We start from the raw sequence: 288,358 nt of genomic DNA, 5'->3' as shown, positions 1-288,358 counted from the left end.
TATTGTGTGCTGAACCTCATATGTGTACATGTGAATCTACTTATATTTATATTAAGCTATTTGCATTTGTACGTATATGGAACAGTGCATAACGGGGTGATATTCTTTTTTAAAAACTTCAGCTGGATGTCCCTCATTCGCCCTCCTTCTTGTTCTAAGGCAGGGGAAACTTGTGAGGATGGCAGGGGAAGAAATCCTGGGGCCCACAGGTCTGTGTGGGGACGTGTTCTCAGATCCCCCCCCCTTTCTTTTGTCTTCCCTCTTAAACCCATGTTTTTGGGCTGTCTGTAATTGTCCTAAATGTTATCATGGAGCCAAGAACGATAATGCTGTTTTCCCGTGTTTTCCTGAGAGTCATGTCTCTTGAATAAATCCACAGTTAGGGAATGAAGACAAGTAATTTCTTTCTTACTTTCTTATTTTGAAAAAGAAATGCTGACCAATCAAACACAACCTACCCATACATTTCTCCTCTGATATTCCACTATCCTCTTTTAAAATTTTGGAGACTGTGCTGTCTCTGCGTAGAGATTAATGCAAAGCACAGCAAGTCGAACCAAGGTTTGTAAAAATAATTCTAAGCATGGCTACAAAATATCTTGTTGCCATCGTGCCTAGACAAAATTCTAAAGCATACAATACACTAACCATAAATGGCTGCAAGCTGTAAAATGACAGAGAAAGATGATGAGGAAAAGCTATCAAGCCTGCATTGCAGGGTGTTCCTGATTTTGCTTAAAGATAAGGCGGCATTAGATCTGCACCAAGCCCAGGCTGCAGCTCATCTGGATTCTACTTGTTTATTTTTTATTTTTTGCATTCATTGTTTTTCTGCTCACTGGGGTTCAGAAAGCAACATGTGCATTAAAAACACCAGTTTTAAAGTTATGTATGAGAGAGTAAATCACAGTAGCTGTTTCAAGAAAGTATAATATTGGAATCAATAGATAGTGGGTCTTATAAAATATAATATAATATTTTAATTAGTTAATTAATTAATATATACCCCACCTCTCTCCTAGGATGTGATCCAAGGCAACTTAAAGAAATTTAAAACAAGATTAAATTAAAATCTGTGTGAATATAAAGATCTTCACCCACTAGCATTAAAAAACAGGAAGGGGGCTAGCTGGGCTTTCTGTTTCACAGCTTTTGAGCAGTCACAGGGAAGGCTTTTCTGCACATTCCCACCAAAGGCTACCAATTCATTTCTGGACAGAATGTAAAGTTCTGGACATGACTGATAAAGCCCAATACAACTTGGATCTAAATTGTCTGAAAAACTGTATTTCCTTGTACAAACCTGTCATGGCATTAAGATGATCACAGGAAGGCTTTCTCTTGGTCCTGCTGGAGTGATTTCAGCTTGGACTGTGGATAAAGGGATCTGTGCCTGGTGAGCTTCCACTGAACCAGATCAGCCAGAACAGAGAACAAGCACTCCAGATTGAAGGCAAACTACAGAGGTTTATTACAGTTTGGCTAAAAGGGATAAGCGGACCAGCCAATGCTGAAACGTACAAGCATAACTCCATAGAAAAATGAATGATATTTTATGCAATTCTGACAGCTATTCTGACTTCCTGCTCTCCCCCCCCCCCCAAAATTGACTGAGAAACTGGGCTGGCTAGGATCCATGTAGGGATTGGCCGAAGTTTCCCTGACATCACTGACAGAAGGAGTAGATCCCCATGGTGGGAAGAAGAACAGCCAATCATTGAAAGGTTTAAAGGTCCAGTCCACTGCAGAGACATCCCTTGGGCATGAAAGTGAGGGGATGATGAGATGGGTATACAGCTGAGGTCCAAGCTATTTGGCAAATTGCACCTCTCTGCATGAACCTGCCTGGGTTCTGAGATTCTCAGAAGAGCTGTATAGGGTTTTATAGGTCATAACTAGCTCTTTGAATTCTGCCCAGAATCAAACTGGCAGCCAGTGGAGCAGTTGCAACAGTGGAATTGATCGCCCCCTGTAGCCAACCCATTTAGCAACCTGGCTACAGCTTTTGGACCAGCTAAAGTTTCTGAGTACTTTTCATGGAACACATTACAGTAATCCAACCGGTATGTAATTAAGGCATATACCACCATGGCCAGATCCAGCATCTCAAGGAACAGGCCCAGTTGGCACACAAGTTTTATATGTGCAAAGGCAGTTCCTGGACCCCCCAGGAAAAAATGGAGCCACTGTAAAGCAGGGCCTCTGAGTCATCCCAGAGACACAGACCACAAGGATACCATGCTTGATGGGATAGAAAGCTGCTGAGTGGGTCCAGAAAAACTAACAGGGACACACTCCTCCTGTCTAGTTCTCAATGTACGTCATCAAGACAACATATGTGTATGTATGTGCATAGAATCTTTAGACTTGGAAGAGGCCATAAAGGCCATCCATTCCAACCCCTGTAATTAAGAAATACACAATCAAAGCACTCACAAAAGATGGCCAACTATCCATATATAATAAAACTCAAGGTTATAATAAGGATTTAATGAGAGCTATAAATTCCATCTAAAATTGCAATTTTATTTAAAGTTCAAATTGCATTAGTCGCAATGTTAAAGCAGAGCTGCAAACCTCACTTAAAATTTCTCTGCTTGTTTTACACTTTTCTACTATTGGAAACTATAATCTTCTTAAGGGCGCATATATTTTGGGGAGAAAATGCAAAAATAAAAAATCCAGAATTATAAGCTACTAAGGATCCACATACATATTTTAAAACTCTGTTGTAATTTCTGGGCCAAAGTATGGGTAGATGCAGGCTGGGTGTAGCAGAGACCCACTGTAGTGCAAGAGAAGACGAACTCTCGAAGCAGAAACAGGATTAACTTGTAACCAGATCGGCTGAAATGCCACCCATCCTATCCCACATGCCAGGGAAGACTTCTGAGGCAGCCCTTGTGCCTGCTGTGTTTCATTCTGTCCTCAGCCACAATCATGTCATGCCCATGAGCTCAGCCTTGTAATTGTTCAAATATAGAACAGCTGCAGCTATCTGAGCTTCTGGCCTTGAGAACATTACAACCAAAAGTTCCTCAGCCTAAAACCTGAAACTTTTTAGCAACTCAGAGAAAAGTTGATTCTGAGTGCACCAAGAGTCTCGAAATGGTTGCCTGTGATCATTTACTCTGCTTTCAAGATGCATGTCTAAAGTTTGCACTGGATTTAGAGATTAGAAAGAAGCTTAATGTGTTGTCCTTTTTCTTACGATGACTTCTCAAATTACAGTTTACAGTCAAATTAAACTCTCCCTCATCTTTTAATAGGAAGTTCAAAATGTCCTGGAAGAACCAGCAATAGTACATGTAAGTAAACTAAGAACACACAGGCTGAATAGCTCAGCTGTCCCAGGGAAGCAAATACATCTTACTATAAGCCTCTGATACATATACTGGAGATATAGGTATATTTTTGGCATAAATCCAGAGATCTTAATCCAAAGGTGGGAACCACTTGATCCTCCAGAAGCTGCTAAACTGCAACTTTCAGCAGAATTTTCCAGATAACTAATGGTGAGTAATAATGGGAATTGCAGTCCAACAACATCTGGAAAACAATTCCCATCCCTACTTTCACCTCACCTAGAGGAGATCCCTTGAATCAACTGCTGAATGCAAAGTCAGCAATGATTAATGTGTCAATTCTAGATGGAACTAACATTTGAATGTAAGCCAAAGGTCAGGGAGAGAAAGGAAGAGAGAGAGAAAATGACTCACTGCTCTTGATAAGGGTTTTCTCTATCCTAATGAAAGACTATTATTTGTCAATGGAGAAGAACTATGTAAGCAAGCAAGGATGTGATACTGTTCTCTGCAGCTGTGCTTTGGCCACTGTCTATGCTTTGCTGGCAAGAGAATGAAAAACAGCCCCTGGGAAAAGAGCTTCATGTTTTACCAAGTCAGTGAGCTGACCATCTTGCTTTTAGCTCTTCTGGGCTTGGCAACTTGGCAACTGTGATTTGACAGTCTTTCCTGTATGAATGTGAACACCACTTCTTTTCACATCTGCCATCCAGTTCAACAATTCAGAGAGGCAGTGGTACGGGGAATTAATTTTAGCCTAGGGCTTGGAAGCAGTGGTGTACCTAATGTATTTGACACCTGGGATGGATAACATCCCCTGAAGAGTTTCAGGGTCCTTCTACAATGCCTGATATCCTGTGACCCATCATGGGATGTCCAAACGATACCCAGATAATGTGGAATAAAATGATATTTTTGCAGGTGCCGGGACTGCTTCTGCAGTCCCGGGGTCAATCCCCACAGCCATTCTGGTTCCTCCTGTGATTTTTGGCAATGTAGAAGAGCCCTCAGGTTCCCATGCTTAGTACATCACTACTTGGAAGGCAAATTTTACAAGTAATATTATTACATACAACATAAAAGCGTTTTTTTAGAGCAATGAGGGTATGCAGATATTATTTTTGTGAATAGGGCAAAAGGGATAACTGTTACTTTTTCTGTATGAAACATTCAAAATTATTCATTAGTTTCTCTTGTTACTGTTACCTAGGGAGACGTAGCCTCTTCCCTATAGAATGCAACAGCTGTAGACATATAGGATACCTAGCGAGATGCTTTTTCTCAGTTTTATAATTTAAACTGTGCACATGATTGTTTTAATCATGCCTTCCTTTGGGACACAGGCAGCTAAAGATATGAGAACCTACTGGGCCTCCAGTTGTGCTGCAGTTCTACTCCTAGGAACCCTCTACCAGCATGGCTGATAGTAATGCATTGTGGGATCTGAAATCTGATATTACTATGTAGCACAATTTTTGTTCCTGGATTCTAAATATAATTTCCTAATTGGTTCTATCATAAAAACATGGAAAATGATTGTTAAACTGCAAAACCTTCGTTTTTGCAGGACGTCCTGTATATAGTACATTTTGCTATAGATTTTCAATGAATATCTCATCGAGTCATAGCCAATTTTCTACAAAAGCAACGTTTCTGGAGTATAACAACTACTTTTAAGGTAAGTACTGCACAGTTAAACAGGAAATAACACTTTCAAACCAAGAACAGATCCCCCCCCCCCCCCAAATTTTGCTACATGGTATATTTGAGATAACTAAGTGTTCTCCAGGCTATCTGTAAAGCCTGTGTTTATGGTTCCCGAATTGGGCCCTCTTCTCCAGTCCTCACAAAAGCCAGGAAAAATACCAGGACAAGAACATTGCCTTGAAAGATATACATCACATATTTTCTTCAGTTGATTACTTGATGTTTCATTTGACTCTGTGCAGTTATGATTGATGTTTCATTTATTGTGTCTAGTGACATCACCAGGCCCCACCTGCTGTGACATCATCGGTTTTGGCTCAAATCAGTAGACTCAAATCAAGGAAAAGCTTTATGAGAACTACCACTCCTCTTGGCATCCCCCCAGCAACAACAAAAGTATCCCTCGGGGCAGCTAAATCAGGAAATCCCAACTGGATGGCCCCCCGTGAGGGTCTTCCTCCAGGGGCAAACCAAGAATGGGCAACCTGGAAGTCCCTGAATAGACTCTGAAGCGGAGTGGGCAGATCAAAAGACAACCTGGCAAAATGGCACTACCTAATAGAATCCCATATCTTGTGTGACTGTGGAGCTGAACAGACAACTCTGCATCTGTATGCTTGTCCATTGTGCCCTGCCTCATGTACAGAGGAGGAATTGTTGGAGGCCACAGACAATGCCATTCCCGTTGCCCGTTTTTGGTCGAAAGATATTTAGCCGCCTGCACACCTTCTATTTTTTATCAGTTTTATACTAATTTATGCAATGCTTTTGATATGAAATAAATAAATAAATTGGTTTTGGCACTGAAATCTCAAAATCTGAGTTAATTTTGATCTGGCAAACCTACCATACCACTCATGGTAAGTTCCTTAATAATGGGTACAGCCACTGGGCTGTGAACCTGGCAGAAACTCCCCGGGCTTTCAAACTAGATTTTTCATACTGGGATTCTCTGGTGTTGTCCCATCCAAGTATCAACAGACTCAATATTGCTTCCAAATTAAGATAGAACAGTGGGCTCTGGGTGATACTGTATAGTGATATCTGAGGTTGTGTTCTATTGCAATGTTTGAACAACAATATATTGTAAGATCACTGTAACTGAGGAACCCATATCTGAGGTTCCAATGACCCATGCCCAAGGAAAATTATTTCCCTAGGTCTTTTCTAGGTCTTCCAGGTGATTCTATGGCAGTGGTTCTCAACCTGGGGTCCCCAGATGTTTTTGGCCTCCAACTCCCAGAAATCCTAACAGCTGGTAAACTGGCTAGGATTTCTAGGAGTTGTAGGCCAAAAACATCTGGGGACCCCAGGTTGAGAACCACTGTTCTATGGTATGCTTCCCCCAAATATTATCATACAGTTGTGTTAGAAGACCTTGAAAACTCCCAGAGAGCATACTTCTCTAGGAATCTTTAGGTTCTCCAACATAATTTATGGTATGCTGGGACTGGTAATGAGGTAATTTAATGCTGTGATGACCAAGTGAAAGCTCAATTAGCGCAAAATCCATGGACCTCATTGCCAGGATATGTACTTCCTGTGGATAAGAAGAGGCATCTAAGTTTTCAACCCAAATGGTTCAACAGATTTTCCCAGGCAGAAGATCAGGGTACAAATTCTCCAGTTTTGTGGGCGCAGTTTGAGACAAGAGAAAAGGAATGTGCAACTCTCCAATTCTCCTAGCAGTGGAGCAGCTTGCTACAACTTGCAAGGTTTAATCAATTTGTTGTTAAAGCTTACAATGACTTTGCATGAGAGTCTACCTAGTTATTAAGTTAAGTTCCTCCTTTCTTCTCAGTTGTTGTGATGCTAGGGCTCACTCTCTGCTCTGTACCCACCTTCTAGCTAGAAGCAAATAGTCTAGATTAAATGTTCCTTATCCTGTCTCTATATGAATGAATAATACTCTCATTTCACCTTGATCTATGAGCATCTCTTTAGCTAAGAGTTCTGCTTTAATTTTGAAACGGGAAAATATTTCTCTGTGCATGTGTAACTGAATGGCAAGCTGTAAGCATATCGAGTTAGTGCTTACTGACATCATCGGGGGCTGTCCCTAGGTCTCTCTTTTTTTTGTCTAAGAGCCTGGGATAAGCCTGAACTAATTGATAGGTATCTGTATAGCCCAGTAGGTCCTTATTTTGTAGAAGCAGAACATTTGTAGAGAGCCAGCATTGTGTAATGGTTTGAGTGTTGGACTAAGGCCCTGGGTCTCCTGTGGATTGAATCCCTGATTGGTAATGAAAACTCAGTGGCTGACACTACTTTTGGAAAATAAAAGTTGTATTGGGAGTGGAGTGTTTTGAACATAAAGGAATAAAAGGAAGCTGGCTTCAAATGATCCCTGCTGTCATCTTCTCTCTTCCAAATCACCATTGTTAACCACTTCCTTGAAAATGCATGATGGCAGAGGAAGCCTGTGGATGGAGGATAATGGTAAGGGAACAAGAACCACAGGAAGACAATGGTCAGGGCAAAATTTACCAAACATGCCTTGCCATTGCCACTCCTTAGTCTATACTCCCAACCCATTAAATATGAAAAAGAAGAGACTTTAGGGGGTTTGTTTACTTGCATGCCAGTATAAAGGCCCATTTTAACACATACATACTAATTTTCTGCATTACTCGTTTGTCAGTTTTGGTTCAACATTAATGATTCTGACCTAGAACTACTTTGACTGAAGGTGTGGCCCTTGATTTCATAATCCTGACTCCACAGGGTTAGTGACCTATTTATGGGATTACTCCCGAAATTCCTGTCTCTCTGACCTAATAATACCAGCATTCCTTGGGAAGATTGTTGCTGAGACTGGTTGATCTGCTTTAGCCATCTTTTCTAAAAAAAAATTTCAAATATCTCAGCCACAATTAAATAACTTCTTGGTTGATGTGGGAAACATGCTCTTCTGAAATTGCCATAGTTCATCAAAACAGAAAGAAAAGGTAATTATTTTGTTGCAACTATAGTTCTGGATGCCATCTCATACTCAGCTGGTTTGTGCTGTCTGAGAGACTTATTGTTTCCTACATTTCTTTTTTTAATCTGCTTTGGAAATTAACATTGAGACCTGCACTGGGGAGTTATAGCCCAAGTCAAGTTGCAGCACTTCACCCACCATTTGGGGGGTCAGGTCCTCTCTCGTACTTGAGTCAGAGTCTGTCCCTGAAATAAATCGGGGAATGGAGGAATAGCTTCTCCTTCTGACAACCTTGCAACACCATCTGTAATAATATTTTCTCTTGTTGACCAATACCATACCTTTCTTTTTTATATGCCCATCTCCCATAGGTTAGATCATTTCTGGACAGCATGTGCTTCTGTGTTCAAAGAAGCCAGGAAGGAGGATTGAGTGGTGGGGCAAACTATTTTTGTAGAAACTGCTTGAAATTTAATTTTTGAGGAAGGGACAATCAGGAACTTTCCACAAAAGTCTAGCTTCAAAATTCAGGTATCAAACTGAAAAGCATTTGGAGATATCTATGTAAACGTGGTCACTATAAACAGTGAATTTATGTTTTCTACATCTTTCCTTCTCCTGTGGGAATGCATGGTAATTCCTGGAATTTCACAGATGTTTCAGATGGGGAAAAGCGTACAGGATAGTTTTTGTTGTTGTCAGCTTTGTCATGAGAGATGGATTTAATTGCAGGGTGGAGACGCTTGAGTTATCTTCCCAAAGGTGTGTAACAAGATCAGTTGTATCAGTAGCTGTGTGATGCTTGGAAAAATATGCTACTTCCCATTTCATTTAAATTGCACTTTGAACTTGGATCATATATTTATGATAAAGAATTATGAGTCATACATTTCTTAAAGCCCACTGTTACTCACTTTCCATTATCTCAAAGAGATGATAAAAATTTAAATTTGGATCACACCATGGCCTAAGACATTATGCAAGCAAATTTTGGAAATCATCTGCCTGTCTCTGGAGAATGCTGCCTTGGATTTGTTTTCGGCATAAACATAAACCGAGAAGCCCGATTCACTTCAACAGGTGGACATAAAGGGGAGCATTGATCTGATAGCTTTATCAGGTATATGTCAGTCATACTCAATAATCATTCAGTGGCACAGATTCAAAATTTGTTTTTAAACCATAATTTCAATAAGATCTTCATTCTCTGGCATGGATTAAAAATATTATTCACAAAACCCTTGAGTTTTGCAGAGAACAGTTTGGGAACTACTGGCCTAAGGGTCCCATTCCAGCTGTATGACGTCAGGTGTTTTTCTCACAGCACTGAAAATAAAAAGGTGGCTAGAACACATAATTAAATACAAATTAAAGCAATACAATCATAAAATTAATCAGGATACAGTTGGAATCATAAAAAAATTTTAGGCAAACAGTTCTGTTTTAATAGATATATCCAAATGTCTCTTTAAAAGCAGTAAGAGTGGGAATTGATGGCATTTCTGAGAGGAGTGCCTTCCAGTTTTGGGAGCAACATGGGAGGCAACAATCCTTTGTCGCAAAGCCTATCATGCTGGACTTGGAGAGTGATTGTGGCTTGAAGAGGGCCTCCCGGGAAGCTCTTAAAATCAAAACAGGTTTGTAAAGAGACAGTCAGTCCTTTAAATAACCAAGCCCTAAATTGTTGATCGTAACCAAACTAACAACCATTCATCCCTAAACTTTAACACAGTATCAATCCAAACAAAAGATTTATTCTGTTAAGCTTGTACTTTGTACATACATACAACTGGCCCTTCGTATCCACGGATTCAACCATCCACAGCTTGAAAATATCCCTCCCACATTCCAAAAAGGAAATCTTCACTTTGCCATTTTATGAAAGGGACACCACTTTAGTGCATAATTGTATATAACACTATGTAACAAAAATTGAAAAAATCTGTACATGGTTTGAAAGTGTTATTCCTTCTTAATTGTGCGGTACTTACTTTGAAAGTAGTTGTTATACTCCAGAAACCTCGTTTTGTGGCTGCCACAACTATGTTGAATTGAATGAGATTCAATAAGATATTCGTGAAAAACTATACCAAAATGTGCTGCAGGGTGTCCCGCAAAAACAAAGTTTTTGTAGTTTAATAAAAAAAATTCCATGTTTTTATGACAGAACCAATTAGGAAATGATGACATTTATACCCCAGGAACAAATATTGTGTTACACAGTGTAATGGGATTTGAGCATCTATGGATTTTTGTATCCTCTGGATTCCTCAACCAAACTTCAGCAGCTACCAAGGGCCCGTTGTACCTTATTTCATGCAACAACATGGTGGTTAATTACTGACCTCTTTTGCAAGGTAAGAACTCCATGGGTGCATTTACACTGTAGAATTAATGCAGTTTAACACCACTTTAATCATTATGGTTCAATGGTATGGAATCATGGGAGCTATCGTTTGATGAGGTGCCAGCAATCTTCGGCATAGAAGACTAAAGGTCATGTTAAGCTACAACTCCCGTGATTCCATTGCATTGAGCCCTGGCAGTTCAAGTGGTGTCAAACTGCATTGATTCTAGAGTGTAGATGCACCCCACACTGCATCCACAGTTGTGATATGCAACATACAACTCACTCAAAAGTTGCACACCTCCAGCTCTGCATGTACTGTATGTATGTCACTATACTGACAGATGTTACTACAATAGTCCTAGACCCTAGAAGAAGGCTTTCTTTTTCAGCAGCAGCCATACTATTGTGATGCAAAACAAATCAGATCTATCCCTTGACTGTGTAGTTAGTACAATTCCAGTTTTGTTTCATGCATGGGGCTGCTCCTTGAATACTGACCTTGTTTGCTCAGAATGACATTCTTTGACAGTTGACAGGCTTGAGTTTCTTACACAGGCAAATGACTTCCAAGCCCAGTTCAACTTGCTGGTTTTGTTCTTTAAAGTCCCAAGTAGAGTCTGGATTATCTGGGGAACCATTTCCTACTGTAGGAATCCACCTCTGCCTTGCCCACAGTAAGATCCATCAACCAAGCCTTCACAAAGGTTGCTTTTTAGTTTTGGCCTCACTGCTTTGCAATGCTCCACTTTCACATGTACAACTCCCCCCACAACACTTATCTTTTGAACCCTTTTCCCTCAGAACTGTCAGATTGACCAAAATATGATTAATTTTGTTGTCAGTAGAATTTAAATGTTAATTTGATTTCCCCCCTATTTTATGGCTACTTGAAAAATTACTTGAATAAACTGCAGCTACATATGAAAGAAATACTGCTGAATTAAAAAGTCATTCTGCTAATCCAAATTACTCATAATGTTTGACATGATCATAACTTTTAAACCCTCGGCTCTCTACTAAGAGCTCTTCTTTTTGAAACCTCCTTGCTATGCCCCTTTTCATGACTCCGCCGCCAGCCCTCTGCTTGTGGTTTCTCGTACTACTAAAATGAGACCATAGCTATTTTTAGTGTATAAAAGTATGCAAAGCACTACGGCCCTCCTTGACGGAATCGATAGAGCTGAATTGTCCCTGTATTTTTATTTGAACGAATGTGAAACTTTAGTAACACAGGGCTTATTGATAATCTGAGCAAACATTTTAATAATTTCCCTGTGCTATCCAAATATTACCTACATGACTCACACCCTAAATTTGCTGGCTGCCTTCATCTCAGTGGGCTGTTAATAAAAATGAATAAAGGTGTATGCAAGGGAGGGTTGGCCTTTGGGGATCTGCTGCTTGTGGTCTCTCATGGGGGTCACAGGGACCCTTTGGGTAGAGGGGGAGAGGGAATTGTTTCATTTGGTTTTGTGCAGCCATACTTGATGCACTACAAACCTCTGGCGTGGGGGGGGGGTACCTTTTCCAGACTTATATAATGCATATTGGACTCAACTGAACCAAATTATTGTTTATTTATTTATAGGATTTATATTTCGCCCTTCTCATCCTGCAGGGGACTCAGGGTGGATCACAATGCACATATACATGGCAAACATTCAATGCCATAGACACACAACATATAGAGACAGACACAGAGGATATTTAACTTTCCAGCTTCATGAGGGTATGCTTTTTGAATTCTGGCCACCGGGGGAGCTGTCGCTTTACCATCTACTTGTGACACTGATGGAGTACTTTCTCATTCTTTTGCACACTAGAGAGTTTTTATGGCGTTGTAAATTAGTTAGATTAGCCTCTCCGCATAAGCAGTACCTAAATTTCCTACTTGCAACTGTCTTTCGGGCTGCAAAGGTTGACAGCAAGCTAGACAAATGGCCAGAAGCTCACTCCGCCCCGGGCTGGCTTTGAACTCATGACCTCTCGGTCAGTAGTGATTTTAATGCAGCTGAATCTCAACCAGCTGCACCACAACTTTGTTCCCAAGTTACAAACAAAATATGTTCTGTAGGTTTGTTCTTACACTGAATTTATATTTAAGTCGGAATAAGTATATTTTAAAAGTGTAACTCCAGCCAAAAATATGTATGTTTAAACTTTGGATAGCAAAAGGAAGAATTGGAAACCCTGTGGTGTCTGTTTTGCTGCCTGTGCCCCAGTTCAGAACATGTAGACTTGTCCAGCTGTGGACAAGTCTACATAGGGACCACCAAACACAGCACCCAAACATGAATAAAAAAACATGAAAGTCACTGCAGACAACCTCAACCAGAGAAGTCAGCCATAGCAGAGCACCTGATGAACCAACACAGCATATTATCTGAGAACACAGAAATGCTGGACCACTCTAACAACCTTTACGTCAGACTACACAGAGAAGCCACTGAAATCCACAAGCAGGTGGACAATTTCAACAGAAAGGAGGAAACCATGAAAATGATCACATCCGAAACAAGTTGAGAGGACAGTTAAAATGCATTTAAAAACACAAAGCTTAAAAAAGAACTTGCTCTTATGCTAAATGTCCTTTGACCAGAATCTGGCAACTTGGAATGCCTCTGGTGTCACTGTCAGAAGGTCCCCCACTGTGCATGTGGCAGGGCTCAAGCTGCATTGTGGTAGATGGTCTGTGGTTTTCTCTTCTCCACATTCGTATGTCATGGACTCCATTTTGTAGCCCCATTTCTTAATGTTAGCTATTTATTTATTTAGAACTTTTATTTCCCATTCTTCTCTACCTCTGTGGAAGGACTCAGAACAGTTAACAGCAAAAATTCAATGCTACACAATAAATAACATCGTAAAACACATACGCAATAAATATGTTCTAAAATACATACAAATGACAATTCATCTAGTTAAAAACATCATCCAACTTAATCTGATAGTTGTAGTTCATAAAAGCCAGGAAACAGTTTTGGAATATTGCCATACATCAAGGGAACCACTGACCACATAGGAAAACTGATGAGGAAACACAACATACAAACCACTTACAGACCCACCAAGAAAATCCAACAAATGCTACGTTCAGCAAAGGACAAGAGGGATCCTTTCACTTCTGCAGGAGTCTACCGTGTACCATGTAGCTGTGGACAAGTCTACATAGGGACCACCAAACGCAGCGCCCAGACACGCATCAAGGAACATGAAAGGCACTGCAGACTCCTTCAACCAGAGAAGTCAGCCATAACAGAGCACTTGATGAACCAAACTGGGCACAGCATATTATCTAAGAACACAGAAATGCTGGACCACTCTAACAACCTTTATGTCAGACTACACAGAAAAGCCACTGAAATCCACAAGCACATGGACAATTTCAATATAAAGGAGGAAACCATGAAAATGAAAATGATCACGTTAGAAACAAGCTTAGAGTACAGTTAAAATGCATTTAAATCACAAAGCTTTAAAAAAAAGAACTTGGCCTTATGCTAAATGTCCTTTGACCAGAAGCTGTCTACTTCGAGTGCCTCTGGTGTCACTGTCAGAAGGTCCTCCATTGTGCATGTAGCAGGGCTCAAGTTGCATTGTAGTAGGTGGTCTGTGGTTTGTCCTTCTCCACATTCGTATGACGTGGACTCCATTTTGTAGCCCCATTTCTTAACGTTAGCTATTTATTTATTTAGAACTTTTATATCCCGTTCTTCTCTACCTCCGTGGAAGGACTCAGAACGGTTAACAGCAAAAATTCAATGCTATACAATAAATAACATCATAAAACACATATGCAATAAATAAGTTCTAAAATACATATGAAAGACAATTCATCTAGTTAAAAACATCATCCAATTTAATCAGAATGTTGTGGTCAAATAACTGTCAATACCGGATCATCCATCAATCTGCGAATGCCTGATTCCAAAGCCACAATTCTAGCTGCTTCCTGAAGGACAGGAGGGAGGGGCAGACCTAATCTCGCTGGGGAGAGAGTTCTATAGCCGGGGGGGGGGGCACCACAGAGAAGGCCCTGTCTCTCAAGAGCTGTCTCATCTCATGCTGTTCAGTGCCTTCCAGGTCATCCAGTCTTCTGTGTGCCCAGGAAGGAGTTTCTCATCTAGTCTTAGCCACTGATTGAGGTGCTGGGTTTTTGCCTGCTGCTTTTGGACTCTCGCTTGCTGAGGTGCTCCTGCGAGTATCTCTGTAGATCTTAAATTGTTTCTTGATTTAAGAAGTTGTAGTTAATCCAATACAAAGCCTTTAATCTGCTTTCTGAAACTGGATTATATAGCTGTGTAGATGATGCCCGAGCCACCCACTGACTTCCAATGGGATTCTTATTGGTGGGAGGGTTGGAGCCTGAAGAAGATGCTCATTGTATGGGAATGTCAGGGGGGTATAGTAATTTGTATTTATTTATTTGTCGTGTCAGGGAAACCAGTCAATTATATTACATTTCTAACAGAACAAAACAAACAAACAAACAGACAAAACTCAAAATCTGCAAGTTTGGTAGTTGATTAAATGTCCTTTGACCAGTATCAGCAAACCACTGACCACCTGCTGCAATGCAACCTGAGCCCTGCCATATGCACAATGGAGGACCTTCTTGCGGCAACACCAGAGGCACTCCAAGTGGCCAGATACTGGTCAAAGGACATTTAATCAGCTATCAAGTTTGCAAAATTTGTGGTTTTTTTTCTCTTTTTATCTGTTTGTTTGTTTTGTTCTGTTAGAAATGTAATACAATGTTCTGGTTGCGGATGACACGATAAACAAATAAAATAGTACCTAGCCACTCGGAGTTCTTCTGGTGTTGCTGCAAGAAGGTCCTCCATTGTGCATGTGGCAGGGCTCAGGGTGCATTGCAGAAGGTGGTCAGTGGTTTGCTCTTCTCCACACTCGCATGTTGTGGATTCCACTTTGTGTCCCCATTTCTTGAGGTTGGCTCTGCATCTCGTGGTGCCAGAGCGCAGTCTGTTCAGTGCCTTCCAAGTCGCCCAGTCTTCTGTGTGCCCAGGAGGGAATCTCTCATTTGGTATCAGCCATTGGTTGAGGTTCTGGGTTTGAGCCTGCCACTTTTGGACTCTCGCTTGCTGAGGTGATCCAGCGAGTGTCTCTGTAGATCTTAGAAAACTATTTCTAGATTTAAGTAATTTGTAAATAGTAATTTGTAAAGGAACTTAGAGCAGGGAAGCCATAAAGGCGACTACATGGCGTCGGGGCTACTTTTTAGCGTGTTTTTGTCTCAACAGCTTTGTGGTGTTCTGGAAAGCGTTCCTGCCCGAGATCACCTGACCCGACGCTCTCATGACTCAAGCCTGGAAGGCGCCGCCTCGGCTAGGCCAGCCCCGGAAACCGCCAACAGAGAATGTGTGCCTGTGTGCGCGCGCACCACACCCCCCCCTCCTCCTCCTCCTCCTCCTCCTGAGCGCGCCACAACGTGCGCGGGAAAGGCGGTTGATAGCCCTCGCGCCTTCTCCCTCCTTCAATCCTTACCCCCCCCCTTTTTTTTTCTTTTAAAGTTCAAGCCCTAAAAGAATGAACCCGGGAGAATCCAGTAGGCGGACGACTCCCCCCTTTCCACCGCGCTGATTGGCTCTTTCCACCCTCTTCGTCAGCGGGCCACGCGGAAGGAGCCGCGGCCTGCGATTGGCTCCGCCGCCGGGGGGGGGGGGTTAGGGAGCCGTGCGCAAAGAGGCGAGGGAGGGTGCGCGAGGGGCCGTGTGCAAACCGCGTGTGGCGCAGCCAGCAGGGACTCAACGGCAGCGGGCGGAAAGAAGAGGGTATATATAGATATTTATATATACAAGGCCCGAATCAAGCCGTTCGTTCTTTCGCTCGTTCTCTCCCGCGTGAAGGGAAGGAGAAGAAGCGCGAGGGGAAAAGAAAAGGCCCCGTTTGGAGGCGACGTCAGAACCGCCAAAGGCTGAGGAAGGTAAGCGGCCTGCGAGGAGGGGATCCCTGGGCGGGAAGCGGGGCCCAGGGAGAGAGAAGGGCGCGGGAAGGCTGCCTGGCTGGGCCTCCTGCGCGGGGAGTGAGGGGACTGTGACGACGACAACGGCGAACTTTGCCGCCTCGTGAGCATTCGCCTCCGGGAGGGAGAGGCCTCTCAGCCCAGGCCCGTCTCCGAGAGGGAGGGAGGGAGGAAGGGGCCGCGGGATAGTGAGGCCTTCCCCGCGCTCGGAGGGAGAAGAGGCGCCGTTTCCCCTGCCTGCCTCCCTCCCTCCTTCGAGGGCCTTTTTGGCCGCGCTTGTGCTGGGTGAGGGCGACGGCGAGTGGAGTTTGGTACGGGCCTAGCGCGCATGCGTGCAAGGAGAGTCATTTCGCTCCCCCCTCCCTTTTCCGCCCTGAAAGCCCGCGAGTCGCGTGTCCTTAGCAGCGCAGGGAGGGGAGACCGCTCCAGATGGGGTGGGCTTCTCTGGTCCCTTAGGGCCACTCGCCTTCCCCACGTGTTTCGAAGAGGCCCCGTCTTTACGCAGCCTCAAACTGCCGCAGCCAGACCACAAACTCCCACGAAAGCGCGCGAAAAAAAGCCCTTGATGCGCACCAGTGTTCTGTGGTTTGTGTCATCGCCATCCGGGCCTCCAAATGGCCCCAGAATTTACTGTCGAAATGAGTAGGAATACTACTTCCTTCAATAACGGTTCGAAGCTGCATTTCAGGATTGGTGTCTCGAGATAAGCTTCGAATTGGCGATTGGCGCCGATTTTCATGCAAGAGTGAAGAATCATAAAAGTTGAAAGAGACCCTCAAGGGCCATCCAGCCCAACCCTCTTTTGTCATGCAAGAAAACACTATCAAAACAGTCCCAACAGATAGCCATCCAGCCTCTGTTTAGAACAGTGGTTCTCAATCTGTGGGTCCCCAGGTGTTTTGGCCTACAACTCCCAGAAATCGCAGCCAGTTTACCAACTGTTAGGATTTCCTGGAATTGAAGGCCAAACCATCTGGGGATCCACAGGTTTAGAACCTCGTCCTTTCTGCTGACAAAAGGTGATAGATACCAATAGGGACACATTTCAATTGGATTTTTGAACTTGACACCGTTTCCCCATCTCCCAGATGTTTTGGATTTTGGCTCCCATAATTACTGGCTGTTGGTCAAGTTAGCTGCGGCTTCTGGGAGTTGGGAGTCCAACACAGCTGGAGGACCAATGTAGAAAAATAGAGGACAATTTTTTGGGGGGGGGGGGATTAACAGACAAGGAGTGTGAGGATTGTAAAATGGTTTCTGTGGTTGTATGTTTAGTATGCATACATTCATATAGATATGTTAATGCATTTGGTTTAGATTTAGTTTTGTGAGATACCATAGTGGCTAGTCAGTTAGTTTTAGTAAAAATCTATAGTAATTTTTTTGTCTTAATCATTTTTTCTTCTGAAAACTAGTTTCAAAAAAGGAAAGGGGTAGATTCCAACAGGTGGTCGCTGTAATGTTTGGCTTGATCAGAGCCTCTCTCCAAAAAAGCACAAGATCTGCGATTTAAAGATTTTAATAGATTCAGTGCTTTCGAGAATTTGGAAGGGTACAAGTGAGGGCCAGCCAAGAACTTTATAGAATACTCATTTCAGGAGATGGGGGCTTTTAAAATGAGTAGTCTAAGAAATGCTTGTGAGTTTGTAGTATGCTGTAATCAATAATAATGGATGTTCAAAAGAGAAGTAGGCCATTGTATTGTTGTATAGCTGCTTGGAGCCTCTCATAAGATGGAGTTAATGGCCTGGTTAAAAATACTGAATATAAAATATCCAATTGAATCTTGGCTGAAGGGTTTTTGTTTTGTTTTGTGTTGACTAATAAAAATAAGTGTGTGTTATCTATTCTGTGGTAATGAAAGACTTTCTGAAACTAAGACAAATACATGTCCACTTATATACATGGAACAAGTACACAATAACTGGAGGATAGCTGAAGTGATCATGCATTATGTTGCAGTGGTCAGTGACCAGATAACAGTGGTTATTTGAAGTTGACTGTGTATCAGCAGAGTAAAATGTAAATACAAAATGTTGCCTAACAACTTTAGCAGATTAAATTGGGCTAAAGCAGAATTTATTACTTCCAGTTATGAATCCACACAGTCTTCCCAGGTGTCCTAGTAACGTTTGGAAAAAAATACAGTGCTTCCTAGATTGATCATGTCTATAGTTCTGTGGTAGTAATGTAGCAGCAAATGCTCTCAGACAATTCACAATTATATTTGGGCACCATCAACTAAACACCTGGAACTTAAGTGAATAAATAGTTTAGCATTTCAGATCTTGCTGCTTCCACCTAGATTTGGATTTGTTCTTTTTAATTGTAGATTTAAATTGACAGAATAGTTAACAATTTGTATAAAATTGGCTGTATTCCATGTAGGAAAAATATTTCTTGTACTTCGGTAGGCGTACAGTGGGACCTTGGTATCCACTGGGGGCTGGTTCTAGGACCCCACCATGCCCTTATGGCAAAATCAAGGTTTGCTGTTTGGTTTGCTGTGTTGTGTGTGTGTTTTAAACTATTTTATAGCTGCTGATAGTTTAATTTGTGGATCTGGAGGTTGCACTGTTCATAGAACTCTTGTATGAAGCTTTAATATATCGATGTCAATGTGATTGACAGATACTATATTTTGCTGTATTTGGGAAAGGGAGTTTCAGGAGGTGCAAATGCATTTGCCTTGATGTGAGTAATTCCAAACTCTTCAATGGCCTTCACATTCTGAAGCATATTGAGATGTCTCTGTAGCTGATTATTTTTAATGTAGACCCTAACAACACTCGCTGTAACCATTTCCATCTAGTATGGAGATGATTGTCTGCAAAATGGGCATGAGATGTCAAAAGATGACAAGCTCCTTGTGTGGGCAAGATATAAAGTGAGACCAACTACTTAAACAGATTTTAATTCCTTTGACACCATTGGTGGAAAACCAAATGGTTCCCTTGATCCACAGCTGTTTTCAGTGTTAGCACATCCAGCTCCCCTGACTGGCAGATGCTTAAACTTTTCAGGCTGACAGTGTAAATATTTTCCTAGCATCTCAACTGTCCTAATTTTGTACAAAGGAGTGAGTAGAGTGGTCTGGGCAAGAGATTAGTAGTACTGTATGTAACTGTTCTGGAAATAAATGGTCAGGAATATAGTAAACAGAACAGCTACTTCATGGATACAGGAGCTTCATAACAGCACTGAATATGTGAATCTGATATTAAAATATTTTAGCCATGTTATACATTCACATGAGAATGTATGAGATGAAATAGGATTTTACTATAGTTGAGTGGGTCTCGAGAAGAATGGGAGAAACTGGGTGAAGAGACATAATAACCTAAGGTTTATGGGAAATAAATAAGGTGCAGATGTGGAATGTGTAGTTCCCCAGATGTTTTTGGAGAACCACACATTTTGGGGTGCATTTCACATGCTGGGTAGGGCTGTTGGGAGTTGCAGTCAAACAACACCTGAAAGACTTCCTGTTCCCCATCTCTGATGTACAGGGATAGGAACCTGATAAGAGTACTGGAGGAGTTAGGAACCATAGAGAAGGGAGATGTGGTGGAGCCAGTAGGACAGGGAAGAGAAGCTACTGAGAAGCTTTTGTGAATCTTGATTGTCCTGTTTCCATACACCCTTGCAGCCGAGCACCTAACAAATGGGGAATACATGAAATCCAGACTTCTAGTAAGAATGCACCAGGCCACACAAGCAGCCTTTTCTGTGCTGTATATATAACTCAAGTTACTTAATTTTTTTCAAAACCATGGAGCACAGAGATAACCATTACCAGCACTTGGTTCTTCTGAACATTTAGTGCCTCTTACTTTTGTCAGCTGATCAGTAGTAGCAGTAGTAAGATCTTAGCTGCAACAGTTGAGGTCTAAAAATGCATGAACTTAGCATGTGCCTAAAGCTTCCTGTTTTGAGTAATTGTTTAGAGAAGATATACAGCTGGATTCATCAACCATTTTGTAAGACTGAAAGTATGTAAATCATTTGAACAAGAGTGTTTCACAGTTGTTACTGAGATTTCCGATTTTCTGATAAACAAACCATATACATATTTGCTTTTCCAAAATGGCTTGAGTTTTAGATAGAGAATTGTATCTGCTAGGATTTGTTAAGAGTATCACTGAGCTTGTAGCTCACCAGCTGCAGAAGTGGAAACCTGAATCAGAATAGGTTTAAGCATGCATGGGTGATGTAATTCATTTTGTCTATCTGTCCTTGAGATATGTATCAGATTTCTGATCAGTTTTGTCCACATGTAAAACAAGAAAGTGATACACTTAGATTTAAACAATTATTATATGTAATAGGGCCTCTGACTTTTGCAGCAAAAGATGTATATGTGTGATGGGAGGGGGCCTAAGAAGAGAAAATCACCTGGGTGTAAGGCACATTGCAGGGAGTCAAATTGCATGCACAGGAAGAATTTAGGATCTTAAACTTTTACGCCTTTTTAAAAGCAGGTGCTCACTTCTGCTTTGTATATATAAGTGCTCAATTTCAGTGTAGATTAATATAGTCCTTGTTGCTGCACAGTAAGCCTAAGATGCACTTTGGGGTCCTTCTGGGGTCCTTAGACAATAATTGATAGATTAAAGGATCATAAACACTACAGTTGCTTTGGTAATTGTGAGACATGCCAAAGATAATATAATCAGTCTAACATCTTTGAATAGAAATTTTTCTTCTCTGAAATGTGAGACTGGAATGTATTGTTCAAACTCCCACAGTCCTACTAGCATGTGTTATATTTGTAAATGAAAAGATTATGAAAACTGAATGAAAGGATATGTAAAGTCCACACCTATATTCCTGAAATTCAGTATTAATTGCAATGGCATAATGTTGCAGATGATCACACCGTGTTCTCCATAGAGAACACCTCTGACATTGAAAGGAAGAAACCATCATAGGCTGTAAGGCTATTTTTCCCCATCTGATAACTGCAGAGCACTTGCAATAACTGTAATCCCTTACATTCTATATATGAATGGGCCTTTGTTCAGAGTGGAATTTTAGATAACTATTTCATAGAAATTAAAGCAAAATAAGTCCTAATGGCAGAAACAGAAATCCAAATGCAGTCAACAGGGTGACACTGCCTAATTTGTAAACATGTTTACATGAATACTCCTGTGTATGATTGTAATCATTGTTTTTCTCGCATCTAGGAAACCTACCTGCAGTGATGAGCAGTAACGAGTGCTTCAAATGTGGCCGTACTGGCCATTGGGCCCGGGAGTGCCCTACTGGAATGGGCCGTGGTCGTGGAATGCGAAGCCGTGGCAGAGGTAGCTTCTCCCCATTTCCAATAATTTTCTGTGAAAGTTTATTACATTGTATATTCCTTTAATTCTCTTCCTATGTACAGCACTACTGATTGAGAAAAAAAAATTTCTACTATATTTTGGTCTCATTTTATGGCGTTAAAACTCGATTTCTTAAAGAGCTCTGTATTTCTTAATAGGTTTCCAGTTTATGTCTTCATCACTCCCGGACATTTGTTACCGCTGTGGTGAATCTGGTCATCTTGCCAAGGATTGTGATCTTCAGGAGGATGGTAAATATTAATAAAGTTTTGAAACTATAGATGAGAATGAAATTATTGATACTGAATTGTGAAATACACCTACATTACATACACGTCCTGTAATGATTACAAGGTTTTATAGTCTTGTTTTGTTTCCTTTTTCTTATTGTGGAAGCCTGCTATAACTGCGGTAGAGGTGGCCATATTGCTAAGGACTGCAAGGAGCCCAGGAGAGAGAGAGAGCAGTGCTGCTACAACTGTGGTAAACCTGGCCACCTGGCTCGTGATTGTGACCATGCAGATGAGCAAAAGTGCTATTCTTGCGGGGAATTTGGACACATTCAAAAGGACTGCACCAAAGTGAAATGCTATAGGTAAAAGCTTGGCTTAATGCATTTGGCAGTTAGTTCCATTATGATAACTCAGTTTTACACATCAATTTCTGCTATGTTATAGTGAGTTGTCTCTGCCAATGTTTCATTACATTATTTTGAGGAGTGATCCTTGTATCTTTAGTAGTTGTTAATCTAGTGATCCTTGTATCTTTAGTAGTTGTTAATAGTTGTAGTTCCAGAGTTCATGTGTTGTACTGTAGATTTCAGTATGTGTATGGCCTGAAAGCAGCACAGGACAGGTTTATTCTGTAACTGGTAATCTGTAGAATCCCAAATACTCAGCTTGTCCATATATTTCAAGTGGGGCTAAAGTTCTGTTTTGTCTGATTTTAGGTGTGGTGAAACTGGCCATGTAGCCATCAACTGCAGCAAGACTAGTGAAGTCAACTGCTATCGTTGTGGCGAGTCAGGACACCTTGCACGGGAATGCACAATTGAGGCTACAGCTTAACTGTTATCCTTTGTCGCCCCTCCTTTTTCTGATTGATGGTTGTATTATTTTTCTCTAAATCCTCTTCACTGGCCAAAGGTTGGCAGATAGAGGCTATTCCCGGGCCAGTGAGCTTTACTTGCCGTGTAAAAGGAGGAAAGGGGTGGAAAAATCGACTTTCTGCATTTAACTACAAAAAATGTTTATGTTTAGTTTGGTAGAGGTGTTATGTATAATGCTTTGTTAAAGAACCCCCTTTCCGTGCCACTGGTGAATAGGGATGGATAAGTGGAAAGAGTTAAGCCAGACCAGCAAAGCCTTCCTGGGTCCCATGGAAGTGATGATCATATGCAGGAGGAAAACAAACTGGAAGTGTCTGACACTTCCGCCATAACTAATTTTATTACAATAATGGCCTTGGATTGTCTGACCTCAGTAAAAGTTGTAACACCAAGTATCTGCATCAGGCCTTACCTAGAGCATATAGCTAAGTGGGATGAACGAAACAATGCACATGCCTGTTAATGGCCATGAGAGTGAGGAAGAAATCGAGAATTGAAGTAACAGTAATACAATAAATGAATGTCTAATAAGAGATCACAAGGTAATGGGAAACATTAAATATTTCAAACTAAATCAAACCCAGAACATCAATGCTTACAGCATATACAATTTGGAGCTATTCAGGACTTGCAAAGAAATGCATTTTCACAGAAATCAAGATGTTATTTTTGTATACTATATCACTTAGACAACTGTTGAGTTTCATTTGCTTGTAATCAGTTTTTAAAGTCAGATGGTAAAAGCAATTGAAGTCCTAGAATATAGAAATGTAATTTTAAACTATCAATAAAGCTGGAGGAGGAAGGGGAGTTTGGCTGAAGTTCTTTGTTTGAGGTTTATTTTTCAAGTACATAATGCAAAACAAGCAAGAAGGCAAATATGGAAGAATAAAAGCTGAACATTGACTATTGTACCACAAATGTATTATACAAAGTTAATTCCTGTATCATTTAAACTGTAGACTTGTCAAATACATCACTTCAGCAGCATTATTTGCATTTGTTTTTCTCTGTATAGATTTCACAACTTGCAGTATTATAGTTAAGGAAGCTTTTGGTTTTTCTTAAGACACTGCCAGTTAAGCTATAGGCCAAAATTCTGAGAAAGATTACATTAAATAGGTAAGATACAGCTTCTAATTTTAAATATTGTAGTCGTCTCCATGGTGGAATCAGAAAAAAATACTGGAGTCATGGAAAAAGTGGGTAGGGTGGGGCCCGTGTGCAAAGTACCATTCCTTCAAATAATCACTGGGATCCAACAAAGGAGCAGCAATTGGGTAAGTTCATTGAAAGGCACTATCTCTTTCTAGTCTTTGATAGTAGGTTAGTTTAAATAAAAGAACTGCTTGCCACTTAAAAGTTCTTCAAATTAGCCAAAATTCTTTTAACAGGGAGACAGGAAGACTATCATTTTTACTCTGTCCATCCCATACATTATTTCATATACTTACCATACCCCAAATGATCTTACCTTGTGATAATTTTGTGTTTTCGTCGTCCGTCCCCCCCCCCCCCCCAAATAGGCAAGTTTTATTACATGCTTTTGTGTAGCTGAGTAGCTGGTTAGAGCTAACAGATCAGCTGTTCCAAAATCATGCAAGGCTTTCAGTACAGACCTGGAACTGAAAGGATAAGTTCACTGAAATAATTGAGATCTGACATGCACTGCTAGGGAATGGCATAAATGTTTCCAGTAAGAGGCTTGTGTGGTTTTAATTACTATCATAATACCAAGGCATGAATGAAAGCAGTTATTAAGATTGGATGATTATCAAATTAGAAACAGATTTTAATTCTTGCCTCCATGGTGAGGATATACAACTATTCAACATAATACTTGCTAGTTGGAGAAAACATGAGCCATCTGCCACTCAAGCACACTAATACAACATGACAATAAACTGATCTTTTGACAGCTTCCAATTTGCTGCTTCTGGATAGGATGGTAATAGGATAGCAAACATAGAAGCATCCCCAGGCAAGAAAACTGCAGTTTCAGAAGCAGGTGAAGGGAACAGATTTATTTTGCTGAACAACCATTTTAAGACTTTAAATTGTGGTGGAATCAAAAGAGCAGCTATTTTATGATTCAGCCTCTCATGCCCTGCCTGTGGTTTGACACAACACCAATCCTGCAAGAGAAGAACTAGCAAGTTCTATGTTGCTACATGCAGTAGCTATGCAAAATGGTATATATGGAAGTTTATAATTTATATTCTAAAGCATTACATTTTGTTTACAATGCAGTAAGTTGAGGAGAGTCCTGCAAGAATAACAATGAGAAAAGACACTGATAAGAACTAGGGAAATCAACTGAGTTATGAATTAAAATGAGAATTTACTAGTGGCTTTAGTCAGTTTATTTTTTTAAAAAAGTATTTGAAATCTAAACTTTATTATTCATACTTCATCACAATCAAGCTATTAGAGCAGTGGTTCCCAAACTTATTTGGCCTACCCCCTGGAAATATTTTTTTCTAAATCTTTTATGCTTTCACCACCCCCTTACAGTTATTCATTGCCCCCAAATGCACCTGTAGCCATTACCGCCCCGCCCTCTGATCAGTGCAGTGCCCACCAGAGGGTGGTAACACCCACGTTGGGAATCACTGTATTAGAGTGCTCAGAAATGAGATTTTCGACCATTCATAGCTTGTTCTCTCAGAGATCAAAGATGAGGGGTAAAATGATGGGCATCTTTTGAAGGTTGCATTATGTTAAAAAGGTGGTGTATATCGTACATAAAATATAAATACCACTTGGAAACAAAGTAACACACTTAAGATAAAAGTAATACAAAAATCAGGATCATCCATGTCACCATATTTTTGATGAGAGTAATTGAAATGTGGTTGTAGAGACTTCAGGTACCATTGAATAACAAGATGGCTAATAAATCAACTCTTCCCTAGAAGCCAAAATGACCAGATCACATTGCAGCTGTTGTACTTGGCCCATGCCATGAAATGTCAAGATTCATTAAAAAAGATAATGCTTGGTGAAGTCGGGGGCAGCAGGAAAAGTGGAAGACATTACAGTTGGATAGAATCAATGAAAAAAGCCACAGCAGGATCTGAGCGAACTATTGAGTCTAATGCATAGGAATACTAAAGGTATCTGCACCATTTATTGTTCCACAATAGTGATCTTGTCCTTGGGTTCTACTTATTTTTTCTAGGAATAGAAAGGAAAAGATGGACAGGACCACATGGCACACTTCCTTGATAGTACCACTTACTGATGTGCAAATCAAAAGTGGTCCAGTAAGACATCTGAAATCACTAGCTTATTGCTGGAACTGACTGCAGAGTCCTGCAGTGAACACTCTCATGGCCCAGTGATGAAGTAAGAGGCCAAGCAAAAAAATTAGTATAGGGCTGAGAACTAGGATAAGTCAGATGCCATATTCCTTGCATCTTTGTGAGCTGCTCCCTGACTCCTATACAGACTTCCCGAGTTACAAACATCCAACTTGCAAATTACTCATAGGTAAGAATGGAGGTGAGACAACATGACGTGAGAGAAACCTACTCAGAAATGAAATTCACTCCTGAAAGAGTTATCATGGGGAAATGGTGTCTCCACTGGAGCTTTCTCACCAATCCTTGTTTCCACAGCAAGTCACATTTTTCAAGTTCCAATTATCACAGGGACAGAAAGTGGGATGAAATCTTCTGAACTGGCACAGGCAGCAAAACAAAACAAGGGTGTTCATCATTCCCTATACTATCAAAAGCTTAAAAATTATGTTTGGCTCATAGACAAATTCAACTTATGAACAAACCTACAGAACCTATCTTCATAACTTGGGGACTGCCTGCCTGTACCAGGAAGAAAAGTCCCTGAGCTGGCAAATAACACCCCCATATCCTTGGGTGTATGTGAGTTTAACTAAATGTTACTTCCCCCATATACCCGTCTTTCTTTTAATTGACCAAAAAGAAGTACTTTTAAAGAGAAGTTGACTAACTGGACAATTTGCATGGTTCATTTAAACCTCTGGCAAAAAAAAAAAAATCCCAAGAGGATTTCTTTTAGAGGGGAAATAACTGCCTTAAGACTTTTGATGACCAGATTTGCCATTTGGGACACAAAAAACTATGTGGGAATAAGCCCCCCCACCCCAGAACAGTTGCCACGGGTAAAATGGTAACTACAGTGTTCTGACACTAGCGTATTTATTCATCTCTAAATAAATATAAAACTTACTGCAGAGAGAACAGCATTGATAATATTTTAAAACAGTAATAATGTTATCCTTCAGGCTTAGTTGCCTTGCTGAAAAAGTTATTTTGCCTAACAAAGTTCAAGATTCATTGTACAATACTGCTAGACCAACATGCTGTTCCCTAAAACAGGTTTTTCCTGTCATTTGTGAAATGGTTTCCCCAGATACAGATGGTATGCTAAATGTCATGGTAAATAGTTATTTCCTGCTCCGTTCTAATTGAAAAATGAACTTCACAGCAGTTGAAACACAATATGTGTTCTTTATCATTATTTGTCACTTAGTAAATAAAAAGTATATATTTGACTAAATTGTTCAATGTACTTTCTAGTCGCCATGATAAATTGGAAATATCAGCTCAAACCTAATATTTTTAGAATGACAGGCTGACCAGAACTTTCTGTTGACAAAAAGTTGTCGATTATTCCTAGTTTTAAACTAGTTGTTATGGCGTTTGCTCCATCCATCAACCTCAAATATTTACAAATGTTCATGTTGCAGACCTCCCATATATGTCATTTCACACAGTATCATTCTTAAGCTGTATGGCTTCTGCTTGACTAATGGTTGGGGGTCAGATTATTTCTGAAATCTCAACACAATTTTAGTTTATGCTTCAAAGAGAGTGTAGATTATTCGTGGAAGGATTCCTGTCCTTGGGGGAAAGCACAGAATCATTATCACTTCCCTGATACTTTAGGGTATGGAGTGCTGTCCATTGGTTAAAAAAGGAAACCCAGATTATTTTTGCTTGCAAATACATTTCAGCGGTAATACACTACACACCACTTAAACACGTGATAAAGTAATTTTACTAGCATTCAAAACTGATTCGCTAAGAAGTTTGCTTCTGTAAGCAAGCCTTGGAGCCACACGTATGCACACAAGCAGTCCCAGGTGGGCTTCATACACGGGAAAAGCTGGTAAAAAAGTGGATACTGTGCCAAAATCAAGGATTCACCTGTAATTTCTACTGTAGTCTGTACTTGGATGCTGTAGCCAATATAGCGTATTGGTTTGAGCACTGGACGACAACTTGAGATCAAGATTTGAATCCCAAGGCAAGTTACACTCCGTCTTAGACAAAAGCAACCAAACACAACCACCCCAAATAAATTGTGCCAAGAAACCCCAATTATTGGCTCACCTTAAGGGTGCCACAAATAAGAAACAATGTGAAGACACATAACGAGAAACTGAAGTTGCCAGGTTTGTCTTCCTGCATTGTAAGGTAAGAGGGGGATTGTGGGAGGCAAGTAAGACACTGCATGGGGAAAAACTGGTAGTATATTTATTTATTTGTCGTGTCAGGGCAACCAGTATATTAATGATAAAGGATAACGTACATCCATATGTATGTTACCTGTTGATTTACAGTGAGAGGGTTTCCTTAGGCAAGGTAAGTTTTGCAAGTTTTTTTCATCTGAAATATAGCCTATAGCACCAGGTATTTGCTGGTGTTCTCCCATATCCAAGTATTAACCAATTGTATCCTTGTCTTCCAAGATCAGACAGGATTTGGTGCCTTTGGGGTATTGGGTCACCCTAAACAGTAAGGAATAATTAAGTTAGATATCATAAATAGTTCCTAATACAATTATATTGGTTATTAATCTGATTCATGCCTCCCACCTGATGATGAGAAGCCAGTAATAACAAGGTAGAGCCAAGATGTCTATGAGAACAGCCCTTATACAAACACAATACTATCACTGGATCTACTACAAATCCTTGTGGCAGCATTACCTTAGGAGTAGGGTAGATGTTTACCTTTCTAACTGTGGGGGCAAGGTGCTGTGAGTCAATTTGGGATTGCTACAAGTATCAGTGCATATGTTTGGTTTTTTTGTCACTTAAAGAAAAAGCAGAGGGGCCACAGCTTAAAACCATGCTCTTGAAATTGTTTCTGTTTAAATGCAGAAATATACCCGATGTCTAATGCTAGTAGTTACAGGTAATACAGCAATAGCTGTTCCTGCATAAACATGTTGTTTTAAGTTTGTGGTGCAATAGGATTAAAGAAGAGATGGAAAAGGTATGCCCCACAGTCCTCATGTGATTCCTGGAACATTTTTGGGATAGTTGGGTGCTCATTAAAAAACTTCCCAAATGGATGTGAAAGCCTTCTAGGATAATTTCAGTATGTGTTTTGCATGCATACTCAGAAGAAGTCTTTGTTGACTGAATGGCCCCAAAGAAACAAAAAATATATGGTTAATTGCCCCCCCCCCCCAAAGAGAGTGTTGGGGCAATAAAGGGAGATATGAGACAGTGGTGCTAAAGTATATTGTAATAAAGCGAAAATAATCTGTTGGTATCTTTCATATGTCATAATTAGTACACCCATTGGAGCTTTGAGAGGATACCATAGATCCTCCATTAACCAGCACTCATGGGGATTCGTAGACGCCGGTTAAATGTAGTTGCTGGTTGACTGAGACTTGCTATTAAAAATAGGCCAAACTAATACTATACCTCATATTATACCATACCATAAACTCTGTATTGGCTTGATACTAATATTGAAATAGTGTAATTAAAAGCAAGATGGAAAAAGAAAAAGAAAAAGAAAGGGAAAAGGAAAAGGAAAAGGATAAGGAAGTTGAGAAAAAAACTCCACTCACCACTAGGAAAGGCTCGCTACCCGAGGAGCCTACAATAAGAGACCTCATGAAAGAATTACTGAAGATACAAACAGAAATAAAGACAATCCAAAACAACCAAGAGGCACAAAGTAAAGCCAGTAAAAATGAGACTGAAGCAATGAAGAAAGACATGAAGGATCTGAAAGAGGAGATGCAATCATTGCAATCGCTAATGAAGGAAGAGATGACTACCGTAAAAAATGAAGTAACAAAACTAAAGCAAGATAATATAGACCTAATTAAAGATAACATCTTAATCAAGAATCACCAAGAAATAGTTAAGAAAAAAGTGAGAAATGTGGAGGAGACGTTAGACAAAGTCCAGATCCAGCAGGAAATGATGGAACTCAGAGAGAAAGAGACCCAGCTCAGATTTAGAAACGTGATAGAAGAAGAAGAGGAAAGCGTAAGAGAAGTAGTAGTGGACATGATTTCACACCTAATCAAAAAGACAAAACCAGAGGCGGAAGCGGAGGTAGCCAGAGTCTTCAGGATACAAACATCCCACTCCAGGAAATTCAAAACTCCGAAAGACATCATTGTGCAACTAATAAACAAAAACACCCGGGATGAAATACTTAAAGAACACTCGAGGTCGCCAATACAATATAAAGGGAACAAAGTTGCAATCCTGAAAGAGATACCAATATCAATACTTGAAAGAAGACGTAAATATTACTTCCTAACCGACGAACTGAAGCGAAGGAATGTAAAATTCAAATGGGAAAAGAGGGAAGGTCTAACAACAACATGGAACGAAAACAAGTTTTGGCTAACATCCGAAGCAAAAGCAAGAGCCTTCTGGGAGAAGTACATTAAAAAGAAAAATGGAAATAAAAAGGAGAACGAAGAAGAAGGAAGATGGAAAGATACACCCCAACATAGCGACTATACCGACATTGCAGCAAAGAGACTCGACCTTCTGGACGAAGAAGACTACGAAAAAGGAAGAAAGAGACCAAGAGAAATATCTCCAAGGGACTACACTCTTCAGAAAGAAACAACAAAAATAGATATAGATTCATTATTTAAGAAAAATGACAATGATGGCAAGTAAAATCAGAATTTACTCAAATAATGTTAATGGATTAAATGGCCCATGTAAAAGAAAGAAAGTTTGGCACCACCTAAAAAAATGTAATTATGATTTAACCCTCCTACAAGAAACCCACATTTCCAATAAACACATATCTCACTTACAATGCAAAGCGTTGGGAAAAAGTTATTATGCGTCCGGACTAGAAAAGAAAAGAGGTGTAGTAACGTATGTAAAAGATAACATCCCCTCTGAACTGGCGTTTAGAGACACAGACGGTAGACTCCTAGGAGTTTTGATAAAAATTGAGGATAAAAAGGTCTTGGTTTGTAACATATACGCCCCCAATGAGGCGAAAAGTAACTTTATAAAAACTCTAAAAAGACACATCTTTGAAACAGAGTACGATGATCTGATACTTATGGGTGATTTTAACGGGGTGGTGGATACAACCAAAGATAAGTCAACTAATAGATTAAAAATAAAACCAAAACAATCAGGAACCCTCCCCAAAACCTTTCTAGAATTAAAAGAAGAACTTGACCTGATAGATATATGGAGATATCACCACGAGGAGGAAATCGATTACACATTCTTCTCTAACAGGCACTCAACATGGTCACGCATTGACATGGCCTGGGTAACAAGCACCATTGTACCAGATATAACTAAATCCGCAATACTGCCCATGATCAACTCCGACCATTCACCCATAGAACTACAAATTTCAAACCAAAAAGAAAAAAAGATCATTTTCAGATGGCGCCTGAACGACAAAATATTCTCAACACCCAATGCAGTGGAAAGAAACAAAAAATTACTAGACGAATACTTCACCATAAACACAGAGAAAGACACACCCACTAAAATAATATGGGATGCCCACAAAGCATTCATAAGGGGTCATCTGATCGAACAAGCTGCAAGGATCAAAAAGGCCAGAAAAAAGGAACAGGAAAAACTAGAAAAAGAACTTATCAGACTCGAAGGAAAGCTTAAAGCAAACCCGAACGATGCCAAAACTTGTTACCAACTGAAACTAGTAAGGAAAAATATAGACACATTTCAATTGGAAGAGATAGAGAGGAAGCTGAAATATACCAAACAATACTATTTCGAAAACGCAAATAAAATAGGGAAAGCACTCGCCAGGAAAATTGCAGCAAAAAAACAGAGCAGACAAATAACAAAGATAATGAAAGGTGACAAACCCTTGTACAAGACAAGTGAAATCATAAACCAGTTCACAGATTTCTATAGAAACTTATACAAAGATGAAAACATCCCCAAAGAAAAAATAATGCAATACCTAGCAAAACAAACTATTCAAAGAATTTCAGATACACAACGAGAAAAACTTAACAAACCAATATCCTTAGAAGAAGTCCTAACAACAATCAAGAAATTACCAACTGACAAGGCCCCAGGACCGGACGGTCTCACGACAAGGTACTACAAAACCTTTAAAGACACACTAGCCCCCCATCTAAAGAATGTAATGAACAAAGCTATGGAGGAAGGGGAGCTTCCCGACACATGGAAACAGGCCACAATCTCTCTAATCCACAAGAACAATACAGACAGCACTTCAGTAAAGAACTACCGCCCTATCTCGCTCCTCAACACGGACTATAAAATATTCACGGCAATATTAGCATCTAGATTAACCATGACATTAGCAGAAAGAATAGATGAAGACCAGGTTGGCTTTTTGCCTGGAAGACAACTGAGCGACAACATAAGAACAGTAGTCAACATCATCGATTACTACGAAAAGAACATCCAAAAAGAAGCTGCTCTTATGTTCTTAGACGCTGAAAAGGCATTCGACCGAGTCAACTGGGACTTCATCATATGCCTTCTCAGAGAGATGGATATAGGGTACCATTATTTAAACGCCATTACCTCCATATACACTTTACAGCAGACCAAACTAACTATCAATGGGCAATACTCAGACACCATAGAAATCCAAAAGGGTACCAGACAGGGGTGCCCTTTATCCCCTATACTCTTCATAATAGTCTTAGAGGTGCTTCTTCAAAGAATTTCCGGAAACAAGGAGTTGAAAGGACCAAAAATCAAAAATCATACATTTAAGACAAGGGCATTTGCAGACGATGTTGTCTGTTTTATAGAAAATCCACTAGAGAACATCAACAAATGGCTGAAAGAAATAACAGATTTCGGTGAAGTCGCGGGCTTCAAAATAAATAAAGATAAAACCCAAATTATAACTAAGAATATGAATAAAAATAACAAAGAAAAACTACAGAATATTTCAGGAATCAAAACAACAGGCGAAACCAAATATCTGGGAATAACAATAGCGACAAACAATGCCCACTTAATAAAAAATAATTACGAAAAAAAATGGAAGGAAATAAAGAAAAAAATCAACTCCTGGAACTCCCTAAATCTTTCCCTATTTGGAAGAATAGACACAATAAAAATGAATGTTCTACCAGAGGTTCTGTTTTTGTTCCAATCTTTGCCAGTCCTAAAATCAAAAACTCTCCTCAACAGCTGGCAGAAAGAAATCTCCAAATTCATTTGGAAGGGCAAAAAACAAAGAATAAGTTACAGAAACATGACCGATGACAAGAAAAGGGGAGGCCTATCCCTCCCCGATTTACAATTATACTATGAAGCTGCCGTTCTAAGATGGGTAAAAGATTGGGTGACTCTAAATAAACGCAAAATCTTAGCACTAGAGGGTTTCGATCTACATCAAGGGTGGCATGGTTACTTATGGAGAGGCAAAGCTGAAAAAGAGAAGTGTTTCAGAAACCACCCAACTAGAGCTTCACTTCTCAAAGTCTGGGACAGATACAAAGACAGGTTCTATAGAAAAACACCCCTATGGTTTTCTCCTAACGAAGCTCAACACCTGAGGGACCTACCTAGAGAAAAATGGCTTACCTATGCCCAGCTTCTGAAAAAGGACTCGCGAGAAACCATATTAAAATCCCAGGAAGAACTTAAACAGCTTGACAAATCCATCTCCTGGTTCCAATATCAACAAATATCAGAAAACTACAGAATTGATGTTAAAAATGGATTCCAGACCCAAGAAACCTTCTGGGACAAAACAACAAGAACCGAAACCAAATTCATCAAGAGAACATATCAACAATTGCTGGCATGGGCAACGGAGACAGAACAAGTTAAACAGAACATGATCCAGTGGTCCAAAGATGTAGGCAGGCCAATAAAAATGTCGGAATGGGAGGAGGTCTGGCGCCATAAAATTAAGTATACATATTCGACCAATATGAAAGAAAACTGGTATAAATCATTTTACAGATGGTACCATACTCCTGAAAAGATATCCAAATTTAGCAGAGGGAAAACTAAAAACACATGCTGGAAATGTGAAAAACATAAAGGAAGTTATATCCACACATGGTGGAAATGTAAAAAAATTAAAAATTTCTGGCAACAAATACATAAAACAATACAGACAATACTAGGAGAAAAAATAACATATAGACCAGAAACCATGTTGTTGGGAATCACAGACCCTCTACAAAATAAAAATTCGGATAAACTACTCTTCTACTTCACAACTGCTGCCAGAACAGTTATAGCCAAGATTTGGAAATCCCCAGAAATCCCAACAATAGATCAGTGGATGCTAAAAGTATGGGATATAATGAACATGGATATCCTAACTCATAAAATATCCCAAAGCGTACCTAAACCTCCAAAAACTAATTGGGAAAGTTTCATAGACCACGTTAAAAGATGCAATAACGAAATTGATATCAGTATGGAATAACGAAAGCTCTCTAGGGAATGCTGTTAACATCCGACGTATAATAAATAAACAAATTAGATGGGTAATAGTGCCCACCATTATATTATCTATCCAGAACTACCTTGGAAGTGTTTTTAATGTCACTAGGGGTATTTTAGGTGGTGGGATTTGATATAACAAGAACACACAATCTGCCCCCCCCCCTCTCGCCCCCCTTCCCGAGGGCATTCAACCCCAAGATCTGAAACGCTACACTGCTTTTCTCTTTCGAACCTCTCTGCGTATTTCGACTTCCCCATCTCCGATCCATTATCCCCACCCTACAATTTCTCAATAGTGTTACCAAAGAGGAAAGAGAGAGGAGAGAACGGTCTGAAACGCTACACTGCTTTTCCCTTTCGAACCTCTCTGCGTATTTCGACTTCCCCATCTCCGATCCATTATCCCCACCCTACAATTTCTCAATAGTGTTACCAAAGAGGAAAGAGAGAGGAGAGAACGGAAAGAAGGAAAAGGAGAAAAGAAATAAGGATACCGTACATGGCGCTATGTAATAAGTACAATTATCTGAGGGGGGGAGAAAGAGGGAGATATTTCAGAATAAGAATAAATAAATATATCTATGTGATAACTAGGAAATTTGCTCAAAACCTATGTACTATTTTGTTTGTATTGTTCGTTATATGCACATGTATGTCGTGTTATTGTTATATGTCTATTATAGATATAAAATCAATAAAACTCATTTAAAAAAAAAAAAAGCAAATTAAGACACAATTAACTTACTGTAATATTTCTGCTAAATATTATTTGTTTCAAGTATTATTTCTTTGAAAGAATACCTTGAAGAAGTTGGGGGTGGCGACAGCTGACAGGAAGCTCTGGTGTGGGCTGCTCCATGAGGTCACAGAGTCAGAAATGACTGCACCAATAAACAATATATTTGATTATTTTGCTGCTTGTTTGAGAATTCTGATTGCTTGAGAATTGATTGGCTAAATGAAAATTTACTGTACGGTGTTTATTTAATGGTATTTTGATCACCCCCACAAATCAAACAAGGACCTGCAAAGAGATAATTATTAGCCAAGGAAAAAGTTAAAGCTGTTGATTTGTTTTGTTGTTGAAAAAAGTGCTGAGAGATATAGGGTTAAATGGAAAGTAAGCTGCCAGAGCCACATCTTTTACTGGAGGGAGAACAGAGAAGGTTAAATGGTTTAAATGTCAGGATGACAGGACTCCAAAGAGCAGCTGAACTGTCACTTCGTAATTTATAGTAAGCAAACACCTGGCTGTGGAAGAGAAAGGTTTTCGATTGATGAAGGAGAGGAACGAATATGTCGGGTTAAATTCAGATCAGAAAGAAAAGGTACTAAATCCTGATTGCTTACGTTTCATAGTTTGAAACTAATAGAATGAAATTCTATTCGAGCCAGGATTTGAATGTGGGATGGACCTACACTAAGGAACTAATGCAGTTTGACTCCACTTTAACTACTATGAGTCAATGCACGGGAGTTGTAGGTTTACAAGACCTTTAGCCTTCTCTCCCAATGGGTGCCGGTGCCCCACCAAACTACAAATCCCAGTACTCCACTGCGTTGAGCCAGGGCAGTTAAAGTGGTGTCAAACTGCATTAATTCCAGTGTAGATCAAATATGGGCGAATTTGGGCCCTCCATGTGTTTTGGACTCCAACTCCCACCATTCCTAACAGCCTCAGGCCCCTTCCTTTTCCCCCTCGGCCGGTGGGAGTTGGAGTCCAAAACACATGGAGGCTGAGAAAAAGAATTATGCCAGTAACACACAAACCGGGTCGGATTAAAAACGAGGAAGCTGGCCCCGTTACCATTTTCTATTTAACAGGCAATTAAATCCTCCCCCAATTGATTATTGTGATTATATTTCTATAATAAGGCCTTGACGCTCATTCAGGCCTCCCTTCCTTCCACGCTGACGTAATCCCTACACACTTCCAGCGCCTGAAATGGGAGGCAACGAGGAACCGGAAGTTGATACTACTAAGAAGCATGAAGACCGCAACTCTTGGATTCCTGCCCGTGTGGCTTGTAGGAGATTTACTTCCGGGGTAGGCTCCTGCAGGGGAATGTTTCCGGTTCGGCGGCGGGATTCAGAGCGTCGTGTTCCGCGGAGTCTATCGCGATGGTGAGTCCAGGCTGGCCGGAGGGAGGGAGAGATAGATAATAATAGTGGGATATGTGTTGTCGAAGGCACCAATTCTGGACACCACAATTGAAGGGAGGTATTGACACGCTGGAAAGTGTCCAGAGGAGAGCGACTAAAATGATCAAGGTCCTGAAGAACAAGCCCTATGAGGAGCGGCTTAAAGAGCTGGGCATCTTTAGCCTGAAGACGAGAAGGCTGAGAGGAGACATGATAGTCATGTATACATACGTGAGAGGAAGTCATAGGGAGGAGGAAGCAAGCTTGTTTTCTGCTTCCCTGGAGACTAGGACGCAATGGAACAATGGCTCCAAACTACAAGAAAGGAGATTCCATCGGAACATTAGGAAGAACTGTGAGAGCCGTTCAGCAGTGGAACTCTCTGCCCTGGAGTGTGGTGGAGGCTCCTTTGGAAGGTTTTAAACAGAGGCTGGATGGCCATCTGTCGGGGGTGCTTTGAATGCAATTTTCCTGCATGGCAGGGGGTTGGACTGGATGGCCCATGAGTTGGAAGAGACCTCATGGGCCATCCAGTCCAACCCCCTGCCAAGAAGCAGGAATATTGCATTCAAATCACCCCTGACAGATGGCCATCCAGCCTCTGTTCAAAAGCTTCCAAAGAAGGAGGACTCTTCTGATTCTATGAAGGCTTTAATGGCCAGAATCACTGGGTTGCTGTGAGTTTTCCGGGCTGTATGGCCATGTTCCAGAAGTATTGTCTTCTTACATTTCTCCCACATCTATGGCAGGCACCCTCAGATGTTGTGAGGTCTGCTGGAAACGTAAGCATATATCTGTTAAATGTCCAGGGTGGGAAAAAGGACATTCCACAGATATATTATAAACCCCACTTGCCTAGTTTCCAACAGACCTCACAACCTCTGAGGATGCCTGCCATAGATGTGGGAGTAACATCAGAAGAAAATGCTTCTGGAGCATGACCAAACCACCTGGAAAACTCATGGCAACCCAATATGGAATAGGCTGTGACCTTAAACAAATGTTCTTCCACATTTAGTCATATTTTTGTGTGCTAAGTATGTGCTATTCACTTTTAACAGATATTCCAATAAAGCAATTTCCATCCAGAACTCTTAATTTTAATTGAATAAAATATCTAAATCAACCCTCCTAATCATAACAGGACAGTGGGAAATGTTCTAAAACCCTTTTCCATGTTGCTTTTTGCTCTCTCTCTCTCTCTTTGGTTTTTCTGAATAGCTGTGTCATTGCAACAAAGTTCTCTTCATATCCAGAAAATATGTTCATGGATTTCTGTCATCCAGCAAAATTCAAAATAAGATTACTTACTTTAAAACATTTAACATATTACCTTGTTACATCATCTGTTCCAAGATCTATACATACCCCCCAACATGATTCACATACTAATAAAAATACAGCTCTGTCAGTTCAATTACTTCTACTTATTCTAATTTCACCCATTACATATTATTATGTAATAAAAAGGTAATAATAAAAGGTAAAGGTTTCATAACCCCCATGAACCGCCTCATGCCCTGGTACAGTTTGAGGAGGATGGACCATGGACGATGGGATTTGCAGTACTTTCACTCACTTCCTGAGACCACTGCGACCCTCATCCAATGACTAATCAAGACCAAACTTGGGAAACAGAGCCCCCATGATGCACTCTACATCCTATTGTGGTTTGAAGGAGGATTCACCATGGATGCTGGGACTTGCAGTACCTTCACACTTGAAGGTATTGCGTGGTCTATCACTGGCCAAACCACACCAGGACATAAAGTGGGTCATGAGAGGGCTATGTGCCAAGTTTGGTCCTGCTGTGTGATTTGTGGGGGCCGCAGTGTTCCGTGGGAAGTTTCCCCTGACATTAAATCTAGTCGAGTCTGATTCTGGGGGGTGGTGCTCATCTCCATTTCTAAGCCAAAGAAACGACGTTGTCTGTAGACGCCTCCAAGGTCATGTGGCCAGCATGACTGCATGGAGTGCTGTTACCTTCCTGCAGAAGCAGTACCCATTGATCTACTCACATTTGCATGTTTTCGAACTGCTAGGTTGGCAGAAGCTGGGACTAACAGCGGGAGCTTACCCTTCTCCTCGGATTCAAACTGCCGACACTATATTGCACTATATTTTCTAATTGTTCATCCACAATCTTTGATGTTTGGTTTGAATTTAACATTACAGGCAGTCCCTGAGTTACAAACATCCAACTTACAAACAACTCATAGTTAAGAACAGGGGTGAGACAACAGGAAGTGAAGGAAATCTACCCCTCAGAAGGGAAATTCACTGTTGAAAGAGTTATCATGGAAAAAAGATGTTGCCACTGGAGCTTTCTCACCAATCCTTGTTTCCACAACAAGCCATTTTTTTCAAAATCTAATTATCACAGGGACAGAAAGAGAGGTGATGTCTTCTGAACAGGGGCAGCGGCAGCAAAAAAAGCACCACATGGGTTTAAAGCCTTCCCTTTCCTATCCAAATATATCCCTTTGCTATCCAAATATCACACACACATACACATGTCTATAGTTACACTTTAAAAATGTACCTGTTCTGACTTACATACAAATTCATCTTTAAGAACAAACCTACAGAACCTATATTTTTGTAACTTTGGGACTGTCTGTACTTTTTCACATGTAGCTAATAAATTACTTCCATGCATTATGAAATAGATCTTCTTTTATTTATCCCTTTGTTCATCTTAATTTATAGATTAATTTTTTTCCAATAGGGCTATAACCCATATCTTGTTTAACAAATTCTTTATTGATAAATTCTCTACCTTTTTCCAGGTTCTGACAAATTTGTGTCTTGCTGCACAAGAGATTTCCACTTACCAAATACTTATTCTTACTTACTTTCAAATATAACAGAAACAGTGGGACTTGGAAAACCCAAGCGTATAAATCAATTTAAGCACAACTGAGAGAAAATACTTGGAAAATTCTGCATAGATGGTACTGTATCCACTCAAACTTCATACATAAGCTACATAGAATTAAGAATGGGACCCCAAAATTATGTTGGAGAAAGTGTGGTGAAATAGGGGAATGGAATCACATGTGGCTAACGTGCCCAAAAGTATGGAGATTCTGGGATGAAGGCCTATCATGGATAAAGCAAGTAGTAGGGGAAACAACACATTTCAGTGGGGCTCTACTAAAAATTCAAATGGGACTTAGAGCAATGGGTTTAAATTACAAGAAAGGAAATTCCACCTGAACATTAGAAAGAAACCCCTGACTGTAAGAGCTGTTCAGCAGTGGAACACCCTGCCTTGGCGTGTGGTGGAGGCTCCTTCCTTGGAGACTTAAGCAGAGGCTGGATGGCCATCTGTTGGGGGTGCTTTCATTGTGTTTTTCCTGCATGGCAGGGGTTGGACAAGATGGCCTGTTGGCTCTCCCAACTTTATAATTCTATGAAATGCACATCACAGTTATAACTTTAAAAGGCCAACCAAAAGGTGCAAAATATGTTATGCTATCACTGGTACTGCAATCCCAATCCATGTACATAGATCTGTGATGATTATTCTCAATAATTTATTCTCAACAATCTATCATTGGTTTTTGGCATGGCATTTTGCCTCACTGCTTCTCTGGTACACAGATAAATGATGCTATTGCCGCTTATACTCTGGGTCCTGCTCCCAAGACCACAAGGGAGCAGTATTCAGCCACTCATGATCTCTTAATTGCAGAATTGCTGCAACACATATCCCCATATCATGTCAGTCCCAACTATAGTTCCGTCTTCATGATGCACTTTCCCTCTTCTTTAATGAAGCCTCAATCCCATTGTTCGCCCCTTCTGAGCTCCCCTACAGACACATACTTCTCCATTTATTTATCTCACCCAGGGTTTTTTCAATCTTATTCTGTGCGTTTGGCCCGCCCACCATGCTTTTATTTTATTTCTTCATCACATTATTTTGCATCTGTTTATTTCATTTTCTGTATTTTATTTTGATGTTATAATTTGCTGTTTGTATTTTATTTTATTTTGTTGTACTGGCCTCATGTTAGCCGCCCTGAGTCCCCTTTGGGGAGATGGTGGTGGGGTATAAATAAAGTTTTTTATTATTATTATTTATTCACTGGGCCTCCAATATATTACATTCCTAGAATTTTAAAACATGTTCTGTATGCTAGGCTGTACTTTACCCCTCATCGTTTCTATTTACCTGTAGCTTTTATTTCCTATTCTCAGTTTAACAGACATGATTCTATTGATTTTATCATGTGTTTTGGTGGAGTACTGAATATGATGAAAGTAACAGTATTTAACTGGCTTCCGTGGTGCTGGTTCAGCTTGCTGTAAAGTTCGGAGAGGCGACTTTTAGAAATTTATACCATTATTTAAAGGTGATAATACTTTGAAGTGTAATAAACTTCAAAAGGTGTGTTATTTGTTGGACTGTTTGTGCTCAGTTCATAAACATCCAATGTATGAGCTAGCAAAATGTTCAATAAAAATAAAAGATAAACTTGGATTTTATATAAATGCTTCAGATATAGTCAAATGCATTCCTCAGGAAAGATCATGTCAGTCCCAACTATAGTTCCCTTCTTCATGATGCACTTTCCCTCTTCTTTAATGAAGCCTCAATCCCATTGTTCGCCCCTATGGTGTTCAAGTTGTCAGGTATATATGTGACTTTTAACCTTTCTAGCTGTGAAATACATTGTGCTAAAGTGTACCTCCTCTAAAACTGCTGAATTTTTGGCAACCTGGTGATACTGGGACTGATAAATGAAACCTATTTTGATTTGATTTAATAAATGTAAATCTAGAATTGCCTGAACAGCCAGGCCTCTGTGGTTATCTATGCAGAAGTATTCACATTACAATTTATAGGTATATTTTAAAAAACAAAATCGTTCTCTCTTCTATTTCTTTAGGCTCGAAATGCGGAAAAAGCCATGTAAGTACCATATGAATCTTGGATTTCTGTCAGAATAGGTTGTCTGCCTTTTAACAGCTGAGCTACCTGCTGTTTTAAATCCACACAAAGGAGCTCTTTTATTATTAAAATGTCTATATTTTCTCTATATATTCATCTTTTCCTGTACTTACTAATTATATTTTGTGCACAGAGCGTGACATTCAGCTGTTGTTTGCTGAAACTGATTAATTTAATCTCTTCTGGTGCCTCTGTAGCAAAGTGTCAAAGCTATGTGATACATTATGATTATTATAGTTGCAGGTTTTTGGCAAGAGTGCATCCATTTCCATATACAGAATACTCAACATTTTAGCTGAGGCCTAGTTGCTCTGAGTTCTCTGTAAAATAAACCACAGAAACTAATAGATGTTGAATTAAATGTTCTTCCTTGTAGGACGGCCTTGGCCAGATTTCGGCAGGCTCAACTGGAAGAAGGAAAAGTTAAGGTAACTACCGCAATGTGTTTATTTGGAAGTTGCACAAGACCCTTTGGAGATACACACACACACACACACACACACACACACACACACATTTAAATGTTTTCCCTAGAATTAAGCTGAAGTGTCTCTTGCCTCATCATTTATCTTTACAACACAGAGCCCAAAACTGTATAATAATGGTAAAAAAACGAATGATTAATCTAGGAACTGTATTTATTTATTTGCTGCATTTGTTGACCGCCGTTCTCAGCCCTAGGGCATGTATGCATTCTTGTATCATTTGTGTTTGTAGGGTGCCATAATTTAGAAAGGGCTTAATTTGAAATAGTTTTGTGAATGTGTTGAGTAGCCAGTGCACAAATTTAGAAGTAAAAGATGTAAACGGACTGATGTGGATGAAAATAATACAGCGAAGATGTTAGAAATAGCTTTGCAATCATCTTGTTGGCTCTTTTTGTGACCATACACATAGAAGCCTTTTACTTACACAATTTCTCAGAGCAAAATTTGAGAAGGCCAAAGTCATATGCCTCTATAGTAAGAACATTCTTCTAAACATTTGTGCACGGAGATGGCTGTCTTTCATTGAAGTGATTTGATTTAATCATATGCTCTTGCATGCCATCTTCCATGTTTATACAAATAAATCTGGAAGAGAATCTTTTTACTTTTGGTCATTGTCTTATTGGAGAATCAATCATTGAGCATTTTTTGTCCTTGGAACAACTCGAGTTTTGCACATGATAACCATGCTGTACTACTGCTGGGCAGGCATGTGATTCCTCATTACAGCTTGGATGCATCAAAGTTAGCTTGTAAGAACATGAGAAGAGCCGTACTGGATCAGTCCAGAGGCCTATTTAGTCCTGTATTCAGTTCACACAGAGGACAACCAGATTTCCGTAAGGAACCCAGAAGCAAGAGATGAATTTTCTCTCATCTCCCTTTCATATATTCCAGCAGTTGATATACAGAGGTATCCTGCCTCCAATGCCAAAAAGACTATAAACCCACCATGGCAAGTAGCAACTGATAATCCTATAGAAATCTTTCCAGTCTCCTTTTAAGGTTATCCAGTTGATAATACCATATTTTGTTATAGCAAATCCATAATGCAAACAGTGTAAGACAATATTGCTGTTAATTTTGTTTTTATGTTGGCTTTTGAGATTTTCTAGGTATTCAGTATAGGTTGACTTGATTACATATTCAGCCTGAGTGACTATAAGTTGTACATGAAGAGAGAGTGATAGTATCACATTTCTTTCAAACAGGAGCGAAGGCCCTTCCTTGCATCAGAATGTAATGAGCTGCCTAAAGCTGAGAAATGGAGGCGACAGGTATTTGCTGATGGTTGTGGTGTGGCAAATTTTAAATAATATTGTTAATATGTAAATCAATGTTTGCTAGGATAGTTTTAGCTTCTGTTCAGTAGTATTTCTTAAAGTAATGTTCACGTGTCTTGTGACCCTGATATATAATGGGAAGGTTTCTGAATTATTAAGAGGATAGTAGTAGTAGTAGTAGTAGTAGTAGTAATAAATCTTTATTTGTATCCCACCTTTCTCCCACAAAGGGACCCAAAGCTGCTTACATCATATTAAAAACAATACAAGTCCAACAATCATCATATATAACACATACAACTGTTTATAAACTAAAACATAAATAGCATTTAAAATACAATCTTGTATAGTCTCATCGAATCGTATTGCACTTCACTCACCTTGAAAAACGTTGGCCTTCCTATCCCTCAGACTATTTTGCATCTCTGAAGGCTTGCTTAAACAGAAAGGTTTTGAGCTATTTTTTATAAAAAATGACAAGGAAGGGGCTGTTTTAATTTCCTTGGGGAGGGAGTTCCAAGGGGTCGAGGTGGCAACCAAGAGGGCCCTCTCTCTCGTTGCCATCACTTGCATTTGTGATGGTGGTGGCAGCAAGAGTAGGGCTTCTCCTGATGATCTTAGTGATCAGACAGGTTGCTATGAGGAGATGAGAAGGAGATTTTTATATTTCAAATTAAAAGAGAAGAGCATGACCAAGGAAGCTTTTATTTTGGAAGGTATACCTAAACCAAAACACTTCAGAGTCTATATTAAAATGCTGAACTCATTTATAAACAAAGAAGAAATTAAAATCTTGTCATTAAGATGAGTCTACAGTTCTATCCAGTGATGCTGTCCCCTAAAGACATTAAACCTGCAGGGAAAAATTAGGAATATAGGCATTCTTTGAAATGAAAACAATCTAGATTTCAGTTTGGCTTGGCATATTATAATAGGAGCCCCTAGCAGTGTAGTGGGTTAAACCACTTAGCTGCTGAACTTGCAGACTGAAAGGTTGGCGGTTCGAATCCAGGGAGTGGTGCGAGCTCCCAATGTTAGCCCCAGCTTCTGCCAACCTAGCAGTTCAAAATATATGCAAATGTGAGTCAATCAATAGGTACTGCTCTGGCGGGAAGGTAATGGCCCTTCCTGTCAGCCACATGACTTTGGAGGTGTCTACGGACAACGCTGGCTCTTCGACTTAGAAATGGAAATGAGCACCAATCCCCAGAGTCATACACGACTGGACAATGTCAGGGGAAAACCGTTTTAATGGCTTGATCCCAAGTAGAGTATAAGGGTCAGGCTGAAATGGTGAGAATCCATTGTTTCATATGGGATGCATCATCATACAACAGGGCAGTGGGGATATTGCTGTTGAGATGATGGGATTCCCATCTATTCACCCATGTCAAGAGTAGTAGTGTTGCCTCCCCATCCTATGTCTTATAGTTCTGGATTTCATATTATTTATCATGACCACCATCTGCCAGAAGATTTCCGATGCACGGCATAAGGCAGAGTTACATAGCTTGTAACATTAGCATCTCTTGTTTGTGGCCCCTGAAGCTTGAGGGAACACAGGAACATCCTAGCCACTTCAGTGTCTTCTGAGATCTCTGTAAGATTGTGTGGGATTAACCCTTTTCTGGTGAACTCCAGTGAAGAGGATGTGATGCTTTTTGGAAACTGAACGGTTTTTCCTGTGAGTTAGAAGAATTTTATAGGAGTGATAGATTCTTATGAAAGCTTAAGCTATAAGTTATGCAACAAGTCCTGTTGTAGAATAGGTATTAACAAGCAGCAAACACATCTAATGGCATTTTTTTCTGGGCTAAAACCTGTAGGATATGAATTAGAACATGGTAGAGATACTCTTTATTAAAAGTTGACAGAGCAGAAATTTTAAGATAATAACATGAGACCTATCTTCTTTCATTTGACTTGGGAGGATGATTTTTGCCAACTTGCCTCTCCATCTATAGCTCTCTTCATATTCTGCACCATAACACACGCCATTCCTAAAGGAGTCGCAACTCTGAGGAGCAGGTTTTCAAGGAGGGCAGGAACTAATGCAAAGGAAAGAAAGAAGTGGAAAACCCTCATTCCTTTAATTTCTTCCTCTTCCATAATTCTTTAACACAGTGGACTGGGTTTTAACAAAAATTAATTTGTTTCTATAGAATCCTGTGATACATTTCTAAAATGGTTATTGCTAGTCATTGAAAGTAAAAACATTTTATAATGCATCTCTCACTCTCTCTGTTTCTCAAGATTATTGGTGAAATATCCAAGAAGGTGGCACAAATTCAAAATGGTGAGTTCTTAGTAAGAGGAAATACCAATACATAAATAGTGTGCTTTTCATCTAGATGGCTTAAGGCTGTACAGTGTTCCCTCACTTATCACGGGGGTTCCATTCCAGGACCTCCCGCGATAAGTGAAAATCCGTGAAGTAGGCACATTAATATGCATTTTAAATATATATTTTATATGTTGTTTTAATATCAGAAATGCTTTGCCCAACTTACCGGGCAAGGGCCGTTGCGGTGGTGGGTGCCCTCTTGCCGGCCATGCTGTTTTCAGGGGGCTTTTTCTTCCCAGAAGCCCCCTCCATGGTGGGAAGTTTCCCACTGCTTGGCCAGCTGGCCAACCAGTGGCAGGCCCCACCCCGCCCCTGGGTTGGTCGGGGCCGGCTTCCCTTTGCAGGGCAACCGTGGGGCTCTGCAGCAGCCAGAGCCGGCTTCCCCACCTTGCCCCGGCAGCCCTGCAGAGCAAGGTGATGCAGCCAGCCCTAGCCAACCAGCGGCAGGCCCCACCTCGCCATTGGATTGGCTAGGGCCGGCTTCCCCACCTTGCCCTGGCAGCTTTTGCAGGGCTGCCCTGGGCCTCTGCAGGGCTCTGTGACCTCCGCAGGGCTGCCGGGGCGAGGTGGGGAAGCTGTCCCTAGCCAATCCAGGGGCGGGGCCTGCCGCTGGTTGGCCAGCCAGCCAAGTGGCGGGAAACTTTCCTACGGACAGGGGGCTTCTGGGAAGAAGAAACCCCCTGCAAGCAGCGGTTCACTTTCCGCAGACTCTTTGTTTAGCGGATAAGGTTGAGAATTAATATTTTAAATATATTTTTTACATTTTGTGATTTTAAAACCACAAAATGTGTAAAAATGTATTAAAAATATTCTCAAACCTAACTGTGAAACAGTGAGTCCACGGGAAGCAAACCACGAAACAGCGAGGGAGCACTGTACTTTATTTTTCTTTTGCCTCCTCATATTGTATTGATGAAGGAACTGTTACTGTAGAGCACCTAGAATTAAGCTGCTGATGGAAAGGGGTGCTGGATTCTTTGAATAGCTGTCATCCTGGTAGTAAAAGCTTCCTTAAAAAAAAACACACCCTAGTCATGGATTGCATAATGTGCAGATTTTTTGCTGCTGCGGTGTGTGCTTCAATTTAAGGCATATCCAAGTCTTCAGTAATTGTTTTCAATCAACATGTGAGAGCACAGAAATCCTGTGATATTCCATCATTTCTACTACATTCTATATGTGGAGGGATAACAGTCTGAAATAGAAGGCCTCCATTAACCGTGGAAGCTTTTCATGTAATTTGATACCTGATTTTCCAGGGTTCCATATCATATGGCGTTCCTACTTAGATACAGGAAGTATTTGGGTCAGAAAGCAATACTTTGTGCAGACAGGGTGGAAAGCATCTAGCACATCTCCTCCTCTTTGCATGTTTATTCATCATGCTTAGTTAATGTATAAAGTAGGCTATGGTTGAGCTGTGGCTCTTTGATTTCTTAGCAGAATGTATTAGAATGCAACTCTCAACATCACCCTAAGTAGCATTTACCTAGAAGCAAAGAGACACTGTAGAATTTCAGAACCGGGCATGTTGTTTTTTAAAATCTTAAATCTTTACCCTTTCTTCCTTAAACTAGCTGGTTTAGGTGAATTCAGAATCCGTGACTTGAATGATGAAATTAACAAACTCCTAAGAGAGAAGGGACATTGGGAAGTCCGAATAAAGGAGTTGGGAGGACCTGATTATGCAGTAAGTTTGCAACAATAATCAGAATGCTTGTAGAAAAGTACAAATGTCTGTCGTAAATAGCTAGTGAACTAAATCTTGAGGGTTGCATAAATGGCTGCCCATATAAGTAGAGTATTAAATCAGTGACTGTCATATGGTCAGCAGTTCATATGATTATTTCTTTGTAAAATTGGACTGATTTTGACCATGCTATTGGGGTTACACACTGCCCTAGTCTTGTAATGTTCTGATTGCAGATTATGGCTGGAATCCTGTTGGTGACATATATAATTAGCATAATTTTTGTTAAAATAGTGGAGACAGACAGATGACAGAGGTAGCTGTCCTGCCATCTCCCAGGCTGCTCTGGAGCCAGCAAGACAGCTTTCCCATCTGAGAGAGATGGCTTTTGCTGTTGTTCCTTTTTGCCACATCACTTGCTTCCATTTTATCCCTCTGCTACACTTCTGCTCATAGTTATTCTGGCCAACAACATCACAGCCCCTATTGAGTAATGGATTATAACTATGGGTTTACTCTCTTTTTTCTTATTTTTGAAGAGAGTGGGTCCCAAAATGCTTGATCATGAAGGAAAAGAAGTTCCAGGAAACAGAGGCTACAAATACTTTGGAGCTGCTAAAGACTTACCTGGTGTCCGAGAGCTTTTTGAAAAAGAACGTAAGTGCTTGAGTGTGTGCATATGAATAAATGCAATTCAATAAGAAGTATAAACAAGTATCATGTCACTTATCAATATTAAGTACATAGTGTCTTAATCTCATGTTCAGAACTATCTTCAGTGAATAAATTATAAATTCTTATTCCATCTGATAGTGACAGCAGTATACATGCAAAGTTTGTCTTTTCTAGAGAAAAATGTATGAAAAAATTATGAATATGAAAATGAAACTCAGGACTTAATTGTGTATTTGGAAGAAGAGGAAAATAGACACATAGTCTATGGATCCCTTTCCACAGGCCGTGACTACTAAATGCTAGGAGAGTAGCATTTAGTAGCATCTGTTCTTCAGTTTGATAATTTTGGTTTATTCCTTTAGCTCTCCCGCCTCCAAGGAAGACACGAGCTGAACTAATGAAAGCTATTGATGCAGAATACTATGGATACAGAGATGAGGATGATGGTGTTCTAGAGCCATTGGAACAGGAACATGAAAGGAAAGGTATATATAAGTTAACTCTAAGTCATTAACTTTAATGCCATTTACAAGTGTCCCAAACTTGTTACTTGTAATATAAATATAAAGATTAGTTGTTTCCAAAGGGTTCATGATAATTAATGTTGGGTATTGCTTACATATGATGTTAGCCAGAATATCCTTACAAGTGATGTCTGCCAGGCATGAGGCATTTTCTGTTTTTGATTGATGCTACTCATTAGGCACCCCAGCAGTTCTGTTTGCTTTTGCTCTGTTATGAGCCATGTATCACAGCAAACTGTATGATAGCAGGTAAGATCATTTGTGTATTTTGCCCCGTATTTTCTGTTCTGGAAGTCAGTGGCTAAGCATAAATCTTTCCTTTTGCATGCTGCCTGGTCTCTTCCTAACTCCAGGTTTGAAATGCCAGGGTTGAACCTCAAGCCTTTTGCTTGCAAAGCATTTATTCAATCACTGATTATGTCCTCTTCCTACAAATCAAGTTCTTGCTGAGATTTATGGGCCTAAAACTTTTTTTGAAATAAAATAAAAGCCTGTTCACACCGCCCTTGCTTACACTTAATAAAATAAGTAAGCACCAATATCTTGGAGCAAAGGCTTTAATTTCTGTGCCATAGGCTATGAAATTTACAAAACTAAATACATATTTCTGTTTTTGCTTTTTTAAGTGTGTGCAAACTTCTTTTTTTTATAAGATGAGATTTTGATATTATACCTGGTTTTTTGAGTAGTTCAGAAAATGTATGATAATTTGTCAGTGTACTTGTCTGAATCTACGTCTCTGACAATACGCTGCAATGCATTGATGTTTTTTATGCTGCTGGGGATCACATGGGTGTGTAGGAAATTAGTTTATGTCTTTTAGAAATGAAAATTAGATGAGTTATGCAGAGGAAATAAATAAGCTGCTGCTATTGATTATGTCGAAGCATGTAAGTCAGTGAATACTGTACTTTCAAAGAGTTTTGTTCTTGCCGTCATTCCAGGACTTTTAATTAATGTACTCCTCTTCAATTTTGCCTATTATAAACAGACACACTCGTAATCAGTAACTAGATCCTGTTCAAAACAATTTGTCCATTCATTTTACTGGCAGACTGTATTACATGGTGCATGGGATTTGCAGGATGTACCTAATGAGACTTTAGTTGACTTTTTGTCCTCAGAGACCTAATTTAAAAGAAAAGGTTGATAAAGCACTAATTTGTAAGGGCTTCCTGGGTCATGATTGCTTATACATTTGTATAAAATATATCCCTCTATTGGCCAACATTAGACAGGTATATCGGCGGGATATGGTTTTGAAGGACTGACAGGACAAGCTAAAACAGGGGTCCTCAAACTAAGGCCCGGGGGCCGGATGTGGCCCTCCAAGGTCATTTACCCGGCCCTCCCTCAGGGTCAATCTAGGTCTGAAATGACTTGAAAGAACACAACAATCCTATCTCATCAGCCAAAAGTAGGCCCACACTTCCCATTGAAATATTAATAATTTTATATTTGTTGAAATTGTTCTTCATTTTAATTATTGTATTGTTTTAAGTGTTTTTGCACTACAAATAAGATATATGCAGTGTACATAGGAATTTATTCATTTTTTTGCAAATTATAATCTGGCCCTCCAACAGTTTGAGGGACTGTGACCTGGTCCTCTGTTTAAAAAGTTTGTGGACCCCTGAGCTAAAGCATGGTCACCACTTTCCCCAGTGTTTGTTCCCATCACACGAAAGGTTGATGATATAGGCATTGATCCCAGACCATGACTATATCAGACTTCCTTCATGTCCTAGGAAGATGTTCTAGAAAGAGTCACCCAGCTGTGAACCTCTTTTCAAACTTTGTTCAGTTTTGTCATGTAGGACTGGGTCTAATCTTATATATCTCAGCTGTGTTTATTTTGCTTAAGCCTCTTTGTAAAACAAAAGACAATTCAAACAGCCTGAATTTAGACATTCTATTGATCCCAATTGCTCTTGCTTCCAGGTTAAATTGGATTGGATTGTGGTCTGATTTAACAAGCCATGACTCTCCTTTCAATTGCTAATTGGAGTACATAAAGATGACAGGCATTTGTATTGGGACAGATGGCAACTCAAGACAGTGTTTCTAATGTTGCTTCATATTTTTCCCATTTTATCTTGACTTAGATTTTGAAATAATAGAGCATAATTTCTCTAGGAAGAAAAAAATTCCCAAAGCCAGATTAATTTCCTGGAGAAACGAGTAATGGGTAGTGCAGATATTAAACATACATATATCTAAGTGCAAAAGGGACTATATGTGTGTCCATGGTTCATGAAACTGAGCAGTCTTCCTCCATCTTACATACAAAGACCACTGGATTAAAAATAAATCAAGAAAATAATGCTTTTGAAGATAATACCAACAACTAGTGCCTTAGTGTCTGCATGTTGTATATGCCTATGTTTAATGCTTTTAATGATTTAAATTTATAACTATATGTCAGTATTTAGTTATTGTGATTTTATTTTATTATATGTATGTTGGCATTGAATTATTGCCATTAATATGTTGTAAACCACCTTGAGTCCCCCCAGGGGTGAGAAAGACAGTATATAAATATACTAAATAAATAAATAAACTAGCTATCTTTAAAAATTATTTCCAGCTTTTACTATTGCTGCACTACTTGAATTTGTTAAATTTAGATTTTCTATGTAAGAGGGAGGTTGCATTGTCCAAATATCAGAACTGATTTTTAAAGAGGGAAGGGACTCCCTAAGATATTTAAAGTACCATTCAATGAGATAAAGAAACCATTTGAAAAGACGGTATTTGTATCTCAGCATGACTGACTTCAGGTCGAAGAAAGCGACAGAACCTCTGTTGTTCATACTCAGATAAAATGTATCTTTAAAAATCTATGCTCCTAAACGTTAGAATTATAATTATGTTGGAACATTTTGCTGGTATAATTATGCCAGAATAGAAGATCACAGCAGGAGTAAAGAGACTGAGGGTGCAGGGACCATAAAGGAATAATAACATTGCAAAAGTAGGTGCTTGGGGCCAGCAGGATGTCTGATGCCTTTTGTCTCCAATATATGATGCTGGGAAAAGGGGGGAAATGAACAGCATTCTAGATTATTTTTCTCATGTGGAGATTTTGGATGGTAGGGTTACAGCTTCACAATAAATTGAGATCATGTCATCCAATTTCCTGTTTAACCCTCTAACAAGATAGGTGAAATAAAATGGGCTTTGCATAAGAGGGGCTATGGTGGTGCAATGGGTTAAACCATTGAGCTGCAGAACTCGTTGACCAGAATCCATGGGATGGGACGAACTCCCACTGTTAGCCCCAGCTCCTGCAAACCTAGCAGTTCAAAAACATGCAAATGTGAGAAGAACAATAGATACTGCCTCAGCGGGAAGGTAAACAGCTCTCCATGCAGTCATGCCGGGCACATGACCTAGGAGGTGTCTACAGACAACGTAGGCTCTTTGGCTTAGAAATGGAGATGAGCACCACCCCCAGAGCCGGGAATGAAGGAGAAGCCTTTACCTTTATCTATGTATCAGTGTTTCATTATTTCAAGGCATTGAATGTTTTCCTTGTGTCTGTTTATGCCTGTATATTCTGTTTATGCCTGTATATCCAATCTCTCCCTGCATTCTCTTGGAGAGATTGGACAGAATACAAATAAACTATTATTATTATTATTATTATTATTATTATTATTATTATAAGAGGGTAATGACATATGTCATTAAGAAATGATATAATTGTTTACAAGTCACAGAAAATTGCATATTTTCAGTTCCTAGCTGGGGGTCCTGAGAAAATGGCCTCTTGCAGTTTGTCTATTATTGAGTTTCATTGTTTTTAAAACTTGTTTCTTGTGAGATATAAATTCACCATGTTTTGTGGACACTTCACAATCTGTTAAGTGAACTCCAGCCTACGGAAGATATCTTTTGTTTTATATACATTGCCTTGTATAGTCACAGGTACTTGTTGGTTCATCGCTTTACACAGCTGGAAGGGAGCAACTTCTTCTAAACTTCAGCAATGACCCAAAAGAATTAAAGATTTAACGACTCTTAAATAAAAAGGAAAGATAATAATTTTAAAGCTAAGTCACTGAGCACAAACAAATATAATCAAGCAATAAAGAATTGGGCATTTATGAATAGAGGTCACAGTTCATAACCTTGTGCAGTTGTTTAAGTAGCACTAAAGGTGAAATATTAATAATGTTTTCTAAAACTAAAACCCTTTAGAACTTAGCATATCACTTGTTATCAGTGTAATCATGTTATGGTTAAATACTGTCAACTCAACTTTGACTTAACATGATCCTATAAATGAGAGACCTCCAAAATTGCTCAGTCATCAACTGCTCTGATCAGGTCTTGGAGAATCAAGGCCATAACTTCAATCTACTTGTAATGTGGACTTGCTCTTTTTTTCTATTGCCTTTGACCTTTCAATTGTTTTTCCTATTGAGTCATCTTGACTTCTCAGGAGAGTTCAGGCTTCTCATGCTCCAGGGACCATTGTATTTGATTTTTTAGCCGTCATTGATATAAAAGCCAAAGAAGTGTTAGCAAAAATGGTTACCTGAAGAAAACAAAGCTATATGTTTACACAACTTGGATCAAAATGTACTAAATGACACTGTACTAAATAACCAGCCAAATTGCTGGTGATTAACTGAGAGAGTGAATATAATATAATCAAATTTCCTGATTGGATCGAGTTGCAGAATTTGATCATTCAGAGCTTAGTGATCAGTCCCAAAAAATACAATCTAACGAATAAGCAAAAACACAATTTTTATTTAAAACCCCATAAAATTGCATACTTAAAAATTCTTAGTCTGTCTCTTATTTTTTGCTTTTATATGAAAACAGCCGATATGTTGGAACAGATTTTTCAGCATTTGACTTGGATCAAGTAGCCTTAGCTTGAAATCCTCACTGCAATGTACCTATTCTCTTTAGCCTTAAAGGTGGCTCTTGATTTAGAACTGTGTATTTCCTAGAGCTTTTTGTAGATTTATTATAAGGTTTCCCTAGTTGTATTCTTCAGGATGCCTTCTATATTATTATTATTATTATTATTATTATTATTATTATTATTTACTTATGCCCCACTTTATCTCTCCTGCAGGAGACTCAAAGCAGCTTAACATAAAAGCATCAACATACAATTTAAAATATGCAAATATGCAAACATTAAAACAGTCTTTAAAAATCCCCAGTTAAAAATCATTAAAACGTATTCAAAGTTAAAAACCACAGTCATCTATAGACGTAATATAGTGTTCCCAGGAGAAGCAGTACAAGTAAGGACATATATTCAAGAGATGCCAACATTGTAACTTCTTGATTCTTTCTATCATTTGATCCAAGCCATTTGGAAGTTCTAGTTTTCATTCTGGTTCAAAAATAATTTAAAATGTATAGCTGAAAACCTATCACATCAAGTTTTAGGAGCTTAGATTATTTGACACAGTTCTTGAAAACTGTTATTTTTAACTGTTCCAGTTATTGCGGAAGCAATGGAGAAGTGGAAAGTAGAGAAAGAGGCACGACTTGCAGGAGGTGACAAGGAAGAAGAAGAGGAGGAAGTAAACATATATGCAGTCAATGATGATGAGGTATAGTATTTTTCAGTTCATATTAGTGACACACCTAGAACTCCTATCAATAATAGTGTATCATGAACTTTAAAGAATTCACTAATAGTAAAATCTAGAGTCATATATCTCCTTGCACACTTTGATAGACCTGGATATCCCAGTGTTTTCGCATAAGTCATAGATGGGGGAGCAAATGATTTTTTGGAATGGTAGAACTACTGTACATCTTCCATCAACTCTTACCATTGTCTATGTTAGATTTACAATCTAACAGTGTCTGAGAGTCATACACTTAATACACTTGGTGTATACAATTTTGTTCTCCCTCTTCTGCCTGCACAAACCATAGTTGGATAATGTAATAGAGGATGCTCATTCTATAGGGAAGAGTGGAAGTCACACCACTTGCAGACTGCACAAGGCCCCCAAGGGGTACTTTTGCAACTTCTGCTTCCCTCTCAGGACACTGTGCTATATATTTGGGTTGGGGAGATAAGGATTCCCACTCCTTGAGCACTCTGTGAGTATTGGTTTGCCTTTTAAACAAGGGGGAGCTTTCTTCTTGCTGTTGTGTTGTTCTTCCCTGCACAGTGTGTGTTTGCACTTTCAAGTTTGCACTTTTACCAACATACGGCAACCCTATGAATTTCATAGGGTTTATTTAGGCAAGGAATACGCAGAGGTGGCTTTGCCAGTTTCTACAACATCTGTCCTTATTCTATTTTTTAAAAAACGGAGGCATAAAAGCAAAAATGAATTGCTGTCTAATTCAGTTTTGGTTTTTTGTAGCAGAGATCCCTGACCTCTTATAAGGGGACAGTTTAGCCACCAAATAAAAATTGCTACTTCTTACATTGGAGTAAATTAGTGAGACATGTTTTCTTTTCTGTTTCAATTCTGGGTTTTTTTAAAAATAGTGTTTTAATTTTTACTCAACACCTTGCTTTTTAGTGGGCTACATCTTAACTTCATCCTACTTTATGTTCTATGAAATTGTTGAACTCCACAAAGCTATTATCTGAATGCACTCCATGCTGTGTGGATAAACTAGAAATGTGAATATTGAATGAGGGAAATATTTCATGTGTGACAGAATTGTGTGCCGATTTGTCAGACTGTAAGAAGAGCCCTGGGTCAAACTGCAGGATTTTTGTAGACATGCTGTGTTCACTGCTTCTCTTGCAGTTGCTCGGACGTCAGTGATAAGGCCCCCATATGTCATAGGCCTTAAGGTTGTTCCTAGAAAGGAATGTCACCAAGCTTGTTTTCAAAATGGAGGTGATATGCCCTGTACAATAACGTAGGAGTGTATGTAATCATGTTACTTACTTCCTGGGATGTATTGAAGCAAGCATGGCAGTGAATCAATATGTTCTGAATGTCTTGTAGTCTGATGAAGAGAGTGGAAAGGAAAAAGAAGGCGAAGATAGCCAGCAGAAATTTATTGCACATGTCCCAGTGCCATCACAACAGGAGGTAAGAAATAAACTAAAAACACAAGTTGTACAGTTACTTTATTCTGCTGTGTCAAAATCAGGAAGCTTATATTAAAGGTATCAGATTTATTGCAGGGTGTACACTTTAGGCTAGAGCAGGCATGGGCAAACTTTGTCCCTCTGGGTGTTTTGAACTTCAACTCCCACCATTCCTAACAGCCTCAGGCCCCTCAGGCTTAAGCAGCTGAGAGGGAAAAGGAAAGGGCCTGAGGCTGTTAGGAATGGTGGGAGTTGAAATCCAAAACATCCAGAGAGACGAAGTTTGCCCATACCTGGGCTAGAGCCTTCACTTGCAGATTTGTTTCAAAAAGAGAAAATGGGAGCCAAAAGTGGGAATTTTCTTCTGGCCACAAAGTGAAATTTGATTTTGGAGAGACAATTGAGGGTTGTATTCCAAGATGTAGCAAAAATACCAGCCTATGTTCGCTCATAAGTGACAAAATCTAGGAGAGATACTCCAGAATGTAAGAATGTAGGAAAAAGTTAATGAAAAATATGGCCATGAAGGGTGGGTCACAGGTGAAGGATTATAGTCATCTGGGGAGCCCTGAAACCAGGAAAATAAAAGGTTCAGATTTGGTCATTGGGCCTGATATTCCTTGCTCTTGTTGTGAGCCGTGAAACCAGACGGGCATGTGCGCTTCAGCTTAATTCATGCCAAGTAAGGAAAAGAAAGCACTGTCAAACGATTTGAAGACTAGAAAGCACTTGACAACAGCTGCTAAACTACTACTAAAGAACTGAAGCAGAGAAAGAGCTAAAGCAAATGTTTCTTGTGTATCTGAACTGAAACTGCAGTTCCAAAAAACAAAAAAACAAAACGCTTTCAATGCACTTTCAAAGTCACCCAGTACTCTGGCAATTGAAAGTTCTAGTTCTGGTTTGTGGCACATTGATGTTTGCTGTTGGGAAAACAAGTTACAGTTTCCCACTAACCAGAATTGGATATCCAGTGTGAAAGCAGGCAGAGGGATGCATACAAGCCGAAGTCAATGATCTCATTCTTAGAATGCCAACATATGGCTCGCGCATAATTATCCTTAACCACTATTTAGCATCATGAGGGAAAACCTTGGGTTTGTATACCTCCCTGACCACTGCAGCCACATGGAACAGATCAAAAGCATCCATTTAGATTAACCACATCTTGGTTTATCTTAGCTATAATTTGTTCATACAGGCATGTTTCATAGTTTGTGTGTTTCAGGGAAACTATAATTAAGATCAGTGGTGAGAATTAAATGTCCTTCTACATGTAGTCGAATTGCAGCCCCCAGCATTCCTCACCATTGGTTATTTGGGGTGTTTGCTGAGACTGAACACATATATGTAGATCGTTATGAATTACTGTGTATCTTGAATTTTGGGGCTCAAGTTCACTACTTTATGTCAATTCAGGATATTTACAAAGAGGGATGACATTTCCTAACAGCACTGCATATAACGTGTTTGTTCACAGGCCAAATTTGCTCCTGACAATGTTTAATAATTAATGTATTGGTTTCCGAAAATTGTGACAGTGCCATGCTGACCAAAAAGGCAGTAACTTTTAAAAACAGTAATGATCAGGACATCAGCAGTAATTTTTGACACCTTGTTATAGTAGATAGTTCATTCTTTGGCATTTCTGATAGTAGATCAAGAAACAAAAAGAGTTTCAGCATTTCTCAAAACCGTATGTTCTTTATGTCCAGATCGAGGAAGCTCTGGTCCGAAGGAAGAAGATGGAACTGCTTCAGAAATATGCCAGCGAAGCTCTTATGGCTCAGAGCGAAGAGGCTAAAAGGCTTCTTGGGTTGTAGTACATCTTGGGTTACTTTGGTTTTTATAATCCATCCAAAGGCAATAAATGAAAGTCTGAGGACGTCATCACCCTAGAGCAGTGGTTCTTAACCTGTGGGTCCCCAGGTGTTTTGGCCTACAACTCCCAGAAATCCCAGCCAGTTTACCAGCTGTTAGGATTTCTGAGAGTTGAAGGCCAAAACATCTGGGGACCCACAGGTTGAGAACCACTGCCCTAGAGAATGAATCCACTTTAAATCTGGTTGCTGCCTTATGCAGAATTCTGGGGTTTGTAGTTTAACAGCCTCACTAAACTACAAACCCCAGAACTCTGCAGGAAGCAAAAACTGAATTGAAGGTGGATTCATTCTCTAGTGTGATGAAGTAGCGAGAGAAGCTTCTTAAAGTACTTTGGCAACACAGAAATTGTATACTTTTTGCAAACGATGAACAAGAAGGGTTATTTTTTTTCTTCCTAAGCATATATTACTATCCTAATCCATGACTTTGTCTCCTGTTTTCAGTTTCTGTACCTAAGTAATCCATAGTGACTGGCTGGTTTGTTTTTGAGCCCTCTTTCTCTCATTACTTCTCCTTTTACATAATTTCTGTCATATAGCAATGTCTACAGTGATGCCTTCCGCTAAATTAAAAAGTAAAAGTTTCACATACTCCTTCCGTCAGTCATGTTTTAGCTGAAGCCTTGTTTAACCCTGCCTCCTTCTTAAACATTCGGAAGGAAATTGGAAGGCAATTGTTATAGCTGTGTGTCCTTGCAAAAACTCAAAATGCCCTGTATTACTGAAGTACTTTTAAGTAGTATTCTCTGTATATGTCAATGATGATTTGGTTGGATTTGTGAATGCTGGATATTTCAGCAAGTAATATTGTAAATACTGAGGTGGGATTGCTTTTGTAATATCATCTGAATTTTCAGTAAAACCTTTTTTATGTAAATATTTGTTCATGGTATTTTTCTTTAGTCAAAAGATTTCTGCTTCCTCAGCTTCCTGTATCACATGAATGGCAGGAGTAAAGGAAGAAAAAGTCCTGTGGAGTTGAACATGTAAAAAATGAACTTTGTAATTAATAGCAGAAAGGAGAGGAGAGGAGAAAATGTGGGCAGAGAAAGCTGGCCCACATTTTCTGGGCCATTTCCCATATGTAACCTTATATTAGTCTGATTCATAAATAAGTCATGCTGTAACCTAGTTTTCTGGTGTTGCTTAACCCAAGCACAAACAAGCTTAAGCAAGTTATGCAGCAACTAGTAAAAGTTCCCTGGTTATCGTAATAGAGAACAAAGATTTAAAGCACATAACATTTGTAAAATGCAAATAAAATCAGCCTTTGTGCCAAATCAAAAAACAAATGGAAAACAGTGATAACATGCAATTATTTGTTGGATAAAATTGAAACAAAAGCAAGAAGTGAATAAGAGAGAAGAGAAGGTTGAGAGGACACATGATTGCCAAGTATAAATATGTGAAAGGGTGTCAAGGATGAGGGAGCAGGCTTGTTTTCTACTGCTCTTGAAACTAGGACTTGGAGCACTGGGCACAAATTACAAGTAAGGGGATTCCACCTAACATTAGAAAGAACTTCCTGACCGTACATGCTGCTCAACAGTGGAACTCTCTGCCACGCAGTGTGGTGGAAGCTCCTTCCTTGGAAACTTTGAAACAGAGGATGGATGAAGGGAGTTGGACAAGATGGCCCACGTGGTCCCTTCCAACTTTATGATTCTATAATTTGGAGTTAAGGTATCTCGGAAAAATGGGTTTTATCCAAGAATGTCAACTTGCCAGTGGCATGGGCATCTCTTCAGGCAGCGTTCCTTCCTCCCATTGCAAATAATAATAATCATCATCATCATCATGTAAGATAAAGGTTTCCCCTGACATTAAGTCTAGTCATGTCGAACTCTGGGGGGTGGTGCTCATTTCCATTTCTAAGCCGAAGAGCCGGTGTTTTCCCCCTAGGTCATGTGGCTGGCATGACTACATGGAGCACTGTTACCTTCCCACTGGAGTGATATCTACTGATTTTTTTGAACTGCTAGGTTGGCAGAAGCTGGGGCTAACAACAGGAGCTTACCCCATCTGCGGATTCAAATCGCCAACCTTCCAATCAGCAAGTTCTGCAGCTTAGCAGTTTAACCCGCAGTGCCACTGTGGCCCCTAATAATAATAATAATAATAATGTCATTTATTACCTGCCTCTTCTGATTGCAAGAATTAAAAAACAAAGCCATGTTACTCTGGAATATCAGTATGGAAAGGGGTCTTATTCATTTATTTACAATATTTATATTCTGCCCTTCTCACCCTGAAGGGGACTCTGGGTGGATCACAATGCACACATACACGGCTAACATTCAATGCTGTTTTTAGACATACAAGACACAGAGGTGTTTTGGCATTTCCAACTCCGGTGCCTGGAGGTTATGCTCAATTCCCGCCACAGGGGGTGCTGTCGTTTCATCTACTATGACACCCTTTCGATCATATTTCCTCCTTTGACCACCGCTTTTTTATGGTGTCGTAAAATACCTCCCAGCTTTAAGGTAAAGGTAAACGTTTTCCCCTGACATGAAGTCCAGTCGTGTCCGACTGGGGTGTGGTGCTCTTCATTTCTAAGCCGAAGAGCTGGCATTGTCCGTAGACACCTCTAAGGTCATGTGGCCAGCATGACTGCATGGAGCACCGTTACCTTCCCGCCGGAGTGGTACCTATTGATCTAATCACATTTTGCATGTTTTCGAACTGCTAGGTTGGCAGAAGCTGGGGCTGACAGCAGAAGCTCACGCCGCTCCCCGGATTCGAACCTGCGACCTTTCAATCAACAAGCTCAGCAACTCAGCGCTTTAACCCACTGCGCCACCAGCTTTAAGTGGTGCCTAATTTCTCTACTCTAGCTCAGCTTTTTTCAAACTGCTTAGGTGGACAATAAGCTAGGTTCAACAGTCAGGTGCTCAATCCAACTTGGGCTTTGAACTTGCCACCTTCTGGTTGGCAGTGATCTATTGCTGCTGGTGATTAACCAGCTGTGCGACAGCCTGGCCCTTGCACATCGGAGACTGAGGATGTATCTACTACACTATGGAATTAACGCAGTTTGACCTCACTTGAACTGCCAGGGCTAGATACTATAGGATGTAGTAGTTTTGCAAGGACTTTAGCCTTTCTCTGCCAGAGAGTGTGGTTGCCTCACCAAACTACAACTCCTAGGATTCCCTAGTATTGAGCCCTGGCAGTCTAAATGGTGTCAAAGTGTTTTAATTTAGTGTAAATCAGATATCAGATTAAGGAGCCCCCGGTGGCGCAGTGGGTTAAAGCACTGAGCTGCTGAGCTTGTTGATCGAAAGGTCACAGGTTCAATTCCGGGGAGCGGCGTGAGCTTCCGCTGTCAGCCCTAGCTTCTGCCAACCTAGCAGTTCGAAAACATGCAAATGTGAGTAGATCAATAGGTACCGCTCCGGCGGGAAGGTAACGGCGCTCCATGCAGTCATGCTGGCCACCATGACCTTGGAGGTGTCTACGGACAACGCTGGCTCTTTGGCTTAGAAATGGAGATGAGCACCACACCCCAGAGTCAGACATGACTGGACTTAATGTCAGGGGACTACCTTTACCTTTAAATCAGATATGGGCCAACTTGGGCCCTCTGGGTGTTTTGGACTTCGACTCCCTCCATTCCTAACAGCCTCAGGCCCCTTCCTTTTCCCCCTCAGCCGCTTAAGCGGCTGAGGGGGAAAAGGAAAGGGCCTGAGGCTGTTAGGAATGGTGGGAGTCGAAGTCCAAAACACCCGGAGGGCCCAAGTTGGCCCAGGCCTGGTATGCTTGGTGTCTATCAATCAGGAGGGGGCTCCCCTCTTGCGCAAAGGGCGGAAGCGGGGTTGCCAAGGCGATGCTCGCACGCGAGAGCGAATGTGGGCGGGGCGGCAATGCCCGGCAGGCCCCGCCCACCGGAGAGCGTCACCAAGTGGGCGTGGCCAGACAGGGCTTAGGAGAAGCCGGCAGCGGCTGGGGCTGATGCTTCCAAAGGGCCCGCCATGCGGTCCCTGCTGCCGCGCCTCGGGAGGGCGCTCCGCTCGGCCGCAGGGCAGTCAAGGCTCTGCAGTAGCACCAGCAGCAACAGCGCCGCCGCTTCAGGGAAGGATGCAGACGCCGTAGCCGCCGCGCAGGTGAGGAGGAGGACGGGGATGGAAGGAGGGATAGAGGGATGGATGGATGGGAAGGCTTGAAGGTCTCCCTCTCTCCTAGGAGGCGGAGCAGCGCAAACTTGGGAGAAGTTCCTTTCCTGTCTCTCTCCCTCCTTTCCTTCCTTTCCTCTGCCACACTTTCGCTCTCTCTTTCTTCCCTCTTCTTTTCCCTCCTTTCTTCTCCTCTATTCTCTCTTCCTTTTATGTCCCCACACTGTCCTCTCCTTCCTTCCTTCCTTCCTTCCTTCCTTACTTACTTACTTACTTTCTCTCACATCATTCTTTCCTTACTCTCCCTCTTTCTTTTCTACCTTTCTCTCTCTTCTTTCTTCTCTCTCCCACGTTCTTTCCCTCTTTCTCTCACACCTACCTTTCCTTCCTTCCTTCCTTCCTTCCTTCCTCTCCCTCTTTTTCTCTTCCCTCACACTTTCCTTCCTCTCTCTCTCCATCTTTCTTCTCTCGCCCACGTCCTTTCCTTCCTTCCTTTCCTCACACCTTTCTTTTCTTCCCCCACACTTTCCTTCCCCAATCCCCCTCCCTCCCTCCCTCCCTCCCTTTCTTCTCTGTCTCACCTTCTTCCTCTCGTTCTTTCCCTCAGACCTACCTACCTTTCCTTCCTTCCTTCCTCTCCCTCTTTTCTACACTCACACTTTCCTTCCTCTCTCTCTCCCTCTTCTTTCTTCTCTCTCCCACTCCTTTCCTTCCTTCTTTCCCTCATGCTTACTTTTATTTCTTTCCTCTCCCTCCCACGTTCTTTCCCTCTTTCTTTTCCTCACACCTACCTTTCCTTCCTTCCTCTCCCTCTTTTTTCTTCCTTCACACTTTCCTTCCTCTCTTCTTTCTTTCTTCTTTCTCCCACATCCTTTCCTTCCTTCTTTTCCTCACACCTTTCTTTCCTCTCCTTTCTTTTCTTTCCTCTCACTTTCCTTCCCCACTCTCTCTTCTTTCTTTCTTCTCTCTCTCACCTTCTTCCTCTTTCTTTCCCTCACACCTTTCTTCCTTCTTCTCCCTCTTTCTTTCCTTCTTTTCCTCCCTCACACTTGCCTTCCTCTCCCCCCCCTCTTCTTCTTTCTTTCTTCTGTCCTAAGTTCTTTCACTCACACCTAGCTTTCCTTCCTTCCTCTCCCTCTTTCTTTTCTTCACTCACACTTTCCTTCCTCTCTCCCTCCTCTTATTTCTTTCTTTTCTCTCCCATGTCCTTTCCTTCCTCCTTTCCCTCACACTTACTTTTATTTCCTTCTTCTCCCTCTTTCTTTTCTTCTTTTCTTCCTTTACACTTTCCTTCTTTTCTCTCTCCCTCTTCATTATTCTTCTCTCATGTTCTTTCCCTCACACCTACCTTTCTTCCCTTCCTCCCCCTCATTCTTTACTTTCCCTCGCACTTTCCTCTCACTCTCTCTCTCTCGCTCTTTCTTTCTTCTCTCTCCCATGTACTTTTCTTACTTCTCTCCCTCACTTACATTTATTTCCTTCCTCTCCCTCTTTCTTTTCTTCTTTTCTTGTCTTACACTTTCCTTCCTTTTTCTCTGCCTCTTCTTTTTTTCTTCTCTCTCTCATGTTCTTTCCCTCACACCTAACTTTTTTCCTTCCTTCCTCCCCCTTATTCTTTTCTTTCCCTCACAATTTCCTTCTTCTCCCCCTCTTCTTTCTTTCTTCCCCCATACCTTTCTTTCTTTTCTTCCTTTCTTCTTTCTCTCTTTCCTTCCTTCCTTTCACTCTTTTTCTTCTTTTATTCTCCCACACTTTCTGCCTGTCTGTCTGTGTTTCTTCTCTCTCCCTCTTTCTTTCCCTCAGACTTCATTCCTTGCTGTCCCTCCTTCCCTCTTTCTTTCCTTTCTTTATATTTCTTTTCTTTCTTCTTTACTTCCTTTCTCTTTCTTTTCTTCCCTCACACATTCCTTCCTCTCCCTTCCTTCCCTCCCTCCACACCTTTCCTTCCTTCCTCTTTCCCTCTTTCTTCTTTTATTCCTCCGCACTTTCTCTCTTTCTGTCTTTCTTTCCCCTCTTTCCCTCTTTCTTACCCTCACACTTCTTTCCCTCTCCCTCCCTCTTTCTTTCCTTTTTTTAACCTCGTATTTCATTCCTTTCTTCTTTCCTTCCTCTACTACTTTTTTTTCCAGTCATGCCTTTCCTTCCATCCTACCCTTCCTTCCTTTCCCATTCTCATTCTTCCCTTTTCCCCCTCCCCTAACTCTTTCTTACTTTAGAAGAGATGAGCAGGGGAAGTGTGATAACTTTCCTGCAAACCTCAGAGTGCTGCTCTAAAAGTCTACTCCTCACTTGTTTTGATCCGTGTATTTGTATTTTTCCTAAGTTCCCTGGGAATTCTAGCCATTAAAGGGAGGAGTATTAAATTCAGGAAGAAGTAGGACTGTCAGGCCCCCTCCCTAGTACATCCCAGGCAGCAAGAGATTGGAGCACATGGGAGCAGTGCTATGCTGCTGTGCACAGTGTGCACCTTCCAATGAATGTCACAGGGTGTTCTTAGGCAAGGAATACCCAGAAGCAGTTTTGCCAGCTCCTTCCTCTGACATTCAGTGACGTAGGTCCTTAGTATCTGTTGTAGTTTAGTCCCAGGATTCTCGTGGATGCTCAAGTCCCATAAATAAGAAAACCAGGGTTTGCTTCTTGGGGTTTTTGTTTAGGGGTGAGGATATTTTCAAGCCATAGATGGTGGAATCCATGGATGCAGAATTGGAGGATATGGAGGACTGACTGTACAACTCCTTTATTTGCAAATACATGTAGCCTAATTTATCCATTTCCAGAAACAATAATATCTAGGCATTTTCTAAGCCCTCCAGCACAATTTTGTGATACTCTTGGGTAAGAAATCCTTAAATTCAATAGGGTTTGGTATTATCTTCAGCAGAGCTTTCATGTTGGTGTCACACTTTTTTAGAAATACTGTATTTCTTCACTTCTAAAATGCACTTTTTCCAGTATAAACATCTCTAAAAATGGGGTACATCTTAAAGTCACAGGTATATTTCGTGGAGGAGGAGGAACTGAGATTAGGGTGAGTCTTTCAGTCAGTGCCCTCTTACAATTGAAGAAATATGCGATGCATCATTTTGTGACACAAGCATTTAATTTTACTCACAAAGTGGAGGTTAACCCAACTCCTTATAAGAGATACGGACACGTACTTAAATTGTAATAGCAAAATGTATGGGGACACAACATATTGCATGAAAACTTTCATTTATATTTAAATGTCTTGGAGGCAAGACATTTTTATTTTGAAAAAGAACCACAGAAACCAGAAAATAAAGGCAGATTTTTTTCCTCGCACAATAGTCACATGCCCTCTTTTTTTAAAAAAGGGGAAAGTGTGACTATTATGTGATTTATTTATCATGTCAGGAGCAACCAGACATTTGTATTACATTTTTAACAAAACAAACAAACAGACAAAACACAAAGTTTGCAAGCTTGGCATTCTATTAAATGTCCTTTGACCAGTATCTGGCCACTTGGAGTGCCTCTGGTGTTGCTGCAAGGAGGTCCTCCATTGTGCATGTAGCAGGACTCAGGTTGCATTGCAGCAGGTGGTCTGTGGTTTGCTCTTCTCCACACTCACATGTCGTGGATTCCACTTTGTAGCCCCATTTCTGGAGGTTGGCTCTGCATCTCGTGGTGCCAAAGCGCAGTCTGTTCAGCGCCTTCCAGTTTTCTGTGTGCCCAGGGGGGAGTCTCTCATTTGGTATCAGCCATTGATTGAAGTTCTAGGTTATGTGATGAAATATGGTATATAATTTATTGCTTATTTCACATAGACTTAAGAGATTCCTCACTACACCTGCATGACACACCTACACCCTTCAGCCGGCACACTAATGGGTTACAACACATAGTTTGGAAAGCTCTGATCTAACATATCTCCTGTGGATAAAGGCCATATTGTATAGCATACAGCTCCTGGGATTGGTTGATAGTCCCATCCAAGTACCAATGAGGACTGACTGTGTAGCTTCCAAAGTCAAGGCAGGTTCTAGTACTTTAGAGCTATATCTGGTCCTTTCATTATTGGCTGCTACTTCCTGAAAGCCACTAATGATGGATGGTAAGCTGTTCAGTAAAGTCTCTGAGTAAGCATATGTAGGGTTGTACATTGTTGATGTGCCTTCAGGACTGTTCTGACTTAGGGTCACTAAGTTAGATTTGTCAAGATTTGCTCAGAGGGGGTTGCCTTTGCTTTCTTCTGAGATGGAGAGAATGTGACTTGCCCAAGGTCACCCAGTGGGTTTCCATGGTGAGCAGAGACTTGAACCCTTGTTTCTAGAGTTCTTCTTGTCCAACGCGCAAACAACTACCCCAAAATGTCCAGAAGCCAGAATTTTGCATCTGAGTAGCATTACTTTTTCATATGAAGTAGGCTTCAACCTTGTTAGATTATTATTGTCCTGTATTTGGCTACTACGCTGAATAAAGACCCGCTGGCAACTCAGGGTGGAGCCTCCCTCCAGCTCTACCTTGTGATTATATTATGCATACAGAATACATGTTCTTCCACTGAGCTGCAACCTTTCATCAAGGGCCCATTCTTTGTCCTGAATGACAAGGAAAATTAATACCCATGGTATGTGGGACGTACTCTTAAATATCACATGCACAACCATAGGCTGCTTGACCTAATTATAATTTTTATAAGACCTGACCTGAAAACCAACACATTTTGTCCCCGTTTGTTGTTTTATGTTAGATAAGCAAGCCATCTGTTTGCTGGGGAGTATAGGGTTCAGATTTTTTTAAATGAATATTTTAATATATTTTTATTACAATCAAGTATTAAGTATTCTTTTTACCTAGTGAAGACCATTTTATTCAAAAGATTAATTAAAAACTACTTACTGTTTAAGTGCCTGCTTCCTTTGCATTAGTGCTGAGTTGAACAAGTTCAACCCAGGCTTCCTGTTGCTATCTTGAAGGCAAAAATTTATGAACTGGAAGATAGCTTTATGCCAGTCTTCAGCTACTCATTTTTGAGGTTTAAGAAATGCAGTGATGACACTGGCAACCCAGTTGAACTAGTGACATTTCTAGTCTCATTTTGGTGTAAATCCTTTAAAGTTTATTTATGGTGTCATCAGCAACCATACCATTGTTTTACATTTCTAACAGAACAAAACAAACAAACAGATAAAAAAACACAGATTTTGCAAACTTGGTAGTTGATTAAATGTCCTTTGACCATTATCTGGCCACTTGGAGTGCCTCTGGTGTTGCCGCAAGAAGGTCCTCCATTGTGCATGTAGCAGGGCTCAGGTTGCATTGCAGCAGGTGGTCAGTGGTTTGCTCTTCTCCGCACTCGCATGTCGTGGATTCAACTTTGTAGCCTCATTTCTTAAGATTTGCTCTGCAACTCGTGGTGCCAGAGCGCAGTCTGTTCAGTGCCTTCCAAGTCGCCCAGTCTACTGTGTGCTCAGGAGGGAGTCTCTCATCTGGTATCACCCACGGATTGAGGTGCTGGGTTTGAGCCTGCCACTTTTGGACTCTCGCAGTGGGGAATGTGCAGTGGGCTTTCTGTAGGGCAGTGGTTCCCAACCCAACCTTTTTTTGACCAGGGATCACTTTGACCAGGGACCGATGACCAACATTCGAAAGGGTTATGAATCAGTTTTTGGTCAACTTAGATTTTGTTTGGTTATTTGGGGTGCTTATTCAGAAAATGGCATTGGATAGACCACATCAACTCTAGTTTCTGATACAGAACATATGCCATCCAGTAGTCACCGTCTGCTCGCCCAGAGAAAACCATATTTAATAAGCCTCGGCATTATAGGAGGGTTTCGCGAGACCAGTTGCTCTCGTTGCAACGGTGTAGTAACAGTAAGGCTACAGACCATATTTTAGTTCTTGCGGACCACAGGTTGTGAACCACCGATGTAAGGCGAGCAAGGCACATCAAATCAACAAACAGTCGTATTTTTAAGTGTTTGAAAATCAAGTCTGATGCTAATGAAATAGACAGAAAGAACATTTAGAAAAGAACTAAAACTCCACAAACTACTGAAGCTGGAAACTGTCACTATCAGCTGAGCAAAAGTCAGGAAAGAAGACTCTTCAATCTGAAAATGTGCTACCAAGAAAAATAGGAACAAGAAAATAAAGCTTCTGATAATAACCTAAATCTAAGTCATATGTAGGCATAATATTAACCTAGTTTCTTGATGAAACAGGATAAAGGCTTTCATATGCAATGTGGTGAGAATGTTATGCTTTGAAGAAGTTTTCAGTATAATTTTCAGTATAATTTCCATTCCTTTTTGCTTTCAAGACATAACATAATAGTAATTCTGATGGCAGAGGTTGACCTGCAAAAGGTTGGCTGTCCTTGTTTGTTCCCCACTGAGAAAACAACAATCTTGATGCTGGGTGCCTTTGTATGGAATGAGAATCCAAGATAAATGTACAATTCATGAACCTTTCAGCCTTACTCTAAACATATTTACCACAAAGTAAATCTTTGTGAACACAGTGGGACGTGTTTCAGGATAAGCAAAATAGGATTACGTTGTCAGTGTCTTTCAAATGGCTTATTTATTTAAAGCTTGTATGTATCTCCTCTCAGCCCACCAAGGTCCTCAAGGCATGGTAGACTAGACCAAAGCAATTATCCCCTCTTTAATCCAGGTGTCTTCAGTATCATGGGTTTGCTTCTGTGAGGAATGCTGGTTTCACAAGTGTTGCAACACAGGAGAAAAGAAACCTGCCTTCATCTGAGTCAGACCACTGATCCATGTTGCTAAGTATTGTTAATGCTGATGAGTAGATACCAGGCAGGAGTCTTCACATTAAAGGAAAGAAGCAGAAGGAACTGGAAACATCTAGTCAATGAGATGTAGAAGAGAGGAAAACATCTCAGGATGTATCGTGGAAGGCTTTCGTGGCTGGAATCGTATTGTTGTGAGTTTTCCAGACTGTGTGGCCATGTTCCAGAAGCATTCTCTCCTGATGTTTCACCTGCATCTATGGCAGGCATCCTCAGAGGTTGTGAGGTCTGTTGGAAACTAGGAATATTGGGTTTATGTATCTGTGGAATGTCCAAGGTTGGCAAAAGAACTCTTGTCTGTTGGAGCAAATGCTTCATTTGGCCACCTTGATTAGCATTTAATGGTCTAGCAGTTTCAAGGTGGGCTTCTTACTGCCTGGGGGAATCCTTTGTTGAAAGGTGATTAGCTGTCCCTGTTTGTTTCTTGTCTGGAGTTCCACTGTTTTTGAGTGTTGTTATTTATTTACTGTTATGATTTTAGAGTTTTTTTAATACTGGTAGCCTGATTTTGTTCATTTTCATGGTTTCTTCCTTTCTGTTAAAATTGTCCACATGCTTGTGGATTTCAATGGCTTCTCTGTGTAGTGTGACATGGTAGTTGTTGGAATGGTCCAATATATAGGTAAAGGTTTTCCCCTGACATTAAGTCCAGTCGTGTCCGACTCTAGGGGTTGGTGCTCATCTCCATTTCTAAGCTAAAGAGCCAACGTTGTCCATAGACACCACCAAGGCCACATGGCTGGCATGACTGCATGGAGCGCTGTTCCCTTCCTGCCGGAGTGGTACCTATTGATCGACTCACATTTGCATGATTTCGAACTGCTTGATTGGCAGAAGCTGGGGCTAACAGCAGTAACTCACCTCACTCCCTGGATTCAAACAACCAGCCTTTTGTTCTGCAAGTTCAGCAGCTCAGCGGTGTATCCCACTGTGCCACTGGGGGCTTCTATTATAATATACCAAGCCAAACTGAAATCTTGATTGTTTTCATTTCAAAGAATGCCTATATTTCTGATTTTCCCCTGCAGGTTTAATGGGCTTAGGTGACAGAATCACTGGATAAACAGAAACTGCATTTGCATGTTTTCGAACTTCTAGGTTGGCAGAAGCTGGGGTTGACAGCGGAAGCTCATGCTGCTCCTCGGATTCGAACCTACGACCTTTCGGTCAACAAGCTCAGCAGATCAGTGGTTTAACCCACTGCACCACCAGGAGTTCCCTGGTCCAGTATATATAAATACCACTTGCCTAGTTTCCACAGATCTCACAACCTCTGAGGAAGCCTGCCATAGATGCAGGTGAAACATCAGGAGAGAATGCTTCTGGGAACATGGCCATACAGCCCAGAAAACTCACAACAACCCAGACTCTGGATGTATTTTAAACTGTTTAATTTGGACTAATGTGAGGAATAAAGCCTTTTAAAATACATCCCAAGTATTTGTCAGTAGAGCTACTTGGAAATTCCCAATATTGTAGTACAGGTGGGTTGCAATTTATGTCAGGATAAAATTCCTGGACTTGCTATCTAAATTGTGACCAATGTAAATGGGAGCAGACAGTTTCACAGGGAGCCATTGGAGACCAAAGGGTAATGTTCCAAAGCAGCTGAAGTAGCCACGAGATTAAGAATTTCACTCTGCCCACCATCCGTTTTAAAACACTTCTTGCAGGCTAAAGAAATGTGTAGATGTTCTCAAGTGGTACCAGAAGACTGTTGAGCCCACGGGGGCATGGCTGGGTGACATGGCTTTAACAGTTTGTTTCCAGAGGAGCAGACAGACTGGGAGCAACTGGTCAGAACTCTGTTCTTCTGCTGTCCCTTCTTCTGCAGGCTTCCCATGTGAAGCAATCACAGCAGGAGATACAGGAGTCGGATGTCTTCTCTTGGGCCCTCTCCCAGTAGGGCCCTCTCCCAGTAGTCAAGTGAAGAAAGAAGACTCCAGTTGCACACCTAATAATTAGTTTCTTCATCCTTCTCATACCCCCTTCCAAGCAAAACAAGGAAATAACTTCCTCAAAACAAGCAAAATTTGCATGTCTTCCTCTCACTTATGCTTCTCGTCTAAGGAGACAGAAGACCCCCACACCCCCACCCCAAAGCAACATCAATATTTAACTTGTTTTATCTTCTTCCTCCAATCTGGGAAGGTAAAATGAAACCAGTGCAGACACTTTTTTTACTGTTATGAGAGCAGCCTTACTGTCATTTCTCACCTTTGTGGTTCTCCCACTTCTTCCTTCTTGCTTTCCTGTCTTGCTCAACTGTACACACGTGCTGGGAGAGCTGTGCGTTGTGGGTGAAATGTTCATTTATTTATTTCTGGAGACAAATATATCTGAAATCCTTCAAATTGGGACAATACAAATTGATAATTATCTGTACTTATGAGAGCCGACACTGGTTGGTACTTGGATGAGATCAAGTGTGATGATGCTGTAGATAAAAAATGCAGAATCAAGGTGCATGCAAGTACAGGCAGTCCCTGAGTTACAAACATTCAACTTATAAACAACTCATAGTTAAGAACAGGGGTTGAGACAACAGGAAGTGAAAGAAATCTACCTCTCGGAAGGGAAAGTCACCCTTGAAAGAGTTATCATGGGAAAGGGTGTCTCCACTGAAGATTTTTCACAATATTTCCGCAACAGGCCATTTTTTTCCAAAATCCAGTTATCACAGGAACATAAAGTGAGGTGAAATCTTCTGAACAGCAGTACAGACAGCAAAACAAACAGCACAGGGGTGTTAACCCTTTCCTATGCCATCCAAAGCGCTCTCTCTCTCTATATATATATATCTGTTCTGACTTACATTTTAATGCTGTTATCATGTCTAATTTCAGTGACACTATCTGATTTCAATGCTGTCTAATTCCAGTGATACTATCTCATTGATTTTGCCATTTCAATAATGAAAACCAGCATGCCTAGTAAGCATATAGACCTATTGTAGATTCTGTGTAGATCTATAAGATACTGGCTGATCATGTTTTCAGACATAGTAAGTGTGATACTGATAGATATCGGGAGAATTCTTGTTATTACTTGGTTGAAAGGACAGCCTTATCTAAAGATGAATGGCATCCACTCATTACAACTACCAATCGGGGAGTGGAGAATTACATGGTACTGTTTCTATTTCAACAGATTGCTTTGAAATTGGGCAGTTTAGAAAAAGTAAGTTTGAATATGGTCTTTGGGTATAGAAAAAGATATGTCTGGTTTTGACAGATGTTAAGATGCAGTTTGACATTTTTTATTCAACTTTTTTCACAAAAAACTTCACTGGGAGTGGGTCTTACTCACTAGTTTGCCCATTTGTAATGTATAGTTCAGAAAAGTTATTCCTGCCACTTTAGATCAAGAGAAATACATATTGTGCGTTGCTCTAATGGATAGGGTAACATGTACTGTATATAGTTTTTTAAAGACCTTATCTTTGCTTATAGTTGTTATTTGAGACAACTATAAGCAAATGTCTTTAAAAAGGTAAAATAAGGCCTAAAAATGTTTCAGTTTCATTACTCTGTGTACATTGCATTAGTTGCCATTTTGGTACTTGAAATGCAGAAGTGTAAATTCAGTTAAATAGATTTAATTTGAAGGGAGATGTTGACAAGCTGGAATGTATCCAGAGGAGGGCAACTAAAATGATTAAGGGTCTGGAGAATAAGCCCTATGAGGAGCTGCTTAAAGAGCTGGGCCTGTTTAACCTGCAGAAGAGAAAGCAGAGAGGAGACATGATGAGGGCCATGTATCAAGATGTGAGATGAAGTCATAGGGAGGAGGGAGCAAACTTGTTCTTCTACCCTGAAGACTAGGATGTGGAACAATGGCTTCAAACTACAGGAAAGGAGATTCCACCTGAATATTAGGAAGAACTTCCAGACTGTGAGAGCTGTTCAGCAGTGGAACTCTCTGCCCCAGAGTGTGGTGGAGGCTCCTTCTTTGGAGGCTTTTAAGCAGAGGCTGGATGGGCATCTGTCAGGGGTGCTTTGAATGTGATTTTCCTGCTTCTTGGCAGGGGGTTGGACTGGATGGCCCATGAGGTCTCTTCCAGCTCTATGATTCTATGACTCTAATTTACTTGTTCTAGTGTGCAGAGATATATGGGACTTAGATCTACTGCTGTATCACTAATAACCATCTAATTTGAAACGAGGAAGCTGGAACTGTCCACAACATAATAGGATACTGTACACATATTGCCGAAATCAGTGCTTCCAGGACTTTCTGTTGTGGGGAAAATCAGCATCCCCAGTCCACCACAAGTGTACCAGAAACTGGCACCATATTCATGTTTTTTCACTACTGGGTGTTGTTTCTGGAAATATGCCATGGACTTGCCGTTGATGGCTTGTGGACAGGCACTGGTCCAGGGATCATTGCTTTGAGCACCACCAGCCTAAATAAGTTGCCTTTTGTAGGTGTGGTCTCAACTGCTATAATTTTCTATCGCTGTAGAGCTTGAATGAACATTGAAAGCCCTTAGTGTGTTAAACCACCTATTAATAGAATCTCTTACACACATGATGGCTCATGGCCCTTGGGAATTTTTCAATGTTATTTTTTTATTAAATACAGTAAAAACTTGCAAGTAACTGGAAAATACTAAGTGACTACACTTACGCAAATATTATTCCTCCTTCCTTGGTTGGGTCGCAGTTTAAAAGCATACATAAATACACAATGTATTAAAACTTTACAAGAGTTGAAAGCAGTCCAGGTTTCTTAACTGAAACTTTCTTTCCTTTGTGTCACGCTTCAGGGATAACATGAACTTTTGTGCTGCTTCGGCAAGATATAACTAGGGGCAACATACACTGCATATGATTTTCCTTGTGCTAGCATTTGTTCTGTGGACGTGACAAAAACATTAACCCTTAGCAGTAAGCAGAGTTCTGAAAATATTATTTTATGCTTTGAGACTCTTAATGAGGTTTTGAGATTCCTCCGGGACCAGATTTAATCTACCCAAGAGACTAGAGTGGCAATTGCCCGTGTAAAGCTGTGATGTAATATCTGTTGGCATGTTTCAAACATAAACATGCTCTCTTGCCAAGTCTTTCAAAACACTCAAATGCTAATTAGAAGGCTGCTTTGATCAAATCTTTTCAGTGAAGTATTAATATGCAGACTGCTTACCAGTGTTTTTACTTGTCTAGTTTTGCTGAAATTTGAGGATTGTGTCATCTTAAGGTATTTGTGGTGAGAACAATCAGTTTATGTTGCCAGAGAAGTTTGGTTTAATTTCTTTCCGTTTTGAATACACTATTCTTAGTAAACAGAACCTAAATCCACAAGATCTGGCCAATTCCAATGCTGGTTGCCTACATCTCCAGAGAAAAATTAATCCAGCCTCCAATCTTGTTGGCTCTTTTATAAGACATCTTAAAGTGGCTTAAACAGTGTTAGGATCATAGAAAATATGTTTTCCCTATACCTTAAAAAAGGAATTCTTACAATCACTAGCCAAAAGAGATTTGATAGACAACAAATCCCTTTGAATTTAGCTGCTTGGGATGCAGTTACAAGGCAATCTTATGCATGATCAATTCCATTGGGATTTGTTGTCTGTTAAATTAGCTTTGTATTCCCACCTCCCAAGCTCTCTGGCATTCCACTTCATCTGGACAGCCACCTAATGTTTGGTTGCCATCTGCCTGAGAAAGGAGACATTTGAGTGCTTCAGTTTAGGACGCTAACAGCCAACCCAGTTCATGTTTTGAAAGGCACCCACACTCAGGTAGGAGGCCACTCCACACTGAACAGTCTCCTGTTCCATAAAGAAGTTCTGGTTTGCCAAGGAACAAAGGAGAGGTGAAGCAGACAGAAAACAAACAGCCATTAACACTTTCTCCTTCCTGACCACTTCAGAGAATATATGTGTGCAGTGTGAATCCCCTTCTTTAAAGGAGCTTTTGTGACTTTATTGTCCTGTTTTCCTTGAGGTTTTTCTGTATCATTCCTAAGGAAAGGGAGGTTATCATTGTCTAAGTAAAGCATCTTGTTTCTATTATTATTGTTGTTTGTAATACAAGATGAGTCCACAGCAGACACTCTATTGGATCATACGTCGGACACTTCCAAGTGTCTAGGATTGTGTGATGTATCGGTGAATAATGCATGCAGATCCCAGTAAGGTGGCCTTCTGCACCTGGCAGATGGTAATTTTGTCAGCGCCGATTGTGTTTAAGTGCAGGCCAAGATCTTTAGGTACTGCACCCAGTGTGCCGATCACCACTGGGACGACCTTGACTGGCTTGTGCCAGAGTCTTTGCAGCTCAATCCTCAAATTATTATTGTTATTATTGTTGTTGTTGTTGTTGTAAAGGTAAAGGTTTCCCTTGACATTAAGTCTAGTCGTATCCGACTCTGGGGGTTAGTGCTCATCTCCATTTCTAAGCCGAAGAGCCTGCGTTGTCTGTAGACACCTCCAAGGTCATGTGGCCGACATGACTGCATGGAGGGTTGTTAGCTTCCCGCAGAAGCTGTACCTAGTGATCTACTCACATTTGCATGTTTTCGAACTGCTAGGTAGGCAGAAGTTGGGCTTAACACCCGGAGCTCACTCCCCTCCCCAGATTTGAATCGTCAACCTTTCAGTCAGCAAGTTCAGCAGCTCAGTGGTTTAACCCGCTGCACCACCTGGGTTTCCTTTTTCGTTTTCTTCTTTGCTTTTTCTTATATTTATTTATACCCTGCTTTGTCTTTCCCAGAGGAGATTCAAAGCATCTTAACATAAAAACATTTGCATAAATTTAAAATACACACACATACAAACATTGAAGCAGAATTAAATATAAACAGCATTAAAAATTCAACAGTTAAAAAACCATTAAAACATATTCAGAGTTCAATACCACAGCACCCGCTGAATTGATCTTAAACACCTTCATATTTAAAAGGCTGTCTGAATAAAAAGGTTTCTACAAGGAAACTCCAAAGAAGGATGATATTTCTGACCCAAAGGCGTCCTTTCTGGTGTTTTAGTTTGCACATTGGACCTGGACTGTAGGGAACCAGAGTTCAAATGTCCGCTCAGTGAGTAACCTTGGGCAGGCCAATCTTGCCAAGAAAACCCCATGATCACTTCACATAAGTGAGAAATAACTTGAAGGCACACAGCACTACCAGCAACATCTTCTATGCATCTATGAGTGTGCAATCAGCAGAGTGTGTACTATCTATTCCCAAAGAATTGGAACCAGAGCTTGGATGAGTCTTTTGTTTGGACTACACTTCTCAGAATCCTTGACTAGCAGAGCAATTGGTGAATTCTAGAAGTTATCATCTGAAAAAGTAATTATTTTGAAAGTATTTATTTATTTACTACATGTATATATCGCCCCTCTCAGCCCGTAGGTGACTCAGGGCAGTACTGTTTAGATTTAAGGGAATCTATACTAGACAAACAGTGCTCCATCCAGTCATGCTGGCCACATGACCTTGGAGGTGTCTCTGGGCAATGCTGGCTTTTTGGCTTAGAAATGGAGATGAGCACCACCCTGTAGAGTCGGACATAAGTAGACTCAATATCAAGGGGAAACTTTTACTTTACTGGATTACTGTACTACAACGTGAGGCAATTCTAACCATTAACATGAACTTCAAGTGATGAATATTTGCAGAGTACAATAGTGAAGTAAGTCAGTGTTTGTACATGCTTGAAATTTGTGTGGGTGGCTTTCCTTAAGTCTCAATGTTGGGTGATTTCTTAGTCATGTAATCCATTAGTGGAAAATCTGCTGATTGACCTAAATACTTGTTTTTGTTAATTTCTTGCCAACTGTGTCTATTCAAACAGTACAAATTGGCTTTAGAAGGAATAAAACATTATTTGAGTGCATGCTGAGATGAAGCAAAGGTTACATAATTAATTAATGTGGAAATATTTATAGCTCATGCAGTGTTTAAAAGCAACCCAGAGTGTGAGCCCCTGTTATTAAGACCCCAGCAATACTCTTTATTGAACTTTATCTGGCATAGATCTTTTCCAGTGTTGAAATGTGTCTTGATGCATGTCTAATTGACATCCTTTAGTTTCAAATATTATTGTCAAACATTAATCTTTATGGCATGTGAACCTTTTGGATTTTTAATAGTTGAGGGTTCCAGTAGAACTATGTATTTTGGTGGTTAATAAAGAGTACTAGACTTGGACCAGTTCAAGCCTCCATTCCCTTATAAAAGTTCACTGTATCACTGTCAGTCTTATATGACCTCAGCATGATTGATCTCATAAGATAACTGGGAGAATGAAATGGGATAACCTCAAATCTGCTATTTTTAAGTCTTTGGAGGAAATATAGTGTCTCTAGAACAGCCTCTTGCAATTTCTTGATTTCCAATGTCTAGGACTGCATTTCTCATCATTTCTAGCCAGAATGCCCATTGAACACTTTGGGAGTCGGAGTGGATTGTGACCAGATTGGGGAGGCCTGGTTTAAAGTCTTGGATTAGGACCAGTGTGGTGATGTGAGGTTCAGATTGCCACGTAGCCATGACTCTCCCTGGGTGAATTGCTGTTTGACAGGGTTGTAACAAGTACAGTAGAGTCTCGCTTATCCAACCTTTGCCCATCCAACATTCTGTATTATCCAACACAGTCTGCCTCCTGCCTGGATCCACAGCTGTTTCAATACATTGCGATGTTTTGGTGCTAAATTCAGAAATATAGTAATTATTACATAATGTTACAGAGTATTAAACTGCTTTTTCTGTTGATTTGTTGTAAAACATGATGTTTTGGTGCTTAATTTGTAAAATCATAACATAATTTGACATCTAATAGGCTTTTTCTAAATCCCTCCTTATTATCCAACATTTTCACTTATCCAGTGTTCTGCTGGCCCATTTATGTTGGATAAGCGAGACTCTATACTGTATTAAAAAGGGGAAGGAAAACTTCGGAAGAAAGGCAAGTGTCTAGGTTACATAAAGCAAAAGAATAATGCTATGAGTGTAAGTTTTAGTAGAAATGAACTGATGGTGAAATATTAAACACTTGCTTTCTCATTCCTGACTTCAGCTCAACATACAACAACCTACCTTTGGCTTCCTGTTTGACATCGATGGAGTATTGGTGCGAGGGAAGACGCCAATTCCTGCAGCAAGAAAAGCCTTTCAAAAACTTCTTAACTCTCAGGGAGAATTTTTGGTGCCTGTAGTCTTTGTCACTAATGCAGGAAACTGTCTTCGTCAGAAGAAAGCAGACCAGCTGTCCCATATCCTTGGCATTCCCGTGAGTAACTTCAGCGTCTCCTGACTATGTTTGGATTATAATCCACGACAATAAAATCCAATATATATGTATATATAGCTAGTCTGTTTTATATTTTGTATAACATTCATCAAGGCAGTCTCCTAACCCTTTCTTACAGTTCTCTTTTCACAAAGATGCAGTACCTTTCCAAGTCATTTTTAGAATTTATCATTTGAAAGGGATTCATCAACTATTTACTATCTACATGATTTCAGGGCTAATTTTGTGTAGTTCTATATAAGAACAGTAACCCCTTTAAAAGTAAGATTTCTGTGTCCTCAGTACTGTGTTGGATGTCATATTAATATTTGTCATATTAATGGTTTGAGGCTTAGGCCCCTTCATTGCCCTATATCCCAGGATCTGGTCCTAGATTATCTTCTTATCCCAAATTATATGGCAGTGGAGACATACATAATCCAATTCCATGTAGATAATCTGGGATCAGATCTTAGGATATATGGTCGTATAGGTCCAGCCTTAGTTGTAGGGGGAGGGAGGAACATGTGCATCAGCTGTCTGCTTTGGAAAAACAAATCCTTAGTATTATCTTCATGAAGAAGGTTGCCTAGGATAAAAGAAAAAATATAAATGATTACAGCTGTCTTTTCCCCCCTCTACTAGATTTCCCAAGACCAAGTCATGATGTCCCACAGTCCTTTGCGAATGTTCAGACGTTACCATGACAAATGTGTTCTTGTATCAGGTCAAGGTCCACTTCTTGACATTGCTAAGCAGTATCCTTTCAAAAATAGTGGTCTCTCATTGAGCACAGACCTCAGAAAAGTTGGGAGGCCAAGAGAACTAAACACCCAGAGCCAAGATCCCAAGAGATAACGTTTCCAAGCTCTAGTTATTTGGGAGAGATTTGGGATTTGTGCAGAACTCTGGTAGGTTTGGATTATTTCATTCTGCATTAGGTCAGCCTGAAGGACACAAAAACACGTGTAAGCTGTCAAGATCTCCAGATCTCTTGAGAAAGTAGTTTGAAACAAAATGTGTCTGTGTGCAGGGTCCTGTCAAACTCAGTGCCTACATTGACAAGTTCCTGGTCCCAATTCAAAGTGCAGGTCATTACCTACAAAGCCCTACACAGTTCAGGTCCTTCCTATCTTCGTAACCCCCTATGAACCAGCTTGGCCTCTAAGATCTGCCGGGGAGGTCCTCTCTGTCCCACCTCGGTTTTAGCAGTGCTTGGTGGCGCAAGGGAGAGGGCGTTCTGGGTGGTAGCCCCTTTGCTTTGGAATGCTCTCCCCAGAGAAATTAGGCTAGCCCCCACACTCCAAGGTTTTCGGAAAAAACTTGAAATCATGGCTTTTTAAGCAGAGCTTCAAAGAGGGCTAACATTAGTTTATACCTGAGGATCAAGCACTTGTTTGATTCGGGCACTTAACGTGACTGAAATTGATACAACTATTTTATCCACAACTATTGCCGCATTTTATTTAGTATTTTAATTAATGGGGGTTTTAACGCTATCAACACTGTTATTGTTTACAATTGGTATGTATTTTACTGTATTTGTGTGATGTGTTTTACTGTATTTGTATATTCCACTGCTCTACCATGTGCTTTGTAAGCAACTTTTGGGAGATGGTGGTGGGATATAAATAACATTATTATTAGTATTACATATCCACTTGAGGTTTCGGTAGATGATGTGATAAATTTAGGTTTTTTCTGTGGGACTGCAAAGATTGGAGCCAAGGTAGACCACAAAAACAAAAACAAAAAAAGATAATCCATTTTTGAAAGCTTAAAATTCTGAATTTTTTTACTTAGTTTTCATCTTGCTTAATGGGTGTTCTTTGTGGACAGTGAGGTGAGGAGTTTAAAAAAAGTATGCATGTTTCCCCCAAAATTGTTGGTTTGAAAGACTCTTGTGGGCACTTATCTTTGGTTGAGAGCATGAATACAACAAAATGCATTCTTTTACCATGCAGCTTTAAATAATGTTCCTATAGATATTCTTGAAACCAGTAAGACCTGTTGCTAATTACATTTTTCAGGACCAAGTATAAGTAGCTAAAGAGTTAATATGAACTTGTTCTAACAATGCTACTCAGGAAAAAATGACATCAGCTTCCAACTGTAGGGGCCACAGTGAGCAAAGAAAAGTGGTGCTTAAATATTATTCAAGGCCAGAGTTCTTTCTTACTGTTCTTTTACATGTTTGTCAAAGAGTGGTAAAGTTTTAACTTAAGACTATCACAGTCAAATCAAATGAATTGCTTATGATGTTTTCGCAAGGTAAAGTTGTGCATTTCTATAGAATACCGATTGTTATCCATAACTAGCAACATCAATTAGTCTTGGATTTTTTCACCCAATTACAATTGACAAACTACGAGAGACGTATCCATTATTGGATATGGTGGACCATGACCGAAGACCTAAAGTTTTGGTAAGTATTTGTGTTATTTTTCAACACCCTCTCATGAAAGTGGTCTGTTCTGTAACTGAAACAAGAAAACATGGATACTACAACACAAATCTTGTAGTGTACACATAAATAAGCAAAAAATGGCAGTTTCCTATGGTTTCTGATGACGAACAAGGTTTATACTTTCCTCACTTGGAATCCAGTTTAGCTGTGATATTCCTGCTATCAGTTTAACTCAGAGTTTCCCTGCTCTTTAGGGCACATGGGCTTTGTTTTTTAGTATGTGATGATTGCTGTGAGATTATTGAGATTGCTATCTACTCACGTGGAAGTTTATTGTTATTCTCACAGATTATCTTTCTCCTCTTCACCTCCCAATTCTGCCCTCACCAGTACAACACTGAGGAAAAGATACACAAGACTCACAAAAGCTTGTTTGTCACAGAGCCATGTAGCTAATTAAACACACCAGTGCCAACAATCCTCGCAGTTACCCTGCTTTCTTTCAGCATTCACGATCTCCATAATCCATGGTCAGTTGTAGGCTACCTTCTTGCCCATTTCCTGTAGTGCTTCAGCAGACAGCAGATGCCCAAAGATGATGCCCCACCACCAAGTATCAAGCTGTGCCCCTCATTCGTCCCTCTCCCGTTATGTGCCTAGTTTATGAAATTATAGGAAATGAGGCCACATACGTCATGAGTTCACCAGGTTATTCAGCCAACATCACAGTGTTTTCTGGATATTAACAGCATGGATTTTGCCCCACTGCCACCACAAAATCAGATATGTTCGTTGAGCTTTTGCACTTACAAACTTTCAAGATTATTCATTGTCAGATCATATCTGATCCAGGTCTAGATGAAGTCAGGCAGTTTTGGCCCATGTGCATATATGTGTTTTAAATTTACTAGTGTTTTTATGGAGTTTAGTTTGGAGTTTAGCATTGGAAACTTTCCCTCCCAGTGGACATAGTAATTTGACTGAGAACAGGGAGTGAATCCTGTCTGCTGATAAAAACAAATGAATGAAAAACACCAATAATACCAGGGGTATTCAACTTAGCATTGGAGTTTGGCCCTAAAATTAGTCTGTTGTTGAAATGATCTTATTGTGTCTTGGATTTAAGGTACACTACTAGCTTAAGTGCCAAAAACATATTTGTTGTGTAGACTAAAGGAAGGCACATGTAATTGTCTTTTGTTTTATCTTGCCTGCATCATTTAAAAGGTTGTACAGTTTGTCCTTAGGTTTACTCAGTATTGACTGATCTTGGAAGAGATTAGGCAGCAGCTGAGAGAACAGGGCACAAACATCAGGAAACGCTTCCAAGAACCAGCAGTTCAATTCAGCTTAACGCATTTTATCCTATCGTTAGGAAGGGTTTAAGGAGACTTGGTAGATCAAAACTTAACCCTCTAAAAACTTACATTGTTTATGCATTTTGTAAATGTAGCTATATATTTTTTTTGTGAAAGGACTTTTTGTTTGTTTCCCTTCTGTTTCCTTGGTGCATTTTGAATTTTAAATTGTCTCCTTGTGGAGAGAAAAAGTGGAGTATAAATAAACATTATTATTATTATTATTTCTTCCCCTGTGCTGAAGTGTATCTAGTGAATTTCAAAGAAAGGCAAGGAAACAAAACTTATTTGAAGTTTTTGTGAGATATTCTGGCTTGATTGGATCTGGCTAAGTGTAATTTGATGGCAGTTAGCTGTGTGTAGTATAACTGCTTTCTCAATAATGTTGTGTAAATTGTGGAAATTAACTGTGAAGAGAATTTTTGTGATTAATATAACTAATATACAGCAGTCACCAAATTACAAACATCCGACTTACAATTAATAGTTAAGAAAAGGAGTTATCATGGGGAAAAGATGTCTCCACTCCAATCCTTGTTTCTACAACAAAGGCCATTTTTTCTCAAAATCCAATGATCACAGGGACAGAAAGTGAGATGAAATCTTCTGAACAGGAGCAATAGACAGCAAAGCAAACACCATGGGGTGTTCACCCTTCCTTATGCTATCCAAAGCTTGCATAGATAGATAGATAGATAGATAGATAGATAGATAGATAGATAGATAGGGCTCATGTTACACTTTAAAATGTACATGTTCTGACTGACGTACAAATTCAACTTAAAAACAAACCTACAGAATCTATCTTGCTTGTTGTGAGTTTTCCTGGCTGTATGGCTATGTTCCTGAAGCATTGTCTCCTGACGTTTTGCCTGCATTTATGGCAGGCATCCTCAGACCTCACAACCTCTGAGGATGCCTGCCATAGATGCAGGCAAAACGTCAGGAGAGAATGCTTCTGAAACATGGCCATACAGCCCAGAAAACTCACAACAACCCAGTGATTCCAGCCATGAAAGCCTTCGACAATACATGTTCGTAACTTGGGGACTGCCTGTATTTGTATTTTATGAATGCGTGAAGACATACACTGTAGAGAATAAATGAAATTAAATGCAAGAAGACTATATTTTTACTATTCATCTCCACACCTTGTGAAATACTGAAGCTGGATTATATAGAAATACCCAGAGCCTAATGGTAAAATAAAGTAGGCAAGATTATTTACTCTGGCTGAACTAGAGATTTGAAACTTGTCTGAGGAAATTCTGGTCCTTAAAAATATAGTACTGGCATATCTGAGTAAGTGAAACGAGTTTCGCAAGAATACAGACTAGTGTAAGGCTGCTTTTTTTTTCTTTGCAGCATCCGCCTGCAGTTGAGCTTCCCAAGATCGAGGGTCAGTATGTCTCATATTCTAATTGTGTTCTAACTTATTCTTACAAAAAGTAGAATGGATAGTAGCCATTGTTTAAAAATAGTGTGTTGTTACATGTTTATAAATCAGGTTTATGGCTGTTATGAGCAGTGTACATTCCTTGTTTAATACAAGTTATTTCACAAGAATATTGCTACTCATTTAGCCTGGATATTGCTTTCTATCTTTGTATTTTCTACACTCTTCTAAATCTGCTACCTGGAGCTGCACTATGATGATTTCAGTCTCAGCTATACAATCTCTATACTGTATACGATTTTAAAAATACTAAAGCATTGTGCTAAATCTGTCAGTAATAACTAAACATCAGCCTAGTTCATATTGGAAAACAGACTGTTACTGAAATTTGCAGCACAAAATAACATATATACACAATTAACACCAAACTATTCTGTGACACTTTCTGCCAAACAAATCATATTACAGAGGCCTTATCATTTTTCAGTATTAATAGATTATTTGGGAAGACAGACTCAGCCATGGTGGGCCATGCTCTCGTTAAGTCTCATAAAGACTATTGCAACACGCTCTACATAGGGTTGCCGTTAGGAAGCTTCAAGTAGTCCAACAGGCAGCAGCCAGGTTTCTAACTGGAGCGACTTACAGAAGGAATACTACCCCCCTTTTGAGCCAGCTCCACTGGCTGCTGGTTTACTACGAGCACAAATCAAAGTGTTAGCCTATAAAGACCCAAATGGTTCCGGTCCAGCTGACCTATCCAAACGTATCTCTCTTTATGAGCCAACTAGAGCATTAAGGTCATCTGAGGATGTCTTGCTCTCAGTCCCACCGTCCTTGCTGGCACAATTGGTGGGGACAAGAGACAGGGCCTTCTCAGTGGTGGCACCTTGTCTGTGGAACTCTCTCTCCAGCGAGATCAGATTATCTTTCTCCCTCCTACCATTTAGGAAACTACTTAAAACGTGGCTTTTAAAGCAAGCATTTGGAAAGTGAGGTGAAGCAGCCATGATAACTTTGGCATTGGCGCTGTTTTATATTGCCAGTGTTTGAGGTTTTATAGTCTACTGGTTTTAATTTATTGTTATATGCTATGTGTTTTTATCTTTTGTAAAGCATTGAATTTAGCCATTATGCACAGTTGTGAACTTCTTTGAGTCCCGTCCCCCTCATGGGTAGGGAAAAGCAGCATATAAATAAATAGGTTGGTATCAAAAGTGTAAGCCTTTCAAAGCCTGTGCAAAATAAGATTTTACTACCCAAGATGACGATTCCAGGAACCCTTAACCGTTTTAATTTCTGAAGAAAACCATTTGACAGTAGCATAAATATGTTATTATGAACCATAGATTTATTTCCCCCACTGGAATTATTCAAGGTTCTGTAAACTAGAAATATTATTATTATTATTATTATTAACTTTATTTGTACCCCGCTAGCATCTCCCGAAGGACTCGATGCGGCTTACACAGGCCGAAGCCACTAACACAATACAAAGAAAACATATCACAGCAGTAAACAAGCAAATCAAAACAATTAAGCAAAATAAACAGCAAATGACATACATCAAGACACTATTAAAAACTGGTTCGGCCGGCGCAAAGGGGTACAGGGTTAAAAGTGCTGATATGGCAGGAGGAACGTAGGATTAAAGTGTGATGTGCAGCAACATTTGTTGTACTAAAGTGCTTCCAGGACTTGGGATGGGGATTCCTAGTTTGGGAAGGCACAACGGAACAGCCAAGTTTTTAAATTCCTTTTGAAAACGGCTAGAGTGGGGGCCTGTCTGAGATCTTTTGGGAGGGCGTTCCAAAGTCTGGGGGCCGCCACGGAAAAGGCCCTGTCACGCGTCCCCACCAAGCGCGCTTGCGACGTGGGTGGGATCACGAGCAGGGCCTCTCCGGATGACCGTAACACGCGTGTGGGTTCGTAGATGGAGATGCGGTCACACAGGTAGGGTGGTCCCAAACCGTTCAGGGCTTTATAGGTGAGCACCTGCACCTTGAATTGGGCCCGGAAGATGAATGGCAGCCAGTGGAGCTCCTTAAACAGAGGGGTAGACCTCTCTTGATAATGGGCTCCGGTTAGCATCCTGGCTGCTGCACGTTGGACCAGTTGCAGTTTCCGGGCCGTCTTCAAGGGTAGCCCCACGTAGAGCGCATTGCAGTAATCCATTCTAGAGGTGACCAAGGCGTGGACCACCCCGGCCAGATCAGCCTTCACGAGGTATGGTCGCAGTTGGCGCACAAGTCTCAGTTGCGCAAAGGCCCTCCCGGATACCGCCGACACCTGAGCTTCAAGTGTAAGCGAAGAATCCAAGAGGACGCCCAAACTGCGGACCTGTGGCTTCAGGGGGAGTGTAACCCCGTCCAACACAGGTAACCACCCTATACCCCGATTCGGTTTACGATCGACCAGGAGGACCTCTGTCTTGTCGGGATTGATCTTCAGCTTGTTCTTCCTCATCCAGATCGACACAGCGGCCAGGCACTCACCTAGCACCTGAGAAGCCTCCTTGGAATTAGGTGGAAAGGAGTAGTAGAGTTGTGTGTCATCTGCGTAGAGATGGCACCCAACTCCAAAACCCCGGATGACCTCTCCCAGCGGTTTCATGTAGATGTTAAAAAGCATGGGAGACAAAATAGAGCCTTGCGGGACCCCACAGGTCAAAGGCCAGGGGTCAGAGCAGGCCTCTCCCAGCTTCACCATCTGGGTTCGTCCCTCCAGGAAGGACTGGAGCCACGACAGAACCGTGCCCCCAAGGCCCATCCCGGAGAGACGACCCAGAAGGATACCATGATCGATGGTATCGAAAGCCGCTGAGATGTCCAGGAGAACCAGCAGAGTCACACTCCCCCTGTCTAGCTCTCTGCGGAGGTCATCCACCAAGGCGACCAAGGCTGTCTCGGTGCCATGGCCAGGCCTGAAACCAGACTGTGAAATATTACATTGTGATATGCAGTAAAAAGATAAAACCTCATATGTGTGTGTATGCGTCTTTGTGTGTGTCTTGCAGCAATTATTTTGTTTGGTGAGCCAGTGAGATGGGAAACTAACCTCCAGTTGATAATAGATGTCCTTTTGACAAGTGGCTATCCTGGAAATCCATATCCTCAGGGAACAAACACCCACATTCCTGTATTGGCTTGTAATATGGATCTGATGTGGGCAGCTGAAGCTCAGTCTCCAAGGTAGGACTCAAATTTCCAATTGTGAGTGCTAAAGCCCCTGATGTTTTGAGCATATGATCAGAAGGGGGATGAAAACTTCATTCTACTGTGTCTTGGTTGCCAGCTGAAGAGCTGCTCCATTACTCAGAACAGCTGCTGTTTCATAATAATAATAATAATAATAATAATAATAATAATAATAATAATGTTTATTTATATCCCGCCCCTTTTTCCCAGGGGACTCGGTGTGGCTTACAACATAGATAATACAATAAATACATAAAGTGGAAACAAACAATTAATAACATATCCAATCAATATATAACACAAAATACAGTACAATCAAATAACAAAACTGCCAATAACATTCTGAACATTTGATTAAAACACAGTCATTCCTTTGAGCTAAAAGGGCTTGCTATCCCATCAAGATAAGTCCATATTCTAGAGATTGACTAATCACTGTCAAAACCATATTTAAATAACCAGGTTTTCTGAAGATTTTTTTTTGGGGGGGGGGGGAGTTGGATATGAGACATTGTGTAGTTCCACATTCATAACTAAGTAAGCAATGTGGTATCTTGACATACAAATTTCGACTAACAAATGACCTGTTTGGTCTTTTCATATGTGATTTATTTTTTTACTGTGGTTATTTCTCATTGACAAAACCATTTATATATTTTAGGTTTGGACATGGAACGTTCATGGTTTGTCTGGAAAATATTTACAAAAAGATTACTGGCAAGGAGCTGAAATATGAAGCTTTGATGGGGAAGCCTAGTGCACTGACGTATCACTATGCAGAGTACTTGATCAGAACACAAGCAGCAGCAAAAGATTGGAAGAAACCCATTAAAACTCTCTATGCAATTGGGTAAGAGATTTTTCAGCAGAACATTCTTATTGTAGATAGTAGCAAATTAACACACTTTGTAAAAAAAAAAAAGTAAGCCAAAGTTTACTGCCATCTCATTTCCCATTCACTTAAGAGAAAAGAGATATTTCAAGTTAAGCATTGTTACAGGATTAAAGGAGGATATGGTACAGAAATGTAAGGAATATTGTAATCATTAACTTAAAGGTGGATAGAACAGGTAGTTGATTAAAACTATATACAAGCTATATACAAAGATAAGCCCCCATTTACAGATCCTATTCATAAGTGGTTATTAATAGTAAGTTTCACAAAGTACAAGTGGAAGGGAACCGAAGTAACACTATGAGCATGTCTTTTAGTTCAGTTAGTACAGGCATGGGCAAACTTTCTAACTTGGGGGCCGCATGGTAGGCTGTAGTGGGGTGGGCAGGCCCGGGAGGGAGGGGTTCTCCCCTAGCCCCCTCCCTGCCCTTTCTTCCCCTTTCTCTTCTCTTTTGGAGACAGAAATTGAAGGAAAGACAGGAAACGTTTGGATCCCAAAAGAGTTGGTCTTGGTCAGGATGAGATGGTGGATGGGAGAGAAAAAGTGTATCCATTAGACCCCTCCCTTATTTCCTACTCCTGGTATACAATCCTAGAGTCGGAAGAGATCCCCAAGGGCCATCCAGTCCAACCCCCTGCCATGCAGGAAGGCACAATCCAATAGATAGCCTCTGCAGAAAAGCCTCCAGAAGAGGAGACTCCACTACACTCCAAGGCAGCCTGTGTCACTCTCCAACAGCTCTTACTCTCAGGAAATTCTTCCTAATCTTTTCAGTGGAACCTTTTCCCCTGCCATTTGAAACCATTGCTCCCTTGTGCCCTGGTCTCTAGAGTAGCAGAAAGTCAGTTTTCCCCCTCCTTCTTCCTCAATGGGACACCCTTTTAAATCTTGAAACATGATTCTCATGTTCCCTCTCTAACTCCTCTTCCCCCAGCTAAACATCCCCCAGGAAGAAAGGAGGAAGAAAGGGAGGAAGAGAAGGTTGGAAGGAAGGAAAGGAGGGAGAGAGGGAGGAAAAAGAGAGTGTGAAGGAGGGAGGAAAGAGGGAAGGAAGGACATAAGGGTAGAAGGGATAGAAGGAGGAAGGGAGAATGAGAGAGGTAAGGAAGGAAGGGTTGAAGAGAAGGGAGGGGAGGGAGGAAAGAGAAGGAAGGAAGGAGAAAGGGAGGGGAGGGAGGAAAGAGAAAAGCAAGGGAGAACAAAAAGGTGGGAGGGAAAGAAGGATGGAAGGAGAAAGAGGGAGGTAAGAAAAAGAGGGAAGGAAAGAGAGAAGCAAGGATAGGGTGGTGAGCAAGAGGAGGGCCTGAGAAAAGAGCCCAAGGGGGCGTATCTGGTCCCCGGGCCTGCGTTTGCCCATACCTGAGTTAGTGTGTTATTACTTGGTTCACTCCTGTAATAAGAATATAAAAATGCACCTCAAAATAAATGTAGAGGTCCTAAGATGACAAGTTCTTTGAATCTTCAAAGTTCACACTTAGCTATTTTGGCGTCTTACTGATATGTGTTTGAAAAATCCAGCTAGTCATGAAGTGCTAACCGTTGTGAACTTATAATACAGGGTTAGTCAAAATGCATAGGCCAATAAGCCATTCAATTGAATGGCTTATTGGCCTATGCATTTTGACTAACCCTGTATATACACACACTCCAATACTGTGGCGTTGTACACTTTTTATATCAGATCTATTCACGAGTCTTTCTAAAGAACATGCCACAGTTCCATGAAATAGGTTGAGGTTTATTTCTCTAAAAGTACAGAGACTTTTTTTTCACTTTGTTGGGTTTTTGGTTCCACTGAGCTATGATTAAGAAAAATATATTTACCTAAAGATTGCAGATATGCATGTCTCAAGCCCATAGGCTGCTATATGGGATGTGTGTCATTCAAAGCATTGCACCAAACTTTAATACAGTTTGACTTTCCCTTATCCAAAATACTTGGGACCAGAAGTATTTTTGATTTAAGATTTTTTTTTTGAAATCCCTGTATTTGCTTTGGAAATATCTTGGGATTCAAATATATACATATTTATTTGTGTTTCATATACATTGTGCATGAAACAAAGTGTGGGAACATAGAACATTATAAAACAAACGTGCCACTATCTGAACCACTCGTATGGACAATTTTGGAATATTTTGGGTACTTGAATTCCAGAGAAGGGATGCTCAGACTTGTAAACCAAATCAAAATTGAAATAGCAAACTGTTTTAACTCTTTAACAAAAGCTGTATCCGTACACTTCCATTATATTAATCCCAATATAACTCTCCTGGCTTTCTAGGGATAACTTAATGACAGATATTTATGGTGCTAACCTTTACAACCGCTACCTTGAAGAGAACAATTCCAGAAGAGGCTCCAAGGCCCGTGTCCAGGCCCAAGCAGCTGGAGGCACAAGGTCCACCACAGTCTCTCAGGAAGAAGAACTGGACAACAGCTGGGAGAGTGAATTGGCATCTGCTTCAGCCACAAGCTGCCACTCTGTCCTTGTTTGCACTGGGGTTTACAACCCTCACACAGAAGTCCCCTCTGACACAAGGGAGAGCATCACTGAGACTGTGTTTCATGGGCACAGAGATTTCAGATTTGATCCAGCTTTAGTAGAACCAGACCACATTGTGCCAGATGTTGATGCTGCTGTTGATTTAATCTTCCAACTGGAGAACTTTGCACCAAATGAAAATTTCAGGACTTCTTAACAGCCTCTTAATGGTTATACTCCTTTCTGTTTTGAAAAACAAGTGGGGGCACTTACTAAGAATTCACTAACATGTTTTTGTTTATATGTGTTAACACTTCTAATGTATTACTCCTATTTGTTCTAACCTCATTTATTTTGAAATTTTAGTTTATGTGTCACTTATTTCTTTTAGTTGTCAGTGCCGCAATATGAATTTTGATTTCTGAGTGTTAACTTCCTTGCTTAGCCCAAAAGCTTGAACCTACTGTTCTGAATGCTGAGGAGGAACATCTCATACATTGAGGTAGAAATACAATAAATAAACTCCTTGGCTTCAATACGGTATCTCTACAGGGTAACATTACTACAAAGCCCCTGAAGGTATGCCATGTAGCCATGCCATGCTTCATGGTAAGCAGGTGGGCTGGATGACCATTGCATATATTGGCAGTAATGTCATGATTTCATGTCTGGTCTCAGGAATGTGGCCAGCTGCTTCTTTGAGCCTGTCCGCCTGCCATAAAGCACAGAATGGCCATGTTAGAGAGGAAGCTTTGCATTTGTGGAGGTGGGATGGGAATGCCAACCTCTGCGGCATCAGAAATAAGAGAGTATTCTTGAAGGGCCATGTCAAGTGTTCCCCTATGGTCGCTCTTTGGTGTTTCCATCCATAATCCTCTTGATTCTGTGCTCTTCCTGTGGAACTTTTCAGTTCTTGAAGATGGAATTCACTTGAGTTTGTAATGACTGAATACAAACCATCAGGCATAAATATGTACAAATGCCGTCAAATGGGATTGTATTCAAGTCTAACTCGTGTTCAGTAACTTCCTGTAAGAGCTCCCAATTGACTTTGCCCTTTGGCTGCCTGGCTTACTAGCTAAGCTTTAGTTACACTGAAGTTTTATTATTAATCATGATGGTGCACTGTGGCAGAATGCCAGACAGCTGCTTTGGCCTCTGGTTTTAACTTTAAACTCCAAACCATCATGCCTATACTACACATTTGCTTAAATATATACTAGTGAAGTTCCCCTTCCCGTCTGTTGCTTATTAAGATAATGTATCTCGGTGATGTATATGCTTCAATAGTAACTTATTTCATGCCATACCTGTTTTTGAAATGTTTTAACTAACAGATTTGTCTAGTAAAGTATTTTCTTTTAAAAAATGAATACAGAGCCTTAATTCACGTGCTTTTCATTTCTTACACCCAACTTTGTTGATTTTTAGACAGAGGTTAGATAGTCATCTCTCAGTCATGCTTTTAACAATGGATTTCTGCATTGCTAGCATGTTGAAAAGGACTTCGGGGGACATCCAGCCCAATCCTGTGATTCTATATGAATGTTAGTTAATATTACTAGCCACACTTGCAAATATTAGATTAGTACAGAAGGCTTCCAATGATCTGTTGTATCTAACAAATTCTGATGTAGACCTTTGATTTTTAAAAATCTGTTGTGCTGTTTTTTGGGGTTTTGTTATTTTTTTGCAGTAGTGGTCACTTTTTTCTTTAAAGATAAGAACACTAGTCACTTGTGCGGTATACTTGTGCACTTGTGAAAATAGACTAAAGCCTATTTCTGGTGTATATTTTCCATTATCAGCTGCATTGACTCTCTTTGTTTCTGGACCTAATAGAAGATGCTAGTTCTTACCAGGAAACTTTACTGTTTTGTCCTATGCAAAGTTGTCTTTGGAAGATCTGAGATAGGAGCTACAATACAATAATATGTTGGAGTAGAAGAGAAAATAGAAGCCCCTTCAGTATTTTTTAATAGGGTGTGAGAAAATGAGGCAAACAACAGTGACCAGAGCTAAAGTTCCAAGCCTCACCATGTTAAAATTGACAAATTACAGGCAGTCCCCAAGTTATGAACAAGATAGGTTCTGTGGATTTGTTTCTTAAGTTGAATTTGTATGTTTGTTGGAACAGGTACATTTTAGTGTAATTCTTGCAAAATATTGTATTTTAGCTTTGGATAGCATAGAGAAGGGTTAACACCCCTGTGGTGTTTGTTTTGCTGCCTTTGCCCCTGTTCAAAAGATTTCACCTCATTTTGTCTCTGTGATCACTGGATTTGGAAAAATAAAATGGCTTGTTGTAGAAACAAGAATTGGTAAGAAAAGCTTCAGTGAATACACCTTTTCCTCGTGATAATTTTTCCAGGAGTGAATTTCCCTTCCTAGGGGTGTTTTATCCCTGTTCTTAACTATGAGTCATGAGTAAGTGGGATGTTTGTAACTCACAGACTGCATGTCTATGTTCTTGGGGAACTCAGTATGGAACTATTGATTTATGGACCTTGTCCCTAACCCAGTCGTCATCTAAGGTTGAGCTTTTCCAAACTCAGTGTTGTGATATGTTCATGTATCAGCTGCAGTGTGTAGGTGTGCCACACGAACATAACAAGATACCTCTGAGTCTATGTGCCATAAGCAATAAATCACACATTTAAAAAAATATAAATGCAAGGTTTGCATGAGCTTTTTTGTGTACTCATGCATTTTACTATTACAATTTATGCACATGCCTGTATCTCTTTTAAGGAGTTGGTTTAACTTGTGGTTTTGCTAGTAAAACTGAATTTCCGTGTTAAAAACTGATTTGTGTATCAAAATGGAGTGATACCAACATGATGTGTTTGGAAATCTCTGATCTAAGAACTTAAGAGTGATCATTGAAACATCAGTATATTTTAAAAGTCACTTGCAAGCCAATTAATGTATGTTCTAGATAAACTAGAACTAGAATCCTAGTCTTAGGTGAATGAATTCTGGGGAAAATACATGAGTTATTTTGGATTAAGTAGTGAAAAACACACTGAAGAAATCTTGCTGAATAAAAGATACAACTCCAGCAGCATAGGTTCTGTCACTCATTAACCATGTAGGCAGAAGTAACCCTAAAGTCACATAGAAATAACTGAACTGTGTAACTGCACACATATTCGTTGCTGTGGAAGTGTGTTGACCTGCTTGTGAGTTTCCCATTGAAATCTTTCCACTAGTGAAAAGGCAATGCTGGTTTAAAGAAATCTAGCTACTGCATTTTACATCAGTTGCAGTTTCGCAATACTCTTCAAGGACTGCACCACACAGAGCATGGTGCAGCAATCAAACTAGGAAAAGCTACATACTGGCAGGTTTGTATCACTGTGAACAAATCCGCTTCTCTAGGAAGGGATGCATCTTGGGTGGGAGAGATTATTTGGTGTCTAAAATTCATGACTAAAAGTTAGCTGATGAACTGTGATGGTTATGTATCACCATTAATAAATCACACATATGCAATGTAATAGCCAAATGCTCATTTTAATTATACACAGTACAACAGATTTGCTACAGTTTTGCTAAAATTTACAAAAAAAGCAGGTTTCATGGTTTTTAAAAATAAACTTTTTCCTTATAAATTCATAAATAGGTGACAGTAAATTGTCAAAATCAACTACTGTATGCAAACTTTGTTCCCTTGTCATCTTGCATTCCACCTCACCTGGTGAACACCATGCTAAGGAAAAGCAAGATAGTTGCCGGTGAACAGAAAGGTAGGCCCTGTGATTCATCCCAGAAGCCTTGATTATAACAAGCAATAAAACTGTTCTAAAACTGCAGAACACTTCAGTAACACCGGAGTTCTTAAAACCTTTTGGAATGATGTGAGCAAATTCAATATGAATCAGAGCTTTCTCCCCACTAAGTATGTGAGCCAGGCCTTCTCTTACACGCCGAGTGGAAGCTCTATGTCCCTAGGACATGAGGGGTTTTCTCTTTTTTAAAAACCACCTGATATCATCAAGCGAGGCACTATTACAGAGTAGGAAATGTCACTGAAAATACAGAGCACATGAGGAACCTCCAGAGACTGTCAGTATTTATCACTAGATATAACTAAAAATAACTTCACTGCTCAAAAAAGGGGTAGTACTCTATCAGATCCCACTCTGTGCAAACACCATACACAAAATACCTGAATCTATTATTTTGTTTTACTTTATGTAGGTTCTACCACCAGGTGACATGAGAGGCAGAATAAAATCTAAGACTCAAGACTAAAATTAAGATCAATGGGTAATACGCTCATACTTGAACATGAGTCACACTTGGGTCAGTGTGTCCCTATATCTTTTCCCCAAAAATGGGAAAGTAACTGCAGAAGGGGACAATATTTTCAACAGGCAAACGGGAAGGGAATAATTCCGGCATCATAGTCCTGAGCTGAACATCAGAAGCAAGGTTAGGCAATGTAACAGCCAAGCTAGGAATGCTGGTTGTACTGACCATCATACATCCAAGAATTGGTTCTATGTTTACAAAATATATATGCAATCTCGAGAAACCTTTATCTAAATTATATTATTTTTAGCAGAATGCGGACAGTTGCAAATAATCACATTTATTTTAAGTATGCCATTAAGCTACTGTCCTAATGTACAGGCGTATGTTTTCACTAAATCAGTGAGTCTTACTATCAAGCACATGTACACTTGTTTGCAACTTTAGGCACTGCTAATCTTCTCCTGATTAGGGCCAGTATATTTCCCTATTGTGTTTCCAGTACTTAAGACTATTACATTGCTTTCCCAAAAGACAGACAAAAACCAAAACAGGAAGCCTATGCCTGTTTCGCCAATGCCTTTCATATCCAAAATGCTGGCTCTTGTTTTATAAAATCTAGTTCATTACCGGACACAGAATTCCGGTTATATTACAAAAAGAAGGAGTGACACCCTCTGCAATCTACTCAGATTAAACAGGTTATTCAGTAAGATGAACAATACCACAATGAGAAAGGCATCTCACTGCACTGCAGTGAAGGTAAGAAACAACTTTCACAAGAATATACCTGAAGAGTGCACCATATTACAGGAGGGCATCATGAAGTGATCTCTCCATGTGGTTCCTAATCTTGTGAAATAATGTATGTATTAAAGTCTGGTCTTTCACATGGAGATCCCTCTTGCAAGATTTGTGTGAGGAGGGTTCTCAAAGAAGGAAACACTGCTCACTAGCAGCACAAGGAATCTAAAATCCTAAATAACAGGCATCAAAACAGATTGCCCTCAAATGTCTGGGAACCACTTAGAGGAAGAAAAAAAACCTCCCCTACTGTTTCTTACCACAATACAAATAAAAGGCCCTTGATTATTATCTATATATTAAGGGCATGCATGTGAATCACTCATACATTTTTATTTATTCAAGATGCAAAACAGCAAATAGAACGATATAAGCACTGTATATAATGCCAAATCATTCCAGATTCTCTCAGTATTTACCCTGTAACTTACTTACGAGCTATGCAAATTAATGTGGATTCTGAACTGTATTTAAGTGAGGCAGACACTCTAATCCTAAACATATGTTTGTAGAAGTCCCATGATCTCAGTGGAACTTACCCGCTGGTGCTCTAGTTTGGAAGAAAGACAAAATGTACTGCATCTATATTTAGATTTAATTCCTTACATTTCTTCCTTCTTCAAATCCTGACAGTTCAAGAAATTCATTAAAGTTGGGGGGTTTTTTTGGCTTTTACTTTTTTAATTACTGGAAAAGTTAGGAATAACAGTGCAGATCAGCAGCAGCATCCCAGGAAAGCCAAAACAAAAAAAGAGTCAGGTTGGACTAGGGAGAAAGAAAAGTAAACAGAGGAACATGGGCAACTAACAAGTTGGAAATCTAGTATGACATCTGTGGGTGGACAAGACAATAGATTGTGACAGCACTGTCCAAAACCCTATAGATTCCCTCGGATTTACATTTCTCAGTTTCACATAGGAAAAAGAGAAATGAGATTTTTTTTTCCCCCTGACAAACTCATGCTTTATGGAATGTACACAGTCACCCACAAGATTAACTGAGAATCAACTATATGTCTATTAACGTGGTTGGTTTTTGTTTCCATTTACACCCCATTCTTATTGTCGCAAAAATAGCTAGGTGTGCAAATCTACCAACTTCCAGCATTGACTCCTTTAAGGTATTTTGTAAAACATTAAAGGAAAGGCACTATACTAATATACATTAACAAGTATTTGCATAGACTCTGCATTAAATGAACTTTGTCAAAAGTTTCCTAAGACAGCTATCTTAAAAAACACTGTGCTGTCTGCAAAAATACTATTTATTTGGACAACCACAGTCTCAGGAACTGCATTTTGCTTGCTGTGGAGCAAAAACTTGATTTTAGCCTATAAAGTCATTAAGGAAATAGCTTAGGTAATTTATGTCATACACCTTATAATGGAAATGTTCAAATTATTACATGGTTTTAAGGCTGACAGCTACCTACTACAAGCAGACCACTTTCAAAAACTCTGATTTTTTTTAGAAGAATTCAGACAGGAAATCAATTTCTAATATTTATGCCACAGCTATCTTACTTCATTAATAATTTATTGTGCTCACTGCACAATTATACTATTGGACTGCCAAATTATTTTAGATACAAATACATCCCAATCTTGACCCAATTTGTACTGTAAAACATAGTATAGTATATATCTTACGAACAGTGCTTAAATATTAAATGTTTTTCAACAAGGAACAATTTATATGTCACAGATTATTGCATTCTATGATAGAATGGTAGAATACTTGAAGCACTCATTCGTCTAGGTAAACAACTGCTGACAGTGTAAATCAGTGGTCCTCAAACTTTTTAAACAGAGGGCCAGGCCACAGTCCCTCAAACTGTTGGAGGGCCAAATTATAATTTGAAAAAACTACATGAATTCCTATGCACACTGCACATATCTCATTTGTAGTGCAAAAAAACCACTTTAAAACAATACAATAATTAAAATGAAGAACAATTTAAACAAATATAAACTTATTAATATTTCAGTGGGAAGTGTGGGCCTGCTTTTGTCTGATAAGATAGGATTGTTGTTGTGTGCTTTCAAGTCGTTACAGACTTAGCTTGGGCCTCAGCGAGGGCCGGGTAAATGACCATGGAGGGCCGTATCTGGCCCCCGGGCCTTAGTTTGAGGACCCCTGGTATAATCACCCAGTTCTTGTGTGTTCTATAACTTCCCACTGATAATTCAAAAGTTTGCTTATGGGCCTAATTCTGTACTAGATTCATTCTGGCGAAGCCAGTCGTTTTCTTGATTTATAACATGTGTTGGGGGGAAGGGGGGGGGTAGAAGGTATCTTTGGTTTGGTAAAATGTTGTGTCCTGATCCAACAATAAAAAAATGTTGGTAATGTAAAGTTTCATAATAACTTGATTTAAGCAAGGAAACAATGTCTCTACAACACATGACTGAACTATACAAATTGTATGTACTGTGGTTGCCAGCCAATACCTATGAACACAATGATCTGACCAATCAGGTGTCTACTTCATCAGACAAGTATCTACAACCAACTTCATTATTATAAATCAATCAATGTTGTTTATCCATTAAGGCAGGGGTAAACAAAGCAATTATTATTATTATTATTATTATTATTATTATTATTATTATTTATAACCTGAATTTTCTCTCCACAAGCAGACTCAAAGCATAGCCCTTGAGACTATTTTCCACTGTAAGCTCCCCATATCAACACTAACATCACATATTTTTATGGCAGGGAGGCAAAAAAAAAAAAGGCAAAATAGCCAATTGTTATCCTGAAGGTTTCAGGCAGTATTGGCCATTCTGGGTGTCAACATAATGAGAGGGGGTGTAAGAGAGCAAAAATTGTGTGGGGTGACCATGTAGTTTTCCAGGGCTGGGGAGGGGGCAGATGGGCTATCCATTTCCATCCTACAATAGGCACCTATGGAATTTTTTCTACACTATGAATGAAATGTCTGTCTAATTTTCTTTAAAAAGGACAAAGTGCTTAATTTATTTTTACTGATAATGAGCTCTCCAAACCTGCCCTTTACAAGCTTTCATTTTAGAGGCAAATCACAGTCTAAGTGCCAGGGGATACAGACTCAGATTCTACAGCACTGTCTTCTATAGAGGATGTCTACAGGGGTTGCGTGGCACAAGACAACTGCACACTCTTTAAATAAAACTATTATAACTCCATCCTCATATCTACTTAACCCAAAATGATCACAGGCATAATGGCATTGGTTCTTCACATAGTTAACAGGAGAAGAGCCAGACAGCCCTCAGTTTAGTTTTCTTTTAGTTCACAGATAGTGTTTAGTTAACTGCTGGGAAATCAGCACATTTACAATCTGGATCCAACAGTGCTGGAAAATCTTGGAATAAAATACTATTTATGAGCAAAACCTCTCAGTCACACATCACCCTGCATTTTGTGACACTCACCCCAATAACTAGGTTAAGGCCCCTGTATTTGTTTATATCTACAAACACTTGAAATTAAAACCACTCTTTGACATTACAAATAAGAATGCAATAAACAATGCCCAATTTGGGTACTTCTTTCATAGAAAAGGTTAGAATGCGACAATTTCATTATACAGTCATCTGAAATTTGGTTTAAAAATCAAAATAGATAGCAACTTTTCATGTTTTGTGTAGAATAAATCTGATGAACCATACAGCCTTTAAAAAAAGATCTCTGACATCCTATCAGCATTATCATGATTGTCTGTTTTGTGCTAATGGAAATCGTCACAAATATTTTGATATTTCCAACAATAATGACCTGGATGAATGCTGCTCTTCTCAATCTGCATTTTTTAAACATTTTTCTGACATGATCAAGTTTTTTGCTTTGAAATATAGCCATTTTAGGGATATTAACTAAGCTCTAAAAATTAGTTTTAAAACATTGCAGACACATTGTTAATTCATCATATCTCAATGTTAAGGTGCTCCAAAAAGGAATCTGATTGTTGCTAATATTTGCACTTCAGAACTGCAGGCATATATTTAATCTGACATAAAATTCACCAAAAATATTAAAATTAAATATTCTGAACTTAAATAGTGATGCAGGTTTTGATTAACAGATTGTAGATTTTGTAGTAAAACTAAAAAAACTTCCATCAGCAGGGAGGAGATAAACCACTTGCAATTCAATTGCACAAAAGGACTAAATGTACAAATCATATAAAAGGAGTAATGTACAAATCATAAAATGTTGCATGTATTTGGAGCAAAATTATTATGAAAGAAAGCAGTTGTTATGTGATTTGTAGGGAGTTCATACCATGGGTGGTTGGTCGTTCTAGAAAATTCATCAGATATGAATTCAACATAACAACACACATAGTAATAAATATTTTTACATAATACTGGCTGGGAGAAATTTCAGAAGATGCAAATTCTGTGGTATCTGGAAAAGATGTTATTCTAGTCAGAATATCATCCTATGTATATATATAAAAAAGAAAAATGCTCCGACAACATTATTATTATTCATCAGCATGAGCAATAGGACTAACCTTCAATTGTTTTAGGTATTTTATAATAATTTAAAAAGCAGATGGCTAAGAAAGCAGTAGTCACAATATATCCTTTCCTCTAATGACATTGAATGTACATTTTGAAATTAATATACTAGAGGACTAAAAATCCACAATATTACATTCAACAAATAAACTATTCAGAAGGTACAAAATAGAAGATTAACATATCTATCTTAATATTGCAATCTTAAACCTTTTTGTTTGAAAATGAGCATTTACTTCCAATAATATTCCACTGAAATCAGTGAGTCCTACATCCAATGACTATGACAAGTTTCTTGCGGTGGATATTAAGGTAAATTATTGACTCTTACATCACATAGATGTACAGTACTGCTCATGCTGGTTTCTCTAGTTGTCTGAAAAACACCAAAGGGGGAAATCTGTGCAAGCCTATCCTCTCCCTTCACATAGGGTATAATTTCAGTGTCTAGGGAAACTTAACTTCTATGGAGGTTCCTCAGTCTGGACAAATGCCAGTTGCTTTGTCCTATGAGAAAATGACTCAAGTATTTCTTATCTGTAACACTCATTCAGAAAAACAGTGTAGCCCTATTGGAATTCTAATACTTGGTGGAATGTTAAGTGTTTAACGAGGCCTTGCTCACTTAAAAGTAGAAGTGTTGTTTCACTGAGGAGGTCCCACACACAAGGATTTACAACTGACACTGCAGCATTTCCCTGTCCATGCCCTTTCTGTACAGAAAGATTTCAGTAAGTTCTCTCTGTGCAACTCATTTTCAAACTGCTCTGCTTCCTGTTAGGAGAACCTGGCAGACACTACTGCCACGGACTTCTAGCTTTACGTAACAGTCCTTTCAGAATTAAGAACAACCCACAAACATTAATATCTAACCCACAAATGCACTGGGCTGGCAGAAAGTTGACACCAGATTCAGAGAGTGGCAGCTGGAGAACTGGGAAGGGAAGGTACACTAGATTCCAGTCACAATGAAAGAGATTTTTCATAAACTGTATCAGCAACCACACCCCCATCCTTCTACTACATCCTTGCTGTCAAGTTTGATGCTGTCTGTGTTTGGCTCACTGAACATGGGGCCTCCATGCCTCATCATGAGCTCTGTTGCCATCTTTACAAAAGCCTCCTCCACATTGCTGGAGTCCTTCGCAGATGTCTCTATGGCACAGGTGATATCATAGCGTTCAGCCAGACTCTGAGCCTCCTCTAGCTGAACCTCCCGAAGGTCACTTAGGTCAGACTTGTTTCCTGGCAGGAGAAAGTGGAATTGTTGACAGATTAACAATTTTTTAAACATGTAACTCCTGAGGTCAGTGTTCAACAAGAAGAGTCTAAGGGGAAAAAAGAGACAACAGCAGGGTCGCATGGAGAGCAGTAGGACACCAAAGGTGAAGCATATAGAAGGTTGGAGATGAGATGCCACTGTTATCTTGGAGGTGAGAAAGAGCAGAAGAAAGTGGAAGTTGAGAGAAAGTCTGTGGAAGAAGGATGAAGAAATCTGAGCCACTGCATATTATAAGATTTGCCCTCTGGATTCTGAATTGATATACAAATCACATCCAGGATTCAAATTCTGTGTATAATCGTATTCTAATGATAACAAAGCATACATCTTCAACACTGAAATTCTATGTCATAATAGCTCTATGCATTCCATCCATCTATCAGTTCTGTAACAATTGATCTTAATCTATATTTTAAACTATGAAGACTAACAAGTTTGATTTGCATAACCTTTCATGTTGGATCTGATGAAGTGGGCTGCTAAATAAACCTTTCTAGTCTTTAAGGTGCCATGAGACACATTATTGTCTTTGCTGCAGCATATGCAATATGCATACAGCAGGTATGGAAAAACTTCGGCCATCCAGCTGTTTTGGACTACAACTCCCAGAACTCCTAGCCAGCTTACTGGCTGTTAGGAATTATGAGAGTTGAAGTCAAAAACACCCGGAGAGCCAAAGTTTGCCCATGCTTGGCATACAGTCTCCCATCCTTATCTTTTATTGCATTTGTTTCAGGAACTAATATTACTGTCGTCATCTTGAAAACCTTTTTCATACTCTGCCTTCTTCCCAAAATTTAAACTCAAGGCAGGTGAGAGAATGACAATGAATATCTACAAGCTTTCTACTTCCAGCCTCAGAAAAATACTTGATACTGAGTTACTTACTTGACCAAATGGACAGTACAGTCTACCATTGCGATTATATCTGAATTCATAAATAGCCCTTGCTATTTAAAAGCTTGACAAGTCTATTGGAATTGAACATATTTGCATAATTTTTAACTACCACATCCCAGGATGAGAGATTAAAGCACAATAATAGAATCATGAAATCACAGTGTTGGAAGCAACCACAATGACCATTTAGTTCAACTTCTTGCCAGTCAGGAATATATAACAAAACCATTTCCAAAAGATGACCACCCACAGTGTATTGTTGAAGGCTTTCATGGCCGGAATCACTGGGTTGTTGTTGGTTTTTCTGGCTGTATGGCCATGTTCTAGAAGCATTCTCTCCTGATGTTTCGCCTGCATCCCCAGTGTGTTTTTAAATACAAAATTTGGGAAAGACATGGACAGCTATAGCAATCTCAACCAACTACTAGAAGTATCAAAAATGAAACTCACTAGATGACCTTAATTTAGTCATTCCCTTTGAGCCTAACCTACCCCACAGGGCTGTCATGAGATCAAATAGGAGGAAAGAAAACCACAAGCTCACTGAAAGAAAGGCAGGAAATCAAAGTAACTGATACTTTTTAAAAAAGACACATTATGAATTTTGACAATTTCTCTTAGTGACCAGGACAGCAATTTAATCTGCTAAAATAAGTGTGAAAAATTTATTCATCATCAAGATGTATTGGAAACAGAAATATAACTCTGCTTGATCACCTACAATTAAGAGAGCCAGCAACAAACTGGTGTAGTGATGGGTTAGGGACTTTGGGAGATCAGCCATGGAAATCCACTGGGTAACTTACACAAGGGCAATAGAAAATTTACACAAGGGCAATAGAAAATTTTCTCTGAATGAACCATGGCAAGAAAATGCTAGGATAGTCAGCTTACATTTGACCCAAGTAAAAAAGAAGTTGAAGGCACACAACAACTATAATTTGCTAGTGTCTCTGAAACTATTTCTATTATAATTTCTACTCCCCATGCATTGAAATAACCTACCACACTCACCAATAAGCAACTGTACTATGTTGGAGCCTGCATACTTCCTCACATCCTCGATCCAGCGAGGAATCGACTGGAAAGAGCTCCTCTTGCTGATGTCATAGGCCAGGATAGCTCCATTGGCGCTTCGGTAATAACTCTGAGTAATGGTCCGAAACCTTTCCTGACCAGCTGTGTCCCAGATCTGCAACTAAAAAAATCAAAAAGAAGTTGACCTCTTCACCTTTACCTGCACCTCTTGGGATTTTTTTTTTTTTTGCTGTGGATGACAAGCATAAGACAGGTTCATTTTGAATTTAGTCTTCCAAAAAATAAAAATTCATTCAAAGGAAAATGACTGAACACAAGTGTACTTTTGTTGCTGCTTAAAATGTCCTTCAAAAGATTACAGTGCTTTTGTATGGGGGTGGGAACGCTGGCATCTGGGTATGCAAGACATGCAGGGACTAATGTAACTCTCATCTAGCAGCCCCAGTAGTCATGCAGAGAGATACCTCTGAGAGGTAGCTTGATCTCTTGCAGACTGGTTTTAGGCCTGGTCATGGAATGGAGACAGCTTTGGTCGCCTTGGTGGATGACCTCTGCAGAGAGCTAGTTGGAGAAGAGTACCAGTTCACACACATTGCAAATATTTAAGAGTTTTATCAGTCATTCAAAGAGGTTCTTCTTTCTTTATGACTACCAATAGTCTTTTTGCATTCTTTCCTGATGTTATCTATGATATTGGTCCACAGTTCTTCTGGTTCACGATCAATTATTTAGTTGTGCAAATTTGTTTTTAAATAACATAAAATAAATTGTAGAAGTTACTCAGTCTACAAAGTTATTAATAATGCTTTCCACACTTGCCCTTCTTACTGAAATGTTACCTCTATCCTGCAGCTCTAATACAACCTATGAGAATTCATCCTGCAGGTTTAATGCAGCCTCTGGGAATTCACAATTTAGCTGTAAACTTCTTTCACATGGCCTTCTCACTCCCTTCAAAAGATTATATATTTGATTCTCTCTTTCTATTCTCTAAATGCATCACAAGGAAATGTATTATCTCCAATTGCTGACTGCTGACAATGGAATTTTTTTTTTCAGGGGTGGAAGATGAACAACCCTTTTCAGCCTATGCTGTGAAATTCCACCTCTCTAAACTGACTCCCTGTATTCAGCCTTTTAGAAAATCTCAGCTGGTAAAAATTGCTTTTAAAAGTCTATACTGCACAACATGGGGATTGTATGGTGGTGGTGGTGGGGGGGGGGGGGATAGTTGCCGATGGAGGCAGAAGGACTAATCTCTGGTGCTGTGAGCTCCTGTTGAACTTCTTGTCCACTGCCTTTTTGACAACAAAGCTTTTTCAAAAACCACACTGCAGTGTCGGGGAGCAGTGAGTTTGAAAGAGAAGAGAGAAGGATGGATCTGAAGATTTATGTCTGAGTACATGCCCACTTTGTGATGACCCAGTTCCCTGCTATTCCCTTACTTGAATCTATATGAGAAAGTGGTCACTATTCAGCTTAATAGTGAACTTAAAAGCTGTAAAGGTGTCTTCTGTTCAAGAAAACTACTATGCCTTATTTTAGCTGAGTATTCCTTATCTGAAATGCCTGAAACCATAAGTGTTTTCAATTTGGATTTTTTTCTTATGGATTTTGGAATACCTGTATTTGTATATATATATACAGAATGAGGTATCTTGGAGATGAGACCCAAGTCCAAATACAAAATTCATTTTGTTTCACTTAGCCTGCCGATCATTTTATACAGTTTTAAATAATTATATGAATAAAACTAACTTTATTTTCTGTGTATTTCAGATTTTGAAACTCCAGATAAGAGATGTTCAATTTATAATCTACTGCCTTTTGCAACCAAATATATGGCAATTATGTATCCCTTATAAAGAATCCCTTAATTTTTACTCAATAAAAATGTCTATCTGAGCTAGAAGAAAATACGTACAGTAGGCAGAATACAAACTTCAAGTATGTGATACAGAGAGAAGGAAACTCATAAAATGGCAAATTCATTGCCAGTTTAGCAAGATAACACAGATAACACATCTGCCACATTTTATCTTCTAGTATGCATGTTGTCAAAATCTTGCGTATGAGAAACTTTTCAACCAAGACACTGGACACCACTAAGGTGAAACTGTTTTTTAATTTCATAATCCACCCAGAAATAGCTGCGATCCTAGGTTATTCTACTAGTGTGATCTAAATGGAATATGTGTACACCTGTTTTTTCTACAGTTGATGCATGCCATTGCCAATCATAGGCCATTTATTTTTACTTTCTGCCACGTATAAGGAAGCTTCTTTAATTTTTTAGCTGGAGTTGCTTTAGTTGGCAGAAACACCTGGTACTAGGTGGAGTCCCAGGAAGGAAATGACTTGTAATCTATTTGTCTAAACTCAGCTGCACTCTCACAAGCAAAAAACTCTGGCAACTGAAGAGAAAAAGAAGGAAAAATATCATAGATGAAGGGCATAAGCAGCAAACAGTTATAAAAATCCAACTTTTAATTGTTAATCAAATAAAATATCTTCTAATACATTACATACCCAGGGGAAGAAATATCAGTTCATTTATTATACTTATTTTTGTTGTCTATGCACTGGTTGTCACAGAATGTCCAGTCTTAAATTATTTGCTATCCTAAACTTGGCATATATCCATAAGAGGTAAATTAAACTGTATGTAATATTTATTTGGCATTTTCCCAAAGAAAAAACAGCTATTGTAAATTTATGTTGCTTATATTGAAGACCACATCTATTGTAGTTGGAACAACACTGTCTCCATCCTCCCTGCTCTTTCTGACATACTATACCTTGGATGACAACACTACCAGTTAATGTGAATGATCTACCTAAATATTGTTTATTTAATATATGTATATATCCCATCTTTCTTCCAATTTATACATTTATTTATATCCTTCCTTTCTTACAAACAGAGGTATGAGTGAATATTACTATGAAAAGGGAAATTTTAATTTGTCCAAGCAGGATCTTTAGGTCTACTCCAGCTGTGCGTATCTACCATTACATTCTTGGTTTGTGAAACTTATGCAAACTCACAGAAAATACAAAGTGACTGGTTTCAGTACTCTGGCTAGCTGTCCTAGTGTTCTGGTCATAACACCTGGTCTCCTGACTCAAGCCAAACAGCAGTATAGAAAGACACAAGCAAGCCTACAGAATGAAAATCTTATGATACTGCAAAAAATTAAAAGAAGAAATTCTGCATTCCTACTAGCACCTGTTTCCTTTTGATCTGTTTGCATGCCATATTCCCAAACCAGTTTCTGAACTTGGGGGAATGTCAAGGGTAGACTCTGTGGGGACACTCTCCAAGAAGGAAAAGGAAAACAAAGCAACTGGGGCGAATATATCATGTTCTTCTGAAAACAGATGAGATTTCTGCCTCCTTTTATAATGGACATAATTTCTCTTATTTAAAAAAACTATTAGACATACAGAAATGGAAATCAATTACAGGCCATAGTAAATGACTAAGGCTTGTATCAGTTGACACAACCACAAAGCGGTCCATCCCAAAGTATAGTGGCCCCTCCACAGATGGGGTTAGAGGTGAAGGACCCCCGCAAAAGTGTGTGTGTGTGTGTGTGTGTATGTATGTATGTGTATGTGTGTGTGTGTGTGTGTATATATATATATATATATATATTCTGGTGAAGATGACCTTACATCTGTAGAACCTAGAGATTTCTAGAAAGACCATATCAATCATATCTGTGAATAATCAAATTCACAAAAGTCAAACCTTCAAATGTGGAGGACTGACTGTACAATTTTTACTTGCACACAGAGAATATTCAAGTATAATCTTATTTTCTGAGTAATTCAGGGAATCAATATCTGGAATATTTTAGCCATAAGAGTATTATAAATATAACCCAGTATCTTTGGGAGTCATAGTTAAAAGAAATTCAACTGGATCAAGAATTAAGTACAGGCAGTTGCTGGGCAGAGAATTTCTCTCAAACGAGCTCCCAATGACAACCCTAATGACATTGCGAAATTGTGACTGATAGGGTAAAGGATGGTCTTAAATGGGGAAAATGTGGTACAGGAGGAATTCCACAAAATCAAATGACTATGCTATTTATCAGTGAAAAACAACTCTTGGGGCCAACCCATTTTTTCTTTTAACAACACAGCCCAATGGAAAAAAAATATTCTTGGTACCTTGGTTTTTATACCTGGGTTATTTGGAGTGCTGATTCAGAACACTGTATTGGATAGATTGCATCAATTCTAGTTTCTTGCGTATGGTTATCATTATTTTCTATGTGTGAGCAGATGGTGACTGGTAGATGGCATATGTTCTATGTCTCAAAAACTAGAGCTGACAGAGGAAAACTAGTGACATTTTTGGAATTGGCAGGTCAAATATACCCAAAAACAAGTCTAACATTTGAGGAACCAAAATGTGTGTTCAATATTTTCTTTTTCTTTCTACTGCACTGTGAATGGGGTCATGAGCTGAGATTACTTTGCTTGAACAGCTTGGGTTCAAATCCTGCTATGAACTCGCTCTAAACAACAAGTCCTAAGAATGGCTCTAAGGTAATGAGCTCAGCATTTATTCTGGAAAAACAACATTGTTTTCCTACTTGTTCCATTTCCAAGTTGAGATCTGGAAAAATTGTCTATTTACTTTCCCAGTACTTTGAACAGTTTTCTAGGCCACTTTGGAAAGCTATGTCAGATGACAAAGCAGTTGCACAACAAACTCAACTACAATTTTTTTTCAGAAATCTGTTCAGCACTATTGGAAGCAGTTTTCCAAATCTGTTTAGAAAATCCTGTTATAATATTCAGATAATTTCATACAAAACCAAGTGTGTTTTAGCCCCTCTTTGTCTCATTATTTATCTGCACTTGGCAAAATACATGTTAATACAGGACAGGTAGTATTGTGAGTACTAATGGGAAGTACACTGTATAAATTATAAATTTATGCAGCAGAAATGAAGTGAGATGTTTTAATTAGCAAACAGCCTTCATTTTCAGTATCTTAGTATGAAAGACGGGTTAATATGATGTTTACTATATAACCTAATCTTTTACCATCAGGAACATATAAGTAGTCAATAGAGCTAGAGGCCCACTACTTCTATATGTTAAGTGTCTCTAGAAAAGAATGAAACACTGATTTGTAGATAGGCACTGTGTTAACTTGCTTTCAAAATGCTAAGTGTGTTTTTTTTTAAAAAAAAGAAAAAAAGAATTAGTTTACTCAAGTAAGCTTTTACAGAATTGATATCATGCCCTGCATACATGTATAAGTTTAGCACAAAAGAATGCCATGCATGCAAGGAAATGCTGCACATACAAGAGCTGACGTGTAACTAATATATAATGGCATTAGTATGAAAGTGAGTGCAGAAGTTGAGAGCAGCAAACAAACAAAGTAATTTGGAGCTCCCAGGGAGAAGTGAGTTCACCTTTCGTGGTGCAAATACAAGCTCTTGTAGTTAACAGCACTCAATAGATACACAATACAGATTGGAAAAGAAGTCTATAAATATTTATATATATCACACAGAGATTGAAAAACGAGTTAGCTGGATGACAACAGAAGGTTCTGATTACTGGCTCACTCAGTAGTATGAAAGTAAGCCCTGCTAGCACAGTGACGTTTCAGTGACCTGATCTGTTAGTGATCTGTTACTTTAAAGTTGTTGCACCCTTTTGGGAGCCTAATTTGGAGGAAGCCTGAAAGATCCTCCAGCAAGTTGTTCCCGTACAGTCAACCTTGGAAGCTTTTCCATAATTCATGTGCGCTTCCAGATAAGCAGGCAATACTCTTCCAGGTTCTTCTGCACAGGGTGCACCGCACCTGAGGCTCTTTATCTTTCTGGCCCTGAGGGCAGGCGGAGGGACATAGTTCTACTTTGGAACAGTAAGTTCTGTAACGTATTTCAGCACAAAGAATTGGAAACTCTAGTTTCTAGATTGCATCTCCTCCTATGAAACCACACAAGCCCTGAGGTCCTCTGGAGAGGCCCTGCTCTCGGTCCTGCGATCGTCTCAAGTGCAACTGGTGGGAATGTGAGCGAGGGCCTTTTCAGTGGTAGCCCCACGACTCTGGAACTCCCTTCCTAAAGCGGTTAGAACAGCTCCCTCCTTGCTTTCATTGAGAAACCAAGTAAAAACCTTTCTATGGATAATAGTAATATTGCAAATACCAATGGATACATTTTAATGGACTTGACTACGGCCTAGGAACTGATTATTAGTTCAGATTTTTAAAACTTTATTGAATGTTTAAACTGTGTTGGGTAATCTATTATGTCGTCACCAATTTTATAATTTTACATTACATATGTCTGTGGTGTGATTATTATGCTCCTTTTTGATAATAATAATAATGCTCTCTAATGTCTGTTGTTATACGTTTGTTCGACGCTTTGAGTCCCAATTGGGAGAAAAGCAGGATAGAAATAAATAAATAAATAGTTGCGCAAGCACAACTTTTTCGGCAACAAACCCCCTCCATTGAGTAAAACCAGCAAACCCTTTCACAGGTTGCCGATGCCAATCCGACATCACACCAGCTGCTCAGCTCAATGCTCTGGAATTGTAGTTTGGTGAGGAAGGAGGAAGAGACTTTGTGGAACTACATCAACCACGATTCCATGGAATTGAGCCTTGGCAGTTTAAAGTGGTATCAAACTGTGTTACATCTATGGAGTAGATACACTACTGGCATCATTACTAATATCAATGTTATATACTTGCAGAGCATTGAGCCATGGCAGTTAAAAATGGGGCCAAACTGCATTGATATTATAGTGTAGGCAAACTTGGGCCCTTTGGGTGTTTTGGACTTCAACTCCCACCATTCCTAACAGCCTCAGGCCCTTTCCTTTTCAGCTTAAGCGGCTGAGGGGGAAAAGGAAGGGGCCTGAGGCTGTTAGGAATGGTGGGAGTTGAAGTCCAAAACACCCAAAGGGCCCAAGTTTGCCCAGGCCTAGTTTAGACACTTTACTTTTCCCTGCTTCTCTCTCAGGTGGCGCTGCTTTAAGGCCCCACACCCGCACAGACCTTGACCCGCTTGCCCTGGATCTCGAGGCTCTTCATGGTGAAGTCCACGCCGATGGTGTTGCCCTGGCGCTCGGCGAAGGCCCCGGTCTTGAAGCGCTGGACCAGGCACGTCTTGCCCACGCTGGCGTCGCCGATCAGCACCAGCTTGAAGAGGAAGTCGTAGCGCTCCTCCGGGTCCGGCCCGGCGGAGAATGGCGACGCCACTGACGACGACGACGAAGAGGAGGAGGCCGAGGGGAGGCCCGGCATCACGACGGCGAGGGAGGGAGGCCTAGCCCGCGCGCCTCCAACCGCCGCCTCAGCAGCAGCAGCAGCATCTTCCCCGGCCGGGCCGGACTGGGGGACAGAGTGCGCATGCGCAAACCCTCCCTCGCGCGCTCCCTCCCTCCCTCCCTCCCTCCCTCCCTCCCTCGCGCGCTCTGAGGAGAGAAGCGTCGCCTGAGGCAGACAGGCCCGCCTTGTCTGTGAGGGCAGGTTGGGCCTACTGCTCTCGCCAAAGAGTCACCCAACAAAGATCCACCTAGTCAAAGCCATGGTATTCCCTGTAGTAACCTACGGATGTGAGAGCTGGACCTTAGGGAAGGCTGAGCGAAGGAAGATCGATGCTTTTGAGCTGTGGTGTTGGAGGAAAGTTCTGAGAGTGCCTTGGACTGCGAGAAGATGCAACCAGTCCATCCTCCAGGAAATAAAGCCCGACTGCTCACTGGAGGGAAGGATACTAGAGACAAAGTTGAAGTACTTTGGCCACATCATGAGGAGACAGCAAAGCCTAGAGAAGACAATTATGCTGGGGAAAGTGAAAGGCAAAAGGAAGAGGGGCCAACCAAGGGCAAGATGGATGGATGGCATCCTTGAAGTGACTGGACTGACCTTGAAGGAGCTGGGGGTGGTGATGGCTGACAGGGAGCTCTGGCGTGGACTGGTCCATGAGGTCACAAAGAGTTGGAGACGACTGAACAACAACAACAACAATTGTTAACAACGCACGCAGTCGCACGTTAGGGATCCTGTCAATGGGAAACGAGCCTCCTCGCACCTCTGAGAGAAAGAAGTTGGCACCATCAGCTTCCAGACCTAAGCTTGAGCCTGCTGCCCTCTCAATCTAAAGCAAACTTGGGCCTTCCAGGTATTTTGGACTCCTAAGTCAAACAATTGCTGTTAGGAATTGTAGGAGTTGAAATCCAAAACACCTAGAGCAGTGGTTCTCAACCCTGTGGGGGTCGTGAGGGGGTGTTAGAGGGGTCACCAAAGACCATCAGAAAACACAATATTTTCTGTTGGTCATGGGGGTTCTGTGTGGGAAGTTTGGGCCAATTCAATCGTTGTTGGGGTTCAGAATGTTCTTTGTAGGTGAACTATAAATCCCAGCAATTACAACTCGCAAGTGTCAAGGTCTATTTCCCCCAAACACCACTTGTGTTCACGTTTGGGCATATTGAGTATCCGTGCCAAGTTTGGTCCAGATCCATTATTGTTTGAGTCCACAGTGCTCTCTGGATGTAGGTGAACTACAACTCCCAAACTCACAGTCAATGCCCACCAAACCCTTCCAGTATTTTCTGTTGGTCATGGGAGTTCCATGTGCCAGGTTTGCTTCAATTCCATCATTGGTGGAGTTTGAAATGCTCTTTTTAGGTGAACTATAAATCACAGCAACTACAACTCCCAATTGACAAAATCAACCCCCCGTCAGATCCATTACTGTTTGAGTCCACAGTGCTCTCTGGATGTAGGTGAACTACAACTCCCAAACTCACGGTCAATGCCCACCAAACCCTTCCAGTATTTTCTGTTGGTCATGGGAGTTCCATGTGCCAGTTTTGCTTCAATTCCATCATTGGTGGAGTTTGAAATGCTCTTTGTAGGTGAACTATAAATCACAGCAACTACAACTCCCAATTGACAAAATCAACCCCCCGTCAGATCCATTACTGTTTGAGTCCACAGTGCTCTCTGGATGTAGGTGAACTACAACTCCCAAACTCACGGTCAATGCCCACCAAACCCTTCCAGTATTTTCTGTTGGTCATGGGAGTTCCATGTGCCAGGTTTGCTTCAATTCCATCATTGGTGGAGTTTGAAATGCTCTTTGTAGGTGAACTATAAATCACAGCAACTACAACTCCCAATTGACAAAATCAACCCCCCGTCAGATCCATTACTGTTTGAGTCCACAGTGCTCTCTGGATGTAGGTGAACTACAACTCCCAAACTCACAGTCAATGCCCACCAAACCCTTCCAGTATTTTCTGTTGGTCATGGGAGTTCCATGTGCCAGGTTTGCTTCAATTCCATCATTGGTGGAGTTTGAAATGCTCTTTGTAGGTGAACTATAAATCACAGCAACTACAACTCCCAATTGACAAAATCAACCCCCCGTCAGATCCATTACTGTTTGAGTCCACAGTGCTCTCTGGATGTAGGTGAACTACAACTCCCAAACTCACGGTCAATGCCCACCAAACCCTTCCAGTATTTTCTGTTGGTCATGGGAGTTCCATGTGCCAAGTTTGCTTCAATTCCATCATTGGTGGAGTTCGGAATGCTCTTTGATTTTAGGTGAACTATAAATCATAGCAACTACAACTCCCAATTGACAAAATCAACCCCCTGCCCAACCCACCAGTATTCAAATTTGGGCATATCGGGTATTTGTGCCAAAGTTGGTCCAGTGAATGGAAATACATCCTGCATATTAGGTATTTACATTACAATTCATAACAGTAGCAAAATTACAGTTATGAAGCAACAACGAAAATAATGTTGTGGTTGGGGGTCATCACAACATGAGGATCTGTATTAAGGGCTCACGGCATTAAGAAGGTTGAGAAACACTGACCTAGAGGATACCCCCTAACTATTTTAATGTACTACTGTGGACAAAACACTACCAATGTGCATAGATAACATTTACTGTGGCCAGAAGAAACATCTGCATGCCTCTGCCCTGCTCCCACTGATGAGTGTACAAGAGCTGCTCCTATTACGTCAGGGACCCAGCCTTTTCTGGGCTTCCTTTTGGATTAACCATTTCACATCTGATTTCTTTAAGAAAGGTTGTATAAGTACCATCTGCACCCAGTGATTTGTCTGTTTTCAGGCTTGTGACAAGAGCATCACCTCTTGTTACTATGCTTTGCCTTATTTCCGTTTCCTTCCAGGAAATATCTGTCTAAGCACTTCAGGACATCTGTCTGAGTTCTCTCCTGAAGACACACAAATAATCCAGCTTTTATGAAATGTCCTTGTCCTCCTTTACTACTCCTTTATATCCTTGGCTAAACAGCACAATTACCTTTTTAGCTGATTTTGTGTTTCTGGTGCATTTCAAGTTTTTAAATTTAAAGACCTCACTGCCTCTGATGATGCTTGCCATAGATGCAGGCGAAACGTCAGGAGAGAATGCCTCTAGACCAGGAGTCCACAAACTTTTTAATCAGAGGGCCAGGTTACAGTCCCTCAGAGGGCCGGATTATAATTTGAAAAAACATGTATGAATTCCTATGCACACTGCACATATCTTATTTACAGTGCTAAAACACTTTAAAACCATGCAATTATTAAAATGAAGAACAATTTTAACAAATATAAACTTATTAGTATTTCAATGGGAAGTGTAGGCCTGCTTTTGGCTGATGAGATAGGATTGTTGTTGTTGTTGTGTGCTTTCAAGTCATTTCAGACTTAAGTTGACCCTGAGTGAGGGCCGGATAAATGACCTTGGAGGGCTGTATCTGGCCCCCGGGCCTTAGTTTGAGGACCCCTGCTCTAGACCATGGCCATATAGCCTGAAAAAACCTACAACAACCCATTGTTTTTAATGTTAATAAAGTGCTCTTAAAATGCCTATTTTCATCCTTACCATCTTTTCTTTCCTTACCCTTTTCTCTCATGCAGAATTGTTTTTCCATTTTGTTATTTGCATTTAGCCAAGATTTCCATTTTCTGAAGAAAACATTTTTCTCCAATAGCTTCCTTGATGCTATTCCTATGCTAGTGCCTCCAGTAATTGGTTCCATACCCAATTGTTCTAGGGTATGTTTGTGTAGGATATAATAATAATAATAATAATAATAATACTTTATTTATACCCCGCTACCATCTCCCAAGGGACTCGGTGCGGCTTACATGAGGCCGAGCCCACAATACGTCAATAATAAAGCAATAACAACAAATAATACAAAACAATAAAATAAAACTCATATCAAAAATAAGCAATAAACATTAACAGTAACACAACAACAGTTAAAACCTATGGCTGGGCCAGATGTAATAATTAAAATTTAAAGATAATGTTGAGCATGAACAGATGAAATATGAACTAGGATAGAGTTTTCAGAGAGGGATGGGGCATGCAGACATTCCTAGATCCATAGTAAAGTGCATTTAGAGGACATATTGCTGGGGGTTTCCTTATTCTGGGAAGGCACACTGGAACAACCACGTTTTCAGGCTCCTCCTAAAAACTGCCAAAGTTGGGGCATGCCTGATGTCCTTGAGGAATGAGTTCCAGAGTCGAGGGGCCACCACCTAGAATGCCCTCTCTCTCTCGTCTCCACCAATCACGCCTTCGATGGAGGTGGGAGCGTGAGCAGGACCTCTCCAGATGATTGAAGGGGTCATGTGGGTTCGTACACAGAAATGCGGTCACACAGGTAGGAGGGTCCCAAACCGTTCAGGGCTTTGTAGGTAAGAACCTGCACCTTGAATTGGGACCGGAAAATGAACGGCAGCCAGTGGAGCTCCTTAAACAGAAGGGTTGACCGCTCCCTGTAAGGAGCACCAGTTAACAACCTGGCCGCCGCCCGCTGAACCAATTGGAATTTCCGGGCCGTTTTCAAGGGTTGCCCCACGTAGAGTGCATTACAGTAATCCAATCTGGAGGTGACTAAGGCATGGACCATCCTGGCCAGATCCGCCTTCACAAGGTACGGTCGGAGTTGGCGCAAGAGTCTTAGTTGTGCAAAGGCCCTCCCTGCCACCGCCGACGCCTGAGCCTCAAGCGTAAGTGATGAGTCCAGGAGGATGCCCAGACTGCGTACCTGTGATTTCAGGGGGAGTGCAACCCCGTCCAACACAGGATATCTAGAACTTTTTTCACTTTTGATAAGAATATACATTTATCCGATTTATGTAAGCAAAATTAATATACCCCTTTAACTGATTTACTTAAACCATATTTACTTAAACCAAAAGCAATTACTCTTAACTCCCTGATATAGAGTATGCCATGCATGCATAATACTCCTTACAAGCCCCAAATGCATAATTTAGTTCTAATATATAAGCTCTGCTGCTACAACACATCAGCTTCATGCAGCAGATCATCCAACTTGTTTTAAAAGCCAGTTTCAAAATAATTTGCTATTCAGGAAATCACATTTGTTAATGAGGAAATAAAATATTGGAATCATCATGCAGTAAATTGTGCTTTCAGTTATTTTGCATTTTGCTGATGAAGTGATGAATATCTATAGCAAAGCTCTAATAGATCTCTCAGGAAGAAATGCTATTAGAATTGCGAGAGGTTGTTTTTTTTAAAGTCTTACAACATGATGTAGCTTTATTGGAAAACTGGATGTGTTGCCTTTTAGTTGGTGATTATAAAATTGCATAACACATTAATCACCATCCACAGATCAAAACAAAGGTTGGTAATTTTCCCTGGCATAAACAGTTGCCAGTGCTGCTTAGGTAAATGTTCTGAAGTTCATTCTAAAAGTACACAGCCAAGGTACAGTAATACATGCTAAGACAATACTAAGAACAGAATCCAGTTGTTAGATTTGGCTTGCAGTAGGACTTGCTTGTTAGCAGTTACGTGTAAGGTTACAAATGTTCTTAATAAAATGTCCTTCTTTCTCACACTTCAAATAGGACTACTTAAATGCTTATTTATTTATTTTGTATCAAAAGCAATGCATAAACAAGTATAAAACTGATAAAAATAGAAGGAGCACAAGTGGCTCAATGTTTTTTGACCAAAAATGGGCAACAGCAACCTCCATTGTCTGTAGCGTTAAACAATTATTCCTCTGTACATAAGGCAGGACTTTGTGGACAAGCATACAGATGCGGAGTTGTTTGTTCTGTTCCAAAGTCACACAATTTAAATGTAATTAAGTGTAAAAACAACAACGGCAATATGAGATTTATTTAAATTTAAAGTGCAGGATGAAGACATCTAAATCACTAACAGTTTTCTATATTTTGTTCATTCATTGATCAGAATAGAGACTGAAGTCAAAAGAAGATTTTGGGTGCATCTACACTGTAGAATTAATGCGGTTTGATATCACTTTAACTGATATGGCTCAGACCTATGGAATTATAGGAGTTGTAGTTTTACATGGCCTTTAGCTTTCTCTGTCAAAGAGTGCTGGTGTTTTCCCAAAATATAAATCTCAGGATTCCATAGCATTGAGTCATGGCAGTTCATGTGGTGTCAAACTGCATTAATTCTACAGTGTAGATGCACCATAAGACTTGGAAGGGTAGCTATGAAGAAATCCTTAAGTACAAAGATATATGGATACCAAAGTAAGGATTGCCCATTCTAGAGTTATTCTTGTTTCTACGTATGACTGTAAAAGCAGGGTGGAGACAAATGCTGAGTGGAAATAAATCAAGTCATATGAAATGTGAAGCTGGATGAGAGTTCTATAAATTCTGTGTGCTGGCAAAGAGACAATTAAATAAGCAAAACAAAGCAGAACTCACACTAGAAATCAAAATAACTGAATTGAAGTAGTTATACCTTGGCTATGTCATGAGATGCCATGATTAATTAGAAATATAATTCTAGATAAAGTGGGAAACGAAAGAAAAAGAGGAAGACCACATTACAGATCCATTGATTGAAGAAAGCCATAGTCCTGAGTTTGTAAGACGTGAGCAGTAGTGTTGATTATCAGGTTTCTTATCCATAGGGGTTCCCTAAGTCAAAGCCCTTAATGGGATATAGGAACTATAGCAGCATCAACAATAACATCCAAATCTAATTAACATGACAAGTTCTATATAATTAGCCATTATATGGAACTCGTACCAATCTCCCTGTTGTGCCACCTCTACAAAGTTCTGGAGAGACTTATTTTGCATAGAATTATGGAAAATATAGACCCCTGTCTGATCCCACAGCAAGCTGGCTTCAGAAAAGGCAAAAGCTGCACATCGCAAGTGCTGAACCTGACTCAGCACATAGAAGATGGCTTTGAAAAGCAGCAGATCACAGGAGCTGTCTTCATAGACTTGTCAGCAGCCTATGATACTGTGAACCACCGCCTCCTCCTGAGAAAAATGTATAATATCGAAAAGGACTACCACCTCACCCGCCTCATAGGAAACCTGCTACAAAACAGGAGCTTCTTTGTTGAGTTTCAGGGCCAGAGAAGCAGATGGCGGAAACAGAAGAACGGCTTGCCTCAGGGGAGCGTGTTTGCTCCATCCATGTTCAACATCTATACAAATTACCAGCCACTGTGAGAAGGGACAGAGAGTTTAATCTATGCTGATGATCGTGCCATTACCACTCAAGCAGGGAGCTTTGAGATGGTAGAACAGAAGCTCTCCGAAGCTCTAGGTGCTCTTACTGCCTATTACAGGGAAAACCAACGGATCCCTAATCCATCTAAAACACAGACATGCGCCTTTCACCTTAAGAACAGACAAGCATCCCGAGCTCTGAGGATTACCTGGGAAGGAATCCCATTGGAGCATTGCAACACACCCAAATACCTGGGAGTCACTCTGGACCGTGCTCTGACCTACAAGAAGCACTGCCTGAACATCAAGCAAAAAGTGGGCACTAGAAACAACATCATACGAAAGCTGACTGGCACAACCTGGGGATCACAACCAGACACAGTGAAGACATCTGCCCTTGCGCTATGCTACTCTGCTGCTGAGTATGCATGCCCAGTGTGGAACACATCTCACCACACTAAAACAGTAGATGTGACTCTTAATGATACATGCTGCATTATCACAGGGTGTCTGTGCCCCACACCACTGGAGAAATTACACTGCTTAGCCGGTATTGCACCACCTGACATCCGCCGGGAAGTAGCAGCCAATAGTGAAAGGACCAAGGCAGAGACATCTCCAGCTCATCCCCTGTTTGGGTATCAACCAGCACGTCAACGACTTAAATCAAGACATAGTTTTCTTAGATCTACAGAGACACTCGCTGGAACACCCCAGCAAGCGAGAGTCCAAAAGTGGCAGGCCCAAACCCAGCACCTCAATCCATGGGTGATACCAGATGAGAGACTCCCCCCTGGGCACATAGAAGACTGGGCGACTTGGAAGGCGCTGAACAGACTGCGCTCTGGCACCACGAGATGCAGAGCCAATTTTAAGAAATGGGGCTACAGGGTGGAATCCACGACATGCGAGTGCGGAGAAGAACAAACCACTGACCACCTGCTGCAATGCACCCTGAGCCCTGCCACATGCACAATGGAGGACCTCCTTGCGGCAACACCAGAGGCACTCCAAGTGGCCAGATACTGGCCAAAGGACATTTAACCAACTACCAAGTTTGCAAAATCTGTGTGTTTTTTTTCTTTCTTTTTTCTTTTTCTTTTTAATCTCTGTGTTTGTTTTGCTCTGTTAGAATTGTAATACAATGGTATGGTTGCTGATGACATGATAAATAAATAAAATAAAATAAAATATGGAACTCGTTAAGTAGGTAAATATATCTGAATGCCTATAGTGACTATTCTTTTAAAAATAGGGTGGAAACTATTTTATTTGTGTGTTTTTCTGTAATATACCAAGGATGTAGAAGCAGTTGTAAAGCATGAAATTGGAAGGTCTAAGTCTAAGAGAAATATTGCATGTTGTTGTTGTTGATCATTCGTTCAGTAGTCTCCGGCTCTTCGTGACTTCATGACTTCATGGACCAGTCCACGCCAGAGCTCCCTGTCGGCCGTCACCACCCCCAGCTCCTTCAAGGTCAGTCCAGTCACTTCAAGGATGCCATCCATCCATCTTGTCCTTGGTCGGCCCCTCTTCCTTTTGCCTTCCACTTTCCCCAGCATAATTGTCTTCTCTAGGCTTTGCTGTCTCCTCATGATGTGACCAAAGTACTTCAACTTTGTCTCTAGTATCCTTCCCTCCAGTGAGCAGCCGGGCTTTATTTCCTGGAGGATGGACTGGTTGGATCTTCTCGCAGTCCAAGGCATTCTCAGCACTTTCCTCCAGCACCACAGCTCAAAAGCATCGATCTTCCTTCGCTCAGCCTTCCCTAAGGTCCAGCTCTCACATCCGTAGGTTACTACAGGGAATACCATGGCTTTGACTAGGCGGATCTTTGTTGCCAGTCTGATGTCTCTACTCTTTATTATTTTATCGAGACTGGACATTGCTCTCCTCCCAAGAAGTAAGCGTCTTCTGATTTCCTGGCCACAGTCTGCATCTGCAGTAATCTTTGCGCCTAGAAATACAAAGTCTGTCACGGCCTCCACGTTTTCTCCCTCTATTTCCCAGTTGTCAATCATTCTTGTTGCCATGATCTTGGTTTTTTTGATGTTTAGCTGCAACCCAGCTTTTGCGCTTTCTTCTTTCACCTTGATTAGAAGGCTCCTCAGCTCCTCCTCGCTTTCGGCCATCAGAGTGGTGTCATCTGCATATCTGAGGTTGTTAATGTTTCTTCCAGCAATTTTTACCTCAGCTTGGCATTCATCAAGCCCCGCACATTGCATGATGTGTTCTGCATACAAGTTAAAAAGGTTGGGTGAGAGGATGCAACCTTGCCGTACGCCTTTCCCAATCTTGAACCAGTCTGTTGTTCCGTGGTCAGTTCTTACTGTTGCTACTTGGTCCTTGTACAGATTCCTCAGGAGAGAGACAAGGTGGTTTGGTATGCCCATCCCACCAAGAACTTGCCACAGTTTATTATGATCCACATAGTCAAAGGCTTTAGAATAGTCAATGAAGCAAAAATAGATGTTTTTCTAAAACTCCCTGCCTTTCTCCATTATCCAGCGGATATTGGCAATCTGGTCTCTTGTTCCTCTGCCTTTTCTAAACCCAGCTTGAACATCTGGCAACTCTCGCTCCATGTATTGCTGGAGTCTTCCTTGCAGGATCTTGAGCATTACCTTACTGGCATGAGAAATAAGGGCCACTGTACGGAAGTTGGAGCAGTTTTTCGCATTTCCCTTTTTTCGTATGGGGATATAAGTTGATTTTTTCCAGTCTGATGGCCATTCTTGTGTTTTCCATATTTGCTGGCAAATGGCATGCATCACCTTGACAGCATCATCTTTTAAGATTTTAAACAGTTCAGCTGGGATCTCGTCGTCTCCTGCTGCCTTGTTGTTAGCAATGCTTCTTAAGGCCCATTCAACCTCACTCCTCAGGATGTCTGGTTCTAATTCATTCACCACACCGTCAAAGCTATCCTCGATATTATTATCCTTCCTATACAGATCTTCTGTATAGTCTCACCACCTTCTCTTGATCTCTTCAGCTTCTGTTAAGTCCCTGCCACCTTTGTTTCTTATCATACCATTTTTTGCCTGAAATTTACCTCCAATGTTTCCAATTTTCTGGAAGAGGTCTCTTGTCCTTCCTATTCTGTTGTCTTCTTCCACTTCCATGCATTGCTTGTTTAAAAATAGTTCCTTATCTCTTCTGGCTAACCTCTGGAATTGCATATGCTAGTGGATAAATCAACCTCATATATGCAGGTTTTGGGGCCAATATTATATATATTTATGTGCTGCATGGATAAGATGGGGGTCATTCTGTGGAGAGGGGAAAGTGCCAATGCCATCTCAGAGGTCCAATAACTCCTGGCTGCCACTTGCCATTTGCATTCAAAACTCTACTCAGAGAAGGAGATTGTTTCTTTTTTATATATAAAAAAGTATAATATTAACTGTAATCAAAATAAGAACAATTCCTATCTCTAAATAGAGTTGTGAAAGGTGAGAACTTAGTCAATTCTGGGAGAAAATAAAAGACCTCATAACTTCTGAGGATGGCTGCCATAGTAGATACAGGCAAAACGTCAGGAAAGAATGCATCTAGAACATGTTCATACAGTCTGAAAAACCTACAACAACCTATACAGTAATAGTTATGTGTTTCAAAACTGAAGAAGGAAGGGAGAAGCCAGATATGAGCCTGGTTTCTTCCAGCTAACCATAGCTCAATGAGTATTATGAAGGGGGCCTACAGGGGAGAAAAGATATAAAATTGAGGGTTGTCTTTGACAGCAAGCATATAGCACAGAGAGAGAGGAAATGGCATAGAGATAGGAAAAAGCTGTAATAGAGAAAGGAGAGCCAGCCAGCCGGAAAGAATGAATAGGGTTTTGGGAAGCTGTGAATTATTGTCCTGCCAAAATAGCCTTAGATTTTTTCTTATTCAGATCATCAGTTTAGCACATAGTGAGTATTTTTTGATGTTTTGCATAATAGATAATATTTAATGCATTACTTGTGTGATCTCCAATCACATAAATCCATCACAATCCTCTTTTACTAACTTGGGCATACATTGATTATAAATTTTACATAGCCAGCAGTGTGACGCTGCACCAAAGAAGGCAAATGCTGTCTTAGCCAGCATTAATGTTTCCAAGTTGAGGGGACTAATAATTCCAATATATTCTGTGCTGGTCAGGTCTCACCTGGAGTACTGTTAACGTCACTTTATGAAGGATATAGACAAGTTGGTGTGAGTTAAGCAGCTTGGGGTCTCTTTTTGAAGGAGAGATAAAGCGAGATTTAATGATGATGATGATTCATTGGAACTTGTGCCACAAATACCATCTGCCTGTGACAAAGAACTGGTGGGATCACAAGCCGGAAAGAGTTACAGAGAATGAACATGCCAAACTCCTCTGGGACTTCTGGATTCAGACTGACAGAGTTTTGGAGCATAATACTCCTGACCTCACAATCATGTTAAAAAACAAAGTATGCATCGTTGATGTCGCAATCCCAGGTGACAGCAGGATTGCGGAGAAACAACTGGAAAAGCTGACACAATATGAGAATTTAACAATTGAACTGCAAACACTCTGGCACAAGCTAGTAAAGGTGGTCCCAGTAGTGATCGGCACACTGGGTGCAGTGCCTAAAGACCTTGGCCTGCACTTAAACACAATCGGCGCTGACAAAATTACCATCTGCCAGCTGCAGAAGGCTACCTTACTGGGATCTGCACGCATCATTTGCCGATACATCACACAGTCCTAGACACTTGGGAAGTGTCCGACATATGATCCAATTCAACAGCCAGCAGAGTGTCTGCTGTGGGCTCATCTTGTTGTGTTTCTAATAATAATAATAATAATAATAATAATAATAATAATAATAATTGTACAGAACAGTAGTAATTCACTGAAATTAATGTGTCTTACAGGTACCTGACTGACTAGTTTTCCACCTTGTTTTTTCTGTGGTCAGACTAGAAAGTGGAGGCATTTTCTGAAAGTATCATAAAGTAAGCCAGTCCATTAATAGATAATCTTTAGCTTAGGTTTTATGGATTCTAAACAAAGATTTTAAAGCAATGTAAAGACCAGTATTCACTAAAATTATTTTATTTCCGAATATTTTCACACATCACCTGAATTGCAGTTTGTTAACCTAAATGCTGTATGGAGTGTAAGCATGCTTTTGATTACCATCAGGAAAAGCCTTTCAGCTTCATTGATATTCCTGATCACATTCACACATATTATTTTAGTTATTTTATTATAAAGTGTGTCTAAATGTTTGTCAGAATACTTGACATGTTTATTACTCATGACATCCTGCCTTTGATTTTTGCTCTGTACAATGTTCAAAAGAACTCTCTTCTTTAGAAGTAGTTTTGCCCATAAATAGAGCTTGCATACTCTTGGAAATATACAGGGTGAAAAACAATTGCCCACATTTCTAGAATGACTTCATTTCCAAGCATCAACAGTTCTGACCCCGTCATGTAGGAACTACTCAAAAGACCAGAGAAGATATCACTCATTTAAATGAATTTGGGCTTTCAGCTGAAAAACACTATCAAAAGGCAATATATAATTCATCTTGCCTGTCCAGGCAAACCAATAGGGGTATATAAATTTCTATGACCTCATCATAAAAGTTGATGGGCCTGCAGATATAGCACCAGCAACGGGGGTGATGTATGATTCAACCAACAAACTCCTTGCTTATAAGCAGTTCTATCCCTGATGCCTATATTTTTTTTCTTTCAAAAGTGAATGCAAAGGCAATATAAAATGCCTCATAATTTCCCTGTTTATTATTGCCCCAAAATGTTATGGACAGTGTAAAATGTGGAGTGCTTAAGCAGTCATTGCAAGAGCATTTAAAAATCTGAATTTTCAACAAACCTTTGGCAAAATAATTTGGCTTGCTATCCCACTTCTCTACACTGTCTCTGATACTCCCCGACAATGGCAACGCCTAAATTTTATTTGACATTTAAATTCCAACATAAAATAAATGGTTGGATCTTTTGCTATGATTGGCCCAGTATTAGGCTTTCCTCAGTGTCTGTCCTTTATAGTTGCCTTGTTCATTGGTTGTAATTTATGGTAATCAGTACAAATGGCTTTTTGAGAGAAACCAAACGCTTAAACAATTCCTCTGAAGGTGGAACATGGGAGCATAGATGTAACAAAATAGAGCCAAGAAGATCGGACAAATCCTTGGCACATCTATACTGACCACTTAGGTCACATTGGAGCCCCCAGTGACACAATGGCTTAAACCCTTGTGCCGGGAGGACTGAAAACAGGTTGGATGTTCGAATTCGGGGAGAGTGCGGATGAGCTCCCTCTGTCAGCTCCAGTTCCCCATGCGGGGACATGGGAGAACCCCCCCACAAGGATGGTAAAACATCAAAATATCTGGGCATCCCCTGTGCAATGTCTTTGTAGACAGCCAATTCTCTCACACCAGAGGCGACTGCAAGTTGCTCCTGACATGAAAATAAATAATAAAATAAATAAATAGAACAGACTGAGCCCAAATCAGCTTCATAGTGGCCTTTCCCTGCATTAATCAGAGTCATGGGATGCTCCTAACTCTGGCCCAGTTCCAAAGTGACAGCAAGTTCTCACCTGCAGTGACGTCAGCCGGGATGATGAACAATCCGGAATGGGAGTGGGGAGGAGTGAGGATTCCTCTTTGGCCTCCTCCCTCATTGCCCTAGCCAATGTTACTGCAGGTAACAGCAATATTGTGGCTGGAGACTCGCATGACATGGAGGATAGGAAGGGACAGGAAGGGTGGGTGTTCAGCAGCACTGAATCATGTAGTTGGGACACTATACACCATGTTGGCTCGTGTCAGTATAGATCTGCATTCTGCCAAATTTACTCTACATAAGGTAGACTCACAAGGGTTCATGGGGGAGACATTCCAAGAACTTCTAGAAGGCCACATAATTCTTATCCCTCAGAATCTCTTTCCACATATTCATATATCTGACACATTGTATATTTTAGGATTATTTGTTCATTGTGATTTCAGTTACAGCTCAGGAAATTTGCTTATTTGAACTACAATTTTCAGAATCTACAAGCTATCCTAAATATTAGCCATTCTGGCTAGAACATTCCAAGAATTCACAGAACCATAGACAACCTGGTGCACCTCATTTTTTTTTTAAAAAAACTTTTGCATACCCCTGCTATAAGTCATGTGTAACTTGTAAAAACAGGGAGTGGAACATTTACATTCTTTGTCTTACACACATATACACACAAAACAGCTGGGTATCATTACACAGGGATAAAAAATACATTCAGCATCTGTTAGGACAGTCTTCCCATGATCTTTATATTATTTCACATATTCCCAAAACTCCCTGGCAGTAAGAGCTGTTCAGTAGTGGAAAACATTGCCATGGAGCCAGGTGGAGTCTCCTTCTCTGGAGGTGTTTAAGCAGAGGATGGATGGCCATCTGTTGGAGATGCTTTTATTGTGTGCTCATGCATGGCCAAACTGTGTTGGACAGGACGGCCCTGATCGTACCTTCCAATTCTATGATCCTTTGATTCTATGTGTGTGATGAAGGTATGATGAGAATACATAATATATATATTGGAAAATATATATTGAATGGAAACTGTAACCATATTAGAATTAGGAATTAGAAAATATATAAGAAAGCACAAAGGAATATGTATGCATGAACTTCACTTGGGAAAATATGCTCTTCCTAAAAGCTGAAAATTAGATGCCACAAAGAGGCCAGGGTCTATAGAAGGAATGTGCAGGCATCTGGCAAATGTCAAGAGACCCTCCGTAACAAGGGGAGCTTATTGTAAGATTAATGATGTCACCTTGCTATCAAGAAGCCCCCGTACCAGGAAGGACTTATCTTAAGATGGAAGGAAGTTCTTGCTATCAGTAGCTGGTGGTAGATGCATTGTATGGTTTGTATTTTTGTATATGAACACATGTTGTGAACCGGATCTGAGTCCCTCTTGTAGGTGAGAAGATCGGTATAGAAAACTTTTAAATAAAATAAATAGACACGCTGACACTATAGGGTACAGGATGGTCCTGTAATAGGAACTCTTTAGAAAGGTGCTTAATGGAAGGTCAAAGGTATTGAAGACAATGTAAAAGTGGAATTTTGTGATGCACATTGTGATGCTTGTATGATATATGCATATTATTATAAAGGGTATATAAACCAAGGCAATTCCTTTGTTCAGCACTCTGTTTCCTGGAATACCAGCAGGGTCTATATCCGGTTGGCGCTAACCGAGAATAAACCGTACTTTTGCAGACCTCAGGAACTCTCTTTTGTTTCTTTTCCTCAAGCCTTCTCCTTGTCCCCTTCTGGATTGAGCCTCCTTTCACATCATACTATTATAGCATCATGTTAACTAACATAGCATCGTCCTATGGGACTTTGGGATGTGCAGTTTATGATTTCTTATCCAAAGCGTTCTTCTACCTCATCAACTACAAATTCAGATTCGATAGGACACATGGCGGTAGTTGAAGTGAGATCATAGTATTATGATTCTGTGATATGAAAGAGGCCATGTTCTTTCCACACTGACATGAATGGGAGTCTGCCATCCATTGCAAATAGCAATCATGGGGGCCCAGTCCAAAGGGGAACCACATTGAGATGACAGGCAAAAGAGAAAAGCCTTGACTTTCCCATTGGCATCTCAGTCTAGATCAGGTTCCCATACTCGCATGTTACTTCTTAGAAGCGATTCAGGCCATTGCTATCTGCATGAACAATGTCCCAGGTAGTTTGTCCCTAAATGTCAGACAATGGCTGTGATTTGTTCTCAGTGGCACTGATGCATGATAATCCATTGAAAATGGATGCTATACTTAAAACGGAGCACATTCTTTAATGTTCTGCTTTGGTAAAGGCCTGAGAAAGTATCTTTTGTATTTAGTTTTACATATCTAAGATGGTTTCATAACTTTGAAGTGGAACAGTTGTATTTTTCATCTTCTACATATTTCAATTGGAATAAATTAAATGCTTTTGTAGACTTTCCAAATCACTTTATAGATAAAATCTGGCAAACTAACCATCCATATGATAGTAGCTTTTCCATCATATAAACGCAGCATATTGTGCAAAGCTGTTGATTATGTATTTATGCTCTCCTTGTGGTATAGCATAAAAGCTGGCTTTCAACCAAAATGTATATTATGAATATTAAACCACTTGATTTCAGGAAAGATTTTAGAAAATGTACAGACTGGAATAGTGCTAATATTGTGCACTTTATTTGTACTCTTAACACCCAACTATCCTGATTCGGCCAGGAAAGTTCTAATTAATCTTCTGTGGCCCCATTTTTCTACTTTTAAAACCTCCCAAATTCATTCTATTTCTCTAATTTTCCCAACTTATTTTTGGCTTACTTCTATTCTGCAACCTGAGTTAAAAGTGTAAATTGCACTCAATTAACTCAGGGTTAGGAGGAGAGGAGAGGACAGGGAATCATGACCTTCCTAGTAGGCTTGAGCAAAAGCAAACCATGGAAGCCTCTCCTAGTTTGTTTATTCTTCCCATTCATAACTTTTGCTGTCCTAGTCTTCATGTCTGAAGTGTTGGAGGGTATGTTTATATAGAATCATAGGATCATAGAGTTGGAAGAGACCTCATGGGCCATCTAGTCCAACCTCCTGCCAAGAAGCAGGACAATCACATTCAAATCACTCCTGAGAGATGGCCCTCCAGCCTCTGTTTAAAAGCCTCTAAAGAAGGAGCCTCCACCAGACTCCAGGGCAGAGAGTTCCACTGCTAAACAGCACTCACAGTCAGGAAGTTCTTCTTAATGTTCATATGGAATCTCCTTTGATGTAGTTTGAAGCTATTGTTCCACATCCTAGTCTCCAGGGCAGCAGAAAACAAGCTTGCTCCCCCCCCCCCCCATGACTTCCCCTCACATATTTATACATGGCCCGCATCATGTCTCCTCTCAGCCTTCTCTTCTGCAGGCTAAACATGTCCAGCTCTTTAAGCTGCTCCTCATAGGGCTTGTTCTCCAGACTTGCTCTCCTCTGGGCACATTCAATTTTGTCAACATCTCCCTTCAATTGTGGACACAATATTCCAGAATTGGACACAATATTCCAGGTGTGGTCAGATAAAGGCAGAATAGAGGGGTAGCCTGACTTCCCTGGGTCTAGCCATTAGACTCCTATTTATGCAGGCCAAAATCCCATTGACTTTTTTTGCTGCCACATCACATTGCTGGCTCATGTTTAACTTGTTCTCCACAAGGACTTTAAGATCTTTTTCACATGTACTTCTGTCCAGCCAGGCATCGTCCCCCATTCTGTATCCTTGCATTTCATTTTTTTCTGCCTAAGTGGAGTGCCTTGCATTTGTCCCTCTTGAACTTCATTTTGTTAGTTTTAGCCCATCTCTCTAATCTGTTAGGTAGAAGAATCATTCTGCAAATAATACATCCCCTAGGATGAGCTTGGTAGTATTACTACCAGTAATTCAAATGCACTTTCAAACCAAGGATCATTTCTTCACTGCAACACTGAAATGTTGAATAGCTCGAGGAATGGCTTTGTAGTTCTTGCAGTGATTATACACTATGTTCAGTGATGTTGATAACCTTAAGCAAGAAGAGGAATACATTTTGGCTTGATAAACTGAAGAATGCTTGGAACAACCTCCACATGAGATGCTTCTAACTGAGGCTTGTTACATGCAGTCACCTTGCTTCATTTTCAGAATCTTAATAGAAGCCCAAACAGCATTTTCTTCTATTTGTAACCATTCCGTGTTTACCTACCACGTCAACATGTGTCACATATAATCAGATAGCTAAATTTATTTATTTATTTATTTATTTATTTACTTACTTACTATATTGACTGCCTATCAGTTTCCATGTGTTTCCATTATGACTGTTCAGTTGCCCTTTAATGACACGTTGAAATAAAAGACCTAGAAGCCAGATAATGGGTATTCATCTTTTCAGTTGGGAATTTTGATTGCCATGATATGGATTTTATATAGAAACTTTACAATCTTGTTTGTTTGTTTCTCATTATCACCCCTGGACCTTGTTCTTCCTTTGGGAAGTTCTGAATGATCTATAAGGAATTCCTCAGCTGACTCACTGTGAAGTTTTGGCATATTCATTATATTTAAATGCTGACCAAACCAAAAGTGCTTAGCTTTATCAGTGCAACACCTTCACTTTCTTTTCAGCCATATATAGCCCACAGATTATGTATACCTTCACATTTCCTGTTAAATAAAAAGCTAACAACATTTAAAAGGTATGACACAAGTTCAAAGGAAGTCTCGATGAAGATCTCAGAGGAAAAAGCTTAGTACTAATTAGAACCTGTAAAGTTCAGCTAAATCAAGGCACCTCGTTTTGACAGCCTTATAATTCATCTGAATTAGTTGCACTCTCTTTTCTTTCAAGCTGTTCTTGATCTGATAAAGAGAAACTTTAAGCATTGTCTAAGCTTCCTCAAATGCTCCAAATTTTCTTTATCAGATCAAGAACAGCTTGAAAGAGAAGAAAGAGAGTGCAACTAATTCAGATGAGTTATAAGGCTGTCTTATAATGAATTAAACATTGTCCAAGCTTCTTCAGATTTATTAGGTCCTGTTTGATTTCGGAAACTAAGCAGGGTTGACTTGGATGGACTTGGATAGGAGACAACCAAGAAATCCCAGATGCCGTAGGCTACATTTCAGAATTAGGAACTGGTATTGCTGATCATTACTTTTCTAAAAAAAAACTATGAAATTAATGAGGTTGCCAGAAATTGATGGGCATGCACGCACATGGTTCCTCAAAATGATTTGGACAAATAATCCAATTTCTCAATATTTCCTGCAAAGAAAGACAAATTTCCCAGCGGATTCCCATTAATTTCTCACTGGCCTTGGCAAACCATAACTCAGAGTGAAAAATTAAGTACATCCTTTGTGCATAAATAGTAAATACTATTTCCAATGCAGACTAATTTATTAGTTTTCTGCTTATAAAGCAAAGCAAGGATCAGTTCCTTACAACTACTGAGGAACTTACAAATGAAATCTCTATTGAAGTAAAGCCCCCAAACACATTTGGTTAGAAGCATATTATAATATTATCAGAGAGATAGTACTCCTCATATGTAAAGTGTGATTAAATTCAAAGAAGGATGGAGAAGGCCAATAATTTAAAATATGCAGTTGACACCATACTACTAGCAGAAAAAAAAACAAAGACATGGAATAACTACTGATGACAATCAAGGAAGAAGATGGAAAAGCAGGGTTCCAGTTGAATAGTAAGAGTAGTAAAGAAAACAAAAATAATGACCACAGATAATTTACACAATTTAAAAATAGATTATGGAAAGATATCAAAATAGTTAAGGATTGGTTGTACTTTAGATTATTGGTCAGCCATAAATCAAAATATATTTGAGAAGGATGAGACTTGGAAATGCAGCAATGAAAGAACTGTTCTTTTTGGCATGAGCTGCTGTACTACTTTACAGCAATCAATCATTTTATTTATACTTCATCTTTTCTACAAGATTCATAATAAAAAGAAATAAAATGAATTTTACACAAATTGTCAAAGATAGATGGTACAAGACCAAGTGCTCTGAAATAATGATTTGTACTATCCAAGAATGCATCACTACCTACAACATCTTTCCTAACTGATACTCCACTTGTGTGCTTGCTGATCCACAATCTCCATTGTTTGTGGATACAAATACACTTCCGGATGCACGAGGAATGCTTTTATATTCCCACAACAATCAAGAGAAAACAAGGAATACTTGAGCTTTTGTGGGAGATATGGAAAACACTATAAGTTATCTGCTTCTCGAGGAGTGCCAGGGCTGAACATATGAAACCAGGTGCGAAATTACACAATATATTTGAAACATTTCATCAAAATGGTAAATTATATAGACTTAATGTTTTTCTCATATTTTGTTTTTAGGAAATTCCTGTTCTGAATTATTGTTATAAGACTGGGCATCAGAGTTAATATTAATTCAGTGATTCCAATTTTTTTAAAATTCTCAATGTTATGATTTCTTGTTTCTGAAATTTTCTCTAAGTGTAGGTTACCTGGTCATCGTTGTTGTTCATTTGTTCAGTCGCTTCCGATTCTTCGTGACCTCATGGACCAGCCCATGCCAGAGTTCCCTGTCGGCCGTCACCACCCCCAGCTCCTTCAAAGTCAAGCCAGTCACTTCAAGGATGCCATCCATCCATCTTGCCCTTGGTTGGCCCCTCTTCCTTTCCCCTTCCATTCTCCCCAGCATCATTGTCTTCTCTAAGTTTTCCTGTCTCCTCATGATGTGGCCGAAGTACTTCAACTTTGTCTCTATTATCCTTCCCTCCAATGAGCAGTCGGGCTTTATTTGCTGAAGTATGGACTGGTTGGATCTTCTGGCAGTCCAAGGCACTCTCAGAACTTTCCTCCAACACCACAGTTGAAAAGCATCTATCTTCCTTCACTCAGCCTTCCCTATGGTCCAGCTCTCACATCTCTAGGTGACTGTGGGGAATATCATTACTCTAACTATGCAGATCTTTGTTGCCAGTGTGATGTCTCTACTCTTCACTATTTTATTGAGATTGGTCATTGCTCTCCTCCCAAGAAGTAGGCGTCTCCTGATTTCCTGGCTGCAATCCTCATCTGCAGTGATCTTTGCACCTAGAAATACAAAGTTTGTCACAGCCTCCACATTTTCTCCCTCTATTTGCCAGTTATCAATCAGTCTGGTTGTCATAATCTTGGTTTTTTTGATGTTTAGCTGCAACCCAGCTTTTGCACTTTCTTCTTTCACCTTGATTAGAAGGCTCCTCAGCTCCTCCTCACTTTCGGCCACCAAAGTGGTATCATCTGCATATCTAAGGTTGTTAATGTTTCTTCCAGCAATTTTTACCCTAGCTTTGCATTTATCAAGCCCCGCACATAGCACAGTGTGTTCTGCATACAGGTTGAATAGGTTGGGTGAGTATACAATCCTGCCTTATGCCTTTCCCAATCTTGAACCAGTCTGTTGTTCCATGGCCAGTTCTTAGTGTTGCTACTTGGTCCTTATACAGATCCCGCAGGAGAGAGACAAGGTGATTTGGTATGCCCATGCCACCAAGAACTTGCCACAGTTTATTATGATCCACATAGTCAAAGGCTTTAGAATAATCAATAAAACAGAAACAGATGTTTTTCTGAAGCTCCCTGCCTTTCTCCATTATCCAGCGGATATTGGCAGTTTGGTCTCTCATTCCTCTGCCTTTTCTGAACATCTGGCAACTCTCTCTCCATGTATTGCTGGAGTATTCCTTGCAAGATCTTGAGCTTTACCTTACTAACATGAGAAATAAATGCCACTGTACGGAAGTTTGAGCATTCTTTAGCATTTCCTTTTTTTGGTATGGGGATGTAAGTTAATTTTTTTCCAATCTGAAGGCCATTCTTGTGTTTTCCATATTTCCTGGCATATGGCATACATATGGTCATATGGTTACCAGGTCAGAGCCTAGGAAATCCCTTGCAAAATTGCAAATCGTGGTTAGGGCCTTTGACATTTTGGGATGGGGATATTGGTGGGAGGAAGGATTCTACAATTTCTTACTTTGGAGAGGATACAGAAAGTGAACAGAATTGAGCTTGTACATCTCTAGAGTTCTTGTAAATATCTAACCAGAGCTCAGAAATAATGTTGCCTTGGGGATCCTGTGATTTTTTAAAATGAACATTTCCTATCTTCAACTCTGACAAAACATTAACTACCTTCCACTTTCCATATTTGATCTATCTCTCCAGGGTTTCATTCTAGAGTCAGGAGAACCCACAGAGATAAATGAAGAAAAAGCATTGCTAAAATAACCATACTTTTCTTTGCCAAATTAAAGCCTTTCACAGCTAGAGTACAGTAAAATGATAGTGTTTTATAACATCTTATCTCAAGCCTAACCTAGATTGAATTATTTCTGTGCAAAACATGTGCCTCAACCACTGAGTCTGTTTTTCTCTTGTGTCCTGGGAAGAGAGATGAAGGGGAATAATTGCTCCAGGCTAATTAAGCTGAGATAACGAATTTCCCCAGATGTGCCAGGTTACCATAGAACTGGTCAACACTTTAATTTCTGATGGTGCCTAATTCTGGGCTCTGCATGAAGTACATAAGAATCAAAGGTGGGAGATTCAGGTTAGACAAAAGGAAATTACACAGTTTATTACTGGAGTGTAGAATCATCAGTCACAAGATGTAATGATGAGCACCAGCATGGACAGTTGAAAGAAGATTAGACAAATTTGTTGTAGACTAGTGACCATATGGTTGGCATCCTGTTAGCTTCGATAGTGTAAATCCAATTTACAGCATCATAATTCACTTTTTTGGTCAGAATTCTGCATCAACCCTGCAATAACCAAAATCTTCCTGCTAACTACCAGAGGCTCCTGAGGATGATGCCATTGTTGGGTGTCCAGCTTCCTATTTCTGCTCGTCATATTATAAGTTAAAAGCAAACACAATGTTGCCTTGCTGTAACTGTGCTTTGCCTGCCTCGTGTGATGAACTCCTAATTAATAAATATAACACGTGCACATATCTAGAAAGAAAAGGAAATTCTGTAATATTTTGACACAGATTAAAATTCTAAGCAAAGACTGAGCCTGAGAATCCAGCATTAAAAATAAAGGAAGTGCCCGAGGGAAAACAGGAAGATTTGAAATATAGCACATCAGCGACTGCAGTATTAGGCACAGCATTAGTAATTTACCACTGCACTGCTGCAAAAACCTTTTGTGGAGTTTGTTAATTTCTTCCCATTGGAGGACTTCACTGGCCACTAGGTGACAATGTTGATCCAGTTTAAGAGCTACCTTTTGCTGGCAGAACAGGTCCTAAAGTTGGCAAAATATTTTGAGGTTTCCCTGTTATCTATGTTTTGTCTATTCTAAGAAATTCCATCTGCCAATACCACCCAGCATTTTCTAAAGAAAGTACTGGCTTTCTAATAAATCAGCATTACATACATTTACAGTAGGCCAATACGTTTTTGTGTCTGTTTTGAAAAGATTGAACATATTCAGCCATCCTATTCAGTAGTTTGATTGACTAATTGTTCATTAGTAGCAACATTATAAACTGGACCTAGGCATTATGATTATATGAATCCCCCTTTACAATGATTAAAAGCCCCCCCCCCCCATACTGACTCCTCAGAAAACAGTGGGTTGAATCCATTTTGCACACCCAACCTTCTCCTGGTAGGAGGATGCAATGTGACAGGCAGCTGGGACTGGACTACTAGGAGAAGGTGCTGCATGTATCATCACTCATTGCCTCACTCTCTTGTACCTTCAATATTCCTGTTTAGCAGGTTTTTTCAGGGAGAAAATAATTATGTCAGGAGACATAGCTGCATCATTGTAGCTAGGCCTGTAGCCAGGATTTCATTTCGGGGGGGGGGGGGGGTGAATTTTTTTCAGGGGGGTTTCGGGGGGCTGAGTTTCGGGGGGGGGGTGTAAGTCTGAGTGAAAGAGGGTCTAGCCTAGCAAACCTTTTGTATCATTACCCCAATACCCCCATGCATATGGGATATATTGAGTATGGTGATCAGATCATGATATTAATAAACATAACAGTTTAAATAATGCACCAGTAAGGCCTTTTCGCGAACCACCATGAGAATTTCGGGGGGGGGGCTGAAGCCCCTCAAGTCCCCCTCCCCCCCAGCTACATGCTTGATTGTAGCTACATCTTCTGAATCCCATCCATACGTCTCCAGCAACATGTCTCTTCTTCAAATGTCTGCTGCCAGAAGAAGGTCTTGACCTGCCTGTGGAAGGCCAGCAAGGATGGGACCCTCCTGGTCTCTCTTTGGAAGGAGTTCCACAGTCTGGGAGCAGCCATCAAAAAGGCCCTCTCCTGTGTTCCCACCAAATGGACTTCAGCGGGTGGTGGACAGAGAGAAGGCCCTCTTCAGTAGATCGCAGATGTCTACCGGGTTCATAGAAAGAGATACTGTCCTTCAGATAACCTGGACCAGAGCCATGTAAGGCTTTGTAAGTCAAACCCAGCACTTTGAATTGTGCCCAGAAATGTGTTGGCGGCTAGTGGAGCTGTTGCAACAGAGGAGTTGTACACTCCCTGTAGGCAGCCGCTGTTAGTATTTTACCTCTGAAGGGAAAAAAAACCCTGGAAAACTGAGCTTAGGACAGGAAGCAAAAAAAATAATAATCTTTTTTTCTGTCTAAAGCTTCCAGTATACTTTCCCAAGCACAATTTCGTTTCTTATAAACGTTGCTCCAGTAACAAATAGTCAGTGATAGTGGTAGACAAAGAACAAGTTAAAATGTGAGGATCTTTCAAGTAGGTAGATGAAACTATTCAAGTTTCATTTTGGTAAATGAGATTTAAATTAAAGATAGAAGCTGAAATGTTCAGCGATTGCAGTTTGGAATATAATTCATTTGCCTGAAGGCTAAGAAATAATCTAATGTAACATTCCTACTCACTTTTAACAGCAGGAGGAAGCCCCAGGGCCCGCAAATGTTTTGAACAATAAAATGCCATCAGATGTGGCCTCATAACCATCTTGCATCAGAATCATCTTGATTTTTCCAGGAGCCTCAGGGTAAAAATCTGTTGTTTAATTAGGAATGTCTCAAAAACTGGAGATTCACTCCATGCTTGAAATTAAGAGGCATATTTTATATTCTCAATACAGTACGACCCCATGCACTACAGACACAATAACCAGTGCAACTAGGGGCAGCATAGGTTACTTAATATGGGAAATAGGACCACACTGAGAGGAGGAGGTTAATATTTGCAGATTTGTATAAACAGGCAACAGTAGCTGTGCCTAAGCAGCCTTCAGCAATAAGAAACCAAGAAGACAGAAATGTGTGTAACTTTATAGGACCTTAACCTGATTCCTGTCCTCAATGCAGCTCTGACCAATGTGCTTGCAATGTTAATTTATAACTGAACCTGTGCACAAACAATGGTAATCCACTGAGTGACCTCTTGGCTTCTGAGAAAGGCAAACACCACTCTGAACAAATCTTGCCAAGAAAATCCTGGGCAAAAGTATTAGAGCTGGGACCCAAAGCCAGGACAGTGCAGTGAGTGAGGGATGCAAATGGGACTCTTATGAATTATATATAACTATCCGATACAGCCAAATTTGAATACTGGTGGGGTTGCGGGGGGAGGGGGGGAAGATTGATTTTATCATTTGGGAGTTGTAGTTTACTGGGATTTATAGTTCACTTACAATCAAAGAGCATTCTGAACTCCACCAATGATGGAATTGAACCAAACATGGTACATAGAACACCCATGACCAACACTGGAAGGGTTTAGTGGACATTGACCTTGAGTTTTGGAGTTTTAATTGCTTTTAACCTTGTTTAGATTTTTAACTAAATGTTATTTAATTGTTGAATTGTTTAAGGCATTGAATTTTCCCTCTGCTGTAAGCTGCCTTGAGTCCTCTTTGGGGTCAAGAAGGGCAGGTATAAATATAGTAAAAAAATAAATAAATAATTGTTCTCCCACATCCACATCCAAACAATGATGGATCTGGACCAAACTTGGCATGAATCCTCAATATGCCCAAATGTTAACATTGATGGAGTTTGGGGGAAAATAGAACTTGACTTTTGGGAGTTGTAACTGCTGGGATTTATAGTTCACCTATAATCAAACAGCATTCTGAACCCCACCAACAATATAATTGGGCCAAACTTCCCACACAGAACCCCCATAACCAACAGAAAATATTGTGTTTTCTGATGGTCTTGGTGACCCTTCTGACACTCCCTCGCGACCCCTCCTGGTTGAGAAACATTGCTATAGTCTATCTTGGTTTTTGCTTTTTTCTTCTATCTATGTACTCCTAGAAATTGAAGTGCCATTAAAATTCTTCCATTTACTACTCTTCTCCCTTCTCTTCCTCCTCCTCTGATATTTTCTGGGAGACCAATTAAAACAGACATATGCTTTCATTCCCACTTATTCTAGTAAAGAGGGAATGATAGTGCAGGGCTTTGTGTATAACGTGACTTCCAAGTGGCAGTCTAATCTACTCAAAATTAGAACAAGGGCACTATTAGAAATGTAAGGGCACATTACTCAGTCTGAATAACTGAATAATGTCACAGTTTGATTCCATTAATGCCCCAGAAGTCTTACACTTGACAAATAATGTTTAGCCTAACCAGGCAGTGATGAGAAATACAGGTGACCTGTGATTTTTTAAGGAAACAAGTTTTCCCTTCATCAACATTTAAATTATATAGCTCTTGAGCTGGCTACTAAAGCTTTAACTAGGTCTTCTAGTGTGGGAAGTACAGGATAGGTTGCCTAGGCTATGAAGAACAGTATAATAATATAGCATGATTGTATGAGTTATGGTAGCCATGCTGCCTGGAAGATTCTGGGAGCGAGTACATAACAACAAGAAATACTCCATATTATACGTGGAAAACAGCTCTTTAAATGTGGATGCTTATGTAGCCTTCCCCAAATGAGAAGTGCTAAGAGACTTCGTAGAACCACAAAGCCTACACCTGCAGAGAAAGTGTTTGAAAGAAGCAGCAACAACAACCATAAAGCAGGAGTTACTTTGGGGAAACAGCAACAGCAACCTCTAAAGGAAAGAGTAATACTGGAAGGCTAGGAGACTTTAGATGGTCACATTCTACCCCATGGGAAGTGGGGAGGTTGTGTAGGTTCTGGGTGTGGGGGGTATTTTTGCCATGGTTCTTGCCAAGCACCTCCTGAACCTAAAATGGCACAGAGGAGTAAAAATGTGATAGAAAATGTTCCCTGAAGTCACACACACAAAATGTTCCCAGGGAGCCTATGCTTTGCCACCTCTACCCAACAGAGGAAAAAACATAACCAGTGGGCATTGAATGCTGGCTATTGACAGGTGAGATGTATGGAGCTGGTGGAAAACTAGCATTGGATATTGTAGTAGTTTGTGCCACTTGTAGTCTCTTACCATCTCTGTCCCACCATTGTCACAGGCACAATTGGTGGGGAACGAGAGAGAGGGCCTTCTCGGTGATTGCTCCCGGGCTATGGAATTTCCTTCCTTGTGGGAACAGATCGACCCAGCTCCCTCCTGTCCTTCAGAAGGATGGTAAAAACTTGGCTGTGGGACCATGTTTTCGGGACAGTGCAATAAAGCAGCGATAGGAAACCATACTAGGCCAATTAGATTTGATGTGGATGATCGAGACGGTTTTAAACAGTGTATTTTAATGCTGAGGTAAATGTTCTTAATGTTTATGTATGCATATAATGAATTCTTGTCCCAGCATTGAATGTTTGCCGTATATATGCTGTGCTCTGCCCTGAGTCCCTTTCAGGGTGAGAAGGGCAGAATATAAATGTTTTAAGTAAATAAATAATTAATGCAGGGCTTCCATCCACTGAGTTTGTTGATTGAAGTTTATTAGTGAGTCAATTCTAGGTAAAGGTAAAGATTTCCCCCTGACATTAAGTTCAGTCGTGTCCGACTCTGGGGCATGGTGCTCATCTTTATTTCTAAGCCGAAGAGCCGGTGTTGTCCATAGAGACCTCCAAGGTCATGTGGCCGGCATGACTGCATGGAGCTTCGCTACCTTCCCACTGGAGCGGTACCTATTGATCTACTCACATTTGCATGTTTTCAAACTGCTAGGTTGACAGAATCTGGGGCTAACAGCAGGAGCTCACCCCACTCTCCGGATTTGAATTGGCGACCTTTCGGTCAACAAGTTCAGGAGCTCAGCGGTTTAACCCACTGAACCACCAAGGGCTCCTAGAGTCAACTCTAGAGATGTATAAAAGAGGCCGATGGGAATTTACTGTCTCATGACTGTTTATAGTGAAGTTGGCTATGTTTGGTTCCTCTTCAGTTCATAGCACTTCACATCTGGTCTGCAGTAGAACCGTTTTGCATCTCCAGTATCTTTTAATTTTAATAACAGTTCAGTTCTGTCTCAGCATTTTAATTTTGAAAGGCTTCTTTCTGTTTTAAGTAGCTGTCCATGCAAGCAATTCTACAGAGAGGAATATTTAAGGAACAAAGACAAAATTGACAGATAACAGGCACACAGTTAAATTGACTGGACAGATTGAATCAATTGTGTTTTTAAAAAGGACCTTTAGCTAAATGTGATTAAAATCCAACTGCTTTTTAATGCATCATAGAATTGTTTTCACCTATAATAATCCCATTAGAAAAAATTGTTTGACGTGCAAAATATTCCCAGAACCATTTTGAGACTGTCTCATTCGGGTAGTTACTGATGGAATGGACAAATTTCAATGTTAGATGTAATAGCAGTAAAGGTCAGAATTGCTTTAGGGCAGAAATTATCAAGTCTTTTTCTTGTCAATTTCTGTAGGTCAAGAAAAAATATCCTGAAAGGCTGCAGTCCTATCCCATTCTCACTTCACAAGAAATGCCAGCTTTCACATCTGGGCAGATACTGGGCACTAGCATCCTTGTCATTTTGTCCTAGACTGGCCATTGCAGATGCCTTGGAACTCAGTTCAAACAACCACCTGGGCATTTGTGTGTATAGGCATCTGATTTTACTTCATCAGAAAAATAGGTGGGAAAAGAAACTCATTAACATTTGCTGTATAGATGAAAACTCCTTGGGACCTAATCACATTTGGAAACACTCCATTTTAATCAGTATGTATCCCATATTTTTAGAACTGGTGCAATATGCATACTGTCCCCATCACACCCGATTACTACGATTCTTATGTTTAGAAATAATGCGTGTTGACTCATGACGCTATGTAAAGCTGGCTCCTCCTAATCCATTCAAATGCCTCCCTACATCACCCCACCCCCACCCCCACCCCCAAATATTGTGCAGTGATGTAGCCTGGAAATCTCAAAATACTTCAGCAATATATAAAACCATAATAAAAAAACACAATTAGAATCCTGTGCGTAGTTACTCCTTTTCTGCAACGTTTGCAGATGCATTCCAACAGATTACTGATGAAATGGGGCAAATGTCATGTGATGTGACCCATCTGGAATTGTTTTCAGAGAGTCTCAGAAACAGAGGATTTCACAGTGTGATAAGGTCCCTAGTCCATCTGTTTATTTGCTCTATTGTCAAACCAACTTGGCATATTCCATGTCATGTGGACCACTGGTGCAATTGTCACATCTTCAAGACCATGTGAAGTTCCCACATGGATGTAATAACACACCCTTCAATATTTCACAGATGGAAATAGGTACATGAGTGGACAAACAATAGAAGCATCAGGACAATGTGACTGAAGTATTTAGTGAGAAAGAACATTTAAGCTAGGAGAAGCTGCAGCAGTTTATTTTGCCTAGCCCTCCTGGAAAGGACAGGATTCTGTCACTCTGTTGAATCAATTTAATGCAAACCAGATTTGCATTTTGAATTTAGTTTGCAGCAAGTGAAGTAAGACAAAGCAATGAAGGAAAGTGGGATGAGGAAAGAGAATCTGGGATATTTTAAAAGTTGTTAAAATAATGGGGTGAAAAAACATTAATCAGAACTATCACAACAAAATAAGGATAGTTGAAGCATATATCGTGATTGAACAAGGTATAATGTTTGTAGCAGACCTATTCCTTGATCTGATTCATCTTTAGTGGAATGTCCTGTACAGAATAATTTACTCCAGGCTTTCAGTTGTGTGTCTAGAAAACTAGAAGAGTTAGCCTATGGCTTTAAACAGGAACCACATAACACTAAAACTTACACCTTTAAATATTAGAGGAGCTTATAGTCTTTTGAGAGCTCTCAAAACACAATAAGAGCATAAATAGATAAATGTTATGCAAAAAGGCCTAAACAATGTGGCAAATCTCCCAGAAACAATTCAGGAACCAGCCATATGGTATAAATTCACACTAAATTTGAGTAAGAAAGACCCTTGTTTCAAAAAATAAAGATGCAATCCAAAGTTCAGCAATATAAACCTTTCAGTCTGGTGGGTGCTTATATTTATCCATTTGAAATCTGTGGATCCCAGCAGGGCTTGTCTATTGGCCCTATATCCCACCATCAGGACAGAACTCACTCCTGGATTTCCACATAATGTCCAGAGACATCCAGTTCATAATCCGGGATTAATCCAGTTTTAGCCTGTGTTAGGAGAAAGCTAGGGAATGAATTGGAATGTCATTGAAACTTAAGAGCAGCTCTGCACCCTGGCGTTAGTGTGGACAGGTGGACCTGCTATAATTCAAACTAGTCCATTGTCCACACAGCCAGATGCTGCCATCTTATTTTCCCTGTGCTCCCTGTTGCACTGAAAAGGGGATGGTTTAGGACCATGTCACCCTTTCATTGCTATGCAGATTTCCATAGAGCTCTGGAGAACTTGTGGTCATCTTTGGGTGCCTTTGGTGACTTCAGCAAAGGGCAGTGTGGCCATGGAGAGAGGATTGCTCCCCTTGACCTCCCTAATTGTGCTGGAACAATTTCAGAAGTCATCAAAGATGCCCAGTGGCAGCCAGGAGATCTCTGAGGCTCTGGGAGCAGCGATACAAGGTAAAGTGACTGTCCAGAGGGGCCAAATTGATTTTGGCCCAGCCGGACAGTCTGGACTCCATCCCACCACTGCTGTAGCTGCCCCCAGGGCCAGGATGGGTTATTGCTACTATAGACCAGTTTCGGATTAAGTGACTAATGTGGATTAGCCTTTAAAATGGCTGAACTTTCTAGCCCTTAAATGTTAAAGGCTAGAAAAATATCTTCTTTATAATATACTTCTTGTTAACTACATAATGGCTTAAATATGGGCTAGCCACACAACCTGTGGTTGAATAAAGACAAAGATGCATGCACAAGTATCAGTGTTTCTGAAAGAAAGGATAAACAATGCAACCCAGAATGTGAAGTGCTATTTAATTTGTTTGCGGCTGAAAAAGAGTTAAATGTTTAAAATAGCTATTTGTACTTTGCATGCAGAGATGTATGTCTGTTATTATCTTGACATATTTGATAGCGTTTGATGGATTTTTCTAAGATTCTCATTAAGATTTGTTTCTAAAAACATTAGCAGCTTAAACATATGAACATCCTGGGGCAGTGTGAGTGTGTTCATCTTTCCTTTTGACTGTTTCTGGAACTTGTATTGTTGAAGGCTTCCATGGCCGGAATCACTGGGTTGCAGGTTTTTTCGGGCTATATGGCCATGTTGTAGAGTTTCTGGAACCTGCTTTTTAGCATTTGGCTGCCAGTAGTGGAGTGGGTAGTGGAGTGGTTACAGTGTTGTACTGGGATTTCTAGAGAACTTATCGAAGGAAAAGTGGTGTATAAATGTAATTCACATTTTTTTTTAAAATGTAATAGGACAAAAACATATAGTAATATAATTTTTGTAACAAATTTTAAACCCAATCTTGGAAAAGTTATCCTTTGGATGATAGTTCTCAGAGGCCAAGCTAGTTGGGGATTTTTTGTAATCCACAAAATACAACTTTTCCAATTTTAGAAGAAAGGTGGAATATAAAATCAAATCAATCAATAGTGCCCTAAAAGTGTCACACTATTCTTATTAGTTCTTCTTGTTAACTTATGTCAGATTGGCTCATGTTAACCTTATGAATGCGAGACCTCCAAGACACTTTGTCATCAAAATTTCTACTCAGGTCTTGCAGACTCAGGGCCCTTCTACACTGAATGCTTAAGAACACTGAAGTAACCGAGACAAAAGGGGGAAGGTGGCTAAACAACATTTAGCAAAAGTGCAGGCAGAATTGGGTTAACACCTGAAAAGCACATGTTGAAAAAGTGTGCTTAAAACCCAATTTTGCTCCAAAATGTGCACCTTCACATTATTGTATATCCCTGCAGTCATGCAAACCACGTGATTTCCTTTCCTTGCACTGGAAGGGTCCTCCCCCCCCCCCCCCCGATATTTGAAATGCTTTGAGGCTTGTTATATGAGCCCTGGGGGCCACATGAAGTGTGCAGATCATACCATATCCATTGCTCTTTACATTAATTTAAAATAACACAAATCAAGGCACACTATAAACATGATACAACAATTAAAAAAACCCCTTCTCCCTAGGTGAGTTGCTCTTGGAAATAGATATTTATGGTTTGACTCAGTTCCATGGAGGCCATAATGTCTACAGCACTAGGTCAGACAGAACGTCCAAATTCAATATAGTGATCATCTAGTGTGCTACTGTATCTATGTGCCTGAGTTTTGAATGGAGAAGCAATTGTGCTTCCCAGTGATGTATTTACCAGGAAAATTAAAGCACCATAAAATCAAAATATAATGATCAAAAGAAGCATGATGAGGTAGTTTGGCTTTAACTGTACAGATGCACATTTTGGTTTTGCTCATAGAGCACGTCTTTGATGAGTTCCCTTTCCTTAACATGAAAAGTAAATAATAGCCACTATTTTCAGCTTTCTACTTCACTTTTAATGATCAACAGAAATAATATGTTTGCCTTTCTTCATGTTTGGCAGTCTACGGCACAATCGTCACTAGCAATGATGAATTGCTTGATACTCTTCTCGTTCTTCTTTTCAACTGATAAGAAGTTGAAGGTAATATTCTTGGGATGTTTGTGCGGGTGTCACAAACCTCCACTTTAAATTTAGTCCTTCTTGTTATTAGGAAACCACAAATCAGGAGAGTAATGAATACTAAAATGAAGATTGGTGCATCAAAGAATAAGAGATCTGAACAACGTCTTTGGGATGTGGAACAAGAAAGAAGTTCATTTCTTTTTAGTTCAGATATAGGTCTTTTGTGAAGTGAAGAAGGAGTAAAGCAAGTCACACCACCAGTGTGCGTGCTTTCCACTTGGTCTTCTAACCAGTTTCTCAGATACAGAATTCCACAGTCACAGTGCCATGGATTACTTGATAAATTGATGACTTGCAGCATCTGAAGGTTATCAAATGCACCTGGCTGTATTGTTTCCAATTTGTTTTCCTGGAGGTACAGTTCTTGTGTTGAGCTGGGTAGGTGGGGAAGTGTCATCAGTTCTCTGAAGCTGCAGTCCACTTTTAGTGGGTTCTGATCTGATGGTGAACAAGTACAACGGTCAGGACAGGAACTTGCTGAGGCAGTCTCAAGGAACAGAAAAATCAGCAGTCCTTGACATGTGACCATTCTGAAATTAAAACCATGGCATCAGTTCAAAGAAACTAAATGAATTTTTATTTAGTTTTGGGTCCCATTTCCAAGATATCTCCTCATCTATATATATGCAAATATAAATATTACAAACCGCCCCAAAGTCCCAAATCCAAAACATTTCTAATCCCGAGCATTTTGGATAAAGGATATTCAGCCTGTATTTTGTCTGACCAAACATTTCAAATATCTTAATTTCAAGTATTATCTCCATTTTGTATTTTCCCAGACAAATCATTTTTCTTTCTCGTTGAAAGCAGGGATGGAAATCGCATGGTCCTCCAGATGTGCAACACCCAGCATTCCTCACTGTTAGCTATGTTGGCTGTTGCAATCCAACATCTGCAGGGTCACATTTTTTTGAGTTCTGCCTTAAAGCAAGGAGAGCCCAGGGTTCAAATAACTGTTCAGCCACAGAAACACACTGGGTAACCTTCAGCAAGTCATTCTCTCCCAGCCTCAGTATACGGCAGTGACAAGCATCCTTTGAATGAATCTTGCCAATAAAACCCTAGTAGAGGGTTACCATAATTTATATTTGAAGGCATAAACAGTTTAAAGCAAAGGTTCAGTTGTGACTTTGTTTGCACTGCAGGCAGAACAAAACTTGTCTTTGACTCATGTAATTTCATGATCACACATACGTGAACTGTTCTTGTTGCATATGTATCTTCTACACATAGGTTACATACTCCACAGTGTTCCCTGGACTCACACCATGCTTTTCCTGTTTGGACAGTGGTTCATCAGTGCACACAAGTGTATTGTAGGAAGCGTATTTGTGTTCACAGGGAATAAAATATGCCGGAGCTGTTAATTTATTTGATGTTTCAAAAGACCAACACTGAAGTACCAAGTGAATGATCAGTTTAGTTTTCAATAAACAATTTTCCTTCCTAGCAGTACTATGGTATGGTGTACCGTACCATAGACGGGTTCTTCTGTTCTAAAATTCAAGTCCAAATATAAAGCCAATTCGAAAGTGACCTTGCTTTATTATGTCAAGTCTGGCATATTAGAAATAGTGGAGACTTCTATTAATGTTTGGCAGCTAAACTTGTAAGCCTAGGCCTTGTGAACTGCTGTATTTTATTAGGGAAGTCTGTTTATAAACCAAGCACCCATGATTTGTAGGGCACTTGCTGATTTGAGATTTAAAGTTTTCCCTGTAGAAAATAATGGTTCTCCAGCAATATGGCCAACTTCTGCAGGAGCTGGCAGTAGAATCGTGCTAGAGGACCTATAAAAGTCCAGAGAAATGTTTCATCTGAAATCTCTAGGTCCTCCAGTGAGACTCTATGGTCAGCCTCTGGCAGAGATTCTCGGAAAGAACATGTTAATCAAATCCATTAATAGTCACATTTAAGAAAACTAAACCTGGACAACTGCATATAATTTCACAGAGGCTTCATTGCTTTCTCTTCCCAATAGTCACAAACTGTTCTCAATTCTGGAGTGGGTGGATGGCAGAAGAGGGTTCAACTCTTTGCTAATGGCTTGTGCTTTCACCCACCATTTACCTCATCATTGGCCAATGTATCTGAAGGGTAATAGTCGCTTACCCAAAAATACCCTATGTACTTACGAAATTTTAGTTCAAAATCAACCCCCAAAAACTAGATCAACTTATCAACATCCCCTTCTCTAGTTTCAAAAAGCAAGAGCTTAACCTGTCCTGAGAGAACCTAACAGTGACACCAACTCCTTCTGGCCTTTTTGAATGCCTGCATGGAGAAATGGTGGAGGCAGTCAGGAGCAGCTGACCCCTTGGGGTAACACTGGCGCTTTCCCCTCCCCATAGAATGACACTCAACCTATCTATGGGTCACATCAAAATCCAGATAGATAGATAGATAGATAGATAGATAGATAGATCAAAAGACAACTTGGCAAACTGGCACTACCTAAAAGAATCCCACACCTTGTGTGACTGTGGAGCAGAACAGACAACTCTGCATCTGTATGCGTGTCCACTATTCCCTGCCTCATGTACAGAGGAAGAATTGTTGGAGGCTACAGACAATGCCATTGCTGTTGCCCTTTTTTGATCAAAAGATATTTAGCTGCCTGCACTCCTATTTCTATCAGTTTTATACTAATTTATACAATGCTTTTGATATGAAATAAATAAATCAAAATCCATAATTTTGGGCCCTAAATCTGCCCTTCAATTACACATGAGTTTGACTTGCACATGAATATATGGAGTATGTGTTAAGATTTAAGGATATTCTAAATGTGTTCATTTGTATGAGAATATTTTGGGGGAGAATTATTTATTAAAATATGTATACCCCACCCTTTATCTGAATATCACAGGAAAATAAAACCAATCTAATGAAATTCAAAATAGCATATATAATTAAAATAACTTTAAAAGGCTAATTAAAAGCATTAACATAGTTTAAAATGAATTGAAACCATGTGTATGGGAAAATCTTGTAAAATAAATTAGACTCCAAAAGATTTTATAACTAACTGTGTTGTTACTTGGTATCAAAACAACAGCAATGTTGACTCCAATAGGGCTTCCAAAAGAAAATGTTTCAGAACATCAACAAAAGAAAATGTTTCAGAAAACTACATTTACTTTATCAAATGGTGGGGGTGGGAAGGGGATCCTTATATCACACACAGGAATTTTAATGATCAGTTAATCCACACGTACCTTAAAACATATAGGTTTATGAGAGAGTTGCAGTATGGAGTTCCAAAATTTCAGCTGCCCCACTCTCATCTCCTTCCCCTTGTCCATGTTTTTCCTGTTTAGCTTTTAGTAAGGTTCCTGTGATCATGGACAAAACTGTGTGATAATGTTTTGAAAATGCATTATCACATTGCAGTGTTATAGGACTATTTTTGCTGTTTATCAGCCTTGGCTGCATCCTATGGAATCCAGCTGTTTGTGGATTAGTGAGGCCCAAGAGCTCTCTGGCTGAGAATCCTAAATGTGCTTCCTTAAACTCCAAATCCCATAGGAATCCCTAGGATGTTGTCATGGCAGTTAGAGTAGAATAAAAGCACTATTACAGTATAGTGTGATAAATATGTCTTCATATAGTGTTATTGGCATTCCTTCCAAAGTGCTTTTCTCAGCTACCAAACTATGTTTGCACTTCTGTCAACCTTGGGATGTCCGCAAGACTTCCCTTCTCACCCTATTACATATTGACAATCTTAACATATTGCAATAGGATAAAACACATTGAATTGAGGGTAAAATTGTCAATTCTAGTGCATTGCAGAGTAATAACATGGCTGCTTTTCAAAACAGTGGTTGTGCAGAGTAAAGTGTGTCCCATCACACTCCTACAACCCCCCCCCCCCCAAAAAAAACCCCCATCAGAAGGTGGAATAAAAGTAAGATAAATGAAAATTTACACTTTTTGTGTTTGGAAGCAAGTTATAATGCAGACTAGATAGATGTTGAAGAATCATAGAATCATAGAGTTGGAAGAGACCCTGTGGGCCATCCAAACCAACCCCCTGCCAAGAAGCAGGAAGATCTCATTCAAAGCATCCCAACAGATGGCCATCCAGCCTCTGCTTAAAAGCCTCCAATGAAGGAGCCTCTACACTCCAGGAAAGAGAGTTCCACTGCTGAACAGCTCTCACAGTTAGGAAGTTCTTCCTAATGTTCAGGTGGCATTTATTATTGTGTGGTTTCTTGTGTAGCATTTATTATTGTGTGATTTCTCTGTTATCTCTCATAAACATTGCAATATGGCAGTGAATTCTGCACCCTCTCGATGAAGAATTTTTCATTTTCCCTTTATGGATTATTTTAATGATAGTCCACAATGTTGGATTGTTGCTCACAAAAACAAACACCAAACACAATATATATTGTCCCACTTTGTTGCAATGGTTGGGACAAAAAATAAAAACCAGGGCTGGTTAACTGATGTGTCTGGGGTCCGTCCCTGAACTCTTCTGCATGAACTACTATACGTAATAATAGATCAGATCAATAAATTGGTTTGTACATGTTTTCGTCGTGGCTAACTTTTTCAATATATAGAAAAACTAAAAGGTGCTTAGCTGAAATTTATTTATTTATTTTTTTAAAAAAGTATGTTAGGTGCAAACTTCACAGAATGCTTGGGTGGCAGGTTGGTGTCTTTGTGGATATTGTGACAAAGCATGACTACAAAATGTCTCATTGCAGTGAAAGAGGATTAAAATACTCAGTTTATGCCCTTATTGTGTGGTGTCTGTATGTGTCTTCAAGTTGCCTGTTGACTTATGGTGATGCCATTGGGTTTTCTTAGGAAAGGTATACTCTGAAGTGCCTTCCTCTGAAAAATGACATATAACTCTTAGCATTCATTAGCATTCTCCCATTGAAGTACTGGCAAGTTTTTCCAAGATTTCATGCATTTAGGGTATTTAGATGTTTTTCTGACTTCAGTGTTATAGGTTGACTTTTTTCTACTTTTTCCTACACTCCCTTTATAGTAATATGGAAACAACATACATTTGAAAACAGCTTAGTCACCAAATGTAACACTTACTTCAAGTCCAAAACACATGGAGGGACCACCTTGTTTGTAGCTTTGCATTCTTTTATTTTCATTTAAGGATATTTATGCCGATTTTCAGGATTCTCTGTATTTTCTTCATTGCATGAAAAAGCAGAACAGGTTAGCCAGTGCATCGGGGCCCTTTCTCGAACTCCTCTGGAACGCCTTTTCTGTGTGGCTCATTTTAGATCGGTGACATACTAATTTCTTGCTTCTGTGGCTTGTGACAAGCAGACCTGTCATCGTCAGCATACGGCAAGCAGCTCCACTTGATTGGCTGCGCGGGAAGTGGGCAAACACTCATGAAGGAAGTGGCTAGCAGAGATAAGCTGGGGCTGCACTTTCTATCCCCTCTGTAAGCTTGTTAACTCACTCTCTGGAAGGATTCTCTTAGATAAAGGCATACTGGTTTCCACCTGATAAGCAGAACTCTGCTTATTGGAAATACCCCGGATCCTCACTGGCTTCTTTAAGACCTCTAAGAAAATGAGTTCTCAAAGCAACGCCTCAGAAGTCTTTGGTATATGCTGCATTCATTTCTAGTTTTTCAGATTCCTTTTGTGTGCCGTGCTTAGGCTGGTACTATTCTGGTTTTTTATTCTATTTAATTGGCCAGGCTTGTTTTAAATCGTAGCTTCTATTTTCTATACCTGCTGCTCTGAGATCTTCAGATATAGTGGAAGGAAATACCACCTGAATGTCCTGGTAATAGACTTCTCGTGTTAATTTTAAAAAAATTAATATTAGGTTATTTGTTCTCATTTTAGCAAAATAGCTGGGCTTCTTTGACTTTTGAGCTTCTTATGTTTTCAGATATTTATTTTAAAAATAAAACTGAATGCTATGGAATCATGGGATTCATAGTTTGGGGTTTTTTTATCATGTCAGAAGCAACTTGAGAAACTGGAAGTTGCTTCTGGTATAAGAGACGTTGCCCAGGGGACATCCGAATGTGTTACCATCCTGTGGGAGGCTTCTCTCGTGTCCCCGCATGGGAATCTGGAGCTGATAGATGAGAGCTCACACCATCTCGTAGTTTGAATTACCGACCTTCAGGTCAGCAGTTCAGCCAGCAGGATTTAACCCATTGCACCACCGTGGTGAAGCACCTGGACTCTGACCAGAAAAACAAACATTCTTGTAAAACTACGTCTCTCATGAATCCATAGGATGGTCAAAAGTGATGTCAAACTTCATCCTCAGTTGCATTGCTGAGATTGCTACCTTGGGGCTGCTGCAAAATGTTTCCATGTTCCCTGTAGAATGATCATGATCTGTTGGCTCATGACCTTGGACTGTATTTTGTCTGCCTGTTGTTTTGCTTGTTTGTTGTTTCAAAATAGAGTAGTTAGACCCTGCTTGTTTAGTGGCAGTGGATCACCCACTTGGCTTACCTGTGGTGCTACCCTTGGATATATCAACATTACATAACACTTCAGCAACCTTTTATTTGTCATTGCTCCACTCCATGGAGCTCTGCAATTTGTGGTTTGGTGATATACTTTGGATTCTCATATTACATCATTACAGTAGAACAATTCTGCTTTTATTCGCCATGGTTCTGTCAGATGGGGTCCTGGGATTTCTAGTTTAGGGAGGAGTGTTTCGTATTCTCAGCTAGAAAGCTCTAGGGCCCCATCAAACTACAAACCCTGGGATTGCATAGGATGCAGCCATGGCAGATAAAGTAGGATTATAATGGTGTAATTGTGTTGGAAATGGACTCTGCCGCCGGACTACCAATTGTGAAGGCCTTCACTAATGTCCATAGACTCTGGATTGTTAGATCATGTAATTTGCCCACATGGAAACAGGACATCAACTCCCTTTTGCTGTTTTATTGTTGATTCTAACCAATGTTTTTCCATAGTCTCTTTACGATAGTCTCTTTGGATGGACACTTGATTCTTTTCGAAATACAGACATTTTGACATCTTGGCAATAATTGCTGACAAACAGTACAGATTGCTGCCATAATATCCTGTGAAATGCATCTGGTGTAAGTGAAAAATTGGCAATCATGTGAGAAAGGGTGAATGAAATGGAAGGAATCTTAAAAGAGAAAAATAAACAGCTTTGGAACTCTGCCAAGCACAGGTATACTTTATTTAAACCAACAAATCCCCTGAACAATTTTAATGGCATATAGCCTGTTAAATAACAAATGGCTTTCTGGTATAACCTAATAAAGTATTGGGGAGGAGAAAGGATGCTAGATTGAATCGGGGATATATCAGTGCAGTTGCAACCGTATGTTCAGAGCAAAAGTTATTGCCAGCAGAACTGTTATTGGTCTTAAAAACAAGTAATAAGGACTGTAGACTCTGCTGGAAGTAGTACTAAAGATTCAGTGTTGCAGCTGAGAAATTCAGTCATGCAGTTGTTGGAGACAGATATGCACATATTCTTAAAAGAACCAGGAGAAAATATGAGACTGACTCTATTCACAGGAATATAATGTTGTATAGTGCTGCACAATGGAGGCCATATTTCCTACTCTATCAATTGGTTTCTTGACTTATTTATTTACAGCATTTTTATCCCACTCTTTTCAGCCCAAAGTCAACTCAGGACGGCATACAGATTGGCAACAGATGCCATAAACATACACATACATATCAATTAAAAACATTTCGTATCACATAATAAAAATCCATATAAAACCATTTAAATCTATAATAATTAATGTCTACCAGTTCAACTCCTTATCCATTTGCATCGTCTAAGCAGTTCCATGTTTGTTATTTCATCAAACTGCATTTATCCAATTGGCAAGTTTTCATTGAGTGATACAAAACTGCTTCAATAAATTCATTTATTATGCAGTATAATGCTAACCAAGCACTCCAGTCCACATCAATTAAGGTGACAGTATGTATGTTTAGTTTTCTTTAGTCTGGTATTTAGATTTATTTGAAGTAAACTTGTTTCAAATATACCACCATGTTTTAATACTTAATTTGAGAGCAGGATTTGCATAACATTAGCATTATTGATTTGCTTTGGGAATGCTTATGCAGCTGAATGCCATGATGGCAGAAACTATTGTGGTCATTTACATGGCACTATGGTGTACCATTAACCAATGTAGCTGCAATTTGCTACAAGATAATTTACACAGCCATACCTCCTTCTCTTTATTGACTTTTATTCTAATGGTAGTTATTACCAGTTTGAAAAATATGGAATGGCTACTAAAACAACAAAGCAGAACCGATACTATGACTTTAGATTCAGCAGCTGTAATGCAGGGGTAACCAAGCCGATGGGAATACAAATTCCAAAGTTTCTTGTGATCATATTTTTATCAGACCAACCGAAATAGGTCAAAAATATATCTGCAAGCTTTTGAAGAGTGCTTCTTCAGACAAATGTGTTTTCAGAAAGCATGAAGGGGAAAGGAGAAGGTGAGTGACAGTGTTAGGAATCACACAGTGATGCCTGCATGCTCCCTCAGTTTGTACAATGCTGACCTTCACAGATAACTTTTGTGTTCTTGTTGAAAGGCTTTTAGCCGCTATAACACCTCATTTTGACTTTTGGTTCTTGAGGTCATGATCCTGCAATAGTGGGACTTCAAAGGAGTGTGGTTTTCTGGCTGCCTTAGAGGCTAATTTCTTTGCCCGTTGCAAAATGAATAATGTTAAAATGAAAGCAATGACAGCCATACAAATCAGAGCAATGTCCCTCCAAAAGAAATCGAGGCATTGGATTGGAAGAGGCTTCCGACAGCCTTCCAGTTCATTCCCATTCAGTTGACTCAAGGCTTTTCCCTTTACAGAAACTGGCATGGCACACGTGACCTTGGCCAGAGCAGCTGGGCTGAAGTCTTCCAGCCACTTTTTGAGATATAAAATAGAGCAGTCGCAGTGCCAAGGGTTGTTGGAGAAATCAACTTCCCTCAGGTTTAAGTGGTCCAGTGCACCAGGAGGGAGAGTGGTTAAACTGTTGTTTTGCAGATAAAGGTTCTTGGTATTAGGAATCAAGGGAGGAATGTCTTTCAGTCCTAAAGAGCGGCAGTCCATTGTCCATCCACCCCACACATTTGCAAGAGGCTCACATGAACAGGGCGAGCAGCGTGTCGCTTGGGTTGCGCTTAACAGCATGAACAGGAGCAGTCCTTCAGCTGTGGAGATCTTCACTCTATCCATGCTTGCAGCTGTGGAGCAACAATAGGAACAACACAATGTGTTATTCTGTCTCACAATGCAAAACGTACTTGTTTTATTCTTCCAGAAGAAGTCCTGGGGCTTCAAAGGCATTTACTGCTGTGAATTCTTTATAAACAATATGTCATTGAGCACCCTACAATTTTGCAGAGAAGTAGAAGAAAATTTGCAGGAAACTTGTGCTGCTTCTGTGTAAACACTCATCACCAGTACTGTACCACAGTCATTGTCTAACCCCATCCCATCTTTCCTTTCAAAGAAAATGGAATTGCCCATGTTGATTAGTTTACAATGGTCATGGAAGACTACAAAGGGTTGGACTACATTCCCATGTTTGTAAGGAGCTTGATTTGTCACTTTGAGATTTGGAATATAAGCCTCTGGTACATGCATTAGCAAATGTCCAAAGGTCAATTCTTTGTGTTTTGAGATCCCTCATTTGGACCTGTTAGGCCACTGAACAGCCAAAAAGTATAATGTTTTCACCTGTGTACTTTTATTTAATTCAAGGAACATGCTCACTGTGACCTAGAGTGTTTTTTTTGGGGTGTGCAGGAGGCAATTTTCTGGCCTAATGGCTCAAAGCTAAATTGCAAAATGTAGCAGTTGCCGCCCACACACCTAAAACGTGCTTTAAAATGTGTATCTAATCTCCAAATCATCTGATAAACACATGAAAAAGCAGTAATTCCATGATAGAGCACTTGGAGTATATGGTGAGTGGAAAAAAACACTCCTCCATAGTTGCATACTCCTCCTTTAATGGGACATGAAAAGGAGTATCAAAACTATAATAATTTAGTAGGTTTAGTTCAGCTGATTTAGTCCTTTACATTTTGAATTAAAACTCAAAATTGAATCACCTTTTTAACATGGATGTTACTGGCAGCAGTTGAATGTAACTTTAGAAGCTTTTCAATTAAGTCATTGTACACATTCAGCTAGTCACCAAGGGTGCATCTGCACTGTAAAATTCATGCAGGTTGATACCACTTTAGCTGCCATAGCCAAAAGCTATGGAATCCTGGGAGTTGTCATTTGTTGCTACACTATCACACATTGGCAGAAAAGGATAAAGACCTTTCAAAACTACAACTCCCATGATTCCCTAGCATTGATCCATAGTTGTTAAAGCTGTGTCAAACTGCTTTAATTCTACAGTGTGTAGATGTACTCTCAAGTGATGTAGATTAAATCTTTTCTATATAAAAAAGAACACTGAAAGTCTTGGGAGAGAAAGTTCATTTGGCTTCTTCCCTTCAATCAATGTGATGTAATAGTCGGAGTGTTAACTGAGACTCAGGAAATACAGGCTCATTCAAGTCTTTATGCCACCAAGAGGATACATAGTAACTTTGGGCCTCTTATTGACTCAGCCTAAGCTTCTTCACAGTGAGAATCAACTGGGGTGGGGGAGTAGTGTATAAACTTCTTTGGATTGCCCTTTGACGGAAAATGGAGGAATATAAATAATTAAATATTGCAACAAAAAAAAATCTGAGTATGGTTGGACCTGGTTGGCGCCATTGGCTCTGCTTTTTGGCTGCATCCATGTTATTCATGCTGTCATGACAGAAGGGCGAGGCCAGCCATCGTGTGTTTTGTAGTTTTTCCCTCATTAGGTTTCAGTTGGTGGAATTGTGAAATAAATGAGTTGGCAACAATGTAGCAATACGGATGATGATATGGCCTTGCACAGCTGAGCCTATGCGTCCCTTGATGTAGGACCATGTGTGGTAAACAACTCTGACTGCTCTGCCACTTCTCTTTTATCAATTCATATTAATCAGTTGCGTTCTGCATACCCTGCCTTATGTTTTCAAAAGATGTTTACTCATTTTGCCAAAATGAAGATAGCCAACCCATTGAGAGCACTGCACACAGATGGCATTATATTTTCATTTCACAAAATATGGGCCTGTCTAAATGTGCTGTTTAGATGTGGGTCAGATATACACATTTCCTATCTACCAGTTGATACATTTCCCAGAATTCTGCAGGAGGCAACCACAGGATAGAGAAATAGGCACCTCCACTTTATAACACTAATCTGGTATTGTCCTTAACCTACAGGTCCTAACCCTGCAAAAGTTGACCATAGTTTATACCACTTTAAGTTAAAAAGACAGTACATTTGTAGTTGGACTTTTGGGAATTTGATTATTCAGAGGCTTGATTAAATATGTTCTTTCTAGGAATCTCTTGAAATCTACTTCATGTCACTGAACATGTTAAATATTTGGAAGAGTAGGTTTACCATACAGCTCAGGCATACTCCGTTTTTAAATTAAATGGATTATTTTCCTACCTCCATCACACACCAGCAAACTATCTGTTTTATTCAGGAGTTCTCTGTTGATTTGCCATCACATTGTAGAGAGTTGTTACCTCCCACTGTCCCTCCCTCATTTTCTTTGTGAAAAGAAACACCTCCTCTTTTGGACTATTCTTTTTGTTCCCGGGTTATAAATGTCATTTCCTAATTCGTTTGATCATAAACTCATGGAAAAACTATATTAAATTGCAAGAACTTTGTCTTTGCAGGAGGGACATCTTGTAGCCCATTTTGCTCCAGTTTCTCAAAGGTCTTCTTCTCTCTCTCTCCTTCATGTTGGAAGAAGGAAGTAAGAAGGGAAAGGAGGAGAGGAGGAGGTAACTCATGGCACACACAACACACAGAAGGAAGCCCCCAGAAAATGCATGAGACAGAAAGGAACACAACGTACTTCTGATCTTCCCTCTTCTGTGAGCAAAAGGTAATGGTAGAGCTTTTTCTCAAAGGGGCATTTTGGCTCCTGCCACAAATTGCATAACCATATCATTTTAAAGCTGAGAACTACGAATGCCATCACATGACAGAATTGACCCTTTTGCCCATCTCTGTCCAAATAATTTGCAAAAAAAAGCCACTTGCCAACCAGCTTAGAAAGTGTCTGGAAAGATAATCCTTCACAACCCCTTTTAAATACCAAGAAATGTGTACCCTACACTTGAAGCCTACGTCATGTGATGAACACAGTAGGTTGCCATTTCTTAAATGGGTGACTCAAAAGTATTTAAAGAATGTGATGAAGTGGCAGGTCCTCCAGTGTGACCCAGTCCAATTCCTTCAGTCATGCTGGGGGACCTAGAGGTTTCTGGGAATCTCTAGGTTCTACACTGATATTTTATGGTCAGCTTTTAGCAGAAGCTGGTGAAAGAGTCATACTGGAACATTTAGAAAGTCCTAGATAGGTGTTATTTCAATTTTTAAAAAGGGTACTGTTCCATTAACTGGGCAGACTCCAAAAGGGGACCTAGACAGAGATGGATCATCCATTTTATGTTGGGGGGGGGGGGGGGGGCGAGTTGAAGGAGGAAAACAATTTTCCCCATTTTCATTTGTTATTTCCCTTTCCCTCTTCCCACATCATACACAACAACAGGGGTTGTTTCCACAAAAGGGACAGGGGTGGGAGGAATAACACGAAAACAGGGAAATGGTTTTGCTCTTTTAACCCACTCTCCACCCTGATAAAATGGATTATCCTTCTCTCTCTAGCTCCCGCTGGTAGCCTCTGTTGGGATAATGAAACAGCATTTATTTATTTATTTATTTACTTACTTACTTGTGACATTTATATGCTGCCCTTCTCACCCCAAAGGGGACTCAGAGCAGCTTGCAAGTTATACTATATGCATACAATATATTATATTACTAGCATAGTACAATATCAGTATTATATATTACTATATTGTACTGTACCATTATATTGTAATATAATATTGTTTTACTGTTTTATTGTTTTGCTTGATGTTTTATTATTTACTTATGAGTTTTACTGTGTATTGTATGTTGTTGTTGTCGGTGGCCTCGGCTTTTGTAAGCCGCATTGAGTCCTTCAGGAGATTTTGCGGGGTATAAATAAAGTTAATAATAATAATAATAAATGTAATATAAAATATATAATTATCATATTGTATTATGAGTTGTATTATATTGCATTGCGTTATAAATATTATATGTATATACAATATATTATATTATTACAAAAAAAGCAATTTGCCCTAACCCCAGTGAATGTGGAGGTCTGATTCCTCATGCATGGACTACAGAACTTTAGAAATTATTAAACCTATTTTAAAATTTAGCTAAATGAGTTCACCAACTTAACTGTCTAATATGTTTTTAGAAGAGTTGTACTGAAAATTCAGATAAAATGTTAAAAGTATGGATTATTTTTAAAATAATATAGTATACATGCTATTGCAATAAAGGAAATATAAATTATATAACTATTAATAATAAATATCTCCCATTTATGTTAAGTCAAGTAATATAGTGGTGTTTTATGGTCATCTTTTCAAAATATCTTGAATAATATGCTGCAGAGGTATAAAATGAAAACAATCCACTTTGTTATAAAAGGTTCTTTAAAAGTTCATCTTTGCCATATGAGCTATTGACCCCGAGCCACAGGTTTGTTTATTGCCTTTATTAAGGCATAGGCTTAAGCCGAGGAAAAAGAATTTTAGATTTCTGAATTGAAATTTTTGAATGTTTGTTTGGCACTCATGGAAGAAAATTACTCCCGTCTTCCTCTGTAAGGAGACAGTCTGCCAAAGCTTGAGTCAGTATTGCTGTATTTACACCAGTTTTGCAACAATGGCCAAGAGTTATAAACAGGAATATTCAAATGTTCTTTTCACCACAGTAAAGCCAATAAAGCCTATTTGCAGCAGAGTAAGGGGCAAAGGAAACACTGAATACCATTCTCCACCACCACCACCACCACCACCTCCACCACCACCACCACCACCTCTTGCTGGGGAAGCAACTAGGACAAATGTGGAGAAGAACACCTGGCTGCGAAATATGAGACAAGATGGAACCAAAAAGGGCAATATCGTTCTGATCTGCCTCTGAGGTTATTGTCTGGAAGAGAGAGGGTAGGACATAACTTGGTAGCAATATTCATAGCTGAAAAAAGTGCTTTATGTTCAAAATTGCCCCAGTCTTTATTTAATAACATACTCTAATTGCTCCACCACTGGCAGCTTTAGAATAAAATGTTTGGAGGTTTGTTGTTGTGTGCCTTCGAGTTATTTCTGACTTATGACAATCCTAAGACAACCCTATTACAGAGTTTGCTTGGCAAGATTTGTTCAGAAGGAGGTTAACTTGCCCAGTGGGTTCCCACAACCACGTGGAAATTTGAACCCTGGACTCCAGAGTTGTAGACCAACTTGGTAGTCAAATCACTACACCACACTGGATTTCATGGTGACTATATGCATTTATCCAAGGTAATGCTGTTATATGAAATCTATTAGAAACTGGTAACAGAATGCTAGTTGCCTAAAGACAGATGAGCAAATATTATCCTGGAAAAATATCCTGTGTAGTTAAACAAATTAGCTAAATGATGCAAAACCATATGAAATGTTCTTAGAATTACAGCCCAAAAGATTGTCAAATGCACCTCTTACCTTGTTTTAATTTGTATAAATAAGTGCTAGCTTTTTCTCAGTGAAGCTTCTAAGTCCTCCAGGAATGGACCAAACAGAAGAACTCCAGGAAGGAAATGAGTTTATATAGAACTCACCACAGAAGCCAGGGCTCCTCTATTATCTGACTGAACACAGTTGCTTTTGCAAATGCGCCATGCCAGCTTCTTATAATGAGCTATTGTTCTTATATGCTTTAAAATTACTTTCATTAGGCAAGGCAAAATAATTCCAAAAGCTTGTTGAGCGGCCTTTTTTACTCCTTAAAATGTGGTAAAACGATTTAGCAAGATGAAATGGCTTCTTTCTAACTCTTCGTTTATGGGCTATTCACCAGCACAGCAATATGTTCTTCCATCCTATCGCTCTGTGTGCACTCACGTGCACATATGCAAGCATCAATATAAACACATAAAACATTATTCAGTTGGGACTATACCCTTCAGGAATATATATATATATATATATATATATATATATATATATATATATATATGCTTTGGGAACAAGCCCCACTGAGGACTTACTTTAGAGTAAATAGGTAATGTTTAGATATCCTAGTCCAGTTCAGTATTTCTTAAACTCTGATTCACCAGGTATTTTGGATTTCAGCTTTCAGAATGTGTGATCATAATCCAAGCCATCTGAGACTTTTGGAAGATGAAATCCCAAATGCCTGGAAGACTAAAATTTGGGAACCACTGGTCTAGTGACTTCTCAACTTATCCTATACAGGACAAGTTGTATCTAGACACTCCCCCCCCCCCCCCCCCCAAAAGGGCAGGTTTTTCAAGCTGGTGTGTTGACAGAAGTCGGAATGGACTTTTCCCCTGTGTGGAACTGACTCCATTTATACATGGCTATTATGTTTCCTTTCAACCTTCTGTTCTGCAGGGTAAACATACCCAGTTCTTTGAGGTGCCCCTCATACAGCATGGTCTCCAAACTTTTGATCATTTTAGTTGTCCTCCTCTTAAACTGTGGTGCCCAGAGTAGTAGAGAAATAACAATCTCATAAATATACAGTATTAGGATCAGAGGTCTGTTTAATGTGGTGGAAGTTAAAACATTGGACCAGCAGATAAGAACTATTTAAACTATTAAGATCTCTCGGCTAGAGTCTACCATATGTGTGGTGGAAGCTCCTTCCTTGGAAGCTTTTAAACAGAGGCTGGATGGCTATCTGTCAGGGGTACTTTTATTGTGCTTTTTCTGAATGGCAGGGGGTTGGACTAGATGGCCCACGTGGTCTCTTCAAACACTATGATTCTATATTATATAGTATGACTTAAAATGTGAAAATCTCCTCCCACTGTAACAAAATATAAAATGATACATAATATTCATAAATCAATATCCAAAGGCCTTGTATCTGGACTCTACAATAAACTAAGGCTATTAGCTTATTGTAGAGTCCACGGTGGAGTATAAGACTATATCATAGTCCACAAATATTGAAAGCCAAATTGTTTTGTAGTTGTTAAAACTTTAAATAGCAATTGTCATCCTTCCCTTTGTTTTCTAATTGCACTCCTTCCTCTTAATTTAGCCACCCATATTGCAAAGTCTGTTTGGTCACATCCAGTTTGTTCCTCCTCTATCCTATGTGGAATAATTTATGGTGATATCCTAGGTGCACTAGTTCCAGCTGCTTCCGTGTGTGCATGGGGACAGGCTTGGCAAATGTCACCTCTTTGCAGAATACTATGAGTTTTCCCTTCAGGCTATAGAAGAGCGACAATGTTGCAGATGCAAGCACATTTTTCACCCTCTTGTGTCCTCAAAGCTTCTTTCTAAGGGAGTGTTTTCTTCAGGGGATTGATTATTCCATCCGTTGTGTGAGCACAGCTTGCATTCACCTGCGGAGAGACTCATGCATACAAATGATGGCGTGATTGAGCTCCTGCTGTTGTTCTGGGCAGAGCTGGGCTTCAGGACATTCAGCTTAAAGTGAAATGTTTAGATGAAGGATATGGCCTGACTGCCAGGGTCAAGCAGCCCAAGTAAAACCCTCTACATTATCTTTTTTGCAATTACTTCTGACTTGAAGGCAAATGCCCCCTTTGCTCCTTGTAGTAAAGGAGTTTCCTATAAACCAATTCTAATGATGTAGGTGTTTGCACATTACAACCTTCTTACCTGATTCTTTTCATTCAGTGAAGTTTAATGTTCTGGTTTAAGTTACCTGGTCACCTAGTGATTTTTGTATAGGGCTTTAGTCAGAGATTGACAACTTGGATTTTTGATTCCCCCAATGAGCAATCAGTTGAAACTTAGGAGTATATCGCATGTTGCCGTTATTACGCAGCATTTGTGCAATCGGAATTAACAGCAATTTACTGCCATGGTAATTGTCAATATCAAATCTCTATTTCATTGCACGGCTGCAACACTTCAGCTGTGAAAAATTTGGTTGTGTTTACACAGGTCACCAAGTGCAAACATTTTAGCTGGCCATGTAACTGGTTTGAAGACTGGGAAAGCAATGCTGTGAAACATTGTTTAATAATTTCTTCCCTTGCCTTTTTTGTGAAAGCATGAAATGGATGATGCAGTTCACAAAATCAGCAACATCAGTATCATCTAAAATAATTTTAATTTATTGTTGAAGGCTTTACCATGCAGCTGTGGACAAGTCTACATAGGGACCACCAAATGCAGCGTTGCCCAAACACAAATCAAGGAACATGAAAGGAACTGCAGAGTAACTCATTCAGACAAGTCAGCCTTAGCAGAGCACCTGATGAACCAACCTGGACACAGCATATTATTTGAGAACACAGAAATGCTGGACCACTCCAACAACCACCATGTCAGGCTACACAGAGAAGCCATTGCAATCCACAGGCATGTGGACAATTTCAACAGAAAGGAAGAAACCACAAAAATGAGCAAAATCTGGCTACCAGTTCTAAAAAATCTCTAAAGTCATAACAGTAAATAAAGAAAAAACACTCAAAAATAGGGGAATTCCAGACAAGAAACAATCAGGGACATCACCTCCCCAGGCAGTAAGAAGCCAGACCTTTAAACTGCTAGGCATTAAATGCTAATCAAGGTGGCCAATAGAAACATTCCCACCTACCTCAAACAGACAAGAGTTCTTTCTCCCACCCACAAATATATAAACCCATTTTCCTAGTTTACAACAGACCTCACAACCTCTGAGGGTGCCCGCCATATATGCAGGTGAAACATCAGGAGAGAATGCTTCTGGAACATGGCCATACAGCCCAGAAAGCACACAACAACCCAGTTTTCAATTCTTTATCATTTCATTAACTCAGGAGTGGGCCACGGTAGCAAAGCGAGTTAAACTTCTAGCTGCAGGAAAGCTGCTGACTGAAAGGTTGGCAGTTCAAAGCCGCGTGTTGGGGTGAGCTCTCGACTGTCAGACCTAGCTCTTGCCAACCTAGCAGTTCAAAAGCATGCAATACGAGTAGATCAATAGATACCGCCTCAACGGGAAGGTAAAAAGTGTGCCCCATGCAGATATGCAGACATACTGCCAACACAATTGGAGATGTCAATGGACAACAGGCTCCTTGGCATGGAAAAATGGAACAATGGCACCTCCCCATGGCTGGAGTTGAGCATTGCCACCAGACACCAGAGATGAAAAAAGGAGAAGCTCTTTGTCTGTGTTGTATGTTGTTGTTCACTATGTGTGTAAAAAGACAGATGTTTACCTCATATGTATATTGTAATCCGCTCTGAGTCCCTGAGGTGAGATAATTTTATTTATTTATTTATTTATTTATTTATTTATTTATTTATGGTATTTCTATCCTGTTCCTTCTCAACCCCTGAAGGGGGACTCAGGACGGCTTACATTTAGCAGCAATTGGATGGCACTACATATAACACAGCAATATAATAACAAAACAATAAGTAAAGCATTCATTAAAACAGCAAAAAAAAAAACCCCAGTATTAAAGCAGAATATAAAGCAGAATATAAAGTGCATTATTATTATTATTATTATTATTATTCCTCACCATTGCTCATGGTGGCAATGGCAAATGGAAGTTGCAGTCTAACAATGGCTGAAAGGCTTCATGATCTCTTCATTAACTATTTTAGGTTGCAGTCCCCTGCCCAGTGTCCTAGAGTTTCTGTATAGTTTGCTATTACCTGCTTTTTAATACATACATATCGGTTTGTACAATTAACTAAGATAATTGAATTGGATAGTCAGTCTCATTGAAAAACCTTTTGGAAAAATAAAACCAAATTAGACTCAACTAAATTAAATCAAAACATTATGATAATCAATAAACACTTTGAATTTCTGTGTTAAGTTAAAATGCAGGTACTCTTCGTAATAATATGATAAAATGATAGTTACAAAACTTAAAAGAGATTTCAAGTACTCTTACCAATCTGTCATCTCTATCTGACGCTTTTGTATAAGACATTCTTCCAGAAGGGGGCAATGAAGTCTTTTTGTTCACAGAGAATCAAAATGAGGATTTGCAAAGAATGTGTTACTTTGTAGGCCAGGAGTCCCCAAACATTTGGAGTCGGTGGACATCTTTTAAATACTTTTGAGAGAAGTCATAAACATGCTTAGAAAGCATGCTTCCCATAGCCAATAACAGGAAATACGTTTTTCTGAAGGAAAACTATTGAGTAACTTGCCAAAGATTGGAAAATAAGTTTATTTTCCTGCAAAACACTAAACCACTTTGTGGATCCCACAAGGCTGAAGAGACATGGGGGTGGCAGTGGAGAGAAAGTCCCCAAGCCCCAATGCTCTTGTGCGTCCATACAATGAAATACAAAAAACAAAGAATAGCTTACAAAATAATACTCCAACAGAAGCCCAGTTTTTTGTTCCAACATATATATTATAGAGGAGACAAAACAATGCAGCTCAAAAATGAGGAAACCTGGCCAAAAATGGGACACAAAGTAGAGGTGGCATTTGAGGTCTAAATGCCACATATTTGCATGCAACAAAATAATTCGAGTAAAATAAAAAATAAAAACAGCAAAAAATACATATTACACAGAAGGCAAATAGGTAATGCTCAGGGCCCTTCCACACAGCCATATAATCCAGAATATCAATGCAGAATAACCCACAATATCCACTTTGAACTGGATTATCTGAGCCCATACTGCCATATATCCTAGTTCAAAGCAGACAATGTGGGATTTTCTTCAGCTGTGTGGAAGAGACCTCAGAGAACTACATAGAGGCAAAAAAGGGAAACACACACACCCTAACACACAAAAAAGCAAATAAATAGACCACACACACAGAAACAAGCATACACAAAACCTAGCCAAACAAAGCAGAACAAAATAGTCACTAGACATCCAGTGTATTCTATATCACACCCTCCTTGCTTTTTTCTGTTGATTTTCTGGGTGATCAGTCATTTTTTTGACATGCTGGGCTGCAGCTGTCATTTGAGATCCAGAGTCAGACTTGGATGTAGAAATGGTTCTGGTTCAACATTTCACTTTGCAGCACAGAACAGCTTCCCAGGACCCATCCCAAACCAGGAAATCCCTGGTTTGTAGAGAATTAATTAGATAGTGGGTTTATTCTGCGCCTTCATGGAAGGTGCGGGATAAACCCACTATTTCCAGTTCTGGACTGCAGAATACTGCAGCCCAGACAGTATTCCCACAGTTTAATGAGCTAAATAAGCCCGGTAAACTGTGGGAATACCCACCCCCCTGCCCCAAAGCCCCCAGGCCCCTTAGAAAAGCAATGAAAACTTACCCAGCCTCCATTACAAGCTTCGGCCAGCTCTCCTGGCATGTAGAAATGATGCACCAGGAGAGCGGGGTGGGGGGGAAAGGAGGGAGGAAAATCAGTCTCCTCCCGCTTTCCTGGTGTGTCATTTCTACGGATAAGTTTTCATTACTTTTCTAAGGGGTCTGGGGGCTTTGGGGGAGGGGGAGAGGGCCTCCAGACGTTCTCTCAGGCTAGTCCCAAGAGAACGTCTGGACACCCACCTCAGAAAGCACATATTTTCTAGGGTGGATGTGGACAGGCCCCTAGGAAAATCTGCATTTTTAAAATGCGGATTCTCCTGGGATAAACATCTGTCTGGATCCACTCTGAGATTTTATCTACCATTAAAAAGAAACCTCTGAAGAAGGTCCAGCTGGTAGCAAGAAAAGTGCCTGTAAGTGCAGTCATAGACATGGTTAGGGAGTCCATCCTAAGGTTAGCTTTCTATTACAGGAGAGCAATTCTCCGTAAGAAAAGGGTACAGAACATTTACAATTTCTTACGTGGCACCACCACATCCATCTTCTTGTGGCATATACATGCAAGGAAGCTCTTCTAAATCCATTGAAAAAGATGTGCAAAATCACATATGTGATGCTTTTGAGACCCGCCACCAACTTGTCAGTCTATTGAGAAAGACTAATTTAGTAGAGAGCAATGATCACCTGGCAACATGTGGCTTTTTTTAAACTGCCCTGTTTCCTAACAACAGATCCACAGACTTGCTGTATCTATTTGATACAGGGCCATACACTGTACATACATTTACATCCTTTTCTATTTCTCTTCCTTTTTTTGATAGTGTGATCTCAGTCCAAACCTGCAGGTCATGTTACATTTTTATGGAGGTACAGTCGTTCTTTTATAGATGTGAAGTAACCACATATGAGTTATCTCTAAACAGGGACATAATATAGGCCGGGTTGTCAGATGCTGTCTCGAAGATCATGAATGTATACATATATATTCTGTGTTATTTCCATGACTTGTAATGAAGAAACAAAAATCAGAAATTAACATTATTTTTTATATTAAAATTTTTATTGCGTATATATCCTTATACATAAAATTTGGGGTTTTGTAAGGGTATGGAAGACAGGGAGGATTGGGTAGTGCTTATTTCTTGGGGGGGGGGGGTAGCAGAGTCCTAGGTAAGATCGTAGGGAAGTATGGGGAAATAGATAAAGGTGGGTGGTGGTGGTTTGGGGGTAGTTGTTGACTTCCAAATTTCCTTCACTGTCATTTCCAGTCTCTAATACTCACTGAAGTCTTCTTCTCCTCCTCCTCCTCATTCTGCAGCTCTTTCATCTCTCAAATTCAGTCATATATTCATCAAAAAGTTTCCAGTCAGTTTTCTTTATAGGTCTTCCATATGAGTCTTTCAATGCAAATGTCAGTTTATCCATGTCTCTTATTTCCTTGATTTTATTTAGCCATTCTTCTTTTGTTGCTAGTTCATTTTGTTTCCATTTCTTTGCATGTACCATTTTGGTGGCAATGGTGAGATAAGTAAATAGAATATCCTTATTTTGATCATTACTGTTTCTTCTAGATTCTATTATTCTATTATTATTATTACTATTATATTTATTATATTTATTATATGTATTTAATATATTTATTATATGTATTTATACCCTGCTTTATCTCTCCCAAAGGGGACTCAGTGCCTTATATATATATGAGGTGGACAGCACTTGGGCTGTGGGCTGCATGAAGAACTTGAACCATTTTTGTGACCCCCTTTGACTATTTCTAGTGAGAAATCAGCCTGTCTTGTAAGGTGTAGTAGCCAAATCATTATTAAAATTGCACTAGCCCTTTCCATCTTTGTTTCACATATTAAATTCTGTGTGCCACTTTGTTCTGTGGTCTCCCAGGGTTTTATAATGCAGAAAGATGTTCTGCCATGCTCCTGCACCTCAAAGAAGAGCTTAGAAGTCACAGCTAAAAAGAAGATAAAAGTAGTTAGACAAGAAAACAATCTGAAAGCGTCATACTTACACATATGCTACTTTATCAAGGGTTGAACAAAATTTGCATTTCAAAAGTAACCCAACAAGTAGAGATGAAGTTCCTTTACAGGTGTAACAAGTGGTTTTTGTTACTTTTAGCTGACATTTTAAAGAGGATTTTTGACAAATATTGTTCAGATTTTATAACATTCTCTTACACATGCATATTCTTAAATGTAGTGAAAAGTACAAAAAGTGGTGTGATATTGTGTGTGTACCAAGCGAATGAGTGAGCCGTTTTTTCAACAAAGAACAGTCTTGAGAAGTTGCTTTCAAAAACCTTCCCAAGATAAGTCTTAGTTCTATGGCATTTGCCCCTGAATTTATGAGGCAACTGGAATAATAGTGGGAATGGCAGTAACAGTAAAACATTGTGGTTTCAAAGCTTTGAGGGGGGCAGTTGGGCCCTCAACATCACAGAGTTGCCCACCTCGCTTTTCATCTTTGTTGGAGGTGGGCAATTGCCTTGTAAGCATGAAAGTTCTGTCCTCCTTTCCAAAAAGGCTTTCGGCTTCGTGTCATCATATCTCCTGGAAGACAAAGTGCTTCCACCCAAATATAATGAGTTTTCTCTTAGCCAATTTGAGGCAATATTTTGTCTACTCCTTGTTCACAGCATGAGGCTTAATGCAAACTTTCCTTTTTCATTTTGTCTGTAACCATTTATCCTTGAAGAATGGTCAAGGAGTTGACCTCTAGGTTTGAACCCAAGTATGCCATTTTTTCTCCTCAAGCTAACAAGCACTTGCCTCCTTTTGTCCTGGTGCCCCCTTTAGAGTTAATCAGATTCAGCTTTCACAGCTTTTGGATAGCAATCGATAATCCTGAGGGAAGCAGTCAATAATTTTAATGCTCCTGCCATGTGTTTCTGTAGCTGAGAGGGTTGTCAGTCAGTGTCCTGCTGAGGAGTATTGATGCGCTGTGTTGAAAGGAGCTGCTAGTCCCATTTTGCTTCTTTCCAATAACAGATTCTGAGATGGTTCCTGAGGGTTCGTGCTGGTGTTTATATAAGCGTAACTGACTTGTGGAGTGGGATATCTCAATAGAAGTCTTAACTGCATACTGCAGCATTCATAAGATTGTTCTCTCTGCCCAAAACCCCTATAAAGGGAATGTGTGGTGTTTTTAAAAATAAAAGAAATCCAAACCAGGGAGGCATCCAATGTAATCCACAAAAGAAACTGGAGATAAACTTCAAAATGCACAAAAGATGATTGTGTAATTCATTTTAAAAAACTAGTACTTTAAAGCCTGTGTACACCCCCAGGGCATTCCTCGGGGTCTATATAGTGCTATAAAATGTAAACACATGGTATCACATTACATAAAAGCATAGTTATGTTGGTATACTGTACACCTATTTCAACTCAAAGCTCAGGATCTCCCCCCCCCCCCCCCCCAGCCCCAGAAACTCTATAAAACAATTGCTGGGAAATTGAAAATGTATGGGCAAAAATTGCCATATGATGCTTGAAGGATCAAATGATAGCAATATGTTGGCAAATGCATAATGGCTAGTATTAGCAACAGTTAAAATGCAAGCAGACATTTCTCAGCCTGGAAAACTCACAGCAACCTATTCCTCTAGCTTTTATGTATGGTTGCAAAAATTGGACAGTGAATAAAGTGACAGGAAGAAAATCATCACATTTGAAATGTGGGGCTGGAGGAAGAGTTCTACATATGATGTGAACTGCTAAAAAGACAAATAAATGAATCTCAGAGAAAATCAAGCCTTAATGGATAATATGGACTGCTGAAAAGATAAATGGGTTTTAAAGAAATTCCAATCTGAACTCTCTCTAAAAGCAAAAATGACTACATTGAGGCTGTTGTACTTAAGACATATAATGAGAAAACATGACCCACCGTAAATTATGGTAAAGCTTGGTAGTAGAAAAAGTGTGGGACTGTATTACAGGTAGATTGATTCAGTCCAGGAAGCCACAACCCTAAGTTTGTAAAACGAGGATGGCTGCTGATGAGCTTGGAGGTCTCTCATGCAGAGTCACCACCATCACCAACACCAACAAAACTACAAAGGAAGACTGGCAAAAGAAACAGTGGAACTGAAATCCATCCACAAACTCCAGTCCATTGACAGTGGCATGAACAGACACAGTGGTCTCCAAGCACACTACACATAGCACTTGTTAGGACCCAAGCCCCTTGAAGGCTTTCTTGCCCAGTTTATCACATATCCTTTCTAGTTCCTATCTAGCATCACACTACATTCCAATAACTCTCTCCACCATTTATATAGTTGTCTACTCACCCCGGCATTAGGCAATATGCCTTTGTCCACAACAATTGTAGATAAAATTGAACTTGTCACCTCATCACTATTCCCATAAGTTTTGCATTTCTATGGCTATGCACACATACAGTCTGCTTATAAAGGTGTGTAGCTAGGCACTTTACTCTGTATCTGAGTAAATAGTCTATAAAAGCTTATGCTAGCACCTTATTTATGTCAATTAGTTTCTAAAGTGTTGCAAGTGTTGCATACTCATAAGGTCAGCAGTAGGGTATAATGATTTTATCTTTGGACTGCAATTCTGGATAATAAGGTTCAAATCCCCTAAGGCATTGAAAACCCTCTGGGTGACTCTGGTATGTTATATATTCTTAGGCTCCTTCCACACAGCTGAGTAAAATCCCACATTTTCTGCTTTGAACTGGGATATATGGCAGTGTGGATTTTCTGCCTTGATATTCTGGGTTATATGGCTCTGTGGATGGACCCTTAGCTTCCGAAAACCCCATGATAGGTTCACCTTATGGTTGCCATAAATCAGAAATGACTTAAAGGTACAATACAACAACGACAAGCACTCACCAAAAGTCAAAGTCGAATTGACCACAAACAACAAGGCATTCCTTTATTTGACCTCTAACAGAGCCTATATTTAATGTCACTGGCAATCTCTGGGGTTGACAGGTTGTTCAGTTTTGTGTATTGGAGTCAAACTCTGTCTCTTGGAGAAGGGGGAGGGGAATATATATATATATCCCCACCGAATGAAGATTTTCTGAGGCAGTCTGTGGGTCCGTTGTCCTGGCCTGCTCCTCTGTATCTTCTGCTCTGCAAAGCTCCAGATTATCCTCAAAAGATGATTCCCACTGCAAGGTTTATGACACAGCCCAAGGCATTTTGGTTCCTGAAGCAAAGAAGAATAGATCTTTATAACACAGATCTTCATACCCTATGACATGAATAGAGTCTGAACACACTGACAGTATATCCTTATTCTAAGTTCAACATGGATGATGGGACAGAGATCTTTATCACACCTGAGTGCAGCAGGTTAGTTTTGCAGTGGGCACAAGGCAAGCTGTGTTGCTTACCTAGTTCTGTCCTCCCAGAAGACCACCAGCCTCTAGTACATAAGGTGGTCATCCTACTGGCCTTATGATGTACCTCTGCAGTGTCCAGAATTCTTGAGGGATACAGACCTGGTCTACACATGCTGTCTTCCTCAGTGAAGAGCATTTTCCTGTTAAGTACCAAATGTTCAGACTGGACATCCTCCCAAAATGTTAATTAAAGTCAATTCAGTTTCAAATGTTAGTGTAGAAACTCAGCGCTATGGTGTTTGTGTTTTGTGTCTCTGGGTAGTTTATGGGTAGTTTTTTATTATGTGGGAATAGGGGGAAGTAAATACCATTAATATCATTTCAATTAACATGTAAGCCTCCCCTCAAGCCAGTCAGTATCTTTTTTAACAGAGAAGAGTAGCAGTGCCAAAGATGTGTAATTGGCTTTTCCCACCCACTGACAGGATCATAAAAGATGCAATAAGATTAAAGAGCACTTGGAACAATTTGCTATTGTTTTCCCTTAAATGAACCTGGAATGAATAGAGGCTTTGCCCCTGCACCACGTGAGTGCTGACATTTTCTGCCCGATGAGCAATAAGTGCAAGGGCTGCGTGTTAAGCGCCACTGTCACCCTGACAGTTTGTTTTCCTCAGCAGCAATTAGCAACGAATTTGTGGTTGAGGCAAATGACCTAGAGTAGGAAAAGCCAACTGGTGTGGCCTCCTCCTTAGACCTTTGCAAGGTTTCTGTGATTAGTGGGTCGTTTTTAAAAACCACTCTGCTTTTCCTTCCATATCAGCTATGTCATACACACTGTCCCGCCTTCAAAAGAGCCAAGTAACCATACCTGCACATCTAAAAATCTGGAATTTCTTTTCCTTTGATTTTAAAGGAACCTGAAAACTGCCCATCTGAAGGAAAGTTACATATATATTCTAATGGTAAACATATCTTTCACTGGCTTCTTGTGGTTATGGCCTGATGTATTGTGAAGATGGAAAACCGCATCACACACACATTCACATTGCATTATTTCCTGAAAAATGAACACAACAAGCTCAACATCCTAACCATAAAAACATTTTTCCTGGTGCCTTGTGGAAGGATCTATGAGTGGGCTTTCTTCTAAGCACTTCCAACATATATTTTTTGAAAAACTGGGAAATTGTTAGGCAGGAGAAGAACTTATAGAATGCCTCCCATTCTGCATTTGGACTTTCTTCCAGGAAGAATGAAAACAGGTCTTTTGCATAAGCATTTGATATAGTATTATGTTTTCCCACAGCACCTTCCACTATGACCAAGAAAATATTATGATGTTTACTTGCTGTTCTGAAAAGTTCCCAAAAAACATTAGTTCTTTTCTCTTTAATTGTACTTCATTTTATTGTTACCAGATAAGCATGAGATGTGTGTGTGTGTGTGTGTGTGTGTGAATGAGTGCATTTTAAAAACTATCCCAGGAACATTTTCTTAATTGTCCCAAGATCAATTTCTGTTCCTACACTGATATGAGGATGTTTTGTTTAAAATGCTGAAAGAAAACAATGTGTAATTATATATCTTTAACCAGGGGGACCGAAATCTGCACAACAGCAGATTTTAGAGGGCTACTAAAAGACAGTTTGAGATTTCTCATCACTAACTGTGCATCCATGCTCAACCAAGAAGCAATAAACAGTAATAGGCTGAACCTGTCAGAGAAAGTATTTAATTAAAGTCACAAGGGCCCTTAACAGCTTGTTTGTGAAGTCTGATACACAGAAGTAAAATCCATGGCTTCAATATGACTTATTCTGGGGAAACAGCAACATCCTTCAATCCATTGTGTCATACTACATCATCACCCACAAATAGAGTTCAATACCTCTCAAAAGCACAAGAAAAGGAAAGGCTTTCATATAGGTTTACATCTTGTGGCATAATGTAAAAATCACGCATAGTTCACGTTTGGTCAGTCCACACACTGTCTTGTCAGAGAAAAAAATATGCCACAGAGATGATCACTACAGAACAAGTAGTTTACTGTTTGAAATACAGAACAACATATATACAATTATGTGATCAGTTGCATTAAGTCACATAATGTCCTTTTAGAGAAATTTAAAATGGTCTTTCTTTGTACATGTGGAGAACATCCTTCCAGCAGCTCATGAAGAAAGAGCACACTCCAAACTGTCTCTCTGTGTCATTCTCTGCAAGCACCTACAGAGCTCAAGCCTGAATAATGTAACAGCAACCAAAACTCCCAGGCTCAACTAGCTCCCTGGGTTTGGCGCAACCAATCAGCTTTATGCATCTTATTTTACAGCTAACGTGTACACACACACCAACTGATTTATTACATGCCCTAACACACCTGACCTTAGTGCTTTGCTTATATGCATTAGGTAGAATGATGTTTCCGTTGTTGGTGGATACTGTCTTTCAAAAGTGTGAAAGTATTTCCCTGAATACAATGTCACTGCTGTGTTGCAGTGATAAAGTAAGGTTTGTTGTTTTTTCTGAGAAGGCCTTTTAAACTCATTAAATATGCTGTAGGAGTCTGCTTCAGCTTTCAACATGCCTGCTTTTGTCCTTCCTCTTGTCCAAATGAAATGATGCTGGTTAGAACTCAGTGAAAGTGGCTTTCTCATTTGGAGGTTATTTATGATAGTAGCCATGTCAGTGTTGATAACTTGAGATTGCTGGAGGCTGCCCTGTGATGTCATTTGTCATGTCCCCGTCTCTTGACTGTCTGACAGATGCCAAACCCCCAATAGTAACTAGCTCTCCAATAAAAAAAGAAAATAGGCTTTTGGAACTGAAGGAGAGTGCTCTGTTCCCTTCAGTCAATGCCATGCCCCCTGAAGGAGTCTGAAATCAATCAGTGTTAGTCCTGTGTGTCTGCTGCTGGTCCCACCATAGGAGCATCCATTACAAAAGCTCAAAGGACATCTGCGAACAGTTTTTCAAGGTGCTTTATTTAGCTATCTGCTGTTGTTCTCTGCAAGGACATTGTGGATGCTTCCAGAGAGCAACTTGAGGTGTTGGATTGCTGCGCCTAAGATTCTAAAGGAAGGCAGAAAGCTGTGGGGAAACACATGAACTTTACACATTTCTGATGATATTGCCCCCCCCCCCCCCCCATCACACCACCCTTCCACTCAGTGCAATTCAGTGAAGGAAGCATCAAGATTCTTTGATAAAACCCTCTGTTAGAAATAAAATGAAATTTTATTTCTAACAGGGTTTTATTAAAGAATCTTGACATAAATCAAAGCAGGTTTTACACTGACAACCTTCTTTTCTAATTGCCAGTCCGTGATTATGCCAGTCAACTTCCTATAAGAGCTGTTTTTAGTAAACTCCAAAATTAAATATTTGAGAGGGAAATAGTAACCTTCATGTTCATTTGTTGGATGGTGGTTGGAATGTAGCAAGGAAGGCATAAAAGCATTGATGCTCCACTTGTGCTAAGAATTCTACCCACAAAATCCCAAATCCTCCTGAACCTTATGACTTATCTCCCTGGGGCAGCCCCACGTGTAACTCATTACAGTAATCCAACAGATGTTGACTAGAGCTTGAATACAATAACCAGACTTCAGTATTAGCTCGGAACACCACAGTCAGGCACAACTTTCCATTGTGTTATTTTTGAAATCCAAATTCATTACACCCAGAAAATGTGGCTAGTGCATTAAAGGTAATACCAATTCTATAGAAGTCTCAGGGCCCTTCCACACAGCCCTATATCCCAGAATATCAAGGCAGAAAATCCCACAATATCTGCTTTAAACTGGGTTATCTGACTCCACACTCAGATAACGTGGGATTTCCTGCCTTGATATTTTGGGATATAGGGCTATGTGGAAGGGTCCTTAGATTTGTAGTTTTGTAAGATATATAGCTTTCTCTGTTAGAGAGTTCTGGTGCCCCAACAAACTGCAAAGCCCAGAATTCTATAGCATTGGGCCATGGCATTGAAAGTAGTGTCAAGCTGCTTTAATTCTGCAGCATATGAAAGCTTATGCTACCATCTTTCTTCTCTCAGTCTCTAGGGGCTGAGAGAAGGGCCTTTCCACACAGCCCTATATCCCAGAATATCAAGGCAGGAAATCCCACATTATCTGAAAGTGGATTCAGATAACCCAGTTTAAAGCAGATATTGTGGGATTTTCTGCCTTGATATTCTGAGATATAGGGCTGTGTGGAAGGGCCCTAAGATGCTACAAGATGCTTTTCCATATTGATACTCAGAAGGAAGGCAAACCTAGGGGGTAGGATGATCAAAAGGGTTTTGAAATGCATTAAAAACCAAGTTTTGGGCCAGTGTTTACAAATGACTCATAGTGGTTCATTGCAAAAGGAGAATGTCCCAAGAAACAACTCCATCAGTTGACTGGGATGGTAATAAAAATAGAAGAGATTGAGGTGATTATAAAGCGCAATATTAGAGGAAATATCTTTGTCAAAATCACTCAGAATGCAGCACTTTAAAGACAGCTGTATAGATTCTCTCTCAGACTGATCTCATGGCTTAGCACACAATCCTTGCCTTCCAGTCGATTCCAGTTTTATGATTCTAATAAAATGCTCATCTTTTACGTGAGGGCACATTCTCTGCAAAGAGTTCTGAGATAGCTTTTATTCCACCTTTGTTGATATTTCATCTGACTGATATTTTGAAATAACAACACCAGGTCAAAATCAGAATTCATATTATAATCTGCTAGGTAAGGAAATTGCAAAATGAAATTTCTTCTGCAGTTGGTGGGTTTAGCAAACACCTGTGACAGCTAATGCATTGGAACACAAATATTGGACTGGGCGTTTTGCATGACATCCTTGACAATGGAGCAAGAAAGCAAATTGTAAGCAATGTTGACCCAAGTAGCTCAAATTTACTCTTGAAAACCTAGACTCACTTCTCTCTCTCTCACTCTCACTCTCTGCTTTATATTGGTGATATAAAATTGTTTCAGCCGAGAGATGGTTTCCATTTAAACACAGGTTAGTTTTGCAAGAATAAAACTAAAAATAGGAATTTGAATTTTTTTTCTTGTTGGAATAGTATGGTAGAAGGAAATCAATAAACTCAATTTTTAGCGGGACATCAGAGGAAGATAATGACAAAACTTCTTCTTGTCAAGAAACCCCTGTGATAGAGTTGCCTTTCGGTAGCCATGGGTTGGAATTATTTAGCATCCAACAATAGAAGAGGGACATGGCACAGGGAAACAAACAAGAAGTAGCAGAAGGGAGATGATAAGAAATAGTGAACTGTACATATCATGATAGTGGCTAAGTGAGTTATCATTAGAGTACAGAAAGTTCAAAACTTGCCTCATAATGAAATCCTAGACAGAAATTCTGGACCTGACAAAAGTGGGAAAGAGGACCATAATAGGCAAAATGGGCCTTAAAAGTACATTTTTAAAAGCCTTTGGGCCTCCTTTTCTGATGTCTGAGCCAAATGACGTGCATCTAATATATGATTGCCTCGCTAATTGGATTCCACCTACGCCCTCCTCTCCAGCATTCTTTGTGCACTTAGTTTTACGGTGTCTGCCTTTTACTTTCTGTTCCCTTTGGGAGGCTTCAGATGTGTTCACTCAGCATGAGAGAGGCTCTAAACTGACTTTAATATCATGAGATCAGATCCAGCACGCTTTGGTGACAAAATCTATCTAGCACTGCAAGCTTCTGCTTCATGGGTCAAATTTAAAGGTAGGACAATTAAGGACTGGAAACGATGTCAGAGGATAGGGCTGGGGGAGAGAGATGAAGGAAGAGAAGGTGATTATCTTCCTTTCCTTATTCTGTGCTTTCTAGGTCCATGAGGGCACCTGAAGGAGACAGCTACTATCCCTGTAGCCTAGTTTTAACAGATTGTTGCTGCTTTAGCTTTGACGTATGACCTTGCAGCGCCCACAGCAACCGTAGCACCACCTTCCCCATTCCATGGGGAAAAACAGCCCCCCCCCCGCGTTTGCCCCATTGCTGGCAAAGAGAACATGCTCTCATTGCTTTGACCTATGACACTTTCATCACAGTTTGGGGATGGAGCCCCGCCATCCCCAAACTGAAGTGGCTCTACTTGTTTGATGGGATCTGATGAGCTCCATCCTCAAATTGCAGTGAAAGTGTCATAGGACTGGTAAATTTGCTCATGTGATGAAGTCCTTAACCCTGTCAAGGAACAGCAACTCAGGGTTTGTTCTAGCCAGGGGAATCCTAGAGGGGGCAAGGAGCAGAGAAGAGGTGGGCCTAGTAGCAAGGGCAGGAGGCCAAACTAGGCATGGCTCAAGGGGTAAAGGGTTCCTTTATGCCCAGTAGAGAGGGAAATGCTACAGTAAGAAAACCCTGTGATAGGGTCACTTTAAGAATGCTGTAAATCAGAAAGACTTGAAGCCACACCACAACAACAAACAATGCACTGGGGTGGGGGCGGGAGTATTGAAGTAATCTTGAAGTGGGGAGAAGACAGCAGTAGGCGAAGTTGGAGAAGTGGCAGAGTGCAGTAGGCCTAGAAGTAATGAGAAAGGCTGCTGAGGACATCAAAACAGTTGTAAAAATCTGAGCTTTCAGTCAATCATGGCAGCTTGTCATAAACGAGGGAGTGCTTATAATTTCTGAATAAATAGGTATGTTGTGAGGTCATGTTCATTATCAGTCTAGAGATAGGATAAAACTGAGCTGATTTTTGTTAGATTTTCTAACAAAAGGATTAACACACAAGTAGTACCTAAAGGCAAAGGAGACCATTACTTTTCAACTTGTTCTTAATTCTTGTTGGTTTACTATAGTTAACAGAGTGGTTTGTATTCTGTGGCCTAAACAATGTAATTTCCCAACCCTGAGTGGATCACAAAAGAACATGTGGTAGTTTTGCAAAACTCTAAAAGACGGTGGGGCTAGTTTCTTGTGAATTGGAAATGATGGGGCGGGATAGGCAAACAGAATTAGGGCCAAGGGAAGGTTGCAGAATTGGGGCCAAGGAATGCCCCCCTACCATGCTCCCGGTGGTGTAATGGGTTAAACCCTTGTGCCGACAGGACTGCTGACCGAAAAGTCCAAATCCAGGGAGTGGGGTGAGCTCCCATCTGTCAGCTCCAGCTTCTCATACAGGGACATGAGAGAAGCCTTCCACAGGATGGTAAAACATCTGGGCATCATCTGAGCAATGTCCTTGCAGATGGCCAATTGACTCACACCAGAAGCGACTTGCAGTTTCTCATGTCGCTCCTGACACACACACACACAAACAAGGCACTCCTGTTTCCAAACCCCGCCATCCATGGCCACCTTCCATATTGAATCCACTGGACTAGTGTACAGGAGGCACTCTGAATGTGTAGAATTCTTGACTGATGCAGATGACATTTTGTCTTCACAGAAATGTTGCTATGTGCAGCCAGGTCTGTGGGGAAAAGAATGTTCATAGAATCATAGAATCATAGAATCAAAGAGTTGGAAGAGACCTCATGGGCCATCCAGTCCAACCCCCTGCCAAGAAGCAGGAATATTGCATTCAAATCACCCCTGACAGATGGCCATCCAGCCTCTGCTTAAAAGCTTCCAAAGAAGGAGCCTCCACCACACTCCGGGGCAGAGAGTTCCACTGCTGAACGGCTCTCACAGTCAGGAAGTTCTTCCTAATGTTCAGATGGAATCTCCTCTCTTGTAGTTTGAAGCCATTGTTCCGCGTCCTAGTCTCCAAGGAAGCAGAAAACAAGCTTGCTCCCTCCTCCCTGTGGCTTCCTCTCACATATTTATACATGGCTATCATATCTCCTCTCAGCCTTCTCTTCTTCAGGCTAAACATGCCCAGTTCCCTAAGCCACTCCTCATAGGGCTTGTTCTCCAGACCCTTGATCATTTTAGTCGCCCTCCTCTGGACACATTCCAGCTTGTCAATATCTCTCTTGAATTGTGGTGCCCAGAATTGGACACAATATTCCAGATGTGGTCTAACCAAAGCAGAATAGAGGGGTAGCATTACTTCCTTAGATCTAGACACTATGCTCCTATTGATGCAGACCAAAATCCCATTGGCTTTTTTTGCCGCCACATCACATTGTTGGCTCATGTTTAACTTGTTGTCCACAAGGACTCCAAGATCTTTTTCAGCTTGAAACAAATAAGAATAATCTCTCCAATTGCAACTGTGTACGGTGGTGTCCTTGGGATGCTATAGTATTGCCATTTTAATTTACTAAAAAAAGCCCCTCTCTAACATTTCTGTCTGATAGCAAATGGCCTATATAAAAGCTCCGATGGTAAACACTAAAAGGAGTGAATTCACTTAAAAATGAATTAGATATATGAATATGGTTGAAAGAAACTTGACATTTTTAGTAGCAAAAATAACTTTTAAAATCATAAAATGTTTAAAATTGTACTGTTTTGCAGAGGCTGTGCACCTCCTTTCTTAATGGGAGAAATACAGGATATAAAACAAATAAATATTTTAAAAACATCCCCTGACACATACACATACTCAGGGGGAAAACAATGTGAAGACCGATCATGCTCAGTAACCAATGTGAAGTGTCCTTGGAAAAGTCAAATGGCAGCTGCAGAGGGTAAAGTGAAATACCTTTGTATATCTGCTTATAGTGTCCTTGAGGGCATGAGTGGGGGGCTGCTTGGTTGGATGGATCCCTAAATGGGAATACCCCTCTGTAAAGAAGCAGCCCTAATCTCACTAGATGCCACCAAATTATGTAAAGAAGCACTAATCCCACCGCTTGTCAACAAAATTATGTGAGGAAGTATTAATCTTCTTTATAGCCACTAATATTCTGTGAGGAACCTTCTTTTAGATATCAATTAAGCTGCCACCAATATGTTTAGAGACGCTGGTTTAGGTCTCTGTTTATCTTTAGTTGTGTTGTGAGGTGACTTTGGTAGTGTGGAATGCACCAAGCATGACAGCAATCGAGGAGGCAGGTTTGAAATATAAAGAGAACAAGTTTTATTGTTAACAGAACGTAATTGTTGCAGTTTTGAGAATTTGAACTTGGCACAAGGCTTGATGTTACAAAATGGCTGGTTTGAGATACATGCTTCTGATGATACAATTCTACAAACTTCTTCTTAGTGAAGTGCTTATACTACTTCAGAGTTCCCTATTGTGAATGTCCACACTGTTTGCCCTATACTCGGAACAAACCACTGATCACCAGTCTTTCCTTACTGGCAATCCTGAAAACCCCCTCTGTTAGATTCCTTTAACCTAAGCAATCTAACAAGGTAACACCTTCAGCTCTCTTGCTGAAGAAATATTCACAAATTCTAGGAACTACTGAATTCTCACAGCTTCACAACAGAGCCCTAACTGGCTATCCTCTTCCCCGGGTCTCTTCCACCGGACTGGAGCTTAACTGCCACTTTCAAACCTTTTCCTCCTTAAGCTCCGCCCACCTCCTCTGAGGCTTTGTCTTGTCACCATGGCAACCTATCCCTCACAGCTAGGCCATGGCAATAAATGTAATACATAAATACAGTTTAATAAACACTCTATAATAAACATTTCTCTACACCTTCCCCCCCAGAAAAATATTTTTGCACATTTCTTAATCCTAGAATAGCAAAAATAATCCTACATAACATTTAACAATAAATATACATATATCAATTCTGAAAGGGAAACGCATCATAGTTAGGTACATTTCAACTATACATATATACAAACCTTTAACCTATGGAATCCTTGATAAGGCGTCCGCAACTACATTTTGTTTACCTGAAACATGTTTTATGTCAAATATGAAATCTTTTAAACCCAAACTCCATCTTAACAGTTTGTTATTGGTACCTTTTACATTATCTAGCCATCGTAAGGGAGCATGGTCTGTTTGCAAAGTAAATTTCCTACCCCACAAATACGGTTTCAGTTTCTTGACTGACCAGATAATGGCATAGCATTCTTTCTCAATTGTTGACATACTATACTCATTAGAATGCCATTTTTTACTTAAGAACAATAGGGGTCTGTCTTCTCTTTCTACATCCAATTGGCTTAGGACAGCTCCAAGCCCAGTATCTGAAGCATCACACGTCAAAATAAAGGGCTTGTCAAAATCTGGTGCCATTAGGACAGAATCTGAAGTAATGGATTTCTTCAATTGATCCATGGCAGTCTGACAATTTGGAGTCCAAATTACCTGGTTCGGGTTCTTCTTTTTAGTAAGATCCGAAAGAGGGGCTGCCAGATTACTAAAGGATGGGATAAATTTTCGATAGTAACCCGCCAATCCAAGGAATGCCCTAACCTGTTTTTTCGTTTTGGGCACTGGCCACTGGTGTATAACTGCCACTTTAGTAGGATCAGGTCGAATATGACCTCCTCCCACTAAATGTCCTAAATATTTGGTAACCTTATATCCTATCCTACACTTGGAAGCTTTAACGGTTAACCCTGCTTCCCTCAACCTGTTTAGCACCAGATCTAAATGATTAAGGTGATCTCTCCATGAATTACTAAAAATCCCTATATCATCAATATAGGCTACACAGAAAGACCCCAGTCCACTCAAAACACTGTCCACTAATCTTTGAAATGTGGCCGGGCTATTTTTTAGGCCAAAAGGAAGGACATAAAATTCAAATAATCGATTTTGGGTCCGGAAAGCGGTCTTGTGACGGTCTTGTGGTGCCATGGGCACTTGCCAAAACCCCTTGGTCAAATCAATGCTACTAATAAAGTTGGCCTTCCCCATCCTTTCCAGTAGATCGTCTAAACGTGGCATAGGATAGGTGTCCGTCTGGGTCACTTTATTTAACCTCCTATAGTCTACACAAAACCTAATTGTTTTGTCAGGCTTCTGCACTAAAACTATAGGTGAAGCCCAAGAGCTAACCGATGGAGCAATAATCCCTAGGTCCAACATTTCCCTAATTTCTTTTTCAATACATTCATTAATTCTCCCCGTAACCCTGTAGGGTGGAGATACAATAGGAGTAGCATCACCGGTGTTTATTCGATGCTGGACTCCTTGGACCTTTCCTGGCAAGTCCGAAAATATGTCCCTATATTTATTTAAAACCTCTACAACCTCTCTTTTCTGAGGTAGGGACAATTCTACATTCATATCTACCCGATCTACATTCCTGAACTGTTCACGATCACCCTCCCAAAAAGAAAAGGGACCGGATTCCTCTTCTGAAACAACAAAACATACATTTGCAGATCTTACAACATAAGGCTTCAACATATTTACATGGACTCTTCTCTCTACATTGGATTGTTCATCAAAAATATCATAGTTTATGTGGTTGTGTCTTCTGATGACCTTCCATGGTCCAGACCAATCCAATTGAAGCTTGTTGGCCTTGTTGGGAGATAAAAATAAAACTTCATCTCCGATGTCGAAGACCTTTGGCTTAGCAGTAGAGTCATAATAGTCTTTCTGTTTCTGCTGAGCCGCAAGCAAATGTTCTTGAGCAACGTCTCTAGCCAGCTGCATTGTTGCTTGAAGATCTCTTAAATACTCCGTCACTGGAACAGGATCCTTCGCCGGACTTTCTTCCCAATATTCTCTCAACAGATCTAACGGACCACGAGCTTTCCTTCCATACAGCAATTCAAATGGACTGTAGCCGGTGCTGTCATGAGGGACGGTCCTGTAGGCGAACAGCAGTTGTTGTAACTTGACGTCCCAGTCATAAGGCCTTTCCTGACTGTAAGACTTTATCATTTTGACTAAAGTCTTGTTCATATTCTCAACCAGTCCATTTGTCTGCGGATGATATGCTGTGGAAGTCAGGTGTCTAATTCCACATAACTCCAGCAACTTCGACAGAAGCTTGGAAGTAAACTGGGTTCCCAAGTCCGAGACCAGTTCTCTGGGATATCCAGTTCTTCCCCAAATGGACAGCAGGGCATTTGCAATTGTAGTTGTTTCGATGTTAGTCAGAGCTACAGCCTCTGGATATCTTGTGGCGTAGTCAATCATGGTTAAAATGTAACGGTAACCACGTCTGCTTGGTTTACAGAGAGGACCTACAATGTCAATGCCTACTCTGTAAAATGGTTCCCCAATTATTGGCATAGGGATCAATGGAGCTTTAACTTTATCCCTTCCAGTGCTCAATCTCTGGCAGATGTCACAGGATTGGCAAAACTCTTTGATCCTCTGGAACATGCCAGGCCAATAAAAGTTTTTAGTGATCCTTTTCGTGGTTTTTCTTATGCCCAAATGTCCACCTTGAGGGTTTTCGTGTGCCACCCTCATCAGCTGTTCTCTAAAACCTTGAGGCACTACAATTTGACTACATGTCACTGATCTTTCTGTCGAGTTTACACTTTTGGATTCCCTATATAGGACACCATTCTTCAGTATAAACTCGGAGGGCTGTTCTTCTGGCAATACTGTGGGGTTTTGAGCTAAAGCAAATAGAGGCTTCAGAGATCCATCGGCTCTCTGTTCCTGCCGAATCTCCTCAACTCCTCCCGTCTTCTTAACAAGCTCAGCCACTGTAGCGCTGGTTTCTGGACTCTCGTCCCCATCTTGTTGTATGGCAAAACACAGGGCTTTCTGTTCAGGGCTTTCATTGTTACATTCTTTCTCCCCACACGCCATCTTACAGAATTTAATCTCCTCAGCCAAATCATTTCCAATTAAACATTGATATGGTATGTCAGGACTGACTGCAAAATCCCACATACCCTTCCATCCTTTATATTCTATTGGCAAGGTCACCACGGGTGTCGGGATCACGGGACCTAAACCTTTTAATTTTATTTCAGAGGTTGGCTGTTGAAATTTCTGAGGTATTATTTTAGGGTGCGCGATGCATACTTCGGAACCTGTATCTCTGAGTCCTTTCCTGTCTTTGTGATCAATAGAAATGGTTTCTAAGTAGTCCTTAGATGGGCTGCCTGACAGGATAAACAGACATTGTTTCTCTTGAGGCTCTGAGCTTGAACTCTCCTTTGAAACAGTATCTGCTTCTGCCCTTGGTGTTTCTTTCATTTTATTCACAAAGAGGGTTGTTTTCTCTTTCCTTAACAAGGGACATTGATATTTTAAATGATTCCATTCTCCACATTGAAAGCACCGTCGTTTTACCTCAGGAGCAGTTGGTCTTATTACACTCTGCCTCCTATAGGGGGTGTCTTCTATGTCAGCACCCTTTTCTTGCTGTGGGCGCTTTTGTTGTGAATAAAATGGCTGCCTGTTTGTTCTTTTGTCCCCTGGCAGATCTTCTCTTTTAAATCCTTCTTTCAAGGTTGTTATTTGATCTGCCATACCCGCTGCCTCTACAATCGTGGATGGCTTGCGATCTTGAATCACCCAACGAATTTCATAAGGAACTAATTGGAAAAATTGTTCCAATTTCAAAAGTTCCCTCAGCTGTTGATAATCTTCTACCTCAGACGTCTTTATCCAACTATCGAACAGTTGAGACAATCTAGAGGCCACCTGAGCAAAACTTTGAGTTTTATCTTTCTTTAAGGATCTGAACTTAAATCTATAATATTCCGGAGTCAATCTAAACTCTTGTTGAATCTGTTTCTTAAACAGATCATAGTCTCTATAAGATTCTTCAGGCAACTGTCCATAAATCTGCAAAAGTTTCCCACTTATCTGTGGCCTAAGGTATGTCATCCATTTTTCCTTGGCCACTCCAAAATCACGACAACATCTTTCAAAAGATATTAGGAATTTCTCTGGACAATCCTCCTTGGTATATTTTGGGAATTTCTTCATCAAATCTGGGGTATCCCCTCCAGATCTCCCTTCCTGAACATCACTGGATGTTTGAGACAAAGCCAATCTTTGTTTCTCTAGCTCAAACTCCATTCTCTTCAATTCTAACTCCCGTTCAAATTCTCTCTCTTTGTCTTTCTTCAAACTCTCTTTGTTTAGCCTCTCTCTCCATCTCCAATTGTTTTTCCTCCATCTCCAATCGTCTCATCTCTAATCGTTTTTCCTCCATCTCCAGTTTGTATTTATAAGCCATTTCTGACATAGGCACTAACTCTGTCTCTGACCCAGAGCTCGAACTTTCTCCTTGGTCTCCCTCTCTTTCTTCAGCCAGCTTTCTCTGTCGCCTGGTAGCCATTTTTCAGCAACTTTTACCTCACAACTTATTTTAAAATTAAACTTAAGGCACTCGATTAGTTGTTACACGAATCCCGTCGTCTGCCACCAAAAAATGTAAAGAAGCAGCCCTAATCTCACTAGATGCCACCAAATTATGTAAAGAAGCACTAATCCCACCGCTTGTCAACAAAATTATGTGAGGAAGTATTAATCTTCTTTATAGCCACTAATATTCTGTGAGGAACCTTCTTTTAGATATCAATTAAGCTGCCACCAATATGTTTAGAGACGCTGGTTTAGGTCTCTGTTTATCTTTAGTTGTGTTGTGAGGTGACTTTGGTAGTGTGGAATGCACCAAGCATGACAGCAATCGAGGAGGCAGGTTTGAAATATAAAGAGAACAAGTTTTATTGTTAACAGAACGTAATTGTTGCAGTTTTGAGAATTTGAACTTGGCACAAGGCTTGATGTTACAAAATGGCTGGTTTGAGATACATGCTTCTGATGATACAATTCTACAAACTTCTTCTTAGTGAAGTGCTTATACTACTTCAGAGTTCCCTATTGTGAATGTCCACACTGTTTGCCCTATACTCGGAACAAACCACTGATCACCAGTCTTTCCTTACTGGCAATCCTGAAAACCCCCTCTGTTAGATTCCTTTAACCTAAGCAATCTAACAAGGTAACACCTTCAGCTCTCTTGCTGAAGAAATATTCACAAATTCTAGGAACTACTGAATTCTCACAGCTTCACAACAGAGCCCTAACTGGCTATCCTCTTCCCCGGGTCTCTTCCACCGGACTGGAGCTTAACTGCCACTTTCAAACCTTTTCCTCCTTAAGCTCCGCCCACCTCCTCTGAGGCTTTGTCTTGTCACCATGGCAACCTATCCCTCACAGCTAGGCCATGGCAATAAATGTAATACATAAATACAGTTTAATAAACACTCTATAATAAACATTTCTCTACACCCTCTTAGGAGAAAAAGAGGGGAGAACAAACTGGCATCGTTGCAGGTTGTATTTGTCATGTCAGCTTCTAGCTCTGAAGTGGTAAATGTTCATATTTTAGACAAGAGGAATTTCTGTATTATGCATCTGCAACTGTTTGGGCTCATAAACTGTGGTGCCAAATGCTGAAAATCTACGTTTCTTCATCTTGGGTAGCTGATTTTGTTGAAGCACACAGAGGAAGAAAGACAAGAGGAAGCCATGTGATGAAACTATTACGGTTTTCTAAATGGCTCTGCTCATATCCTATTGAATATGCCATTTTTCAGCCGAGTGGTTTCTTTCACTCCTGATTTTATGACGCAAATCCATGGCTCAGCCAGTTCTATTTATTCTGAATTGAAGTCAGCTATGAAAAAGCATCTCCAGCTGTGTTTTTCTTTCTGTGGAAAGGATAGCAGCCTCCATCCAATGTCTAATTATACTTGCTAAAATCTTCTTTTGACCCAAACAGCTATATTGCTTGAATCTCACACACTAACACACAATATGTACAGAAGGCGAAGAAGTTCTTTGAATGCTCACAAACTGTTACAGGCATTGTTTGATGATGGCCAGCATAAGAGATGGAATATAGTTCGAAATATTGGTGGAAGATGGATTTTGCCCCTTCTGCTGCCTTCTTGACCATAAGCTGAACTTCTTACTCTGAAAGGATGCATTTGAGGGAGATACAGTGAGGGATTTAAAAGTGGGTGGGCTTTTACAGTAGTACGGGGAGCGGTACGGAGAGAAAAAGACAATAAATATAGTTAATTAATAAGTATAGTTAAGTGTGTGGAAGTATACCAAAGCAGGCATGGGAACTTCTGACTCAAATTTTCAATGTCAAACTATTTGTTCAGTCTGAAGGACCAAAGCATCATATTTTGGAGAGCCATAGAGTCTACTTTGAATGTCCAAAATTTTCTTACAAGCACCAGACTACAGGAGGTGGGCAATCTGGTAAAAGAGCTCTGAAGTGGAGGAAAAGAGACAGGCTTGGTTAAAACAGATGCCATACAATAAAATCCCACATACAGCCAACCTGAACCTCATGGGGTTCCCAAGTGATTCACAGGCTTCCAGCTGAGTGACTCTTACAGTCCTTAGAAGAGACAAGGAAGGGGGAAAAGGAAGGTTCTGTCCTGGCCAAGCCTACCTTCGGACTTCGCCTTGACTGACCTGAAGGGTTTTGCTTACTGATTCTGCACTACACAGTGGTTGAACAAGGTAAGATCTACAGAGAAATAATGCTTGGACTAGTCAGCATTAGAAGGAGGAATAAAGTGCATGAAAAGAGACAAGCCACATGGTAAGTACAGGCAGACCCATGTTACGAACAAAATAGGTTCTGTAGGCTTGTATAGCAAAGGGAAGGGCTAACACGCCAGTGCCCCTGTTCAGAAGATTTCAGCTCGTCTTCTGTCCCTGTGATAATTGGATTTTGAAAAAAAAACCCGACTTGTTGAAACAAGGATTGGTGATAAAGCTTCAGTGGAGACACCTTTTCCCTGGATGACTCTTCTAGGAGTGAATCTCCCTTCCTAGGAGTAGATTTCTCTCACTTCATGTTGGCTCACCAGTGTTCTTAGCTATGAGTCGTTTCTAAGTCAGATGTTTGTAATTTGAGCTTGTCTATATTATGTTTGTGTACTAGTGCAGGAGTTTCAGCAATCAAAGAATCATAGAGCTGGAAGAAACAAAAGCCATCCAGTCCAACCACCTACCAACCTAGAACACACAATCAAAACATTCCCAACAGATGGCAACTCAGCCTCTATTAGCCCACCTCCCTGCCCCAATCGCAGTCTAAGGGCCCTTTTAGACAAGCCCTATATCCAGCATCTGATCCTAGGTTTTCTGCTTTAAACTGGATTGTATGAGTCTGCCCTGCCAGATAATCTGGGATAAACAGGAAACCTGGGATTAGATCTTGGAATATAGGGCCTGTCTAGAAGTGCGCTAAGGCAGCAATCTGCACTGTCAAGGAATTCTTGAGTAGTACAAACAGAGTGGGAGTATGACTTCCCTAGATCTAGACACAATATTTCTATTTATGCCGCCTAGAATTTCTTTGGCTTCTTTAGCTGTCGTATCACATTGTTGACTTATGTTCCGTTTATAGTCTACTAAGGCACATGTACTTTTTTCAAGCCAGGTGTCATTCATCTGATATCTGGGTTGTTGTAGGTTTTTTTGGGCTATGTGGCCATGTTCTAGAAGCATTCTCTCCTGACATGTCACCTACATCTATGGCAAGCATTCTGAGGATGCTTACCATAGATGCAGGTGAAATGCCAGCAGAGAATGCTTCTAGAATATGGCCATATAGCCCAAAAAACCTACAACAACCTAGTGATTCCAGCCATGAAAGCCTTTGACAATACATCTGATATTGGTGCATTTCATTTTTATTGCTAAAGTGTAACACTATCTATTTCTCCCTGTTGAAATGTATTTTTTTAGTTTAGGCCCAACTCTCTAATCTGTTAATGTCATTTTAGATTCTGATCTAGGGGATATTAGCTTCCCTCCCAATTTGGTATCATCTGCAAATTTGATAAGCATGCAGTCTATTCCATTGCTCAGTCACTGATAAAGACGTTGAATAGCACTAGGCCCAGGACAGAACCTTGTGACACCTCACTGGTCACTTCTCTGCAGGATGAAGAGGCGCCATTGGTATGTTTGCACCCTTTGGATTTGGCCAGGCAACCAATTACAAATCTGTGTAACAGTAGCACTATCTAGCCCACATGTTATTAGATTCTTTTTGAGAATGAATACTGTATGTCTGTTTGGCACTTTGAAGGTCTAGAGGAGACTAAAAATTGTAACTACAATTCTTAGTCAATATTTTGCTATCCACAGCATTTCCTTCATCTACCAAACAAGTGTACTAACATGGGTTGCTTTGAGTTACTAACACTCACTAACATGTTTTCTAGTGCATTATTTGTGATAATTAAGCATATTGCATTTTCTAATAGGTATTGAAAACTCAGTTGTAACAAAAATGGTCTGTTTTGTATTCAAGAGCATGTTTGGCCTGAAGAAGAGAAGGCTGAGAGGAAACATGAGGGCCATGTATAAATATGTGAAGGGAAGTCATAGTGAGGAGGGAGCAAGCTTGTTTCCTGCTTCCCTGGAGTCTAGGATGCGGAACAATGGCTTCAAACAACAGGAAAGGAGACTTGATCTGAACATTAGGAAGAACTTCCTAACTGTGAGAGCTGTTCAGCAGTGGAACTCTCTGCTCCAGAATGTGTTGGAGGATCCTTCTTTGGAGACTTTTAAACAGAGGCTGGATGGGCATCTGTCAGGGGTTCTTTGAATGTGATTTTCCTTCTTTTTGGCTGGAGGTTGGACTGGATGGCCCACGAGGACTCTTCTGACTCTGTGATTCTATAAGATCAATTCTGGATACAATTATCCCTCTATGCCGCACTTTAGTGAATGCTGAGAACCAGTTTCAGGTACCTATTGCACTTTAGATCTTGCACTTTATGTATGTGCCCAACGGCACGCAATGTGTTGTTAACTGAGTGGTATTACTGACTGTGTTGCACTAAAGACTCTCGCACTCTCGCACTTTAAGAACTATCTAACTGGTGTGGCTGGAACGCCTTCCACCATCTGAAGCTATTGTTATCCATGTGGTCCCCCATCCCCCTATTTGTACTGTCCCTGTTACTACTGACTAGCGGAAAGGACAGGGGAGGAGGTGGGCTGGAGCCTGTGGACAAAAACGGGGCGGGGAGGGGGGAGGAAGGGGAGCAAGGGTGTTGGCAGGGGCCAACAAATCAAACAACTGATGAAGCAGTAATTAAGACCTTGATATTAGATCGCGGCATGGAGGGGGGGAGGTGTTCCACTAGCCGAGGGGCCCCCATAGAGGTCGTGGTGGGGAGGAGGAGATGCGGAAAAAGGAGACCTCGAATTTGGCCTAATTCGGACCGTTTATCTACATTAACAATCCCCAACCGGTCTCCTAAGGTAAATTGGTGTAACCAGGTGAGCGGGCCCTCGGGATTGAAGGTGGTGCTGCTGAACGCCAGATCTGTCAACGGAAAAACGACCTGGATCCAGGACCTAATCCTGGAGGAGCGGGCAGATCTGGCGTGCATTACGGAGACCTGGTTGGATGAAGCTGGAGGCGTAAATCTGACCCAGCTTTGTCCTCCAGGCTTCTCCGTACAGCACCAACCGAGATCCGGAGGACGGGGAGGCGGGGTTGCAGTGGTCTACAGAGATTCCATCCATCTGATCAGGAGTCCCATCCCGCAGACCACAAATTTTGAATGCGTCCACCTGAGGGTGGGTGACCGGAACAGAATAGGGATTCTGTTAGTGTACCGTCCACCTCGCTGCACTACAGTCTCCCTACCTGAGCTAGCGGGGGTGGTCTCGAGCCTGGCGTTGGAGTCTCAACGGCTTCTCGTGCTGGGGGACTTCAACATCCATGCCGAGGCGACCCTCACAGGAGCGGCTCAGGACTTCATGTCCGCCATGGCAACCATGGGGCTGTCCCAACGAATAACTGGCCCCACCCACTGTGCTGGACATACATTGGACTTGGTTTTCTGCCAGGGATGGGAGCAGGGTGGCGGTGTGGAGGAGTTGTCCATCTCTCCGTTGCCATGGACCGACCACTTCCTGATCAGATTTAGGCTCACTGCGCCCCCTAACCTCCGCAAAGGTGGAGGACCCATTAAGATGGTCCGCCCCAGGAGGCTTATGGATCCGAATGGATTCCTGACGGCTCTTGGGGATTTTCCCGCCACCTCGGCAGGTGACCATGTCGAGGCCTTGGTCGCTCTCTGGAATGGGGAGATGACCAGGGCAATTGACATGATCGCTCCGGAACGTCCCCTCTCAAGTAACCGAGCTAAACCAGCTCCTTGGTTCACTGAGGAGCTGGCAGCGATGAAGCGAAGGAAGAGGGAACTAGAGAGCGTGTGGCGCTCGGACCCAAGCGAGCCAAATCGAGCACGGTTTGTGTCCTTTTTAAGGGCATATGCCGCGGCAATAAAAGCCGCAAAGAAAACTTTCTTTGCGGCCACTATTGCGTCTGCAAAAAACCGTCCGGCGGAGTTGTTTCGGATTGTCAGAGGTCTTTTGACTCCCGCCACCTCAGGCGGGAGCCCTGACAATTCGGCCACGCGCTGTGAAGCATTTGCTCGGTTCTTTGCAGACAAAGTCGCTTTGATCCGTTCTGGGCTGGACACCATATTAAATGCAGTCTCTGTGGATGTGACACGAGCACCTGCTTGTCCTATTTTGATGGATTCTTTTCAGTTTGTGAAGCCCGAGGATGTGGACAAGATACTTGGAGGAATGAGGCCCACCACGTCCATCCTAGACCCCTGCCCATCCTGGCTTCTGAAGGAGGCCAGAGGGGGATTGGCTGAGTGGGTAACGGTGGTGGTTAATGCCTCCCTTCGGGAAGGCAAGATTCCAGCGAGCCTAAAACAGGCTATTATAAAACCGCTGTTGAAGAAACCATCACTGGACCCCACTAAATTCGACAACTTTCGGCCTGTTTCCAATCTTCCCTTCTTGGGCAAAGTCATGGAAAGCGTGGTGGCCTCACAACTCCAGGTATTCTTGAGAGACACGGATTATCTGGATCCGGCACAGTCTGGTTTCAGACCGGGACATGGTACCGAGACGGTCTTGGTCGCCTTAGTGGATGATCTGCACCGGGAGCTAGACAGGGGGAGTGTGTCCCTGTTGGTGCTCCTGGACCTCTCAGCGGCCTTCGATACCGTCGACCACGGTATCCTTCTGGGGCGTCTTGCAGAAATGGGTCTTGGGGGCACTGCCTTGCAGTGGCTCCAGTCATTTCTGGAGGGTCGTACCCAGAAGGTGTTATTGGGGAACTCCTGTTCAACTCCACAGCCTTTGACCTGTGGGGTTCCACAGGGCTCTATATTGTCCCCCAGGCTGTTTAATATCTACATGAAGCCGCTGGGTGAGATCATCCGGAGTTTCGGGGTGCGGTGTCATCTGTACGCAGATGATGTCCAACTCTGTCACTCCTTCCCACCTGCTACTAAGGAGGCTGTCGAAGTCCTGAACCGGTGCCTGGCCGCTGTAATGGTCTGGATGAGGGCGAACAAACTGAAATTAAATCCAGACAAGACAGAGGTACTCCTGGTCAGTCGCAAGGCCGAGCAGGGTATAGGGTTACAGCCTGTGCTGGATGGGGTCGCACTCCCCTTGAAGGCGCAGGTTCGCAGCTTGGGTGTGATCCTGGATTCATCGTTGAGCCTGGACCCCCAGGTTTCAGCGGTGACCAGGGGAGCATTTGCACAGCTTCGGCTTGTGCGCCAGCTGCGCCCGTACCTTGGGAAGTCTGACTTGGCCACGGTGGTACACGCTCTGGTCACATCCCGCCTTGACTACTGCAACGCTCTCTACGTGGGGCTGCCCTTAAACACGGCCCGGAAGCTTCAGCTAGTCCAGCGCGCGGCAGCCATGTTGTTAACAGGAGCAGGACGCAGGGAGCATACAACGCCCTTGTTGTTCCAGCTCCATTGGCTGCCGATTTGCTACCGGGCCCAATTTAAGGTGCTGGTGTTATCCTACAAAGCCCTAAACGGTTCCGGCCCAAAATACCTTGCGGACCGCATCTCGGCCTATGAGCCCACGAGGAGCTTGAGATCATCTGGGGAGGCCCTTCTCTCGATCCCGCCTGCCTCACAGGCACGTCTGGCGGGGACGAGAGAGAGGGCCTTCTCGGTGGTGGCCCCCCGGCTGTGGAACTCCCTCCCTGCTGACATCAGACAGGTGCCCTCCCTCATGGCCTTTCGTAAGGGCCTGAAGACGTGGCTCTTCGAGCAGGCATTCAACTGAGTGCTATGTTACTGGAAATGACAACCGGAATGAATTACGACTACGAGATTGATTATGATTCCACGATATGACGGAGCGGATTATTTTAGTGTAATTTAGATGTTGGGTATTAGTGATGTTAGTTTGCTGTCCTGATTTCTCTGTAAAGTGTCTTTTATGTACTGTACACCGCCACGAGTCACCCTAGGGCTGAGAGCGGCGGTTAATAAATGCAATAAATAAATAAATAAATAAATAATAAATTAAACAATGGTAAATAACCAATAAACATTTTGATGTTTAAATCCAGTGAAGATTACTAGTATTACTGGTAGCAGTTAACAGTGATTATATTGTAAAATTATTTAAAGTAAGAATCATCATAGCAATTGATGGCTTGCAGTAGCTAAATGTGTCATCTTTATGCTCTTCAAAATATGGTACATTTACATTTGACATTTTTACATTAATCAACCTATAATACAGATTATTGTGGCCAGATTTTTTTTAAGCCAAAGGGCACAGCATTAAAGTTGGTAGAAAGAAAACACTCTGGCCTCAGCTACAACATTTAGACATTAATGGCCTATTTTGCAGTTCTGCATTCAAGAATTAAATATTGTGACCGTATTTCTGGGATAATTGTCATTATTGTCTTATCTTGTCACTACTTTGCCCCATTGACACAATAAATGTTTGAACTCTCCATAAGCAGACAGCTTGCAAGATGGCCACTCAAAAAGGGACTTTATACATCTTGAACAGTGCTGCTCAGACACAAGTATTAAAACCAGTTTTCCTTCCTTCTCCTTAACAGAAGCAGTAAAATAACTCTACGCTGTAGTTTATTTTGTATTGTGATCTTTGATCTCCATTTCCCTAGAAGTGCTTCATCCATGATTACTGATTTGTTTTTCAAAACTGTTTCCTTTAATTAATGGTACTGATTTATTTATTTTTAATGCTAATTATCATCTTGTCAAATGAGACTATTCCTCTTCTGAATTTAAAACTGTGAATATATAAAACAGCTAGCATAATGTGAAATTAAAATCCTGCTAATTTAAAATGTGTTCAGTTTGTTGCTCTCTTGGGCTGTTAGAAAAACCTTTGAAGATTAAATTGCTATCTGTGGTGGTTTGTGCTTGACAGGTTTCACAAAGTTGTCTTCTGTTTTGTTAGCTGCTTAAATAGTCATTTGTCTGCATACTCTGACAGCTTGCCCATCCCACTGCAAATTCTGTAGACTAAAAAAAAACAGCTTTTCTTCATGCTAGCAGGAAACAAACTGAGCATGCTGTGAATTTTATTTCTAACTTAGCTGGTTATGTATAAATGCCAGCTATGATACTGGGAAGTTGCCCCAGGGTACTTTCTCTAGTTTCTCTTCTTCTAATGGAAAAATACTGTTTCAGTGATATTTTTTAACACTGAAAGGCTTTCCTTTGAGAGGCAGGATTCATGTAAATGTTCCCGTTTTAACTTATTTGTCTTCAAAATATGAAAGTGCCAGTGAGTATATATCACCTGTGTTTTTGGGCTGGCATGTTTTTCTGGGTAATCTCACAGTTTCAAAGATGTTTTCTTATTATGAGATATAAAATATAGTTCTAATTTCCATATCTTAATTCCAGTGGGGATGAATAGTCTGCCAGCATTACTTTTTAAACTTGACATGGAGCCACCAAAAGTCAATAATCCAGTCCCAAACTGTATTTTAGGAGATTATCACACTACACTGTTAAAAGAGCTGTTATTCACTGTCTGTTGCCACAACATTTGCCAATTTCTGGTGAGTATTGCAGGGATTTTAGGATTAAACTGATTTTGCTCCACTTTGCAAAGTCACTTTATACTCCGAAGTGTCTCCCAGCATTGGGGTAGTCTGGAGAGCAGGATGGGACCCAATTCCAGATGGGATACTGGTCCCTCAGATGAGGTAAGAGAAATGATGAATCATGCCAGGGTCACTACTTTCTCTTCCAGCTGGTCACAGAGCTCTTTTCAAGCTCCTGTTCTGACATCAGTAGAGGGGCCCACATGACCCCAAAGATCAAGCTCTGATGCTGCTGGGAGCAGTGGCTGTGATAGAGAGTGTGAGGTGATGGTCTAGTGGGACCAATGAGTCTCTGTCCAGATGGACAATGTGGACATCAACATGATGCCACAGAAGATTTGGCCAGGTGTGTCTAGTCACCTCCAGGGCCAGTGTAGATTCACCATTTATGAACAAAACTTTAAAAGGAGGAAAGGAGATGGAGAAAAAGGAATATTAAGATTAACAGGTTTTTATATTAGCATAAGTTTTTTGTGGGTATAAACCCACCTCTTTGGATGCATAACAGAGTGATATCCAAGCATATATACGCAGAGTGGGGCGGAATGTAATAGGATCCAAAAAGAAACAAATCATGACACTCGCAGTAAAAGTTGAAAGAGCTGGGCAAGCTGATCCATGTCTTCAAGATCTTTGCAGTTGCCATTTAGTCTTGATATGCTAGAGTAGTAAATTTGCTTGCCAAGCACAGTTTTCTTGAGTTCAGAACTTTATCGGAGAAGATTCTTTTTGTTACACATACAGTAGGGAAGACTCTTGCATTAATGGGTGTGGTGTGCCATTGTTATGCTGCAAGAGACTAACATAGCTACTTTGAAAACTAAACTAAAGACGTTTCACTACCAAAACCAGATCAAATATAGACTGAAAATAGACAGACCCATATAATCAGTACCACACAAGGCTATCTGATCTGCACCCACCTTATGAAGCAACTTGTATATTTGCTCCTAGTTAATAGTTAGAATACACATCTAGTCGAGTGTCATATCATTAAAAAAAATAGTATCCTTGGAGCCCTTGCATGCTACACAATTATGACATAGACTTCATAGGATGTTGAAGTGAAATATTCGTGTTAGAATTACATTGTATAAATGGGCCCAAGATGCCTGCCTCTTTCAAGTTGGTTATAGCGTACGGCCATAGAACTCTCAACACGCCCAACCTTGTTTGATCTCTGAAGTTGGTTATAACCAGATTCTCTCTCCTAAGATATACAGACTCCTAGCTTCATTTGTGATCCAGCTTCTAAATTCAGCTGGCCAGCCCAGTTCTTAAAAATGTCTTGTTCCTTTTACAAAGATATATAAGATACCTTACACAAATATACATAGAGTGCAACCTCTGTATCTATGGGGATACATATCTATAGTATGCATAGACATGCAAAATTGTGGATAATAACAAACCCTATTGAAATGATGGACTTCTGCCCCAAGAATACCTAAAAATGCCTAGAGTGGACATGTTCTGTCAAACATGCTTAAATGAAATGTACGGTAGAAGTCCTGGGGGTTGTATTGTACAGCAAAAGTGAAGATACAATTTCACATTAAACAAAACCAAAGAATTGAACAAAAGCCATGCAAGGTTTGGTTGGTTCTCTACATCTAGCTAGATTATTAATAATTTTGAATTATTTTTACTGTCGAAAACATGTTTTTCTTTTTTTCACATGGAAAAATGTATTTCAAACAGCTCTTCTAGTTTTTTCTTTGGAATATCTCGCCTTGTTCCACTTCATTCTTTTCCTCCTTTCTTATTTTTGCTCTGGGCTACTGTATATTCTTCAGCACTCCTTCCCACCATTGTCTTAAGGCCCCTGCTTTTTGGTTTGCTTTTCCTTTCATCCATGTTGACCTTTTTCCTGTATTTCTTCTCAAAGGCAGAAGAATTAATCATGTCCTCAAAAAGAGACTTGTTCTTTAGGCTCATATGCCATGCTGGCTATGCAGAAAATGAAGAAATATGGTTTTATGTGAGAGATGGAGCAACGATTTGGAGCCAAAAAGGTGGAAAAGCCATCTGTGTAAATCCAAATGATTCAGAGAGAAAGATGGTGTTCAATTAAATTTCACATTAAGACTCTGCTTATAATAATCTTGCATTATGCAGAATTATTGGTAGCTTATTCAGCAAATATGCTGAGGTAAAAAGTTAAGGGTTATATATTAAACCTCCATGAAATTTCTCCTCATCTTAAAGAAAACCCTTTAGATGCTAATGTGATTTGTCACATCAGCATGCTGGGAGCCTTTGTGTGTTGTGGATCTGCAAAGGAATTCTATTTCATGCAACATTATTGTAAAATAAAACTTCCCCCGCAAAGACAAAGACAGAATGTGCACTAGCAAAGCAATTTTCATAAACTAATGACACTGTGCAATGGATCGAGCTAAGTATGGGTTGGTTTTAGGAGAAATAAATCGTAAAATAATTGATTTAAATGAAGCTTCCCAACTGCTATTGCATTGCTTGAACTGGCTGCCATTTTGTTTGTTCCTAATTCTACAAAATGGAAAAAAGGTCATGTATAACCTTAAATTTAAAGGACAGAACTTAAATACCTGTCAGTAATAAAAGTACAAGTTCTTAACGTTGATCTGGAGTCAACCAAGGAGGTCATGTCTATTATTCACAAGTTACATATTTCCTGTAAGAAACACCAATGCATTACGTGGGAGGAAATAATTACCACATCAGGTGGAACTGTTTTCAGTTTTGGCTATTTCAGCAGAACCTATTTCCAAAGTATAACTATGTGTAGAGATCAGTTCACAGGGTGATTCTGGGAATGGAAAGGCATCAGGTTTGGAAAGGCCAAAGATGAAGAAAAACAACAATAGACAGTAAATTCACTGGCATCTTATTTGGGAGGTACATTATCATATTTCAACTTACAATCACGTAAAGTTGAATTGCATCATCACTCAATGCGCTTCTATCCTCAGGAGAGGAGCAGAAACACCTCTGGGACCATTAAGCCATAGCGCCAAGCAGGGCCGTAGCCCTTCAAGACCTTTCTACCCCCCCCCCCGAAAGGGTTCTCCCCCCCCCCCCCGAAACCTGGTTTACTCAATAATTTTAACTGGTTAACCAAGTTATAGGTAAACCAGGTTTCTTTTTTAACCTGACACATTTCAGGGCACGGTTGAACTTTTAACACCCCCCCCCCACTCCTCTAGCTACAGCCCTGGTGCCAAGTTCCTATTGGGCAACAGATACCCCTTATTGTCCATCTACTTTCCTCATCACAGATGGGATGTTGCTGGATTGATCCCCACATCTGCCTCCATTTACCCACCATACAGAATACAAATAATTCAGTTCCACAATACGCTGACTAATGAGTAGCCATGTCTCTTAATTTCTATTGACATTGATATCATCTAACTAGGAGTGCAATGTGCCCTTTTCTGCGTATTATTCCTTCATTTTGGACTATTCCTCCCTCCGGATTTCCCTACAATTCTCTTTGTAGTGCCAAATTGTGAATAAAGTTCTATGGATGAACATTCAGTGCCTGAAATGATGTGCTACTTTGCAACTTTTGTCGTTAAGACTACTTTTATAAGTGGCATGGATGTACTGTCTGGTCAAAGCAAGCGTATTGTCTCTTGTGTTGGGCTTTGTTCTACTGAGAACAAAACATTTGGATTAGCCAATTTATCCTCGATGAAAAACTCAATAGATTCAACATTTAAGCAAGTGTAGGAGTGTGATCTCCTGTGTCATATCTAGTTTGGGCTTTTGTGACTGTTTTCACATAAGAAGGGAGATGCCATGGCATCCTGCTTAGAGCTTATTCCCCTACAGTTTCTTGTTGAAGTCTTCTGTCAGCACCTGTTCATTACTTTGCTTTTCACAGCAGCAGCCACCTGTGTGCAATGACAGTTTTCCCTTTCTCTAGTTACACCTTAATTGCTGCTTCGTTTGACTGCAGAATACCTGAATTACACATAGCTCCCCAGCTTCTCATTAGGAGAGACGGTGACTTAATATATTAGATATCTCAAGGAGAAGACAAAGTACATCAAGAATGTGTATGTAATGAGTTGAAGACAAACCATCCTTTGGGCAGTTGTATTCTCACAGGTATGTCACATCCGGCCTACCTTCCTATTATCTTTATCCTTCTGTTTTCATCATCACATTGTGGACTCAACATGGGCTGTTCTGGGAAGGCTTGCACAGGAGATATTTATGAATGTCACAGCAAGGCAGACGCAAGACAATGAATTTGGCCACTTGCAGTTAGTTGCCTGAGGAGTTTTCTGCTTTTTCTAAGTATGGGTACTGGCTTGGTGATTTGGCTTTCGGAAGGAATATCACAACATACTAAGGGAAATGCATTTCCTTTTTTCATTTTGTTTCACATATTTGTATTTCTCTTTGTTAGGAAATGTACTTTGTTCCTTTAAAGACAAATCTAATTCTGAGGCTTCCTGTTTAGTTCTAGATATTAATGAGCAGGCTGGATAGGCCATTGGCCTTTTTATATAAGGACTAACTGTAGACGCCATCGTGAAAATATATTCAGGGTATGACCTTGCATTTGTTACCTGCATACAAGCTTCCTATTGTTGTCACTAGCACACTGCATAGTTTTACATAATATTTTGCTCCTCAGGATATATTTATACAGTAATTGCTCTGTGGCCGGAAAACAAAAACTTTGCTAATTTATGGGGAAAATGCACATTTTAAATGAGCCTGTGGCTTCAGCCATTTTCTGAGAGGGAGGGTTTGGTTTACATTTTCATTGTGTGCTCTCTTTCTGCTCCCTGTTGTTTTAGACAAATCCAGAGCTTTCCTGATTTCCATAAAGTCTGGGGAAATAAAATGTCAAAAGTGTGTATAATAGCAACATTGGGCCTTCTGTTTTTGCTCAAAAGCAACAAGATGGCAATGTTTTGTAATATCTTACACCAGAGGTAGGCAACCTATAGTTCTCCAGACACTAAACTATGCTATACATCCCCTGTGACCTTTGTCATGTTGTCTGGTGCTGAACAGAGTCATAAGTTTGCAGTTTCCTGGTTTGTGCCCAAGGTGGTTGTAGAGGAGGCAAGAAGGATCCAGACATCAGACACTGATGGCTTTAAAAGCTTTTCAGAGTCTTGAGGAACTTTATTTATTACAGTGACTCATGAAAAATCCTGTGCAACATATATATTTGCAGTATCATTTGGGAAGGTCAAAAATTACAAATGGGGGTTGGTATTCTATTTAATACTATTTAATACTAATGGGATTGTGAACTGGACTTACTATCCCATTACTTTTGGGATTTGTATATACAATTCTTAATGCCCCAACCTGCATATTCTGCCAGGCAGTGCCCCAGTTCAACACTTTTTGAGGTTCTGCTCATTCTAGTGGTGCAAAATTATGTCAGTGGCACTCTCCTAATCACCGACAGCATGAGAGGAATCCAAGGCAAGCCCTGCATATGCCTGTTCTCAGTGTGCCTCCTGACTAGGATAGTACTGCAGTAGTCATTTCCTAGCACCCCAATCTGCAACTTCTCAGAAACATTTCCTTTGGAGTGCTACCTGGTTGAAAAGGGAGGTTCATTGGCATGGTGTTGTCAGATATAGCAACAACAGAGCTCTGTCATCAGTTTCATCTGGTGAGATGTATTTATCTAATGATGGGTATTTTTATCTCAGATTCTGGTAGCATCTTTTCTGTTCTATTCTTTTCACTGAGGCTTTTACATTTTAAACTTATTCTGCTGTAGGCCAACCTCTGGGCTCTTAGTCCAACTCCAATACGATGCCATAGGCATACAAGTCACCACAGTGCTAGTGGTTGGCAGGTGTCCCTTCTTAAAGCTGACACTATCAAAGTGGGAGAGAGGCAGCGGATGTTTCAAAATAGAAATCTAGCACTCCAAAAGGCTCTCTTGCCCTGTTTTCTTTTTTTATATAGCTGTAACCTGCAAGTAGAATTACAAAAGACCATCCCCACTAGAGGACATTCTTTTCAGTGTGGGAGAATTTTGCTATACTCCATTCAATGATCAACATTGCCATCTCTCCTTTTCCTATTCTTTGGAGTTGCAAAGCTCTCCTTTTGGCTGCAATTCTACCATTTGGAACATCTTTATGGTCTAGTCATTCTCCTGTCACAAAGGTTGATGTGATGGTACACTCAAGCCTTTGGGAAAACTATAGTATCTGGCTTTACTTGAGGGCTATCTATATACCTTCTGTTAAGATTAAGATCCCTAGCAGACAGAGGCACTTTAGGCAAGGTGAAAAGATAAGCAAATTGAGTTTACTGCAAACAAGATGAATAAAGGGTTAACTTCACCTGGGATTATCATAAGGTAAGTTAACACAGTACATTACAAAAGGAGCCTTTGCTGGCTGCAGTCATCTCTCTGGGATCTTTGAAAGCTTCCTGACTCTGGTGCAAAGCAATGGTTATAAACTGTCTCAATCTTCTTTTTTGTGAAGCATAAGCTGGTCATAAGCTTCTGTTGTCCTTTGGACTGATGGTATTAAAATACTGCTGTATGCAGGTATTAAGGATGCCTGTTTGAATTGCTTGGGCCTGGGATTACCAGACAATCCCAAGCCTAAGTCATAGTAGCTCTGCTATAAAAAAGAGGAAGGACTCCAGTAAAGAGCTCTATTCAGGGAAATGGAATAAACCAACTAAGGCTGGCCTCTGAGGGGTGTTATGCTCCACCCAAAAACTAATACAAAGGAAGGTATCTACAATGCTGGGAAAATGTATGAACAGGGAGAACTAAAGCAGAGGAGAGGAAAAGACAGAGCCAAAACTTCACAGTTGAAGACAGACAGTGTGCCTTTCTTGTGTGGACTGAATGGAAACTCTGAGAAAGAGAACCTGCTTGCATAAAACCTGAAAAGATATATTTTTATCTTTCCTGCCATTTGTGCCTTCCAGTAAAAATGAAAATCCACTTAAATGGTTTTATCTGTTAATTTAATTACTGCATTATAAAAATGTTATAATTCAAATTTTTTTTGCAAATGCTTAAAACAAAAATAGCCCGCAGCACAGGGATAAAAGATTGCATTCTAGTTTACTTGGATGTAAGCATGGTGACAAAATCATGCTGTAATTCTCATTGATTTCCCCAGAGAATTCCCAGTTTGATGTCTGGACAGTTTCACAACCTGTTTTAGCTTCATAATTCTACCTAGTCACAATGTGGCTAGAAATACTTGCTACGTTGATTTCCCTTGCTTGTTAGTTGGTCCTGAGCCCAAGGTTTCAGTCATTTCCAGGAGGTTGTTGCATTAAGTGTTTTGCAGCAAAGACAAACATGACACAAGGGATGCAAGTCTTCACATAATTCTTTCTTGCATACAAAAATAAAGGAACCGAGAAGCTCTCTCTCTCTACTGGCATGAGATTGTGAAAATTAGTGTACATTTTATTTTTTTCCCATTTGGTATACTGTTTGCAAAAATATGGCAAAAATACATTTTTGTACAAAATTACATGCATGAAAACAATCTAATTTGTGCAAAAACCAGTTTTCTTCACAAAATGGAGTGGGTATACAATTTATTTTCAAAAATGCATTTTTCACGAATGATGGAAAACTTTTGGTAGTGGACCATTTTCTTGACGGGGTACATCAGTGTTTCAAGACATCCTTTCTCATGAATGAGAACATTTCTAAGGGTTGTTCCCACATCCTTCTGTCACATCTTCAACCAGTTTTTTTATTTAATGGATTGCAGTCCACTTTATTAGATGCAACAGGTATAGTGACACAATAATAGTGCTATGATTCCACATGAGCTGCCATCGTAGCATTCTGTGGAATCCTGGGGTTTGTCATCTTGTCAGGCACAAATCAAGAGCCAGTGTGTAGGTGATGATCAGAGCATTGGACTGTGATGCTAGAGATCAGGGTCTGAATCTCTGTTTTACATGGAAAGCGTTTGGGTGACCTTTAGCAAGTCAGAGACAACTCCCCCCCCCCCCCGACCAAATATTGCCAATAAACCATGTGATAGGTTCACTTTAGGGTTGCCATAAATTGCAAATGACCAGAAGGCACACAACAGCAAGGTACTACTATAGGAGCTCTCTGGTTCAGAATTGCAAATATCCCACCGTAAACTGCAAATCCCAGGTTTCAATAGCAGGTGTTCATGGCAGTTAAAACTGAATAATCATATATACAGGGTTAATGAGAAAGGAATCTGGAACTACTGTCCATAAACCTTATTCAGTTACAACTGGTTAATTTGTGTTTTAGGCTGGATCTACACTGCCAAGTAATATAGACCCAAATAATGCAGTTCAATGTAGTTAAACTGCATTATATGGGCCTACACTGCCCATATAAATTAGTTGAAACTGCATTATTTTGAATCCGTCGCAAAAAGCTTTAATAGTGAGGACTAAATAAAGACACTTTCAAAAGGAATGTGAGTGGGAGTCTTACTTTATTGGTGTGTTGCACAATGTTTTAAAATATACTTTTAAAGGGCATTTTGACAGATATTGTCAAACTTTATACCACTCAATTTTCAGTACTCTATTTTTTTAAAAGTAGCAAAGGCTAATAGAAAAACAATGAATAATGCAACAAATTAGTTATAATCTTGGTAAAGAATTACTTTTAAAAAGCAACTTTTCAAGGTTTGAACAAATTAATATAGCAATCTGAAATATATGGTAATTTAAGACAGCAGTTAGAAGTTACTATGAAACTTAAGTACATTTGGAGAATAACTATGTTTTTAAATAAGATCTTCAATTGGACAGAAATGTGAACATAATTCTAGAGTTAAATAACAAGCACACATACATATAAAGAACCAGTAAGCACAGTGGTTTGAGGGTTGGGCTGTGACTCGAGACCAGATTTCTGGTACCAGCTTGGCCATAGAAACCCACTGGATAACTTTGGGCATGTCACACACACACCCAACCCCAGAAAAATCCCATGAAAGGGTTGTCTTAGGGCCGATATGTCAGAATGACTTGAAGGTACACAGCAATAGCACATACATATACCACACAAACATCTGTAACACACACAATTTTAGGTAGTGAAACTTAACAATTGCTTTAAGACAGTACATCTACTGAAGGACTCCATGGTCTTATGGAAAGAACTTTAGATGGCTATAAACATTCTTTAAGGCAGGTCTACATAACTTGTAGCTCTACAGGTGTTTAACGACAGCCCTCAGAATTCCTGACTATTGGATATGCTGGCTAGGACTTCTGGGAGTTGGAGTCCCAAACACCTGGAGAGCCACATGTTGTAAGGCATTCAGCTAACATTTCTTTTCTCTTTATTCCACCACTCTTCTAAGTTTTAGAATGCTATCTTTCTGATATGTTGGAACAACAAAGGAAATGGTGTCACTTTCCAGGAATGGATGGATGACAGCTTCTCAAAGCTCTAGCTAGTGGTGAGGAATTTTTGGAATTGTGTCTGGAGAGCCACACAATTTTGACTCCTGCTGTAGAGCAAGCCCTGCCCACAGCATTGGCTCTGGCAGGCCCCAGTATGGTGGCCCCAATAATGATGCTGAGCTGTCTGTCAGTCACACGCTGTTATCTTGAACACTGCATATTTGGAGAACCTTAGTTTGTGAAGTATGGGTTTCAGCAAAAGGTAGATTGGGATCTACTGACAGATGTCTGAAATAGCTCAGCAAGGACTTCTCTTGATGTTAAACCGTCACAACAACAACAAGACCATCCTCCCATCCTGTAATAGGGAAGAAAATAAGGGGGATTTATAAACTCATTTACTTACTGAAAAGGAAGACACCCTTGTCCCTTAATTTTATTTGTCTGATCTCCCCTCTATATACTATTTTACACCTGACTTGGTTGGATTTTGGATTTCAAGTAAAGAAGAAAGTACATCCTGCGGGCTTGAAGTATAATTAACCTCAGTATATTTTATTATACATTCATGTTTTTCATTTGTATATCAAAAGCACATTTTTGCCTACCAGTTGGATTCTCAAGGGAAAACAAGCTACTATATTGAAACAAATAATCTGAAAAATGTAAATTAATATCTCCAACTTTAATCAGGGATGCAATGTTCTACAGGATTAGTTGCAAAATATTTTTCATAGAAAGTATTGGGACCTGGTACCAATAAAATGGAGGCCTTGCATATCACTTATTAAATAATTCTCATGGGAGGTGACTGATATTCTGGGTAGGTTTTGCTTAGAATATGCATGTGATTTCAGGATTCAGAATTAGTGTGCTGACAATGTCAAGTTTGAATTCCAAGCATCGTCCATGGAGTAGGGCTCCTGAAGCAGGGATGAGGAAGACCTGCAGCTCTGATTCTAGATGATTTCAAGTTGTGTCGCCAATAGGAACAATCAGTAATGGGCTTCACTGTGGACTTGATTCATCTTATGTAATATAAAATGGGTCCTCATCATTTTTCAGCAGCTTTCACTGTGTCAGCTTTTAAACCTGTCTACTTCCAGCTTACAGGGCATCTTTACTTTTTGTGCTGAACCTTATAGGCACTTAGCTGTAATTGTGATAATGCACTGTAGAAGGCACTGTTGATCAACAGAAAACAACCAAAGGTTAGCCAAAGATTGAGGTCCTGGAGATGTTTTCAAGAGGATAACTTTCAGTGAGTCACAGGTAGTCGGCTCATGCTAGACAGCATCTAAGACTTCAAAGATACGTGGTTTTCCTTTAAAATGAAAGGTAGAAAAGCATTTAGCATTATAGCATCCTAGCAAAATCAAGACCATACAAAACATATTCCAATTATACACATAAACATGCATATTGTGAAACCAGAAGATGTCGTGATATCTGCCAACCTAGATAGTTTTAAGAGGGATTAGATGTATGCATGGAAGATATGGCCATCAATGACTACTCAGAATATTATATAGTCGTTGAATATTAGAAATAATATGCCTCTGTATACCAGTTTTTTGTCAGCACTATGGATTTTACTCGTGTGAAATATAACTTATAGTTTTAAACTGTGTGTGTCCAGTGTAGGACGTAATGCAATGCAAGAGTTAAAGGCATAGAGTGATTTACTGCCTAGAGAGTGAACTGTGGACATTTCCTGTATACGTCACACATTCCAATGACGTGAGCATACGTGTGTGTGTGTGTGTGATTTCTTCTGTACATAGTTATGTTTGTTGTTTTTGTAGGTGTTAGAAAGCAACTAAATAATGCCACTTCAAGGCTTTGAAGTTGATTGAAGACTGCACACTTTGTTTTCATTTCGTGCTTCCTAGCAGTTGCTCTGAGGTCGAATTTTTTACTGACATTTTTGTGGAATGTGAGTGGAAGGCTGCCTCCTATATTCAAATCTGCTGCCGTTTGGTTGGCATTTGTTTGATCACTATCGGAATAAAATGCTGGACTGGTTAGGTATGGAGTCTGAGAACTTGGCTTTTATGTTCACATTTTTGTTCGAATCAACGTGTTGATTCAGAAAGAAGCAACTCTTTGTGACTTGACTGTTCACGGTGCCTCATATCCACTGATTATTAAATCATAATCCTTGAATGAACAAAGCATGGATTCTGAAACATTTCTTTCTAAGCATGCTGAAATGACAGCCAAAGTTAGATAAAATCTTTAGCTGCAAAAGGTCTTATTTTTCAAATGAACTTTTGCTTTCACTACATTGATCTTCTGATGAACAGATGATTAATTTACTATCCATCTAGTAAAACTTGCTTTGATTTCATAATTAAACATTACCTACTGGTATTTGAGAACACAAAGGAAAAGTTGGCAATGAATTAATAACAGCCACAACCTTTATGATTTCAAATATGTAACATGTCTTTATATAACCTTTGGGAAGTCATTACTACAATAAAAAGTATAACCCAGTTAGAAACAGTAAAAATACAGACATAAGTAGAAAATATAAGGGGGTTAATTTCTCTGTATTTGAAACATTTCTCACTGTTGTATGAAATAAAGATGCATTTGGGTTGCTGTGAGTTTTCCGGGCTGTATGGCCATGTTCCAGAAGCATTCTCTCCTGACGTTTCACACACATCTATAGGAGGATGCCTGCCATAGATGTGGGCGAAACATCAGGAGACAATGCTTCTGGAACATGGCCATACAGCCCAGAAAACTCACAGCAACTCAGTGATTCTGGCCATGAAAGCCTTCAACAACACAAAGATTTATTTAGGCATAAATAAAACTTTTTAATGGAAAAATCAAGGAACCAGAATATTACCTGAGCTACATTTCAAGCAGTAGAGTTGTCATTTAGGACTATAGATAAAACAGCATCTACCTGCACAGTCTTTCACCCTCAACCTCACAAAGCTTGATTCCAAATTTTTTGTTGCCTGAATGCTGTTCATTTTCGTGTTCCAGGAAACAATTATGTCCAGTGGGATTTGTAAAATTCCATAAATGTTTTCAAAGCATTTGGGACCTTGCTTCTAGACAGTCATTTTTGGTTATACAAATATAAACTAAAACACCACACACAAATATAACAGTTATATGTACATTTAAACCCATATAAATTAAATTTAAAACACATATCTATATTGAATTTTGAATAATAAACAAACTAGTCTCTTCTTTAATATTATACGATAATATTAAGACAAATATCTAGCACAAAGCAAAAGTGGGTTAGAGAAGAATTCTGGTAATTTGTGTAGTATCCGCAATAAATTCTATGGAGTTCAGTGGTGTGTTATTGTTTACCTTCAAGACATTGTTCACTTACAACAACCATAATGCAAACTCATAACAGGGTGTTCTGGGGCTGAGAATGAGAGACTCAACCAAGGTCACTCAGTGGGTGGGACATGAGAGAATCCTCCCACAGGATGGTAAAATATCCAGGTGTCTCCTGGGCAATGTCCTTGCAGACAGCCAATTCTCTCACACCAGAAGTGATGTGCAGTTTCTCAAGTCACTCCTGATCCACACCCACACAAAACAAAACTCAGTGGGTTTCCATGGCTGCGTAATAAATTGAACCCTGACCTTACTCCTAATTAAATGTACAAATAATTGCAGCCCAATGTTACAGTATTCAAGCATGATTTGAATAATTTAATTCCCCCACCTATTTTCAATAGGGTGAACTTCTACCATTTAATATTCCCATGACAGTTAACCTAGATTTGTTTTTGTCATGTTGAACTGGAATTAGTCACAACTGTTTCAATTCAAAAAAGGTCATATACAGTATGATGCTAAAAAGAGCCAAATTCAGTAAGATGTTAAACCCATCACTTCAAGTGTCATGTCCTTTCTTCTAACTAGTCACAACCACCATGGGATACTGTTGTTCCCCCCTTCCCCCTATACATTTCACCTTCACTTTTCCCACTTGAGCCCCGATTAAGATCTCTCATTCAAAGCTGTACCAACTACACCTCTTCCTAGGGAATATGGTTTGGATACCATAATTCATGTTTTAATTACCTTTGAGTTGAACAACTGTAATGAACATCATATGTGGCTGTTCTTGAAATGTGTTTGGAAGCTATAAGCTAATGTAAAACATGACAGCCAGGCTATTGTCTGGAATGTGATTTAAGAACCATATGCTACTAGTTCTAAATCAACTGCACTGCCTTCCCATTTATTTCAAGATGTTCAGTCTGACATACAAAGTCTTAAATGTCTGGAACCAGGATAACGGGAATACTATTTCCTCCCGTGTGAGTCAGCATGGAGTTTCAGCTTTGGTGTCAGTCCCAGCATTTCAAAAGTTTAGATTAGAGAGTACATGAGATGAGGTATCCTCTTTAACTGCAGTTTAACTGGGGAACTCCTTCCCAAAAGAAACCAGGCTGGTTCCACCCTATAGGCAACCAGAGCTATATTATCCTGTATTTTCTCCTTAAAACTGATTTTAAGATTGGTTTTAATACATTAAAAATGTTTCATGCAATATTATAATCATTGCCCTGGATTACGATTGTGGATGGCATGGATTTAATAATGAATGTAATGTTTTTAAATGTTTTAATGTGTTTTAATTTTAATTTGAATGTTTATTTTAATTGAATGTTGTATTAAGGCATTGAATAGTTGCCTATATGTAAAGCCGCCTTGAGTCCCCTTCAGTGTTGAGAAGGGCAGGGTATAAATATGGTAAATACCGTAAATAGATTAAACACTGTTTTTGGACATTTGGACAATAAAAATGACAAATAGCACCAGAAGGACTGAGTTGTTGTATGTTTTTTAGACTATATGGCTATGTTCTAAAAGCATTCTCTCTTGACGTTTCACCTCATCTATAGCAGGCATCCTCAGAGGTTGTGAGGTCTGTTGGAAATGATGCAAGTGTGTTTTATATATCTGTGAAATGTCCAGGGTGGGAGAATGAACTCTTGTCTGCTGGAGGCAAGTGTAAATGTTGCAATTGGCCACTTTGATTGGCATTTGATGGCCTGACAGTTTTTAGGTGTGGCTTGTTCCTGCCTGAGGGAATCCTTTGTTGAGAGGTGATTAGCTGTTCCTGATTGTTTATTGTCTGGAGTCAATGCTTCTTGAACATGCCCCAAAAGCCCAAAAAACCTATAACAACCCAGCAATTCCAGCCATGAAAGCCTTCAACAATACCAGAAGGATTGCCTGTTGGAAATTGTATTCTTGGTGCACTCTCTAGAATACAAATGTTCATTACTAATTAGCATGAGCAGAGTTACTTGTGCAAAAGAAATGGCACTTTATCTAGGTACTTCTGTTGTAATTGTAACAACCTCCTCCTTCGTTTTCATGAATAAAATATTCTGGAACTTCATAGTTGAAAGAAATTAATACCTTCTGTTCTTCTTTTCTCCTGCTAAAACAGTCAAAATTTGGGCCCTGAGCTGCCACTGTCCAGATGTCCAACATCTGTACAAGTACCTTTACAAAGAATGAAGAGCTAATAGAAACTCAAAGCACTCTGTGCTTCATACCGTCTGATTAGCTTTAGATCTTCAAGAACATTGTATTGTTTTCTACCCATTTCTGCCTATGTAAAACCCTGTCTCCCCACACAAACTGATAAGCTATAATACATCAATTTCCCCTAAAGACAACTGACACAAAAGCTTTACAATTAGGAACAAAGTAATCAAATCAAAGCCTTCAGATCATGAAGGTTCATGTGACAACAGCTTCTACGCAGCGGGCCATTGCCTAGGGAGAGGACTCTGCAAATGTAGGTTTTGTATAAACATGAAAGGTTATTACAAAGGATATGTGACCTACTTCCTTCACTGAAGGGTGCAGCTTTTCTCTGTATTATTTCCTTTATAACAATTGAATGCTTTAGGTAGTGGAGGATCTGATACAAAAATTGTATTCCTATACAAGGCCACAGGAAAAGAGTAAGCAGAAATGGCTGGAATGCTTCAGGCAATGCAGAGTCAGGATTGAGGGGTGCCATTTGACCTGGTTATTTGCCAGTACAAACTATATCAGCCATACTTTAAGGCAGAATTGTATGGCAAACATTTTCCCTTGAAGCCATATCATTTCTGAGCAAGGGAAGCTTAAAATGAAATGTGCTGGAAAGAAAGTCTCTTGACTAAAATTATTGTTTTAGGGAAGCCTCCTATAGATGCCTAGCACCAATCTCTCGATTTTGCTTTCTTACCATATTGTGTGTCACAGCAGGATTCCAAAGGGTTTTCCCCAAGGCACACTTAAATATGTTCTTTAAAACACAAAATAATATTATGAAACATTTAACTTCAATACTGGCATAGAGTGAAGCACATTGATAATCTCTCCCTACACTAAAAGAAAACCCACAATACTGTTTCTGCTGCGTGTCCTGCTGTTTCCTTTGATCAAAGAAATCTGATCAATGATTCTTTTCTCTTTTTACATCTTTCTAAAATACTTTGATCAAAAGATGAATACAAGTCTCTATTTCAAAAAACCCATCTTGTTTCAAAAAGCAGTATCTACACAATGATGTGAATACACACTTGGATGCATACCTGTCTACTGGAGAAAGTAAACAGAAGATGGGGAAAGGGCACTAGGAGGTCATTCATAGAGGCAGTTTTCTAAAGTTATAAAATGGAAAAGGATAGAATATACGTCAGTGAAGAACACAATGTTTACCCACAATAGATGTGGGGAAATGTTCTAGTCTTTACTGTTAAACAATAAGTACCACCAGGTCTTGTCTTCATAGCCAATAGTGAAGCATAATAAGTATTGCAGTTTGACATCGGGAAGGAAACACGTTTTCCATTCCTGATTTATACAAGTTGTGATTCCAGTTATATGTGACTGACTCTTTCAGTATGTATTTTTTTCCAAGGATCAAGGTATGGCTTACATATTGGGTAGAAAAAATGTAAGTCAATGGCCCTAGAAGTTCACTAGGCATGATGAACTTTGGTGTTTCTACACGGAGTTGGGAAGAGAGGGCAAACACTTGCTTTATGCCCATGCATTAGTACAGTTTACATATTGGAATCATGTGTATCTCAAGCCACTAGTTTGTTAAGTTGGGCAAATGTGATTTTAGAGCAGAAAAGATCTTGAATTATCCATATTTAGCTATTGTGCAGTAAACCAACTCATCAGAGAGAGACTTGGCGCTTCAGACATAAGGAGTTATGAGGTTTCTATAGAAATGGGCAAGCCTAGATCCATACAGTACAGATGAAGCTTCCATGGCTTTCCAAATGTTGTTTGATTGCAATTCCCAGCAGTTCTCATTGTTAATGCTCTTCATTTATACTCTGAATTCCCCCACAAAACCGGGTCTCAAGGCAGCTTATCAATTAAAATAAATAATTAAAGTAAAAACAATTTAAAACATTAAATTAAAACATGGCAGCATCTCACACGACCTTTCTTTAAAACCTTCACTTCCAAAAGCCTGTAAGGTTACCACTCTTGGAGGACCATCATCCTCGGACTACGAGGGATCGCCTAAGTAAGTAAGTAAGTAAGTAAGTAAGTAAGTAAGTACTGTGAGGAATGCAGAAGTCATTCAAAATTAGCTTAGATATCCAGGGCAAGATTTCTCAGGCCCTCTTATGTTAACATGTTTCTCTCTCCAAGTGAAAACTAAACAGGCAGTTGGTATTTCTCATGCTGATCAAAGTTCCATTCAGTTCCATGTAGAAAACTTATTTTCCCCAAGATCTTTTGACTCTATTGCCACAGAAGTCCCAAGACCATCAATATATGGAGCATTCTTAACATCTTTCACAGGGTGCTGTAAGTTACTGTATTCATTACCAGACTTTATCACCAATCTTGAAAGCTATGATATATGACAATGTACAAGACTCATAGCACTGTTTCCACAATGAGGCGGCATACAGTTTGATGGATCATCTGCTGAGCTCGGATGATTTCCAATAGAACTGCTGGTCAGTGAGGGACAGGTCGCAATCTTGACACGGAGTGCAGCAATACTTTCCGCCTGTCATAATCCGTCACAGCACTTGAACAGTATATCCCTCATGGGATTGTTATTGATCCCAAGAGCAAGCAGTGCTGCTCTCCTTGAGAACACAAAGGCCCTGCTATGCTGAAAAGCGAGTTAACTTAATAACAAAATGTTAGTTTCCCACTCTCTTTCCTCCAAACCATCAGCCGACTTCAAGCATGTGTTAAGCATAATAGAGAAATCCTCAAATCTATCCATGTAAACAATTCCTCTGAATGTGTTTAGAAACAAAAAAGTAATGAAAACTAGATCCAGTGCAGCTAGATTTGGATATCCATTTGGTTCTTGTTTGTCAGACACTGTAACCTGCCCCCGCCCCCACTAAGAAGCAAACACATAAACGTGTGTGTAACTGATCTTGAGTTTTTGTTGATATTTGTTGGCCATCTCCCATTCACATATTAACAAGGACTCACCTTGCTTAGCTTTCAAGATCAGGCTGGATTTGCTGCCTGTAGGCTATTTAGCCCTTTTACAATTCCATTACTTTAATGGACCTACTCTAACTGGGATTTAGACCCCTGTTTTTCTAAAGATAATATTGACGATTGTTGTATTGCTGATTATGCTGACACTAAAATATTACTGGAATTGTTATCCATTGCTTTGATTATTTCTATTTGGAATCTTCTTATGTTGTAATATTTTAGGCATTTGTTTAAAGATTCATTAAGGGAATCATTTTTTTAAAAAACAAACAAACTAAAAAATGAAGTAAAAGTAACAGTCACAAGCATCTTTTGCAGGGATTCCCAAACTAAGGCCCACGAGCCAAATGCAGCCCTTTATGGTCATTTTCCCACACAAACACACACCCCGCCATAAACTTTAAACTTAGGGTTACCCTAAGTCTGAAACGACTTGAAGGCACACAAGAACAACAACCCACTAAGTAACATGACTATCTTGTCAGCCAAAAGCAGGCCCACACTTCCCATTGAAATTCCAGATATGTTTATGTTGGTTAAAATTGTTCTTCATTATTAATATTATATTCTTTCTTTCTTTCTTTGCTCTACAAACAAGATATGTGCACTGGGCATAGCAGGCCCGTAGCCAGGATTTTGTTTCGGGGGGGGGGGGGCTGAGTTTGGTTGGGGGGGGGCTGAGTCTGAGTGAAAGAGGGTCTACCCTAGCAAACCTTTTGTATCATTACCCCAATACCCCCATGCATATGGGATATATTGAGCATGGTGATCAGATCATGATATGAATAAACATAACAGTTTAAATAATGTACCAGTAAGGCCTTCTCGCGGACCACCATGAGAATTTGGGGGGGGGGGGGGGCTGAAGCCCCCCCAAGCCCCCCCCCCCCCCCCGGCTACATGCCTGGTGCATAGGAATTCCTTCATGTTTTTATTCAAACCATAGTCTAGGCCCCCCACAGTCTAAGGGACCTCTGATCTATTAATTGATGGCACAGATACAGTTGGTAATAAATTATACATCTCCCAATTTCTGTCCTAAAGCAAATGTTATGGTATTCCTGAGTTTTTTAGTGCAGTGAAGAGACTATGTGTATCTGTGTGTGTATCTGTGTGTATCTGTGTGTGTTTTTTAGTGCAGTGAAGAGACTATGTGTATCTGTGTGTATCTAAAGGTAGCATGAACACTCATGCTACCTTTAGAAAAGAAAAGGCTCAGTTCAAATATCAATAGGAACCCCCCCTAAAAATGCATTTTTCTAGCAATATATTGCAATGCCTTTCCTTAGTACACTGAAGAGAAAACAACTTCTCTTTCTCTCCCCCCCATTTCATTCCTTTATTTAAAAATGAAAGTAACAAGAATCAAAGCTGCTTGCAACCTCGTCTAGCCAATTTCGCACTCTATTAAACCTCTATGGGACAAAATAAGGGGAGTCATTAGAAATAGGATAATGGACCAACTTTCCTGCTCTGCAACTAGACTCAACAACCTCCCTGACTATATGCGTATAGTACTGATGCTTGATTCCACTTTGTGAATTAATGGTGAAAGCAGTCCAGCACTTTTCTGTGCTTCTCATGTTGCTGATTTTGAAGCTATCATTCTCTTAAGACTTTTTTTTTTCTACATACATCCAGTTGTATTTTTATTTCCACATGTGTTTGTACTAACTGGAAGAATAGCATCCAGGAGAGCACAGAAAAAGAAGTAAAATGCTAAGACTCTTCCCCCTGAGGCTCGTTTTCCTCTAAACACATTTTCCAACTTCAGTGAACACCTAGTGATCCAGATTTGAATCCTCATTGACAATCTGTCTTGATATCCATTAGAATATTTGTATAATGTTTTCCACCATTATCTAGTTGTAATCACACCACAATTCGGTAAGTTACAATCCATGTTTCAGATGGGGATACTGAGGCTGAGAGAAAGATAGAGCTAGCCATCAAGTTCATAGCAGAGGTTAGTTCTGAATCAGTGACTTTGTGCCAAGGACTTAGGCAGAGATTCTGCACACAAGACAAGGCATATAGGCTTAACATCAAGATATCTGAACTGAGGTACAAGATGCCATTTACTTAGACCAATAGTTCTCAACCTTTGGTCCCCCAGCTGTTTGAGATTCTCAGAATGTACTGGAATACTGACTGAAACTTTGGGAAATAAAAACAATGTGAAATACCAATGGTTAAGAACTACTGCTTTAAAGTAATCTAGTAATCTAAAACTCCTAGTGCTAAACATTTTAAGGAGAGAAGACAGAGCCTGAATATCCTGATGGGAAGTTATTCATCTGGATGTTTTGGTTCACCCCTCCCAAAATAGTCACTGTCATTCAGGCTTTGCTGCATCATCAGATATGTTTTACTTAATGGAGACCTTATCGTTGTCCATTCATCTGCAGGGGCAGTATCAAAACTTGCTGCTTTCTCACACTTCTTCCCCTTGCAATACCACGTCCTTAATTTGCTGAAGAAGCTGTTGTTGTTGTTGTTTATTCATTCAGTCATTTCTGACTCTTCATGATCTCCTGAACCAGCCCACGTCAGAGCTCCCTGTCGGCTGTCACCTCCCTCAGCTCCTTCAAGGTCAAGCCAGTTACTTCAAGGATACCATCCATCCATCTTGCCCTTGGTTGGCCTCTCTTCCTTTTTCCTTCTATTTTCCCCAGCATCATCTTCTCCAAGCTTTCCTGTCTTCTCATTATGTACTTCACATTTGCCTCTAATATCCTTCCCTCCAGTGAGCAATTGGGCATTATTTCCTGGAGTATGGACTGGTTTGATCTTCTTGCAGTCCAAGGCACTTTCAGAATTTTCTTCCAGCACCACATTTCAAAAGTGTCTATCTTCCTTCACTGAGCCTTCGTTATGGTTCATTTCTTGCATCCATGAGTTACTATGGGGTATACCATTGCTTTAACTATGCGGAACTTCATTGCCAGTGTGATGTCTCTACTCTTCACTATATTATCGAGATTGGTCATTGCTCTCCTGCCAAGAAGTAAATATCTTCTGATTTCCTGGCTGCAGTCTGTGTCTGTAGTAATTTTTGCTCCTGGAAGTACATAGTCTGTCACTGCATGAATGATTTCTCCCTCTATTTGCCAGTTATCAATCAGTCTGGCTGTCATAATCTTCCAATAGTTTTTCTTCTACTGGGGACAACTATCTCTGTCTTCTCCATTTTCTGCTACAGTTCCCCTAGCAATGCCCTTTTACCTAGACAGCAAAAGATAATATGAGAAGGACTGTAGTACAAGTAGGAGACATATATCTCTTCCTCTTTTTACCAGTGATAAATGCCCTGGAAATATATTTTGGAAGCAATGTTAATTTTGCTAACCAAACATGGTCAAGTATGTAGTCACTGGGAAGTGTATGCAAAGATATTCTCTTCTGTTTAAGAAGTACATTGTGAATAATTCAGCATACAATTCAAAATAATCTCAGAAGGAGTTCAGATAGGACTACATTATCATCATCATTCCATATCTTCTGTGGCAAAGCTTAAACAGTTTACTTATTTGGACTACAACTTCCAGAATCCATCAGTCAGCAAAACCACTGGCAATACAGACCAAAATTTAAATTTCCTAACTCTGATCTATTGCATATGCATGCTAGGTGAAGCAGTAATAAATCAAGATCTCCCTTGAATTTTCTCATTTTCCTTCAGTTATGATTATTTTGCAAAGCTCTTACCAAAATAACACTTAGCTGCACTCCTGTGAAACACTTTAGATTGCTTTATCCGTATCATTAAGCAGAGAAGAAAATATTGGCATAAACATCCGTTTCATTGGGACTGCCTGCAGGGTGAAGTTAAACATACACTTAAGAGTTGGTCACCTTTTTACTTTATGAATACAGTTGAGAGTTATTGATTGCAAAGTCTCATCAATGCCTACTTCCATCTAGCTGACTTGAAGAAGTGTTCTCTCTCACCAATGTATTAATTCACAAAGGGATCTTATAGCATCTTTGAGACTGACAGAATGAGGTTGGTAGCATATGGTTTTGTAGACCAAGTCTCAGATGTAGGGAGATGCATGCATCTAAAGATGTAAACTTAGTCTATGAAAGCTTACACTACCAACTACTAACTGAAACTTGTTCTTTCAGTTAGTGTCTAAGGTGCTACAAGATTCCTTTGAATACTTGATTCCTTTGATTTGAAGAATTCAATTGCAATTTTCACCTTAAGTTCAATAACTTGCTTTCTAGGCACCACCTCCATTCAGTTTGTTAGGCTCGCCATGTTGCAGTGCTCTGATTTGCAACAACTTGTCAGTACCTTGCCTATTACTGTCCAGTATACACCACGTGGATTCCTTTCTCTTTCCTCTTCTGTACATTTCTGTTTCTTTCAAAAATCCCATAATTTAAAAAAGGGGAACAACTAGCTGTTACTAATACTGGCCTCAGTCACAACCAGGAGTTATAAAGTTAAAATTTAGTCTGAAATCCAATTGATAGTCCTAAACAGAGGAAGCACACTGGATGAATGAGAACTTGGTAAGTCAACATTAAATAAATGTTCCATTGGTTCAATGTGTCTAATGTAGTCATGAGACAGGCCTTTATGGAAGAATGGCAAACATTCATATTAGTTGCTATTTGAGAAGGCAACAGAAGAAATGAAAGAGAACAAACTATTTGATGGTTTTCCCACTTGTGATTCATGAAGTCAAACAAAAATGGAGGCTGGGCATAAGCACTTAATAGATCACTAGTAACAACTATTGTTTTGATTGATAAGTTAGATAAAGTTCAAAGTTCTGCAAAATTCTTAGCAATATTAACATGTATCCTCCTTTTAAATTCAGTTCATTGCCTTCCAATAAATATATGGAATGGAAATGGGTGAGAGAACAGTGATAAATAGTCTACTGATTGCTTCTTAAGGGCTCTACTCTCAGTTTTTGCTTTTATGGAACAAGGAACTTATTCTTTCCAGTCATTTATCTTTTATTTTATTATTTAAAAAATGGCAAAACAGTGGCATTCTGCTATTGAAAAAAGGGAAGAAAAATAAATTACTTCAGGTAATTCGAGCCTGTTGTGGGATCATAATATATTGGGACAATTAGGAGGCACTATTTAAGGGATAATTAAGAGAGTATTAATCACTAGTCCTCCATCTATAATGTAGCATAATACACAAAAGATTGGAATGCAAAGGAAGACACCATCTGAATAATCCACAGAAGGCTGTGAATGAAGGCAGCAGTCCTAGAGAACAAGGCCAATGTGGAAGCAACTCTTGTTGCCCTAGTTCACAGGAAAAAAATGCTAAAATTATAAAATTAAATGATTTGCCTAAAATTTACACTGCATTAGATTAATTTTTTATAAACCAAACCAGATTAAGGCAGCCTTCCAAGATGCTGAATCAGGCTTAATGTGGTATCTTTTATAATGGCTAAAATGAACAGGCATGTATTCTGAAATCTGAAAATAGCACTCAAAATCTTTGACTAAATTACCAATATTGGAAGAGACAAGACACAAATTTATTTTGGAAATTCATGCTGCACAAAATCTCTCTTTTCTGCCAATTCCCCCCCCCCCCTTGTAATCAGATCTATAACCCAGGAGTCTTCTGAATGGCATGTTATGAAGCACCTTTGCCTGTTAAAGGCTAATTTGAAATGTAGACATAATCACAGAGATTAACATACTTGCAAGACCTGAAGGACACTGTGTAAATGGGATTTTCCAGTTTGAAGCCAGAATCAGCCTGTATTAAACTGCTATGTAGACAAGGCATGCTGAACCCAGTTTCTTTTAATGCTCGTCTGTTGCATTAAACAAATGCTGTACTATTTGGAATAGTAGATTATTGTGTTCAACCAATACAATACCTTGGATTAGAGCAAGGAAGAGTAATGTGGAACAGGGATGTGTATTTGGGTGTTTCAACTTAAGTACTTTATTTCTGTCCAGAAACCTTCTTCTCTGCTAAGAATTTAGACCATGTCCCCAGTGTCATTCATTAGGGCAAAAGGAGAATATGCAGCATCCTTGAACATTATCATTCTTTGCAATTGCTTGTTGCAAGCTCAAAGTTTAATACATTTATTTTTATTGCACATTGGAACAACATCCTGTGGGATAAATTTAGTCTTTCCCAGTCCTTGTTAATCCTTTCTTGTCACCATATTTCATCTTTATTGCAGTAACAGTTGCAAGAGGCCCCCTTGGAGATGGAACTGAATTGAAGGGCTGCTGCACAATTTTTGAAGAAGGCAAAGTTTTTTTTTAAAAAAAAATTATTTGCTCGGAAAATATTACCCTAATCAATATTTAGTAACTGAACAACCACTTCAACACTCTGGAGAGCTGTGAGTAAAGAATGAAATAATCTACGATCCATCCAGTGCTCCTCTCAGAAGGTCATCTGAAGAGCTGACAAAGCTGTAATGTATTTTTACTGGCTATTGGGGAGCATCGCTTCAAACCTACTTTCGCTCTATATCCCAATATGAACTCTTCTTTTCTAACTTCTCGGTTAATTGGAAACATGGGCAGATGACATAGTTCATCTTATCTGCCAAACAGTGACTTCTAAATTCCCATTTCAACCTCCATTTCCACAGCAATGAAACACACAAACAAAAGGGTTCCCCATCCTTCATGCCAATGGCAGTGTCATGAACCGATCAGCAGGCAGGCAAAGAAATATCAGTGCTTTCCAAAAACAATATCTGTGGGGTTATTTACACTACATCCTTCTTTCACATGCTCTCTAGCTAGCATGTTTGCATCTGAGAAAAATATAGGAACCTGAAATCTCTATCCAATTTTTCTCCTATATATCAGAATAATGTTGACTGCATGAACAATAAAGCCAATGAAGCAACTGTAAGACTCCTTCTCAGTAGCCCATGTTCTTATCCAGTATACACCCAATATACAAGATACTCCAAAAACAACTCAGACAATGGTTTGCCATAATATTGGATATGTAGCAGATATAGCTGGTTTGCTTATGAATGAACAGTACTAAATGATTCTATGTAATCTTTATACCAGCTGTGCACTCTGCTGACTATTCAAGTTTTCAGTGCTTTGTAATTACCTAGTTTACACAACATCGCATCCCTTAAATGTGGCTGATACTATAGTTTTTGGAAATGCTGGTGGCGGTAGTATGAAGGTGTACCCTCAAGCTGTGATTAGATGCTACTGAAAAATAAGTCTAGCACCCTTACATGTATACATTTTTAGCCAGATCTACTTTCTTTTCATACTAAATGCCAAAAGTAGCACATAAAGTAACAATATAAAATTATTAGAATCAACCACAGCAGACACAGAGAAACATGGCAGATGGACACTTAGTACTTTCCATTGATTCAGAAGATCAGTATGGAACAGATCTTGTATGACTTTTACTGTAATCATTAACAATACATTAGTAGAGAGGTAATGCCAAACAATGGTTGCTATCATACTCGGCAGAGGTAATAGAACTGTGAGAGCTGTATTTTTATAATACTATGTGACTGGTCAGAGGGGTAGGAGGAGTATAGATCTGGGAACAGATAATGTGACAAGACAATTGTGATACGCTGAATGTTTTGAAATAAATAAAATCCCCCCCAAAAGACAACATAAAATTATTCACACAGCATGAAATCCTAATTTTATTATATTCAAACTCAACCTTTTGTGTACATAATTGTTCAGTGTCCATACAGAGGTATATGAAAGAACAGTTTAATGACCCTCTATGTAAAACTTAGTGGCTAACTCCCTATGAAAAGACTTTTAAGTAGATGGAAGTAACTGTACTTTTTGATTAATTTGTCCAGAAAAAGTCATGTGTTAGGCCAAGCTTCACTAGCAACCTTTTATAGATTCAGAGTTGATAAACTATCAACTTAGCTTTAGAATTTAGTAATGTTTTCTTCAATCTATCATTTATGATCTGACACCTTCATTAAGCTTTCTTTGGAAGATGTCCCTCTGAATTTACCGTGGCTACAGACTGGAACACACTAAAAAAGGAATCAAAGTTAACAGTCTTTTTCATCTCCTGGCCTTTGTACTTTTAGATTGGATCAATTATTGATCCATACATGGGGCTATTACTCTTGACCTGCCTGCAGCTGACGCAAGTTCTGTTTTGTTTCTTTTCTCTGTACTGACTTTCAAGATATGATTTTTGGATGTATAAATAACAAGCCCACGCCACCAAGGTGCCATTTCACCAAACCACCCAGTGACAGTCGGCCTGTAATTTCAATACTAACAAAAAATATTGAAGCTGAACATGAATTCAGCTTCAAAACAGCAGTGGGAACAAAAAGGAGGGAATAACAGGTTGCTTGATGTCCTCTTTTAAAACAGCCTAAAAATTAGAATCTGCAGTGAAAGTCAAGATGTTTGCCTTTGTGCATTTTCCACAGAAGCATGAGTCTTCCCCAAAACTTCTAACAGTCCTCAGAGGGAGTGTCTTACAGCATTTCAATAAAAAGGAATGGAGGCTGGAATCCTATTGGGAAGTTATGTATAAGTAATTATTATTACGTTTATTTATACTTTGCTTTTTGTCTCTGCAAGGAGACTCAAAGCTTCTTGCACCTGTTAAAGCACAAACTACCGTACTTTCACAAACTACCGTACTTTCTTGCAGCTTGCACATCCCCCTCTCTGTACAGAAGCACTTTGGAATCCCTTTCTCAGGTGAGGCTCAGCCTCATTAACACTATAGTCACCTCCCTCCCCAAGACATCTCTGGACATTTATGTTGGCAGAGCTTTATGTTCCTCTGTTGCTTAATAGAATTCCTGCCAGAGAAAATATTATCTGCATTCTCAGAATACAAGTCTTCCCCTCCACCACCTTTTTCCCTTATAAACACACACAGAGACATGCTCATCTTTTCATTTATCAGCAGACAGCACAGAGATCTAAGCACTCTCAGCAGCGAGATGTAGAGTATGCAGGAAACTTGTGACCTTCCAAACACTGGATTGCGACTCCCATCATCTCTGAACTTGCTGGCTGAGATTAAAGGAGTTGGAGTCCAGAAATACCTAATGGTCACATGTTTCAAGTCATAAAAGAAGACCTTCTTTATAGTCTTGTTAACAGAGAGGCAGTCAGAAATTTACAAAATCAACAAAAGTATGATTGGAAAGGAAAGCCTGCCAGCCTGAAAAAGCCTATTTCTCAAATGTTTGGCTTCTAAAGGGGTCCTTAGGACCAAGATGTTTGGAGAAGGCTAGCTTGGAAAAATCACATATCCTACGGCTGAGGTGGCTTTACAAGACAGCCTTTGTAACATACCATGGCTTTGAGGAATTGACCAGAATCTAGGCATTGATGGAACAGGCTACTTGGAGATTGGAGCAATTATTTCCCTGTCTTCCCTTGTTACTGCTAAACAATCCTGCAAAAGTACAACCATGGGAATGATGGATCATTATACTAGAACAAGATCCCAACTACCACATATGAGAAGCCTTTTAGATATCAGCCAATCTACAGCAAACTACAAACCTATTTACCTTCTCCGCATTTGTTTCCAGTATTTTTACTTCTTGCCCTTTCATTTCAAGCTGTTCTGTTAACACTGACAACTGCTTGACTAGTTCCACAATGATGTTCTCATGGCCTTCCTTGCTGGTGTTCTCAAAGTGATGTATCAGCCTCTTCATCACTGTGTCATCACATCTGTGGATAGAAAATATTCCTTTGACTGTGTGTCTTTACATTTTGGTGTCATGAAATGATAGACAATAATGTATGGTTTAAAATATCTGAACCAAGCACTCCTGAAACCAAATCCAGTTTCTAAATACTAGCATTTTAAAAAAATCAAGATCATCAACACAACAAAGCAGGACACATTAATTATCTGTACAGAAAAGCCATTTTTGTTGCCTTGTTGAATCTCCTCAACTTGGAGTAAGGAGAAACTGGCCTAGAGCTGGCCCTGAACATTTTGAACCTTGAGATAAAGGGCAAAATGGTATTCATTTTTTGTATAATACGCAATTAAAGTGTCAGTTTAATTTTATTTTAGCACAACCTCCACTGCAAATGAGAGCACAGGGACAGAGTTGTGGGGCAGCACACCCTGTATACTTCTCATCCATCAGCAACTGATATTGAACACAATTGACTCCATTTATCTAATGGCAGGGTTGACCCTGAACAAGTCAGTTATTTTATACTGGGATTTGGAATTGATTTTTAAAAGGCTATTTCTGAAAGGATTCCTCATCTAGGATAAAACCACTAACCTTAGCTTTTAGCAGCAACTTCAGAAAGCTCAGTGAAGACAACCAAGCATGATGCTTCTGGGGTGACACAGAAAACTCTCTTAACAGCTAAAGAAGAAGCTATGTTTTTAGTTGAAAATCCTTCTTTGATGTTGAGCGGCAGCAGCAGAAACTGCAGACTGACTCAGATTTGTGTGCACAGACGTCCATTAGCATGGCAATATGTTCTTTAAGACTATAGCCTTTGGCACTTTTCTCTGGCACTGAGTCACACGAGTTAAATGTACCATCTGAACCTTGTAAATGCCAGAGAAGGCAGTGTAGGAAGCTTCCCTCTCATTCGTAGCATCTCCTTGAATCAGATAGAGTTAATTAACATATGCCTCTCGCTGCAGGGGGAAATTGGGGAAATGTTTAATGGACTACTTGCTCTTTAGGGTGAAAAATGTGTTGCCTCCCAGACTACAACTCCCAGCATTGTTCACGTCTGGCTACATTGGCTAGGATTGCTGGCAGTTATGAATCCACAACTTCAAGAGGTCTACAAAACCTCAACCTCTACCTCACACCTGTAACACATTTTCTGATCAAAAACCTACAATATACAGTATGTCAATTTTTCCAAATGCAAAGGTAGCAATGACCACAAGGCAAATTGCAAAAGCCATAGTATGGTTAGGTCAGGTTGCTAACAGCAGTGAATTATAGGGAGCGGACAACTCCCCTATTGAAACAGGCTGCTGATAAGTTTCTGGTCCTAATTAAAGGTGCAGGTTATTACCTACTAAGCCCTAAATGGTTCAGGTCCAGCCTATCTTCGCAATCACATTTTCCCCTCTGAACCTGCATGAGCTCTAAGATCTGCTGGGGAGGCCCCTTCTCTCACTTCCACATCCGTCACAAGCACAATTGGTGGGGAAAATAGAGAGGGCTTTCTCGGTGGTGGCCCAGCTTTGGAACTCTCTTTTCAGGGAGATTAGATTCACTCCCACCCTGTCCACTTTCCATAAAGACCAAAAAAAGTGGATGTTCCAATGTTCTTTTGATTAATCCGGTTCACTACATGATTTGGCCCCTTCAGCCATAACTTAATACTTGATCCTTGCACTTTATCATTATCCCTCCCCTTGCTGTTGTATTGCACTGATTGATCTAGCCCAAGTTGGCCACTGGCCCTTGCTTGTTACTATCAGCCCGTTCTGGCAGTTGTACTGCACAACTGCCTCTTAGTTCTGAACATGCCTCTTAGTTCTGAACATGTCCACTGTGCTCAGCTACTGTTGTTGATTATTGATGGTATATGTTTTTATGATGTTTTATATGTATTTTATTGTGCTATATTTTAACTGTGTTGACCAGGCTTGGTCCCCATGTATGCTGCCCCAAGTCCCCTCAGAGAGATGATGGCAGGATACAAAAATAAAGTTGTCATCTTCATCATCATAATCATCTTTATTAGGCCAAGTAAAAAAGTACAAAGATTTCTGTGCAAGTTTCTGAAACTGCACATTTTTTAAATCAGGCAAAGAAATGCTTAAAGCAAGCAAGGAAAAGAGGAGTGGAATGATTATTTCAAGTCGTGTTGTCTGCATATTAAAATGACATGCTATGGGGGAAAGGATCACTAGATAGCTCTTTAAAATATTCATGTTGCTGTTGCTGTGTTCCATCAAGTTGTTTTTGACATCTGGTGACTCTGAAGCAAACCTATCACAGGATAATGTATTGTCAAAGGCCTTCACGGCCGGAATCACTGGGTTGTAGTAGGGTTTTTTGGGATATATGGCCATGTTCTAGAAGCACCACTATCACAGGATTTTCAAGCAAGATTTGTCCACAGAGATTTGTCTTTGTATTTCTTGAAAGCTTGGAGAGTGTGACCTGCCCAAGGTCACCTAGTGGGTATCTGTGGCCAAGCAGGGATTCAAACCCTGATCTTCAGAATCTGATGCTCAAATCACTACAAAAATATTTACATCCAGTCTTGTATCCAGTGACCTCAAGATGGCATGCAACGCATCAACTCAGACCATTTAAAATTACTTAAAACAAGAATTTAAAGGCCAAAAGCTTATTAAACTATTTAACATTTAAAAGAGAACAGATAGGGAAGCCATTCAAACATTTTAAACCACACACGTATGCAAATTTGAATGAGATCAAACATACATCTGCATTTTTAATAAACAGTCATATTTGCACTAGAACGGTAAGAGAGTTGGTGCCAGTTGGGCATCTAAGGGGAAAGTATCCCATAACAGGCTTCCTATAACATTTTGAATTGTGGTGTTGGAGGAAAATTCTGAGAGTGCCTTGAACTGCGAGAAGATCCAACCAGTCCATACTTCAGGAAATAATGCCCGGCTGCTCATTGGAGGGAAGGATATTAGAGACAAAGCTGAAGTACTTTGGCCACATCATGAGAAAACAAGAAAGCTTAGAGAAGACAATGATGCTGGGAAAAATGGAGGAAAAAGGAAGAGGGGCTGACCAAGAGCAAGATGGATGGATGGTATCCTTGAAGTGACTGCCTTGACACTGAAGGAGCTGGGGGTGGTGACGTCTGACAGAGAGCACTGGCATGGGCTGGTCCATGAAGTCACAAAGAGTCGGAAGCAACTGAACGAATAAACAACAACAAGTAACATATTGCCCTATCAAATTTAGGATCATTAGGTTACAACCTAAAAAAGTAATTAAAGCAATACATGTTGGTTCTCCATTTTAAAAATGCAGCAATAACTATGAAACCTGAAACTCAGTTATACATAATGTAAAATTCACTCACTTCATTGTAAGTGCAGTTTTCAGAAAGGATAACCAAATATTGTTTAAAATATGAATAATTTTCTGGCTGAGCCATACCCATTATTGCAACAGGGAAGTCTGGCTAGGAGTTTCTTCACTTCGGCAAGTTGACACTCTTGGTTCCCTGACCATTTCTCTTCCTCTTCATCCGATGCAGCCTGACCTTCCACAGAACGAAACATCTGGTCTTCCACTGAAACAAAATGCAATTTTGCCTTTAAAAAATTCTGTGGCACAGGAGGTAACATCTTAAAATAGCAGAGTTCTGAGCTTGATAAGGTTACAGTATTGGATTACAATTCCCCAAACCCCTTAGCTATCTTAGAGAGTTGTAGTTCTAAAAAAAAAGTAATGTTGGCAAGCTCTGTTTTTAACAGGGGATTCATTTTGAGAATGATTAAATGGCAGTCTCAAATGGGCTGAAATGTTACAGTCATTCAGTACTAATTAAAAGAGAAATGACACAACCTTCCACCATGATTTTGCTGACAAGATTTTTCTGCTACCTTAAAAGCAAGCACTGAAAGCTTCAGTTACTCTCTTAATACAGAACTATTGGCACCATCCACCTAGAATTATATAAGCCTTATTGAAATTAATGAAACAAACACATAAGAATAATGTTCATTCTTCTTGGCGGAGTATACTCAATATGAAATAAAGCTTGAGCCAATTTTTATAGAAGTTGGGAGTAGCTGTAATTGGGAGTTTTTGAATTCAGGAAATGTCCTCATATGAGTTCCTGACTCCCTGATGGCCAAGGCCCTTTCCAGTAGATGTAATTCTATATCCTCCCATCTCTAAACACTCACCTACATGTTGTCAGGCTGGGAAATTTCCCCTTGCTTGCAACCTTTCAGAGGTAAGAGGATGCAGGGGGAACAAGCGGGCAGTAGGCAATGGCATGCTCTTCAACATTACAGAGATGGAAAAACAGGGAAGGGTTTGGATAGCATAGAGAAGGGTTAACCCCTGTGTCCCTGTTCAGAAGATTTTCCCTCAGCTTCTGTCCCTGTGATAACTGGATTTGGGGGGGGGGGGGGTGGCTTGTTGTTGAAACAAGGATTGGCGATAAAGCTTCAGTGGAGACACCTTTTCCCCATAATAACTCTTTCAGAACTGAATTTTCTTTTGATGGGTAGATTTATTTCACTTCCTGTTGTCTAACCTTCATTCTTAACTATGAGTTGTTTGAAAGTCGGATGTTTGTAATTTGGGGACTGTCTATATATGTAAATTTCTTTCTCAGAACTTAAACAACTCAAGATTTGACCACAGAACTGATCTTTCCAATAAGTGTGCAAAGTTAACCAACAATTTATGTAGTTTAATAGACTTAGGTATGTACACACCACAAAACAGAGATCAGTATGTACCAGGATATGAGTGGACAACTGGTTGAGAGGGAAAGGCTAGAGGAGTTCTTAAAGGTCTCTCAACAGATTTTTTAAAAAAACAACAACAACTAGTGATGGGATTGCAGTAGACAAATGTTTTATCAGTATAACAAGAGTCTGATTTTGGCATTACAATGCTGAATGGGGACATGGAAAAATAAGTAAATGGGAATAGAAAAAAAGACAATTACTCTGGATCTGTGGAGTCAATCAACCATGGATCAAAAACAATAATTTAAAAGGGCAGTATTTAAATATTAAAAAATAGAAATATCTTCAAAAATATTTTTAAAGCACATTTTACAAAAGTTATCTCCTATTGCATCCAGTGGCTTTGCAAGAGAACTGTGGCGGAAGCTTGAGCGTGGCACTCCCTTACTGAGGGGAAATAAGCCACTGCACTGTGCCAGGAGAGGGGAGGCCAGGGTCTGTGAGTAGGTGGCGGTGGCTGCTGCCTTCATAGCAAATACAGCAAGTGGTAAGGTAGATCAAGTGGCCAGGGAGAGAATAAGACTAGTTGTTGGGGAGGGAAAGGCAGGCTGGATGAGACATGGCTTGTTGCCACCTTCTGGGTGCACATAGCAGGTGGTGGGGCAGAAGGGATCAAGTGAAGAAAGGGGGGAACTGGTGGGTGGGGTGGGGTGGGGAGCCTGTGGGCTGTGTGTGTGGTACCATCTGCCCTTGTGGGTCCTTGAGATCTCTTTTTATTCCTTTATATTAGGGATGTGAGCATCTGTAGGAGTGGGGGTTGTATGGGGGGGAGTGTTGTGGAACAAATCTCTTGCAGATATGGAGGGTCTGCTGCACATCTGTATGAAAGAGATGACTAGATATGCTGAAGAGACAATGATGAAGGGATCTATTTTTGCAAAGATACAAAGAAGGCAGAAAAGAGAAAAGACTCGAATGGTTAAGTAAAAGCTTTCTTGCTGATTTGAGCTTTGTGGGTGTATTCTACAGGGAGATAAAACTAGGCTGAGGGATATAGATAATTGTCTGCTTTATAGACCTGCATTTCTTTAAAGCCTGGGTTTGGAAGAGGGCTGGTGGCCATTAGTCACAGATTTGTTGCAAATGGCTGTTTTGCAAGCTGAGTTGCCAGGTTTTTCTGTTAATCACTGTGCCAGTCGTTAGGGACATAACAGTCTTCTTAGAGATGAATCTCTGCCACATGTATTAAAAGACATTTCCACCAGCCATTGCCTATATTTGCAACTAGTTAGCATTTGGCTGAGCAAAATGGGACTTCTGGCTTAATTTGCTTGTTTAGTATTTTCTGATTCTTTCCCAGACTGTTTGAAACCTGGCATTTTGCTTTAAATATTACAATGGAGTTAAAACATTTGGCTGAAATACATAGCTGGAACATTCAGAATTCTTTCCTTCATTTCAGGTTCAAAAGGTAGTTCAATCTATCAACCTTTCTCACCAGGATGAGGAGGATGAATATGTAAAAGACATTCTATAGTACTATAATTTAAAAGGATGCTCTACCTGCCAAAGGCGATGGCAGCCCCAGACATAATCAGACTCCCCAATCAGGAAGGCAGATAAAATAGTGACGTAATGAGGCATTCTAAGGAGTGATCCAAAGGGGACTGAGCACAACAACTGCAGCTTCAGAGACTCTGCATCTGGGCTCTTGCTAAGTAGAGGGAAAATAACCAATGGTGGAGTCAAATTTCACCTTTATCCTATCTGTGGGGCATTTTTAACCTAAGGAAGGTACAACTCCCTGCATCTAGGGAAGAAATGTCCCCAAATGTACTATGAGAACAGGAAAATGTGGATAAAACACACTCTACTGAAATGAAAGACTTCTGCTAGAAGTTTGCATAGAGCTACACTGAAGGACTTAGAGAAGTATCCTTTGGAATTTGCTAGGTCCTCCAGCAATTCAATGGTATCTTCCAGCAGAAGCAGAACATTGAATTATCTGGAGGGCATAGAAAAAGTATAGGGTGGGAATTCCTAGGGTAGGAATTGTTGGATAGGTGAAACGACATTTACTGTCTTGCAGGTACCTGGGTTGTCCTGTCCTGTCTGAAGCTATCTGGAAGGAATGGAATTTGACTAGTTGTAGAACTAAGCAGTCCTATATCTTGCTGGGTATAAATGTTCTTCCTCTTTGGGGACATGGTTGAAATCTGCAAAATGTTGGGTAATTTAAGAAAACATTTAAAATGTAAACCAGCAACGACAACAGCAGCAGCAGTTTAGCAGATCAGAACGTTCTAGAGATGTCCCTCACCATGCTCACAGGAGAAGAACAAAATGAAGGGCTCAAGGGCTTGTCATATGGCTGGATACTTTGAATAAAAAGAGGCATGTCCCTAAGAAGTATCAGCTTAACAAACAAGAGAGAGAGGTTGACAGAGAACAATGGCTGAAAGGCTTTCCCTGCTAACTAACTCTGCTGCCCATCTCCTTGTTGAGGATGTAGTTGAGTTCCAACACAAAGTGCCACGACTTTCACATTCATGGACCATAGCACTTGCCAGAATCCACTGAGGCATCAGTTGCTCCTTCTCCCCCAGACTTCACTGGGCTGCACTGACACTGCTTTTGTGCAGCCTAGGAAAAGGCACTGCTCAAGCACGTATTTAACACCTTCTTATGCAACATGCCCAAAGCTACTTGTGCTAATATAGGTTTCTGTTATGCCTGGGAATTACAGTTTGCCAATATCTGGGAAGCCCTATTTTGTGATACCTGAGCCTGTTTTAATTACTCATTCACTGCTTTCACCTTCTGCTCCAATGGTTTTATTTGTTAGTATTGTTGTTGTGGCTGTTGCAATTTCATAGCATTTTGCATTTTACAAATATCCTGTCATGAGACTTTCTAGTGAAAGGGATACAAATATAATAAATGCAAACCTAAGAATAGCCATTCTGAACCATACAAAAAGATAATTTAATAATGTTTTTTTCCCCTGGAAAGAAATCTAGATACCAATTAGAAGCCCACCAGCAAGACATAAAGGCAACAACACTTTCTCACTCATGACTCCTTGCAACTGCTATTCTGAAGTCATTTTTTTTTTTTTTGCCATTTTGGCTTCTAGGAAGAGTTTGGGTTTGATTTGATCTAGGACCATTTATCCACAGAACTTCTCTCCAGCACATTTAAAAAAAGTCATTTTTCTTCCTGACAGCTTTCTTAACTGCCTAGCTTTCACAGCAATACATAGAAATCATAAATACTATGGGATGGATGGTCCTGACTTTGCTCTTCAATGATATATCTTTATACATAACCTTTTTATTTACTTCCTTTATAGTTGTCCTTTCAAGTACAAGTCTTCTTCTGATTTCTTGGCTATAATCTCAATTTTAATTTATAAGAGAAATAATTCACTATTTTTATGTCTGTCATGCACTTTAAAGTTATATAAGTCATGTCTGTGCATTTTGTTTTGTTTTCTAAATGTTTGGCTGCTATCCTTTATTTGTACTTTCTTCCTTGCCTCTTCTCAATAGCTGTTCCATTGTCTGCTAAGGGTACAGTAGTATCTGGTCATCTTGAATTGTTAATGTCTCTTCAACTAATTTTCCTGCCTTGTTCTTCTAAATGTAATTCTGTTTTCCATACAATATATTCTGTACATAAATTAAAAACATAGTGTAATAAAATGCAGCCTTGACATTTTTTCCCCAGTAGAAGAGAGCATGATCTGCCATCTTTGCTGTATCTGCCAAATGGACGCAATTCACTTTCTCCATCTTCGGTCCTAGGTTATGCATCTAGACATTTAAATGTTGTGAAACACTCATTTCTTTTAGGGAGAACCATAATTTTTCATCATTTATACCAGGGGTCCTCAAACTAAGGCCCGAGGGCAGGATACGGCCCTCCAAAATCATTTACCTGGCCCTCGCTCAGGGTCAACCTAAGTCTGCAACAACTTGAAAGCATACAACAACAACAATCCTATCTCATCAGCCAAAAGCAGGCCCAGACATCCCACTGAAATACTAATAAGTTTATATTGGTTAAAATTGTTCTGCATTTTAATTATTGTATTGTTTTTAAGTATTTTGCACTACAAATAAGATATGTCCAGTGTGCATAGGAATTAATTCATGTTTTTTTCAAGTTATAATCTGGCCCTCCAATAGTATGAGGGACTGTGACTTGGCCCTCTGTTTAAAAAGTTTGATCTATACAAAGACTTTGCTATAATCTGTAAAGCACACACTGATTTCCTTCTTGAAGTCTTGCCCATTACAGTATATTTGCAGTATGATATCTAGTGCTTCTCTCTTTTTGAATCCAGCTTGGCAATCTGGTATTTTCTCACCCCATAAATGGTAGGAAGCTTTTTGTGTGTGGAGAATTTTGGGCCACGGTTTTCTTGCATGGAAGATTAGTGCAATGTAATTTCTTGCCTTTTCCCTATCCAAATGGATTGTTTTTCTTTTTCCTAGAAGACTCAAAAGGGTGGCAGCAGCAACATAAGACTGGATGGCAGGGAGATACAGATTTCTGCTTGTCCCACCATCCTTGTTTCCAATCACACTCTTGTCTCCCATGTCTTCACCTTTATGCTTCCTTTTAATGTTTATTTTTATTTTTTTAAACCCTCATGTATCTTAGTGCTAAAGCAGTAGGATCCTCTGTTTGAAAAGATTTGCGCCTAGTAAGCCGAGAATTCAATGGGATGAAACAATGTCATATCCCTCCTCTTTCTTTTCCAGTGTTGAATCTTCAAGCTCAGATGAAATTTCGTTGGAGGTGCAGGGAGAGGTCCTGAGTACAGGGGCCTATTGTTTTAGCACTATAGCCCCAGAGAGAAATTTTTACATTAGCAGGATTAAAAAGTGAAAGACTCTGAAAGAGTAGAAGACATTTTTAGAAATGCCAGGAAAGAACGCTACTAGAACATGGCCATATAGCCTGAAAAACTCACAGCAACCCATTTTTAGAAATGCCAGGAAAGAACGCTACTAGAACATGGCCATATAGCCTGAAAAACTCACAGCAACCCATTTTTAGAAATGTTTGTCCATGTGAATTCTCAGGGGTTGATCTCTGTCTGAATCGAAGAGACTACTGTTTTAGTGCTGCAGCTCTGAGAGTTAATGCAAATTTACAGTGCGGAATGGCTAAAACATCCTGAAAATAGGGAGGAGGCAGGTTACTGAATGAAATCAGTTTGTCACAATCCACAGGATGGCCAAGTGTATGTACTGTGATATTAAAGCCTTCCCTTTTGGATAGGAACAAAATATGTAAGAGTACAGCTGGAAGAGATAAGAAACAAACACTGTATGATTGGCAAAAATGCCATATGGCTCTTTTGAAAAAGAGGAACTAACAACAAAACAAACAACTAACATTCAGGATTTGTTGTAATCCGAAGCATTTTATATTTAATGGTGTGAATTAGTTGGACATTTTTCAGACTACCCGCAGAGGGCACTGTTGTAAAACAGAAAAAAATCCTAAAAATAAAAGCAAAAAGCTAATAATCTAAGTTTAGTAAATAACGAATTTTGTTGGAGATAAAAATTCTCATCTTTCACAGTAACTGGTTTGTGCTGACCACACAAACCAGTACTAGTACATCCGGTTTTTAATTCTACCATTCACCAATCATTTCCTTAAATAACTTTTTGCTTACATATCATGGCCATGAAATACTCTAACTGGCTCCTAGCATTTCTCTTATACATATATATTGGGTAACTCAAATATAACCTTAAGAACTAAAGTCTTTCTCCTCCATTAGGATACTTCTTAAAGTGACTGTTACTGATTTCAATAATCACAGAAACACACCAGGAATGCCAAAAGATGAAACACTGTGGATTTTATACTCTGGTAAAATATATTTTAAATGTGTTTTTCTTCTTTAAAAAGCTTATTGTTGTTTTCAAACATTAGCTAGTTTAAAGCTACATGAAATATTACGTTCACTGCTTGGGAACACTTCAGCAAAGGTTACACAGTGAGTTTCATGGCCCAATGACAAAACTAAGTGCTGTATATTACTGCATTACAAGAGTTGCTATCCCACTTTAAGCGAGGCCCAGGACCTCTCTGACTGAAAATTTTAAACTATAAATTCCAGGATTTTACAGGAGCAGCCACAGGATTTAAGGTGGGACAGCAAGTCTTTAACAGTGTAGTGCAACAACCTTCTAAATCTCCCATATCTCAGTGTTCTCATCACTGCACCATATTGGTCTTTGATAGGAACCCTCTTTGTGTCGATTTTCATTCCAGTTTCTTGCAGCTCATAGCAAGAAATCATCCACCCTTCGTCCTAATTTCTAATTCCAAAAAGAAGAATCAGCTCCAGCAAGGGCAATCTATTTCTTCCCTAGAGAGAAGCAAAAGAGAAAGGCAATCGGGCAAGAGCAAAGGAAGGGTTGCTCTTACTTTTGGCTATGGCCCTGATCAGTGCCAGTATGCGACTCCTGACAATTACCAATGTAATAATGCGGCCCTCAACAGCCACCCCTATCTTTTGGGTATTACTACTGTAATTCTGAGTGCTAGATAGGTAAGGATGTTGGCAACTTCTATCTAGAATCTTCTGAGGGAGGAATCTGTAGGATCTTCCAGTAGAAGACAAGAATAATCAACAATGATAATGAAGATATACAAGGAGATATTCCTCCTTTGTTTGGAGAAAAACAGCAAGGGAAGGAGTCAAGGAATATGCTTAAAAATTCTGGTGCTGGACCAACAGATGCCGCCAGCTAATCACCCTTCAGTCAAGCCTTAAAGAAAGGAGCTACCTGATACTTATAGTAAAAAAAAAACAAACCCTACACTTTTCACTAGGCAGTATGTACAACTCCAAGGAAAGAGGAGAACATTTCCCAATTTTTGGACTTTTGTGAAAGAAACCTTCCACATGTTTTAGTCTGGGGTAGAAGTACTTACTCAGTAAACATACTCTATGAAGAAAAAAATAATCTTATATGAATTTTACCATATTCTGTTATCATAACACACTTCATTTTTAAGTTAATATAAGCAGAAAGACAGGATAAATGAGGTTTCTTTTGGGAACCAGATCTTTGGCCTCTAGTCTCATAAAGATATTATCCCTGAGAAGTTGGAAAGTGTGCAGTCTTATCTCAGGAATATAAATGTACAGGAATATTTTATTATTTATGTCATAAATCCCTCTAGCCATTTTCAGAGCTGACAAAACCGAAACACCATGAGCCATTATCTCTCCAACCCCAAGTTAGCAAGCCGCATATGTAAAACTTGCCACTTAAATGGAAGTCAAGGTTGAAGAACTATAGTCTCAGCTGTGGTTTTTTTTGGATAATTTAATGGATATGAAAGATACAAGGTCTTTGCATTAGTGATCAACGAGGTTTTTTTTCCAAGGTAGATCAATAGTTGCAAATGCTCATACTTTCTTTAGCGGTTGTAGGAGAAAGAGGTGGAAAATAGCTATTGTGCTTCTTCCTCTGTAAAGAAAAGGCATTCATTCCCTCTCTCCTCCACCCACTCCATACATCTCTTGTCCTAGCTTTGCTCTGGAAAACTACAGATCAGAGGAAAGCTTGGGAAACCTTCAGCTTGAGTAGGAGTTCACTCTGCACGCCATCCTATTGCAAAGTACAACCAAACCACTGTGCTTATGGCAGTGGGCGTTGCACCCACCATGTGCTAAATGCTTTAAAAACATTTCAGAGATGGAATCAAGAAGAAGGGAGGAGGGCAAAGTGGTTTCCAGTGAGAAATTTCCATTTGGAAAATTACTTAATGTGATTTCTTAAAGAATACAGAACTTGAAGTACATGGTCTAAAAGCAAGCAGCACTTACTACATCTAGAATACATCTGTGATGTACCTGCCCTGTATTTCTCTTTATAAGCACATCACAGCTCTAAGATCGTCAGGAGAAATCCTTCTCTCTGTCCCACCATCTTAGGGAGATCAGAATAGCTCCATCCTTGCTTTCCTTCTTCCACCAAGTTAAACATTTTACACCATCAGGCTTTAATGTCATGGAATGGTGAGCTGTATATGAGATGTATATCGTTTCTAAAATGAATTTTAATATGTTTAGCTTGATGTATATTAATTGTTTAAAATATTTTATATTTGTGTTTTATAGATGTTTTTATAGTTTTTAATCTGTATTGTTTTAAAATATAATCACTGAGAGAATTATTAAAAGAAAGATGGGTTACCGATAGTATTGGTGATGCTGATGATGATGATAATCCAAATCGATTCTATCTGAAAAGGCCATGGTATCAAGTCTCAGGAAGATGGCTTAAGCCATGAATATTGGTGCCCATATACTAATTGCACACATCTAGCCTTGGTAAGAGCTAGGAAGCATACCTTAAATGGTTCTGCCTCTGTACATGTATCAAGGATAACTTGTAAGTTGCTCCAAGGGAAGGCTGCAGCTTTATGACAAATATACCAATTCATCATATCCACTTTTCACAAAATATCTGTGTAAATTGGATCAGTCTTTGAACTGATGCTTCACGTGAGTAGTTCACCACACTTAGCTGGCTCCACAGACTAGTTTAGAGTAACTTTCATATGATGCCCCCATTATATCTCTTAGAAAATAATTGAAATTATGCAAAACACTTTCAAAACATTTTTCATCTAAAGCGTATGGTGACCATTTGTTATTTGGTGCCTTCTAGTGTTCTTTGTTCAAAATAATCACCCTTGATATTTTGAGGGCTTTTCCTTTCAAACAGTAAAACCTGATGAACCACCACAATTAAAGTGAGTTCCCATACCATTCTCTGACATTCCTGCGCCACCAGTTGGTGAACTTCGATTTTGCTGTACGACTGACAATGCATATTGTCCATCAATTGCTGCACTTGTTTTCTTCTCTGGGCTTCCCCGTGATGGAACCTGGAGCTTTAAGGCCTCCAACCTGGAAAACAAATTAAGGTAGACACACAAAATTAATCAGAGAAAAAAAAATCCAAACACAATTAAACATTTTGCACTGCAGGTTGTTCCATAGCCCTCAAGCAGCTTCACTAAGGATATGTCTTCATAAATAATTTTTTGTGCAATGCAGTACTGTTGCTAGCATCTTGTGCTGTCATCATTTACAACAGCCCAGATATTATGGACATGCTGGTACTGTAATTGGAGTGTAGACACATATTCATACTTCCTGTGTTGCGTTCTTTCCACACTTCTTCTTTTTAGAGAACAGTTTGGTATTACATTCTTAAGTAATCCATAATTTAGAACTGAATTAGAACTGATTTCTGTAGAGAAGAGCGTTCAGTGCTATAACTAGTACATCAGAAATCAGATACCAAGTTCTTATCATTAGCAATGAGAATTTGAGTATTTTTGAGCCTCTCCTTCAACCCCCAGTGTTTTCATGTATCTGTGTATACAAGTCCCCTGTTTACATACTATGAATTTCAGAGGGTTTACTTAGGCAAGAAATACTTAGAGGAGGCAAGTTCCCTCCACTCTAATCTTGGAAGCTAAACAGGTTCAGCTCTGGTAAGTACTTGGATGGGAAACTACGAAGAAATACCAGGAAGCATAGGGTATATTTTAGAAGAATTTGCATACACCAGCAAAATCTGAGAACAGTTATCCTGGAGTAAAAGTAGTGCATCTGTGTTTCATTTTATATTAGGATTTCAAATTTTAAATAAAATAGAGCCTTTTATAACAGCTTCTAAAACCTGGTTTTGCATGGAAAGCACAGATTAACATTGAACATCATATGCCAGTGTGGAAATCTTTCCTGGCAGATATACATGAACATTTCACAGTTTAATGAATCCTGCTTATCATTCTGGTTTTTCACACTGAGGGTTCTGGCTATAATCAAATTTAATGCCCTCCATGCGTTCAAGGTCTTCATGAAAAACATCCCTTCTCAGAAAATGTACTTAATTTTGCAAGCTTTGGCCATTCTATCTACTAGGAATAAACTGGATCAAGCTCAAAAAAGCAAAGTAATGTCATAAACTATTATCTAAGACTTCAAAGAACTGATTCTAGATGATAGCCGCTTCTTCTTCTTTTTTATCAGTGCAGGGGTAACTATGGTATGTTCATTGTATGACTAATTCCATATGATGGCAATACCTTTCTCAGACCATCCAAGAAGGCATAAAAACGCCAGTGCAAGCTTTGAAATCCCTATTTACTTCATCAGACAACAAATAAAGACATAATCACATGAGTCTCCTAAAAAGGCTTGCAACAAAATGACCTCACAACCTTTGAGGCTGCCTGCCATAGATGTAGGTGAAATGTCAGGAGAGAATGCTTCTAGAACATGGCCATACAGCCCAAAAAACCTACAACAACCCAAAAAAATTCAATGTGATCTGGAACTTACAGTAGTCTTCTTAATCAATGTGTGTGTGTTTCTCTTTTCCCAAATTAAAAGAGCCCTGATTGCTCTGGTATGTGTGTTTGTCTTTCTTTCATTTAATTAATGCATTTATCTACTAGTCTTCATATACCAGGGTCCCCTGGAGGAGCGTACTTTGGGAAGAAATTTACATGTGGGCTATATTTGTTAGCCTTAAACCCAAGATAGTAGTACCTAAATATACCAGGTCCATTTGATTTCTAATGATGCATCATGAGCTATGCGGCAAGAGTCCAAAATTCAGTACAGTTGGCCCTTCATATCCATGGATTCAACTATCCATGTCTTGAAATTATTACCAAAAATACAACAAAAAAACCAGAAAGCAAAGATTAATTTTGTTATTTTATATGAGGCACACTAGTTTCTGTTGGGTTTCATCCCTGACTGCACAAGTTTCCAGCTCTCAATGAGTAGTTAGCCTAGATAGACTGAGGGATTCCTCCCCAATTTCCTTTAGCAAGCTTATTTTTAAGAAGGTCTTATCCAGCCAAGATGTAGTAGATATAGCTACTTTTATTATTTTTCCTTTTCCTTAGAAGATAGCTCAGTGAAGCTAGTTAGCTCCAAGAACCTTTCCTAACTAGAATGGATTTCTTTTATCTTTAATAAACATATTATTTTTGATCCTATGAAGTTGTGGATCTGCAATCCTGTTCCATCCTGTTGAATGGAAGCCAATCCTGGCTCACTACATGTAAGTTTTTGCTGCTTATGAACTGTGCATCCAGCACTCTGCTATATTTTTGGTGGAATCACCCCCAGAGAGGGTTATTTTTGAGCCTCCTGATTCCCAACGGTTTCCTGCCCCACTATATATAATGAGAATTGAACATCCACCAATTTGTTACCTACAGGGAGTCCAGGAACCAAACCTATTGCATTGAAATACAGAATATTGCCTATATATCTGCACAGGAACCAATGAGTTTCCACAAGTTAAATGCCTATAGCAGGCCTTGGAAGCAAGTGGTGATGGGTTTTTTATGGGAACTGATGGGATTTGCAGTCCAACAACATCTGAAAGTCCTAATTGTCCACCATTACTTTAGATTTACTTTAAAAATAATAAGAAAATGCCAAGGAAGGTCATACAACATTTCTAAAGGGCCCCTGTCACTGCAGACCTGTATAGGTGGTGCCATGTTATAATTATAATTAATGTTTATTCATACCCCACTTTTTCTCTCCCCAGGAAATCTCAAAGCAGCTATAGGGAAAATGGGGTTTTGAATGCATTTTAAAAACCATTTCTCTGAAGATTTAGCTACAGTAACCTTGCTTCCTTGAACTCCCTCTCTCTGAGAAAGATAACTGAAGAGTTCTTTTTCACTTTTCCTTTTGTGTAACATTAATCTGTAACATTAAATTTAGAATCTTGAGAAAAATGGTTAGATTGTGTGTCAGAGGTCCCCCAGACAGATAAATGAAAAAGAGCCTAAAATTGTAATAGCACAGAATAAAGTACCCTATGCCCAGTCTCTTCAAAAGCATATGCACTTTGTTATACAGCGAGTCTATATAATAAATGGAAGGCTTTGCCAGCACTTTCTTCAGTTGGATACAAAATGGATAAGGATTCCACATATAAATTCTGATGGAGATAAACTACATTTGCAATATATACCTGGCGAGTTTCAGTGTTCTGCTGTGGTGTGTGAGATAGCAATTGTGCTCCCATGGAAAGAAAAGGATATGGTGCATGTTTATCCTACACTTTTGAAATCTCTTGGATAGTGGAACTGGGATTTGGCAACTTAATTTTTAGTGTAAATATGTGATGTGAGATAAATAATAATAATAATAATAATAATAATAATAATAATAATTTATTCTTAACACTGAGACTGTGTGTGTGTGTGTGTGTGTGTGTGTGTGTGTGTGTGTCAGGATCAACTTGAGAAACTGCAAGTCACTTCTGGTATAAGAGAACTGGCTGTCTGCAAGGACGTTGCCCAGGAGATGCCTGGATGTTTTGATGTTTTATCATCATCATCATCACCATCACCACCATCATCATCATGTTTTGATGTTTCACTGAGACTGAGAAGTAACTTTTTTGGTGGGAATGTTCAGATGAATATATCTGCTAGTTTGAAAGGCAATATAATTTTAGCATGGAGGATTTTTTCTCTTTGCCTTAAATGTCTTACTAGTCTTCACCCAGAAGAGAAAGGAACCTGCACTATACTGCACAAGGTACATATTTACCCAGATGAGGTCTTCTATATGCACATGCACACTCAAAAATGCCCACATTGCCAAAATGTATCAAAGCCTAAATAAATTAAAGGCAGGAGATTTTGTCTGATCTTGGAAGCTAAGCAGGGTGAGCCCTGGCTAGTACATGGGCAGGACCCCACCAAGGGATATTGTGTGCTGTATGCTATATTTCAGAGGAAGGCAATGATACAGCACTGAGAATTCCTTGCCTAAGAAAACCCTATGAAATTAATGGAGGCAACGTAAATCAACATGTGACTTGAAGGAAGGTACATACCCTGTTTCCCCAAAAATAAGACATATCCATAAAATCAGCCGTAGCAGGATTTCTAAGCGTTTGCGCAATATAAGCCATACCCTGAAAATAAGGGATAGTGATAGGCATGGCTATGCAGCGTATATGGTTGAGTCCCCCATCAGGTCCCAGTCCTTCTGTGCCTGCCGCAAGCTGAGACATAGGAAGTGAAAGTCTCAGTGAAGTGAGGAGCAGGATGCTCTGCTTTAGGTATTGTGTGTCCTCAGGGGGAAGAAGTAAAGCTGTGGTTGCTGTTTTACCCAGCATTGTGGGTCTCTCCCCCAGCACCAACCAGAAACAGTCTGTGGGTCTCTCTCACCCCCCACAAACACTAGTAAAGCTGCTGCTCCATAGCACTGACTAGCAATAGCCTGCGGGTCTCTCTCACCCACACAAACACCAGGGGATGGGGGGAAAGCTTCAGCAAGCAATCTGCTACTGAGCCCAGAGAGATCATCCCATAAATGCAGATTGTTGTACTATACTCAATAAAAATAAGACATCCCTTGAAAATAAGCCATAGTGTGTCTTCTTGAGGAAAAATAAATATAAGGCAGTATCTTATTTTCGGGGAAACATGGTACACACAGGAAATGTGGTTCCTCAAGGTTTCATTTTGGCCCTCAAAGGACATTATCATCCCTCCCAGCTGTCCCAAGATGACAAGAACAATATTGATTAATCCTGTCTTCCATTTTTTCCAGCTGCTTTTAAAATGTCTCGGTTTCTCTCTCCTCTTCTCACATTCCCCCTTTGTACTCATTTTTCTTCATTTTCTGCAAACCTAGTTCAGAGTACAAAAGTAGTTTGTAATTAATCAACTTATCAAGAGAATAGTGGAGAATCCAGTCCTTCCTAGATGTTTGCAGTCTCTCCCATCTTGTCTGTTCAATGTCATTAATGACTTTGGCCATCTCAACCTCATGTCCCAGTTTTCATCTGTGAAAGGAGGGTAAGTATTGCCACTGGTTTTGATGTCACAAATAAGCCACCATCATATAATTCCAGGACACTGACTGAAGTTATCAACTGAGCAGTATCCTGGCTCAAAAAGACCATTTAATGTATGTGCATATTTGAGCGAACAGCTTTAGCTTTCAGCCTTAGATGAAAACATGGATAAGGCAAATGCCGCAAAGTCTTGTTGAACACTCTTGTCTTGTTCAAACATGGGCTTGGCTCATTTTCATTAGCATTCATAAAACATCACATATGGATGCTGAAAACGAGTGACTGAGCAGCCCATTTGTGTAGAGCAAAGATCACAGGGGAGGAGTGCTCTGAGATAGTCTGGGCAGTGTGTGTTCTGTAGTGTAGGAAGATCTCCATAGAGACAGTCAAACAGACCACATCCATTTTAAGGCTTTTGTACCGAGGATAATGATAAGCTTGAAAGAAAGGAAATCTGAATACATGGAAACTGCATAATGTTGGGCCTCACAATAATGCCCATGAATAATTGGTTTTTAATTGAGGCTATTCTCACTGTCACTGTAACTTTCAACTACATCTCAAGGCAGTTCTTTCTATTACTCAAAACTGTAGTTAATTTGGATTGTTAAGTTTGACTGAAATTTTAAAAAGTGATATTCTAATGGACAAGGCTATCAGGACCACCACATCCTCCCATATGCACCCAGATTTTAAGATTCTTAACAAGAAAACCCTTTCTCTGGTCCATTACTATCAGAGGTACAGTTGGTGAGAATATGCAGTGTGTGTGTGTCTCCCCACAAAGCTTTGGAACTGCTAACAACAACAACAAAAACAATTGTTTGGTCATATCCATGTTTTTGGGTAATGCGGTTGGCCAGGAATGTATCTAACACATATTTGGGGGTCATACTATAGTTATCTTCCAGTGATCAGAACTGAGGAATACTACTCTCTAATAAAATAAAAAAAAATTCCAGCAGAAGGAACTGGTCTGGCCAAGGTAGAGACACTAGAACTTCTCTACAAAGAAACAATATTTTAAAGCTTCCATCTGACTTTCTAGACTGCGTCTATAAAGACTTAAATAGGGCAATTTTAGCAGCAAATCAAGTATATGCCTCTTGAGTCTGATAGATTTATTTAAACTGACTGAAATTACATTGACATCTACAGTAATAATACTCTGAGGCATGCTTCCTACTTGAAAAAGCACTCTCCTTTTTAACAAAAATGATTTTACTGATTTCTGCTTTTCCTAATAATATAATAATCTGTTATATAACCTGCAAATGCCTCCAGAATGCACAAATACTGCAAGGAATTAACCCTACAGACTCTTGTATCATTGAAGATGAAGTAACAAACAACACTATCTCATGCATAAGGTATGTCTTAAACTAATTGGCAGCTTATTATTAGGAAATTATGCATTATTTCAAAGTTGTTCTCAAAAGTTCAATAAATTAAATACGCAACTGATCATTGTTATACCAAATGAGACCCCATTCCTATTTTGTGCATTTATGTTATTTTCAAAGTACCCTTAGGTGACTATTTAGTGGAGTTTTCTTTGTAAGAATTGTTCAGAAGGGATTTGTCATTGTCGGAGAAAGTACAACTTGTCTAAGACCAACTGATAGGATTCCTGGGTGAGTAAGGATTCAAATCCTAGTCTCCCACAGTCTTATTGAAACTCATCATCCTGATTCTAAGAAGAGAGGCAGATCAATTTATATTAGCCAAAGCAAAGGATGGCAGACTTTCCAGGAATCAGAGCCAAAAGAGATATGACATTAATGTATGTGAAACATTGCATATCTGGTTGTTGGGACAACTCTACTGTGTATATTCTGATTCAATCATGTTGATGGTTTGGCATAACTTGGCATTCCAAAGAAAATCAAGAACCTCAACAGAAATGCCAGGTCTGTCCACTGGGAAATACCCTTGAGTAGTAATTCTCATCCTTTAGTCCTCCAGGTGTTTTGAAATTCAGCTCCCACAATTCCTAACAGGTGGTAAACTGACAGGAATTTTTGGGAGTTGAGTCCCAAACAACTGGAGGACCAAAGGTTGGGAACCACTGCGTTTGAGCAATGCTTCTCCAAGTGGTGGTCTACAGACAAATGGCAGACTACAAGCCATTAACTGCTGATACTTGGAGAATTTCCAAGACAGAAAAAAACATGGGCACAAATACAGCATTGGTCCCTGGCACATTTGGGGGGGGGGGGATTCCACAATTGGGGATGTATTTATTGTCATTATTCTCTGAGAATGTTGTCATGTGCCTTCAAGTCATTTCTGACTTATTGTGACCCTAACATGACCCTGAGGAGTTTTCTTAGCAGAATTTATGCAGAAGGGGTTTGCTCTTTCTTTTGAGGCTGAGAGAATGTGATTTGGACAAAGTCACCCAACAGCTTTCCATTGCTTAGAGAGGAATCAAACCCTGGTCTCCCAGTCTTTTGGACCAATGTTCTAACCACAAAACCATGCTGGATCTCTTTTCTCTGGGAACGGGCCATCCAAGTAGGCCTCTCATTTCTGCAGAAACAGCTAGTCATTGTGGAACAAACTTTTATTAGTCAGGAAAATGTCTGACCATACTAAAGGCATTGTAGTATCTTTCACCACCACCACCACCCCTTTCTGAATCAACTCCTTCCCATTTGAAGCAAGGAAGAATTTTCATTAGTATAGTTTATTTCAGACCATAAACAGTAAGAAAAACAGCATTATTTTCAAGAGCTGTTTTGTATTGGATGTATTTGTATGCTTAAATAGGACAAATATACAACTAACCCACAAAGGGAAGTCTTGCCTCATGACAGATGGAATGTTTACCTGACACACTTGGGAAGAAATGAATGTCATGGCTACCTACCACAGTTAACAAGTGTCATTGAAGAAGATAAGATCAGCTAAGCAGAATGTGAGAACCCAGATGTGGGAAGGACATATAACACTGCTTTAGATGTGAACAAAAAGCTTTCCCGATTCTACTATGTTTGTCAAAGACAAACAATAAAAATCAATCTGCACTTTCTCCAGAAGACAATTGATGGAGAAAGAAATATTACAGTCAGGGGAGCTCATGGTTCAAAAGTTTTACACCAGCCTGACTCTGTTGGACAATTTCCAGATGTGTTAGAGATCTGTTCCCTAACATGCAGGTTGAATGAGGATGATGGGAGCCTGAGAAGCTTATGCTGGAGAAAACTGCCATCAGGCTGGGACTGGTAGCATTCAAGCTTGTTGGATCTGCTTTGCTTTTTTCCCACTACAACCCTGAAATCTAATAGATGTAGACCAGATGCAAATTAGTGGTTTGAGTAGATAGACATACACAGGATGTACACAAGGATCTGTGATTAGTCTGGAACTGAACTCTCAAGGCTTCAAATCAACTTCTCTAAATCCCTTCCTTGCAGTTATTTATCTAAGGGCCAAAGCTTTGTAATCATTCTACTGTTGGGCAATTGCGAGTCAGAAAACTTTGTTGATCTCCTGTGACCCAGAAACCTAGAACTAGTTCTGTTAGACAATAACTGTCTTAGACCTTTTCAGCCAGCAGTCCAAAATCAGACCTTCTTTGTATGTTCTATGGATAGGATTTTCTTAAGCATATAAATTGATTAATAATGTACCTCAGAATCCACAGCGTGAAGTGACTGTTTCACATTTCATTCTGTTTAAAAATGGACAAGTTTACTCTTTCCTAAATTTAGGATGCAAATAGGTGTTACCTCTAATTCTACAAACACTGGCACAGGTTTTTCTGAATCAACACATGCATCCCTCTCTCCTGCCATACTACTCCTCTAAGAGCACATCTCTGATGGAATGTAGTGTGGATTCAGGCAGAATTTCAGTTTAGGTTTTCTCCCTAAAACCTCCAAGTTAAATGGCCTTTGGCTTCTTCCTTTTTAAAAAAAATGCCGTATCACAAACTTTTATTCAGTCAGAGAAAGAAGAAGCAGATTAGTACATTTGTAAAGGCCAACCAACCAATACTTTGGTAGGTTGGCCTCCACAAATGTACTAAGTTGGTTGGTGGAAAGCCACCAAGCGTTCAGCCCATCATAGGAATATTTAAAGTTAAAGTGAAAGTTGAAAGTGCAATGACCCAGGACTGTTTACGGACAACGGCTATGACTTTGTATGATATGTGATGGTATTTCATGTGATGTGTTCAATAATAATTAATGTTTTAATTGGGGGAGGGTCAATTTTGGTGCTTTATACTTTTTTTTTAATCAATGGGTTGTTTCTAACACTGAACCACCCTGAGTCCCTTTCGGGTTGAGAAGGGTGGTATACAAATACAGCAAATAAATAAATAAAGCTATTTAGCAGCTAACAAATTTTAAAACATTTAGCCCAATTGAGGAGTCAGACCAAAACACTTTGCTACTGGGTGAAACATAAAACAGTATTCCTATTCTGTGCATAGAATCTACAGCTACATAATTTATTTTGGAGGAATTTGAGGACTATGACATTTCTAGAAACAACTAGAACACAATATACTAGACATTGTGCAGATTGATAACAAGAAAGCTTGGGTTATAAATGAGGTAAGAAAGGAACCCAAGAATACTTCACTGATTCCGAGATTGGACTGAGGGTCCAAAACACTAGTGTCCGGTAGACTCTGAAAAGGATAAGATCATCACAATGGGCTACCATCTATGAAAGTTGTTTTGAAGGCCAAAAACAACTTTCTGAGCTGGCAGCTCATTCTGCATATTGGGCAAGTTGCTCATTGATGCTCCCTATACTCCTTTAACAATAAATCTCAATGGATTTTATGTTATTTACTTCCAGGTAGCTGCACTCAAAATTGGAATATTAAACTACTGGAAAAAGTAAGCAGTTTCTCTGCAGTATAAAGGTACTTGGTGGCATGACTATAAAGTTATCACAAAAAGTGTTTTAGGTTAATGGTATTATCTATTTATTTATTTATTTATTTAGTACACTTGTATACCGCTAATATCTCAGCCTAAAACGGCGACTCATTATCTTAGTCTCTTTTATACCTCACTCAATATTGGTTTGATAAAATGCTTTAAACTTAGACAATATTAAATATCCTGATGAATCTAACTAAAAAGAAAAGCAATAGAAAAACAAAGAAACGTTTTATTGTCAGAAGAGGTCTTTTACTTCACTTCCTCCCTATTATACTAAAGCAGTGGTTCTCAACCTGTGGGTCCCCAGATGTTTTGACCTTCAACTCCCAGAAATCCTAACACCTGGTAAACTGGCTGGGATTCCTGGGAGTTGTAAGCCAAAACACTTGGGGACCCACAGGTTGAGAACCACTGTACCAAAGAATATGTACAACAATACCCCCTCCCCCTCTATGTCTTTGATGATACAACAGATTCAAGTGTAGAAGTATTTAAATAATATGGCTCTGCAACTTACACACTATATTATGTGATGCTTCCCATGTTTCCTTTCTTTCCCCCCTTTTAAAATAATTTATTTGAGAAATTTTTCCTCTTTTTAAAAAACAAAATAAAAACTTACCTGCACCAAGAAGAGGTCTGGGAAATCTGTCTATAGATAACAAATGACCCCTCTATAATCTCAGTCTCAAAGACTTCCAAGAGCAGATGGTTTTTGGGCCACACAATCTAAAACTAATATTTAAATTACAGCATCTCAACTCCAAGCAGAGCTTGCCTGAGTACATCCAAGATGAATGATGCCAAGCTTATTGTTCTGATAAGAATAAAGAATAGCAAAAGAGAAATAAGCATTTTTTTTGGTCCTTAATCTTCAAATAAGATAATTCCATTCTATTTTGTTAAATAACGTCTTCTGTGCACACTCCATTGTAAAAGTATTTGGCTAGATTAATTTTGAGTGAGTGCTTGGTCACATCTGTTATTACTAATGTTCTAATCCGCAAAATCAGTGAATAAAACAAATCTAAGGAAGGTCTTTGGTGCCTAGTGGGTAAACATATGCTTTTGTCAAAACTGGGAGTTTGTTGGGCTATTCTGAGAATTAAAAAGTTAAATGTTTAATATTCAGTGCTCAAATGTTTAAATGATTATGTCTTAGCTAGACTACTAAATGGCTGTGGTCAGCATATATTAGGAACCTCCAGAGCTTGAAACATTATTCAGAAACCCCAATATGTTAATTCCTTTTAAAATCTCCAACATATTGGGGCTAATGTTACACAAAAGTGCTTCAAAGTGAAATGCCTGCCATCACCACATTGCACTTTAAAAAGCGGGAATTTTAGAAACAACAAGTGAACTACACTAATAATAATAATGTTGTGTAAACATTAAGATCAGTGGAAATTAAGGACAATGTATGTTGGGTCTTTATTGCACACATGTAATTATAAGATTCCATCAATTGTAAGATGCATCCTAATTTCAGTATCACCAACAACAACAAAAATACATAAGATACACCTCTGATTCTAAGATGTACCTCATTTTTAGAGATGTTTATCTAGGGGAAAAAGTGAGTCTTAGAATTAATGAAATGCAGTCGTCCAGAAGTTCTAGAAAGACTTTAAATCCTCTCTCTATGGGAGAGTGACCAGTTTCCCTGGAGATGTCCTGGGCAAGGGGAGAAATGAGGAGGAACAGGGTATTAAAACATGAAGATATTAACCACCACAGCCTGCAGTGTTTTGCGTCAGTGCTCCAAAATGAAATGAACTGCAGCAATAAATTGGGTTTGGGATTCATAAAATCCTGAAAAACAGTGAGATGGAGGAAAAAGCTACATTCGCTGCAATATTTGAAATACAGCAGGACAGGAGAAACAGCTTGTAGATTTCAAAAATAAAAGCAGTAAGTGAAGCAATGAAAATCCCCACATCTTGCCACATATGGTCAGTCTAGATAAGCCCTTCGTTTGGACAACTGTTCTTGAAACTTTTAATTACATAGGGATGAAGAAGGTGCAAAATAATCAGATCATTCTTTTCGATCACAGGCTAAGAGGCTGGAGCATCATGAATCCAACTGTAGCTTTAAGCAGTTAAACAGCTGAACAATAGGTTTTATATTGGAAAAATACAGTGCGGGCAAGTGGAGTTATCCAAGGTGTTATACACAAAGTAGCACTTTGGATGGCTCCTTTGAAGTCTAGTGTAAAACATGATGTGGATTCATCAGCCTATTGAAAAGGAAGCCATCATTTACCACTGGAAGAATACCACTGGTCCTGTTTCATTTTGAGTTCTTCGCACTCTTCACTGTGGAGCTATAACTTTGCCTATAATTGCTCTTCTTTCACCAGATTCCAAGAAAATACATCCAATATTCAAGTTTTATAAAGAAATTGTTTCATTTTTGTGTTTCTTCTTCTGCTGGAGGATGAATTCAGAGGCACAGTGATCATGACAAACATATGGAGAGCCATGTTTCAAGACTTGGTGGTGGGGGCTGTCTGTAAGTAACAAATTATACTATTCAAGGGGACACTTCATTAGGGATATTTTCTCTACAAGAGTCGGAGTTACTTTTTCTTTTACAACATTTTTTTCTATTTACATGACTCTCACAGTGGTTTGTGGCCAGAACATGTAAGAACACACACACACGCACATTACATAGTTATCCAAAGCATCTCCCTCTAATAATGAAAACACCTCCCTGCTGCATGAGCCGCTTTGCAGAGAGAGTGCGGTAGCCATTTTAAATAGTGGCAGAGAGGCTTATACAGTAAGCTCCTATTAAAATGGCTTTTATTAAAAATGGCTGATGCCATTCTGCTCCACCTCAAGTGCCCCAGTGGCAGTTGCACCGCATTCTTCAGCCTCCCCCACTTTGCTGCCAAAAAAAGGCGAGGAAAGAAGATGGCCCCCCTTTTTTCTTTAGTTTTGGCAAGGGAAGTATAATGGCTTGGAAGTGCTTTTTATTCTCACCTTCATGTAGAGTCCCTATTCCAGAAGTAACCTGTGTGCAAGCTGACCCAAGTGCTTTGGGTGAATATTTTTGTCAAATTGTTTTTAACTTATACACAGATATATATGGTAAATACTTCAATAACTGCTGCAAATAAGATGTGAAGTCATATTTGTCTTTTTGTTTCTTTTCCTTTTGTTCTTTCTGTGCTTTCTCTTGGTAGATTCTGTTTTTCAGTTTGATTCCCCCCCCCCTTTATATTGTTATTTGCTGGCATTGTTCTATTTTATGTGTTTTTTAAAACTTAATTTTTTAAAATGATCTAATACTATCTTTCATTGCTCCTATACTTTTCCTGTGAAGAATTCTTTGAAGTCCTTATTTCATTTACCTCCCACTCATTTCTATTCATTATTGTGTGTAGGAAGTATCCCCAAGCCTCTATTCTCTAAGACTACAACTAGATAAATATTTGTGGCTGCCTGTTCTGTTTATCCTGCTGCCTACTTTGGAACAGAATATAGATCTGAGATGCGCTTTTCATAAAAAGGAATCAGCGATTTCATCTTTGTTCCTTCTTTGTCCACGAATGAATGTTTGGATATAATATGGTATTGGTAGCACTAATGAGTAATTAATTCAGTCCGCAAATATCAACTGTAAGACTAGACTTACAATGCAATGGCCTCATGGTTGCAACACCTGGTCTAATTTTTGGACTTTTCGCTCCCACCCACACCTTTTCCTATCACCTCACTTGGAGAACTTAGAAGTTTGTTCACTTTTGTAGCCTTTTTAGTTGCTCCCAATAAAGCTATTTCCCAACTAAGGATGTCGGATTAGACATACACACACTCCAGTGGATCAACATGTTTTACCATACATTTTGCATGTAACCGAACTCACATATTTTGATCTGATCTCACATCAAGTATGTCCTTTTGGCACTCAAAACAGACCATCTTAAAATAGATTTCAAAGTGAGAAAGTGATGTATTAATTTGGGAACAGCATGTTGGAAGGAGAGTCAGTAAGATACCACAAATCTACATGTCTAAATATTGCATGATTTTAGGCTGGTTTTCAAGTATTCCTATATCCAGCTAAAAGACAAATCCTTTCAGGAGTAAATTTCATCCAGATTCTGTGGAGCCTAACAGACTGTTAGAAACAGGAAACAGATGGTGAATTATGTCACAATATCTTGTCCCAAGATTCTGTTAGTTGGTTTATTTATTTATTTACATGAGTTGGGAAAGCAGAAAATCAGCTACAAAACTAGGGATCAGTTGAAATTGAAAGGGAAAAATAAATCATAATGATGGAAACCTCCTTCAAGTACATCAACACTTACTTAATACCTAATTGGCAAAAGGACAAGCATTAGAAAGTACAATTGGCTGACAAAAAGTTTAAAACAGAAAGAAAAAATGTATTGAAACTAAAGCAATGTAAAGATAAATGTATTACAAATAGTTGTTAACAATACAATAATACAAATTTAAAAAAAGAAAAGAAATAACATCATCATCATCATCATCATCTAGCATGAACTTTTTAGAAAACCACTTAATTCTGGTGGGGGTGGGGGTGGGGTGGGTGTCATCACATTGGACAGCTCGTTTAAAGGTGACACTAAAATCCAGTGCAGATTAATCATGTTCGTGATACAGAGACCCCCACTAGCTATTGATCCGCCAGTATTCAATGATGTCTAATTAGTGCTTTGAAACCAGCTATAGAGTTTGATGCTTCTCTGTGTACACAGCCTCCTAGTCTCTGCTGACCAGTGGAAGAAAAAGTCTCTCTTAAGTGCTCTGCTATTGTTGCATTGGTAGTGGTAGTGAATGATCATAACCAGAACACTCACAAAAGTCTGCATGTGTCATGTTGTGATAACAAAATAGGTAGTAAACTTAAAGTGGTTATGAGTTAAAGGCATTCAGCAGATAAAGAAAGGTAGACAATATATTAATAAAGGTTAACATTTTGTATATTTCTTCACTGTGACATGAAGAAGTTTTAAATGAGAGCTTGTGCTGGTATGACTGTACCAGGAGCTCCAACTTTATTTTCTTTCTGTTATCTGTTTGCAGTCATAGGGCAGAGCTCCTGTCCATCATGATTAAGCTTTGGTTCCGCCCCTTGTTCAGGCTCTGGGAGGGAAAGGAGCCATTTTTTGGGCAGTCTCACATAAGGAAGCCAAACTATAGGACGGAGACAAGCTCGTCCCGTAGAAAAGCTTCTTTTCCCAGAAACATCCGGGGAAACAGAAACAGAAATTCCATGGAAAAGGTCCCAAGGCTCTGGCTAAGAGCTCACAGCCTCTCAGCCTCATAGCAATCAGAGGGAAAACAGCCCTGAAGTTTCAAAGAATTCTCTGAGGGAGGACAGCACTACAGATCCAGCTGAAATATCTGCAATCCTCGGCTGGTAGGTCTACTCGATACCCAGACAAATTTGGAATCGGTAGTAGGACCCACACCGATGAGGCATAGCTAGTAAGCAGCCTGGGAGAGGCTAAATAGGGTTTTTTTCTTACAGAGAAAGTACAGTTAATCAAAGTCAGGTACCAGTCCATTGAGGACTAGACTAAGAAAGCCTTGAAGTGTTGTTTGAACCATTGAAGATTTGTTGTTTGTTTCATAATAAAGACTTTGTTGTATCAGCTTGGGAGTGATCCTGGATTCATCACTGAGCTTGGAACCCCAGGTCTCAGCGGTGGCCGGGAGAGCTTTTGCACAATTAAAACTTGTGCACCAGTTGCGCCCGTACCTTGGGAAGTCGGATCTGGCCACAGTGGTCCATGCTCTTGTTACATCCTGAATAGATTACTGCAACGCACTCTATGTGGGGTTGCCTTTGAAGGCTGTTCAGAAGCTTCAATTAGTCCAGTGGGCGGCAGCCAGATTAGTCACCAGAGCGTCACACAGGGAGCATACCACCCCTCTTTTATGTCAGCTCCACTGGCTGCCGATCCAGTTCCGAGCACAATTCAAAGTGCTGGTCTTGATCTACAAAACCCTATATGGCTCCGGCCCAGTGTACCTGTCCGAACGCATCTCCCTCTACGTCCCACCTCAGAGTTTGAGATCTTCTGGGGAGGCCCTGCTTTCAACCCCACCTCTATCACAAGTGAGATTGGTGGGGATGAGGAGCAGGGCCTTCTCGGTGGTGGCCCCTCACCTGTGGAATTCACTCCCCGGGGAAATTAGGTCATCGACATCCCTCCTCTCTTTCAGAAGGACATTAAAAACATGGTTGTGGGACCAGGCTTTTGGGCAATCTGGCGGTTAGATAAGGACAACGATGACCAGAATCGATAGTACTTGACAATGTGGAATGAATTTACGGACTCTGAGATGGCGAACGCTGAGCATTAGATTGTTTTTAATGATTTTGATGTATATACTGACTGTCTTAATTGTTATAATTGCTGTTTACATGTTTTATCCATTGTTATGTTTATGCTGGCATCGAATTGTGCCTTTGTAAGCCGCCCTGAGTCCCCCCTCGGGGGTTGAGAAGGGCGGGGTAGAAATGCGTGAAATAAATAATAAATATCATTAAAGACTCTAAAGACCATCACTTCAGAAAAATCCCTAAAAATCTCTCTTTGAGGCACCCCTGGCTTCCCGCTGGGCTTAAAGTATACATCCTATAGAAAAGTACAGCTGTTACAGGCCCGGCGTGCGATAGAACAGAGCTCGTTCCAAGTCAGATTCATTCAGCAGACAGTTTTGGTGAAATGCATATGCATCTTTAAAAGTCTATCATATTAGTCAGATGGTAAGCAGATATGACTATGAATAAGGAAAGCCTGAGTCCCCATGGGAAGATAGGGCATGATACAAATAAAGTTTATTAGGTTTATTATTATTACCTCCTCTGGATTGTAAAACATCTGAGCAAAAGGAAATCAGAAACTAATCTAGAGTATTATTTTGCTTGACCTTGATTTCTTCCAGGGTTTACCTGCCATTACAGTAGGCCTTCCACTTTCACAGATATCTTTATGTATCTAATAAATGCAGATGAAAACTTGCCGAGTTCAGTTTGCGCTATGAATAAGTGAAACTCTAGACATCCATAAATCCATGAAACTATGAAACAGGTTTTTTTTTAACAGCCTTGCAATTTTTCAGAGGCAGTTTCGTCCTGTTTTTAGAAAGTTTTTTCCATGGATATCCACAGGAAAAGGAGGAAATAGAGATGAATACAAAAGAACAACGGTTGGAAAAGAAAAACAACAGAAATGGGGAAGAATCTGGAATAGATACTGTATCACTCAAACTACACATCACTGGTAAAATTTCATCCAGAAAAAAGTCATCTAACTACAACTGCACATTATAATGTAGGAGAAGAGTTGTTGTTTTTTTCCTTTCGAGGAAAATTTATGTTCTATAAACATAAACTAGATTATTTTAATACAGCATATTATTAACTTTTTTAACTGAAGAGAAATTAGTATGGGTGGCATATTTACTCTATGCCTAGTTATAACTGGTTATGTGCCTATAAAAGAAGACAAGAGAATGAAGAAGAAAGGCATGTTTTGCAAGAAGGGAGTTAGGTCTTCATTGTGGAAAAATATACTTTGTGCCTGGCAAAGGATAAAAATACTGTTTTTAAAGTATATGTTAGCAACACCTATGTGGGACCATAGCAACACCTCTTAGTCCCCACTGCCTTACGACTCCTGAGCAGGGTGCCTCCATGCCCCCCACAATCTTGCCACGTTGCCTTGCTGCTCACCGCCAGGCCATAGCAACACCTATGCAGGGCCAATAGCAACACCTCTTTGGCTCCGCTACCTTATGACTCCTTATGACTTCTCCACACTCCCCACTGCCTCACTGCATGAGTACTTCAACAGCCTCGCTGCCTGCTGCCCGACCATAGCAACCCCTGTGTGGGGCCATAACAACATCTCTTCAGCCCCGTTGCCTTACAACTCCTGGGCAGGGCATCTCCATGCCCCCACAGCCTCGGTGCACGAGTACTTCAATGGCCTCATCGCCCACCACCTGGCTATAGCAACACCTGCACGGTGCCATAGCAACAGCTGCACAGAGCGCCTCTACATCCCACTGCCTTGTCGTTCGGTTACTCTATCACACCGACCTGAAGAAGGGGGCCTCCATGCCCTATCACCCTGCTGCCCGGCTAGTTGCTGCCCCGCTGTTGGTGCTTTTGAGTTCAGGTGGGTAACCTCATTATTGGGGTTGCCCCTTCTCGCCTGCTGTCTGCTTTGACTGTTTTTATTCCATCAGCCCACTTTGTTTGGGGTTGAATGTATGCTTTTAAGCTGTTGTATTGTACTTATATTTTATTGTACTATGTAATGTGGTTTTGAATTTGCCATGGTCTGTAAGCTACCCTGAGCCCCCTAGGGGTGAGAATGGTGGGGTATAAATATAGTATAATAATAATGATAATAATAATAGTAATAATGAGTAATTTCACACAATTTTAGATAAATACCTTAAATCTGGGGTCTCCAAACTGAGGCCTGCAGGCCAGATGTGGCCCTCTAAGGTTGTTTACCCACCCCCTGCCTTAAACTTTAGACTTAGGGTCATCCTATGTCTGAAACAACTTGAAGGCACACAACAGCAACAATCCTAATTAACTAGACTATCTCATCAGTGCAAAGCAGGCCCACACTTCCCATTGAAATACTGGCAAGTTGTTGGTGAGATGTTGTGTAGCTGTACTCTGTAATAGGTTCCACTGAATGTAATGGGAATTATTACCAAGAACATACAATAAATTGTCCCTTAAATAAGATATACATGAACAGAGTTATTTTATTTGCCTCCTTAACTTGGGCCTTATGAGTCAACAATGTAACTGTCCCTGTACAAAGAACTTCTCATTTACACTCTATTGTGTAAATGCAAATATGCCACAAATGGCTCCTCTTCAAAAAGCAAAGAAGACAGCAGTACAATTTATCTTCCCCAGGGATGAATGAAGCCAAACCCAAGCATAAAGAAATCTGGTTTCTATCAGAAAGGTTAGAGGAAGCATTTTTATATTGATTCTCTGCCAAAATTAGGAAACTTCAGGATGGATGCAGTCTGTCCAGGACTGATCCCAGTTCATTTCCACTGGCTGACATTTCAACAGCTAACATCCATTCAGAATTGTCTGGAGAATATCACGGATGACAAATGGGTCTAGCTTTTCAAGTGGCCAGTATGAAATGTGCATATGGTTTTTTTTATAGGAAAGAGTTTTGTTTAGATGCAAAATATTCAAGCTCCCCCCCCCCCCAGAACTTCTATATCAAAATCAAAATATTACATTAACAAAAGAAGTAAAGAGTGAAAAGCCACAGTAAATATTGATTCATTTATGTGGACCTCCACATCTGCTTAAAGCCCCTGTTCCCTGCATATATGAATCCTTTGAAACTTTGTGCAGCATCAAAGGTTAGTGCAAAGGGTATCATTATTGTCTGAAACTCTGTCAACAGACCAACTGAAAATTGAATATGAATGGCTGCCCTTCTTGTGAAGTTTGGTCTTTGAAGAAACAAAGGGGTAAAAACTAGGCCACACCCAGTACAACAATAATTTGTACTTCCACAAATTTGGCTAAACATTTGGCGAGTGAAGGAACGTTCATTTGGAGAGGATGGATTATTTGGGGGGAGGCAATACCCTCAATTTACCCCCTCTCCTACAGCTGCACCCTGTTTCATCATACCAATTCCTTACTTCTAGTTACTGTATATATTTTAATAACATGATTTTTCTCTACATTGCTGTTTAGTTTTTAATTTGGGGGGAGGGGAGCATGCCCAACCTGCTCACTGCCTAGAATATTATGGGATGACTTGGACAGAAGTATCATGTATACTCATGTATAAGTTGATGTTATGTGTAAGGGAAGGTTTCAGGACAGCCATTATGGATTTTGATATAAGCTATTGTTAAATCGAAAGTCACTCTGCAGAGAGGTGTAAATAATGCCATATCAGGGGGGCAGCAATTACTGGCTGCTATCATTGATCTATTCAGACATTCAAAAAGGCAGAGAGAATAGAGGTTGTTGTTGTTTCTTTTTAGTTTCTCCAGGGATTGACTAAGCTCTTGCCTTTGACCATTCTACTCAGAGAAGGGGAAGGTTCCCTTTTAAAAATTAGAGTTAAGGTACAGAACTTACACTGGAAATTGTTTTTAGGACTAACATTTCTAGGCTTATACATGAGCTTATAGGATAATAGTACCTCACACACCCTCTGAATGAACTGAAGATCCAGTTATGATAAAAGAAAACACCGTATATGTGGAGTTGTGCTTTTATTTTGTTTTGCATTGAGGTCGTGTCAAAAAGGGATGAATCTGTGGAAACAAGGTGCTGTTATAAGGGAGAAACTGGAGAGGAAATTATAAGAAAGGCAAGGATAATATGACACTAAAATATTTGCTCTGGATTTTTGAGCTTTGTAATGGGTCATGCGATTGCATCGGCACAAATATAGGTACTTCCGATTCTATGCACACAATCTTTCTCGAGCAACCAGTCTGGTGGTGCTCAAGAGAATGTGGTAGAAATAAATTGCTTCAATTTTGTAGAATGGATTTCTAAATATAAGCTGTGTTCCTTATCTTTGGCTGTTGGGAAAATGAATTCAGACTTTCAAAATGTCTCCCTGAAGAACACCTTCAGGGGGAATACATCTGGAGTATGCATAGGTGAAACTATGGATATCATATCTGTAGATAAGGGAGTTGTACCATATAGTTCAGCTATAACCAACAGGGTTGTGATTCTCATGTCTGCTAAAATAAATTAACAGTCAACTTTCTCACTTCTTAAAGTAATGAAATCCAGCCTGGCAAAGATTGTTTGAAAAGTCATTACTGCATGCTGGAGTTTTACTGGATCAACATTTCGAACTCAAAAATGAAGATTGCTGGGTAATCTCTGACAACTCTCAATTTCTTTGAGGATCTCTGGACAAGTAGATCCCTCCCTGAGCCATGTATCTCCTCCATACTCTGATGATATCCTACTAAGTAATGATGGCAAAAGGCTTAAATAGGAAATCACAAGGAATCATGGAGGCTTCTCTAACTCTGAATGCTAAAGGTCAGAAATTCTCAGATGTACTTGGTTTACTGTTGTCTTTTCAGGGGAAAATACTCAGTGCCCCCACCCCCGCCCCGGAAATCTACCTTCTTTAAATGAACAAACAACAAGATGCAGTGACAAATGTGCATTCTTTCATATATCTACATTTCTACCTATGTCCTACAATATAGCAAAGAAAAATTTTGTTGAAAAATTTACAATAGCTTTGTTATTAGAATAGCAACCACATCAGATATACAGCTCAACATTCCAAAAGACAAAAAATTAAAATACTAATTTTTGAATGTTCTGAATGCAATTTTCCTGCTTCTTGGCAGGAGGTTGGACTGGGTGGCCCACCAGGTATCTTCCAACTCTATGATTCTATAATGAAACTAATAAACTGGGTTTTGCTCTTTGTTCTGCATTATATACATGCATATGATATTAAATTAACAATATCAAACTAAATTTATCAAGAAACACCAAATATCATGCACATATTCCTGCTAATTAATGCTGGATGTCCCCATAATGCATGGCATGCTTTCCTTCCAATACTTGCTTGTTGGTGGACTTGACAATTGATTGGTTTTAATTGGCATTTTGTGTGTCTATTTGGAAAATAAAGTAATCACAATGGATTCAACTCTTCACAATAAATATAACATGTGCAAATATTTTTTTCCCAAAATTTTCTTTATCCTTTATGCTTCCACTGTCCCCTTATTTTTATTCAATGCACTCCAATTGCACCCAAGGCGACCACTGCCTTCCTGGATCCATCCACCCCTCACCCATCCTGGGCGCAATATCGCCTACTTTGGGAAGAACTGCTAAAGATGCTACACAACGTTCATTCTTTTCCAAGATCAGACTACATCTGGGTTTACTTCCATGTCTTCTTGGGTTTAACAGACAAATGCCTACCTACATTCATATTTTATTTCTTAACAGCTACTTCTCTCTTTTAAAAAAGTTGATGAAACTAGAGTTCTCTGAATTCATAATTATGAACAGAATTCCTTATCAAGTGGTACAATTATATTTGGCCACAGGAAGCATACCCTCTAAGTTCAGGTTTATGAAATGCTTCATATAAATTTCTCAAGGCAGAATGTATTCAAAGATGGTCTATTGTATCCTAAGAAGTTCAGACAATATGTGGATAGCTATTTCAGAAAATGGGCAACCACTCTTCTAAAATAAAAATAAAGCTGTGAAAAAACAGAGAAGGAAAATCTAACAAAGAATATAAAATCAAAATGAGAGAGGAAATGAACTGCTTCTTCTTCAATATTTGCAACCACACTGCTGAAAGTGTGATTCATTGCCATTTTCCCCTTTGCAAATGGGTTTCCCAGACATCATATATCATTCTGAAGTCATTTATCAGCTTCCATTTGCTAAAGGGCATGTAATGCAGAAAACTACAGCATACATCTAAACCAATTCCCTTTACAATGATAAAAAACAGAATTTCTGTATTTAATGGGAGGCAACTATTTCTTAAGTTCTCAGAATAAGAGTGAGGAAAAGGTTATAGTACTTTACAGAATGCTATTTGGTTACTTTTGCCTTCTCCCTAATTTATAAACTAATCTGTGGTGACAGATATGAATTCACAGTAAAGTATATTTAAACTGAATGAATGTGCAAAGACATTCCATAAAGTATGAGAAGCGTGGGGCTGAAACACATACCTTGTAGAATTCTTCTCTTCTGCCATACCTTTCACACAGGGGTGAACAAACCGAGCTCCTCCAGATATTGTTGGGCAAGATTTTGAGTGGAAAGACAGCTACTCTTGGTAATCCTTTGTGAGGCAACTAGAACTACACCTCCAACGTTGTAATTGTCAATACAACAAAAAAGAACACTCCCAATATTGGCCAACCAAAATGCAGATTTTGTGGACTTTGGATTTTGTTGCATTTTGTTGTTGCATAGCTACCCCTGATAAATGACCAATAGAGGCAGATCCTCGCCAGATCAGGCTCTATAGTAACACCTGCACAAACACTACAAAAGTGCAGATGGATGTGTTGGTCTAGAGAAATTTTTACCAGATTTCATCTCCAGAAACCACTGCTAAGTATCAAGGATCACAAGAAAGATCACTCAAAACAATACAGTCCCTCCAGTTACTGTGGGAAATGCAGTTAAATTATGAAGCACGGGTGGGAACTTACAAAATGGTGGCCCTATGCAGCATGGAAATGGAACAAGCTCTTTTGTTTTGTTTCCAACTTTGTTTGTATCGGGGGACTTTGAGATACCAGACAGCCAGATGTTTGCCATTATTAGCAGAATAGACAGACTACTTCCTCTGTTTACAATGTCATAATTAACCTAGACTGTGATCTTATACATGGGGGTGGAGAGACCCAGAGGCAATTTTAGGTAAGAAGCCAAACACAAAGCTTCCGGGCTATGTCTTTGTTTTCAAAGCCTACAGAATAATAAGCTATATTTTGCACTGTCGATTTTTAAATGTATTGCCAGGGCTGGATACACTAACTCAATGGGATCTCTCATCAGAAATATTATGTTACTAACATTAATGCGTGCTGTAGTTTTGATATATACTGAAAATGTTTAGGATGGTTGCCTATCCGTAAATAGTAACATTTCCCTCTTTTTCTTCTATTTGCCTCTTGAATCATACAGAATGATTTATCACTTTCTCAGATTCAAGTGAACTGTTCAAAAGTGATCTTTAATTCCTCTCTGACATTAGGGGCCAAACTGGCTTTGGGAGCACAGCACAACTGTTACCAGCTTTGCCTAGTATGGCATTACAACAATTTCTGGACCTGAATAGTTTGGCCACAATGTTTCTCCCATTGGTAACCCCAAGACTGGACAACTGTAATGTGCTCTATGTGGAGCTAACTTTGAGTTTTATTTGAAGAGTACAACTAGTGCACAATATGACAACCTAGCTGTGTAGTAGTAGTAGTAGGAGTAGTAGTAGTAATAATAATAATAATAATTTTATTTCTTACCCGCTTCTCATCATGGCTTGAGGTGGGTTACAAAGTAGTTAAAATACATAACCATGGTAAAGATTCTATAAATACACATATTAAAATGTATTTCTATAAAAAGATACATATTAAAATGTATTTCAATAAAATACATATTAAAATGCACAGAACAAACTTTTAAACTCAGGAAGTAGTAAGTAAGAACTGATTCATGGTATGAGCCTCATATCCATTAGATTGGTATTTGTAGTTTCTTTAATCCACTTACAACAATATGTGACCTCTCTGGTCATTTTCCACATCCTACAGCACAACTCTATGATATCACTTAGCCACAAATCCGTTATTTCATTAGTGTTTGCTATTATTCATAGTTTTGCACATCCATCAGGTATTCATCCCACCAAATATGGGCATCATTCTATAAACATTAAAGTAATTGTGTGATATTTCTGATAAAGATACTAGAGTTTAGGATTTAAATCCTCATTATTTGTTCAGAAATAATCCCCTGGAGATTAGTACAGGCAAGATTTGGTACAAATGAGTGTTTTCAATTCACTCCTAACGTGAATAAGATAATACATTACAAAAGTTTGTTCTTTCAGTACAAATCCTGGGGCCTTTAATACATGCAAGAAATGATCTAATGATTGTTTCAAGTTTCCTTTTTCTATCAGATAAAAGCTAAATATAATCTCCTTTTAAGTGGATCTTTAAAAAGATCTGGAAACAAAAAGGAGCAGTTAATACTTGAATCAATGTAGGCTGGTTGTGAACAACAATGATGAAACTTCAAAATACAGAAGTTTGGAAAGTTACTTTAATAAGTGAAATGTTGCAGTTCCAACTCCCCCCCCCCCCAACTAGTCATTATTATAGTTGTTGTTGTTGTTCATTCGTTCAGTTGTTTCCGACTCATTGTGACCTCATGGACCAGCCCACGCCAGAGCTCCCTGTAGGCCATCACCACCCTCAGCTCCTTCAAAGTCAATCCAGTCACTTTAAGGATGCCATCCATCCATCTTGCCCTTGGTCGGCCCCTCTTCCTTTTTCCTTCCATTTTCCCCAGCATAATTGTCTTCTCTAAGCTTTCCTTTCTTCTCATGATGTGGCCAAAGTACTTCATCTTGGCCTCTACTATCCTTCCCTCCAATGAGCAGTCGGGCTTTATTTCCTGAAGTATGGACTGGTTGGATCTTCTGGCGGTCCAAGGCACTCTCAGAACTTTCCTCCAGCACCACAGTTCAAAAGCATCCATCTTCCTTCAGTTAGCCTTCCCTATGATCCAGCTCTCACATCTGTAGGTGACTACATTTTCTCCCTCTTTTTCCCAGTTGTCAATCATTCTTGTTGCCATAATCTTGGTTTTTTGAAATGTTTAACTGCAATCCAGCTTTTGCACTTTCTTCTTTCACCTTGATTAGAAGGCTCCTCAGCTCCTCCTCACTTTTGGCCATCAAAGTGGTATCATCTCCATATCTAAAATTGTTAATGTTTCTTCCAGCAATTTTTACCCCAGCCTTGCATTCGTCAAGCCCTGCACATCGCATGATGTGTTCTGCATACAAGTTGAATAGGTTGGGTGAGAGTATACAACCCTGCCGTACGCCTTTCCCAATCTTGAACCAGTCTGTTGTTCCATGGTCAGTTCTTAGTGTTGCTACTTGGTCCTTATCCAGATCCCTCAGGAGAGAGACAAGGTGATTTGGAATGCCCATACCACCAAGAACTTGCCACAATTTATTATGATCCACACAGTCAAAGGTTTTGAAATAGTCAATAAAACAGAAATAGATATTTTTCTGAAACTCTCTGACTTTCTCCATTATCCTGCGGATACTGGCAATTTGGTCTCCCGTTCATACCTTACTGGCATGAGAAATAAGGGCCACTGTACGAAAGTTTGAGCAGTCTTCAGCATTTCCCTTTTTTGGTATGGGGATATACGTTGATTTTTTCCAGTCTAATGTCCATTCTTGTGTTTTCCATATTTGCTGGCATATGGCATGCAGCACCTTGACAGCATCATCTTTCAAGATTTTAAACAGTTCAGCTGGGATCCCGTTGTCTCCCTCTGCCTTGTTATTAGCAATGCTTCTTAAGGCCCATTCAACCTCACTCCTCACGATGTCTGATTCTAATTCACTCATCACACCATCAAAACTGTCCTCGATATTATTATCCTTCCTATACAGATCTTCTGTATAGTCTCACCACCTTCTGTTAGGTCCCTGCCATCTTTGTTTCTTATCATGCCAATTTTTGCCTGAAATTTACCTCCAATGTTTCTAATTTTCTGGAAGAGGTCTCTTGTCCTTCCTATTCTGTTGTCTTCTTCCACTTCCATTCGTTGCTTGTTTAAAAATAGTTCCTTATCTCTTCTGGCTAACCTCTGGAATTGTGCATTTAATTGGGCATATCTCCCGTATCAGTTTCCTTTTGCTTTCCTCCTTTCTTAGGCTACTTCCAGTGTCTCAGCAGACAACCATTTTGCCTTCTTGGTTTTCTTTTTCTTTGGGACATACTTTGTTGCCACCTCCTGTCCATAGTTCTTCTGGGACTCTGTTTACTAAATCTGGTCCTTTAAATCTGTTCTTCACTTCCACTGCATATTCGCTAGGAATGTTAGTGAGATCATATCTAACTGTGTTTTCTCTGATTCCTTTAGTTTTATTCTAAATTAAGAAGTTTGTGAGCTGAACTACAATCAGCCCCAGGTTTTGTTTTCACCAACTGGATGGATGTCCACCACCTTTGACTGCAAAGGATGTAGTCAATCTGATTTTGGTGTTCACCATCTGGTGAAGTCCATCATTATTATAGTAACAACTTCAAAAAGTACAATTTTTTTCTTATGCAATGGCAACTAAAATAATTTTAAAGCTACTTTTGAATACATTTTTTTGTGTCAGGAGCGACTTGAGAAACTGCAAGTCGCTTCTGGTGTGAGAGATTGGCTGTTCACAAGGACATTGCCCAGGGGACGCCCAAATGTTTTGATGTTTTACCATCCTTGTGGGAGGCTTCTCTCATGTCCCCCACATGGGGAGCTGGAGTTGACAGAGGGAGCTCATCCGCGCTCTCCTCGGATTTGAACTTCCAACCTGTCAGTCTTCAGTCCTGCCGGTCAGGGCCGTAGCCAGAAAAAAAATTCGGGAGGGGTTGAAATGGGGGGGGGTGTTAAAATTTCACGGGGGGGGGATTGAAACCTGCCTCCTAGCTCACGCTGAAGCAAAGAGCACAGCAGGGGGCAGAGCAGCCTTCAATAGCCTGCAGCTCCGCCCTTGTCAACCACTTCTACCAAGTCTGGCCTCCTTAATGAGAGCATTCAACATCCCCCCCACCCCAACTTGGTTGCTTCACTACTGTTCTGTCTGCTCGCTGGGCCTGTAAATAATTGTCTTTAGAACAGGATGGGCCTAAAGAGAAGTTCTCAGAGGTTTCCACCACAAACAGTCTTTAGATGGCTTGAGAAGTACAACAAAGTCTTTTATTAATGAATAATCAAAGAGAAACTTCTCTTGTCTTCAGTAAAGTTAAGCAAATGATTCCAAGCTTTTAGGCAACTGGTGGCTTCCTAATCTTGCCCACGAAGGACAGGCAACTGTCTTCAATAACTTCTTCTTTACTTTAAAGGAAAGTCCCCTTTTTAACTTCTCCCAGGCTGACTGTAATCTAACCCTTACTGAAGTGGGCTCCACTACCGGGTCAAACTGCGTCTCCAACGCCGAGTGGACCTACCAGCAAGGCAGTAGATGTTCTTCAGCTGGAGTTCTTTGGTCTTTAGGGCTGTTTTCCTGGAAATTCTTTGGAGTCTCTTAAGACCTTTTCCCCAGAAGGTCTTAAGGGTTGAAGCTTTTGTACAGGGGAAGCTTGCACACATCCTATACGTACGTAAGCTTACCTTGCTGAGACTAACTAAAAATGGCTCCCTTCCCTTCCCAATTGCCCTGAGCAAGGGGCGGGACCAAAACTTAACAATGATGGACAGGTGACTTGCCCTATGACTGCAACCAAAGAAGCCACCTATCTGCAGAGTCCCTGAAACCTAGGACTGCAAGCAAACATTTAATACAAAGCAAATAAAGTTGGAGCTCCTGGTACAGCTGTACCAAAACAACTACATCGGCTATTGCTGCAAATAATGACAGTGTGAATAAATTGCTAATATTTGCTTGAGATAGTGCTTGCAGTTCTGGAGGGACTCTTGATTTTTTGCATCTCATAGACTTAGCACGGGGATTTGTTAACTAGTTAAAATTCATGAGTAAACCAGGTTTTTTTTAAAAAAATCTGAAACATTTCGGGGGGGGGGTTGAACCACTAAACCCCCCCCCCTTGCTACAGGCCTGCTGCCAGCACAAGGGTTTAAACCACCTGGGGGGCTCCTTGAATACATATTATACTACTAGCAGCCTCTGATCTTAAGTAAGAAAAAAAACACCTCAAGTTAATTTAAAAGTAATTTTAAAGCTCCAGTTATACAGGAAAGGGAGTAAAGATCCAATAAAATGCTGTTTAATTGCCCCTCCACCCCAAAACTACCTTTGAATCCTGACAGCCCACCCCCACCACCCAACAAAAGGATTTCCAAAGTGCTGGGAATTATGGTGTTTCTGCTGGAGACTCTGGGCCAAGGCTTGAGATCTAGCAACCCTATGAAGTCCTTCACAGGGGTGGACTGAAAGTGTAGAACCCTTGAATGGTTGGGCATCACTTAGTAGTGCTGTAAAAGGGGGGAAAGAAACATGGAGTAGGACATAAAAGAGAGAGATCGAGGAAGGGGAGGCAGAAAGGGGGAGAAAGAGATACTTTGTTTTACTGAGGAACAGTATCTTTAGGCTAAGCTCATATGAAATAAATGGATCTATCTGCACATGGTCATAAAGCAATGGAAGAGAAACCATTGTTGTGTGTCTGCGGTTATTTTGGACATCTGTTGTACAAGCAGTTTATACCTTCCCTGTTTCTGCTGTCCCTTGAATCTGAAACTACACTTCTTCATAAGAAAATAAATGTTGAAGTTCCTGCACTTGGGTTGATTAGAAATGGTTGTCTACGGTGTTTACAAGCAAGAATGGCTATTCTCTTCAGATTTAGATGGCTTACCAACTGTTCTTGTGCTTTAAATTAACTGTAGGTAATAACGGCATTGTTCAGTACAACTATGGTTCCAATTAAAGATATTTTGCTTATTTCACATCTTAGCAAGGGTTAGTCCTGTCACACTGGCAGGGATTACACAAAACGAGCACAGCCCATTTAAAAATAGACAGCATTTTCCCACTGAGCCAGAAGTTGGATACACAATGCCAATTATTTGCTTCTCTGGTTTTACTGTTCTCCCATCTTACCATAAAATTGGGATCTATGTTTCAGAGATGCAGGGCTTTACAAGTCCTGGCTAGAGAGACAGGGAAATCCTTCCTCACCAAGGCCTTTCAAGTCCCAGACTCTGCCCTAGTGAAAGAGAAGGAAACAAACAGCTGAGTGTTCCCTACTGCTTCCAGATGGTACCCCAAACCCAGCCCCATTGCCTCTTGTGTGCCCTCTTTTTTGTTTCACACACTCTGTATTGCTTTATCATTCATTCTGACTGTTTGATTTAAGTCTCTCTTCCTTGGATCAAGAAAGGGCAAGGGAGGGAGAGAGGATGAAAGAAGGTGACACTTTGACAGTCTCTTTTTCACAGTAATGAACCAAATTGTACTCTCTTTTCCTTGCCTGCCCTTAACTATTCTCTTTTTCCTCTAAAAAGTAACACAGTGGGATGGAAGGGTGGGGAAGAGGAATGAGAGTTATCTCACAATATTGTATATGCCTTCACCGGAGGGCTTTGTATATAGAGCTACTACTGTACCAAAGGGTTATTTTTAGCTTGTTTGTTTCCTGTATATAATAATAAAGGATATCTGCTGATGAATGCTGCCAAGTTTCTTCACAATTACTTGCACAGAATGTCACTGACTCATGACCACTGAAAGTATTCCTAATGGCTTTTGTCAATCACCAGAAATCAAGTTTCATCACACTAGCAAACATTACATTTCAAAGAGTTTACTGTTAGCAGTAAGCTTCTCTTCAGGAGAAGAATATGTGTAAAGGTTAATATTATTTCTTCAGAATCAGATGAATCAAATAAAAAATAAATAAAATGTATGAATCCATTTCAAAAGTGCATGCAAGCAATGGAAATAGAAAGCAATCTTGTAGCTTATTGTATCACAAACAGTTAATTTTGTTTTGTTTTAGATATTTTAGATAGTAACTAAAGACTCATAACAGGCATTGCTATGTAATGGAACAAAAAAAACACAACAACACAATTTCAAAATCTCAGAATTCTGAATCCCCAGATTTATCAATTCCTGGCTTGATATTTTCTGAAACAAAAATAAATTGCAATCCGAAAACATTTTATTATTTTCACTATAAAGGCCATCATTTTATTATGCCTTTGTGTCTATTGGGACTTCAGCATCCATGGATTTTGGCATCCAGATGGTATCCTGAAACCAGATCCCAGTAGATATCAAGGGCCCAGTGCATTCTCAGTTGAGATGTTTTGCTCTTGCAGAAAGCTTTTGAAGGTTTAGAAGGAAGCAGGCTGGTCTACAACATTTTTCTATTTAAGACAAAACACGTAATGGCATCCCCACCAAAGTAAAGGTCTGTAGTATCCACCAGACCCGGTCAGTTTATTTTGACACCTGGGACATAAGGTTCGATAAGCACCTTTCCCAGGGAGTAAAGATTAATCAATAGTTTAAGTTAACAACCTTGTTGTTATTTGAGATGTCATCTCATTCTGTCTCACAGTAGGGCCATCCCAGGGAGGTCTTGGCTGATACTCAATGGGCATGTTTTCAATTCCCTTCATTATAAATTGTTTATTGAAGATTGTTTACAACTCCCAAATGACAAAATCAATTTTTTTGAGTCATGGTCTGATAGGCGTATTGTGTCCAAATTTGGTGTCAATTCGCCCAGTGGTTTTTGAGATGTTAATCCCACAAACGAACATTACATTTTTATTTATATAGATAAGTCACTTTGAAACGCAAGCAAAGCAAAAAAAATCATTGAAAATAACTCATTCTTGAATTTCCCTCATTGAAAATCAAATTACCCCCCTAAGAGGGTAATTCCCATGTTGGGAAACAGGAAGCTAGTAGAAAGGACACTATTTCCCCCTTCCTATTTCAACTCCTGAATTAAGTAAGTAACCTCAGTATAAAAATCGAAAGGTGTGGGGTGGGGAGACTAGCTGAAAGAGGGGATTAATATGACTGTTACATCCTAATTGGGACAGCTGTAAAGTATGAAACAAACACCTAAGGACTGTAATATAGGTTGTGTTATTGCTATTCCAGCTACATTACTACTCCCCCACAATGATTTCAGTCCTGCTAGATCCACATGCATGAGAGCCAGGCATATAGCCGGGGGGGGGGGGGGAGCTTTGGGGGCTTCAGCCCCCCCCCCCCGAAATTCTCGTGGTGGTCAGCAAAAAGGCCTTGCTGGTACATTATTTAAACTGTTATGTTTATTCATATCATGATCTGATCACCATGCTCAGTATATCTCATATGCATGGGGGTATTGGGGTAACGATACAAAAGGTTTGCTAGGGTAGACCCTCTTTCACTCAGACTCAGCCCCCCCCTCCCGAATCAAACTCAGCCCCTCCCCCCGAATCAAAATCCTGGCTACGGGCCTGATGAGAGCCAACATGATATGATGTATTTCACTCCAAACAGCAGAGTGCTATATCTATTTTGTTTTTGGCCCTGCTTGGAGCCAACCAATGTGCCCTGTGGTATAACTGAAAAAGGTGGCTGAAGCAAGACTTTGCAGCAGCCTGGCATCGGCACTGATAGGAGTATTGGCCTGTCAAAAGTTGGCAACATTGCTTTCTTGGACTGAAATGGTCATGCTGCCTAGGGGATTCTGCTAGGTGCAGTCCCAACAAACCTTTTCCAAGCCATAGGGTCAACACTGTTATTGTGGCCAACATTTACAGTTTGCACAATTCTGGCACACCATGTATGTGTTCCAGACACTGGAACACAGGGAAACTCAAATGCTACATGTGTCAGCATTAATTGTAATATTCTGCACACCAGGCCAGTGTTAGCAAAGAAAATATACAAACATTAGAGAATAAAAATGAGAAAATGGTAAATATATCTCTCTTGTTACCTATATAATTCTGCCATGTATCATCTTTATCTGTTTCCATTAATCATCGTTTTTCTGATAGGAATCCTTTCATGTGGCTTCATAGCAGTGATTTGTTCACATGTGTCCACTCAAGAACATTTTGCCAGTGATTAATAATATCCTACTTCCTGGGAGATTTGAGCTCCTGCACCATAAATCTTCCTACAAAAACAGTGTTCCATTTATATACAATGCCAAACCATCTATTCTTTTAACAGATGCTGCCCTGTTTTGTTTTGTTTTGAAATTTCTTCATTTTCTAAAATATATATATATGTTAACAGGTCAGAGAGTGCAAAGGATGTAGTGTATTATTTTATTAATTTATATATTAGTTTATTAATTCAAATATTAATTAAAACAAAGGCAAAGAAACACAATAACATAAACACTTAAGAGCATTCTTATTGCACTAAAGGAAAAAAACTATGGAAGAACCAGAATATAAGCAACTAGTATAAAATATATATTTTGAGTAAAGAACAGAACAATTTGACTTGATTCATGGGAAAATGAAAGTATCAGCTACTGTAAATCTGTCTGAAGAAACACCACCAGCAATCCAACATGCTGTCAACTCTTCACTTGTTTCAAATGAAATCAGGAAAGTGGGATGGGGTGAGAATGAAGGAGAATGGGGAAAATGACTTTGCTTAAGTGACATGCAAGGACAGGCTATCAATCTTATTTTAAAAGTGGGTGAAATTGCACATTCCAGACCTGGTTGTCCAGGAGTTGAGGAGAAGAAAGACAACTTTGGCTTCAATCCCTTCTACAGCAATTTATTACTCCCTCATTAAAGTAATTCTTTATAACTCTCTCTCTCTCTGTGTAACAGAGAAGGGGTCTAGACAGACATAGGGAGTATAAGATTTTGGAGCATTATTCTTTGGGCCTTTTAAGTAGGCTTTGCCAAGGTCACAAGCCAGACTGTTACTATTACAACTCTTATTATCACAGTGCTTTTATATGTCTCGCCAAAATAAATGGAATGTGCACATCCTACGCTTCATGAATTTACTATTAGGGTTTGGTATTCCAGCACTTTATCCTCCAACACTTTTGATGGATCCAGAAGTAGACTGAAAACTAATGCAAGGGGATTTCAAGAAAGGTGCCAAAAGTTGTTAGGAAGCAGAGGAGGTCAATGTTGGCTCCATACTACATTGGAACCTCTACTTAAGAGTCTCCCAACTTAAAAGCATTTTGAGTTTAGAGCTGTTGCTTGGCCCGGATTTTGTTTTAGCATATGAACAGCATTTTGCTTTAAGAGCCAGCGCCAGAAGGACCGCTGGCATGAGAGAACACGCTTGCACAAGAGTAGAGGGCTTTAGGGCTTAAAGGGAGCAGCCTCCGTGCCTCATGCTCTTCTCCGCTTTAGGAGACTGCTGTCTGCTTTGCTCTTGTCCACTTTGTGGAACTTTGGGTTAGTTGGTTTTGTTTGGTTTTTATTCTTGGTATGTTTGGCTTTATTTTAAGAGAAAGAGGGAGCGAGAGAAAGAGAGGGAGGGAGGGTTGGATTAGATAAAAGTTAGATAAAAGTAAAGTACAAGACAAATGTAGGTCTTCTATGATTCACAACTGAAAACGGATTGATAACTCTGCTTTACATACAGCTGGAAGATCTCAATTTAGTACAATGTTATTTAGACTTACAATTTACTATTATAAACCTTTGAGTATTTTTACCAAATTAAACCAGTAGCAAAATTCAAATCTTTCAAAACTCTATCTTAACTCTTGCTGTTTATGATTTAGAGCAGTATTTAGTACCAAGCTTTACTAAATACCACCAATGTGCTAGTGAACTTTTGCCAAATTTAATGGGATCTGGGGCAAGTCAAGTGCAGAGAACAAAAGCAGAACAGATGTGGATTTTATACCAGCTTCTCAGTGTTATGACTATGTGACATCATGAGCCTTCACTTAATCATTGTGCTTTGAAAACAGAAACTCCAATGGGAAAAAAGCAGTTGATTTTAAACTTGTTCTGTGACAAACCTGAAACTTTGAGAGATTCCCAGCATCACCTGCTTCCTATAATGTAGTGGCTCAACCATTTCTGTCAAAGATATCTGAGGCTTTATTAATACTGGGGATGATTCTTTACATAGAATCATAGAATGGTGCGACATTTCATTTCTCTGTAATAAGACCATCAGCAAACGAACATTATTTCACACAAAATTTCAGAGGGAGTATGCATATGAATGAAAATAGCGTATGAACTGCTTGAAGGAAGACTATTTCACTGATGACACTTGTGAAATGTCACTCAGTTTGGCCTGATGGAGGGCCCGTCCAAACAGTACCTTTATGCGGGAATATCACGGTTTTGTGTCAAATATGCGGATCTTTGCATGTCTGTATGTTCCTGCAATCGGAAATCACGGGATTTTTTATCTGGGTTTGTTCCAGGGTTTTAAATGTTTGTTCCTGATTGATCAACTCCTAAAAAGAAGGTGACACTTAAGTAGAAGACAAAAACTTTGTGTGCCAGAAACTTCATGAAATGTGTGGAGGGCACATTTTCTATGGCCGGGACAAAGAACAGAACGTTTGCTGTGATTCATTGCAGTGATTCTCCGCATATCTGCATCTTGTAGGTTTCCGGTGGAAGTCCCACAGCAGCGATCTTGGGAGCCTCTAAATCTCACAAGAAAGCATCAAGTCTGGACAACAGAGGCAGAAATCCTGGGATCAACAGGTCTGTATGTGGACTTCTTCTGAAGTCCTAGGACTTTTTAAAACCCCTGTTTAAAACTTGTGATTTAGTGCTGTCTAGAAGTGCCCGGAGACAACTATCTGCCCAAGTTCCCTGCTCCACAACAGGTAGATATATAAACAACATGGCACAACAAGTGGCCATACTTTCATCAAAATTGATATTAAAATGTGATTGCAGCAAACTCTTAAAGAATTCTGGAGATTTCAGAGCAGACACATACAAAGTTCCATATTGTAATATACTACACTATGTAATACAGTCAGTCTTCCATTTTTGTGAGAATCAGTTGAACAGCATTGTTGTGAAAGTGAAAATACCAAAAAATATAAATAAAACCAGCAAACCTTGGGGAGTTTTAACCTGAGAAAGCACCTATTTAAGCATCTCTTGGTCATCCAGCACCATTTGTGATTGACTTCTCAGGTAAAAAAAAAATAACATTCTCAATTTTTATTTATATACTACAGTAATCCATGGAAAACAAATCTGTAAAAGTTAAACCTGCAAATGTGGAGGCCCAATTCTATTACGTTTCCTATATTATTCTATACTGTACTAAGTTGTCTATCACACAAACATTGAGATCCACTTTGAGGCAAACTACAGGAAGTGCTGACACATACTTTAAGTGAATAAGGAGCTTTCATGAGATTTAATTACCATGCAGACAACATAAAGAGAGAGAGACATCTTTATTTACGCAAGTACTGACTGATTTCTATACTGTTTTGCAGAACGGGTCACATGAATTACAATGCTGCAATTGCTCTGTACATTTGCAATGAACTGTTGCCATGTGTTTGCTGCATGGTAATTAAATACATATTGCATGAAGCTGAATCTTATGAAAATGCTCAAAGGCTGAAAAGATAATAAGTTCTGTTTTGTTTTAGTCTGACTCTCCAAGAGTTGCAAATCAGAGCTGAAGTCTAGTTCTAGACTATTTACATTTGTAAATGCATTATTTACACTGTTACAATAATGGAAACTGGATATTTTTCATAGCAGTGAAGTATGCAAATGTTTGCTCCATGCCATAAACATGGAACATTAAGTTCATGATGCTTAATCACTTTTATTTCCAGTTTGGTGTGGGTCCCACATAGTAATGCCTGATAAATTATTGCAACTGCATCAATGAAATCACTCCTTACAGACATATACAAGTCACACAACAAACTGAAACTTGAACTTTAAGGTATTCTACCCCCAGAGCACATTAAAAATATTCATCTGAAAAATTGATTTTAAATAGATTCAGTTAACAAAGGAAACAAAATTCAATAGTCAAAACAGTTTGAGTAAACAAATGAAAAATAGAGATGTGGTGTGCCATGATATTCCTTTTTTTTAAAAGGAGAAAGCTGTGAAGTTCTTTGTTGGTAATATGGATTGCCTCACACAGGCTGTGACAAATTCCTCTTGGCCTTTCTGACTGCAATATGTTTTGTCCCTCTTTTCCACTCCACTGTTCATAGGCCTCATGAAGGTGTGCATCACAATGTAGGTTGCTAAGAGATAGTTACAATATGCACAACAAACCGCTCTCACGCAGACTGTGGAATCTCAGAGTGTGCAAATGTTAGCCTGGTTGGATGAACAGCAAGAACTCTGGGTGAGTGACACTATATTGTATTTTGCTGAATTGCTTCAATTCTCTGAATGTCAATGATTTCTCTTCCCCTCCCCCTCCCCACTTTAAACAATCAAATTAGAAAGAGGAGGATTTAATGAGAAGCCTGCCAATCTTTCTTCAAAATACATGCTGTGGAACTAAAAACAACTTCCGCAAATTATTGAAAACTGAAAAGCCCATGAAGGAAAGATTTAGTTGTTCACTTATCCGTTAAACAGATAAACAGAAGGCATCTGATTCATGTACTCAAATATTTACAGCACCCCTGAAAATATATTTTAAACCCCTCTTAATCTGAAATATTATTCCTATTCAAAAATAGCATCGCTCTTTATAGCTTGGGATGCCCTTTGCATTTGACAGCACAAGTCAACTGAATGTTACCATATTACCAGGTATGTTAATGTTTCACTGAATAAATGATACTTGCAATTCTTTTTTTCCAATTTGAAGCTTGCTATTTGACATGTAACTAATTAACTATATTCAAACTATGGGAACAACGGCAGTAAGTAAAGTGGCAAGAAAAAGAATGGCAGCATGATCATTTAGAAAGACTGTTTACAGCTGAAATGTAATAAACATGAATAATGACTGCTCGCTCCAAACCCCATTCAATGAGCTTTTCCTATTAACTCTGAAAGTGACCCTATTTATAGTAGCTGTTTCAGCTGTGCTTTGTTTAACTATTGGCATGTTCAGCTCTGCACTTCTTTTTCAGTATTAAATGCTTCCAAGTTAAATGATCATGCCTGCAGCCATACTGGTAGTGATCAGGACTCCGTATATCCTAAAAGCAACCTCATTCTCCTGTTGTGACTCCTCAAAATCACACCATTTGAGGACAAGAGGGAATCTCCCGAAAGATATAAAAATATTAAGCAGAGAAAAAGTAAAACGGAACTAATACCATGGAACGGGAAAATAATGGGGAAATAAGAGTAGAGAAATTTGAAAGAAATACCCTGGAAAAGACATGGATCCCTAGCGCCGATTCTGGAGAGCAGATTCCACACTGCAACACCTTGGAGGAGGTTCCACTTTTGTAAAAGAAAGTATGTACATAATCCTTCTAATAAGGAAGCATGAGTTGACTTTTTTTACTGTATGTGTGTGTGTATGAGTCAATGTATGTTTGTTTGTCTGTCTGTACCACAAAGGCTGTTGCTAGATGAATTGGCCCTCTGCGATGTTATTGAAAAAGAAAGGTGACATGTATAAGAGGAAGGGAGGAAGAAAGGAAAGAGCCACAAGGAGAGAGACAGCATGCAGACACATGAGACAGGTCCTCTCAGAGCTGGAGAAGGGGGAAAGGGGAGGGGAAGGAAGGAAGGAAGGAAAAATGAAGAGAAAGAAAGGAAATGAGAAGGAAGGGAATGAGGGGGAGAAATAAAAAGGAAAGGAAAGGGAAAAAGGTATGAGAGGAGGGAAGGAAAGAAAGCAGTAAACAACCAGGTATATAAACTCGTATTTGTTATTACAGTAGTAACAATCTGCCATTTTCTTGACCAGGTTGGGATTCATGTAGCCCTCCAGATGTTTTTTGGGTTGTAATATCCAGCAGTCTCCACCATAGGCTCTTCAAGCTGGGCTCAATTGTCATTTTAGTTATATCGCTTAACATTTTATTAGATGATGTTGTCTGTAGAAGTAACATAGCAATGGCCTTCCTGGGCCCTTATACCGTGTTTATGTGAATCTAATGCACACCTTTTCTTTGGATAAATGACATTGCCAAAATTTGGGTGCACATTACATTCGCATAATATGATAAAACTAGGAGAAGGCTTGCAGCATGGGTATGCAGGTGTGCGCGCACACAGGAGAGCCAACAGGAGTGTGCACTGGCCACCCTGCCTGCCCCAAGCTGCTGCTGCCTTCGCCTCATCCTCCACTCCTGGGGCCCACCCCCTTCACCTCTGCTGCCTGGGCCTGCTACCTGCCAGAGCTAGGGCTGCCCTACCAGCTGTGTGCTGCCTTGACCTCATGGGGCGTTATGGGTGGGGAGGGGATGGTGCAGCCCAGGTTCATGCCTCATCTTCTTCCATCTATGAGCAGATGGAGGGCCTCTGTCTGAGGAAGATGGAAAGGATGATGGAGGTGGCAGTGAGTTCCTCTTGATGCCTCTGGAACACCTTTGAGGGCCATGTTTGCAGTTCAGGGCTAGTGCTTCCAGGGAGTGGCACCCATCAGGACCCAGTTGAGGTAGGCACAATGTGCAAGCAGGGGGCCTCACCAGTGGCAGGAGGCAGCCCTCTGGTTATGAATTATGGATTGTTAATTATATTAAATGTCAAGAGTATTCTGTTGTAGGTATTATTTTTTTATAACTGGCACTTCCTTCTAAGAACAAATGACAGTTAGCAATGTTTAAAAAGATAGGCAATGATGGTAGAAGAAAAGCTTGATGATGTATTATGAGATCACTTCCCAAAAAATACTAAAAATGCACATGGGAAAAGAGATATGGGACAAAAGGGAAAGGAAGGGTGAGAAGTCAATGGAAATTATAGCATGGACCTTCTTTGGAGAAGGAATGAACAATTAAACAAACATTCTGATAATATTTTTAAACCTTTGAATTAGGGAGAGATTCTTTATAGATCAAAATAATTTTAAGATGAGCTGTATGTACATCTCTTGGATGGAGATCCCCAATTTTGATTATTGGGAATATTAATGAGCATTGGGAGTGTTCACTGTTTTAGTGTTTTTCTAATGTTGTGGTTCCAGAGGAGATTGAAGATGTGCTTTAGATACCTTGACTCAGTTATGAACTGGGCAAAGAACGAAGCATTTTAAGGAAGGTAGCTTAAAGTGGAAGCAAGGCTCAGGTCCTTAGTAATAATATTATTCTTGACATAATTCATTTTGAAGTTTTTCCAAGGCCTTCCAGTCCTAAAGCTAATTAGATCTGTCTTTTGAATGTTAAAACACATTAGGTGCAGGAGCTTTTTATCAATGTGTCACAAACATATATCATTCCTACCAGCTAGAGCAAGCCTTCTCTGTGATTTAAGGAGATGAGACCTCATAAAATGCCAGGACAGATTCAGAAACAGGACCCAAAAAGAGTAAAACTTAAAGGTAGAAATCTAGAATTCTACACCTAGTTTCTTCATGTAACATACCACTCTAGCACCAGAGAAAAATAAACTATTTGAGAAGGTTTAACAGCTGAAATAAGCCAAAACATGTGTGTTATCTGGATATTACAGTTCCCAGCAGACTGATGTGAAACCACGCTGCATCTGTTCTCCTCCTGACTCTATCCTCTAGTCTTTTGATGTAATATGGACCTGACAAGTGATTTCAGCATGAAAGAACGCTAGTGATACTGCCCATTTTGCTCCTGTACAAGAAAAAAAATAATAGAATGCCTACAGATCCCAGCAACAATGAAAACATTTTACTGTAACTGACAAAAGCGCAGTCCATGGTGGTTAGAGAGACAGCCCCCATTTCACACCAGTTTCTCAGCACTGTAGCCAATAAGCCAGGGGCCTTTATAATATTGCTGGACTTATCCGTTACAATTAGTTACACTGGTTAGTGTAGTTTCAGTCCAGCATCTTCCCCCAAATTGTCCTATTCAGCAGTTCAACCATAGGAACCTCTGGGTTTATTTTACATGGCTTTCAGACCCTACGTTGACAGGCCCCTCATATGTCCAGCAATAATGAATTTGATTGCTGACTGAGAGTAACTCTAGGTAGAATTTTTTAGGGGGCACAATTTTACAATTGGCTGAAAGAGGACACTAGACCCCATCGTCAAAAGAGCAGGAATCAGTGGTGTCATTCAAATAATTAGCAACCAGTCTTATTCTCTGTGGCTCCAGAGGATACTTCCCCTTTTCTGACCCTCTCATCTTTCTGCCCTTCCCTTCTTCTCCAGTCTCTAACTACCCCTTGGCTACTCATATTTCTTCTGCACATTAACAATTTTAACAACCAACTCCAGTGAGCCAGTGTGACATGACTGGATGACACCATTGGCTGGAATGTTCCTCCTTTGTCCACCAACTGCTCCATCACTTAGTTTGTTTTAGGCCCCTTCCACACTGCCTCTATATCCCAGGATCTGATCCCAGATTATCTTCTTATCCCAGATTATCTGGCCATGGAGACTCATATAATCTAGTATAAAGCAGATAATCTGGAATCAGATCCTGGGATATAGGGCAGTGTAGAGGGGGTTCGAGACTCTAAATTCTGAACTTCCCAAATCTTAATGCATTCAAATACTCTTCTAAGCAGAAACGACATGGAATATATAAATGAGTCATTGCAAGGATCAGGTTTTCATTCAAATACTGTGCACATGAGATAGTCATGAACTGTCATGATGCTGTAGTTTTAGAAAATTCTTCTTAGCCTCTTCTTCTCCATTGATTTTAAATTACAGCATGACTCCCATATCTGCAGGGGATATGTTCTAGACTTCATCCCCTGTGGATACCTGAAACTATGTATAATAGTGAATCCTATAATTTATTTCACTATACTTGCGCTGGAATAATACCACAGAATTGCACCAGATGACCAAAAGAGGTCCACAAACACTTCTGGGAAGGATTATTTTTCGAGTGTAGGAAAATGAAATTGTGGATATTTAATCTGTGGATAAGGGTGGGGAGGGCGTACTGTAATCTCCATTTTCATAAAGACATACTTCATGCACTATTGAAGTGTGGAAAAAAACAACTTGGTAAGACTATTGGCCTGAACTTGATACTGGAATATCAAGACCAGAAGATGCTTGCAAGTTGTGCTCTCCCAGCAGGGCCATACAGGCAGTTCATTTTGATCAACCCCATTGGTAACAAAGGCAAAGTGACCCAATTTCATAGGAATTGAGTTTCAAATGAATAGGATTAATTCTCAAGAAATAAACTCAGAATTCGGATAGAAGTCACAAGACTTTTCATGCTGTTGATGAATACTCCTACAAGCAAAACATTTCAAAAACATTTCAAAGACCATTCCATTTCTGTAAACCCCTAGATAAGGGCATATACAATGCTTATAAAATGGCAGTGGTCAGCATTACTATATTAGAACCATTATTCTACTTCAAACCAAAGGGGACAATACTTTCAATATCACAAATAGCTCAGACTGAACTATTAAAAGCCAACTAAGAGGAAATAGCATGTTAAGAAGAGAAATCATTATTTTAGTCAATGAATATTTTAAAACTCAGGGTTTTTTTTAAGGAACATTACTAATAGGAGGGCTATTAACTTTTAAAATGTTTAGTGTTGATAATAATTATTAGTTTTGCAGTTTACTTAATGAGACAAATTGGATTTTGAACTCTCGAGGATTGAGATTTTATTCATCAGATATTCATCAGATATTGTCAGAAAATGTAGTATGTTCAAAATAGTGTCACTTTTTGTAATTGTGCTATTGTGATTCATTCTATAGCTATTTCATTTAGCTTTTCCAGCAGTGTGCTTGGAATTACTTCCAGGGCCTCTATCTGTATTAGACCCATGGTTATTTCATTTTCCCAGAGGTGCTGAGTCTCTATTTGTATGTTGAGGAGTGGTAGTTGTACATGAGGAGGAGTGGTGGTTGTACATTTAGAATGATATATTGTTTTTAGAACTTTGCCTATATTTGGTTTAGTTTTGGTACAATGATTCCACTTTAAAGATCTGTGCTTCACAATCTTCCCTGTCTTCTGTACATCACAGCTATGTATATACTGCTAGATGAGATTTCAATCCATCTGCCTGATCAGAATATTGCTTACTGCACCCCATGCAGTGATTTGAATGCAATATTCCTGCTTCTTGGCAGGGGGTTGGACTGGATGGCCCATGAGGTCTCTTCCAACTCTTTGATTCTATGATTCTATGATTCTATGCAAGTTTAACACTGTAATTGTTTGCCTTAGCTTAAAAATAAAAAAGTAAAGTGAGCTTCTAAGAACATTAAAAACTGCAATGCTATCAATTTGCCTGTGTAATCATAGGGTTGGCTTTGGTTTCTACTTCTCCACTACTTAGTGGCCACCGTGAGTATGAAACTGTTATTATCCACCACTAGTTCTGCTTTTAAATTGGATTGAGATCCACATATACTGTATCAGCAATTATAAAAGATATAATCTTCATGACAGCTAAATCTTGGACAGACAGCATATAGAGCATAACACAGAGAGCAAAAAGATAAACATAAACATAAAAGCAATGGTCATGGGGCATGGTCTGAAGACCATGCCCTATGAGGAGCAGCTTAAAGAGCTGGGGATGTTTAGCGTGCAGAAAAGAAAGCTGAGACATGATAGCCATGTATAAATAGGTGAATGGATGTCATGAGGGTGTACAGGCTTGTTTTCTGCTGCCCTGGACATTAAGACTTGGGGCAATTGGTTTAAGGAGATTCTATTAGGAAGAACGTCCTGACTGTAAGAGCTGTTCAATGGTGGAACTCACTGCCTCGGAGTGTGATGGAAGTTTTGGTGGCTTTTAAGGAGAGGCTGAATGGCTATCTGTTGAGGGTACTTTGTACTTTTCTGCATGGCAGGGGGTTGGACTAAATGGCCCATGTGGTCTCTTCCAACTCTATGATTCGGTAAAGATCCTCCTTTCTATTATTCCAGGTTGGTTTACACATATTTGTTCGTACTTATCTCATTGAAATATATGGAGTTCAGCAAAGGTCATCTACATACTCATTTGATGTTGGGCATTGCATTAACCACACAAATCTTTCCTTCAATGGCTAATCCCATAAATAGAAGCAGACTAGTTCAGGATGCTGTCTTACACTTAAGTACTTTTGAAAAGCGCTGCTCCTAGTTAATAAATACACTAAGGCGAGGTGTGACAACTGCAGACACACTTATGTGCCTAAAATAAGATGTTTCTGTTTTGATATAAATGTCACCCACAATCTGACAGCCTGGATGTGACAACTGTGTAAAAAGTTTCTAATATCAAAAGGCAGTCACAGAACTAAAAAAAGAGACACATCTCAAAATGCACAAAAGATAGTGCTTTATTAATAGAAAAGCCTGAGGCATTTTGGCTCACATGTACTTTTAAGACTTCTTCAGGGAGCTATATAAAATCATAAAACTGACAACACATAAAATACATATTGAATAAAATCATAATAACTTTGGACATTGCCTATAGCCTGCACATTCCAAACTCAAAAAATCTGAACCAGGGACAATTTAACTAGTTATTAGACAAATGAACAAGTGTAAGCAGAGGCTTTTTTTAAATATCCTGCAAGCTGATGGTTATATGTGTGTGTGTGTGTGTGTGTGTATGAGAATATGAATATGAATATGAATATGAATATATATATATATATATATATATATATATATATATGAATGATGGATGTGTCTTGGCTAAATGTATGCAGAGGCTGTAGGGAATATAGAAATGCCTTTATGTAATGAAATTGTAAGTATTGTTGATCTTTTACAATTTAATACGCCCTCATTGAAGAAGGCCTAAAGAGTAGACTTGGATTGAATTGGGCTTTCCTAACAGTAAACAAATATCTTTTGAGCATCTTAAGATATATTTGTTTCTTATTTGAATTTCTCTGGAGGCAATCTAATTTTTATTTCTAATATCTAATAGGTTTTACTTACTTAGTCAGATCCATTTTTCTGTCAAGAACATCAGTATTTTGGAGGCAATCATTATTAGCCCTCATTGACTTTGACTTATGGCAACCCTATAAATGATAGACTTCCAAGTCATCCTATCATCAACAGCCCTGCTCAGGTCTCACAGACTCAGGGACATGACTTCCTTGACTGAGTCTATTCATCTCTACTGTGATCTTCTTCATTTCCAATTATTTATTGTCTTCTCTAATAAAGTCATGTCATCACATGATATGTTGAACATATGACAGCCTCAGTTTAGTGATTTTTTTGCTTCGAGGGAGAATTCAAGATTGGTTGACTTATGGATACATTTATAGTATGACCTTGGTATTCATGGGGGATATGTTCCAAAAACACACAGATAGTTGCAAACCTTATATTTTTATTATACTTGGGTTGGAAGCATACCAAAGAATAGTATCTTCTCTTACGTTCAAAGTATGAGTATCTCTCTTTAGCAATCTCGGCTTCTAGGGAGAGTCGAGGCTTATTTATTCTATGATCCATTTATTTGTCTAATTAACAGTCCACATAGAATTCTTCTTTAGTACCATGTTTCAAATTAGTTTACTTTCTTTCTATTAACTTTCCTCCCTATCCAGCTTTCCCAATCATGTATAGAAAAGAACAATGCAATGATGTGGACAATCCTTTACACTCAGGATCTTGTCTAGTTCTTCCATAACTGTCGTTCCAGAGGGCATTGTTACTATGGTCTTTCTATTTATCTTTGTCCATGTAATATGCTGCTCTACTGTTGCTAAGCACCCTAGTTCTTGTTGTAAATTTCAACTTGACTTCTCAGATTTAGTGGAAGAGGTCTCTTGTTCTTCCTCATTCATTGTTGCCCCTGACAATGGCCCTGGCTTCAGTTCAGAGTTTGTCTAGCTCCTGGTCAATTAGATTCAATAGTACAAATCTATTTTATATTATCTTTAAATTATACAGGGATCGTTTTTAGTTGTTCTAATGTTTTGATTTTATATTGTTTTGCTGCTTATTGACATTGGTTTTGTGTTTTATGTTATTTTATTTTCTCATTTTCTGTTGTGTTTCTGTGTTATATTGTGCTTACTGTATTGATGGGCATGGCCTTATGTAAGCCGCCCCAAGTCCCCTTGGGGAGATAGTGGCGGGGTATAAAGTTATTATTATTATTATTATTATTGTTATTGTTATTATATTCTTCAGGTTGTATTTTGGCAAAATTATTGATTTAGTGTTCTTTAGCTTTACATTAATTTCTGATATAAGCAATTCATGGTTTGTGTACGATCTGCTTCTGGTTTTGTTTTTGCCAAGACAACTGAGTTTCTCCATCTTATTGGTTATCAAGTGATGTCCACATATAGTCTCCTCTTCAGTGACTTGAAGATGGTGCTTGCAAGGAACAAAGTGTTGGCCTCACAAAATTCTGTCAGTTGCTCTTCTGCTTCATTTCTTGATCTTAGGCCAATTTTTTCTACAATACTGGATTCTGCTCTGTTTCCTAGCTGTTTGCCACATTTAGTCTGGCTCTTCAATAAAAAAACATGCCTGCCAAGGAAGACCCCATCAGCATCACTGCTATCATCAGCATAACCCCTTGTCTCATAGAAGCACACAATTCCACCATTGTAGAAGGGCACTGGCATTGGTAGGCCTGAGGCAGGACTAAAGCCAATGAGAAATGGGACTATAGCCAAAGGTAGGCAGGGCTATCTCTCTTTGGACACACATTGCTACAAGTCTGAACACTTCAGAAATTAGGTCTCATAAGAACAGAGTGGGATATGCAAGTTTGGTTCCCCATCTGAATCTTAGACATAACTTACTTCTTTGTGTTCCTTCCAATTTCTAGTTAGTGTGTTTGTCTCTGGTGTGTTTATCTGATGAAGGTATTCATTTTCTTCACCCACCTTCCAGAAGAAATTGCTCAAACTCCCTAAATTTCATCACAGATTAAAACACGTTTATTTCAAATAGCATTGCTACATTTTTCCAAGCCTAAGCAGGAAAGGGAAATAATTACTCATACCTACAAATTATATTGTTAACACACATCAGGGTACTGACCATTAGTATAGTGGTAAATTCTAAAGTGCAGGCCCTTCCCAATATAGTCCTTATGACAATAGCCCCTGTGGAGGGTCCAAAATGTGTTCTAAACAAATTGCTCTAAAGCTATATCTAGGTGTTTCTATTAGGCCTGTCGGTTTTGTTTCGTTAATTCGTTTTTCGTTTTTTATTCGTTATTTTTTAAATATCCGACGCGATATCAAAACATATTTTTAAACCCGGAAGGGTTTAAAAATATCGAAGCAGCAGCCCCATGTATTTTACGAGCTTCAGCTCGTGTCGTTAATGGCATGGAGGCTGCTGCTGAGTGGTGCTGCAGTGCTGGAGCCTGGGAGCCAATCCGGCGCTCCCAAGGACCCCAGCAGTGCACCGTGGCAGAAGCCGGATGGCGCGCGGAGGCCGCTTGTGAGCGCGCGCGCGCCATCCAATGGGCTCCGGCTCCTGCGCCCCCCTCCTCCTCCTCCTCCTTCTCCCAGCTGTGTTGCAGGAAGTGCAGCTGGGAGGAGGAGGAGGAGGAGGAGGAGGGGGGCGCAGAAGCCGGAGGCCGCTTGGATGGCGCGCGCGCCATCCAAGCGGCCTCCGCGCGCCATCGGGCTCCGGTTCCTGCGCCCCCCCTCCTCCTCCTCCTCCTCCCAGGAGGAGGAGGAGGGGGGGCGCAGGAACCGGAGCCGGATGGCGCGCGGAGGCCGCTTGTGAGCGCGCGCGCGCCAGCTGGGAGAAGGAGGAGGAGGAGGAGGAGGGGGGCGCAGGAGCCGGAGCCCATTGGATGGCGCGCGCGCGCTCACAAGCGGCCTCCGCGCGCCATCCGGCTTGTGTGACTTTTCAGGGCTGTATATGACCATGTTCCAGAAGCATTCTCTCCTGACATTTTGCCCACATCTATGGCAGGCATCCTCAGAGGTCTGTTGGAAACTAGGCAAATGGTGAGTTATCATCTCTAATACTATGGAATGTCCAGGGTGGGAGAAAGCCATTGGTGACCATTACTGCAACATTCACACTTAGCCTGTTTGATCAAGAAAATTTTTTTTCTAAAATGTTTTGTAAATATTTACGAAAATTCGTAAATAACAAAACATTTTTTTGGTAAGTTTTGTAAATATTTTTAATATCGAAACAAAAAAACACCCCAATTAAGAATCGAATTTAGAAACAAATTTTTTCTTGATCAAACAGGCCTAGTTTCTATATCCACGAGGAGCAATTCTTTCATAAAGCTGATAAATTAAAGAATCACAGAACTATAGAACTGGAAGGGGATGCAAGTCCAATCCCTACCACCAATGCAGGAAATCCAGCTACAGAATCCCCAGCAGATGTGGTCTAGACTCTTTCTGAAAGTGTACAGAGACCTCACCACCTCTCTAGATAATTGGCTTCATTGCCAAACTGCTCTTACTGTCAAGAGGTCCACTCTAATGTTCAATTGAAATCAACCCTCCTATCGTTAAAATAATTTAGATCTGTTCCTCTAGAGCAGCAGAGAATAAACCTGCAGCATCCTCTTGGTCACAGCCATTTAATTAAACAGTGCAATCATGGCATATCAATATAGTGACCTGAATCCCATTTGTTAGTTCCAGCTATAGAAAATTCATTTAAGCAACTGTTGAACAGTGATTAACTTAGGTTATTTATTGTGTCAGAATCGAACCAAGGGTCCAGTTGTAATGCATTAAAAAACATAAGCAAAGTTTTAAAACTTGGCATTATACTAATTTTCTTTTGGCCAATAGCCGGCCACCTGGAGTGGTGTTGCTATAAGAAGGTCCTCCATTGTGCATATGGCAGGCTCATACTAATAGGTAGTCTGTGGCTTACTCTTCTTTACACTCACATGTTGTGAACATATCTCACCACATTAAAATGGTGGATGTGGCTCTTAATTAACTTAGGTCAATCCCATATGATTCAATGGATCTATTCTGGCTAGGATCCACAGTAGGATTTAGACAAAGGAGTTTTGCAACTCAAGACCAAGCTATCCTGAAATACTTTGGATTAAAACAAGGCTCAGTCTCTTCTGGGAAACTCTAGTTCCTTTGCATAACTGTGGAGGTTGCAATAAATTCAAGGGGAACAGGGGAGTCTAATTAGAGTGGTACACGAGTGAAATCCCTGTGGTTTCAATCCTGAAAACCCTGGCTGTTGTTGTTATCCCATGTTTTTCCAGGATTGGGATTCAAAGCAGTTCTACCACACCACTGCTGCTGACTCTTAGTTAAGGCACTTGTGATAGCATAGTGAATATAGCCATGGCAGCATTTACTAATATCTATATAGATGTTCCTACATCCCAAAATATAGTTCACTTTGGACCTAAAAAAAATGCCTACCAAGGTAATAGCCATCATTGTCTTTCTGTTGAAAACCTCTTCAAGCAGGGGCTAAAATATTTTGCAGAACTGCCTGAAGGAACAACAATCTTGCAGTGCAACTAATAATTTAAAACTAAAGTGCAATATGTAGAGCCATTATCCTTAATAATAACCGACTGTTATACTTTCTAGCCTTTCTCATCTGATTATATGTTCTTTTTTTTCTAAACACCAACTCCCACACTTATAATGCCTCCTAAATTAGATTGTTAACATCTGCTGGTTTGTTTGGTCCCTCCACCCACCCACCCCCTTGTTACTCTTTCCTTTGATGGTCTCTGCTATGACCAGTAAATCTTGTTTGCTGTGGCATTAACTAAAAGTGAGATAAGTAAAGCTTTGCTGTAGACTCCCTACTAAGAAAATAACTAGGTAGAAGTTAATGCTTTACCCACCCCATTTCAGAACTTAAAACTGGGTTCACAAACTGCATTTAAATGTAATGTCTAATATTTATTTACTCTTGGGATTTCAGGACACTTACCTATAATACTGTAGCTCTGATTCTAGCTGCTGGATATATGTCTGCAACTGTGGCACTTTCTGGGCTTTATCTTCTAGCTCTTTTACTTTTTCAAGACTGTTAAGGACAGCATGTCTTGCTTCTTCAACCTTCTTCCTCATTTCTGCTTGCTCCCTCTTTAGGGCTCGGTTGCAGTCTTCCAGGGCAACAACAGCTTCGTGAGAACTCCTCAGTTCCTTTTCCAGTTCTTGATTAAACCTAATAGCTTCTTCAATTTGTTCATCCCTGGAACTCCGGAGTAGTTCAACCTCTTTTAGAACACTCTGAAGGCACTTGGAAGTCTGGGACTGGAAGTTAGTTAATTCCCTCCGGTTGCCTATAAAACACGTCCCATTTTTCTTATGGCTAGCATGGGTCTTCCATAATCCCACCTATAATAAATGGAGGAGAAGAGAATATAAATTAGGAGCAATAATTGCTTTAGCTAAGAAGATTGGTTTTTATGTACTTGCAACTAACAATTTTGTTTAAAGTTTCTCATTATATGAGCCAAAAACTGAAGTACCAGAAAGAGTGAACTATGGTCCAGTTGATAACTAGGTAGGCAATCATGCATACATCTTTCATTAGCCCCAACTGGCATGACTGATGGTTGCATTAAATGGGAGAAGAAGTCCACTAATACCTGGAGAGTGATACACAGGTCTCCTCCATTGTGATATAAACACATACCAAAATTATCACCAATTGACTGCAATAGGGGAAAATTGTTCTGTTGATTCATGGTCTCTAGATAGAGTGCTAACAAATATAGCAACCATTTTGGTAGGTATTTGTTACGTACACTAAGCAATGTACACACCACAAACTAAACAATAAAGATGGGATTTTTTTAATTGGGGGGAATTTAATTTAGAAAGCATTTTGAAGGTTGCATTTCTAGAAGTGGATAGAGAGCAGACAGTGGGCATAGACAGAGCAAACTGTGCAGAGTCATGTGGCATTCTTACCAATTTTACCACATATCTCTGTTGTTGGTATACATTGACTTGGATTATGGCTGTATTAATGGGTTTTCCTTATGGTGGTGTTGGTATTATTCAGTCAGACTTTGCATTATTGACTGTTTTTACTACATCTTTCCTCACTATTAATGCTACCCCATGTTTAAAGATTTTAATTTTCTGAATAAAACATTATCTGACTAAAAATGTCCTATTCCTGTCCATTTAAGCTCCTGTCTATTTAAGCTGCAAATATTGAAATGTTTATATAGTCCATTTCTTGTTTTACTATGTCTTCCTTCCCTTCATTCATGCTTCTCAAATTCCATGTTCCTATAATCTATGATATCTAGCTTTGGACTTTCCATTTGCCTGTGTGCATGTCAATAGCTGAATATCCTTTTGGCTTGTGTCTAGTTGCATCATCAGCTAGAATGCCACTAGTTGTCCTCCACTATATTCCAGTAGCTTTTTGAGTGCCATCTAACCCAGGCATTCCCTCTTCTGGCATGATCTCTTGCTCCATTTTGGATTACATCATCATAGTAGTTTCCCATGCTTCCATTAGTATAGTACCAGCATGCATTTGAGACAGTGGCACTGCTGTCTCTGAGAGTGCCTCCATTACTGTTACTCTCCACTACTGCTGCAGCCAAGTATCTGTAAAGCCTAATTTTTAATTACTAAATCAGAATAACTCTGGACTGAAGCGAAATTAAAAGGCAGCCATAATAGAATGAAAACTCTGAATGCAACAATTTGTGTTCAAGAACAGGGAAAACTGAAAAAATATCAATGTAGAGAAAGAAAGAAAAAAGACAAAAAGGAAGAAATGGAGACCTCTTCCACAAGATTCGAGAGATCAAAGGGAAATTCAAGTCAATAGTAGGGATGTGACCAACAGGGAAACATATTACATGACCAAAAGACAATGGAAATAAAGCACTGAATAATAATAATAATAAAAAGAAATAGAAGGATTACAGATTCATTCAAGCAAGAGCCATATGAAGATGACTCTCCTATTTCAGAAAGTGAAAAGGAAGAGATTGAAAGAAAGAGACAATTGAAAGAAAGAGATGGCATACCAACAGAGCTGTTATGGGCTAAAGAGACAGAATCTACTCCAGTTCTTACTAATATCTGTCAACAAATATGGAAAGTAAAAAAGGATCGTCCACAAAATGGGAACACTCAATATATATTCCAGTCCCTAAGAAAGTGGACATTGTGGATTGCAATAGCCACAGGACCATAGCATTAAGTTCTCATACAAACAAAGTGATGTTCATAATTCTACAACAAAGACCTTTACTATAGCGAGAACAAGAAATGTCAGATGTCCAAGTTGAGTTCAGGAAAGAAAGAGGAATTAGGAATCATATTGCAAACATAAATTCGATAATGGAGCACAACATATAAGCTAACAAGAAAAGCCTTGGATTGCATGGCTCATATGGATTGCTCTTAAAGAAATGGGCGCGCCACAACTGATTGTCTGGCCTAATGCATAACCTGTCTGGCCTAATGCATAACCTAATGCATAACAAAAGCAAGAGGCTTTTGTTCAAACAGAATACAATGAAACAGAATTGTATCCAACTGACAAAGAGGGCAGGCAAAGCTACATATTATCACCCACTTTAACTTGTATGCTGAACATATAAAGCGGCATTAATTTGGGAGGAAAAGGCATAATAATTAGTGGTAAAAATAATAACTGAAGATTTACATAATTAGAAAGTAGGTAATCACTGGAAGTGCTTGTCTCAGCTTCTAGTGATTGCAGTGTATTGGCCTATATGTATATGACTTATGTTATTCGTTAATAAAAATAATTACTAAAAAAATGTCAAAGTCATTAAACAAAAACTTTGGACACACGAATAATTAAAAAATCTTATACATGTCTTATACATCAGGTTTACAGACAACAGCAAATTGGGAGGGATAGCCAATACTCCAGAAGACAGGAGCAGAATTCAAAATGATCTTAACAGATTAGAGAGATGGGCCAAAACTAACAAAATGAAGTTCAACAGTGACAAATGCAAGATGCTCCACTAAGGCAGAAAAAATGAAATGCAAAGATACAGAAGGGGGGGACGCATGGCTCAAGAACAGTACGTGCGAAAAAGATCTTGGAGTCCTCGTGGACAACAAGTTAAACAACAATGTGGTGCAGCAACAAAAAAAGCCAATGGGATTTTGGCCTGCATCAATAGGAGTCTAGTGTCTAGATCCAGGGATGTCATGCTACCCCTCTATTCTGCCTTGGTCAGATCACACATGGCATCACACTGTGTCCAATTCTGGGTACTGCAAATGAAGGGAGATGTTGACAAGCTGGAATGTGTCCAGAGGAGGACGATTACAATGATCAAGGGTCTGGAGGACAAGTTCTATTGAGGAGTGGCTTGAAGAGCTGGGCATGTTTCGCCAGCAGAAGAGAAGGCTGTGAGGAGACATGATGATGGCCATGTATAAATATGTGAGGGGAAGTCATAGGAAGGAGGGAGCAAGCTTGTTTTCTGCTGCCCTGGAGACTAGGATGTGGAACAATGGCTTCAAATGAAAGGAAAGGAGATTCCACCTGAATATTAGGAAGAACTAATATTAGGTAGATATTAGGAAGAACTAATATTAGGAAGAACTAAGAACTTCCTGACTGTGAGAACTGTTCAGCAGTGGAACTCTCTGCTCTAGAGTGTGGCGGAGGAGGCTTCTTCTTTGGAAGCTTTTAAGCCAGTGGTCCTTAACCTGTGGGCTGCAGACCACCAGTGGGTTGCAAGGGCGAAAATCTGGTCCGTGAGCTTCCTTCCTCTTTATTTTATTTCCTCTCCTTTTTTGCTGCCTGCGCTCCTTCCCTGTCGTTGACCAGCCCTGACCCCTTGGATAGCACACATCAGCCCTAGACTACTAAATATGTTTTCCTGTGGGAGAGCAGATGGCAATTACTGGATGGCATATGTTCTGTATCAGAAATTAGAGCTGATGTGGTCTATCTAATGTAATTTTCTGAATCAGCACCCCAAGTAACCAAACCAAATTGAAGGTAAAGGTAAAGGTTTTCCCCTGACATTAAGTCCAGTCGTGTCCGACTTGGGTTGGTACTCATCTCCATTTCTAAGCCATAGAGCCGGCATTGTCCGTAGACACCTCCATGGTCATGTGGCTGGCATGACTGCATGGAGCGCTGTTACCTTCCCGCCAGAGCGGTACTTATTGATCTACTCACATTTGCATGTTTTTTAACTGCTAGGTTACCACAAGTTGGGGCTGACAGTGGGAGCTCATGACGCTCCCTGGATTTGAACTTGCGACCTTTTGGTCAACAAGTTTTGCAACTTTAACCCACTGCGCCACCAAATCAAAAGTTGACCAAAACTGATTTGTAACCTTTTGGGTACTAATGTTGGAGAGTGTTCCCTTGTCAAGAGATCTCTGGTCATAAAAAGGTTGGGAACGGGTTTTAAGAAGAGGCTGGATGGCCTTCTGTCGGGGGTGCTTTGAATGCGATTTTCCTGCTTCTTGGCAGGGAGTTGGACTGGATGGCCCACGAGGCCTCTTTCAAGTCTAGGATTCTAAGAACAATGTGCTGTGGAAGGTTTCATGGTCGGAATAACTGGGTTGCTGTGTGTTTTCCGGGCTGTATGGCCATGTTCCAGAAGCATTCTCTACTGACGTTTCACCCACATCTATGGCGGGCATCCTCAGAGGTTGTGAGGTCTATTGGAAACTAGGCAAGTGAGGTTTATATATCTGTGGAATAATGTCCAGGGTGGGAGAAAGCACTCTTCCCTGCTTGAGGCAAGTGTGAATGTTTGCTTGATTAGCATTTAATGGCCTAGCAGTTTTCAAGGTGTGGCTTATTACTGCCTGGGAAAAACATTCACAGCTACCTCCCACCTCTGTGGCAAGCATCCTCAGAGGCTGAAGGGTTTGAGAATACTTTGGGAAGAGGAATTCCAAGCACTGGAGAGTTTGAGGCGCCCCTCCACTGCCCAGATGAGCTGAAGGTGCCGGACTTCTGCACATGCTCAGAGACTCCGTCGTCCCGTCTCACTACCCCCCACCCCCAATCCCCGGGTGCTATTCTGACCTGGAGGGCGAGTGCTCGGGCGTCGCTGCTCTGGAGGGCGGCGCGCATGTCCTCGACCAGCTCCCGGAGGCTGCCGTTCTCCTCCTCCAGCTTGAGGATGCGGTCCTCGGCCTGCTCCAGGGCCACGATCTCCTCGTAGCACTCCCTCGAGCAGGAGCCCCTCCGCGGCGGGGAAGAGGGCGACGAGGAGGAGGAGGAGGAGGAGGAGGAAGAGGGGGGCGCCTTGGCCTTGGAAGCCCCCCGCTTGTCCTCCTCCTTCTTCCGCCGTCGGAAGGGGCTCCGGAGCCGGATCTGGGTCTCGATGTGCTCCGTCTCGGCGCCCACGGGCAGCCGCGCCACCCGCCCTCCCCCGGGGGCCTTGGCGCCGAAGTAGCCGCAGAGCCGCGAGTGGAACTGGCGGAAGGTCAGCTCCGGGGGAAGGCGGCGGCAGAGGCCCCGGCCCTCCTCCTCCTCCTCTTCCTCTTCATCCTCTCCTTCTTCCTCCTCCTCGTCGTCGCCTCCATCCCGGAGGCCCAGGACCCGGCAGAGGGCGCGGAAGTCCTCGCGGGGCAGCCGCCCCTGCCCTTCTCCGTCCAGGTGGTGGAAGACCTCCTGCAGGTACTGGTCCAGGCCCGTGGCCAGCACCACCACCTCGTTCTCCACGCCCCCGCCGCCGCCGCCGCTGCTTCCTCCGCCCAGGCCGAAGTGCGAGGCCAGCGCGCTCACCAGCCACTGCGTCCGCCGCGCAGGGCGCCCGTCGCACGCCCACGCCGACATCCTCCCGCGCCCACCATGCTGCGCCGCCCTCCGCGCCCGGCCTTCCCAATGAGGAAAGCAAGAAGAAGGCGCTCTGAGAGAAAGAGGGGAGTGGGGAACCAGGGGGCTAAGCCACGCCCCCTTCCCCAGTCACACCTCCTTCCCAGCCCTCACGCTCGAGCCTAAGTTAGGCAGCAGCACAACTCTGCACCCGCGGGCCCCGCCCCTTTCCAATTAGGAGATCAAATCCGAGGGCTTTCCGCTAGTTACGCAGCCGCCCTCCTTATCCACGGGCCACGCCCACTTTGAGGCTTCACATGAAGGACCGTCCATTCGTTTCTTCACCCGCGGGTTCTAAATCCTTGGTATCTGCATCCGCGAATGCCACTGTTTCACTCCAGGACAGGAAAAACCCTCCGACTTTAAACACCACGTCCTTTTATTGAAGATAATTAAAAAGCAATAAAGTAAAAAAGCACTTTAAA

The 288,358-nt window shown here is 40.0% G+C and overlaps 7 protein-coding genes and 1 long non-coding RNA gene across 13 annotated transcripts; 4 read left to right on the top strand and 4 right to left on the bottom strand.

Annotated features, from left to right (window-relative positions):
* Nucleotides 1-15,976: 15,976 nt before the first annotated feature.
* On the top strand, nucleotides 15,977-23,693 carry CNBP (CCHC-type zinc finger nucleic acid binding protein). 2 transcript variants are annotated; one of them, XM_067463562.1, is made up of 5 exons: nucleotides 15,977-16,229; nucleotides 21,458-21,577; nucleotides 21,754-21,846; nucleotides 21,989-22,190; nucleotides 22,545-23,693. In XM_067463562.1, the coding sequence occupies exons 2-5, from the start codon at nucleotides 21,475-21,477 to the stop codon at nucleotides 22,660-22,662; spliced, it is 516 nt and encodes a 171-aa protein (XP_067319663.1). In that variant the 5' UTR covers nucleotides 15,977-16,229; nucleotides 21,458-21,474; the 3' UTR covers nucleotides 22,663-23,693. The 2 variants fall into 2 exon arrangements, with proteins under 2 accessions (XP_067319663.1, XP_060621946.1); XM_060765963.2 differs by having other exon boundaries at nucleotides 15,978-16,229; nucleotides 21,992-22,190.
* A 12,752-nt stretch (nucleotides 23,694-36,445) lies between these two features.
* On the top strand, nucleotides 36,446-58,324 carry ISY1 (ISY1 splicing factor homolog). Its single transcript, XM_060765964.2, has 11 exons — nucleotides 36,446-36,540; nucleotides 41,457-41,479; nucleotides 41,895-41,946; nucleotides 43,218-43,283; nucleotides 45,543-45,585; nucleotides 47,211-47,323; nucleotides 47,863-47,980; nucleotides 48,361-48,483; nucleotides 53,995-54,107; nucleotides 55,479-55,565; nucleotides 57,280-58,324. Exons 1-11 carry the CDS (start codon nucleotides 36,538-36,540, stop codon nucleotides 57,385-57,387), a joined length of 849 nt encoding a protein of 282 aa, XP_060621947.1. The 5' UTR covers nucleotides 36,446-36,537; the 3' UTR covers nucleotides 57,388-58,324.
* A 3,025-nt stretch (nucleotides 58,325-61,349) lies between these two features.
* LOC132769235 (haloacid dehalogenase-like hydrolase domain-containing 5) lies at nucleotides 61,350-90,706 on the top strand. Its single transcript, XM_060765965.2, has 8 exons — nucleotides 61,350-61,553; nucleotides 77,381-77,593; nucleotides 78,239-78,351; nucleotides 79,925-80,018; nucleotides 82,724-82,757; nucleotides 85,771-85,945; nucleotides 86,613-86,801; nucleotides 89,133-90,706. Exons 1-8 carry the CDS (start codon nucleotides 61,422-61,424, stop codon nucleotides 89,548-89,550), a joined length of 1,368 nt encoding a protein of 455 aa, XP_060621948.2. The 5' UTR covers nucleotides 61,350-61,421; the 3' UTR covers nucleotides 89,551-90,706.
* Nucleotides 90,707-92,830: 2,124 nt separating this feature from the next.
* Nucleotides 92,831-109,528, bottom strand: RAB43 (RAB43, member RAS oncogene family). 2 transcript variants are annotated; one of them, XM_060765966.2, is made up of 3 exons: nucleotides 109,170-109,526; nucleotides 102,102-102,285; nucleotides 92,831-100,150 (listed from the first exon to the last, which is right to left on the bottom strand). In XM_060765966.2, the coding sequence occupies exons 1-3, from the start codon at nucleotides 109,416-109,418 to the stop codon at nucleotides 99,900-99,902; spliced, it is 684 nt and encodes a 227-aa protein (XP_060621949.2). In that variant the 5' UTR covers nucleotides 109,419-109,526; the 3' UTR covers nucleotides 92,831-99,899. The 2 variants fall into 2 exon arrangements, with proteins under 2 accessions (XP_060621949.2, XP_060621950.2); XM_060765967.2 differs by lacking the exon at nucleotides 92,831-100,150 and adding an exon at nucleotides 100,157-100,377 and having other exon boundaries at nucleotides 109,170-109,528.
* A 32,550-nt stretch (nucleotides 109,529-142,078) lies between these two features.
* On the bottom strand, nucleotides 142,079-147,607 carry LOC132769237 (platelet glycoprotein IX-like). The gene is made up of 2 exons (XM_060765969.2): nucleotides 147,331-147,607; nucleotides 142,079-142,793 (listed from the first exon to the last, which is right to left on the bottom strand). The coding sequence occupies exons 1-2, from the start codon at nucleotides 147,390-147,392 to the stop codon at nucleotides 142,142-142,144; spliced, it is 714 nt and encodes a 237-aa protein (XP_060621952.2). The 5' UTR covers nucleotides 147,393-147,607; the 3' UTR covers nucleotides 142,079-142,141.
* Nucleotides 147,608-147,717: 110 nt separating this feature from the next.
* On the top strand, nucleotides 147,718-156,284 carry LOC132769239 (uncharacterized). 2 transcript variants are annotated; one of them, XR_010909154.1, is made up of 3 exons: nucleotides 147,718-147,859; nucleotides 154,127-154,264; nucleotides 156,203-156,284. It is a non-coding gene; the product is annotated as an uncharacterized lncRNA (long non-coding RNA). The 2 variants fall into 2 exon arrangements; XR_009630811.2 differs by having other exon boundaries at nucleotides 154,053-154,264.
* On the bottom strand, nucleotides 149,168-157,054 carry LOC132769238 (platelet glycoprotein IX-like). The gene is made up of 2 exons (XM_060765970.2): nucleotides 156,978-157,054; nucleotides 149,168-151,498 (listed from the first exon to the last, which is right to left on the bottom strand). Exon 2 carries the CDS (start codon nucleotides 151,488-151,490, stop codon nucleotides 150,867-150,869), a length of 624 nt encoding a protein of 207 aa, XP_060621953.2. The 5' UTR covers nucleotides 151,491-151,498; nucleotides 156,978-157,054; the 3' UTR covers nucleotides 149,168-150,866.
* A 10,564-nt stretch (nucleotides 157,055-167,618) lies between these two features.
* EFCC1 (EF-hand and coiled-coil domain containing 1) lies at nucleotides 167,619-288,015 on the bottom strand. 3 transcript variants are annotated; one of them, XM_060765971.2, is made up of 6 exons: nucleotides 287,139-288,015; nucleotides 282,054-282,463; nucleotides 232,848-232,990; nucleotides 222,764-222,899; nucleotides 219,182-219,347; nucleotides 167,619-167,923 (listed from the first exon to the last, which is right to left on the bottom strand). In XM_060765971.2, exons 1-6 carry the CDS (start codon nucleotides 287,892-287,894, stop codon nucleotides 167,678-167,680), a joined length of 1,857 nt encoding a protein of 618 aa, XP_060621954.2. In that variant the 5' UTR covers nucleotides 287,895-288,015; the 3' UTR covers nucleotides 167,619-167,677. The 3 variants fall into 3 exon arrangements, with proteins under 3 accessions (XP_060621954.2, XP_060621956.2, XP_060621955.2); XM_060765973.2 differs by lacking the exon at nucleotides 167,619-167,923 and adding an exon at nucleotides 200,035-202,482 and having other exon boundaries at nucleotides 287,139-288,010; XM_060765972.2 differs by lacking the exon at nucleotides 167,619-167,923 and adding an exon at nucleotides 207,676-207,823 and having other exon boundaries at nucleotides 287,139-288,013.
* Between the last annotated feature and the right edge of the window lie 343 nt (nucleotides 288,016-288,358).

Source organism: Anolis sagrei, chromosome 2 (assembly GCF_037176765.1).
Source record: "Anolis sagrei isolate rAnoSag1 chromosome 2, rAnoSag1.mat, whole genome shotgun sequence".
Lineage (NCBI taxonomy): Eukaryota > Metazoa > Chordata > Lepidosauria > Squamata > Dactyloidae > Anolis > Anolis sagrei.
This window is presented reverse-complemented; position numbering and strand designations above follow the sequence as displayed.

Bases quoted from the DNA above. Each gene is read 5' to 3' on its own strand.
- CNBP (XM_067463562.1), top strand. From the start codon at position 21,475: ATGAGCAGTAACGAGTGCTTCAAATGTGGCCGTACTGGCCATTGGGCC. The intron at 21,578-21,753 runs GTAGCTTCTCCC...ATTTCTTAATAG, and splicing joins AATGCGAAGCCGTGGCAGAG to GTTTCCAGTTTATGTCTTCA. The intron at 22,191-22,544 runs GTAAAAGCTTGG...GTCTGATTTTAG, and splicing joins ACCAAAGTGAAATGCTATAG to GTGTGGTGAAACTGGCCATG.
- ISY1 (XM_060765964.2), top strand. The intron at 41,480-41,894 runs GTAAGTACCATA...TCTTCCTTGTAG, and splicing joins CGAAATGCGGAAAAAGCCAT to GACGGCCTTGGCCAGATTTC. The intron at 47,324-47,862 runs GTAAGTTTGCAA...TTATTTTTGAAG, and splicing joins TGGGAGGACCTGATTATGCA to AGAGTGGGTCCCAAAATGCT.
- LOC132769235 (XM_060765965.2), top strand. From the start codon at position 61,422: ATGCGGTCCCTGCTGCCGCGCCTCGGGAGGGCGCTCCGCTCGGCCGCA. The intron at 61,554-77,380 runs GTGAGGAGGAGG...TCCTGACTTCAG, and splicing joins ACGCCGTAGCCGCCGCGCAG to CTCAACATACAACAACCTAC. The intron at 77,594-78,238 runs GTGAGTAACTTC...CCCCTCTACTAG, and splicing joins CCCATATCCTTGGCATTCCC to ATTTCCCAAGACCAAGTCAT.
- RAB43 (XM_060765966.2), bottom strand. From the start codon at position 109,418: ATGCCGGGCCTCCCCTCGGCCTCCTCCTCTTCGTCGTCGTCGTCAGTG. The intron at 102,286-109,169 runs GTCTGTGCGGGT...TGATTTTTTTAG, and splicing joins TCCAGGGCAAGCGGGTCAAG to TTGCAGATCTGGGACACAGC. The intron at 100,151-102,101 runs GTGAGTGTGGTA...TTCTCCTGCCAG, and splicing joins CATAGTACAGTTGCTTATTG to GAAACAAGTCTGACCTAAGT.
- LOC132769237 (XM_060765969.2), bottom strand. From the start codon at position 147,392: ATGAAAATAAAAGAATGCAAAGCTACAAACAAGGTGGTCCCTCCATGT. The intron at 142,794-147,330 runs GTAAGTGTTACA...TTTTAATTTCAG, and splicing joins CCATGTGTTTTGGACTTGAA to AATGGTCACATGTCAAGGAC.
- LOC132769238 (XM_060765970.2), bottom strand. From the start codon at position 151,490: ATGGATAGAGTGAAGATCTCCACAGCTGAAGGACTGCTCCTGTTCATG.
- EFCC1 (XM_060765971.2), bottom strand. From the start codon at position 287,894: ATGTCGGCGTGGGCGTGCGACGGGCGCCCTGCGCGGCGGACGCAGTGG. The intron at 219,348-222,763 runs GTATGGCTCAGC...TTCTATCCACAG, and splicing joins CTTCCCTGTTGCAATAATGG to ATGTGATGACACAGTGATGA. The intron at 167,924-219,181 runs GTAAATAGGTTT...TCTTTGCTTCAG, and splicing joins TGGAAACAAATGCGGAGAAG to GAACCAAAATGCCTTGGGCT.